Source organism: Camarhynchus parvulus, chromosome 10 (genome assembly GCF_901933205.1).
Source record: "Camarhynchus parvulus chromosome 10, STF_HiC, whole genome shotgun sequence".
Taxonomy (NCBI): Eukaryota; Metazoa; Chordata; class Aves; order Passeriformes; family Thraupidae; genus Camarhynchus; species Camarhynchus parvulus.
Genome location: NC_044580.1, coordinates 17,851,555 through 18,069,413, shown reverse-complemented (window position 1 = coordinate 18,069,413; position 217,859 = coordinate 17,851,555). Strand labels below are relative to the sequence as shown.

The following is a 217,859-nucleotide window of genomic DNA, read 5'->3' as shown; positions in this document are numbered from 1 at the left end:
AGTGTTTGGGGTCACAGTGCTGGTCTTTGACTGGACAACAGGAAAATCTTTCCTGGAAGAACTTAGGGCCTGAGCACAATTAACCCTCCTGCTATTTTATGGGATTAATAACAAAACTGCAAATGGCAGCTGGGATTAAAGGGCTGTGCTTTCCTCCCCAGCATCAAGTCTTTTCTCAGGAGAATCCTTTTCCAGACTGCTTCTGCCAAACAGACCTATGGAGAACCAGTGCTGGTTCAGTTGAGTTCCTCGGCACAGGCACACAACACACTGGACTGGCCCTGCAGGGCTGCACGTTTCCAAAATCAGGATTTCCTCTTGTAAAAGGAAACAGCAAGAGACTGCTCCAAGGTGAAAACCAGCAGCAAGGAAATGATGACCCAAAAGCAGCAAGGTAGGGACCTGTGGGAGGAAGGAGTGGTGGTGCAGGGCCGGGACTGCATTCCCTCCCTCAGCTCTTGGAGCCATGCTGTTTGCTTCCTGCTGGAAGAAAAGCCCTTTTGCTTTTCCAACAAAGATAGTTTGAACAATTTGCTTTCACCATTGCCCTCCCTCTTTTCCTTCCTATTCTACTTGCAATTTTGTTAGAAATAGATGAGTAAATACCGTGTATGTTTGTGTGGGAGCTGCGGTGGCTTGTGGTTTTATGATTTCCCCCCCAGCTGTGATTCATTGCTTTTTACATTTTTTAATCTATTCCCCCACACCCCCTCCTGCTCTCCCTGTCTCCTTGCAGCCCAGCAGCTGTCGTTATCAGTGAAATGACTTGACATTATTTTGCTGTACTTTGTTTCTATTCATTGATTTGTTGAATGCAAACTATTTATCTGGCACTGACACACGAGATTGGAGCCTTTCAAGAAGAGGCAACTCTGCAGTATAATTTTGCTCCAAAATGAGCAGAGCAAGAGCTCTGTGTTAAACCAGCCCAGCTGAAATCCCTGGCCCCATGACGGAGCAGAAGCAGCGGCTGCACAGCCTACAGAGGTGGTGTGTAGGAAAAGCATCTTTCCTTATCCTGGCTGCCCCTGGGAAGCCCTTCTGGGCTCTTGCCAGAGGCAAGTGAGGGATTTCTCTAGAGCTGGGGATGCAGGGAGGTGCAGGAGGGGAGGCAGGTGCTGGGCAGCAGGTGTGCAGTGTCTGACTGGGGCTCCCAACATCAGGAGGATGTGGAGTGAGTCCAGAGGAGGCCATGGAGATGCCCACAGAAGCTGTGGCTGCCCCATCCTGGAAGTGTTCAAGGCCAGGTTGGATGGGCTTGGAGCAACCTGGGATAGTGGAAGGTGTCCCTGCCCATGGCAGGGGATGGAATGAGATGGTGTCTGCAGTTCCTTCCAAATGAAACAGTCTCTGATTCTGTGATTCCAGGATTTTGTCTGGGTGTAGATGAGTTGTTCCCTCGGCATGATGAGCACTGCAGTGCTGGAGCACAATCCAGACTTGCTCCTTTGCCTCCTGTCTTCTCTATCTGCTGTGAGTTCATCCCCATTTCAATATCTGGCATCCAGGGAAAACCACCTTCTGGATCCCTCCTGTGATCCAGTAAGCCTGGAGAGAGGGTTGCACAGCTCCAAAAACAGGTGCCAGTAGCTGCTGTGATTTTAGTTTAAAAAAACCCTGGGCACTGTTACCTCAAATGCCAGAAGCTGGTTCACTGCCAGCGCTGCTCAGAAAAATCCCACCTCCTTGGCTCCATCAATACCATCCCACAGCTTGAAGGACAGGTTTTGCCTAGGGAATACGCTCTTGTTTGAGGGATTCAGGATCCCTTTTTCCCACAGAGCCCTGGCTCCTTTCTTCCCGGCACAATCAGCCCTCTTGCCGCTTTTCTTGCCTTTTCTTCCACCGCTTTCCCACATTCTGTTCACACCTTCATGAATATTCAGAGGCCATTGGCCATATGAAGCTATTGAGAGCTCTTGTTAACACTCCTCCTAATGACATGCACCTTCAATAGAAAACAAAAACACAGATAAGAGCTTGTTAGCGCAGACCCTTGTTCCCCACCTAACAAGGTTTCCATTGACTCGGACACTTGTGGTGACACATTGCTTGCTCTCACTGTTGCCTCTTTTGATTTGCGACTGGCTTTTACCGAGGGCGTTTTTTCCTTCTATTTTTTTTCCTTCCTTTTTTTCCCTTTTTAGATTTTTTTTTTATTGTGCGGTTTTAAGCTAATTAAGAAGAAGGTCAGGCTCCCCGAACAATGAGGAGCGGCGGGACAATGCGCCCCGGGAGCGGCGTGCGCGCAGCCCCGAGCGGCGGGCGAGGGCCGGGCTGCGGCGCCGCGCGCCTGGGAAAGTTGTGCCGCGAGTGGCGCAGGACGAGCCGAGCTCGGGTCAAGAGGTGATTAAAGCTCGGCGAGAGGCTCTGAAAAGGGGCAGGGACCACCCGCTGCGGTTCCCAAGGGTTCCCCGGTCCCAGCCTGACTGGACATCCGCGGTGGCCAAAACATCACCCGCAATGGGGTGACTCTTGCAAAACTCGACATCATCCGTGAGATGCTCCCAGTGATGCTGCTCCCAGTTTATGGCCGATGTACATGGACACCAGAGCCCCACAGCCACATCCCCAGTGGCACCGTCTGCCGCGGGGCTTTTCCCTGGGACTGGAATCCCATCCGCCTTTGGCGACTCTTTTCTTCCCTCTTCCAGTCGTGCTTTGCCTCCCTCCCGCCGCCGTCACGGAGATCTGCCAGGCTTTCATTAGCTGGGCCCACCCATTCGATGCCATGAGATATGCCTGGCTTCTTGTTGTTGTTGTTGTTGGGTTTTTTTGGCCACACATCATTATTCCTCCTATTATTAGGCTCTCGCGGCGTTGTTTGTCATCTTGTCAAGGCCCTGGAGTTTCTATGGATACTGGTCCCCTAAGTGGCCATGCTATCAATTAAGACAGCTCCATGTCTGAACTCTTCCAGGGGACTTTGTGAAGATTCACATATAATTTCCCTGATTTCCCTGCAGTTCCTTATGGAGCTGCCTTTTCTGTTACGACCGCTTGGTCAGAGCTCAGCATATTCAGGTTTTTCAAGCATCAAAAGGCAGGATTACCTGCTTGGCTAATAGAATTAGCTGGAGGGTGATGGGGTTAATAATAAATCACCAGATTATATATTTATATATATATATATATATATATTTATGACAGGGTGCAATAAATATGCTATAATGAGATAATCATCATAGTGATGTAAGTAAAAGCACCAGCAACAAAACCTGCCATGGAATAAAAAGATATATGCTTTATTATGCTTTTTTGGGCTCCCTGGGAAGAGGAAAAAGCCTCTTTTTCTTCCTCTTCATGCTCAGCTTAAGGACTGACAACTGTGCAAAGCTGAGAGGATGCTGAGTATTTCTTCTGAAAATAAGACTGCTGAAAGTTTCCATATAGAGCAATTTAAAATTGTTTTCCTTATGAAAAGCAGCATAAGCAAGCAAAATAAAAAGCATAGCATTTCCAGTGGGAAAATTAGACAGAAGAAGATCGTGCTGAGTTGATCAGGACTTTACTGGGAACAGGCTGAACACAAGGAGCAGCTTTGCTGAGCACCTGGCAGTTTCTCACTCTCCTCTCGCTGTTCTTTGAACAGCCAGTATGTTTCCTTGGATAAATTTGCTTTACCTACTGATTTTCTTTCATGGGTGTTCTGCCTCCATGCCTGTACCAGCTCATTTTTGCTCTCCCTGTGCAGGTGAGCAGATCAGGGGCGTGTTGTTGGAGCTCCCCCACTCTCAGTCAGTCGCTTCATTTTTCTGTATCTGTAACCATAAAATGTAGGTATTTAATGATTTCTCAGAAGTATCAGGAGGTTTCCACTTTTCAGCCAGAGAGGCTGAGCACTGTTTGCATTTACTCTCTGGTGAGAATTAGTATCTGGGGGCAGGAGGCAGCAGAGAAAAAGTCTTTGATTTGGATTTGAGTTTTGGCTGGTGATTATGATTCTTTATATGCTCTAAACCAGTTTATCTCTCCCTAGGTGGATGTGTGCTGCCAGCAGTGTGATAATATCCATCGAGGGCCGCCCAGAGGTACAAGGAATAAACCCATCCGTTATTAGCTAATACAGGAAAGTGATTCAATATGGGTCTCAGAAGCTGGAGTAGATAAATAGGATGATAAATGTTGGCATTAGCAGACGTGACTGACTCCTCTGTCTCTGTGATTTGGTAGTGCCCAGTAATTAAATAGTTGGAGTTTAATGTATTTTAAACTAGAGCTGCAGCCTGTAAATCACGGAGATTATGCTCTTCCCTGCTGTGCACTCTCTGGGTCGGGAGGAATTCCCATTCCTGTGCCGCAGCTGTCCACGGCCCTGGCTGGGTATTGCATCAGTCGGGACCAGGCAAGGCAGCACCAGCCCTGCTGCTGGCCTGGGGCAGTAAACACATTCCCAGAGCCTTTCCAGCCCAGCAGGGCATGTTCTCCACCCCCGGAAGGATCCCAGCCCATGTCCTTTCCATCTTGGGTTGTCTCTTTTCTGGCTGGAGCACCTTCATGCCCAGGCACACATGCAAACACACCCCAGGCCACTGCAGAGCTTCAATTCCAGAGGGCAAAGCATCCCAGAGAGTTCATTTCCTCCCAAAACCTGTGCTGTGCCACTGTGGGAGCAGCAGCCCCCTGGGGTTTTGCTTTCAGACATGATTTTCAGGATTACTGTTTTCAATTTTTCCATGTTCTTCATCATATTTCACACCAAGGTTGACTTTTCTTTGCAACCAGACTATGACCTTGTACTAAATTAAAGTGGTTTTTATATACAGGTCATCCAAGAAGGAAACCCAACCCTTTCCAATGCAGCTAAAACTGTATTGAAATAAAAGTTACTTTTTCTCTATATGCACAACTATTTTTGTTTCTCATCCTTTGTTGGCCAGACCTGACTCTTCTGCTGGAGGTTGGTTGTATTATGCAGAGTTTTCTCATTAGCAAAGGACTAATTTAAACATTTCCATTCAATTCAGCTATTGTATACCTTTTAACACCATTTCTGGATTAGTTCAGGCTTTTACTCAGAAATTTCTCTGTGATAACTGGCCCTGTATCCAGACATGCCCTTGCCAGAGCCCTGCTATGATGACCCTGAAATGCTGTCTGCAACCACAGCTGGGATAAAACCTGTCCCTGCTCTTCCTGCATATAATTATTTTTAATAAAATCTATTTGTACCTCAAATTATTTCCTCTTCCAAGCATTTTATAATTAAACAATTAGTTTCACTGTATCATTGCAAGTTACAATCTCTGAGATTTGCCTGCTGCTCTGCATGGAGTGGTGGTGAGTAACTTTCCTCTGGGGGAAGGATAAAAATGAGTTCTGGTTTAGCTAAAATAGATGTTTCTTTACTCTTATGATGAGCAGAAGCTGATGATTGTCAACCACCAGCCTGAAGCAACAACTCCTATTGCTTTCAGCAAGATCAGCAGCAGTTTAACGACTGATAAGCAGGAATTATTGGAGAAGAGTTGTGTTTTGGAAAGCATAAGGTACTTTTCCCACTGGGCTTTGCAGGGAACTGGATCATCTGTAAATCATCTTGTGGCTTGTTTTTTCCTTGCAGCTAGAAGTTAAATTTGCTCCTGTCTGGTCCTCTACTAAGCAGAGTCCCTGCCCTTGCAGCTAATGGCACCTTTGGTTGCTAAAATTATTTTACATAAATAGAAGTGATTCAAAGGAGAGTGGTGTGTGGAAAGCAGTAGAAGCCACCTGGTCTGGATACAAAGGGGATCTGGATGTTTTTAGCCAAGTGAAGTGGTAAATGGAAAATGCAGCTGGATGTAGACAAATGCAAAGTGATAATTATGGGCAGCGAATGGAAAGGGTGGAAAACAGCAGGATCACATCAAAGGTGGAACATCCAGAGAGGAGCAAAAGGTACTGCAAAAATCCCTCAGCTTGATCCAGATAACCCTGGATGGAATGGAGCAAAGTGCCCCCAGACCCTGCTGTACACCAGCAAAGGAGCCAGGGGGGCTGCAGAGGTTTCCCATGTCGACAGCCAGCCCGTGGCTTTGCAGCAGGGACAGCAAATGTTGCTGTGTCTGAGGAACTGCTCCACACAGCACTTTTGCTCTGGCACCTCTTTTAAAATAGAAATGATGGGTCATTACTGCAAATTTGCTGAGTTAATTCATTGGGCTTGTGTGTGTGGAGTGGCAAAGAGGAAAGCAAACGGGTCCACGTTTGCCTGCAGCCATCTTTTATGGTCCAAGCAGCCAATTTTCTGTGTAACTATAATAAATCATGGCGACAGACACACAGGATGCTGCTGTCTTTATATAATTATTCCATAAATTGCCCCATTTTCTCCCCCAGAAAGGCCTCCCAGTCCCTTCTCTTTGCTGGAGCATGTTGTTATCCTGAACACAATATGACAAATGCATTTGAAGAACTTACTTTGTAAGCAAAGGGTAAAGTGGGAGCCTGCTCCTGTTTCCATCGTGTGGCTCTTTGCTCCAAGGGGATTTGCAAAGCAAGGAAAAAAACCTTACAGCTCAGGAAATTGAGCATGAACTCCAGGACTGAAGGGAAAGCATAGCTGAAAAGCCAATCAGCACAGAGCCCAGCTGCCAAGGGACTGGCAGGCCAGGGCACGGCCGAGGAGGGCCCTGCTCCTCCTTTACTCCACTCCTGCTTGGAGGTGCCTCCTGCATTCCCTGGAATTTACTCCCATGATGAATTTTGAAGTCCGTCACCACAGTGACGAAGGGAAGCTTTGGCATCTCTAAGTTGTCTCTGTGCAAGTGGCATTTTAGTCACTGCTGCAGACAGTGCAAGGTCAGCCCAGCAAAGTGACCTTGATGACCAATGCCTTCTAAGCCATCCCAGCTCCTTCCTGCTCAGATTTGCTTCTGAGAAGCTTTTAGTTCTCTTCTTATTCCTTTTGCATCCTCATTCCCTGCCTAACTGCAATTTCAGGCTGCTTAGCTGGAAGGCACAGACCAGGGCAGGTTCTGCCTGCAACAAGTCAGATAAACTGTTCTCCTGTGGGCACTCACCAGTGTAAAACCCCCACAATTTGTGTACACCAGGACTTTGGGGACCTCTTGGCTTGGCTGGTGTTTTGATAACCAAGCTTGTGATGTTTCTCTTTTCTCCTGCCTGTAGCAGATACTTCTTAAAAATACAGCAAGTGGAAAAGAAAGGAAAAACAAAAATAAGACCTTTTCCAACAAGGATATAAAACTTCCATCAAATCGACTGTGTCACTAGAGACCCAAAGCTAATAAGTTGATCTTACAGATGTATAATAAACTCATTTATTAGGTTTTTATTTTAGGAGTTGGTGGTATTAATTAAATTGATATGGCCCATAAATCACTTGATTTGGCTGAGCCCTCAGATACTTGTAATTTAAATTAATACAAGTGCAGCTTAATTAATCTGATTAAATCCTGGGACATGCAAGGCAGTGCTTGCAGTATGCAGGAGGACATCACAAGGAAAATTAGTATTTTAAGGTAAAGCAGCTTCTTCACTGCAGGGTCAGTTTTGTTCAGCTGGTGAATCAGGGGACAAGAATGGAGCTACAGGAGATGCAAGCCAAAAAACAGATACTCTGGCTTTGCCCTGAGACCTGGAAGCTGGGCAGAGCTCACCACAGCTTCTGGACCAGGTGAGGGGCTGACCTTCACAAATTCACAGCAACTGCTCTGGTTCTGGGGAGTCTTTTTTCATCCTTTAGCAGCAATAAATGAATTCTCAGAAGGTGAGTTTAAGACATTAGTGAGTGCAAGCCACAGGCTGATCTCTGTTGTGGTCACAATCTGGATTTTTTTTCTCCCTTCAATGCTACTGAGAAGAGATAACATTTCTTTCGAGGAGGGAATAATCCTTTAATTGGTTCTTTCTTGCTCAAGGGACTGAGACCTTTCCAGACATGAGCTGCTGTGTTCCCAGGCCAGGAGCAGACCCAAACTGGGAACAGAGCAGGCAGAGGTGGAGATGAGCTGACCTGTCCCACTTGAGACTTACCTGCTCTGCATTCCCTTCCCATCCATTCCTCCTTGGGGACATTTCTGGGTAGTGGATGATGATTTTATTGTGACTTGCTTGTAGAGAGGATGGAATGCACCTTCCTGTGGGACACACTTTGCAGGGTGCTCCCACAGGGGTGCACCCATCTTCTCCTCAGCGCTGACAGTTCCTAAAACTTCTCCAGGTGGGTAACACCAGACACTCAAACAGTGTTTCCATCTATTTTTTTTTCCAGAATGTTCTGTGCTTACAGCTCTCAAGGTTGATGTTCCAAGCCTGTAGGGCCCAGGCATTTGCTGTGTAGCCTTTTCCCTACACTCCTGCTAATTTGCCTTAGTGTAAGTGAGCTTCCCTATGGATAGGAGTGGAATTCAGACCCTGTGGTGCACCCTAGCCTTGGTTCCTCTCTTGCCCACAAGCTGTCCATGTGGAATGAAGGTACAAGTTTGGTGTTCACAGCAGCTCCCCAGAATCTGGATGAAAGCCCCTTGCAAGGCTCCCATGGTATCTCTAGCAGCAAAGCACTGGCCCAGGGCTCCTGCAGCCGCAGGTTGTTTCCGTTCGAGTGTGGACGCCATAAAATATGTTTTCTTTAAAAGCAGGAGATAATGCTGTTACAGCAGTTGGATTAATCTAATATTCTCCTTCATCTTCAAAAGAGAATTGCCTAAATAGCCAGAGAGGCACATTTTATGAGTCCTTCTTAAGGGCTATCAATCAAGCCTTCCAAGAAAGGCACTGATGCCCTTTTGCTCACAAGAGGGAAATTGGATTCCCCACGGCTTTGCTTTCAGTCTGCTGTAGCCTTGCCGTGTAATCGCTGCATCGCAAAGGGTCTGGCCATCATTTTCTTCTACTGGTCTGAAGAAAAAACCCACATGGAGGAAACCTGTAAGAAGAGAGGGAAAACAGCCCAATTAAAGGCAATGATCTCTTAGCTCTCTGCCCTCTCTCCAGCCTGCATGAGGCAGATGTAAAACAATAGCTTTATTTGTGCAAGTTTTAATTGGGTAGTTCAAAGGAAGCAGCGGAGGCTCTTTTGATCTCTTGGTGTGTTTGAATGCCACGTTGCAACGGTGCCTGCTGGCCACGGCAGTGACCTCTTGTGTTAATTAGTGTTTATCTGAAATCGAATTAGCTCACAATTGGGAGAAAGCAGAGTGAAAAGCAGGGGATAAGCAGAGATTTGTGCCGTTCCTAGTTAGAGGTAAAAGCAGGTCTGCTGAAGTTGACGTTAAAACAACTCAGAGAACATTACATTTTTGCTTTGTTTTTCTAACACTCTTGCTCAGATGGTCCCATTTCTCTTCCTAATACCCTGTGCTGCCTTCATCTTTGCTGAGTCTGCTGGTCCGCGCCGCTCATTGGAACTTAAACCATAAACCAACACCGAACAATGATGCATTATTTATAGGAGACCGAAGGCTGTGAGGTTGACAATAGTGCAAAGCTTCTCTTTCTTGTGGTCAGTAATCCATAAATAAATACATCATCTATTTAGGTTTGCAGAACTGTCTGATGGATGGGAATAGCCTGCATTATACAATAAGGGCACCAAGGACCTTGTGAAAGCCACCACCTGCTTTTGGAGCAGATTGGCCATTTCTGAGTAAACTCTTGATGGAGACTGGGGGTGTGAGAGCTGCCCAGTCACCTTTCTGGTGCTCATCTGGGGAACTCCCTGGAAGGTCAGAGGAAATAGGGTTTAGAAATGCATGAAAGCATCAAGTTCTCTGTGTGAAATATTAGCAAGGACAGAATTTTATAGCTAAAAGTATCTTACTGGACAGGTATACAGTTCCAATTTCTGAGCAGAGAATAGCCAGGGTTGTGGAAACATCTGTCCAAACATCCATGAACATCTGCAGTCCATCCAGCATGTTGGACTGGCTGAAATCTCATCCTCAGATCAGATCCAGATCTCAAGGTTTTTCAAGTGCAGGAATGGTTTTGTTTCAACCTTGCTTTTCACTCCTAATCTGCTTTCAAGTATCACCAGGCTGGATTTTCCTGCTTGCCTCCATAATGAGCTCGTCAGTGGGGGGCAAGGCACCCCAAAAATGCCATGGTGGCACTTACTCCGTGTCCTTGGGTGTACAGCACTATATTTTCTGGGATTAGCCACAAGAGGGTGGCATGAGGATGTGCACCAGGCAGCCTCCCTGCTTCGCTGCACGGCATTTTATAGCCAGCTCTGTAGATCCAATAAAACTTTGGAACAGATCCTTATTTTTGGCACATGAGCACATTTCCCACTACAAATGAGCCTGCCGGGTGTTTCTGGAGGCAGCCCTGATGGAGCATATTCCTTGATGTTACACGTGTTCTTTACGCCTAAACCCAGCCTCAGTTAGCGGGTACCGTAGCAGCGTATAAAATTTAGACTATTTAGGATCAAAACTTTTATTGGTCCTTGGTAACTGCTCTAGGGAGAAGTCCACAGGTGTTGTTTATGAGCAAATATTATTTTTCCTAGTCCTGTATGTTTACAACACAGTGATGTTCCACACGACTGCTTTATGGCTCATTGGGATAGTTCTAGTAGGTTTTTATTTGGTTGTAGCTGACAGTGAATGAGCTGGTTAATAAATACACACAAAAAAAAGTCTGTGACAGCAAGGGAGAATAACTGAAATGAAACAGATTGATTTAATCTAAAATCTCAGTCTTGGTATGTTTTTTTCTGAATTGGACTGTCAGCAGCCCAACCCAAGTCACTCGTCTCGAATGATCACAGAATCCCAGAATGGTTTGGGCTGGAAAGGACCTTAAAGATTATCACATTCCAACCCCTGCCATGGGCAGGAACACCTTCCACTAGACCAGGCTGCTCAAATCTCCATCCACCCACCCTGGTCTTGGGCGCTTCCAGGGATGGGGCAGCCTCAGCTTCTCTGGATAACCTATGTCAGGGCCTCACCACCCTCACAGGGAATATTTTTTTCCAAATATCTAATCTAGACCTACTCTCTTTTAGTGTGAAGCCATTCTCCCTTGTCCTGTCACTCCATGCTCTTGGTAAAAGTCCCTCTCCATCTTGTTGGCTCCCTTCAGAATCAGTCGATGTGTCTCTGTGTAAGGCAAATTCACATTTGATTTAGCAAAGCCTCACCCGGGGTTATGAGTCCCAGGAAGAGCAAGAAACAGGGCACTGGGACATCCCGGCAGCAATACAGATCAAAGACATAAAAACCCAGTCCAAGTTTGATCTGCAAAGCTTTGTAAATGCTGGAGGTTTTGTACCTTATTTTAACATGATATTTTTCCATGTGCAGGCAGAGGGATGATGTTGGTACTCAGAATTCACCCTACTCTCATTCCTGCTCCATAGCCTGGCACTGTCTACATCATAACTCCTCCATCCTGGATCTGTGCAGGTTTTTTCAGGGTGTGAGGCCCTCCTCACCCGTGGCTCTGGCTGTTGGACCAGAGCCCTTGCATGCAGAAATCCTTTTTCCCATGAACACATTTTAAATACAAGCTTCCGAATCTCATTACGTGCTGCCTTTTCCATTCGTTTTCCTCCTAACAATGCACCTGCCAATATCTGCCCCTGAGCTCCATTTTAAGCAGCATTTTCCATAGTTAATGTCACACTCTTGCTCCCAATCTATCTTTGGCAACTGCTGACTGCCTGCAGCAGGACCAGAGGAAGAAGGAAAGCCCTCCCTGGGTATAACAATAACACAACACCCATTCCTGGAAGAATGATGAGATAGGCTGGGTAATAAATATTTATAAGAGCAAGCGTAATGAAATGGATGTGTAGGATGCTGAGTCTCCCTTAGGGTTTGGTCATCACATGTTTTTTTCCTCCTTTCTTTCTTCCCTGTGATACAGAATTGTCCTGATGTCCCTGGGTTGTTGAGCAAATTGCTCATTGTGTTGCTCACTTACACCATGCATGTTATTATGTGCAACCAGCTGCTCCTGTTTGGCATTGCTCACGCATACGGAACAGGAGGCCACCGTCACTTTCCTCGTCTGGAAGTCAATGTTCCCTCCAGTGCTGAAGTTGCTGCCAGACCAGAAGAAGTCTGGGAACAAAGTGAGTCCTGGTGGTAAAGGTCCCTGAGAGACTCCTTTTCTGGGAAGACCAAGGGTGAAGTCTTGCAGTGAGTTTCAGCTGATCCAGATTTGTACTGCTGTTGAAAACTTCCTCGTGTCTCTGTCTGTCTATTCCCATTGCTTTCCTCAAGCTGGCACTAACTCCTGAGTGATTGCACAGGGAGCTGGAGCAGGGCCCTGATTTTGTTGTTAATGTTGTCGCCAATTAAGTTTTCAGCACCATCCTTTCCTCTGTCCAGCTCCAGGCTCATTCAAGCACTAATGCCGTCACAAAGGAAAGAGCAGCCAACTCTTCTGGTAATTAGAGCTGCTTAAATCCGTCATAAAATGTCAACCTCACACTGCAGACACGTCTGGAGTCAGGGATGGTCAGAAAACAGAGCAAGGCTGTATCTGAGACGGGGAAGTTTAATCCTGCTTGGGAGAGAAAGGATCTAGGCTATGAATTCTCTTGCTCCTCCCTGCTTTTTCTCTGAAATACCTTCTCCTTGTTGCTCAGGTTTCTTTTATTTTAGGGTGTCTTTTTTGGAGCAGGTGTTGTTCTTTACCTGCATTTGTTTATAACTCATACAACTACATCCTGGTAGTCTGAATCCCACAGCTGCCAGCTAGAAGTAGACAGGGCTTCTTCTGAATCTTTGGATTCAGAGGCTGGAGAAGTTCTGATTCACAACCATCTGTAATGTGTTGCTGTGCTCCAAGGTCTCTTGCACTACTACAGCCTTACAAGAAGCATGGATTCCCCTTGGCTACAGGCTGCTTGCATGGAAAAAACCCTAAAAAATGAGGCTTTTGACCCTTAAAATGGGACTTTACAATCTAAAAAATGTGTCTTTGGATGTTCAAAATTCCTGCTGAGCTACATAAATTTATAGCACCTTTTGCTGGATTTCCTTAGTGGGCTGTTATTCCTGGGATCTTATACAAACCAATACATGTGTACGATACACTGTCCATACACCTGACTCACCAAAAATTTTTTGTAGCACAGAAATAATGTCTCTCAAAGGGGGAACAAAAAGCTGAACTACAAACACTTGCCACTTACTGCTGCTGCTTCACCTGTCACACTTTCTTCCCTCAAAGTATGGAAGGCTTGCAGCTATTGAAAGGCAGAAATGCCTCGTCAACAGGAACAGGAATGCTGGGGAGCCTGTAGCACATAAATGGGGGGTTTGCTGCCCTGAGGATTGGAGCAGAAGTGCCATTGTCTGGGAAGGAACATCCCTTCTGTTGGCATGGCTGCTGCCACTTTGTTCTTTACGGACTGACAGCCAGGGAGTTATCTTATCCTTCCCAAATACACTGAGTGGCTCTTTAGCCAGGCTCTCCCTCTGTAGTGCCACGGGGAATCATTTCACCTCTGTGAGCAGACGCTGGGACTTGGTATTGCTCCTGCAGAGCACAGGTGGCGTCAGTGTGAAGGAGCTGGTGCTCCGGGTGATGTTTCTGCTGCTCTCTCAGTTCCGGGGCTGTTTGCCAAGTCGCTGTTTTCTTCTTTTCCCCAGGGACAGATATTCAAAGAATATAAGTTGCAAGCTTGGGTTTGTCGAAATACTGGTTTCATTCCTGTTTCCACAAACATGTAGGAAGACAAAGAGGTGCCAGAGAAGAATCAAGTAACACTAAGATCAGGTAGAGAGCTAAGACGGGGGTTGAACCTGGGTCTTTCAAAGCCTGGTCTAACCCTGGCCTGTTGACATGGAGTTCTGTCAACACCTTAACACAGGCAAGTGCTTTTAGCCAGAATTTGCAGTGTTTTGTAGACAACTAGCAATTTTCCTTGTTTATATTAATGTCAGATTTGCCTCCCTGCAAGGTGAAGTTTTTTCTTGCTTAAAGGGAGGGAGAAATGTCTGGGTTTTGAAGAAAAACGGGCAGGGTGTGTCTGAAAGAAACCACTGGCAGACACAAGCAGATATTTCTTTACAGCCTAGTTAAAGCAATTTGACAGCACCCTTAAAACCACTTCACACATAAAGGAGCAGGTGGGAAGGACTCAGAGAGAAAGAAGGGTTTGTAATCTTTACCTCCATGCTGGACTGATGCAGAAAAGGATGTGGATATTACTACCCACTTTCCTTTCCATAGGGAGGTGAGATGGTGCTGGAATGGGGCCAGTGGAATGCTGCGGCCTTATTATGCACTCCTTCCCAGCAAGGTGCACGGTGAGTGCCCACCTGATGCTGGGCAAAGCCCCTCTGCACATCTCTTCAGAGGAGGGGGCAGCTGCCTCAGAGCTTGTCTGTATTGGCAGTGCCAAGTATGAACTTGGAGCTGCATAACTCACACTCCCGGGAAACCTGCTTTCCACCACACAGCCTTTCTGGTTTCATTTAAGTTTTTATAGTTCATTATACAAGTTAATAAATAGGAGGGTGTGAATTAAAAAGGTTTCTTTTTTCATATTCTCCATAGCTGAAGCCCCCTCCACATACCACACTGCTGTGATAAAACGTGCCAGTGTGCTGGGCAGCTTCGTACCCTTTTGGAGGGCAGAGCAGACCCACTCTGGATGCAACTGCCCTTGTGTTTGGTGCCAGGTACCACTGCCTAAAGGACTTGGTGTCATGTGCTCTCAGGATTAAACCTGCACCTGTGGCTTTACGCACACACATGTAGCGCGAGTTTGTGTCTGGGACCCAGCCAAGCCAAATGGGGAGGCAGGATCTTCGGGCTCCACTCTCATCTCCTTGCCTCATTTCCACTGCTTGGCTCAGCTGGTGGATAGGTCCTGCCTCTCTCCTCAGCAATGGGGTGCAGACACGCCACACCATGTATTTTATTTGCTTTATTTTTACAGTTGGCTGAGAAGCACAGGCAAGGCTTTGACGACCAATGAACGATAAACATCTGAAGGAGTGCGGCTCGAAACTGAACCCCAACAAAGCCACGGCAATGCTTTACTGGCGTCCGTTTGCCTCCGCTGCCAGCCGGGCTTGGCGCGCTGAGCTCCGGCAGCCCCGACGGGCAGCGGGGCCGGGGAGGCGTCCCCGGCAGCACCGTGAGGGGAGCGCGGCGGCGGGAGCTGCGCGGTGCTCTCCGCGCTCACCCGTGGCAAACCGGGGAAAACACCCTAAAGAGCTGGGGGGTGGAATTTTAATTTAAAAAGCCACATAAAATGTTACAAATGTTTGTGGCTTGTGGAGCTGCTGGCGAGCGGAAGAGTCCCGCACCTGCCGTCCACCCCCTCAGGGAGCGGGGCCGCTCCCGGGGCCGGGTGAGGCATCCCCGGGAAGCACCGTGAGGGGAGCGCGGCCGCTGAAGGCGGGCCGGTACCCTCCACGCGCACCCGTGGCAAAAGCGGAAAAAATACTAAAGAGATTGAAGCAAGAAATTATTAAAAAACGCCACATAAAATGTTATAAATGTCTGTGGCTTGTAGAGCTACCGGCGGGCGGAGGAGCCCGCACCTGCCGTCCCCCACCCTGAGGGAACGCGGCTGCTCCCCCCGCCGCGGGCTGGCAGCAACCTGTTGGTGCGGGCGCTGGCGGGCGGCGGGAGGAGCCCCTCGGAGGGGCGGCCGGGCCGCTGACAAAGGCGGAGCAGCGGCAGCCCAGGGCCGCCCCCGGCAGCGGGGCCCGGCGGGCAGCGCGGGGCTGGGGCTGGGGCCGGGGCGCTCGCACAAGATGGCGGTGGGGCGGCGGGAGAGCGCGCTCCCCTCGTAGATGCGGCCGCGGCGGCCCCTGCTCCCGGCGCCCGGCGGGGCTTACATGGCGCTGGAGGACCTGCTGCTTTGTCTCTGCTTCTCCGCCCTCGCCATCCTGGCCGTGCAAGGTGGGTGAGGAAGGGAGAGAGGGAGGGAAGGGGTCGGTGCCCCCCAGCCCGCGGGCGGCTGCGGTGCCACCTGCCCTCACACGGGTAGCGGGCGGTTCCGCGGGATGCGCTCCCTGGCCGGTCACCCGCTGTACCAGCCCTCCGTCCCCTTTAGTGGCCATTTACCCTAGTCGTCCTTTCTCCCCTTAGTGGCCGTCCTGTCCCTCCGTGGCCGTTCCCCCCCTCTCCCCATCCCCTTCTTTCCTCCAAGTCGGACGATAGCTGTGCTCGTGGCACATGCCTAGATGGTGCTTCTTTTGGAGTCATCATTTGGGGGATGACATTGGGAGTGACACCCTCACACTTTGAGGGTGACACCCCCCACAAAAACTCCCGTCAGTGTATGGGCTGGGGGGGACAGCAGACCAGCCCGCAGCAGCAGCAGCATTCCACGACCTCTGCCTGGACAGTGGCAAGTTTCTGCCAGAGGGACGGTGGCTGTGCCAGGGTGGTGGGGAATGAAGAGCTTGTCCGACGCAGGGTGGCCCAGAGCAGGCCCAGGTGTCCAGCAAGGCTATGGAGGGGCCCTTTGCCTCCCTTGCCCTGCTCCCGCCGGCATGGGACACACGGGTGGGCAGATGTCCTGTTGGTCAAGGAATTGACCCAGGAATAGCCATGCTCCTCACGCTCGTGTTTTGCAATGGTTACGCAAACGGCGCCGTGCGAGGGCACACGTACGCGGCCACTGGGCGTGTTGGTGGCTTTCTGTGGTTGCCATCGAAGTTGGCATTGAGGGTCAGCTGAACTGTCAGACCTTGGGGTGTGGGATTCCTTCTCTGTGTGTGCACAACCCACAAAAGGTTTTGTTCTCATCCCCGAGAAGGGTTTGAAAAGGTACAGGTCGGCAGAACTGCACCAAAAAATGTGAGCGTGTGCCAGGGACTTGCTCTTGTTTAAAATCCCCCCTAAACAGGGTATTGTGGTGGAGGAGCAGCCATCCCCATGTCATTGTACATTTTTATTCCTTTTATGATGCATTCAGGTTCAGCAGAGCATAATAACAGCACGTGGATGGCTACAGGGTTGTTTTTCTTTTCTTTCTTTTTCCCCAGAGCACTGTGAGCTCCCGTTAGGGGTAGGTTATGATTCAACATAGGTGCAGCTTTATGGTGACTTTTGTGGAACTGAATAACGGTCCATGTAAATGGCCCATTGTCACCGGTGAGTGTTGGTTTTCCTAGATGGGAGGCAGGCTGTGACCCCACCCGCAGTCAAGCTGGACTGAGTGGGAGCTGTGTCTCCTGTGTGTTTGAACAAACAGCTAAGTGGATCCCAAGGCTTGTAATGGAGAGCAATGGTTTAAAAAGAAAAAAAAGAAACAAAAAATGGGGATGGTGGAGTGGATGTTATTTTTCCAAACCCACTTCAACAAGAAAACTTCAGATACTTTGTGAGAATTTGCAATTGTGGCTTCTTGGTGTTTCTTGCAAGCGGTTAGGCAGCTAGTGAAAATTGTTGCTGTTTGTTTTCTGACAATGGGACACATCTTGTCCAAGGAGGCAGTGAGTGTGTCTGCACAGTCCTTGGACGTGCCGCTGGGTACGTGTGGATGTGCTTTCCAACAGGTGGGTTTGATTCTGAAAAGAAAAACATGGACTTGTTTCAATCTGAAATTAATTTGGCAGAGAGTTGAAATGGTTTTGGGAACGTCTGTGTTTGATCCCAAAGCCACATGTGTTTTGATCCAAAGTTCAAGCCTCGCTGGGTATGAAGTTCGTAGGAGAGAAGTAGAATGGAAAGCCTTCTCCCCCTCTGGACTTGATGGAAGCAGTGCCAGTGTACACTTGCTGGGGATGTGATCCAGTGTTTTTGAAAGCTTTCTGCTGTCTGACTTTGAGCCTGTTTTCTCTTCAGTAGCAGGAAAGGGGTTTAAGAAAAAAAAAAACAAGGACTAAACAACCCCTTTTCAGTTGACTCCAACAAGGGGGCTGTGCTGGTTCCTTTCCTTGGGGCTCTCTACAGGGGATGTGTTGGTGGGAAGTATGCTGAGCTTTCCACGCGAGGGATAAGCTGAAATCCATCTGGTTTTGTGTAGTTCGGTTTTGTGGTTGAGTTCTCTTGCTATTTTCTTTTTCGACACCACCTCACTTGAGTTGTGATTTGTTTTATCCTTCCTGTCGCGTTTGCCTTGGCGGCGTGACCCCGCAGCCTCTGCCTGCCGTGAGAGCCTGTGCCGGGGAAGTCGGCGTTCCCATTGTTAGGAATCGTGTGTCCCTGCTGCTCTTCGCAGGATGTCACCTGCCTGCGGCTCCGCCGGCCCTGTGACCGTGGCGTTGCGGTGTCACCGGGATGGGCGGTGCGGGGAAGGGGTGTTTCCCCCCAAGAAACGGGGGACGCTGACAGTGCCAAGCGCGGTGCACACAGCGCTGGCGAGGCTTCACCTGTATCCCGTTTCCAGGGGCGGCGTTCCCGTGCCGGAGCTTGGAGCTCGCTGCCCTTGTGCCGTGGCTCTTGTGACAGCCAGTCTCCAAGCCAGGCAGGGGCTGCTCTAGCGTGGCGAATGCTTTTGCTGGCATTTCTCTGTTTCTCTTCTAGTGTGTGAAGCTGAAGGAGAAACTGGTTAATTCTGATTTTGTCTCTCCAGTTAATTCTGATTTTGTCTCTCCAGTTTTCCCTAGGTTTTTCCTCTTTTATTTTTTTGGGTTTTGTGCCTTCACTGCCTTGAAGTCCGAAGTGAAGCAGAATGGGCTCATTTTCAGGCGTATCCCCCTCTTTTGCAGCAAACTTTCTCCTGGCAGCTGCAGCAGATTTGATCTGCTGTGAGGGCCCCGTGGGGGTGGGTGACTTCTGGTCATACATGAGGCACTTCAGAGTGGCGCAAGTAAGAATTGGAAAAGAAAATATTTGGCAATCTGCCTTTCCCTGGGGATGAAAGGAGATTATTTTCCCTGCATGTAGCCTGATTTGGAGATGGAGGCGGCTTCTGTGGGACAACACAGGTGTCTCTGCACTGGGAGCACCTGGGCCTCCTGAGTTTGCAAAGCGCTGGGGTGGGCTGTGGCATACAGGACATCCCTCCCAAGTACCCACTGTGATCCTGGACCAGTTACTGCATCTGCTCTGGCAACCTCAGGGCCCGCTTCAGCCAAATGAGATGCTTCTCTCTGTCAAAGGTGGGGATGAAATCCATCAAGAAGTATTCAGCACATATATAGTCTTTTTCACTCTAGTGCACAGCTATCCTGAGGGCTGTACGCTGTGCTGTCCCACGGGTTTGTGACTCCTGATACCATATTGCTTGCTGGATGATTTGAATTCTTACCTCCCTTGAAGCTGCTTTTCCAAAGGCTGGCTCTTCTCCCAGGGAAAAAATCCAGGTGCTTGTGAACCAGTCTGGGCATTTGCAGTGTAAGAGATGCTGCTTGCACGATTTACATGCTCCTCCTGGTTAAATGGCTTCAAGGCCATTAAACCTAGTCATGGTTATATAATTAAGATGGGAATTAATATTTAATCTGATTGTAATTTGTTGCTGGAATCCATCCCAAACTGTATTTCTGCGTGAGGTGAGTGGGTACCTGAGGGAAAACTGAGGCCAGTGTTACATACAGAGTATTTTTTGCATGGACACTGGGAATTACAGGTCTGCCTTGGGTGACAGAGAAACCCTAACCTTTACAAACCCTGAGTGATCATAGTCATTTTGTTATCAGTAGGAAGCAAATGTTTGTTTTATAGTCAGCTGTAATACTAGAGGGGATATGGTAAATCCTTGTTATCAGTATTTGCCAAGTGCATGTTGGGCTAAAATCAACTCTGGTCTAATTTCGTTACTTTCAGGAAAAGAACTCGATCCACTTGCTTATAGTATTTTTAGCTGGTTTTTGAAGGTGAAGAGGTGTAATTACCTCATTCAGTCATCTGTCCATCTCCCTTTTCTTTTTCCCAATAATTCCTGGACCTGGAGAATTCAGAGTTTTTGAAAATAAGTGACCAAGTAGAGGAGGAAGATGCAGTTTCTGCATGGACTGAAGGACAGGGACTGGAAAACCCACTTGAGGATGAACCTGAGTGCCTCAATGGTAGAAAGAGCTTTGAGCAGCTCGTGAACCTTTTTTGGGTAGGACTGGGTAATCCACTCTTGAGACACAAAACTGCAGGAAATCACAATCTCAAGTCCTTGGATTCCCTTGTTTATTTATGAAGTCTGTTCTGCTGTAGAACATGACTTATGATTACATCAACGTACATATTATGGGGCTTGGTGTCTGTTTTGCTTTCCTCTCTTTTTTTGGGAAAGCACTTCAAAACACAGGATTTGGAGCTGCTGTGACTTTGGCTCTTTTCATTGTCTTTGTGTTGGTCACTTGCTGTCTCTGCCTCAGTCTCCCTACTTGTTCCCACTGAGCAGAGGATGCTGTTGCACACTGTAAACATGAAGAACACCATCACTCTAAGTACCCTTCTTGCATTTATTAAATCCCTTGAGTAAGTGGCCTCCAAGTGCTGCTTGTGCTTTTCTGACTTAACAGCTTGTTGGTGAGAGGATCCCCAGTTGCTAAAACTGAATCTGCCACTTTCATAGAAAGCAGCATTAAGCTGTATTCTCACAAGCCCTTCTAGAGCTGCCAAACCCTCCACCAGACATGGGGGGAAGTCTGAGGAGCTTCTAATTTGTCTGACTATCACTAGTATGCTGAAGTCATCCTTGAAACACCATTGAATTTCCTAATTCTGAAGAATAATGGACGCTTCAAGGAAGAGAAAGAGCTGATCAATGTTTCCTTGCAGGAAGGTAAAAATCTGCTGGAGTTGTAGCTGCTGAGAAGGGAAATTCCATGGGAGATCCAAACCAGGTGTCTGTCTGACACTGTCCTGTTTGCAGGTGTCAGGACACTTTGTGAGTGTGTAGGTGTTGGAGCTTCTCCCTTGGATGTGTTTTTGTTCATGTCAGTGATGCCCATTGCTGTCTCTGTTTGAGTCAGATCCTCTCCTGCTCCTAATCCATGTGATCCTGCTGTTGTGATATGGGCTTGCTTTATCTGAGAAGTCCAGCAGCTGCCGTGTCTTATCTCCGTGGGTAATAAACATACTTTGTTGTGGTTATGATAAGCAATTACTGTGTTCCAGGGAAACTTTCATATCAGATGTTCTCAAATTATTTAAAAATCTTTATCAGCATTTTAAACACAATTGCGTGTTATTGCCTTATGAAATTCAGCTGAGCTATGGAATAACCTGGTTTATTCTATCTTTTTTTTTTGTTTTTTTCATGTTTTAATTATTTTTCCAGATCTTTCATAGAGTTCTTGAGGACAGGTCATTAGTATTAAAGTGTATTAATGTGAGCATCCTCAAGGTTTGCTCTCAGCCCAGATTGGTGGGAGAATTAAAATCTAGCATGTGAAGTATTGCATTTGTGCTCAGTCTGCTGTGCTCTTTCCCTGGTTCCAACGGACTTCCCTGCTCTCATTTCCTGCTCAGGTCTTTGAACCACATTCCCTTTGGAGTTGAGATGGCTTAGCACCTTGTTAAATGCAAGACTTTGGGAAATTAAACAGTTAAAATGGTGCTGGGATGGCAGAACTTGGTGGAGCAAACCTGGGATGTGGAAGTGCTGCCAGGCTGGCGGCAGGGGTGTGATAAAGTCCTTTGTGTGTTTCACTGTGTGCTGGGAAGTGTGCATCCTTGATCGTTTCTAAATTGACTGTCGATAGATGATCAGGTTAATTGGTGTGACCAAAAGGTCATTACTTAATGAAATGGATTTCCCATGCCCTGTCAATGCACTGGGAGTTTTGGCAAAATCTGACTGTCCATGCACTCAGGGCTTTGATAAATCTTCTTTTTTCAGAAGCATCATCAGTGATTACAGGTTCCAAAATTACCTCAGGTTTTGCACTTAAGGCAGGACTGTCCTCTCTGTGGCTCCTGGCTGGCTGTTGGGTACAGCTGCAGAATGGGGGCACGTATTTTCCAGACAAAAGTGGAATTTTCCCTGTATTAAAACTAGTCAAGATTTCACTGATTATTTTTTTCTGCTCACGTGAGAAGGCTTTTATGTTCTTTTGGAAATTTTTGTCTCTTTTTAGCTGATGGTCTAGAGAAAATGTGCTCTTGCCTTTCTGGGATTATCTGTGCTGCTTTAAAGGATAGGTGAGCATAGTCCTCCTAATTATATAGACCCAGAGGGACTGAGCCTGTTGGAGCCCATTTCTGTGCCCTCACAGTCCTGTCTGTCTGTCTGTCTGTGGCAAAGCCTTGAAAGAACTTGTAACAAAGGGACAGGGAGCTTTTCATGGAAAGAAAAACCAAACCAAACCAAGGGCTGGGGAGGGCAGAGAATTAGCAGGTGTTCAGGCTGATGTTGGGGGGGTCAGCCTGTGGTTTGGGGATGGGACCTGGCCCTGTGTGGGAGATAAGGGGCTAGTTGGAGGTTATCTGCAGCAGAGAGGTCCAGAGTGTGGTGTGGGGTGGAGGAGCTGGGGCTGCTGGCTTGGCTCCATTGTTTTTCTGCTTGATATGTATTTCCCCTTGTTACAGAGGCTGGGGCAGCCCTGCTGTTGGAGAATTCAGGCTGTGACAGGAGGGTGCTCATATCCTCCATGGGTCTGTGTGGCTTGCAAAGACACTTCTGAAGGCACTTTGTGTTATTCCATAGCAAGGCACCTTGGCAAAATACCATCAGATAAGACAAAAGGGGAAAAAGAATCCCAGGATCTGATCCAACACGAGCTCCTTTGCTGGGTTGGCAAAAGTTGTTTAGATTTTCCCTCCCAAGAATGGATTTGTAAACATAATACTGCCTATTAGCCATGTAAATTACTGTCATTGGTGGCAGTTGTTGTGATGGAAAGATAAGTATCTTGAAACTCTGGTTTGATTTACCCCTCCTGTCCCCCAGCTTGCTAACCAGTTGTTTGTGTCAGTGCTGATTGCGGCTTTTGTCAGAGAAATCAAAATATTGATCAAATTTATTTAGCTCTGTGTTCCCTAGGTCACAGTAAATGTAACTTTTCTTTCTTTTCCTTTGTGCTCTTTTTCTCTGTACTGAAAACAAAAGGAACTGTTCCTCAAGAAGATGAGCCATACGTTCCCAAAGTCAAAAGTCATCCAGTTGAAGAGGGTCCTTAGGAGCAGGCTTCCTATCTGGAGGCTTTCCTCAAGAGTCTGTCAGTGGAAAATCTGGCGAGCAGCATTACCACAAGTACTATTGTGGAGTTTTCTTTACATGCAAAGTGGGCAGAGATGGAAGTTCTCCCAGCTGCTGGCAGAGAAGAGCTTCCCATTTACTTCATGCTTATGGCTGCTGCCGGGATTTGCTGTTTAGCAGCAGAGGAGTTAAGTGAGGGGTGAAAGGCTTCAGCAACACTTCAGCATCTGGGCATGAGGCTGAGCTGTCAGATCATTCTTTGTTTTTAATACCAGTGAAGACACTTGGGATAGTATGTTTAAGGCAAGCAGTACATTGTGCTGCCTTCTTGTGTACTGTGGCAAGCTGAGACGTTTCTTGTACATGCAGATCCTTGAGTCTTTCACCTGTTTTCCATCCATAATCTCAGCCTTCTATAGTAACAGTAGTAAGCCAGCCCTGCTTTTCTCAGCAGTCAGGTGTTTGCTCTGCTGGGGAAGTCTTTTACTGCTTCAGTTCAGAGCCTGACTTCTTGGATCTGGACTGTGCAGGTCCCTAGGGCACCAGTTCCCCCCCAGCTTAGTTCAGAGCTGCCATTCAGCTCAGACAACCAGTGCTGAATGTGGCTTTCCAGATGTGATGGGATCAGAGCCAGCTGAGGGAAAAGTAAAGAAACCTTCATCTCCCAGAGTGTCTCTTTGCAGTGCAGCTGAGCCGTTGCTGAGGCAGATTTGGGGCATTGCAGCAGGAGGCTCACGTGCAGGAAACCAGAGGAAGCATCAGGATGGGGCCCATTTGTGTAACTTCCATTTAGATTTTAAACAGAAGGGCTAAGTTGGTATTTGGTATGTGCAGACCTGTAAATGAAAATTCCTGAGTACTTTTTTGTGTGTTTTAAAGTTTGTGAGGTTTAAAAAAATGCTGCCCTCATAGGGCGTCTTTTCTTGTCACCAGAAACTTGTTGGACTGCAAATTTGACAGAACTAATTTTTATAGTATTTTCTAAGCTGAACTAATTGTGTGTTTTGGAAGGAGGAAGACAATGATGTGGGTGTGTATTTTTATATAGATTTCATTAAAAAGGTGACTTGGATTATCCTGCAAGTTATCTGAGCAATGTAAAGGTTTCTGCTGGAAAATGCAGGTGATTATAGGCTGGTGACTAACAAATAATCCTTGGCTAATATGGGTTGGGCTCAATTAATGTTAATCCCTGCTCAACAGTAGTAAAAGTTGGATAAAGGAGATTTTGCAAGGCGGTTGTTGATCTGAACGTGAGAATGATCACACAGCATTCTCTGAAATCAAACTGGCTCTCTGGAAGAGACATCATTCTCATCATTTGTTTCTAACACTAGAGAAGGAACTATTCAAAGTGGCCCAAAATTGCCTGGTTATGAAGATGAGGATTTCTCCTGTGCTGGTGTTATGTGCTTGGGCACAACGGACCTTGTTAAAGGAGGAGCAGCAGTAATTAGTCTAGATTAATGGAAATAAATCTGGTTTTAGTAATAAATGAGGTTGGATTCCTTGGTCCAAAACAGCCACCATCTATAGTGTTCCTCTAGCAGTTGGATGCACAGAGGCAAAACTCTCCTCACTGCTGAGAAAAGTGGGTGATCTGGGGTGTTTTTATTGAAATCTCAGTGTAAGTCCAGGTGTTGTTTTTAGATGTGTTTTGGTGAGATAAGCAGAAGCCCAGAGACAGCCAGGGAGAAGCATCACATCCGAGCCTGGACCCCCATTGATCCAGGAGGGCCCCAAAGTGGTGTGACAGTCCCCACAGGAATTCTGCTGCTCGGATACTGTGTGTCAGAAGTGTGTCCTTCACCATTTGGAAGCAGACCTGGGCCTTTTACTGCTTTGTCCTCAAACTGTCAGGTTTCAGCTGGCTGCAGCTTTGGAAAACAGAAAGATTTATGTACTCTGAAGAGAAACTTTCGCTGACAGTGGGTAAATGCACTGGAGATGCTGGAAAGTTAAACAGCCAAGTAGGTGTGAGGCATTTTTGAAGTAGGTTGTGAAATATATTTTCCTCCTGTTGTTATGATAGATGTAAGTTTAAGTTTGGAAATGGGAGGGCAGATTTGCACCCATTCTGACCCTCAGTCCTAACCATGTTCAAAAGTTTGTGCTGCTCCTTGTTTTCCTCCACCTTTAGGTGCATCCTTGTAGCCACAGATATGGCTGTTATGTTGCTATTTTTCCTAATACAATCCCTGAGCTCTAAAAGTCACTTTGCTCTTTCAATACTAAATGAGTTTCCAGATCACAACCAGATACTGTCTTTTCAAACAGGACTAGGTAAGAAGTTAAGCCAGGAGGATGAAAGTCCCAAGGTGGTCAAGTCCTTGGTAAGATCATGCATGTCTAGCTATGAGCACCCCTTGGACTTAACATCCCCCATTTTATCATTTTCATTTTATCATCCCCCATTTTATTATTTTCTCTGTCAAACCTGCCCTTTTATCTGCTATTGTCCCAGCAAGGCTGGCTGGCTGCATTGATAACATACCTGTGGGGTTAGGTGATAACAGAAAGAAGCAGAGCAGGTCTAGATAAAGCAGGGGTGGTCCACACCCATGGAGGGAGCTGGTGTCAGACACTGCAGCTGTAGCCAGGCAGTGAAGCCCAGATGGGTTTTGTGACTTCCCGAAGGACAAGTGGTGGGTGGTGACAAGGCCATCCCTGGACGGGCTGGTGCTGTGTCAGGACTGCCCACACTGTCTGTTCTCTGCAAAATTAACTCTGCCCTGAGCCCCCCTCACCTTTGCCTTGTTCCTGTGCTGTGTGGGGGCTTTGTGTATCCTTGTGTCCTCCCAGGGAGGTGACACCTCTCTTGGGGCAATGCAGGCTTGCAGTGACAGTCGTCTGCACTGAGCTATTAAAATGTACTTTTCCATTAGTTCTCTTTGTTGCTGTTCTGAATTGTCTTTTCTTCCCCTGTGTGCTGGCTCATTATTTCTTATTAATTCATGGTTTGTGCAATTACCTGGGAAGTGCAGGAGAGTTGTCAGGAATTTGATGAGCCTGACTTTCCTTCTTGGAAGTAGATGACTTTTTTCCAATGCAGCACGGGAGGGTTGGGTCTTGTCCTCTCTGAGTGACAAGTTGCACATCCAGGCCTTTCTGCAGGGGCTTTGCAGGACAGATTGGCTGTTTGCAGGGAGCTGGAAAGCACAAGGAGCAGGGAGAGGGTCTGTATGTGTATTTCCTTGTGTACCTGGTAGGACTGAAACCAGAGCTGTTCTTTGACATTCTGTAGCTGCTCTGCATTTATGGCACTTTACACCCTGCCCTGAAGACACACTCCAGTCTTGAATGCAGCCTATCAAGAGTGAACAAGGAAGGCTCTTTGCTTAACTTTAAAAGACAGAATTGTACCATAAATAATTCTGAACACAAGCCAGGGGATTTTGTTTGTTGTGAAAACTCAGCTCAGTCTGAGGAGTGCGTGTGTCTTGGGTTGTCACTGAAGTGACACCCCTGCAGAAGGGTTCTTTGCCCCCTTTTTTTGGACACAGTATTTCAGGTAAGAACAGAGATGTGATCTGGTCCCTTTCTGCCATCACTCAGCAAGATAAGAGGGCTGTCACTGATTAAAATGCAGCAGTTTGTCTGCTTGTACCTTGTGTTTTATTGGCAAATCTGTTGTGCCCCTGGTTTTCCCATATGAACGCTCCACTTTTTAAAGTGTTGTATTCATGCATTGACTTCCCAGCTGCTAGGAGGGACCTCTTCTTGATGGAAGCTGGACTAAGCTGTTTCCTGGATGGCTTCTCAGCTAGACTTCAGGCTGTTGGTGGAGAAGGAGCTTTACCTGCCCTCCTCCTTCCATTTTTATTTTCAGGTGAACTGCAAAATCTCATTACCCATGGCAGTGGTAGGGCTTTGAAGATTTCTGACCTAATTATCTCCTTTGCACTGTGAGTAGCTGTAAAATCCATGTGCTGTTAGGGGGACTTTGCTGTTGTGGCAGCTATGCAGCAGTGGGAGAGAAAGGCCTCGTGCAGAGGGTTTGCTTCCCACAGTGCAGGCTGGCTCAGGCTGCCTGCATATTCCAGGCTGAACAGGTGCTTTCCTGCAAGACCTGGATGGGGTGAATGAGGTATAAGTGAGGAGTTACCACCTTCTGGACTCCATCTGAGGCCCTTCCAATGCCTTTTTTGGGTAATGTTCTTGAAGGTCCAGCTCAGAAGGGGCTGGACCACTGTCTATGGAGGGGCTGCTTGGTTCTGGCATGATGTGTAATGAAGAAAGTGGTTAAATATAGCAAGTTTCTGTAGTGTGTGAGAGCTGTGATAGAGCCATGTATTTGCACATAATTTCTGAGACTCTCTTAGAGTCATGGCTCTGTATTTATGCCTGGATATAAGGAATCTTCTGCTGTCGGAGTGAAACGAATCAAAATATTAACTCTAGCTATTCCCACCCTGCAACTGTAATGAAGTGTTGCTACATCTCTTGTGGGCAAGGAACTTGTGAGGTAGACGTGGTCTAAGTAACAGTAAACTGTGTAGCAAGAAGGCAAGAAAAAGGAGTGTGGGAATATTTGGTGCCTTGATCATCAGTTGAAGGCAGAGGGATGAGAAAGATCTTTGAAGATTAATGTCTTTGATCTTGAAGATGATGAAAAATTCAGAAACATTACAGTATGCTCCATCCTGGTATAATTTCTTGTGTCTTTTTGGGTCAGTATCCTGTGTTTCCTGTACCTAATGGAAACAGTAGAAACCATGGCTAAAAAGGATCTGGGTGATAGTTTGTTTTCAGATGCTACAGGTAGCTGTCCCTGTGGGGTCTGTAGGAGCTGTTTTCTCTGACCTCCTCCCTAAGCTGTGGTTCAGAGTCATCTTCCAAGTTTGTGTGGTTGTGGCTCAGTGAAGGCAGCGGATCAGTTCCTGTAGCAAAACTGGGACCTGTCACAAAAGCTTGGCAAAATGTTGGTTCCCCCTGTCATGGTGTGAGGGTCTGAGTGAACCCTCCCAGTACTGATCTGTTGTGAAGCCTGCTTATTCCTAGCAACTCTCCCTGTGGCTTGTGTAGCCAGATCACTGATTGCTGAGTAAAATGAGTGTGCAAAGTCAAGTAATCTTTGTACATCTTGAGTACTGCTTTCCCTTTCTGTGGTTCCAGATAGCAGCTGGGAGAAAGTTGGTTTGGAAAACAAAGCTGTTAGGAACTGTTTGTTTAGACACAAGGCAAAATGAAAGTGAAAAACATAATCTGTCTGTCCCCCTCCGCCTCCCACCTTCTTTTTGTTTAAAATGTCCACATGCTATTTACTTTCAATAAACAAAAGATGTTTCTTATAAGCTGGTGTTTACTAGTAGGGGTATGTGATTTATTAGAAAACAGAAATCCCTTCTCATGCCTATGTTTTCAAACTGGAGCAAGAGTTCATAATTCTATAGACCTTTCAAGAACAGATTTTCTAAAGCAAACAGTGAAGAACTGTTAAATTATAGCCATGTAAAACAACAGTGTAATAGTGTGATTGCTCAGTAGTAATGACTTTATTATTCTGTAACAAATAGGAGTGGTTTGGGCTGCTGGGAGATAACCTGGCTTTTCTAAGATAGTTTTGGAGCTGATTCAGAGGACAAGCCCATTTTAGATTTTATTTTCCTCGTGTTAAGGAGATATGGAGTATATGGGTATTCCCTTACCCCAGCTTTCTTCCAGGATCAGGAAAGGTGCAGCTTCCAGAGAAGCAATTCAGGTTTCTTTTCTAGAGCCTGAGAGTCACTGGAGTGTCACATTGTCCCTCTGAGTTAGGCTGGGTGTCAATCCACCAGCATTTGCTTGGGGTGTCTTTGTAACTTGTTTTCTCTGTAGAGGAAGTGGGAGAGCCATGCATTCTCCCCAGAACCTTGGATGATGGGGGCTGTGTCCAGGCCTCTCCCCAGCCCTGTCTGAGGTCACAAGCCATGCAGGACTCCCAGGCAGTGCACTGTTCGGGCCAGGGCTTTGGGAACGAGCTGTGGGTGCTGCTGAATTCTTCAAACCCCTGGGTATGAGCAGAAACGTCCTTGCAGTGCCTGCCACTGTCATGTCTGCATCCTGTTTGGACTTCATCTACTCCTTGCTTCTCACATGAAGCTTGAGCAAGTTGGGGTGCCGGATGCCTGGCCTTGCCCCTGTCTTCCATGTGTCTGTCCCATCTGGGTGTTGAAGATGGTGCACGTGTCTGTGCTCCCTCGTGCAGCTCTGCCAGCTGTGGCTGTGCCAGTCACTTTGTCCCTGCAGGTAGTGAGTGCGAGGCACGAGAGGCTGGGTGGTCTCAGCTGGAGCTCCTGCTTTCTCCAGCCTTGCAGTTCCCTTGTGTGTGAGGATGCCTGCCTGGAGCCTGGGTGGGATCCCTGACAGATGCATGCATGGTGCCCTGGCCCTTCTCCAGCTCCCAGTCATTGCAGTGACCTCTGCTGAGACACGTGTGTTGAAAGGGACCCATCTCCTGTGTTTATTCCTTCTTTCTTTCTTTCTTGTTTATTCCTTTCTTTCTCCTGGTTCTCAACTTTTGCCTGGTAGATTAGGCTTATTTCTGGCTGGTCTACATATGTGCCTGCTGGAAAACCTTGTAACAGCTTACTTGGGCTCTTGGACGAAATTATCTGTGCAAAGAAAGCCATGGCTTGTAATGAAATAGCTTTACAGTGACTTAGTTTTAGTGCTGCAGTGTGTCTCTGCTGGTTTTCAGGTTATTCCTGGGCTAAAAATATGGCTCATTAAGCCTTCTGTAACAGGATACAACCATATTTTAAAGATATTCCTGTGTGTTATTACAAAGTGATTTAACTGATGCTGCATTTGGAGACCTACTTTGTAGCATTTTTTATCTGAAGTGGAAATGAGTAAAAAATCAAGTGTGTGTGTTTCTGATAGTGAGGATGTGGTGCTGGCATGGAAGGCTGGGAGGGCTTGGGAGCTGCACTGGTGCCTGGTACTCACTGATCAAAGCCACTGGACCAGCTACTTCCACTTCTGGTCTTCCCTGCCCCCAGACAACAAGACAGTCAGAACTGCATGGAAAAGAGTTTTACCACCTATTTCATTTGAAGCTGGATGCACTTGAGATGTGTCGAACAAATGGACAGTAGCCTTTCTTCTCCCTGGGGACAGCTTTTACATGGATGGGAAGCTACAGATGGGGCCCAAGGCAGAAATGCAAATAGGCAGGGCTGTGATACGAAGCATTTGGCAGCATCGCCGGCTTAAAAGCCTCGTCCCCACGGCTGCTTGATCCTGCTTTCTCAGTTGTGCTGACACAGCTGGTTGTGGGCTGTACTGTGAACTGTGTGAGTGGAGCTTTGACCTCAAAACTGTGGGATTAGGGCCTTTGCTGCTGGCACCGTGAAGCTGGCCCAGCCCGGGCCATCCCAGAGCTGCTGTTGAGAAGCCCTCAGAGATGTACTCGCTGTGGTTACAGCTTTGCAGAGAGGAGCAGCAGCGAGCACAAACAGCTAATTAGTTTTTATAACGCTCTTTTGTTTGCTTTTGAAGACACGAGTCCTTGGTTTGCTTGCCTGGCTCCTGTTCGCTGTGGTGACAATGTCAGCGCGGCTGTGTGAGGCTCAGGTTACGTGGGGAGAGTTCAGGCAGGTTTGGTTTCAGTACAGGTCTTGTCCCTGAGCTGTTCCAGCACTTTCCTGACAGGAGGCAATCGGTGTCAGAACAGGTTTGGCCCTGAGACTGAAAAAAAAATGAGGTTTGAGGGGCAGATCTCCCCCAGTAATGAGTTCAGTGGTGGGCTGACTGTTTTTTGTAGATGTAAAGGTCAGATCTGTTGCCTGGGTTATGTAGAAAGGTTTTGTTCTGGAACAGCCTGCTCCTGATGAACTCCCATCTCTACTGAGCTGCCAGACACTGCTCTAAACAGTGTTTTTCCTACATTTTCCTAATCAGTGCATGTTGGAGAGATCACTTTTTCCTAAATATTCCATTGTTGGGTGTTGAAGAATTTACTTTTTAGGTATGCTCATTTAAGGCTGTGAAGTTTTGAGTTCATATCAGCAACTTGGACAGCTTTAAACCCCCCTGGTTTTGAGCCTGCCCTACTTGGAGTTTGGTTTTAATCACAAGTTTTAACAGATTGAGTCTATTGAAAATATTCTCAGTGAAACACCCTAATTTTTTTTTCTCAGAAGCCGTTAGCTGTCTTCAAGAAACAATATTTTAATTGAAGCCATGATAAAAGCCGAGTGGCAGTGGTTGTTGTAAAGCTTAATTTATTAAACAGCCTTGTTTTTAATGCAAAAAAATCTGTAAAGGAAAAAAAAAGCTATGCGCTTTAAAACTGTCAAAATAAAACCTACAACTTTGAAGTCTTAAAATACTTTGGGAAATGCTGAATGTTTTTGACTGGTTATATGGAACAGCTGAACTGACTTAACTGGAACAAAATTAGAGGAACAAAGAGGTTTTGTTTCCAGAGTGTATTCTTTGCCCTTTGACAGCGCTGTCTGGCTCACACTCCGAGTTAGATACACGGAGCAGGTCACTGTCAGCTTTCCCCCCCTCTTTGGTTAGACTTTCCACACAGGCAACCCCACTGGAACAACAATAATATTCTTACAAAAGAGCAAAAATTACAGGAAGATTCAGGGGCAAGGACAGAATCTGAACCTGCCGTTACTGTTGGGTTGGTTTTTTTGAAGGAGCCTGAGTCTCATATTGATGGTGCCACATGTCAGTGCTGAGTTTGGGGGTACCTTGGGCTAGCAGGGCTTTTCCTGGCTGGTGATTGATGTTGCATCCCACACAACTGGACTTTCTCAGCATGGTCTTGAAGTAAGAGACTTGTTTTCCATGGAAGATGCTCTGAAGATCTCCCAGTGAACTCTTCCCATGTACCCAACAGCTTTCATCACCAAAAGGGTGGGAGGCTGTGCACAGGGGGTATCCCTGGCTTGGTACTGGCACTCTGGCTCTGGGAGGTGCTCATGTGCTCTGTTCTTCTGTCATTCCAGGCTATTTGCCTGAAAACAGCCTCTCAGAAAAGTCTGTCTTCTGTTAAGGAAGGGCAGACAGCAGGACGAGATGAGCAACTGAGAAACAGGGCTCTTGTTTCCATGCAAATATCCCATAAAGAACAAAAGAGAGGAAGAAGAGTGTTCAGAGGCGGGGTCTGCCAGCAGAAAGGCTTCAGAATTGTTTTCCATGAGTAGCATCAAGTCCATGTGAATGTAATTTTTACACTGTTATTGCTGTGGGTCTCATGGGTGAGTCACAGATGCTGCTTTTGTTTTGGACTTCTGGAGGGCTAAATCCTCCTCTCTGTGGGAATTTTACTGCTGAATTCACTACCAGAGAATTAGGGCTTTTAGGATCTGGTGCTGAAATGAGTTACCTCTAGTTCCCAAATCTCAGCTTGTGCAGGAGGTAGGATGCAGATGAACACAAGAGGTGCCTTGTGTGCCCCTGGGTGTACCAGTGTGTCTGGCTCTGAGGATGCTGAGGGCACATTTCACTGACTGTAGGACTGCCCTGTGGTTTCTTTCCCAGTGCATGGCAGAGTGCTTTCTTCCCTTTCCGTGGCACCTGAACATGCTGGGAAGGTGTCAGAGGGTGTGAAGCCCTTCGTGCCAGCTAACACCACTAGGAAAAAAACCAGAGTTGTGAGCAGCAGCCTCAGCCTTGCTGGAGTTGACTTTGAAGGTCTTGGGGAGCTGTTGGGACTGGAGATAGAGACAGCTCTGTGATGTGCTTGAATTGATGTGTCAATGGCAAAGAGCTCTTGGGGACTTGCTGCCATTCACTGCAGCAGGAGCTAGGGTGATTTAAAACTTGGCTGCTCAGAGCTCCCTGTAGTAGAGGGAACCAGATTGATAACAAAGGCAACAGGAGTAAATGTACATCTGCCTCTTCCATCACTGCCCCCAGCAAGGCAGAAACCTCCCTTTATCAGCCTTCATGTCCTTTTCAGCTATGGGTATCGAGTTGCAAGCCAGTTCAATGCTGGAGCAGATGCACACTGAATTTAGTAGCTTGCTTAGAAATAAGTATCAGCAAGATGTCAGAGAGGTTAGGCTCATTATGAGATCTCATTAATTCTGTGAAATACCCTGTAGAGAATATATTAATATTCTTATTCTGTTGACATATATTAACATATATAATAGTTGTATAATTGTTACTAATAATTATGATAATAATAAGCTTCTACTGGTAGACAAGTCAAAATGGATATTCAAAAGTCCCTGTAGGTACTTCTAACCCACAGTTCATGGACAGAGGTGCTGATGCCTGCAGTGTGGTGAGAAGTGGCAGTTCCTCTACCTGCTCCTGCGTGGGAGTAATGTCAGCCTGGAGGCCAGATTTCACAGGTACTGTTGCTGTCTGTGCTGCTTGGTGGGGTTCAGGCAGTTTGGGTTGGGAGGTTCCTATGCTCTTGGCTGGAAATTACCATCCCTACCTTGGCATTTGCTGCCGTTCAGCAGAAGCACCTGAATTTGATGTGCCTGCTCTTGTGCCATTGCAGTGGTGCAAAAGTAAAAGTCACCCTCAGCCTAAAACATTGGTTTGCAGAAGCTTATTCTGCTTTGCCCTGCAAAGAGATCACTGTCAGTGACAGTCTCATCCAGGGGTCTCCTTTCTTACAAACTCCAGGCTTTTCAGATTGCTGCCCTAGATGAGATAAAGGTCTTGGTTGTGTGTGTTATGTGTGCATAGTTGCCACCCTACTAGGCCAAATCTTGCCATTAGTTCTAACAGAAAACCAGAGGGTGCCCTGATTTTTAAATCATTAAAAGAACTCAAAGACACATGGATCTTGAAAGGTTCTGGATTAAAATGTGTTCTTCTGTTTTCTTAAATATAAGACCTGCTAACAAGCACGTGGAGACCCACAGCGATTACAATTCAAAGCTTGGTTCAAAGGGTAAAGCTCTTCTTGATTTATTGGAGAACATTACTCTGTGGCATATCTGAAAGCCAGATACAGGGTGACAAACCAGCAGGATTATGGCAAAGAAGTAATATTCAGGATTGTCCAAAGAAAGATTAACTTTTTACTGATGCAAATTGCCACCCGCTGTGTTGCAATAAAGAGCAGAAATAACTAAATATGAAATGCTGACTCGTAAAGGGGAGTCATCTAAAGTGCTTTGTGTTGCAAGATTTCATGAAAATGGTTTTGAAATGTTCTGCTGCATTTACCTTACAGAGAGGGCAGTTGTGCCAGCTGGCAGGTGCTCTCGGCAGTGCCTCATCCTGGAGCTGTTCAGGGTGGAGCCTGAGTGCTGGAACATCCCGTCCAGCTCGCAGGGGTCAAAACAGGATTGTTCCCACTAGTGCCTTTTTTCCTTTTTTCTTTTTTTTTAATAAATAAATGTTAAAAGGTTTTGTCCAGTGCAGGTATAAAAGTCTCCAGCTTGGTTTCAGTCTCTTTTTTTCTGGGCAACAGTTCCAAATCACTCCCTTCCCTGGCAGGGGGATGGCTCTCTAAAGTACATCTTAGGGTTCCTGGTCTTTAGGATCAATGCAAGGTGTGTTCAGTGAAGGTCTCTTTCATTAAGTTCATATTATACAATATAAAGGGCATTTTTCTTCCTGGTGTGACCCCATTGCTCTGTGTTGTAGGTAGCTTGCATCTTGGTGCCCAGTGTTACAGTTCCTGTTTCCTTTTTGAATTGCTCTTTCTGCTGCTCCCATTGTTAATCCGTGCTTGCTCTGGGTTTTTGTGGTATGTTGGCTCTTTCTTTTTTTTTTTTTTAGTAGCCTGCATTAAAGTTATTAAAGTTCTTTAAAGTGTTCTTTACAGCAGACATCTTGGGCTTGATTTTTTTTTTTTAATTTATTTGTAAAGCATCCAGTACAGTTTTGTAAGCCCATCCCAAGCTAAGCACTACAGCCTATAGACCTTGTCCTGCTAAAGCTTAGAGGTTATGATTTCCCTGAGTTTTGCCAAGACACTGCTGGGCTGGGTCCAAAAGGTGAATTCAGACACCACCCTGCTTCGCTAGAACTTTGTTTCCAGCTTCAATCCTTGTGTTCTCTCCCCTCAGTCTAATTAAACCCCACTGTAACAAATGCTGTGAAGCCAGCTGCCATGCTTTGGCAGGTAGCAAGCACAGGGCAGCAAAACCTCCAGCTAATCCATCCATGGTATGAAGTCATAAGAATCTTGTTAATTTTTAAAAAGCCCTTGATGCCCACTAATCCAAATCAATTTTAATTTCTTTCATAAAGTCATGCTTCCATTTAAGCTTCAGCTAAGAATTACAGCTAATTTGTTCGATTTTATAACAGTATAATTGAAAAAGTGATTTTAATGTCCTGGCAACCATATTCCCTTTCTTTGGTTGTTAATGAAAGAATCCATTAAAGTTAAATGATTTGGGCACAGATTCAAGTTGAATCGCCTGAATATTCTAGGGGAGTGTTTCTGACCATCTGCTGCTCTGTCATTGGCGTTTGTGTTGTAAATGGGACCCAGAGAAGGACTTCACAGGTCTTGTTCAAACCATTAAGCGTAAAATATCATTTTAATTTTCTGATCTCAGTGTAAATAGTGGAAATACTCAGGAGAGTTGGGACTGCTCTGATCTGTGGGATCCTGCGCTCATAAATATCGCTGCTGAGCAGTGCTCCCACATCCTTTCCAGGGGATCTTGTGGCTGTTTGTATTGATTACAGTACATCGTTCAGCAGCAGGTTGTAAGTTCCTTTTAATGACAGGCAAGACAACTGGAAGTGGAGCCTGTGAAGGGAAGCACACGTGATGGAGAAGTGTTTTTCCCGCTGCCTGGAGTCACACTCGCCATTTCCGTCTGGCTGCGATCGGAGCGGTGCGTCCTAGGGAGGGCTGGTGAGCGTGAACAGACACAACTAATAAATTACAGCAGCTGCTGTCACTCCTGCCTCCTTTGCAGAGAGCCAGGGTGGGGGAACTGGGGCTCTGGGGCGCACTCCAAGCACAAGCTTTGTCCACCCAAGCAGAGGTAGAGTCAAAGGGCTTCTGTATTTTCTCTGTAACATACTCTTCCTCTTTCCTTTGCTGCTGAGCTTTCTTGCTGTCCTTGGTGACATGCAACACGCCTGACATGCTGGGAAGCGAGATGGACAGTGAACCAGGCCATGAAATTCAATGGAGGTGCCACTGACTCTCACTGGAGGTAGATGTGTCTTTGGGTGCACCATTAAAGCTGGAAGTGTGCCTGTCTTGCAATGTGAAAAAAAGAAAATAAGATTACAGGTGGTGTGTTTCTTTTGAAATTGTGATGTATAGCCCAAGTTTCTGGAGATCTTTAAAATGAGAAGCAGGATGGGCTCTGTCTGCTTGCTCCACAGCTATGCACTGTGTTTTGTGTGTAAAATTTTGAGTTACAAAGGCTAAAGAATTGTCTGATAGAGAGGACAGAATGTATTAGCTGGGAAGTTTGGCTGCTGGATTCGGACTTGGAGTGAGGACATGTTTCATTCCTCTTCAACTTTTTCAAGCTTTAGCATTGGGTATGCTGCCTTTTTTTGTTGTTGTTGTGTTTTTTTTTTTAATGCTGTCGGGTGGTGAGAACTTGACTGATAAAATATTCACTGTTGGAACTGAGCATTTTTCAATTTAATGTATTTATATTTGTATCTTTGGAATATGCAAAGCCATTAACCTAGGGGGAAAGAGCTACAAAACACTCTTAAACTGTAGCCCACAGGTGAAGGATTTTTGTGTATTTATTTGGCAATATTAGTTTCTGGTTAAGTGACTATTCCCAAGAGGGGCGATACTGAAGCTTGTATCATACTGCATACTTTTAGCTTTCTCAGGCATGAAGAGATGAAAGTGTATCCTAAAAGTATGCTAAACTGAAACAGTTGAAGTATAAAAATAGGTAATGTTGTAACAGGAGATCTTCTTTCAGGCTCCTCTGTGTCCTTTGCAGATAAAGTGTATGTATGATGAAGTAAAATCAGGAACCTGTGCGTCTCACAAAAGCAAAATAACTGGGTTTCCTTTCCTGCATCAGTGCAAAATGCAGGAAGTCATTATGTGTTTAAACGGGTGTCGGTGAGATCATGCAAATCCAAGGCAGTTGTTTTAGTCTACAAATCTCAGGCTTATTCAGCCTGGACCCTCAGCAGCACAATTACAGTCACTGCAGCAAATAGGCCTTCTGATGTTAACACCAGCAGATAACAAAAATAGCATTTAATAACTTTCATTAGAGTTAGTGTTTCTAAGGCTTTGGGGCTTTGCTCTTTCAAATCATTTACATAATTTTCAGGTACAAGCTGCTGTGCCAGACTGTCCATCTGATTCTGTCTCTGATCAGAGCATATTAATGCACTTGTTTGATGGTCTGTTACCAATAATTACCTTGGATTGCATTAGGAGCATTTCCAGCATTGCAGCTGGTCTGTATTTTTCACTAAGTGTATTTCAGGGCCCAATTACAGGACTGTGATGTGTTATTGTTCCAGTGCTCTTGTTCAAGCTTGTAATTTTAATGTGCCTTCACACTGTAAATCTCTGAATGCAAACCCAGGGCTCTGTCCTGAGTTCCCCATGTGTCCCATGTTTGCAGCAGCTTCTGTGGGGATCGTCTCAGCTGTTCCTCATTGGCTTTTTAAGAAGGGAAAGATGAGGACCCAGGAGATGGACATTGCCTTGGAGATGTTTGTAGAGCAAAGGCTGAGGTTTGGTGCTCTATGTTCTGGGTGTGGAGTGGCTGGGAAAGGCACAGGAACAGCTCAGTCCTCCCTGGATCAGGCAATGTGGGGATTGTGGAAAGGCTTTCAGGGATTTTAGTGTTTAAGTCACTTGGGCACTTTGAGCATCCTTCAGTGCAAGGAGGCTCACGTTTATATTGCTCTACATGGGGCACCTCTCCCTGTTCCACTGTGAGACACCTTGGGGAGAGGACCTGATAAAGGCTGAGTTTAGCAAATCTGGATTTTGAAATTCTAGGCTTCCTTTGCCTTCAGAAACCCTTCTGGGGTCAGAGGGGAGAAATGTGAACACTTAACCTTTGCGAAAGTCAAGCACTTTACTGTTATATTGCCATTGACAATTCAACACAATGAATAAATTATTACTGCTATTGATTTGTTTCATCTTTCTGGACCATGTGTTATAGAGGATACATCAGAATAACACAGTCTCAATGAGAAGGAACTCAATCTTGAGAGCTGATGTGGTGTTTGTTCCTGTCTGTTTGGCATCATCTGTAGACAGATATTTGTGCAAATCTGGTGCTTCTGTGGAAGCAGGAGAGCACTTAGTCCTTTGTAGAAATCAGTTGGCATTTTACTAGGTTGGAGTTTCCAGGGCTGTGTGGGTTGGTGGTTTTCATGGTCTTGGGTGGCTGAAATGAACAGCTTCAGTTGACTTCAGTGTTAGGAGCATCTTCAAAAATACTTCCACGCAGACATTCTCAGCTGTTCTTTTTCCTTGGTGTTTTCCTTGGTGTATGTTGCATTTATACACAACGGTATTCACTTCCCCATGTGAAAAAACTTAATTCAATCCCAGCCCAAACCAGCACATCTGTTTACTGTAATTACAGCTTTAGATGATATCATTCTTTCCAGGTATGGCCCATAAACAGCGTTGCATGTGTTTTAGGTGTTTCTTTCATGCCATCCCTTCTGCTCTTTTGTTTTGAACTGGGGATTTGAACAGGACAAAGGCCAGAGGCTCATGCCCAGCATTGTTCTTTGGGGAGAGTTGCATGCTCCAACTTTCCCTGCCAGTGCTCATCCTAGGTTCGGATGCGTGCCAGGACTTGAGGAGCACGAATGTGCACCCGGGCCCAAGCTGAGGGGTGACCAGGACACTGTACATACAGCATGGCTGCAGCTGGATGTGTGCAGGGTGTGAGGGGATTGCTCTTGGCACAGCCTCCTACCCGGCCCCTTGATGTGGGGACAATGTGACACTCTCCGCATGCCGCCTCTTGCTGCCTGCAGTGCCGGGCGGGCACCCAGCTGCTCATGAAAGGCTGGGATCAGCTTAGTGACAGGGGATGATCTGAGAGTCCCTTGCTGCCAGCTGGATAAATACTCCTGCAGCAGTGGGAGATGCTGCATTATTAAATAAACCATCCAGGTTGCTTATATGCAGAATTAGGATAAGGTTGGCTTCCCACTGGTGAGCACTGCTCAGCACTGGAACTGCTCCGCTGTGCCTGGATATCAAGTGTGGATAAAATGGTCTTTTCAGCAGCTCTGGAGATTAATTTTAGGAGCCTTCTGTTCCAGAGAGGCTTAATGGGTGTTGAAGGTGTAACTTTCTTAGTCCTGTTGCTATTAAAAGGTGGAAAGTTCCAGTAACATCTGGTAACTAAGTAGGGAATGTAGGGATCTTGACCCTTCTGTCTCATAGGCCTCCTTACGGTTTAGTTGGAAGAATGCTTTCTATTTTATTGTGCCGTGGGGAGGCTGAACAAGTGATGCACAAGGGGATTTAGGTGTCCAGCTCCTCTTTCAGCCTTCCATTCTCTAGAGATCATGGGAGTGGGGTGCTCCAAGCCCAGAGCTCCTCCGGTTCTGCTTTCAGTGCTGGCGTTGCCGAGCACCCAGCATGCAGACTGTCAGAGACCTTCATCCAGATTTCTTTCTGGGTCACCACTTGCCAAGTGCAATTGCCCTAAAAACAGACTGAGACCAAGCTATTGACTTGTAATTGTCAATGCATAAAGTTTCCAAGAAGAAAGAGAGCTTTGTGTGGCTTTAATGGGGACACACTGAAGTATAGTCACTCTTTGAATTAGACAATGGGAACGTAAAGATTTTCTACAGCTCCTAAGAGCCTCTGAAGAGCATCGGCAGAAGGTTACATTAAGCAGAACAATGGCACAGTAGTTGGCTTGCTGAGAGGTAGGAAAACCCTTTGGAAGGAGTAACTTCACTTTTCTTCAGTGCTGTTCGCTCCCAATTAAATAAGATTAATTGTGCTGTTGAGTTCCAGGAGTTCAACATCCAAAATAAATACATAAATTAAGGCAGGCGGCAGTGCAGAGGCTCAAATGCAGTTTGAATTCCTGCCACCTCCTGTGGGATGTGGAGGGGAGAGAGGAGCCCTTTCCTCTTACTGCCTGATATCCCACAGAACACACACGACGACCGAGCGCTCTGCTCTCCTTGCCTGAGCCACTTTCTTGCTCCTGGGAAGGTTTTCTTTGGCTGGCTCTCTGCAAGGTGCACAAGCCAGTTTCAAAGTGCCAGATGTGTGTGGAATAGGAAACATGCTGGCTGGGCTCCAGGCTGTGGGACCTGCAGCACAACAGCAGCTCCCCAGGAAAATCTCTGGCTGCCAAGAACTAGAAGTGATGTCAGCTCTGGAAGTGTGTCAGATTAGAAACCCTTGTACTTTGCTCCCTGTGAAGTATTAATCTCCCAAGGCCTGTGCCGTAATGGGTCCAGTCTGGCTTGGCTCAGCTCTCTTTGTTTTGGGCTGGGAGTGTTGGAGGGGTTTCGCAGGAAGGCACTGGAGGCTGTCAGTGGTTTGGCTGCTTTGGGCTGGGTGTCATTGAGCTGCTCCCAGGGCCTCACTCAGCTATGCTAAAGATGGGCCTCCCCTGCCTTGAAGTGAAGGTCTGAGCCTTGGAATTGTTGATTGGGCTGGGGTTTGTAGGAGTGGTTGTGCCTTGGGATCTTGTGTGTGCCTAAATGTCTTTGGCTTTCCCCAGCTGAATGAGTTTCCTGAAGAGAAGATAGAATTGATAGAGATGTGCTGTCAGTCTTATGGGCCTTATTTAGGAGTTGTGGATCAGGTGATTTCAGCTGTGCTAGAAAAGGAACACAGATATGCCAGTGCACTGAATCCCTTTTGGTTTATGCCTGAATGTTTTGTTTTCACAGTAATTACTTAACCACGACTCATTCTCCTCTGCACAAAGCCATTTGTCTCCTGTTGAACAGTAACCTTTTATTTGCTTGTGCTGTGTAGCAGAGCTCAAGGACATGTTTACTAATGATAGCCAAAATTTCACCAGAACAAGCTTCTCCCTTGTCTAGGTTTTTCCACCTTGATTTAAGTGGTTAAATCTCAGGGAAGGGATGGGAAATAGCCTTATGTGCAAGGATACAAGTGGGGGTTTGTGCTGTTCTTAGTCGTGGAGTGAAAGCTCCCAACTCCATGGGTTTGGACTACTGCATGTCCTGGCTGTAAAAACGCTGCTGTGAGGGTCTCACCTCTGCCCAAGTAATTGCATTGTCAGCAATCTGTCAGACCTTGGTGTGTTGCTCGCTCACATTTCACCTGCTTAGTTATAGATTTGAAATTAAAACCCAACAGAATCCATTCTTTTTCCCCTTTACTCAGTGGTACGTTGGGCTATTCCTGCCTCCCTTTGATGTGGGGGAGAGGAGATAATAGGAGTGGGGTTTGGCTGGACGCTGAGATGTGCGACTGGGGAAGGGCTGTTGGCTGGTTTAATGTGGATTTTCAGATGCCTGCCTTGGATCTGAACTCAGGCTGGCAGGGGCTGTGCTCTCATGGAGGGCAGAGGACAGCTTTGTGCCTTGAAGATTTGATGACCTTTGTTCATTTGAAACGCCCTGTTTTTTTATGCCACTCAACAGGAGACTTTTTAATTTACTTCACTGGGCCTGGATGCCGGAGGTGGATGGATGGCTGATGGAAGTGAGGAAATAGATGGGAGAAAAAGAACATTTTCTCCTGGTGTTTTTATGCACAATATAGCCCAGGGGTTAGCAACACAGGGGAGAGTGAAAAACCCTGCAGAGCCTGGGTCAGAAAATATAATTTTCATGGGAACAAAATGCTTTTAACTTCCTACATCAAAGACCCTCCATTCCAGAGCATTCTCTGTGTTTGAATACATCTGCATTCCCCCTGAACTCTGTATGTGAATGCACAAGTATGTCATGTGTATCTACATGTGAGTGTGCACTTGCACATACATTTATGATCTGAAAGCTATTACTGCCCACCTTGGAATAGCTCAGCAGCTGAAACTGCTTCCAGCAGGAGTCAAAAGCAAAAAGCTGTTCGTCTAGGACTGATGTGTAAAAAGCCCTTCTGGCTCCTGTCTTGGAAGCCCAACTTGACTACCTTCATTACAGCATCACCTCTGGCAGGTAAGAGGGTGGAGGTGAGCAGGAGGCTGCACGAGCACGTGGCTCTGTGCTTAACCGGGGTCCTATCCATTTCTGTCACTACAGGATGAAGAATGGAGGTTGGAAATAGTCAGCAGCTTCTGTAAGCACTTAACATTCCTGATTTCATTTGTCTTTGATCTCACTTGGACTAATTTTACTCTCTTCTGATCCCTTCCCTTGAAGGGGCTTTTATCTCATTGTCAGGCTTGCTAATTTAGTGCGGTGTTTTGAACCAGACCTCCTCCTACGTTTCCAGAGCCTGGAAGGTATTTTTTTCCTTAATCAGGGAGTGTTTATGCAGTTCTTTGAACATCTTGGGACAAAAGTCATACTGGGGCTTTTTGCAATTCCAGGTCTGCACTCTGGACCCTGCTGCTCAACCTCTGTATGTGCAAATGGCTTGTCACCAAAAACTTGCAGTATTTTGGGGCCAAAAGGGCAGGAAGGAGGGCTGAATGATTTGGGACAGGTCAGAGCAGTCTGGTGTTGGGTGGGAACTTCATTTGCCCAGCTGGAGGCCTTCCCAGCAGGCTGTGTAAATAATAAACAAGGAGGGGTGGTCACACATGTTTGACCAACCAAGTAGAAGCTTGGATCCTGGTAGATTTTGACTTTGTGGAAAAGAACTGGGTGATTTAGGGGTACAGAAACATCACCACATATTTTTGAAAAGCAAATACTTTTTTTTCTGTGATGGAAAATGTGTTCTGTTCCTATTCTGCTACAAGCAGGTTGAATTGACTTTTTAAGGAGTTGAAGTTTGAGAGGCTGATAATTGCTTCTTACTGTGGGAAGCTGCACTGCAGATCCCTTCTCTATTCCTGGCTGTCCCCTTGCACTTCACCTTTGGAAGAGGAGGGGTATTTTCAGCAAAATGCCATTCTAATTGCTGTCTGAAGAAACTAGAAAATAGGACAGATATACAGGCTGTTTTCCCAAGTGATGAACAGGAGCTTCTAAAGATGACAAATGTAAGGAAGGGCAAAGAACGAAGACTTTACCCAACAAAGTTTCAAATCTTTTGGAATAAGCTCTGTGTCACACAGCTCAGCCTTTGCCATAGCAGCCCTGCCTCCACAGAGGTGGTGTGTGCACACAGGCTGCCTGAGCCCTGGTGACATGCTGCCAGCAGCAGCTGCTACGGGGACATCCCTTCAGAGAAGTGTCTGTGCCACTGCTCCTCTGTGGATGAGGATTCTCAGGGATGGGGGTTCTCATGACAGCATCTGAGCATGCCTCCTGTCCTGAGCTCAGCTGAGTTTTCTCCAGCTGTTAACCCTCTCCTGTGCTTGTCCATGGCACCTGCACAGCTATTTGGTGCACTGAATTTCTCACTACTCGTACAGTTTTTTAGTACCAGCTGTCTTGCATGAAAGGCTTCCAGAGGCAGTGTCTTTCCAGTACATCCTGGGCAGCCTTTCAGCCTCATGTTCCCCTGGGAACCATCCATCCTCCCAGGGAGCCACTGAGTTCTTTACCTTGCTGTGATCCTCAAAGGACCAATCTGCCCTAGGAGACATGAATGGGCAGAATTGCCCCTACAGGAGGGCACTTGGTGATATTTGCCTGACCTGGACCTGCCAGGGCTGTGCTGGCTGACAAATCTAGGAATTCCATTGTGGTGTGTACACACTGGAGCTCAGGGATGTCTGCTGCTTCTGCCTGTGCTTTCTCCTTGCAGAGTGAGAGATTGCAGCATGGTGGAAGCATCCATGTGGAAAACCCTAAATCCAGGGGCTTGCAGGTAGCTCTGTGTTGGCAATGGCTGCCCCTTTGTCACGGAGTACAGTGCCTGACTGTGACATGGGCATCTCTGTATCCTGCTGGATTTGTCTCTGGGAGATTGCCCCCTGGATGTCCTAGAGAAGGTGACAGAAGAGGGTCTGTTCTATCCCATAACAGTGGCAGTCAACAGCCAGGGTTTTTCTGTGGCCTCCTTGTCATTGAAGAGACAGAGCTGGACAACACCAAGTTCTCAGTGGTTGCTGTACAGCCCCGCAGCAATGACAAACCTGACAAGTTCCCGTCCCCATGGGCACCGAGTTGGCCACACATGGGGCAGCGTTAGGCCCTTCCTTCCAGGGGCACCTGTGGTTTCCAGCACACGCCTTGAAATAATTCCATCTCCCTGCATATGTAATTTTGCGTGTCATTGCCCCTAATTGCATGCTTAACACACACTCTTTTTAAAGTGCAGCCCTTTTATCAGCAGTAGGTAGTAGCAGGTTTAATAGGGTGTTTGAATTCCTATAAAATTAATCTGTAGCCTTCTGCGATAGGAGACGGGCAGGGAGCCATGTGGTTCATATCCAGTGTTGATAAACTTGTTATAGAGGCAGGAAACATTTCTGATTGGAGCAGTGACAAAATAATTTGGAGCAGAGCCATAAAAAGAGTGGATGGTGATGGTTTGAGCACAGCAGAGATTGAAATTGCTGGTGTGTGGAAGCAGCGCTGCCAGCTAACATTGACTTAGTGTCTCTGGAGAACTCTAACAGCAAATGCATTTTATTAATGGCAATATTCTTTTAGGAAATGCTGAGCATTGTTTCAGAGGTGGAGCCCCCTCGAGTACGTGGGTTTGGAAATCAGCCAGACCAAGATCTGTTCAGCTGAGCTTGTTGCTGGTCACTGCTCTGGCCTCTGGCTGCAGCAGGAAGGTTGCCTAAGGGCATGTGCAGGGTACTGTCTGCTAACAATTGGAATATCCTTTTCTAGTGCAGAAAATGCATCCATCCATTCTTGCTCTGGATTCACCTGTATGGGATAAAATGCTCAGAGACAGCAGGTCATGTTTTTAACTGTTCTTTTATTGTCTTTCCTTTGAAATGTGTTTCCCAGAACATGAACATCAGTGGGAGTTGTTGCTTTCTCAGCTGGACTTGAGCTCTTACTGCTAGTAAGAGGGGGAGCTGCTCTAACTAGGTCGTGGTCATTGGCATTGCAGTGCCACATGGGGTTTGGATACTTTTACTTGTACTTAATTGTCTTGTGGGGGTTGATCAGCCTCAGAGGAGGCTCTGATGTGCAGGTGAGAGGGGAGCCTGCCACGGCCAGCCATGGTACTGCATCTTCTGTGCTTGCTCTTACTGTTACCACCTTTTCACCTTCTTCCAGCTGCCTTCTGCTTGAATCCAGCATGGAAACAAATGTGGGCAGCAGGGGGTGGCTGCTGGGCCCATTGAGAATGGCAGAATTGGTGCAGGTTGTACAGCCATAGGATGGGGGATGGAGAATGCAGTGCACAGGAGTCATGGACTGTGCTGGTCTCCCAACAAGGCTGAATTTTACCTGGCACCTCCAGCCATGGTTCCTTTGCTGTGTAAAACTGGGATGTCATTCAATCAAGGAAAGTAACCCCACTGCCACACTGTTTTTTCTTTGCAGGGAGGCTGTCAGAAGGGGATTCTCTGGAGCTGAGCTGTAGTGCTGGTCCTGCAAAGGTGATTCTGGAGCCAAACCAGGTGGTAATTTTGGACTGTAACCTGACCCCTGTTGAGCAAGTGATCAATATCACATGGAAGAAGAATGGGTTTCCATTAGTGGAGCAAGAACATCTCCATGTGCTTCCAAATGGATCGCTCTTCATCTCATCCCAGGCTGTGGCAAAGGACAGTAAATATCCTGAGAGGGATGGTGCTGAGGGCAATTACTCCTGTGTGTCTCACACCTCCCTAGGGACTGTCACCAGTCAAACAGCTGCAGTCAGATTTTCAAGTAAGTGTTCTGGGGGGTTTGTTCATTTTCTTTCCTTCCCCTCCTGGTACTTGTACAGAAATCTGCTTCCCCAGGAGCTTGAGATAAAATGTCTGTGAAACAAAATCATAACAATGATGTATAGATGGGACTGGAGATAGTCCATAAATAAGCAGTGGTGTCTTGTTATGCCACTATTAACATCCTGTGTAACTCTCCCAGGTAAGTGCCATCAGCTATGAATTAAAAACAGAGCCCTCCTCTTTCTGAAAGACAGTGCTTGTTTTTGCAGAGAACTTCAGAGCCCTGAGTGCAGCACCCTGTGCATGGAGAGGTGGCTGTGGGGGGGTCTGGCTGTGGCAGCTTGTGAGGTGAATATCTCTTTGTATGGAAGAGATGAAAGAAAAGGTTCTTCAGGGCAGTTTTTGTTTGGATTCAGAAAGACACTCCAAGATCTGAACTGCTGAATTTCTGCACAGAGTTCAAGAATAAAATTCCTTTCTATTCACGCTCGACTGCTGGGGGCTATTTTAAGTGAGTGCAAATAAACAATTCCTTGACCTGCCAAATAGGTGAGGCTAGAAAATAATGCAAATACAGTAACACTTCTCTCTAGTACAGTGACTTGTGTATGTTAAATGTAGCTAAAAACAGCTGCACAGGCACACCATGTGAGTTGTGGGGGGGTGAAGGTGCAGAGATAATGTCCTGACACCTCCTTTACTTTGGGATGTTTTTAGGCTCTGGTACCCCAGACAGGGCCATCCAGGTTTGGCCAAGGGGGTGTTTCAGTCTGTGAGCACTGTGCTGTAGAAACCAGAACTGCTGGTGAGGGGAAAATCTTTGACTTTTGCAACATGTCCTCCTTTTCTGCTCAGAAAATGTTTAGCATGCAGTCAGGGATCCTGCACACAGGTATTGTTTGGGAGGAGCTGTCATTAGTCCAGATGGATTTATTTAGGTGTCCCTGCCTCAGTCCCAGACAGCCTTAGTTAGGATATATTTATTCCCTTTCAGGGGTGACTTATGTTGAAGTGTGTGCTGTGTCTCTTGCCCAGTGGCAATGGGCTGTGTCTCTATTATGGTGCTGGGTTTATTGTTCGGCGTCTTATGAGTTAGAACAGTGGAGACATCTCAAAAGGGGGAGGCTGACTTAAACTGCCCTTCTCTCCTCCTGGATTTTTCCAGAAGAGCATAGATGGGTGATGCCTCTCTCCATCCCCTTCTGTGTTTGTCCCAGAAATGGGAAATTTCAGGTGAACTCTTTCCTTGTGTGTACTCATAGGTCTTCTTTTATTACCATCTGCACGGGGAAAATGCTGCTTCCGTGGCACACACATGCACCTGCCATAACCTATCCATTTCTGAGCAGGGAGCAGCGAGGGAATTGATTAATGAAATGCATCTCTCACTTCGATTTGTTCCGAGGGCTGGGCAGAAGCACTTGCTCCATTAGCATTCAGCTGGAGCAAGTGAGGATTGTAAAGGCTTAGGTTTTTTCTTTTTTTCCCCTGCTACTGAACATGGTCTATCCAAAGCTGGATGGAGTGGATGGACTTATTCTTTGTACTGATTGCCTTGGGGACTGCTAGTCAGGACAGGGCAGTAGAAGAAAACCTGTTTAGCAGGCGGGATGTGTTATTCCTGCCATGAGCTTGTCCTTCTGACCTGCAAGTCCTTTCCTTCCCTGGAATGGGGTTCCCATGCAGGGCTGTGGGGCTCTCTGTGCTACTGAGTCTTGCAGTAACAACTAGGAGCATTGGGTATTCATAGCACCTCCCTTGCTCAGTATTGTTTTCATGCTCTTGGTGTCATCTGCTGTGTTTCAGGCTTGTGGGAGTCCACTTCTCCCCCTGGGAGTCCCAAGAGCAGCTCTGGCACCTCTGTGTAAGGGCTGCCAGCTTCCCAGTGGAGGGAGGGGATGCTCCGGGCAGCAGTGAGCCCACAGGCTGGAGGAAGCCTTTTGGAGCAGTCAGGCTAGAGTGGTGGAGGTTGAATGGCATGTGAAGACTGTGACAGTGTGAGGGCTTCCATCCTGCCACCATGATCCAGGAACTCAGCTTGTTGGCATTTTCTTGGATAAACATATGGCTCACTGCCCCACTGTTCCCTGGCACCATGTGTGCCACCAGGGGACCCATGCCATGGTCCCTGTCCACACCTCGTGGCAGTGGTGGCCATGGCAGAGGGGGAGGAGCAAGGCTGTGCAGGCTCTGTGTGCCTGTTAAACAAGCAGCTGCTCAGGCTGATAAATTGGGTTTGCAGGTTTTCCTGAGCCCCACGTGCTCCCACATGGGAGTACCAGGGGCGTTATTGTAGTTGTGGGAAGGTGTAGCTTTCTACCTGTTAATAACTACATTGATGAAGATTTGTTAAAGCTTTTAATTTAGCTTAAACATTTTATGCAAGGGAGGTTGTAGAAAATTACAGTAATTGTGCCTGTCAGATGAAGACATTTGCTGTGCCTGGAGGGAATGGGCCAGCATTGCATGGCTGCTGGCAGGGAGCACGGGAGAGGTTTGGAGTGTTCCTGCACCTGGAGGGACAGGCCAACACAGGAATTAACAGGATCCCTCATCATCCTCTCTCCACATGGACAGTGTGTCTTCTCTGTGGTGCCCTGCATGTCTGGGATTTGAGGAATAGTACACTAGGATTTGTTCTTACTTTAAGGATTTATTTTATAGATTTTATCCTATTTATTTTGTGAATTAGGGACATAGGTGAGTGAAGGCCAGGGACTGTAGGCAGAGCCACGCTGGGCAGAAAAACTTCCTGCAGATGAATGCACAAGCCCTGGACCATCCATGACTTTAGATTAGATGTGGATTTAGATGCTGTTTTGGGTAGGTGGGGAGCTGGCTCCTGTGGAGAGCAGGAGCAATCCTGTGCTGCCATATGGCCCTGCAGACAAGCGCTGTGCTGGCTGTGCCTGCGCCGTGCTGGGGGGGGCCGTGGCAAATTGCTCCCACGACTTTTTAGCGTGTTTCCCTTCCACCCCCAGCCTGTTCAGAGGTGAGTTGTTCAGAGAGGGGTAGCCTGGGTGGTGTATGAGATCTGAGTGGGGGCTGATGTTGCCCCCACTGTGGAAATACCTCCTAATAATTGTATAAGGTCCAAAGAAGACGAGCACACGGAGAGTCTGGGGGCAAAGCGCTGTGGGAGAGAGCAGCGAGCCCCTTTCAGAAGGCTGAATTCCTTGCATAGACTGCATTTTCTGCCTGGGGTGTAGTGTTGCTGGCTGGCAGCCTTTCCAAGCCCACAGCCTCCTGCACGGATCTTGCTGCTGGGAGAGGGAGAGGGTGCTGTGTTTCGCCATCCTGCAGTCACCCCTGGGCTCAGAGCTAAAAGCCTTGGCACACACGGCTTGGCTCCAGCTGGGTTTAACATGTCAGTGGGGAGGGAGCTGCCTGTCCCGCTCCTGGAGGTGCAGAGCCCGGTGCTTTGGCTGTCGCTGAGGGCAATTTGCTGTAATGCTCTTCACCTTCTCACCTGCCATGGGTAATTTTTACTGAGTGGCCTATTAAGGTGTTCAGGATAATCAGTGCAACGGGGCTGGGAGGTTTTGTGGCTCAGGATGGCTTTGCAAGCTAAACCTCAGCTGAGAAGTTGAAAATAATGTTGAGTATGTGTCGTCTTTGTCTGCCTTTTCCCCTGAAGCATCTCCTTTCGCTGCCTCCCTGTGGGAAAACCTCTCACTTTGCAGCACTTCTGCAGCAGCAGAATTGTGCCCAGAATTTGTTTGTGGGAGGAGAACAGCCCCTGCAAGGATCCTGTGGCCCCAGGGTGAGCAGTGTGTTGGAGCCTGTCCTGCACTTGCTGTGACCTGCACACACGTCCGTGCAGCGTGTCCAAGTGGCAGGACCTGCTCTCCAGTCCTCTCCTCCCTTGCCTGACTCTTTTTCCTCCCAGCCCCATCTGTTTGCAGCACAGCTCTGAGTCACACTAGAGGTGCTGTACGTGTCCTGCCTCATCCATTCCACCCTGGTACTCCTGAGGATGAGAAAAGTGGAGTGCGAGGGATCACAGCATGCTGTGGTGTTGGCCCCAAGCTGGTGCAGATGCTTGTGGAGCAGTGATGAGCCCAGCCAGCAAGTCTGTCTCTGCCTGACCCTTTCAGGGCTGACATCCAGGGGTCTTGCTCAGTTCTGCATCAAAGGAACTTTCTCACTTCTCTTGCTTTGATTTGGTGTTACTAAGATCCCAGTTGAAGTTGCCTGTCCTCTCCTTCATGGAGGACTCTGCAGGCTGCTTCTTTCAGAGCTTTCAGGGGTGATTTTTTCCAGCCCATCCCTATCCCCACTATCCCTAACCTTGTGCTGTGAAAGGAATATGATGGAGCTGCTCAGCCTCTGAAGCCCACCCCAAGAGTTCTGAGAAGGTTTGCTTCTGGTAGAGCCCCCAGCCCCCATGGAGCACTCAGCCTGCCGTGAGACAAAGCCGTGGCTTTGCCCGGAGCTGTGACTCCCCTTGGGAAGTGTGGCTGTTCCTGTGTGCTCCGAGCAAGAGGGACACTGTGCTCCCTAATCAGGGGCACTGTTTGGTCACACTCTTCCACATCCTAGGGAGGTTCTGTCAGGGGTGCTTTTCTTGGCTTTTGAAGAGCCATTCTAGCACAGTGGGCAGATAGGGCTGGGTGGAGGTGAAGGGCAGGATTTGGTTCTCAGCTGGGAATTTAAAGCTTGCAGGACCAGGTCTGGCAGGTGATAGCCACGAATAACCAGGACAGGTTATTGCCTGATAAGCCAGGGAGCCCAGGAGGGTCTGTCATCTTTTGTACACCAAGCTGATGCCACTTAATAATGAGGAGCAGAGAAACAGGTGATGCTGTGTGAGGTGGAGGAAACAGAAATGCTAGCAAATTTCATTTTTTAGGAATCCTGCCTCCCATCATGATCTTCCTGGGTACATGGCCCTCCAGAGCCTGCCAAAATATTCTCATTGACACCTGTAGGATGAGAAGAGAATAATGGGAAAGAGGATTAAGGGTATCTGCTGTCAGGAGAAGGTTGCTTTGATGGTGCCATCCTGAATATGCACTGGGATTTGATGGATTTTCTTTTAAACTCTTGGATTCAGCAAGTTTTATTAACATGAGCTTAAAAGGTTTTGTAATTTGTAGAAATTACTCTGTGGTGAAGTGGTCTGCAGTGTATATTTGAGAATACTAAAGCAGTTGGCTGAATTAAGGCTTTACATATTAATGTATTTTTCAAAATTTTCCAGGAAAACATTTTTCATTCCATTTGTATTGAATTGAAAAATGAAACGTGGCAGACAGCTGGTGGGAGAATTTGGTCTGTAGCTGCTGCGGAGAGCAATGAGTTGCTTGAAACATGTGATAACTATTTAAATTAAAGAAAAACACTAATGACAGCTGAGAATATGCCGAGGTTAAAATGGGTCATGCAAAAGCATTTCATTTTCCCAACTGTACATATTTTCTCAAGCTCACACTGTAATAAGGCATGTATATGTGTGCATGGATGTTTGTGTGTGTGAGAGATGCAAAGAAAAACTTCAAGTTTGGAGTCCTACAAAATCCAAAGCAATGATGGATGTTCTTGGAAAGCGGGGGTGAGACAAACACATAATTGTGTTGGAGGGCCAGGAGGTCGCTCAGGGTCCTTCTGAGCACAGTGCTGTGCTCAGCCCAGCATTCAAGTGTGGATTCTTGGCTGAAATTGATGTTTCTTGTTCCACGTTTGGGGTTTCTGGGACTTACGTTACAGCATTGTTGGATGGATTTGTCCAGCAGGGTAGGTTTCACAGCAAAGGCAGTTTAACAGAGATGGATAAAGCAGAATCCATTTCTTCTGGGAGCTTTCTGCCCCCATCCAGGAGCCTGCATGAATATTCAAAACTCTGCCTGTGACTGGGATGCCTTCGGGTTATGCTGTTGGTGGGACAGATGCTGACAGCCCTGGGGGAGGATTTCTGCTGCAGGGTTTTGCTGTGTGCATGGAAAGGTTGGAAGAAGAGGCAGCTGTGGATTGTGGTCCAAGAGCAGTTCCAAACTGCAGTGCTTTGTCTCCGAAGCAGTCCAGCCTCTTTACTATGGAAAGACGTATATAGAGAGAGGTGAGCCTTGGAGAGCAAGCAAGTATCCTGGTATGTATGAAATCCATCCTCCTCTTAGTAGAGTGTCTGGATCCCCTTGGCTACCTCCCATCTGCTTGAGTAGGATGAAATTGATTTTTGCAGGTAGGAGAAGGAGGGTCAAAACTCTTATGAGCTCTGCCTCTGGTCTCCAGCACTGCCAGTCCGTGGGCAGTTGTTTTGTGTAACTTGACATCTGGCTCGTTCTTCCACTTGCCTTGTTTTAATTTCCTGTGGCTGCAGGAATGCTACAAGGCAAGGGGGAAACTCTCATCTCTGGGGTTGTGGCATTTCCCCTCTGTTTCTCATTCTGTGTCCTTCCCAAATGGAGCAAGTGAACATACAAGGAAGCAATTTAGGAAGGTAACTGCTGAAGCTGCCAAATTGCGTCTTTCTCTCACACTGTTGCCTTAAGGTAGAAAATGAGGCAAGAAGCAAATTTACACATTGAAACCTTTCAGTTACTGTTGTTAGGGTTGCTGAGGGTCTGTAGGAGCGCAGGAAAGGGAGGAATTACATTTCAGGCTGTCTTCAGGAGAGAAAAGCCTTTCTCTTAGCTCATACATCATGACAAGTTTACATTTCTCAGCAGAAACACTGAGTTATTAACTTTCCTTACCTTCTTCTTTCCCCAGCATTATCACGCTTTTTCCAGCAGCCGGAGTCGCAGACAGTGGAAGAAAATGGCATGGCCCGGTTTGAGTGCCGGATCGAGGGGCTGCCCTCCCCTGTCATCACCTGGGAGAAGGACCATGAAGCTGTTCCAGCAGAACCCAGGTGATTCTCTGCTTGCTTTCTTGGGTCAGCTTGAAAAAGAGCAAAGCAAAGCCTGACCATTTAGGATGTGGAAATCATTCTATAAAATGGTAGCATGACGAGAGAAGTGATAGACAGGTGATAGAGAAGTGATACCAGGTTTGGACCTGATAACTAATTGATATAAGAAGTATTAAAGGGGCTGAGGAAAAAAGTTCCATAAACATCCAAATAAAATGAACTTTCCCCCATATATTCAAACCACAAAGGAAAAACAACTCTTGATACTGTGCTAGTTATTACAGTGCAGAACCTGCACCCTGCAAAGGCCTGTGTGTACCCAGGATGGGGCATGGCAAGGCGTGGATGCTTTGGCTTGTCCTCTTGTGTGAAATGACATGGAATTCGCTGGGTTATTGGGGCCTGGAGTGAGGAGTATTGACCTGGGCGTATCCAACTGAACTCCATTTTGTGGATTTTCTTTGATTTTGGTTATGGTTTTAATGGGAGGCCTTTTCCTTTGTCTTACTCCCATGTTTAGACACCATCCAGTAAAAGGCGCTGAATTTTCTTTTTCTGGAGAAAAGAGGAGAGTCCTGAAGCATGATACTTTTTCCTTCATGAAAGTTACAGAGGAGGGGATGAACCATTAGGTGTTTGTCTGTAGACATCACTTCTGCAGGGGATCTGTAACTGAATTGTCCTTTAGTTCTTAAAAACTCCTTTTCTGTTCTTTAGAAGGTGGTGTTTCCCTCCTGGGGAAGTTAATCCAAGTGGCAGAAGAGGAAAAAAAGAGGGAGGTGTTGGGGGGGAAGTTTAGAAATACTTTTGAAGCAGTGGCTATTTCTGTAAGAATACCCACTTATATCCTTGAGTCTGGAGTATGGCCTCTAAAAGTTCATAGGAGGCTGTTGAGAAGAAAATTAATAAAAAAGGAAGGAAAAAAACCCCAGAAAATAAGGGATTGCAGGGAGAAGTGTGTCATAGATACAATGGCTTTTTAATGAGACAGCTCGATGGAGATTGTGAAATTACTTGCTTAGAGATTGCTTTCATCACAGGCAGCCTGAAAATTGTTTTCCTTGTAAAAGCCAGGCCATAATCTCTATCTGCAGATCTTGCTTTTTAAATCATGTTCTAGCTAATATGCTTTTTCAGAAGGATTTGCTTTTTTTGTTGTTGTCTAGTTGTTGTTGGATTTAATATAACCGGCTTTCGAAGGAATTAAGTGAATTCCAGGAAATGTTGGCTGCCTACCAGAGCTCTCTGTTATCCTCCCTGCATTGTGCCTAAGGATGGGATCTCAGGCTGGCCTGATTACTGTGGGCTCCCTCCTGTGCACACTTGGGATGAGCCTGTGAAAATGCAACCCTTTGGCTGGGCAGGTGTCAGGGTGATGATTTCATACTCCAGAATAGCAGGGCTGGGAGGGTGTGCAAATCAGGCTCAGGGTCTGGACGTACAGCCCTGGAGTATTGCTACATGAGTGTTTGTGATTTAAGAGGGATAGAATAATCATGTTAAACTCACATTGCTTTTCCCTTTTCTTGCTTTTCCTTTTCCCCTCTCTTTTCTTCCTTTCCCCCTCTTTTTAACTCTTCCCCCTCCACTTTTCTTTGTTGTTCTTACCTCTGGGCACTCTTTTCAGCCTTTGCCTGGATGCAGGTTCTCTCTAGGTACTGAGAGCTGATCTTAAAAACATATTTAAACAACCTACAGGGTACCAAAGTGCTGACTGGTGTTTTTGGAATACCCTTCCTGTCCGTCTTCAGGACAAAATTCTAAATTACCTATGTGAGTAAGACACAGATTATTTTGCAGTTCTGGCTCTGAAGCACATTGAGTAAACACAGTCTTAAATCTGCAGCAGCTGCTGAAAGGTGGCTCACAGGATTTCTCTAGATTGCAGTTGATTTGGGGTGTGTGTAACATCTCTTGGCATAATCTCTGGTTTAGGTGCTGGCTGGGTTTCACATCAGGCTCCAAAATTCTGTTTATTTTCTGTAGAGCCAAGATGAGCACTTGCTGGGAACTGGAGGTCTTTAGAGGTCTGCACAGCAAATCCATAACCTAGAGACCACGTGCTCTGCAATCACAGTATATTTGTCCACATTTTGGCTAAGTGAGGGTTTTATTTCTGTGTGTAGAGTTGTCTTTCTGTGTTGTGTCAGGAATGCCTTGACATGGCTCATGTTCATGTACAGGACTCTGGAGCTGTGAGCAAAAGGGCTTCCAAACTGAGCCTGCAACAGAGCTGCAGGTTCTGCAGCTTTGGGCTGTCCTAGGCACCTTTAAAAGGCGGAAGGTAGGGTGTGCTGGCAGTTTACTAGGGAGAAGGTAAGAAGGGGAATAGGGCTGTCAATCTGAGCTGTAGGGCTGCAGGGTTTGAACACGAGGCAGTGGTGCTTGATTTCAGCTCTTGGGCACTGCCCTGGTGAGCCCTGAGCCCCTCAGTGCTGACAGGAAGAGCTCTGTGGGTGTGCCCTGCTGTTCTTGCTGCCTTTGGAGCCGTGGCCGTTGGCCCTGCTCTGAGTGTGCTGTCTTTCAGGGTAATCCAGGTGGGGACTTGCCTTTCGCCCCCATCGAGGCAAGCTTCTCTGAGATCCTGGCACTGCAGCTATCAACAGCAAAACTCCTGGGACTGCCAAGGTTCGGGGTTTCTGTTGCTTCCAGGGCCTTTGTCTGTCTGTCCTTTAGCTTTTGTTTCCTGCTTAATCCTTGGTGAAGGTGAGCAGACAAAAAGATTTGCGCTTTGTGTGGAAGAAAAGCTCTGACAACTGTCTGCTCTGAGTCATCAGGCAAATTTCCTTACAGGGAGCCTGGGGATGGAGCAAATGCCCTTGCAGGCTGCCTGAAGGCTTCTAGTTCAGGGCTGCTGGGACCCTGAAGAGCTGGAGGCTTTGTGAGCAGCTCGGAGAAATGGTGGATAGAGAAATATGCTTTTCTTCCCTCCTTGCTTCCCCAGCAGAGCGATCCTCACCACTGCCATGTTTTCCCGACAGGATATACTGCACTGAGTAGATCTCTACCACTGGTACTGAAGAGACTGTCTCAAACTCTTTTGATGAAGTCTCCCCATTCAACTCCCTTGTTTCCAGCTCCTGCTCTGTTTAGAGACACAGTGACTTGTTTTGTGCCCCCAAGAGAAGCCGGGTCCTGAATGCCCTGGTGCAGTGACCCTGCTCTGAGAGAAGAAAGGCCAGAGACCAGAGGTCTGTCCTAGCCTCAGTGAATCTGTGATACATTGCTGAAGTGTCTTTTTGTGGCTGGGAGATGCCTTGCCTGGTGTTTGAAATATGTTGATATTAATTACAGACTCAAATAGCAGATGCACGACAAAAATAAATATTATCGCAGTGGGAGGCTTTCCCTCCATGGAGCTGAGAGGATGCAAATATTTGTCATCCTTCTCCTGAGTCCTGATGAGGCATCCTGATGAGGGCTTTTGGGTATCACCTCCTCTGAGGTCTTTTGGAGCTTGATCCTTAGCAAAATGTCTTTGTAAGTAGCAGGAACGTGGCTTTGGGGATGTAAGGCATTGCATTTGTGTACGTGGGAAGCTTCAGCCAGTCTATGTCCATGGATCAGGCTGTAGGATTGTTTCAGTGGAGACAGAACGGTCACTGGAGGAGCTCTTGTAGCTCTTCCTTCTTCATCAGCTGTGAAGGACACAACATGATGAGCTCAACTGCAAGAGCTGAGGTCCAGGATCGATGCAAGACTCACAGCAGGGATATTTGTCTCTGGAACAGACTGCTTAGGGCAAGGGAGGTGTTTCCATGAGTGCAGATTTAGGATAAATGTCTGCAGGAGCAGGCATACTGTGGGTGACCATAGCTTGAATGCAGGATGAGTGACCTGTTAAGGTCTCCCTGGCTCCATGATCCTCACTCATGGCACTCCAGCTGTCTCAGCACCTGGAGAAACACAGTTTGACTTACTGTGATCTTTGTGGATGGCAGGACTGGCATTCATGGTTATAACTTGCCTTTGTGCTGTTCCTGTGGAATAGCTGCTATCCCTCCCCTTAACAATTGCCTTTGAATGTGTCCTCTTCATAATGAAGACTGATAACCCAGAGCTGCCTGTCAAACCTCGGCAGCTCTGTTTATAGAGGCTTGCAATTAAAAATGGATCTCATATATAATTAAAAAGGATCACGTAGGCTTTGCGCCTTGCATTCAAGAATAAAGAGGCTGCCATCTAGGAATCCAGGCAGAAAATGGAGATGCTGACAGCCTGCTCCTACTTTTATGCTAATTGCTAATCATCTGCTTTGTTCAGTGTAATGCAGCAAGGATTGTGTTCATGTCGTGAGCAGTGTAGCCATTTCACTCTGTGGAAGTGTTTCCCAGTAGCATCCCATGGGCAAATCAGAGGATACTGAATGCCCAGCTGTGAATTTGTCACCTTGTGAAAGCCAGAAACTCGAAGAAGGAAAGGAGCGGAAATGATGCAGGTTCAGGTGGCTGTATCATGGCTGCTTTGGCCCATGGAGGTGCAGCTGTGTATCAGCTGGTGCCTTTTCATGTACTTGAGGTGCAGCAAGAAAAAGATGATGTTCAGACTTCTTTGCAGTGTGTTTTTGGTCTGGCAAACAAACCTTTGTAAAAAGCAAGAGCTGAAAATGGCTGTAGCATGTGCTCAAGCTTGGGGACATCTACAAATGTGTATGTAGAAGCGCGAGAGTATGGACTTGGTTTGTACTGGTCAGTTGGTTTGTGTCAGCAAAGTCCTGTTAGTCTGGTCTCCCAAAAGCAGCTATTAAATTTGGAAGACCCCGAGGTGATGGATAGGTCTGTACCTGCTGCTTTTTGAGAATGACAGGTTGGGTTGCTCAGAGGTCCCCTGATCCCATTCTGCTGTCATTACCAGGACGTTCACATGAGAGATTTTTCAGGAGAAAAAGAAGGGATAAAAGGACTTTGGGGTGATGAATATCTGGGGTAAGGCATAGTCTGTCTCACACTCTTCCTTTTGGTTACTCAGGTTTATAACTCTTCCCAATGGTGTCCTCCAAATCGTGGATGTGCAGGAGAGTGATGCCGGGATTTACCACTGCGTGGCAACCAACGCCGCCCGAAAGCGCTACAGCAACGATGCCACCCTCAGCGTGGTGAAAGGTGAGGTGCTGCCAGCAGCCTCTTGGGCTGGGTACAGGTCTGCCAGGTAATCATTGTGTGTGGTGGGAGAGCTGGGCTCAAATACCAGTGACCATCTCCCCTCCTGGTGTGACTCTGCACATGGCCATCTTTGGTTAAAACCTGCAGAGAAGCATTTCATGAAAGGTTTCTCTTTGCTGGTGATGGGATAAGGAGACTGTGTTGGGAGGACTCCTTTGTGCTCTGGGGTGATTAGAAGGGATGAGGCAGCCCATTTACTTCTTGGGGAGGGCAGCATTTTTGGTGGTGTTCTCTGCAGTGGCATTGGATAGCAAGAGAAGCAAGGGCTGGCATGGACAGACGAAGGTGCTTCCCAAGCAAGGGAGAGAAATAGCTGGAGGCTGGAGTAGCTGGCAGGACAGTGTTTATCCAGGGTGCCCAGCACAGTCCAGAGGAGGCTGAGCACAGTGACATCCAACTTGTGTTCTGTGTCCATATTGCTGGTGCTCTGCTGAGCTCCAGAGATCTTTATGTGGTATTTGGGAACAGCCCCAGCTGGGATTTCTCCTGGTGATACAGGCCTTTGGAGCAAAGCTTTGGCTGTGAGCTGTTCTTCACCTCCCAATCTGGGCCTCAGCCTCTTGAGTGCATTTTCCTTTGTAAGCCAAGAGTGCAGTGGGCAAGTCTGGACATGAGGACATAGCTGAGAGCCTGAGTGCAGTGGGGGTCTCCAGGCTCCAGCATCCTTCCCAGCATGCCTGGCTGCCTCCCCAGCTTTGTATCATCCCTGTCCTGCAAATGGACAAACTCACCAGGGCTGGGAGTCTGGCTGAGCTGTCCCTTCTCTCTGGACAGTGCCCCCTGCCACATCCGTCTCCTGTTGATGCTGACCCCGGTGTATCTTGCAGGCAGCTTTAACCTTGAAAGCTCTGAAATCCTTCCCAGCCCCTTTCGTCTTTGTTTAGGATTGTGTTGCTTGGCATTCTGCTCCCAGTGTATTTTCCCAGTGATGGCTTTGCTGTTCATCCATCAGCAGGGAGTGTAATTAACTGTGGAGCCTGAGAACACACCTCTGATCAATGGATTGTGTCATGGAGGTAATCTGGGTGGAATCTGCAGAGAATTCGTGAGCGGTTGAATGCTCTGTATCTAATTGCCAGCCCCTGCCAGATCCTCTGCGTGTTTAATGAAGCTGGGAGCCGAGGGGAGCACTTCCTATGGGCAGTTCCAGCTCCAGAGACAGGTCCTGTGTTGGCTCTGGTGTGCTATTGATAACTAATATCGATCAAGCTGCAAAGGTGAATTTGATGTCCTTGGCATCATAACTCATTCTGCATAATTGCATCTTGTAGCTCTGCAATGTTTAATCTGCTTTGCAAATGGAGGCAATGGAAGAGGTTAAATGGGAAGCGTTCCTTCTGGAGCACCAGCCGGCCCGAGCAGATTTCTGCCTGGAGTTCTCACCCAAATCTCTCTTCCGCAGCACCACACCACCCGCTGGCTGCTAAAACAAATATGTGAGGTTGAGTTTTTCACCAGATTGAGCTGATAGTGATGAAAAACATGCCTGTTAAATCTCTGGGGTTTTTTATAATTGGGGAGAAGTATCTCTGAGACAGATGGGAAACTGCAGTGACCTGTGCAGGCTGTAAACTCCTCCATGAGTGACTGGCATGGTATTGATCCTTTTTTGTTTCAGCACTTCACCATCAAAGCACATTTTTGGATGCCTGGACTGGCTTGAGGAGTCTTTTCCTCCCTGTTCAGAAGCAGCTGATAATAGTTGGAGTGAACTGGTCAGGCAGAAATCCTTTCCTGGTTGTGAAAAATAAAACGAAACTAAACCAAAACAAAGAATCCTAGGGGAAAAAAAAAGCCCAAATAAACTGAAAGACAGACAACAAAAGAACAATAGACTGAAGTACAGTTATTTAGTGTTGCTTATTTGGAAATTTTAGGGACCAAACTCCTGTGTGTCTGCAGACAGGAGCAACTAAACTGCTTCTTCCCTCCCTGCTCCTGGCAAGGGACTCCTTTGTGCCAAGATAAGGTGACAATCCAGCCTTTCAGTCCCACTGCACTGCCAGGGCCCCTGCAAAAGGTTTGTGCAGTGGGACCTTGTGTCTCCTTATTTGCTGTCCCACTGGCAGCACTGGCAGTGCTGTGTTATGATGCTGGAGGTTGTGTTCCTGGTAGATTTTGGGGTCTTGCTGGTGATAATGCAAATGCTTCCAAGGATCAGGTCTGGGAACATTTTGTGTTCATGCCTCTGCCTTCCAGACAGGGCTGGATTTGAGCTGTGCATAGCAAAAGAATCAGTTTCCCTGTAGCTCTTCTGCCCAGTTGTCCTGTTCCTTCCCCCTCCCTCCCTGTTCCTTGTACGATGGCTGGGAATTGTTCCCTCTCCCTTGTTAAAGGCCTTTCCCCAGTAAAAAACAGCAATTAACATGACCGCTTTCTGTCATATCTGCACAGTCTAAAAACCCCAAAAGTGTCATTTCCCTGGGCAGTGTGACTTCCCTGTCCTGGAGGGAATTTGGGTTGTGCTGTGTGTCCGTGGTTGAGCACATGCTGGCCGTGGCTAGGGAGGGCAGGCGGGGCTGCAGATGTTTTGGCTGTGCAGACTTCATGGTGCAAATTTCCAGACCTTCCCTGGGGAAGCGGCGTTTGGAGCTGGAAGGGGAGAGAGCAGATGGGACAGCAGGATACAGTCATGCAGCCCTGAAACAGAGCCTGCTGCTGAAACAGGAATAGCTTGGGTTCTCCCCTTGGATCTCCACTGCTTCCCAGTGCACATCTGGCAGCTCTGTCCCTTCACCCCTCACCTGGACAGGTGATGAATGAACCCTGTGTCTCTCTCTGCCAAAAGGGCATTAGGAGCTGGCTGTGGGATGCTTTCCCAGGCTCTGGCTGTGCGTGCTGCCTTTCCTTGGGGTCAGCTGTGTCTTGTTCCTTGTAGCTCCTTTTCCTGGAAGCAGGCTCTGGAGCCCTACTCTGAACTTGTAGATAAAGAACTAATTCCTTGTGTGTCCTGGTCGTGTTCCCAGGTTCTTGACATACACACAGAAGTGTTGCCATGCTTCATAAAGCAGCTCTCAAAGAATAATAGCTTGGGGAGAAGGGCTTGGGGAACATGACGTGTGGTCTCAGCAGGTCACTTTGCCTGTCACTTCGCTTTCCCCTCCATGTCATGCACATGCCTGCTCCATGTGTTTTCATGGGAATAGGGACTCCCTCTTGCTGTGTATTTGCCCCACAACTGGCGCAAGGTAGCACAAATAACAGTCAGAAGCTGTGCTGCTGCAAGAACAGTAGATTTTTACAAAGATTTGGTCTATTCTGTTTTTAAATGCCACAAGGAATGTAGCTCCCCCTAATTTCCATTGCATCTTCCCCATTGAATGAATTCTGGAATCTTTTCTCCACAGCTAACCCAAATTTCCCTTCCCTGCAATTCATCCTGTTAGTTTTAGTTGCAGAGCATTGGGAATCTTGAAAAAATTGTCATTCCTCCTTATTTTTTAATCCCTTTGAGTATGTATAAGCAGTATGGTCTCCCAAGTGACCTAAAGAAAGTTAAAAATCTTGGCAATTTTAGTATAGAATAGTTTTCTCTCACTGGAGTGGGAGAAACAAATTTGAGATCCTGACCCCAGAGCTCCTTCATGAAGATCTCAGTGTTTGTGTCTTTTCATATTTATTGCTTATTGCAGAAGGATTGTCAAAGCATGGTCCTGGGAGCCAGGACTCCTTGCTTCTCTCTCCCTCTCTGTTATTGGGCTGCAGAGGAGAACAGTTCCTCAACTGGAAATTTCTGTAAATAGGGATAATGTAATAAATAGCCTTGGAGTTGCCCTCTTGGAAGGGGTGGGTCAGTCTGGAGAATCATTATAGACATTTGGTGCTGGAGGGCATCTAGGGGCACATACAAGAGAGGTGTGGGCATGTATCTCAGTGTGGGTGTGGGATTTCCCTTCTCGTGTCCTCTGGACTCTGTTCCTGGTCTGTGCATGTGGGGTGGTCGTGACTGCTGTGACATGTGTGGGAAAAACCTCTGCCTTAAACCAGATAGGCAAGAATCAGAATCTCCCTGTGCTGCAATAATGCAGGAATTGGAGAACAGAGCAGGGTGGTGGGTGGAGGTCTGGGCTGAGCAAACCACGGAGGAGTCTCCCAGCAGCTGAGCACATCCCCCGCGAGCTGGGATTTAGTGCCGTGTTATTAGAGATGACACTGTGAGATTGCCGTTGGCAGAACATCATTTACGCTGACAGTTGTAGCAGCTTGCTGCAGCAGTGTCCCAGGAAATGGATTTTTCAGCCAAATATTTGTATGAATGTGATAACAGCTTGGAGGCAGCTGAAGCACCTTCAGGTTTTTTTGTTCTTTTGGTGTTTGTGCTGCAGTGGCTTGCAGGTACCAACATAGAGCCTGGGATGGTTCCTGCTCCAGAGGGCTGTAGGAAAATAGAGCTCTTGACTGGGATGAGCTTTAGGGATGGAGGGGAAGGTGGTGATGAAGTGAGCAACACTCGCAGTTGGCCACCACCTCGCAGAAACAGACGTGCTGTTACCACAAGTGGATTTTCAGTCCCTGCATGTGCGAATGACGTGCTGGATGCTGGCTTGGCACTCAGCCTGAGCCCTGGCCACGTGCTCTGCTCCCCTCGCGGCTTCCAACACAGGTACTGGGCAGCCAGGGGACAGGGAACTTTGGATTTGGGTCAGTGCTGCTCTGGGCTGGCCTCCCTGACTGCAGCTGGGCATTGATCCTGTGTGTGCTGCCAGCGACAGTGAAGGGCAGCTTTAACCAGAGTGGAGGGATGGTCCAACCTGGATTAGGGTGGTCCTACTCCAGCAGGAACCCATTGCAGGGGCAGCAGGGCCCTGTATGGTTGTGGGGGTAGAGCTATCCACAGCTGTGTGTGGGCATGGCACACTTCTTCTGGGAGGCATGAGTTGTGGGCATATGTAGGGAAAGAAAGTGTGGGGTGGGATAACACAATTACATTTTTGCTGTGAGTTGTTGGCATAATGTGCAAGTGATGCATCACCTCTGGAGAGAGAGACATCCTGGTTCCAACCTGCAATTGCCATGTTCCTGTTCCATGTGCCTCCTGTGCAGGACACAGAACTGTCACTTTTCCCTCTCTCCTTTTAGCATCCTTCTGTTTTCCTTTGCCCTCTGGTCTCTCACTTCACTAGCAGTTAAGCAGGGAACTTCACTTGACATCCCCAAAGCTCAGCCATGAGGACTCTGTTTACGAGTGTTTCACAGCTCTGGTTTCCTGGGAAGCAGGTATCTGAAGCTGTTTGCATAATGCGTCTGATGGAGTCTGTAAAACACTGTTGCTCCTGCCTGTGGCAGAAGGTGCTAAGCAAGCCATGGCAAGTGTGAATTCAGAGGATGGCAAGATCAAGGAGGAGGTACACAACACTTTCTGCTTAATAAATAGATCTTTAAAGCTAGAAGTGACCTTTTGCCTAACAAGCTGTAAACTTAAACTCCATCTCACTTTACTGAGCCTGTCACTGCTGGTGGGTTTCAGGCACGCATGGAGCAGGATTGATATTGGGTGAAACTTGTGAAAGGCTGGTGCAGATGTGTGTCAGGCACCCTTCCAGCCAAACAGCTCTGCTTGGCTGGGGTTCCTACAGGGCCAAGAAGCATCACACCCCTCGCATTGCTGAGGGAAAGCTTCTCATAGCTCCAGTGTCAGCAGCCTGCTCTGGGAGCCCAAGGGGAGTTCCAGCTCAGCTGTCTGTGAACTTCCATGGGGCTATGATGTGCCACAGTCCTGACAGCTCCAGCAGCCCGCAGTGACAGAGGGTTTGATACAAAATGCAGAGCCCTCACCTCCCATTAAGCACAACAGCTAAGCCTGGGGATGGCACCGAAGTGAGTGGCAACAGAGGTGTCAAGGATAATAGAGCAGAACAAGGGATGTATAGCTGGGAATAGGTGAGCTGTTTCCAGGTCCTAAGGGGAAACTGCTCTAATCCACGTGCAGTGGTAGCTGTGCATGACGTTTAGAGCTGTCAGATGTGGCCAGGCTCCTGTGTTACTCTGCCTTCAGCTCCTGCAGACGAGGGATGTCTGGATTCAGGCATGGTTTATGGTCCTCTGGTGTTCTCCACATGCATCCCTTACTAATTCAGGTCTGCTGCACTTCTGAGGCTTCCTGAAATAACAGCTGGTGTTTGGTAAGGCTTGGACTGAAGCATGTTTTAAGCAATAGACTCCATTCAGTTCTCCTCTGAGTCCCTTGGTGGTGGTGCAATCCTGTGGTGCATCAGCACATCTGCACTACAGGGATCACACCTAGCCTGCCCTGGAGGATGTGGGATAGGCTAATACTGTGTGGAGAGGCTGGAAAGGAGCTAGGAATAGAGACCATAATTAGGTCAGCAGCTTGCAGTGGGCTGCAGGACAGGAAGGTTGATGTGCTTGGGCTCCTGATGACATTAGTTAATTATTAATCATTGGTGTTACAGCTGTGCCTCATCAGCTCTCTGAGGTCGAGGGCTGGCGGTGCCCTCTGGCACTGACAGCGTCCAGCAGCTGGAGTGAGGATGTTGGAAGTGTCTGGAGGCATAGCAAAGCTCATGGAGGTGTCTAATCCCATTACTTTTGACACAGGACAGACGTGTCCCTGTCTCTAAGACCCACCAGTAGCTACAGGGGTGCTGAGGACCAGGAGTGGGAGGAGTGGGCCTGAGCCACAGGGGAGGCTGAGTCAGGAGCAGAGCTGGGCTGCTCTGAGCCCTCACTTGGATGTCTTGGGTACTAGGGATCACTCAGAACACAGCTGGGAGTTTGCCTTTGGTATCAGAGGTGTTCTTGCCCATCTCTGTTTCTGGTGCAACCAGGGGGCAATGCCAAGTGGATTGTGGACAAAAAAAGAGGAGCAGGAAGAGAGAGGAAGGATGGGATAAGGAGGGGCAGATGGTGTTACCAAACACTGTCCTAATGCACAGCCTTACATCAGGGTTCTCTGTGGCACCCAGCAAGTGTCCAGGCAAAGGGCTCTGACAGAATCTGTGGATATCAGCGATGATCTTTCCCCATGGAAAGCCAGCTTTTCTTCCGGACTTTTCCTAGAAAAACAGATTTGCATTGTCCTGAGTGAATGCAGATGCATCCATCTGCTTTTAGTTCTCTCCCTTCCAAGTTGGCAGTCTCAGTTTGCTGCCAGACTGTTTTACTGTGGGCTCCCAGCGTGTTGTGTGTTCGCAGCGTCACTTGTGGGAAGCATTCTGTGTACCTGGCATCAGGGAGAGCCCTCTGCAAGATCCCTTCCCAAAATGTTCCTCTTTTCAGAGCTGCTCAGGACAGTGGATGGCTGCTCTGGCAGAGGGCATGGGGCAGAGCAGGAGCCATGGTCACAGAGGAAGCAGGTTGTGCCCTCCTGCACGATCCAGGGCCTCCAGCCTCATCCCTCTCTGCTGTCTCTGCATGTGCCTGAATTGCAGCTGGATCTGATATTACAAATAAATCTGAAATGCAAATAGGTCTGATGAAATAGGTGTCAGCCCCTGGGAAACATCAGCCTCAGAGCTCAAGGAGGAAGTGACTGGAGTGAAATGGCTCCAGTCACTGAGGCAGAGGTGAGTAAGGAGGAGTTTTAGGGTCACTTGTGAGCCAGAATGGTCTTCTGTTCACCACATCTCTGTGTCATTGCTCTGCAAGAGGTAAGAAAATAGGACTTATGGCTTTTTTTTTTCTCCTTGGAGGTTCCTCATGTATCATTCTGGAAAGTGGTGTGCTGCCCTAGGATAATGACAAAGAGAGCTGGTATAATGGTGGTTAAAAAGGCATGAGGGTGTTCCCACTGAATCCCAGAGGCTGGCAAGCTTATGTCCCTAGGACTATCTCATATTTACTGATTTGGGGGTGTTTATATTTAAATCAGGGATACTGTGGCTTTTGTTAAGGGTCTTCTGATGCTCTCTGGCTATTACTTTTGCACCTTCACTTCTGTGAATAGCTGTGTTATGAACTGTGAGCAGATGAGTCCCAGAGATGCTGAGAGATGTACCCAGAACAGCACAGTGGGTTAGTGACAGAGACCATGGAAGACTGTCGAGCCACTGGACCAGAAGATGGGACATCATCCTGACTGGTTGTCAGCCATGGAACATTCTGGTATACTGAGGAGGTTCCTGTTGCAGTGGTGACTTTACAAAACAGCCTCTTGCAGCCCTTGTTTTTCTAGTCCCTGGGTTTGGCAGCTGCATAGGAATGGCTGGAGTTTGCAGTGCTTCAAGGCCTCAGCTTGAGCAACATAAGCTGTCTGGGTCTTAGGGTTAGGGCAGGGAGGCTGCTCTGTTCTCCACACAAAGACTCTGAGGTACCTCTGCTCCTTTCTTCACTTCTTGTTGGCCTCTCACCTGATCTAGAGGCTCAACTCCTTCTGTACACTGAGTAACTTACAGGGAATTTGTTTGCACGGAAGTCTGTGAAAGTGTGCCAAGACAGACTTATTAATCAGTAGTTACTGTCTAAAATGATGACACTGTCAATGCTGCTACAACACAGTCTTTCTGTTAGGTCTCAGCACCTACTGTGCCCTGAGCTGGGGTTTCCTATTGCCTCTGCCACATTCCAGCTCCATGAGCTGCTGCTTCTGCCTCCCAGAAACTCTCTGTGATGCATCTTCAGGCTTCTGAGGTCTGAGATGCCTGAAGGCCTGAGGTGTGCCACCCTTTGGGCTGTGGCAGAAGCAGAAGAGGCCCAGCTCTCAGAGCTCTGTGCAGCTGCCGGCACAGCCCCTCCTGTTTATTTTGCCTGGCTGTGGCTCGGAGCGGTGCAAATGGAGGCGCTTCCAAGCGCTCTGGGGAAGCGAGCAGGAATGCGTCGTGCAGTCTGGCTGGCTCCCGTCCCTTTTGGCGTGATCAGGAGCGGTTCCAAATGCGTGTACGCAAACAGAGAGCCAATGTTGACAGCTTTACAAGAGCTGGAGTGGTGGGCAAAGCACACTCTGACTGCTTTGCAGCACAGCTATGTACCGTGGATGTATAAAACTCCATAGCCTGAAGGATCAAGGATTGGGGGAGTGGGGGAAGAGCCCCCCTAAAAATCCAAGGCAATTTCTGGAAACCTGCCACTCTTCCTGGGCTTCTGGTTACAGAGAGTTCAGGGTGTCAGCCTGTGGCTGAGCTAGTACATTAGTGGATTTAATTTCTGAGCTGAAATCTGTCAGCTGTATAAAGAAGTTGAAAGGAATGAAAGAGGACTGCCTGATGGCCCATTTGCTTGTCTGGACTGGGATCCATGTGCTCCCTCCCAGGGCTTCCAGACACAGACATGGAACTGGGGAAAATGTTGGACAGGCTGTTTCTGAAGCCAAAGGAGAAGCTGTTCCTAGAGCAGCTTCTCCTGCCACGCTCTGTGGAGAGACCCCAGAAGCTGTGGCAGGTGGTGATCTGAGGAGTACATCCAGGTAGTAAATGGACAGTCCTCGTCCAAACTGATTAATCTCTCTGCATCTTTTTTTAATCAGAGAAGTGTATTTAATCTGTTACATTCTCTGTTTTTCATGTATATGCAAACAGCAGAGGAGCAAGTTTAGTAATGTGTAGGTTGGACCATATATTTTAGGATCTGTTTGCTGACTTATTTCTTGGGGGATTTTGGGATCATAGTTTGAGATACAAGTGCTGTGTGTGCAGGTCTTTTAATAGCACTGAAAAATGATTGAACTTCTGTGTTTTAATCCCACATGTTTCTTTGTGTGCTGCTTTAAAGATGACAGGATGTCACTGCTCTGCTGCAGCACCATCTTAGTAAGGAGGAAGAGAGACTCCAAAGAGAGACATTCCAAAACATGGAGATAAATTCTTCCCTGTTCAGCTTTTCAGTTCAGTGTTTGTATTGACAAATGCATAATTGCTTACAAAACGTTTGGAAGACATGAGGTAAAAAGACAATACAAAACTGATTTATTGAGCTCATCTGTATTGTTGGGCAGAAATAACCTGTTACTCCAATACACTGAGCAATGGAAGCCCAGTTCGTTTTCAGCCTCCCTGGATGACTTGTGTGCTGACCCAGACACTCCACAGGTGCCTGGGAAGGGAAAGGAAAGGAACATATCTGCAGTCCCAGTACCAAAGCACCGTCCTTGCTGTGGTTTCTGCTGAGGCACACACCTAAAAGATCCTGCAAGGCTTGGGGACCAAAGGCTGCAGAGAAGGAGTTCTGAGAGCACTAAAGTTGAGGAATTGAGTCCATAACCTTGTAACCAAAAGTCGTCCCATCCCTTCAATGACAGGAAAACTTGGATCCAAGCTGCCACAGACACTGATATAGCAAAGATGGGAGAAAAACTCCAAAAAGTAAATGGTAAGTTTCAGAAAGGATATGTGCTTGCATTTGGGGATAAGAGGAGGCAGTTTTTGACTTAAGACACTTGGGAACACCTGATTTAGGGTGTTAAAAGGTCACCACTCACCTTCTTTAGTCACTTATGAAAACTTCCTTGTCCCAGTTCTTTATGCTTTCCTGTTCACAAAGCTGTGCCTTGGCATTTTCAGGTTAGAACAGTTAGAAAATAAGAAATGCCTATTGCTAAACATGCTCAGGTGGGAGATCTGACATTGTTTATATTTGCCCTAAAAGCAAATATTCCATGTGTTTGGATACAACTGGGCAAGAGTTTTGCCTAGAGATTTTACATGCTAGTTATCCTGTCCTGAAGTTGAAATAAATTACAGATAAATTTCCAGGGCAGTGTAACGGGAGGAGAAAGGCAGGTCTGGAGGATGTTTTTCTCCTCCACAGTTGCTGTCAGCTTCTTCCCTAACAGTCCAGGAGGTCTGTGAGTTATCCAGGAAAAGGGAGAGAGCTGGGGAGTGGGAGTAGGACATGCTCTGCAAACACAGCGCCCGCATTTTTGAAGGTGTGTGCTTTGCAATGGGTAATTTGCTCCTCTATTGTCTGCAGAATAACAGCAGTGACAGCATTGACTTTCTCTAATGAACAGCTGCTCAGTGCTAGGATCTATTCCCGGAGGAGGCTCGCAGGGATGAATAAGGTTTCATGCTCCTCCTCCAGAGAGGGTGAGAAAGTTCGCAGAACAGAAGATTGTTGCTTGATTGTCAGAGATCTCCAAATCTTGACCTGCTGACAGCTGAGAGCTGAATGTGTCGCCATGCAAGTCATGTTTAACCTTCCAGCACTTTTGCCAAGGCAGGGTGTTCATAGAATCGGGAGAGAGGTGTCAGTTCCCATCCAAGAAGTCGTCCCCTTGTCACTGCAAACGGCCATCACAAATTGGCTGAACAAAAAGCATTTTCCTCCTGTTGCACTGCCTGAATTCTTTGCTGATACTCTGCACTAACAAGAGCAGGGAGGTGGGAGAGGATCACTCTTGAATCATGGATGCATTAGAGGCAGAGCCAAGTTATGAACTCTTGGAGATGGAAGTCACTGATGGATATTATAACTCAAGCCATAAGCTCAAATAAACATTTTGAGCTTTGTCCCAATCAGCTCCCCTTGGTGCCTCCCTTGACATCCCTGCTCAGAGTTCACCTTCACTGTGAAATGACACAATTGGATTTGTGGAGATTGGGCAACCTCAGGAGTGTGCTGAAGTGTGTCTGGCCACTAGCTCACTCACAGGTTCCCTGTGCTTCCCTCCCCACCTCCTTTTCAATTTAAAACACATCATCCTAAATGCTTTGTTACATTTCCTCTGTGCCTGCCCAGCTCCAGGCACTGAGGGGTGCCTGTGAGAGCAGTGGTACAACAAAGTGGAGCACCCAGGTTTGGCCTGACTCCCCTGTCTCGTGACAGGAAAGTAGAAAAACACATAAACTGAGAAGTCCTCTGTAGTGAGTCATTTGGAGACAATAAACTGCAAGCAATATTTTGAAATATTTCTGCAGCTGATAAGTAAGTCTGGGCTCTTGGCCTGTGGTAGCACCTTTGTTGTCTCCCTGTGCAGGGGGTTAACAAACTGTGCAGGAAGAGGGCTGCCTTCTCAAACTCTTTCAGTGCCCTAAGAATTTCCCTCAGTTCTGTGCACTACTCACAGTGATCCCAGAGCCATTCCTGGCACCCATATGTGAAAAGAGGGTAAAATTGATCCATCTGATTCAGAAGGGCAGAAAGTCCACAAAGGCCTCAGTGATGGAGAGTTTTGATGTGAATCCATGGGTTGTGCCTTGGGCTGTGCAAAGCTTTTGCCTGGAGCAGCTCTGCTGCTTGGAGAGACAAAACAAAGCTGGCAGAGTGGGAGAAATCTCAAAGCCCAAGTTTTAAATAGCAGCTCTGTGAAAGCTTTTCATGCCCCAGAGCAGCCAGCACGGCGCAGGTGCATTCAGTGACCTGTTTTGTTCAGGCAGTGAAAGATGTCTTGGAAACTGCAGCTCTTTTTTTCCTTTGGTTCTGATAATTCCCTCTTGACCTGAAATTGTCTTAATGGCAGCAGAGACAAAAAGCCTCACGTTGGTTTTACTCTTCGATGTGTGTTGGAATCCCCTGTGTGGAAGTTTCCCTGGTTAGCTGAGTACTGTTCTTGGGAACTCCTCACTGAAACAGAGTTTGTGGGGGTGAACTTGTGATCCATTGTGTCCAACTGGCCTAGAGAGGTGGCAGGGGGAAAAAGTACTCCAAAGGGGCTCAGTTTGAAGAGAAACTTGACTTGTGGACTTGCTCTGACACACCCACAATGGAATACAAAGCTAGAGAGAAATGTGTTTGTGCAAGAAGTGTGAGGGGCATTCATCCATGCACACACCCAGGAATGCACTGAGAAAGCAAGCAGAACTGTTTATGTTTGTAATATAATTTTCAGTAATAATCAGATATGGGGCCTGGACTAATATATTTTCCCAATAGTTTTTCGAGGCTGAAACTAAGCTAAAACCTCTCTCCTATTGACTGACAGCACTACCAGGCAGCTGTCAGGGACCAAGTGACACAGGACAAGTGCCTTCAGGTGAAGCCTCTGTAACCTGTAAGGTGCCTTTGCCAGTCAACACCTGGGCACCTGATGAAGCAGATGAGTGTTTAAGTCAGGTTTGAGCAGCTTTCTCTCTTTCTCTGCTCTAAGTTGGTAGAGAAAGCTGCTTGGAAATCTGGCAGGGAATATATTACCATCTGGCTGGTGTTATTTTTTTTTTTACTCTAGATTTATTTTTTCCCCCAGCAGTGCAGAAAAAGACAGCTTTTTGCACACAGACGTGCCTCAGCCACGTCCTGCCCAGCAGGTATGTGGCAGCCAGTGGTGCTGGGTAAAGAATCTCACTCTCAGGGTAGGATGGACATCCTACCGTGGACATTCCTGCTCCCAGGATATGTGGTGCCAGCTGCTGCCCTGCTCCTTTTCTTCAGAAGCTGCCGTGGCCCTGCAGGCAGTGATTGGTGTCCAGGGTGGGCATATTGGGCTTGCTGAGCCCTGTGCAGGGTGAGCTGAGCCTGAGCCTGGGCTGTGTGGAGATGTGTGACCACATCCAGCCCTGCTAAGCACAGAGCAGCTCCTCACCTGGCTCCTTTGCCCCACTTCCCCCAGCTCACTCAGCACAACTTATTGGGTTCTCCAGTGTCTTTCCAGCACTGTGGCCTTCTCTTGAATGGCAGCTGTAAAACCCTTTGCCTTTGTTTCTGATGCTCTTTCATGTGTTTCCTTCCAAATCCTGGCTGGAAAGCTCCTCCTTGTTCTTTCTCTGACATTGCCTCATCCCTCTGTGCCATATGGGGTAAACACCTCACATTAACAATGTGCAGAGCAGCCTCACCCATCAAGCTGGGCCTCCCTGAAGTCCCTGTGCTCAGTTCTTGTGCAGGACTAATGATTACTTGTGGATTTTAGTGCTTTGTTGAACTAGAGCTGGAGTTAAAGAAAGCTGCTGTTGCAGAGAGCCTGAGTTTCTCTGATCCTTGAGCTTACGTGCCTGGGGTGGAAGCTCTCAAGCCAGTTTTTGCATTAAGCCCATTTTCTGTCTCGGTATTTCAGAGTGACCAGGATTTTTATCTGATTGTCACTGAGTTCTCAGAACCCATATCCTATCCCTGTGCTGTCCCCCAGGTTGTCCTGCTGCAGCCAGGTGTGCTGGCTGTGAGGCTGAAGGTGTCTGTGGATGTGGACGATGGGTGCAGCAGTGGATTTGATGGAGCAAAGCCCTGGCCAGCCCAGAAGGAAACTGGGTTTGCCTGTCCACACCAACCCCTCTGTGTAGGGTACTCAGTCCACTGGAAGGAGGACAGCTGGCTTGGCTCTTCCCTGCCCCAGGGCAGCTCTTCTTGCTGGTGTTTGCCCAGGGCTGGGATTGCAGGTCAGCGTGGTCAGGCCACTGCCCCAGGTCAGGCACTGTGGGCGCTCCTCGGTCTCTGCTTCCATCTGCTGGACAAGCACTGGCTCCTGCTCACTCCTGGTTTCCTTTGGTGCCTCAGGGATTCTGCTGGCTCCTCTTGACTGTGCTCATGTAATTCTAGAGATGGAAATCCCTTTCACGCACGTATGGACTGCGAGAACATTTCGGTGTGGAACCAATGCTTTGGCAAGACTGCCCTGCCTAGATTGACTGGCACTGAGCCTGGGGCTGGGCTGAGCACAGCACATTCAGTGCAGCCCTGTGGGCCTCCTGCCATGCGGGCAGCTCTGCCTGTGAGGCTGAAGCTCCTCTGGTTTATATCCCCAAGGAATTCAGATATGAGTGAATTGGTTGGATGCTGCATGAATGGCCAGTGAGGGTCTGCAGAAGTGACCAGAGCAGGTGCTAGAGGACAGCATGTAAAGAAACTGGGCAGGGAGGACATGGTGCTTTCCTTGGACATCTCCCTCAGCATCTGACAATCAGAGTCCCAGTCAGAGTATCCCAGTCAGGAGCATTTTGGGCTGGGGACTGCAATGAGACCATATTTAACAGTCCTGGTAAATGTGTCCTTTTTGAGCTTGTGTGAATCTCTTGGGTTTTGAACTCTGCAGCATCTTGATACACTGAGTTCAGAAAGGTCCTGCTTTTATTTGTTTGAGAACCGCTGCCAATAACTTTCATTGCAGGCTTAATTGTTACTGGCACTATGTGACTCCTCTACAGTTATTTCTCCCTTCATGAGGACGACAACAAAAGTGTCCCCCAGAGTTAGGGGTATTTGAGAGAGCTGGAGGAACTGGTGAGGGTCATGAACACTCTGGTCTGCTCAAGAGTGCTCTGGTTGTTTTCATCTGACAACAGATATTTGGCTGCTGCAAAGGCATTTCCTTAACCTTCCTTTAACCTCTGCTCAGCAGTGGGCAGACACAGGCAGAAGGTTCGTTTCAAGCAGAATATCCCCATCCCATTCTCAAGGCATTGTGCAATGCAGCCTGGAGACCTTCCTGTAAACCTTGCTTGATTTAAGTGTTGGCTCTGGGTCTGTGCACGTACAAGCTACACAGCACTGTCTCCTCCAGATGTGGGATGACTGATCAGTCTTTGTGCTGTCAGGTGAAGGCCAGGATGCAGCCATGACCTCTCTGTGTTGCAGTTTACAGTCCAGCATCTGGCTATTAGAATTTCTTTTGCCAAGTGACTGGATTCTTTCTGAGCTGCTCCAGTGCTTTGGCAAGGGTGAGTGTTGGTGTTGCTCTGTTTGAGGACAGTGGTGTCTTGTTTCATCTAATGAACAAACATCCATGTAGCAACAGTTCATGAAGGTGTTGGGCTGAAATTCTACTTGTTTTCCATGTGAAAATCCTGTTATTAGGAGCCGTATGATTAGAGTAAATTTTGCTGGGCAGATTGTTTGTTTTTTATTAAAATTCTGTAGTCATATGAAAGCGAGACCTGTTTTTCTCCCCAAGCTGGGGCCGAGCCATTTCCACACATGAGACTGCCCAGGGAAGCACAGCTAGGGAGCCAGGACTCTACTCTTTTTTTCTGGGAACTTTGCATCTTGGAAGGACAGATTTTTTTTAAATTTTTGACATTAGGTTCCCAGGCAGCAGGAGGAGATGTCACCATCATCGCTGCTCCAGAGAACACCACGGTGGTGGCTGGGGAGAGCGTGGTGATGGAGTGCATGGCAGCTGCTGATCCCACCCCCTTTGTCTCCTGGATACGACAAGGTGAGTATGAGGGACAGGACTAAATTTCTGTTGTCCATAGGAACCTGTGGATACTGCATTCTAAAAACCTATTAAGAGTGGAAAATCTGGGACAGGAAGAGTGCTTGTAATGTCGATACCTAATGACACAGGTGGTGTCGTGGTGTGGGGTGTCCTTGCTAAAGTGGAATTATCAATTAAATCTTGAAGGTTACAAAGCACACAATTCAATTTATAGTTGTTTGACCTGTGCCTGGATGCCTTTTGATCTAAATTGGTCTTTCTCATGTGAACTGGAGCAGTAAAGGTCATGAGATGGGGTCAGGTGCCACTCCTCCTCGGGCTCCAAGGTTACTGGGGATTCTGTGGAATCTGCCATTGCACTGGAGAAATAGCTTGTATTATCTTGCAGCATTATAAAACTTGATGAGATCTGTTAATCCTTGGAGTGACTGGGACTGTTACTGGGAGGTTTTTGTTGAATGGAGGGATTGAGGAGCTGCTTAGGTCTCGTCAGAGGTGTATGAATGAGCTGGGCTGGCAGATGTTACCTAGGGCTGATAGCCAAAGTCATGAGTTGGATGCCAGTGTCACTTCACTGAGAGTCACATCCATTAGATGTGTTTCAGAGGCTCTGACTGAAGACATTCTCAGCTCAGAGGTTGATTCTCCCCTAGAAAAGGCTCTCAGTCATTTTCATAAATCCAGGTCACGATTTAAGAGTCCTCTCCCCTGTAACCATTTATTGTGATTGGTTTTCAGCCCAGATTTGTCCACAGGCGGTAATTTTAGCATATAAAAATATTTCCTCTTCCCCACAAAAAAGGAGCAAAAAAACCTCAGAGGATACCACTTTGGAAATCAAGTGAGCAAGGCTTAAATGTTGTGACAGAAATGTTTCTAGTTTATCCCATGTGCTTTACAATTACAAATGCTCAGCATTCCCATGCTAGATCGCTTACTGCTTTACTGAGAGCTGCTGATGTCCATGGTAAAGTAGATAATATTACACTTAATTATCATTAGGAGAGTTTTTCATGAGGAAGGAAGTCAAGGGTGGAGTGGGAAGGATTGGTGAACCAGTTCTTTCCATGCTTTATTTTCAAGTGTTTGCTTGGTCCCAGTCTCCTTCCTTATGTGGACTCTTCAATTTAAAAGGATGGAGTAACAGTGCAAGTCATTCTGAGTTACACAAGTTTATTTCCGAGCTTTCATTTAGGAGCAGAGTGGGTTACTAGACCATCAGTCACCTGGGGAATACTGAGGATGTACCTCCAGGTTGCCAGTTTGGCTCTTGCCAGCCGTGGTGGTGTCAGCTAAGTGCTACCATCTGGAGTCAGTTTTCCAACCAACTGCCCCAGTGCAGTGGGGTGTGCAGACTGTGTGCTCTGAGTCTGCAGCCACTGAACTGTGAGGCCATCTGAAGACCTTCCCAAAGTGCAGGCGGGGGCAGAGGATCTGCTCTCAGCCACATTCCCTGCTGATGGTGCTAAGTCAGTGCAGCTGTTCACAGTGGAGGTGGGGAGTTTGTTCTGTGTGAGCTCCAGGCTCGGCTGAAGCTGGAGAGGTAAAGGCAGGCAGTGCTGGAGAGGTGCTTCTGCAGGTGGAGGGGGACAAGGTCTGGTGGTGCACAGGTACTACACAAATTGGCTGGTCCTCCCAGTCTGCAGACTCGTGTCACACCTCCCATCCAAGCCTTTCCTCAGCTTGTTCCCAGCTCTTGGCTTTGTCTCCCACACACTCTCAGAGGTACCAATGCCATATCCCTGAGATTCTCACATCAGAGTGATGCTGAGAATATGCAGTGCCCAGCACCAGCCTCTGCACTGTCTGTGATGCCAAGGCGCCCAGGGCTACTTGAAGTTGTAGAAGGACATCTTGGCTTCTGGCCAGTGATAAGGAGCTGTCCTTTCCTCCTTCCCTACTCAGTAGTGCTGAGCACGCAGCCTGGAGAATGGGTAGAAGGCAGCTCATGGCCCATGTCTCTGACATAAACACCAGAGTCCCAGGGAGCACCAGGTATCTTTCTGACACCTCACAGCCAAGCTGTGAGCAAGGAGTGTATCAGGAAGCTCAGTAAATTTGAATTCACATCCAGAACACAGAGGAGGAGGAGGAGTCCCTGAGTTGTCAGTGATTCAACAGGCTTGCTGACATTGCATGAATGAGTCAGTGCTCATAAGGGTCAGCAGGCAGATCCAGCAGTTTTTCCAAACCATGTGTTAGCACAGCTTTCCCTTGAATGTGCTGTTCCTAGGGCTCTCATTGCAGGCACACCCTAGGCATCAGAGACTGTTTTGATCCAAACTAGAACTTTCTGGATTATTACAGGCTAAACTAAACCTTGAGGCAATGTTGGCTTGAGCTGGCTGTCAAGCACTGAGGAATGTCCTGCAGGAATCTCCCTCTGTGCTGGGGTTTGGGATCTGGGGATCTCTCCACTCCCCAGCTGCGATCCTGGCATTGCTAACAAGCCCTCATAAAGGGCAGCCTGGGCTCCCTCCCACATTTGTGCACATTTCTTCCTGCAGATGGAAAATCCATTTCCACAGATGTGATTGTGCTGGGCCGGACAAATCTCCTCATTCCTTCCAGCCAGCCCCATCACTCCGGGGTGTACGTCTGCCGAGCCAACAAACCCCAAACCCGGCAGTTCGTCACCGCCGCAGCTGAGCTCCGCATCCTCGGTGAGTAGAGCAGGCAAATTCTCAGGCACAAATGCTGACCAGTTTGCTGTGGGTTGCATGGATCAACATCCAGGAGATCCCCAAGGCTTTGTGGCCTTTGTGGCTCGTGCTGGGTGAAGTGGGAGCCAGGTTAGAGCCAGAGACCTGAGCTGGGATAGCTCTCAGTGGGAGTGCCACCTCTTTAATTTGGGGTTTAGTTCCTGGTATTTACTGAACCGTTTTATGCCTTATTCTTGTTCTCCAGGGTTCCCCCTTGGAAATCTCTATCAGCAATTAACTTGCAGTATCCTGGAAGCCAGCAGGGAGAACAGCCTAGGATCAGGGAATGCAGCACATGATTGATACAGAATTTATTTTTCCTTTTGGACAGAGTCTAAATTAAGCCTCTAGAGTCTGCCTGGCAAATCCCATCTTGTAAGCAAAGCTGCTACTGAATAAAACATAGCACCGAGTGGGGAGGAGAAGGGATTTGCTTTGCTATTTTTCCCTCCTCCTTCCTGCATTAATTTTTCCTCTCTCCTCCCAGCTACTCCTAGCATCTCCCAGGCTCCTGAAACCATCTCCCGCACCCGAGCCAGCACGGCCAGGTTTGTGTGCAAGGCAGAGGGAGAGCCAGCCCCCACCATCCACTGGCTGAAGAACGGGGAGCCCATCCTCTCCAACGGGCGTGTGAAGGTGCAGAGCAGCGGCAGCCTCGTCATCAACCAGATCGGCCTGGAAGATGCTGGCTACTACCAGTGTGTGGCTGAGAACAGCCTGGGCATGGCCTGTGCCACCGCCAAGCTCTCGGTGATCGTGCGGGAGGGTTTGCCCAGCGCTCCCAAGAAGGTCTCGGCTGTGTCCCTGTCCAGCACCACCGTCCTCGTGTCCTGGGAGCGGCCGGAGCACAACAGCGAGCAGATCATTGGCTTCTCCTTGCACTACCAGCGGGCTGTGGGTAGGTGTCACCTCCCTGGGCAGCACAGCTGTGTCAAAGGTACAAGGTTGACCTTCTTCCCCAGCTAGTGACAAATGTGAGGCAATTCCCTTTCCATTTCTGGTAAAGGAATTTTCTCCTGGAGTCGGTATTATCCGTTGACAGTGCCTACGGATTAGCCAACATAGTCTAACTTCTTGATTGGCAGTAGTGTGTCCACACAGCTGAGCTGTCTGGATTCTATGGGACCAGGCATTGCTGATTTTATGCATACTGATTTTGTATGCAAAGAGTGTGATTGCTAACAGTGATATCAACCAGCTGCATTGTGTACAGGGGGAATCACTAAATTATCCACACCCAGAATCTGAAGTGAGACACTGGCTCTCTTGGGGTATGTCTTCCCAAACAGCCAGCAAGCCAATGCTCCTGCTGAACTGTTGCCAGAGCTCCTCCGAAAATTAAACTGGTAACTGCAGCTGCTTCAGCATGGTTTAAGGAGTTTGAGTCAAAATGGAGACATCAACAATAAGACATTGGAGTTTATGCCCAAAGAAGTCATATAAGAGATGAGGCTGTGCAGGTGCTGGGGAAACTGGAGAAGATATTGTGATTTTTAGAGTGGATTTAGTCCGCAGACCTTGTGAATTAAGTGACTTTTTCAGGAGTGTCTTGGCAGTTCACTGACCTGCTGATCAGTGTTTCCTTGGCTCTAGGAACTGATAATGTGGAATACCAGTTTGCTGTCAATAACGACACAACTGAGCTGCAAGTCAAGGATCTGGAACCAAACACCAACTATGTCTTCTATGTGGTTGCATATTCCCAGCTCGGAGCCAGCCGGACGTCCTCTTCCATCGTTGTCCAGACCCTGGAGGATGGTGCGTTCAATTAGATGGGTACTGGTGCCTAGGAAATGTTCTTGACCTGGTTGATGGTGAGCACTGAATGTGCTACAGAGTGATAGCAGCTCCTAGAAACCTAAACCTGCACCCTGGACTTATCATCAGCTTGGGTGATGAAGGATATGAAAATACCCTGGCTGATGGTGGGGCCCATGAGAATCCTTTGGGAATTGCAGGCAGCTCCCAAGGGCTTTCATCTAACCCATGTGATATTGCTCTAAGCTTTATTCTGGGCCAGACTGAATTTCAACTCAGAAGAAACATCTATTGCAATTTGTAGGGGTGGGAGGAGCCTTGAGGTCAGACCCCTTAAGAGCCAGTAGTTTGTGTTGATCTTACCATTTATCACATAGCATTTTGTGAGCAGTAAAGGCAGAGTGCCAGAAGCACAGCTGCCCAACGGGAAGCCATGCACAGCTTTCAACAGGCTGCAGGACAGAGGCAAGCAGAGATGGTTTTGGCAGACCTCATGTGCATTATGTGCTTTTAATGCTCCTGACATGGTGACCTGCGTGGTCCCATGTGTATGTCTGAAGCCTGAAAGGCTGAGTTGAAAGCATGAAAGCTGCCTGCAGCCCAGAGCTGTGGTTCTCAAGGGAGTGAGGATTCCCAGGCTGCAGTTTGGATCTGTGAGCCATTTACTTTAGTGTTTCCTTCATGCTCCACGTACAGCTCAAGCTGAGAGGTGGTGTGTGCCACCCTGCCCAGTTTGCTCTGGACACAGGTCCCTGGGAGCAGTGTGGCTGTGGCCAGCAGGCTCTGGTCAGCCTGGAAGTGGAGCAGTCAAGCATGTCCCCTCCCCAGACACCTCTGAAAGGGCTGTGGTGTGTTGGTTCCTGCAGGACAGACACCAAGTCACCAGTGACTGTGGTAGAGCCAAGTCAGTGGCCTCCAACCAGCTCAGAGAGCTGGCAGAGATGTGTTGATGTGTTGCTGTGGTCTTTGCTGACTTCTCTTTGTTGTTACCCAGTTCCCAGTGCAGCCCCTCAGCTGTCCCTGTCGAGCATGACTCCTGGTGACATCCGTGTGACGTGGCTGCCTCCTCCTCCTGAGCTGAGTAATGGCAAGATAACCAAGTACAAGATCGACTACTGCACCCTCAAGGAAGGTGAGGGAAACACCATTTAGGGGTTGTGTTGTCTGCTCTAGTGGTGTTAACAGCCTGTAATGTGAAGGGGAGGTGGTGCAAAGCTGAAAATAGAGACCCATTTTACCCAAGGGAGGAGAACCCTTTCATAGCTTGGCTCTGTCTGGTGGTTATGGCAGTGACACTTCATACCACCTCGAGGTGCCTTTTTGTGTGGTTGTGGAGGAGCCATGTCCCCAGGAGAATGGTCTGACCCATGTTTGAGCTGTCCCAGAAATGTCTGCATGAGCAGCCCTTCACTGCTATCTGCGCTGTATTTTAGGGAAAGAGCTTTATGCTGCATGGGGAAGAGGAGTAAGTGCTTTCAATTTCCTTAAAATGGAGTCTAATCAAAGTGATCCTTGTGAAAAAAAAAACCCTAAATACCCTGTCCAGGTTGTGTTGCTCTATTACGGAGTTTTATCTGATTTTATTTACATTGTCAGGCACACTAAGCAGGGTTCAGCAGGGATGGTAACATTTACATCTGCTGGATGTGGCTGTTCCAATTCCACGTGTGCTTGCTTTGCAAATCCTTCTGGGTATTTGCTCTTAAAACTGTCAAAGCTCTGCAGCTTCTCACTTCCCAGGGTCATGATTCTTCCTGAGAGAAGGATGGCGAGTGTGATGAGGTGCTGGACATGTTCCCATGTATTTGAACTGGCTTAGTAGTCTGTGCTGTGACTCCTGGCTCTGGTTCTTTTGCCTTGAGCCTGCACATGGCTCAGTGGCATCGTAAAACCTTGGAAACACTTGCAATCCAGGGATCACACTCAGCAGTACGCTGTTACATAGCAGAGACAGTGCTCCTGCCTGAGTTAATGCCAAGGGAAGTTGAAATCAAGACCTCTGTGTACTCTAAACAGGCCACATGAATCTTCAGCAAAAGTGAAGCTGATACAGTGAAAATCCCAGGCTAGTCTCAGTTTAAATTTCCTGTTACCTCCCTTATGAACTTGGGTGGGCTGAAGAGGGAGCAGTAAAACCTCTGTCTGGTGTGGATGAGGGTGTGAATTTTGCGGAAAGCAGGGCTGCTGGACAGTTCTGGTTCACATTAAGGTGAGGGTTTAAATACAACAGTGAGAAGCATTGGAACATGCCATCAGCTCCTATTAACTGTGCTCATGTTCCACCATCACATCATCAGAGCAAGGTTTCTGACAGCTCCCTCTGGGCAGGCTCTGGTGCTAAAGGCAACCTGCAATTTGGAATGTAATGAAGGGAGTTGTCAGTCAGAATATCTCCCCAGCCTTACAGTTTTTTTCTGATGGCATAAGACTGCTCTGGGCAAAGCCAAGCCAGCCCAGGGCGTGCAGACCACGAGGAGGTAACGAGGCTTGTGGCTGCTCAGGTGTACTTCCCTTGGGCTGGGAAATCCCTGTTTTCAGTGGTGTCCCCTTGGTTCCAGCAGATCAGGTCACCTCCATCGAAGTGGGTGGAAATGAGACCCAGATCACCCTGTACTCACTCCATCCCAACAAAGTGTACAAAGTTCGGATCGCAGCCAGCACCAGTGTGGGATATGGGGCCCCTTCTGAGTGGACCCAGCATCGGACTCCTGACAGAGACAACCAGACACATGGTAGGAGGCTGGGGAATGCCTGGGATTTGGGGCAGGGTGGGAAGCTTAAGGCATTTTCAGAGATACTTGCTTTCCTTTGGGAATTGCAACCATTGGTTTGGGTCAGACCAAAGTGCTCACCTTCACCTTGCTGCTCAGCAGCCCCTGTACGTCTCACTGGTTGCCTGGCAATGGGGCTTTGCACCCTCTATGTGCAGCTGTGAAAGTTCTTTTAAAAAAAAGAAAACAAACAGAACTCCAGAGCCCAATGTTAATGGCATTTGGGAGTGACAATTCTGCCAAACAGAGCTGCGCCATACCAGACTCCAGCAGTGGTTAAAGATGGTGATATCTCAGAACATACACAGAGAAACCCCCACAGTGGCTTTGTGACATTGTTGTTTCCTGTATCACCCAGCTGGGAAAGTCAGTCGTAGAGTGTGACTGACTCCACTGTCAGGGAATGGAGACTTCCCACTCAGGACAGCCTTTTCCTCACACTCTTCCCTCACTACTGAGGACCAGGAGGATTCAGTAGACTGGGGAAATGGAGACATGTGGCTCAATCTTTTTCTCTTGTCTTCTTCTTCTTCCAGTTCCATTTGCTCCAACAGAATTAAAGGTCCGAGCAAAGATGGAGTCTCTCCTGATAACGTGGCAGCCCCCAGCAAACCATGCCCAGATATCTGGCTACAAGCTCTACTACAGAGAGGTGGGCCAAGAGGAGTCCAGTGATGAGAGCCCTTTGGATGGTGCTGAAGATGAGAGCTGGGATGTGGGACCCATAAAACTAAAGAAGAAAGTGAAGCAGTATGAGCTGACTCGACTAGGTTAGCTGGCTGCATCTTCCTAGGCCTTGATGTGGAAACCCAGGGACTGTCTCTTGCACTTTGTAGCATCCCAGGATGCTCCCAAGAGTGTTTTGCATGACTGGAGATACATAGGGCCAGGGCCATCTGAGGTGTTTTAAGATCATCCAAAATCCTTTCTGGAGTGGCGCTCTTTAGGCTTGTATTGAGCAGAGTTTAAAGCACAGAAATTTCTAATGCCAATTTAGCAGGGATTTTAACCAAGTTACCAATATACTTAGTATATGCTAATAAGTGGTTCTTAATTAGTGTTTTTATTGTGTCACTATAAAGAGTGCCAAGATTGAAATCTCCAGTCAGGACAATTATCTCTCCTTCCTTGTCTGTTTCTAAGGAGCTCTATAATTGCATGCTGTTTGAAATCTCTCTGTATTAAAATCCAGAGATGGGATAATTCGCAGCATACTAATTTTAGCCCGGTATTCTGTCCCACTAAAGGAAAAGAGATGGAAGAGTGTCAATGACTGGAGAAGATCTGAGCAGCAGTGAGTCCTGCCTGCCTGGCTCACTGTGCTTGGCATTTCCCACAAGGGACTGTGTTCCTAACATCTGATTGTATTAATTAATTGATTTGCCCATTGATACAGGATGGAGAGAGAAGACAGTCATGGCAGACGCATCCTTGAAAGAGGCTTTCTGCTTCCCAGAGTTCTTCCATCCCCCACTTCATGCTTCACCCTGTTACTGCCCAGTGAGTGGAGACTGTAGGGCATGTGTCTGTTGTGCTGATTCATCTTACACTTGTAGCATATATGTTATGCACAGTGTAAAGGTCAGGCTGCAGCACCTGGAAGGACTGTTTGTGCCATCTCTAAGTGGGGTTCTCCCAGCTCTGTCACAGCCATCTTGCTATTGAGAGTGTTAACAGTGATGAGTTTCTCTGAAGAATTTAGGTCTGTAATCATTGCGCCAAGGAAACCACATGTGAACATCATCACGTGCTGCTCCAACCACTGGCAAGTCAGTTGGTGCAGGGGCTGGGAGTGGGCTGAATTGGTTCCAAATGCTCTGGCACGATGATGCTGAGAAGGTTGCTTGTTCTTCCGTAATTACTTCCTTGAATTTGGGCATCCGTCAAGCGCTGATGGTTTCCGTATGATTTGGCAGCTGTGTATTGGCTATCGCTGTGTCAGGAGCGCAGGCTCGGGTTCCTCCCAGCCCAGGACGTTCCCTCTGCTCCTCTTGGGCTGTTGAATGATGTGCTCCTGCACTCATAGAGTAAAGGAAGGGTCAGGAATCTGGCTGTGCTGAGGAAGGGAGGGGCTCTGCACATGAAACAAGGAGGAGTGGTTGGGATTTAGAAGGGTTTTGTTTTATGGCACAGAACTGCCCTGTACCACTAAGGGCTGCAGCTTGTAGGCGGAGCAGGCAGTGGTCTCAGGAAGGGCTGGCAGCCCTAATATGATCTGGGCTGATGGGGAATTAGCTGGGGGGGATTTCCTAGATCAGGGATGTCTGCCTGGAAAGCACAGCACTCCTAAGTGCTGAAACCTCTCCTAAGATCCCTCTATAAAAAGAAATATCCAACACTGTCTCTTCGTATTATCTTCAAGAGTCATTGAGTCCAACTGCCTGGGTACCTCAGTGTTAATCAAAAATAAAAGCAAATTCTGTCCAAATGTCTTTTAGACACTGACAGGCTTGGGGCACCGACCATCTCTCTAGGAAGCCTGTTCTGGTGTTTGAGGTGGTGTTAGGAGATCTGAGCCCAGGGCATACCAGGCTGGGCTCAGATGTGGTGTGTTCCATGTCAATGCAAACAAGGTCCAGAGTGGTCACTTGGCTCCACAGCTCCATAGTGTCACTGAAGCCAGCGCTCTGCCCCTTGCCTTGGTTTGAAGTGTGGCTTGAAATAGAAGATCTCTCCCATCTCGTGCTGATCCCTGGAGCAAACCATGTCTCTTTAGAGTGGTATCACTAATGGTACCATGTGTCTTGTCTGAGAGGTGTATGCTGAAGTCCTGTGAGAGAGGTGGGCAGCTGGTCAAGGGCACACAGGAAATCCAGCAATTTCATCAGTCCACAAAATCAGAAGGAAGCTTTCCTGAATCACCAGGAGGGGTTTTCCCTGAGAAATTCTTAGTGACTTCCATCGATGTTCTAGCACTTACTCCCTGTACTGAGGTGCAACTACCAGGGCCATAATTTATGTGAAAAATAAATGGCAGGCATCTGATCCTGTCTTCCACATTCCCATGAAGGAAGATTGCATTCCTTTGGAAGTAGCTCTCTGGAAATAAGGGTGTTTTCCCCACTTAAAGGAAAGTGTGGCTTCTGGCGCCTGGCCAATATGAACACCTTGAAACGCTGAGTGAAGCAACATATTTAGCATATTGGATATATTATGTAGCCATCCAGATTAGTGATTTAAAATGATCTGGACTAGATTATTCTGCTTATATTTAATGTATGATGGAATGCAGTGAAATACATCTGTTTTCATGCTGCCTACCAGCTTCTTGACAGCTTGATAGAGTTTTATGTCTGCCTGTTCTAAGAGCTTGAACATCTGGGCCTGTGTATAAAAATTGAAGCCAATCCTCTGACTGAGAAATCCAAAATACCCCTATTTTCAGGATGTAAGGTGCTTGATCTTGCAGTCAAGCTCCCCTGGTGTCACGTGTAAGCCGCTGCTGTATTGATCCTGCCCAGGGATGGAGACAGAGAACTTGTCCTTTCCTTCACTCCATTCTCCAACAGGAGCTGCCCACAGCTGCCTCACATCTGTGAGCTTTTCCTCATCGTTTTGGATTGCACCATCCATGATGTGCTCGTGTCCCAGTGAAGCCCAGCCCAAGGCTCAGCCAGAAGGGGAGTGTGGTGCTGGCAAGAGATGGGCTGGGTGTTCTTTGTTCCTCTGAGCCCGTGGTCTCAGCCCTTTGGAGGTTGAGTGCCCTTTGGCCTTACCCCCTTGTGTGGGTTTGAAACATTTTTCTGTGGCTGGAGAGTGTGGAAATGCAGATCAGGCTGTCTTGAAGGCAGACAAAACTCTGTTTGCTTTTGGGATTCTTTGGGGGAGAAAAATGTGGCTGAACTGTTTTTATATTCTGAGCGTGAGCGTGTGTTGTGGAGCAGAGAAAGCCTTTGGTAATTGGTACCATCAGCCTTTGGGAGTGTAATCAGAGCAGTAATAATAAAATTGGCATCAATAAGAAAGGTTTCATTCTGCTTACGTTGTCTGGCAAAGAGAGCAGTGATCTGTGAGGTCAGGGAATGAAGAGGCATGTCCCAAATTAACAAACTTCATCAATGTGCTGCAGCCAAGGCAACAAAAGGCAGTGTGGACTGCTCTGGCTGAGCTCCTGAAGGGGCTGGCTGCTGCAGGGAATGTCTTTTTGAGAACTTTATATCTCCCAAGTCGTTTCTTTGATTAAACATCTCCATTAAAAATGAAGAAGCTGATGAAAGGCTGGAGGAAAGAGAGAAGTGGTTTTTGGACCAGGGCAGCACTGCTTGGAGACAGAAGTCCCTGTCCTGCAGCTCAGTTTGAGATTCCCCACAGTGTGAGGCTCTCTGATGGGAACAGCATGCAATGAGGTTTTTAGTTTGGGTTTGGTGTGGGTTTTCTATGCACTGTTGCTTTTCTGATTGCAAATTGGGAAGCTCTACTGTGAAGGCAAAACAGACACCATACAACAAAGGCTGCCAGTGACTTAACAGGGCATTTGAGGACTTGCTGGAAGGAATACCCTCACAGCAGTGAAAAAATCAGAAAGGACTTCAGAAACAGGAGGTGCATTTTGGGGTAGGAGAGAATGTCCTCACTCCTCAGGAATAAACAGTGCAGAGCAGTCACTTCCATGGTAGAGAAAGGAGTCAGCATGTGTAGGTTTCTTTAGCAGTTTGTAAGAGAGAAAGATCTAGAGATCCTGAGTAGATTGCTAGAGGCCAGAATACTGGTCAACCCTTGAGGGCTGGGGCAAGTCCATTTCCTGCTGATAATTTCTGTCAAAAGTGAGGGGAGAACCACAGAGCAGCTGTGCTGATAACATACACCAGCTGTGAGATAGTGTTTGTGTGTGGGAAGCCTGTAAGTGGAAGGGAGACTCCCTGCTGTAATTTAGATATTAGGTGATATTTACTTAGGTATAAGGTAACAAAAATGTATTTATTATGTTCAAGCTACTTTCTTGGATGGTGAGAAAAGCTGGCAAGATCAAAGAAAATGTGTCTGAGTAGGGAGGGTTGGTGACAAAAATAACCCAAGGCAAACCCTGATTGATTTTTCCAGCTCCTGGGAAACTGTACGAGGTGAAGCTGGTGGCATTCAATAAGCATGAGGATGGGTACGCAGCGGTCTGGAAGGGCAAAACAGAAAAGGCACCTGCGGCAGCAGTAGGTGAGAAATGCCCTTCAGTTGTTGTGTCTCTTCTGCTTGACAGAGGAGGGGTGGAGGGATTACAGAGGATGAACTTCAAAAAGGACAATACCAAAATAGGGAAGGTCATAACATAAGGGAACTTCCTTTGACAGTCATTGCAAAATGCATCGGAGGAATTGGGAAGGACAGAAGGGAGCAAAATGTCCCCCTTCTCATTAAGATTGTTCTTCCACTGGGTGTGAGTGGTGTTACTGTCATGTGCACCTCCATATCTCTCTTTGTGCTGCATCGTAGATCCCCCTGTGCAGAAGGGGCCTCCACTGCCTCCGGTCCAAGTCTATGCAGAGTCCAACAGCTCAACTTCCATCTGGCTCCGCTGGAAGAAACCTGACTTCACAACAGTCAAAATTGTCAACTACACCGTGCGCTTCAGCCCCTGGGGCCTGAAAAACGCCTCTCTTGTGACGTACTACACCAGGTAAAGAGGGTTCATCTGCCTTGGGTTGCTCATGTGAGGAATGAACACAGGGCAGGAGGAAGTTGCATGGAATTTACAGAACTTAGCAAAAAACTAGGTGTTCCATATGATGGGAGTATCTGCCATGGTCGCAGATAACATTCAGGACTGCTGAGATGTGGCAGTGGGACTTGTCTTGACTTGAATACCAAGGAATCATTTACTGGTCTGCATCTTTTTTGCTGTGGTTGGACCTTACACACTTGTTAACAACATGGCCAGGTGCAATTATGCATTCATTATTTGTGAGATGGTCCTCACAGGTTTGGTCTATAAATTGATAGAGTTTAAGCAGTTTTAATAATTTGGGGATGTATCTTACATCTGAATACTTGTGCCCATTTTTAGCGTCTAACCAGGCTGTTTTCTACCTGACCCTGCAAGTACATCAGAAATGGTCCTGAAAACTGGGAACTGTTTTGTTCTGTCCCTGGGAGCTGAGTGTTCTTGCATTCAAATGGCTGCAAGAGATGGAAAATCAAAGACTGTCAGAGTTAGGATAATCTCTTAAGAGTGTTCCTGGTGGGGTGTCAGGGTGACATGGGAGAACCCTCAGGTATTCACAGCCTTGTGCTGTGTCCTCTCTCTCCAGCTCAGATGAAGACATTCTCATTAGTGGGCTGAAGCCCTACACCAGGTATGAGTTTGCTGTGCAGTCCAATGGCGTTGGCATCGACGGGCCCTTCGGCAGCGTGGTGGAGCGCTTCACCCTGCCCGACCGTGAGTGTTCATGGCAACCAAATCCTCATTTCTCCTGGCTTTCCTTGAGTCTCTGTCTGATCCCTCCCAATGAGCCCCTGAGAGATGGGATATCAGACCCCCTCGAAGCTCTGATGACCTTGAGTCCATGCTGGGAGGCTCTCTGGGGATGAATGTTCTGCTCCTCTTCCTCCTGCTCAGGCTGGCTCTTTATTTGTCACTGCCAGGGCCCTCCACTCCTCCGTCTGACCTGCGGCTGCACCCTCTCAACCCTTACGCTGTCCAGGTGCACTGGTGCCCACCTGTGGAGCCCAATGGCATCATTGTGGAGTATCTCATCCTGTACAATGCCAACAACACACAGCCAGATGACATGTGGACCTTGCTGACACGAGAAGGTGAGTCTCTTCCAGGTACTGTAATACTCCTCAGTCCTCCTGCCTCCTTTCCTCTCTCTGGAGCCCTGGTCACCCAGTCCTGCTGCCCTAATTTCTGCCTCACTTTGCATACAGACAAATATTGAAGAGCTCATCCTGGCAGTTTTCTTGAAGCATATGCTGTACCTGGTCATAGCAGAGAGTCCAGGGACATGGCTACTGAGAGATATGAAATCATATGTGTCTGGGGCTGAAATAGGCATTATCATCCAGGAAATAACCTACAGATGCAGCCTGGCAGCCAGCACTTCCTAGAAAAACATGTGCCAGCAGCATCAGGAGTAGTGGTTTTGGATCTGTAAGCAGGAAGTTCATTATTTCTGAAGAGGTGTATGAAATGCACAAAAATGCCACAAAATCCCTCACTTCTGAGGGTCGAGCAATTCCACAGCTGCTTTTCTGTAGCCTCTGAATACTCTTGAAGCAGAACATTTTAAATCTCTTTTGATTTGCTTTTGGTCAGGAAACATCTTCAGCACTGAAGTGCATGGCCTGGAAAGTGATACCAGGTACTTCTTCAAGATGGGAGCAAAGACAGTGGTGGGATCCGGTCCCTATTCCAACGTGAAGGATGTGCACACCCTTCGGGAGAAGCTGTCTGGTATGAATTCCTCCTTACCCCAGGGCAGGAAGGGAATTGCATGGCTGGAGACTGATTTGTCAGCAGTGACATTTCTGTTTACCAAGCAATTGCCTGGTGTTGCTGTGAAGGATGTGAGATAGGATTCTCTGCAGGGCAGCGCAGAAGATCACAGCAGAGCCCTCAGATGTGCAGCTCCAGAACCCATCCCACAGCCAAACTTCACCTCTTCCCCATCCTGGTTCCTCTGGAAGGGCAACCTGCATCTTGCTGTGGCGTGACATTAATGAATATGCATAGGTGCCAGTTTGCTTCAGGTTGATCTAAATTGTTACTGCCAAGGAATTTTATTGTTTTATGTGTATAGAATCAGAACCACAGAACAGTTGGGTTAGAAGGGCTATTTTAACCTGGTTGGTTTAGTACAGCTGGTGCTTCTCTGAACGTGAGACACTTTGTACCCTCTTCCTGCTAGCAGTTGAAATGATGTGGCTGTCATTCCTTCCCCTCCTAGATGTCCTGGATATCCACTCTGTGACAGGGATCATCGTGGGGGTGTGCCTGGGGCTGCTCTGCATTCTCTTCTGCATGTGTGCCAGCTTCCGCAACAGCAAGCACAGGTGAGCGCACCTCAGGAGGAGGAGGCTGCTTGGAAGGAGACAAAACCACTGTGAGCTGTATCCCCTGTTCAGCTGGACTGCTTGGGATATGGTGTAGGGGACAGTTAATGCACAGCTTGGATCTGTGGATGGATAAGGAGTATATTTAGTATAATCTTTTCACTGATTTATTTTTTTCAGTAGTTTCTCTTCAATTTGCATTCTTAGACTAGTAGGGTTTTTTTTTCAGAGAAAGAAAAAGCCCCAAGAAAATGGAAGAACCAGTTTATTACCTGTGTCTGTTAACATGGGTAGTATTTTGCTTCTGAGGTTGGCCAGCTCTAAGGATGTTTGGAAATGGTTTGTTAACTTCATCTGGGAAAATGATGAAAGACTTCACAGTGAGTGACAGGCTGGTTTAAGGAGGATTGGATACAGCCCAAAGCCCTCTGCTATCCCAGGGGTCTGGATCCAGCCACAAGCATTTGGAAAGACCACGAGCAGAAAACAGCTCAGTTGTTCAGAAGAGCTTTGAGCTCACAGCACATCTCAGGGCCAGGAACAAACAGCTTCTGAAGTCTCATCCTAATGTGGCCACTAAACTTTCCTGTCCTGTTCCATGTCTAACTTGTAAAGCAGAGGTGACAGGAGTGACACAACTCCCCACGGACCAGGGTAGGTGAGCACCTGCTTATGCTGGGACTCGTAGTGTCTCCTGCCCTTGGGGTGTGCTGGCAGAGGGACAGCTTTGCATCCCACAGTGGGATTGTCTGAGCTTTGGCATTAACCAAGGTGGTGCAGAGATATATCTGCAGTGAAAGGTGTTACAGTGGGATGTGATGATAAAGGATATCCCCAGGAGTGGCAGGGCATGGTCTGGGCCTCGTCACTTGCACAAGGACCAGCTGAGATGTCAACTCTTGTTTGTTTTCCCTCAGGGAGGCCCTGCCAGGCCTGGATTCCCAGGCTGCTGGCAACCACACGTACTACCACCGGAGCAGGCAAGGGTTGGCCTCTCCCAGTGCCACCTTGGACTCACATGAGCTCGAGTCCCTCATGTCCCCACTCCCTGAGGATGCACCCGTGCCCCTGGGGGACATCACTGAGCTGGCAGAAGTGCACAGCCTCATCCACACGAGCCTCCCTGAGGACATCTTCCATGGGAAGAGGAAGGTAAGGACCCATGCATATGGGGACTGGGCTCCCATCTTTGGCAAGAGCCTTTGTTTGGTGTGTGGCTGCTGGGAAGGCCAGGTGGGATCCTGTCCTGGCTCTGCAGTGCCAGAAGTCTTGGCTGCAGGCTGGTATTGGACAGTCACACATTTCCCCTCTCTGTAAAACTTGAACTAGCTCAGCCTTGGCTGTTGGATATAATTTGGGATCCCTGTGCATCTACCACCCCTTTTCATCTCCTGGGAAATTGACCCCTCAATCTGAGAAGCTGCTGCCAAACTTGGTGCTGCAGAAAGCTGTGGTATTCATGTTGCTGTGGCATGTGGATGGTGGGAGGAAGTGTGATGTCTAGAGCAGACACGTGGCCTTCCAGGATTCTCTTTTGCTTGGACTAAAAGGAGGTGGCTCCATAAATAGTGTGTTCACTGGAACACTCTTGAAGATAAACAAGAGGTGAAATTGTGGGGTTTTTGTGAACCTTATTTTTTGAAGTAGTCTTTTCCTGCCCTGCTTGGTTTGCCTGACACTGCATTGTCTTTCATTCCTCCCTGCCCATTTCCTCTTCCAAGCTTGCCTGAAACATTTCATTCCATTAGGGAACCTTTAATTGGCCTAATTTAGTTAATCTGTTTATGTCTCTCTTTGTAGCCCTGGGAGAGCATGTAAAGTAATTAGGAGGTTCAGTAAAACAAATGCATTGTGAGCACATGGGATTTCACGTTTGCATCAACGATGCACTCGTGTGTCACTGGAGGCAAGGTGAGCTCAGGTACCTGGCTGACCACGAGCCCTGTCCGTGTGCTAGAGGCAGTGCAGGTGGGATCTTTGGGAAGCACAAAGTCTCTGCTGGCCTCACTGCCCCACAAGCTGAAGCCGTGCCCGTGGCCATCCCTGTGTGCTGTGGCAGATCAGAGCTCAGCTGGAGCAGAGGCTGTTTGTTTGCAGCCAAGCCACATCTATGGGTTTTGGTGGAATGTGGCTGCCTGTCTGGACCCAAGCCGAAGAGTGTGAGGAATTTCCTACAACTCCTTCAGTTAAATAAGGAACAAATGTTTTCAGTGATGGGGACTTACCCCTGAGAACAGGTCAGGGTGGGGGGAAGTTTCTTCTTTGCGAGGCCTTTTTGGGAGCAGCATATCCAGATGCCTCTTCCAGAGCAGCAATCTTGCCTGTAAGGGCTTACACCAAGATCTGAATATGTGCAGAGTGGGGCTGGAGAGGGCAGTGCCAAGGCCTGGCCATGTGAGGCTCAGCCTGAGAGCTTGGGGCCCTCAGAGTGGGCAGTGTCCAGCAACAGAGTTAAAGTCACAGACCAGAGCTTTGGGGGAGATGGACTGTTCTGGCTGTAGAGTTTCCATAATTAGATGGGGAACGGCCACTGAGAGATAAATTCACTGAGGGTTGTTTTTTTTTTTGATGGATGTGGCTAGGGAAGCAAGGGTCACTGGGAAGCAGCCACCCGGAGAGCAGCGTTGTCACCCGTGCCGACCAGGAGGGTGACCCGGCAGGTGAAGGAGATCGAGCGGTGGCCGGGAGCAACAGGCTGTTGTTGCTGGGAGCGGGCACTGGAGGGAGATGTGCTCCCATGCAGGAGACCGTGCTCCCTGCACTGCCCCATTCCTGCTGGAAGTGCCACCTGAGCACCGTTGCTTCCTTTCTGGACTCCAGTGTGTATAATCAAATGTGAAAAGAATATGGCCAAGAAATGCCATTGTGCTGCAGTGGCCAAGAGGCCCCATGGATGGTGATGAAATGTTACCTGGCTGGGCAGTCAGGGAGTTGGCCAGGTCTCAGGTACATGGCTGGAGTGGTGCACACATGCCTGGTGCCCACAGTGGATGTAAACCAAGTCAGGAGCAGTTGTGAGTGTGTGCATCTCCCTGTTTGTACACAAAATGCCTGTAGTCGAGGCTGTGAAGTGGGTGTGGGTGTCCTGGGTGCTGCAAATAGCTTTCTCCAGCATCCATTAAAACTGGAAAGCCCCAGGGACCCTGCCTGGAACAGAGTGTTGTGGAAGTTTTGCACCCTGCAGTGACCAGCTGCCTTTGTTGCCTTCTCTTTTCTTCTCTCATGCTGTGTGAAGTTGGGGCTGTGAAAATCCATGGCAAGGAATGCAAGAGAGCCACAGGAAAGAGAAAATCATTGTGGAAGGAAATTCCTATCCAGCCTGGCAAGGGGAAGCTCCCCAGGGTGTTCTAGGTTGGATACTATGACTTGCAGTTCTATTCACTGAAGAGAGGGAGTGAGAAATGCCTCCAGAGTCCCTTTTGTTTAGCAGCATATCATGTCACCACAGAGCTGGGGATGTTGGCTGGGACAGACCCTTGAGCTGAGGCTGCTGGCACTGCAGGGCAGATTTGTGTAGCTGTGACCTCCAGTTGTCTGCTTGTCCCTCTGTCCTCAGGTTATGCTCCTGAAACCTGGTTTGTGTTTGCTGGCTGGCACTTGCACTGGCTGCTCTGGGCCTGCAGGCTGTTCCCATGCTGACTCATCACTTACCATTCCATGGATTATTCTTTATTGTTTTCATTCTTGTGGCAGCCTGAGGTTGCAGTGGAGGTTGGATGCTCCATGTTAGATAGACACAAAGAAGGGGCTGTCCCCATACCATATGGAGTCAGAAGTGAGTGAATGTCATTTTACAGGTGTGGGGACTGGAGAACAGACTGAGGGGGGGAAGTCTTAAAAATCTCTGAGATTGGAACTGATTCCTGCAAAAACTTGTGAGTAAGGGTGGTGAGATGTCCCCTTGGTCATTTTCAGGTCAAGATCATCAGTTCCTTCAAATGTAGGACTGTGATTCTTCTTGAGCTCTTGCACATAGTGCTGGAGGTGCAGGATGGTGCAAGTGGAAGGTGGGACAGTCCCAAAGGAACTTCCTGGACCCCCTGTCCCTGCCTGCAGGACAGCAAGGTGCTACTGCAGTCAAGGTGTCGGCACAGGACCCCTCTGGATGCTCACAGCTCCATTAGTACAGTTGGCCATTCAGTGGTTCATCTTCCTTCCTTTATGTGTTTCCAGTGGTCACAGACAAGGATTTCCAAATACACTGACAAGTGATTTTCCTCCCTTACTCTCATCCCCTTGCAAGCACCCCCCAGACTGATGCCCTCAGTAGCCCTGTTATAAATGACACAGTCATGCACGGGCTGTGGTGATGCAGCCCTGTCTCCTCTGACAGATGGACTGAGGATGATAAAATGGCTCTGCTCCAGACATCTCTGTCACTGCTGCTTGTGGGCCAAGCAATTTAAAGGGTGGGGGAGAATGTTAAAAAGCATCTGCTTTCCATGGAAGACTTCAGCTTTTCATTGAATGAAGCCAAACCCAAGCATTTTGGTTTGGAAATGTTTGCTGTTGTCGTTCTTGTGAGCTGGAGCCTTCCTTGCAGCCCTTCTCCTTCCCTGTGGGCCTCCTTCCCGCAGGACTGCATTTCCCACGAAGCATCCCTGTGACTGGGAGTGCAGAAGCTGTAACACATCAGGGAACTTGGATCTACCCGGCTTGTTTGTCATTTTCATGTTGAAATTTTTCTGTGTGGAAAAGAAGTCCCAATGTTTTCTGAGAAGCTTCAGACAAGAGCTGTGCTCCTGGTGACAGCGAGCAGAGACTCCTTTATCTGCTGGCAGAGCTCTGTGTGTGTTGCATCCCAGATGCAGGCAGGGCTGTCGCTGTGTTTGCGTGACACGGAGCTTTCCCACTCCCACCCGCTGCTGTTCAGCAGTGAACCCTTTCTCTCTGTTACACCACTCTCAAAAGCTGGGCACATTGAAACATCCCCAGCCTCGTTTTGCACAGGGCTTCAAGCTACTTTAAATAACCATCCTAAAAAAACAGGGAAGATTTCAAGTTGAACTTTTGCTATATGTTCATTCTCAGCTCATATATTTGTATGAAATCATGACTTGTCACTGAGAAGGTAACACGATTTAGGCACATTTTTACCAGTTGGAGTTTCTATAAAAAGGCTAAAATGAAAAAGCTTGTTTGCTTTGATAAGGATTTAGCTGTAATGGAAGTGTCTTTTATTGGAAGATGTTTTTATTCGTTTTCATTCTTGTGTTTGCAGTGAACTGACAAAGAGATTCTTCCCTCTTTATATTAGTATTAGACTGACACTCCTTGCTCCTTGCCTTCATTACTGTGTTGTAAAAACCAAGACAATATTTCCTTCCTTCAGCCACCCACTAGCTCCCCTTGAGTAAAAAGAAATAGTATCATTTATTACACCAAAAAATGCTGCTTAAAAAAGCAGTGAAGCTTTCAGGCACACAACATTTCTTCAGGTCTGTGATGAAAACAGTCCTTGAGTTAATTGCTGCTGCCCAATCTTAGAGGCTAAGGCCCAAGAGGGATTTGTCTTTTGCTGGTTTTTTCCCCCTCTCAAACATAATGTGCTCAAACAACATGTGGGACACAGGCCATGTTGTGTGGCTGATGGTTTTTTCTGTTTGTTGAAAGTTGCAAACTGGTACAAAACAAGTTTGTTCTTCATTGCAGCCAATTTCAGCCAGAGCTGAACAGGCTGTTCCCAGAGTCATCAAAACCTATGTAAACATGGCAGATTGACATTTCCGCTAACAGATGGTCCATGGGGGATTGCAGTAGAGCTGCCTGTTTCTTTCCACGTTTTTTGGTATTCACAAGATGCCTGCAAGAAGGTTTTCGAGCTTGCTCTGTGTGTGTGTCTGCGTATGATGCTCAGATCTCTCTGATGGCAAATATGCATGCAGGCATCTCTAACAGGACACACATTTGGTGCATGTGTGCAGATTTGTGTAGGTTCAGTGCTGAAATTTCCAGGCACTATTTGCTCAGTAACGTATGTTCCTTGGAAGAGGCACAGAAGCCATCAGTCAGGGATGTAGCTGCAGAAAGCCTTTCAGATGGCAGCAGAAGCAAATTGAACACGCTCCTTGAGCACTCGCATGTGGAGATATTCCTTATTGTGAGCTCTCTGTGATCGCTTGGTTGATTTCTCGCTATTAAAGCGTAGTTTAATGATTGTCCACTTAGAAACAGAGCAATTAGGGAAGGCTTTTGGCTCAGAATATATTGTTGAGGATTGCAGAGAGAGAAATGGAAAAGACACTGCCTCAAGCATCCACATCTAAATTAGCAAATGTTTGATAGCCACAGTGCAGAGCTTGGACATCACTGTTCTGCAGGGTGTTGGCATATCAATGAGGCCTTTCACTATTTGTTTGCTAAAAATTTGCTCCTGAGGCAGCAGCAAAGCTCCTTGTGACTTGGGGATGGTGCTGGGATGTGACATGGCTCTGCCTCCCACAAGGTGTTGAGCCATTTGGGTGCCTGAGTGAGGGTGGACAGAGGGCTTGGGAGCAGCTCTGGCCGCCCTTCAGTGCATACACAAATGTCCTTCTGCCAGCCCTGGCAGCACAAGGTAGCATTTGCTTCTTGCTAAATAGCTGACTTAGGAATGCCTGGCTCACATACAACATCTGGTGGTGTATTTCTACCTAATTTTCAGCGAGATGGACCGAAGCACAAGGAGGTCAAATGACTCACCCAAGGTCAGGCTGATGTCAGAAATCTCCTCACTGTCTCAGCTGGACTCACACTACATTGGTGGTTCTTGGAATAGATTTGGCCTAAGGAGCAGCCACAAATGCAGAGCAGGAGCCTGGGCTTCTGCTGGCAGTGAGCAATAGAGGGTCAGTGGGTTTGAATGGATGTGCAGGGTATCTTCACCCTACACAGCCATCGTGCTCACATCACCAGTATTCTGTGTGAAGTCGCTGTTGTCAGGTCAGGGTTTTCTTCTCTGCATCAGCCTCTCTTGTACCCACACAATAATGTAGCATCTGTGGAACAAGGCCAGAGATAATGGGCCTGTGTGGTCCTTAAATCTGAGTTGTGTGTTTACGTGTATATGTATGTGAGTACTAGCAAGACTCAGCTCAGGTACATGCAGGACAGCCCAATAAAATCAAAACCTGGAAAGAAAATACTTTTCTGCCTGTGAACTAATAGCCTGAGCTGTTAAATAACTTCAGCTCTTAAAGGCACACATTTCCCATGCACAGAGGTGTGCATTCAACAGTTTATTGCAAGGGGAAGCTGAAAGAACCCAGAACAAATTGCGTTCAGCCCATATAATTTAATTAGATCTACAAACAAGGTAACACTGGTTGCCCAGGGGATTTAAAGCTGAGCAAAGTATTGCTTGGTGGTCTGTTGTAAAAAAAAAAATTAAAAAAATTAAAGCCCCCAATTTTGTGCCTCTGTGTTGATGAGGAATGGCAGAGTGTTTTCCCAAGTCCTGGCTTGGAGCAGGACTCTTGTCTGTGCTGCAGAGCGAGCAGTTTAGCAGGATGTCCAGCTCCTACTGGAGCACACAGGGCACTGCCCACGGGTGAGGGTCCTTCTCTGTGCTGTGGAGCACGGCTTCTGCCAAAGCAAAGACTGTGGTCACTCAGCTCCAGATTTCCCTGTCCCTCCCCAGCTCTGTGGTATTTCTCAGTAGGCTTGTTCTGCTCTGGGCTGTTGCAGCTTTGCAGGGAGTTGATTTTAGTGGACCTCTAAATGATGTCTGTGCCATGATTTACCCACTGGCCTCACAATTTGAGAATCAGTGGAAAGCCCCTTATGCAACCAGTTGTGAACCATCTGGCATCTTTTATCCCTGTGCTCTGCATCAGCCCATGTAACAGCAGTAAAGCCAGTTCTAAGGCAGGGACTGTGTAAGTTCATTGCAGAGCATTTTTATTTTGATGCTATCAGAAGTGTCCCCACATATATGGTATTTTCACAATTTGCACTTTTCAAGCTGCTTCTCATTTAAGGATATTTCATTTGAGGATAAGAATCCATGTCTGTGATAACTGCATCTTTTCTCCTGCCACTTTTCTCCTGCAGTCTTCATGGAATAAATCAACCACCCAGGCCTGGACAAACAGCATCACCAGATATGGGGACACCATCACCAAAGAGCCTCTCTCTGCTGTCAATGGGTCACTGAAGCTCCCCTCCAGTGCAGGGCAGAAGCTTCTCTTACAAGCCCTGGTTTATGATGCTGTGATGGTGGGTATCTTTGCTGCTTTGTTGACTTGTGTGTTCTAATGTGGGTTTTCTATTTATGTTCTCCATCTCCCTTTCTCCTTTTTGTAGCCCCTTTCTGCGGGCTTGTTGGTCTGGTGATGGTCAGGTGGGGTCACCAGCTTGGTTGTCAGCAGGGTTGTGGCAGTTCTGGTTGCTGAGGACCTGGTGCCAGGCACCAGCAGTCTGCTTGGAGTTTTGCTGTGGCTGTGCAGCAATCAGCCTGAGTGAGTTAGGAGCTGCAGTGCTCAGCACAGTCATTAAGATCTACAGCATGCTTGCCTGACAGAGGGATTGTATTTTTGGCTGTAAAAGGAGTCAAAGATCAAGGATTGATTTAAACTCCCTTCTCCAGATACGGCAGAGCAATTTTCACTGCACTTGTGTTCTGGGAAGAAATCCTATTTCTGATATTGCATCACTGGAATAAATATGCACTCCTGTGTTTGGGAGAGTGTACATGTGTGTAACTGTCTTAGCAAAGCAAGCTGACACCTGCTCAGACTGACTCTGTACCAGAAGATTTCTTTGGTTGTTCTTTGAAAAAGTTCATTCCCCCTCCTCAGCAAATACTTCTAAGTAGCCTACCTATGTTTCCTTCCTAGGCAGTGGTGTGAAAATCAATTATACACAGGATGTAATTAACATTGTGGATAAGTTAAGACAATGTTTTACAGCCCAATTACAGGGCAGCATTTACAGCACAGCTTACCCATCAGAGTTTGTCAACAAAAGAGAAAAGTGTTAAAATATGTAAATGATGCTCAAAGTTGGCTTCAACAGAAAGCGCAAATTACACGTGGGATATCACTTCCATACTCTGAATTGTCTTCTTGCTGCTGCATCACACTCAGCCCACAATCTGAGCGTTGATTGCCTGGAGAGCTCTTTGTGAGCTTCCACAATAATTTGTCTGGTAAATTATTGAGTGATAATCTCGCAAAATGACCTGCTTGTCAGCCAGATTTGTGGAGCTCTGTAGCCTGAACTCCACTGAAGCACTGCAGAGCAGAACTTATTGTTTTCTTTCTGAATTTGAAGTGCTTGACTTTACACAGACTTTTGTAGACTGTGACCAGGGCTTTAACAAACACACACTTTGTGATATGTAGCCAAAATTAAATGAGGAAAGTAAAGGGAGCCCCTTTATCCATCTCAGAAACCAGTTTCCTACAGTGCTGCCCACTCAGCCTCTAGCAATCTGGCCCTTAATATGGAAACAGACTGGTGAGATTTGAAAATTGTGGTCTTTGACAGAGGCTTGGAGGAATGGTTGCTCCAGCCTGCCAAGAAACTCTGAACAAATCACTTCTCTCCCTTGGGACTTGCTTTCTCAAATGTAAAATAGAAATAATGATCCTGAGGTGATTTGAGTTGCTTCTTAAGACCTAAGCCCTGAGAAACATATCAAGATAATGCTTAATAGAGGCATATGTACATCCCATTGCACTCAGTGGGATTAAAAATAAATATATTTTAGTGCTTGGTTTGGCCACAGCCTCAATTATCTGAATTTCACTTACTTTACCTTTTTTTATAAATTTCTCTCCTGTTTGATAACAGAATGAAGCAAAGAAAAGCCACCTGCCAGCCAGCCTCCACCAAGTAGAAGCAGAGGTCATCGTCCATTCTGATTTTTCAGCCTCTGACAGAGACTACAACTCCCAGCTGCACACCCTGGAGAGTGAAGAGACAGAAATTGAGCACCGGGAGCCAGAGGAGCTCCCCTCAGCAGAGCTGGCTAATCCCAGTTCCCAGCAGGACACTGGCCAAGTGCTGGTGGACTGCATGGACAATTTGGAAGCTCAGGCCCAGGCTGAGCTGCTCTGTACTGACACAAAGACTGACAAACCTGAGGCTGTGTGCATCCATGGGCTCACCAATGGCTTCCACAGGCATGGAGAAAGTCTGGATTCGGAGGAGAGTGGAGATTCAGATTCCACCCAGGAAGGCAGGGGTGATGTGCAGCCAGTCAAGTGCCAGTTGCTTTCCCTGGCACCTGAGGAGGCCCTGCTCTGTAGTAACTCTGGTTTAACCAGTCCCTCCTCAGCATCTGAGAACATGGCACATGCCCACAGTCACAAAGAATGAACTGATCTGATTTTGATCACAGCAGAGAGGAGAGCCCGTCCCTATGAGGTGCTGCCTGCCCTCGGCTGGCTGAGCCCAGCAGGAGCTGGGCAGGTGCAGCATCTCACCAGAGCAGGGCTTGGACCTGTTAGCTCTACAGAGGCCTTCGGGAAGCCAGGTGGGTTGGTGAGGGCCCATCTTCCTCCTGCTGAAGCCGATGAGGAACTGGGTGTTGGTGGGAGCAGGACTGAGCCATCTGCCAAAGTGTGAGCAGAACCACGATGGAACAGAGCCTTCTGCACTAGGCGGGGGCTGTCACTTCAGCATGGCCCTGGCAGGACGCCCTTTGATGCTGGGAAGTGGCAGAGTGCACCAAGGAATCCTTCTTAGCTGCCTCTTCCCCAGGGAGTGCCCGGCACTACTGACTGCCTGGCAGTGTTGGATGAATTCTGGCACAGGAGTCCCAGGAGCGGGTGGAAGCCCCAGAAACAAAGGCAGTGAGCTGTAAGCACCAGCCTTTTCTGCCCTCCCGTGGTTAGAAGAATTACCAGGCTCTCTGTGTATGCTACCACAGTAACTACTACTAGCAGGCTGATGTAGTGGCCTTTTATTACACACTCTACGAGTGCCTCTAACAACTTGTACGATATAGAACCTTCTGCAGCGTCTGGGTCTTTTCACCAGCCTGGGCTTTGTTTTATGTAGGTTCTTGTACCTAATATTTTAGGTACACATCTGTCCTTTTAATGTACAACATGTATTTTTATTTCCTTGGAACATCTTTATATTATTTAATTTTATAAAGTGGAATAGTGTGTGGTATAGAGTAGCATTTTTACTACTTCTCTCTTTCTTTATTTTTTCCTCCCTAACAACACAACTACCTCATGTCTGTTGGAGAAAAAAAAAAGCAGTGGATCTACTCATTTGTTATAGTCCATGATAGGTTTTAACTTATTCTTATACTGCCTTTTTCTAAAGAATATGTTTGCACTGGTTGTTGACTTTTCTTTAACATGTAGTGCTGCAGATCTGATGTCTCTCTTGTTTTATTTCTTGACACCTTCCCTACAGCCAGAGAGTTGGGTTGTGTCTCTCTGTAGGACTGTGTTTTGCAGCAGCTGCCAAAGGAGACTGCTTTAGCTGGCAGGATGTCGATCCATCTTTCCTCAACAAGCTTATACTAACAAATAGAAAGAAGAACCAGCAATTGCAAAAGAAACTTGTGATACTGGGGACATGTATTGCTTTTCTCTTTTTTTGGGTGCCCATGTGGAGACATCTCAGATGGTTTTGATTTACAGAGAGCAGCACTCAGCCTTCTGTAAGCAGTGGACTTGCTGAAAGCTTTGGATGAACAAGTGAAATTTTCCAGTCACTTCTGATAGTCCTGCCCAAAGTGCTTTTGGGTGGGTTTTTTTTGAAGAGCAGAGCACCACCAGAGCTTTAAAATTAAATCTTGGGTCTCATACCAGTCAGGCTGGCTTGAAAATCATCCAGTGACTCTTCCTGCTGATGCTGTTTGCTTACTGCTGACATGTCTCAGCCTGGCCCTGCTGGGGGTGGACTTTTCTCTACTTTTTTTAGCTGGTCTCTGTCCTGCTCCAGGCTTGAAGGGTTTGACTGTGAATGCTACAAGATTGGACCAGCTGCTCAGAGTTAACAAGGATCAGTAATTCTGTTCATGGGTGTTTGGTGAATGTTCTGCCTTCCTGGGGGATTCAGACATCTCACCATTTGTTTAAAAAGTGAAGGAAAAGATGCCCACCTTCCTCTTTTCGTACTAAAATTTTCCCCAGGGTATATGGGGAAACTGTGTGCCAACTTGAGATCCTGTAAAAGACTTTAGATTTTGTTTTTCCTGGTGATGACTGGATGGAGCTACCACTGCTTGCAGCATAGAGAACCTCACTTCACCAGCACGCTGCAACCCTTTTACCTCCAGCTTTTCAGCAAACAAGAACCTCCAAGCCTCCATGTACTCAGATGGGAAGGATATTGGAGCTTCCAGTTCTCCCCAGATGGCACCATCTCCTCCCAGTATGACACACTGTTCTGTAGCCAGCTGTATTTCCAGTCACTGTGATTGCTCTGTTTCTCCAGCTTGGTGTCTTGAGGAGTCTCATAAGTGCTGTTCCATGCTGTGACTAGCCATGACTCTGGAATGCTGTGGGACAGAGACTGGAGATCAGTGCCGGTGAGCAGGCAAAGGCAGGAGTTTGTGTGTGTGGAGCAAGGAAAAGGCAAGGAAACATAACTGGGCAGAGGAAGTGTGTAAATAACCTCCAGAACCCACTGCCACAAGACTTTGAAACTCATGACTTAGCAGGGTTACAGATAAGCAGTGAAGTGTTATTGCAGGCAATCAGGGCAATTCACAGTTCTCTGGGAGCGGATGCAGTCGCAGAGGTACAAACCCTCAGCTGGGCAGGGCCGGTGCTCGCTGCGGAGAGCGGGGGACATTGTGCAGGTGGCCCTCGGGTCCCAGTTCCATGAAGAGCCCTTGCCCTTCCTCAGTGACAGAACAGGCCCTGCACAAGCCACATTGCCATTGCCACTTTCCATCCAGAGGAATGGAAGGGGACGGAGGCTGATATAGGAGTGTGCCACAGTTTTAGGGACGCTCCCTTGTATGTGCACCCCCTGCTTTGCGTGTACATCCTTCAGCAATCCTACAGCCCTGAGAAAGCTGTCCCTGCCTGTCACTGCAGCCCACACAAGCAGTGGGGCACCATTCCCCTGGATCACTTTGGCTGCCCACCAAACCACCACAACACTTACAGAGAGCTTTGGGGAGATGCAGCAGACCACAAACAATTTTGTTTATGCATCCCCAAAGCACTTTTGTCACCTTATGCTGAGGCTTGTTCTGATCTCATTACACTTCACCAAACTGTACCAGGGTGTGAAGCTGGCAGTGTTTGGCTGTCCAAGAACTGTGGTGGCCATGGGCTGGTAGGCCAGACCTGAGTTGCAGAAATCCAGATAGTTTCCTTGGAGCCAAGAGGTCACCACTGACCAGCAGCACCAAAGCTGTCCCTGGATGAACACACATCCACACTGAGTGCTGGGTGTCCTTGTCCAGCTCAGCTGTGCCCCAGGTCCCCCCTGCCCTGAACGTGCAGGGACCTTTCAGTCTCAGCTGGAAGTGAATTGAACAAGACACATAATACACATTTGATGTGTAAAGCTGAAACAACCAGTGCATATATTTTTTTATCATGAAATAAGTAGCTTTCTTGCAGATTTCTCACAGGCACACAAACTGTTGATACCTTTTATTACCCATCATGCTTAATATCTCTTCCTGTACCCCAGGCTCCTTTCTCCATTTTCTTCCTTTCAGTAACACTAAAGATTATTGCTGTTCAAATTTTTTGCTGGTGTATATTGTTTTACATTGTTAAAATGTCAGGTTTGTCTCACTGGCATAATTTTCTAGTATTAATGTTACTGTTTGGCTACACAACTGTATATTCCCCATGCTGCTGTGAGAGTCACAATTCTCATCCTTTTATTTCTTTTCATTTCTTGTTATGTGAAACATGCAACTCAGATAAAAACCTCTATCAGATTTTTGTTGACTTGATTTCTTACTTAACAGGCAGCAAAGTTCTGGTTTAAATAGTTTTAATGAGATAACTTCTAATTTAGAGTTTGAGAATTTTTTTACATTAGATAACAATCAGCCCATGAAATATTGCTGTGTAAGAAAACAACCATTTTACTAGAACACTGTATATGGTTTTGATCTCATTAGTAATAGGTGTTTTGAAGGAATCATTGTGTCTTTTCTAATCAATACTTTTGTTAGAAAGGAAGTGTTTAACCAGCAGAAATCTACCATCTACTTCTGTTACTGTATTCCCTTGCTTGTATTTTCAAGTTAAATTTCATTTTCTGCACAGTGCATAAAGATGTGTAACCAGAACTTGATCTTGTTTGAAGGTTGTGTCTGTGTTTGGTTCCATACTGTACTTGATTATTACTTTCTTTCTTCAGAGACTGTTCTTACTCCACAAATACTCTTTAGTGTTAAAGTGTAAGACGTTGTCCTTATATTCCTTAACTAATGGGTTATTAATAAAAATTTTTTTTAAAGAGTGGAATTTTACTCACAATTAAGTCTGTTCCAGCTGTGTGAGGCTGTACGTCGCTGGCAGAAGCAGTGGTGGGAGCAGAATGCAGGATTCATGCTCACACCACTTCAGTACCAGAGCTCATCACTGTGAAGGTTGGAATTGTGAGATGATACTGGGTACCTGGTTCCTTAGGGATTCTTCTGGAATTTCAGACATGAGCAGAGTTTGGATTCATTAGGCATTTCTGGATGCTTGCTCCTTCCTCAGTTTTGAACTGATTCCTATAGGAAATAATATTTGTCCAGTTTCATGCTTTATCTTGCTGGGAATTTTTTTATGGTAAAAATAAGCAGAGGCATCTAGCAATGAGTGGTGAGAATTCTCTTGGATGGCACACTGGGCTGAGCACTTGGTGGCTTGTGTCCAGCAGGACTCGTGAGAGGATACCTGCCAGTGCCCAAGGACACACTATTAACCTCCCGTGCATCTCCCTTCTTCCTGGGATGCATTCTCTACTTCAGTACATAGTTTCCATTATTACTTTATGCTGCCACGACTACAGAGCCATAAAATCTCATTTTATCTGCATTACAGAGGTAATAAATCTGCACTTAGCACAGTGTTCTCTGATAGTGGTTAAAGGGAACTTTGTCAGACTGTGTAACTCTGATGAGTCTTTCTCCTAATGATAGGTAACCTCACAAACAAGCAAGGAAGGACCTTGGAGGGGTGATTGGGTGACTGCAAATCACTCTTCCAGCTCCCAGCTCATAGGATGCTGATTGGAGGCTGCTGAGAGGAGCCACGGTGGGATGGAATGGAGGACAGAGATGGACGGACACAGCAGTTACAGGAGAGAAGTGAAGAGCAAAGTGTCAGGTTTTGTTTCTTTCTCTTCCCAGCCTTTGTCAACCTGACACACTGTGTAAGGATGCAGCTGCAAATACACTACAGTGGGCTTGGGTTTCTCCTGGTCTCAGGTAATTGAGGGAGTTACAATTGCCAGTGCAGTGTGTGGCCCAGCTCACCCCCATGGAACATGGCACAGCCCAAGACAATGGGCTGTGTGATGCAGTGAGGATTGCTTCACAGATTCTCAACAGACACAGAGAAAACAGTTTTTGCTGCTTCCAGAAGCAGGTCCCAGGGTGGTGGGCTCTGGGCTCAGTGCCTCAAGGTGGGTGCCACTATTTTAGCTCCCACTCCTCATTGTTCACTGACCATGAAGCAGATGCTAAAACCTGCATGTACGTACATAAGGGAAAAGCTCCTAGACTGTTAGCAGGCAGGGTAACCACAATTACACATAGAATAATAAATGGAGTGAATTCAGACAAGTTAATCTCCCACTTCATCCACTGAAACTACTAATGGTGTCTTGGGGACCTCAGTTTGCAGTTAATTGGTGTAAATCAGGAGCACGATTGGAGCTGATGGAAATTTGCTGTGCAGGGAGCAAGGGGTGAGTGATGCCCTCAGAGGGCATTGTGGAGAGGGAGGGCAGATGGACAGACAGATCCTGTGCCCCTCAGCAGCAGGGGGGACAGAGGAAACCCTTCAACTGCTCTGCAGGAAAGGTTTTTGGAGCCTCAGTTTGGGCTGGACACCGTCACTCCTGCAACCCTGCTGCTTTTCCAAGGGCTCCGATTTCTGCTCGCAGTGTGATAAGCAAATTCCTGCCTCCAGTACAAAGCAACTTTTCTAAGCCCTCATGCTTACAGAGCGTAGAAAAACGTGAGTGCTCTGAGTTCCTGCTCTTAGGTGGCTCCAAAAGCCCCAAACCTGCCTAGTCCCTAAAAGATCTCATGGTTTTTCCTATAAGTCCTATTGTTTAGAGTAGTGGATGATTTCTGAAATGTGCCACCAGTGTTGTCACCAGTGTCACTTGCAAGGTGTAGGGGTGAAGTTGGTGATACCCTAAACATGCACCTACCTCCCCCAGCCCCTGGGTCCTGCCAGGGCACTTGGCAGCAAAAGCACACAAAATCTGTGGTTCACAGGGGAAGCAGCCCTGTCAAGCACATCGTGCTCAATTTCTCTTGGAATTATTAATTCCTACAAGCCATCCTCAGTAATAGCAGCCACAAGTCCATGATGGCTTCAAGCGTTACATAAATGCTGATGGGGCCCCATGGCAGGAGCCAGGGAGTCGGAGCAAGAGCACGGCTGGTGCCAAAAGGTCAGGGACAGCACAGAAATTCAGATGTTACCGAGAGGCTGGCAGGAGCCAGAGCAAATTCTTCCCCAGCTGAAAGGAGCCTTCGTACAGCTCAACCCTCTGCTAAACGAAGGAAGCTTTAATGTGGAGCAGATGTAGTGACGTCTTCTTTCCTCGTTAGCCGACTCCGACACGCTCAGGGTGCACCATCCAGGGGAGCCTCACATTGCTCCTCTTCACAAAGGGTTTTTCACCAGATTTCTAGGAATGGTTACAGGGTTTAGTAACCCAGTCCACAAAATCTGGTTTTAGTCTGAAGAAAAAAAAATAGTTAGGATTGACTTTTATTTCATTTTAGTTCCTTTTTGCCAAGCAAACACCACAAAACATTTAGCTGTCCCTGCAGAGATGGCTTTTGCTACTAAAAGTGACAATATGAGTTATGTTTGTGGAGAACATGGGCCAAGGGACAGGGTAGGATCAGCTGGAAGGCAGAAAATACTGGGTGGGCACAGGGGCTGAGAGCCATGTAAGAACACGTTGTCCTTATTTCATGCCAGGAGGGCAGACAAATTATCCTGCTGTGGCAGGATTTAGGAGCAGACTCATCTTTTACTGGGTCCTTCCTCACTGGGGCACCTTCCAGGGTGAGCAGGCATTGGGACATTGCACCTGCATTACTGACTTGGGTAAGTCACTTAGGATAGCGTTAAAATCAGGAGCACAGAGGTGGGACAACTCGGGTTCTTCTGCGTTCCTGTGAGGTTGCGCCAGTGAGGGGAAACAGGTGAGGGGAAGGCTCCTGATGTATCCCTGTAATCCCTGGAGCTCCGTGAAGGGAGCCCTGGGAAGTGAAAGCGGCGAGGGGAGATCTGTGAGGGGGCTCCGGTGACAGGGAGCAAACACTCTTGAGGGGTCTCTGGTGATTGAGACACATGAGGGGAGACCGGTGACGGGAGACTCCTGAAGCAGCTCTGGTGAGGGGAGACCTGTGGGGCTGCCTCAGTGACGGGAGAGCCGTGAGGGGGCACCGGTGACAGGGCTTCGGTGTGAGGGAGCTCCGTGAGGTGGCACTGGAGAGAGCGGCCCTGTGAAGGGAGCCCGTGAAGCGGCACCAGTGAGGGGAGAGCCGCGAGTGGGTTCTGAAGAGAGGGCTCCTGTGAAGGGACAAACGCGAAGGGGCTCTGGTGAGCGAGATACATGAGGGGAGATCCGTGAGGCTCGACCCGTGAGTGGGTTTTGAGACGTGCTCTGTGACGGGAGCTCTGCGACGGGAGTGCCGTGAGGGAGCTCCGGTGAAGGCAGACCCATGAGGCCCCCTACACACTCCCCGCGGGTCCCGGGCGCGGAGCGGCCCCTCACGGAGCCGCCCCCGCCCCTCAGCCCGGCCAGCGCTGCCGGCGCCCCGGCGAATGCGCAAGATGGCGCAAGGCGCTGCCCGCCCGCCCCCCGCCCGCCGGCGGCCCCGCTCCCTCAGCGCCGCCCCCCGCCCGCCCGGCGTGGCGGCGTGTTCGCGCCGAGGGCAGCACCGCTGAGAGCCGCTTTTCCCCTTTTTTCCCTTTCCTTTCCCCCCCACTCCCGCCCGCCCTACAGCTGGGGGTGGTTCTCGCCTGGCCGCCCTCTCTCCTCCCCTCCCTCCCTCTCTGCCGGCGGGCTGCTCCCTCCCCGTGGGGCGCAGGGAGGCGAGCCCACCCGCCCGGGATGCCATGGCTCCGCTGGGCTCCGCGCTGCCCGCCTGCCTGCTGGGGCTGCTGCTACTTGTCTGCCGCGGAGGTAAGAGCCGGGCTGGGCTGGGGGAGCGGGCGGGGGCGCGGACATGGACCTGCTGCCGCCGCGCCCGGTACCGGCGCCGTTCCCCGCCGCCGCTCCGTCCGTCCTTCCAGCACTTCGCGTCCCCTCATTACCCCCGAGGTGGCCAGGGCATTGCTCGTCCCCTTGTCCCTCGCCATCCCCACCGCCGGTCCCGTTTCCCCTCGCTCGTCCGCGGTCACTCGCAGCCCCGCGCTCTGCCCTTCCCCGTGGCTCGGGGCCGCCGCGGGGCTGAACGGGGCCGAGCAGCTCCGCGTGTGCCCGCCGGTGCGGCGTGGGGGTCCCCGCGGGTCAGCATCCCTCCGCGGGAACGGGGCGCGTTCCTCCGGGAGGGCGAGCACGGGTCGTGGTTTGGGGCTGCGGAGTCCCGCACCAGCCCATCCAACGCCTTCATCCCCAGCCCATCTCGAAGTGCTCCCCAGGAGCTGTGCTTCCAATTGGAAACCCCTTGTGCGGGGGGCTCTAGGGAGGGACGGTGGTGTTTGTGGAGCCCGAGCCCCCACCGCTGGCGCTGGGGAGGGCTGTGGTGGCTGCCGGGGCAGTGGCGTGGCTGGCCATCCACCCGTGCCCGGATCGTAAGAGCCGCCGGGATCGTCACCGGGTGGGAGCGGGAGGCAGCGCCCGACGGACGCGTCGTGTTCGGTCAGCAAAGGCTGTGATAGCGACAGAGATGTTGGGAGACAAGTTGCAGGGATGAGGGCGAGCAACTTCAGACCTACAAGTATATTGTGCTCTCCTGTAACGCCAGCTCTGTCCGCGCTGGTAGCACAGTCCACCTGGCCGGACTACAAAAGGAGCTTTCCCTAGACCTACTGTGCACACGTCTTGCGGATAAATGGCAGTGTTTTTCTTCTACCGGTGATGCATGGGTCTAATCTGACAAAGATGCTGTTCTGCAGCAAAATACCCGTGTGCATCCTGTTCTAGTCTCTCTTTAACAGCCTTCTAGATAAGGAAAAGTAGAAACTGAGCAACCTGGGCTAGTGTAAGGTGTCCCTGCCCATATCGGGGGGTTGGAACGGGATGGTCTTTAAAATCTCTTGCAATCCAAACCATTCTGTGCTTATTCTATGAATTATTTTAAAAAGGCCCTATAAGCAGCCCAGCATGGTCAGAGGGAGAAAAGTGTGTGTTAGATTTATCAAAGATTAGCTGCTCGGGTGTTTGGAAAGCAAAGCTGTGGGTTAGTCGTATCACAAATCTCGCCACGTGGTCCGTAGCAACCGCGCGAGGAGGAGAAGCCAGTGGAGCTCGCGGAAAATAGACATGATCTGTGAAGTGGATGTAATGAAGCAGGTCTTGTTATTATGTTAAGATTCCTGAGTAGTACAATGACGATGGTTTTAAAAGTTTGTTTTGTTTTGGTTTTTGCTTTCGGGGTGTTTTCTTCTGACGGAGGAAAGGGAAAGAAGTGAATATTTGAAAGCAGAACTTTAGCAACTTGAATTTGCGGCTGGGTTATCGCCTGCTGCTGTCCAAATTGCCCCGTGTGTTTGTTTATGCTGCGCCTTGGAGGGTCAGTGGCTCCTGACTTCGGGGTGTGTTTTGCTGGCCCTGCTGAGGAGTGTTTGGCTACACTTTCAAAGTTTTTTGGTTCTGACGGTCTTTCCCCCCTTCGGTGGGCTTCTGTGCTCTCGGCGTGGTTAACAGCGAGGTAACGTGTTTGTGCGCTCTGCTGAGTTCAATAAACCCTCCCGCGTCAGTGTCAGTCAGCGCCGGAGCAGCCTCGCCGGGGATGCTGTGTGGGAGCAGCGCCGCGCTGTGCGGGACACGATGCTCCACTCCCAGCCCCGTGGTTTTCAAACTCCCCAAAATACTGGTCTGGCGACTGTGAACCAGGCACTGGGAGCTGCTGGTCAGCCTGCGGGAGTGGGCTCAGCAGCGAGCCAGTATTTTCTTTTTTTTTCTTTTCTTTTTTTTTTTTTTTAATTTCCTGGAGCTCTTTGTTCTGGGTGGTGGACAGCTTTTGTCTGTTATTGCTGAGCCCGGCATTCAAAGGCAGGCATAGGATACGAGAGGCTCCCCAGCTCTGCTCAGTAACAGCCTTGGAATTAAGCATCATCATTTATGTTTAAGTAGGCTTAATTTCTAAATTATTGAAGCTATAAGCTTTCACTAATTTCTACTCTGTATGGCTTTGTCGTCTTTTTTCATACGAAAAAAAAGGATTGCTTTCTACTAAATTGGTGTAATACCCTGTCTTTTTTCTTAATAAACACAGAGAGTATCAGGTATCATTTCCCCAGTAACGCTTGGAGCCTTGGTATGAAATTCAAGCCCACGTTTGGGCTTCGTCTCTCTCGGGAGTTCAACAGGAGAATCTCAGGATGTGGTTTTCCCGCGTGGAGGCAGCAGGCAGCCCATGAAATGGGGCAGGCATTGCACAGCCGTGTCAGTGTGCACCACCTTTGGGACCTGTGCTCAGGGCAAAGCTGGCACAGGGGTGTGAGTGTGCAGCCTCCCATGCTCGTGGCACTCAGGTGCCTGCTGGGGCCATCATGGTGCCAAAAGTAAACTTTGGAAGTGTATAAAGCAAGGTGAGAGAGAGGGCAACAGGACAGGTTGCTCCCCTTCTAATCTGCCCCACCACCCCCTGAGAAGAGAGTTAGAAATATTAAGCTGGTGTAATTGTGCTTCTTCTTGTTACCTGTCAGGCTCTGGATCTGGTGCAGTACAATGCTCGCTTAGGAGCTTGCAGAGAGTTCCAGGGGAGAGGATCTGGGCAGAGAATCCCAGATCCAGGATTACAGCCTGGCTCCTCATCCTCTCCATCCTGTTCAATCCCAGGTTTGGCCCATGTGCTGTCAGCCTGGCACGGGCCAACATGGTTAAGCTTAGCAGCAGCACTGCCTCACAGAGAGCTGCAAAACTGCTCTCATTTTATTTGTGCAAACGAGAAAGTCTCTCTCCCTCTTTCTGCCTGCCTGAGCTTTTTTATTTCTGATTTCCTTATTTCTCAAGGGTCCTGTGTCACAGTGTGTGAAGTGCCAAGCAGTGACCCCATGCAATGCCAGCCCTTGCTTCAGAGACCCTTAGACTCTGCTCCAAAGCCATGTACTTAATTTTGCAGCCTGCAGCAGATCTGGGACAGAAGATGCTTTTTTCTTGGTCCCTTTTCCCCGCAATGTTTCATGCTTTACACTCCTGGCCCATGATATTGTCCTTTTATTTAACTAACAAAACAATGCAAGAATCTACCTCTGCAGATTAAGAATTCCCATTTAAATCAATTGTGTAACATTAGTCAGAAACAGAACTAGTCCATTCAAAATTATTTTGAAATCACAAACTTATTTGAACTTTAGTGGAGCTTTTAGTTTTACAGAGTTTAGAAACTAATAAATTGTGTAGCAGGGCTCATGAAAATCTACCCGAGTCTGCTTATCCAAAAGAATATCCAACATTTTGGTTTTGCAAGAAAATAAAAATAATTGTTTACACATGTTCAGGAGTCATTGACAAGCTTATAAAACTGATGGTTAAGAAGGCGAACATGTCAATAATTGTACTTTAAGAGACGAGAGAGGCAAATAGGCGAGTGCAGGAGGAAAGCACAGAGCACCCTGATCTGGCCTTGCTATTATATCAGATGTCACCGTTGTATCGCACCCTCCACTCGAGAGCAGCCCAGTCACTTAACAACCCAGACCTGCTCCGTGTTGGTAATTTAAAACCAGAGTTTCAGAGCGGAGTCAAGGATTTGCTGCCTGCGTTCTTTTTGTTGTTCTTGCACATGAGATTGTGTTGATGAAGCTGATGGCAAGTCGGGGGATGTGGGTCGTGGTGAATGCTTCTGCTGAGCTGTGAAGATGCTTTTGCAGAAGGGTCGTTGCTGCTGAAACCTGAGTAGTGAAAAGAGAGAGAAGAGCTCGTGTTTCAAGGCACTGCTTTTGGAGCAAGCAGGGATCCATGCAGTGCTCGGCTCCTTGAAAGAATAAGATTCTTTCCTCCATCCTGAATTTCAGGGTGAGAGGTGATAAGGCAGAGGGGACGGCAGGGAGGAGAGAGTGCTGAGTTTGCTTTTTATAATTGTATTGATACTAATTGTATCCCCTAGATACAATTAAGAGTTTCAAAGTTTGTCATGTGCACACTAACTTTCCTGCAGAAAGACCTTTCCTTCCCTTCCCTTTCCTTGCATGCCATCCCTGCCTGCCAGAACTCAAGCTGAAATTCAAGGGCTCGGTGGCAGGGCTGTGTTGGCTGGTGGGGTTTGGCACTGTGATGCCAAGGCACCTGTGGCTCTTTTGGCAGCCTTGTGCCATCCTGCCAGCCACCATCTCTGCTCCACGGGCACTATCACTCACTGAGTGGCCAGTCCATTTCCTGCTGGGTCTGTGCAAGGGCCTGGCTGTGGGGACAGCCAGCTCCCTGATGCTTTCCTGCAGGGTCAGGGAATGAACTGGCTGTTCCCCTGTCCTGTGCTAGAGCAGCCTTGGGAGCTGAAGCCTGTGGGACCCTGGCTCTGGCACAACATTTCCCATCTTGGCTGTGCCTTTGCTCTCTGTTTGTGTGCGGTTGTTCCCTGCTCTGTGTTTGTGTCGCTGATGCCCTCTGTGGTGAGGCTGTGATCTGGTCAGGGCTGTGAATATACAGGGAATGCAAATAACAGTGCATCCTACACATGGCTTGCTGCCATGCTCTCAGGATGCCTGGCTGTGGATGGAGCTACTGTGGGTAATTAGCTCAGGAAAGGTCTTTGCCCTTTCCAGCTATACCAACAGGTTTTGTCCTGCCTTCTTTAGATATGGGGGAGCCCATGAGGACTTGGGGCTTGTCCTAGAAAGGCTCTTTGTGCTGTGAGTGCTTCCAGCTTCTTCAGCGTTCAACAAGCGACCTCCTGGGAATTGCTCAGTCTGGTCTCAAACATCTGAAAATTATTTGGGGCAACTTCTTTGGCTCTTCATGCTCCTTGCCTTCCTCAGCTAAAATCGGTGGCCCCAGGGGGGGCAGCAATGCTGGGTGTTTTTGGGCTCTCCGTCAGGTGGCTGAGAGGTAGGTTGTGTTATCCCTCTCTGTTAAGAGGTCAGAGACCTCCTGCAATCGTTTAACGAGTGGAGGTGGTTTATGCTCCCTGATGGAAAAATCGCTTTATATAACCTCCCGTCCAAAAGCAAAGGGAATAAAAAATTCTGAGCTAGTAAACTTTACTGCCAGCAAGATGTGGGGCCTGTTACAGCCTATTCTCCTCTTCTTTAAATGTAAATTTTCTGGATGCCCTAAAGAGCCAATTTGCACTTTACTGCAGTGCAGTGCTTTTCTCCTTAGGGTCTGGGTCAGGCTCAAGGAGATTTAAGAGGGCACCAGCTGGATTTTTAGACTGCCAATTTCATCAGCCTGAAGCTTGTTATAATCTGTTGGAGAACATCTTTCAGGTCCATATATCTCTTCCTTCCATATCCTTCCATTTGCAGAAGGATTTGAATGAAAAACAACACACCACTGGAAAAACGGGAGCTATTTTTCATGTTCATGACCCAATCTGCATCCAGGTTTTTGGTCCTGATACTCACCTATGAAATCCCACTAAAATCCTCTGGTCCTGCGCATCTTCTTTTGGTTCAATTGGACCAGGACTGGAGTGGTTATCCTTGGTGGTGGTTATGCTGCTGATTAAGGCTGTGTTATGCTGGGAATAAACACAATAAATTAGAAGGGCGCAAATTTGTGCTGATGTGAGGCAATTTGCAGGTGGATGTCGTGCTGTTGGTGAGATGAGGAAGGAGCTGGTGTTACCTCGATTTCCCTAGCAGTGCTCCCAGTGATGCTGCACCAGGAAAAGTAGGGTGGACCCAACTACTCCCACAATATCTCGCCTTGCCACAAGCTCAGAGCGGGCTGTTGGCAGTTTATTTCATCCCTCTGTGATTAATGTTCCCTGTCTAGAACAGGAGTAATAATACAGGCTTCATCTGTCAGGACCACGTGCTCCCAGGGCAGGGATGGCCCTGCTGGCTGCGGGTCTGGATGGGTTCCAGGAGGATGAGCCAGGATGTGACTGAGGTCCTTGGCCATGGATGACACCGCTAATTAGAGTGGTGACATTAGTCACTGAAGCACAGGAGGGGAAGCCAAAATCATGTTTCTCAAACGGAAAAGGACAATACAGGGGTATAAGCAAGTTCTTTTGAAGCCCTGAATGTGCATCACAGTGTCAAGTAAAAAATAATTAAACTTAATTTTTTTTTAAATGTACTTCAAAGTGTCTTTTAAGCTTCCCATTAATTCGAAGTTCTTTCTCTCAGCACTAAATAAATCTCTTGGTTGAAAAGCACAAGTGCTAATTGGTTTTCTGAGTATGCCTGGCTTGCTTGATCAATAGGGGAAGTAGTTTTTGTTAAATATTTGCACATATAGTCACATATTATATTGCTCAGGGAGATGGTAAATGTTTCTCAAAAAGAGACTTGTAGAATGAGGATTCCAGTAATTTTCTTGTGGCCTTTATGTCAGAGCTAATCACGCTTCCTCCCTCCATCCCTTTGCAGAAAGCAAAGCAGTTTTCCCTGACGCGCTGCCGGTGTCGAGACAAGCGGGCTGTTCAGCTGCCTGCCTGACGCCCCGGCTCCAACTGCAAACTCGAGCTGCCACAAGCAGAGCTGTACAGCTCCTGCCTCAAGCAGGGAGTGCCTGTGAGCCATGCTGCCTTGCAATCCATTTTGGGAGGTACCTGGGATGTTGTGTGGGATTCGAGGGGTTTGGATACAGAGCCAGCTGTTGGAGAGGGATGGGACTTTCAGACTCCCTGAGTGAATGTGCACAGCCTCAGCAATTTCCTTGCTGTCTCTCAATTAATTGCACTTGTACTATTTCCATGTGCCTTTGGAGTGTCATTTACTTCCAACTTTGCAGCATCATTTCTGTGCCTCACTGGTAACTGCAATCAGTTCTTTATGCTGATGGAATTGGGTGGGTTTCTCTCTCCCACCATTATCCCATTCCTTATCCTGTCTGTGCTCTCCCTCTGGCTCCTCTGAGCTGATCTCTAGAGCAAACACCGGGAATCTTCTTGTCCCACTATGGAGATTCCTCTGGGAGCGTCTGTCCCTTTGTCTCTCATCCTGAGCATCCTGGGAAAAAAGGGCTCTGTGTTCAGAGTCTGCCTTTGAGACAGGGAATAAACAGAGCTTGGCTTCTCCCAGCTCTCCAGGTGGAGTGATCTAGCTTCTCCCCATGCATCTGGTTAGTTGGTCACCTGGGCCTGAAACTTCAGGGAGGAGGCAGAAAGATTTCTTCAAGGTCTGATAAGCATCCCATGAGAAAAACCCAAGTTAAATTGGAATTTGGGTGCTTCTGGACACTTCAAGGTGTCTACAGGTAACAAACCAGTTGCACAGTGTCACGCCTCAAGGCACAGTCCTGCTCTTGAGTGCAGCCCAAGGAGACCCCAGGAGCAGTGCCTGTCCCCACTCCAGCAAGTGTCTGAGGAGCCCAGTCCTAATCACGAGCGTCATCACTCCTGCAGTTCGAGCAGCCTGGAGTGAGGATGCAGACCGAATGTTTATGGAGGCAAACATGATTATCTCCAATCAGAAGCCTTAATGATGGTTGTTATAATGACAGCAATTGTGGGAAGGGCATGTAATTATGTTGATTCTTCCTTTTATTGTACATATAATAATAAGCTGTTTTATCTAAGAGTACAGGGGTGCTGGGGGAAGATGGGGCATTTATTTAATTATGGATTTTTTTCTGATTGCGCATTAGGCTAAATCCTAAAATCTTCAATTTTCTGGAGTCACACGTCCCTCTTGGCTCAGTATCAGGATGCAAGGGTCCTTATCTTACCTAACTCGCCAGAGCACCTACACAGGGAATGGGGCCCCAGCATGGTGTTGAGGCTCTGGCCACTTTGCAGAAAAATGCAGAGCATTCATCTAATTCCTTAATTTTCACCAAAAAAAAGTAATTGATGGGTTTGTGCTGGCTGCAGTCTGACTTGCTGAGAGGACCCCAGGGCTATCTCATAAAAAAGGAGTCACAGTGAGCGATAGATCACTGAGATGGCTGGAGCTAGCCTGACGTTTTAAGACTTAATGGGTTAATAAAGTGTGTGTTTTAGGTGCCTGTCACTAAGTGGGGTTTGTCCATTCCTTGCACACACTCATACCTCAGTGCAGTACCTTTGGCCTGGCCCTGCAGTACCACTGCTGTCTTTGTCTGCTCCGTCCATCTGCCTCGGCTCAGGTTGCACTCAATGTTTATCCCCCGTAATCCAATTTAAGTTGCCGTAGAAAGCAGTGGGGATTTACAGAAAGAAAGAAAAAAAAAATCTCACTGGGTTTGCAGAGCAGAAAAGACAGACTTTTTTTCTTCTCTTTCTTTAGTGTAACTGCCTCTTCTCATCTCTGTTATTCTTACTATGCATTAACAGTCTGCCCTCCACCCTGCTTTTGAGCCTAGTGTGGGGGGGATCCTGTCCTTGGTGGAGTCTGTATGAGGGACAGGTATTACAAAACCTGTGCTGTGGCTGGTGTTTGGCAAGAGATATTGCTTGTGTGCATCCCAATTCTGTGAGTATCTGTGGAGTTGGTTCCCCTGAGCCTGTGAAAGAGGAAAGAACTGTATCACAGCTTGGGAAACCCCCACCTTGAAGGGCCAGTGCAGAAGTGAACCGTTGGAAAGGCTCTCCATATTTGAATGAAACTGTAGTTTTCTTACTCTGCTGGAATTTCTTCACCATTGCTTCTCTTTAAAAAAACCCAGTTCACCTCCATCCCTGCATTTACAGCCTTCAAATATCTATATAACTCTCGTTTCTTGGTCTCTTTTTGTCTTTCATGTCTGCATATATTTTGGCCAATCTTTAAGCAATAGTTCTATTTCTGTCATCTTCTGTAGTGTCTGATCATGACTACAGGGCAAATTGTACCCTCAAAAGGTGTGCTGTGACCAAGTGAAGCATAACATGCCAAAGACACAGCGTTTAAATGTTCTTGTGGCAAAAGAAGTAAATTAGGACGTATCTGTGTCATGGGAAGTGAGGGTTTGCCTATTGTTGGTACAAATTCTGCAATAACTTATCTCTCGTGGACATCGTTTAGCGTAATTGCTTTGCAAGAAACCTTTTGTGTGGCTGAGCCGGAACACTGTGCATTTGTATTTTGGTGCTTAACTTGCTCTTCATTAAGGGCTGAATAGCACCATGCTTTGCCTGTTACAGCGTGAGAGAGACCAAGGCGACAGAAGGGCACGGTGTTGCGTGCGAGAGGCAAACAGCCTCCTGCTCTGCCAAGCGGGAGAAGTGTCGGGAAGATGCCGGTGGCAATATGGTCTGGATCGGGAGCTGCTGATCCCCCCTTCACCCCCACCGGCTGTGCTGCAAACGGGTCTGGGGCACGGCCCAGCCCCTCTGCCTGCTTATGTGGGGAGAGGAATGGCTTCCCAGCACTGTGTGCAATTCTGCTCCTGGGTGGGGAATGGATGATGCCCTATGTTTGTGCAAGTTTTAATTGTCTAATGCTGCGCACCTGCAATGGGAGGTGAAAGACAATCTTCAGGGCAGTATGGAGTGGAGCTAGGGTTTGGCAAGCTGCTGGAGGGGTGTGCCTGCCTGTCCCCTTCACTGGAGCCTCCAAAGGCAGCCTTGAAGGACTTTGCCTGTGGTTGTGCTTTAAGAAATTGCACCCTGAGGTTCAGAGACTCTTGGGAGGCAAAGCGTGCCTGTGGGTTTTGTGTTTCTCAGAAACACTTGCACTTTGTAGCACATTCAAAACGTTTCCATCATCCTCTTTCCTGCCATAGCAGTTGACCCTTGCTGCTGCTCCTGGACATGCTGCTGACTCTGCCCTACTCTCTTCATTTTAGATTTTGGCCGTTCCTCTGAGCTGGCGTTCGTTGTGGAGCCTAGTGATGACATAGTGGTGCAGGAGCAACCCTTGATCCTCTACTGCCAGGTGGAGGGCATCCAGCCCATCACCATCACATGGCGGAAGAATGGCGTGATGATCGTGGACAGTGAGAATGCCTTTATGTTGGCCAACGGGTCTCTCTACGTCTCCCGCTTCCAGAGGGTGCGGGGAGATGGGTCCTCGGATGAAGGCGAGTACGACTGCATGGCACAGAACCACTACGGGCTGCTGGTGAGCCGGAAGGCAAAGATTCAGGCAGCAAGTAAGTACAGACACTGTCCCACCCCCACCTCACAGGGCAATCCCACAAGGGGCACTGGCTTTGGGAGGCAGGAGGGCAGCATGGTAGGTGCTGGGTTTTCATGGAGCAGAGATTAAAGAGAGGGAAGAGAGAAAAACCCTGGAGCTGGTGTCAAAATCTGGCTGGCATCTAATCTGTGTAACTGTCCAAATGTGAAAGAAGAACTCATCAGCTTTCTTGGGTAGAAAACTAAAAGCCACCTTCCGACAGCAAATTCTCTGTGTTGGAGGTGTAAGTTACATTAAAATCATGTGGTGAAGTAGTCTGTGGTTTATGTATCTCCTGCAGTGAGTTTGGAAGCCCCTTTGCTGTGCAGCACAGCTGGGCTCTGCTTGGCAGGCAGCGCTTCCCAAACCACAGGCAAAGACCTCCTGAAGGTCATGGTATCTTTCATTTTGTTATTTAATGCTGGCAGTATAGAGGCAGCAAGGTCTTATTTACTACCCGGCGTGGCAGTGCCTTTGGGGGCAAGGCTAACAACACCAGACAGATTGTCTGATGGGGGAGCCTGGAGGAGGAGGAGGAGGAGAGAGATGAAAATGCCAGTGAGGGAATGAAATTTAAAGGTGGGGGAGGAAGAGTTCCAGGGCAGGCTGTGACTCCAGCTCTGCACATTACCTGATGTTAGCCCATTGCTTTGCCCTGCGCAGAGCAGTTGGGTCCTGTTGGATCTCCTGGTTCTCCCTTGTCAGCTCTGGTTGCTGGTTGGTGTTTGTCCCAGGACTGACACCCAGCAGAGCTGGGGGGTCTGTAGTGGTTTCTGTCCCTGTTGTGTTGGTGGCTTTCTTTGCCCACAGACTGTCTGGGTGCTCTGGGAGTGCAGCCACTGATCCTTTTTGCATTCAACCAGAAGTTGCTGCTGGATGCAATTTCTATGTGAGTGTGAGGATGGGTATGTGGTACAGCCATGAGACCTGGTGGAACACTGATTTGTTAAGTTTTGCTGAAGGGTTCTCCAGCTTGTTTGGCTACTGCTCTTCTGTGCAAGCAACTTACTAATGCTTCTGTTGCAATTGCAAATATCACCCTGATTTTTTGGTGCAAAGCAGGAAAAGTCTAAGGCAAAGTGTGAGGCTGAGGTCTTGTCTGCATTTCCCAAACTAGGGGCCTTTTGGAACGCTGCCGCCCGCTCCCCACAGTGCCAGGGCCGGCTGGCAGCCCACCAAGGGAACACTCCAGCCCTTGTGTATAACAATTCCTGAGTACATGAAGTGGCCATCTGCAAACCTAGCTTTTCAGGAGCGTAAGAAGTGACATTGTCCAGGAGCCAAGGGCTTTGGGGCCTTGCCAGATTAGCAGCTGGATCTCAAACTTGTCAGTCTTGTGGTGCTAAACCTTGGAGCACTTTTGGTGAATGGCTCTGACATTTATGAGCTGGAAGCCGACTCATGCAAAAGCACAATGCCAAACTTCTTGGACCTGTAAACTGGAGACATGAGAGCCAGAGGAATTACCTTTGAGATTGTGGATTGTCAATAAACACTGTTATCTAGGCTCCTGCATCAATATGTATGTGATGTGCTGTGTGTCCCTGAATAGCGTTTCCTTTTGTAGCCGTAGTTTCACATGAATCAAAATGAAAAAGGGATCGTGTTGAAAATGCTCTGGAGTCTATTCTAGCTTCAGGCTTGGTTTGTTGCCAGCCCTGAGAAGAGGTCTGGGTGAAGCCAGCACAAACAGCCCCCCCGCCCCAGCCTTGATGCCACAGGTGCGTGCAGATAATGGGAATAAAACAGGATGTTGTGGGTAAATGTAACCTGCTGCTCAGGCCAAGCTCCCCTGCTGTGCCTGAGCCGCAGGAACACACATTTGCACTTAGGACTCTGCTTAATCGTAGATGAAATCTCCTGAGAATGCATCACAGTTGTACCCTGAGCCCCCAAGTCTCAGGGTGGTTATACCCAAGAGACAGTGATTTTCCTTGCTCCAAGTCCCAATCAGCAAGTCAAAGGAGAAGGGTAATTATCACCATTTTAGGGACCTTTGCATCGAAGGAATGGGTGCTGGCTGCCTGGAAGGGAAAGGGAAAAAACCCCAGCACTAAGCAGACCTTTGCAGAGCAGAGTAAATACTGCCGGTGGGTAAAACCTCATCCCAGTGCTGATCTCTTCTTCCCTCTGAGCCTGACATCTGAACACAAAAGCAAAGGAGAAATAAAAACCTTTCACAAACAAAAATCTTGAAAGTTGATCAGGGCCATGCTACAGAGGAATAAAAGAGATCTGACAGAGCGGAGCCCCTCGAGAGCTCTGTTGCACTTTTCGCTGTCTTCAAAGGCAGGCTGTTAGTCTTGTATCACCGTTACAGACCCCAGCTTTGTATTATTGCTTGGAATATAATCTTCTTGGCTTGGAGGAATGTACATATTTGCATTCAGGAAATGTGGGCTTGATATCATATTTTTATGTTTCAAATTTACTTCAACACTTGGCATTGAGTGGAATTTAACTGGAAGAATATGCTGCTCTCCGCCACTGCGTGTGCAGCCCTGATGGGCTCAAGGTGCTAGCAGTTTTCTCACCAAGAGGGTGCATCTTAAACCCTTCCTCCTAAAAATTAACTCAATAAATTGATTTCATTAAATTCTGGGGTATTTCTGTATGTTGCCATTGTTAATCAAAGATACTCAGAGGAAGGAAGCGGACCTTGGGTGGTTTGTGGACTGGCTGGCCAGGTGCTAAAAACATTGATAATATTTTTGTAGTGTAACTTTTTTTTGAACAAGCACAAGTGTGCAAGAAGACTACGTGTGACTGAGCTCAGCAGGGAGGCCCTCAGCATTTCTACCCTCTGCCTAATACCCCGGTTGGAATTCTTTCAGTTGCTGTTTCTGTGTCTGTTCAAACCCTGGTGTGTTAGTTTAAAAGGCTGTGGAATGCAACATGTTTTTATAATCTGATCAGGTTATTGAATACAGATCTTTTCTGTCTCTCAATGACAGTTTCGTAGTTTCGCATGACTCCGAGCTGTCTTAATTAAAATCAGTTTCATATCAGAGTGTTCTCTGGAGGCACCGCTTGGCTGTGTTTTCACAGGTCTCTGAGGAACTGGATTTCCCCTATGCATGCCAGAAGCTGAGCATGCTTTGGCTCTATGTGGATGAAGATACCCTCTGAGAAATTTTAACATCCAGAGTCCACTCCTCAGGAAGGTGGGCTCCCCACAACACAGCCACCTTTCTTCTCATCACCACCCTTTGCTTAACTTGGCCTCACTTGCTGTGATTGTGTCATCTCATGGCATTTCCAGCTCTTTTTGCCAATGCTGTAATTTGATGGACCTGGCTCCACATCATCATAAATCACAGCCCAGCCAGTGGAGTAAGACCCATTGATTATATCACTCAATAACAAGCAGTTACCACTAATTGGAAATCACCATCAAACTGGGTATCGGATCAGGCTCTGCACGTATGCAGCCTGAGAGTAGAAATTTTCCCTGTTTGATCTGATGCTATAACCACCCCACCCCCCCCCAAAATAAAATAACAAACAAACAAAAAACACACCAAAAAAAAAAGGAGCAAGGGGAATTAAGTCAACGGTGCAATTTACACCCAATTTCCTGAAGTTTGGTGAATTGGACCTGCCCTGTACTTGAAGTACTGCAGGACCTGATAATAACTCTGGACAGATCTGAGCTTGTAAAGGCATTTTCTTCCCTATGTCTTGCTGCAGGGTGACTGGTTTGTAGTTAAGCATAGCAGCACACATCCCTGTGCCCTTCTCTTCTCCCTGACCCCCTTTCCTTCTGCATCCTGTCCCAAATTCTGCTCCTGCATCCAACTGTGTGTGGCTGTCCATGGCACTTACCCTGCCAGCAGGAGGGCAGGATTGATAGCTTGGGCAAGGCAGATGCTGTGATTCCTCTCTGCATTGATCCCTGCAGACAGCAGCAGCAGCTCCCCTCGCCCAAGCTGGGGACAAGCATGCTGTCCCCACAAACACGCTGGCCACTGTGGCCTCGAGGCCAAAGGTCTTCAGGTCATCAGCAAGGTATAGAAGTGGGGAGTGCTGGTGCATATGCAAACTTGCAGGTTGGTTTCCCTGCCAAGCTGTGTGGCTAGGGGAGGAGGTTGGGAATCCAACAGGGATTTTAAAGCAGCAAAGATCTTCCCATCATTTCAGCTCCTCTGCACAGAATATATTCAGGGTTTAACCTGCAGCCCCCTTTCCAGGCTCTGGGGTGGTGGGAAGAGCTGCTGAGCCCAAATAATGGCAGCATTTATAAGAGTGTAGAGACAAGAAGGAAGTCTAAAAGGATTAGGGAGAGACAAAGGGGGCTGATTATTTTATGGGTCACAATACAAGGCATTAGAGTGAGATCACAAAGGGATGTAATTACAAAAGAAGGCCATACTGGGGGGGATCAAACCAGGATTAGAGTGGGAAATGTTTTTACACAGTTTTGTTCCACTCATTATGAAGTTAGCATTTTAAATTAAGGTTTAAATAAGGTGGCACCAAAGTTGTCACCAAGGTATTTCCTGGGCAATGCCACTGTTGGGATGCAGATTGCGAGTCTCAGCTCAAAACATCAAGGCAGACCTCAAACACGTGGGTTTGCTGTTGGTTTCTCTTGTGCCTGTACAGTATCTGTGTTGTCAGCAGAGCCCTACCTATGGCTTGTGCTTAGGACTAGTTAACCTGTTTTTGCAGTTGGAGGTGGAATGCTTTTGTGACTCCTTGTTTTACTGTGCAAAATGTGCTGGAGGTAAAGGTCTGCCCTGGTGTCATTTACAGCTCTGGAGACGTCTTTCTTTTACTCCCAGGAACTTTTTTGCTAATGGTCATTTGAATTTTATTGCAGTTTAACTCTTGGTGTTATGTGCCAAGTTTCCTCCATCCATAAACTAGATTTTTTCCCCCCCTGTTGTGGCTCTGCTCATATTTATTGCCCTTTCTTCTCCAAAGCTTAGCAGAAGGGCTCAGGCCTAATGCCAGTGATGTTTCAATATTGTCTGTGCTTTGAGTGCTTATGGCAAGGCCAGAGCAAATCCTGGGCTTGCAGCAGTGGGTCTCAGAGGGGAAAAATACCCATGAGGAATTACTAAAGGAAAAAAATGAAAGCAAAAGAAATTAAGTAAAACAGAAACACTGTGAGAGGTTTCCAGGAGATGGATATGATGGGTGAGTGGGTTATTTCCCTCCATCAGCTCTTTTGGCTGCCCCTAGGACATGCTGGTTCACGTGACGCTGCCTCTCACATCTGTACTGTTGCAGTACAGTTGGCCCTGTGTGTGCTGCAAAACAAATGTACAAATATAGGAGTCACCAGGGGAAAATTGGAGATTTGACTGGGAATTTTAGTAGATTTGCAGGATTAAAAGAGTTTGTCACTTACCACCCACTGCATTTCAGCGTCTGCATGTAACAGCCAGGATTCATCCTGAGACTTGAGCATATTATAAGACCATATTTCTTTTGGCTGCTCATTTCTTAGCAGTGTGATAGTTATTTAAATATCATCTTGCACTTCTTTCCAAGGCTTCTAACGTGGATGCGCCAACCTTAGCTCCGGCAGCGTTATCTCTCATATAGGGGGTTTGCACTGCAGGCAGTAATGTCACTTAGTCATTTATAGAAAGCTCAGGGGAAATATATCAGAAGAATTTCATTAATGGCAGCACTGTTGAGTTATTTGTCTCAATTAACTCTTGGAGCACAGCTGAGGAAGTTCTGACATCTCTGCAGCCTGCACCTGCAGTATGAGGCAGCTCTCTGCTTCTTTTTTAAGGTGGGTTGAAGCTCTGTGATACCTGTGTGGGCAGTCCTGTGGGAATAGCACAGTGCCCAGCCCTGCGTGCTTGTACCCTGCTCATCCCTCTGCCTGCTGCTCTGCTCCAGCCTCTCCTCAAAGTATTGGGCCACAGTCCTGTATATTTTAGTCAGGAGGGCAGGTCTCTGCTTATATGGCTTGCGTTCCTATTTTGCCCTACAAGGGTCCCAGCTGGCTATAGTTTGGCCAATGACATCCATATACCTACTGTGCCTCAGTTTCCCTTCTCTGAAGCCAGGATGTGTTTACAGTCAGTGCCATGATTTGCACACTCATTTGAACACCTGGGGGGCCAAACTGCTGTTTTGTGTTTGTCAGGGACCCAGGTTAGCTGACCATGGTGTTTCATCTGTGCTGTTGCTTCTCTCCAAGGAGGGCACAGTGTTGGGGCCAGACTGGGGCCCAGGTGAGAGAGGAGCTGCTTTTCTGCCACTGTTCATTGGCAAGACTGTGAGTAGGAATCAGTTTTGGGGGGCATTTCACCAGAGCAATCCATGCTCTTGATCTAGTGAGTAACCTTTGAATGTTTGGGGTCTTTGGGTGCAGTGTGATATGGGTGAGGTCAGACCTCACAAATCCCTTCTTATGGGTGAGTCCCTGCACAGGTGCCAAAGCTGCTTTCCCAGAGCTGGCAGGATGGGACCCGGGAGAGACATCAGCCAGAGCTTCCTGACATCAATGGATGCTGGATCTGACTATGCACCTCCTCTTCCGCTCTGGTTTTGGCTTTACCCACCATGGCAGCCCTGTTGCTGGGAAGGGAGTCTGCTCCCACTCCTCCTAGGCACAGCATATGGTTTTCAGAGAGGTTCTTGCTTTAAACCCAATTTTACAGTTGGGTTGACTGAGGCAAAAGGAGGTCAAACGATTCGCCTGAGGTCACCCAATAAGTGGCTGGGATTAAATCTCAGCCCACGACGCTGCCCGTTCCCAGCGCTGGCTGTGCTGGCCGGACCAGATGGCCTCTGAATGCGGCGTCAAGATCCTCAGCTTTTTCCCCACCTCATTGTTCTCCATTGTGGGATTCTGAATGCAGGACCTTGAAAGTGAGAGTCATTTGGATTTGCTGAGTCCAAGTTACTCTGTTTAATGACATGGATTTGCAGGAGAGGGTTTAAACACACTGTTTGCTACTGAGGTTGGAATTTTGAAGATATTTACCTCTTTGCTTTGGTTTTCTGATGTTAAAACTCCCTCTGCCAGACCAGCTGAAATTGGTCCTTTACCCTTTCAGCAGCCCTGCTGCTGATTCACTGACTGCAGGGCTGGCCTATCTTTGTACCTGGGCAGGTTTCTCCGTAGCCCTCTTGAGTCCTGATCCCTGGTGTAACTCCACAGCTCCCTGGTCTGCTTGTGCAGTTTGTGTCTTCCCCCTTAGCTTGGTTCTGGGATCACAGAAGGGGGTCCCTGCAAGGTGCTGCTGGATGGACAGTGTCATGTGTTTACCTCTGTGAATCTGCAGACTCTTGTGTTAGCTCTGGAAAAGCAGATGCTGACATCTCCCTCCTGATCTGGTGTCTGTTCCATACGTCACTCCTGATAGAGGCCACAGATGAGCCTAAAGCAGAGCTCTAAAGAGCATTTAAAAGATGAGCTTCATTCCTGCTCTCCAAGCTAAGGAGCAGCCTGGAAAAGTGCATCTCCATAACCTCTATTGTATAGCAGGTGTACAAATGCCTGGGACTGGGACATAGAGAACAGAGACCATCTGCCCATGAAGCAGCAGTGCCTGGGTGTGTGGGGCAGACTGCAGCTCTTGGGGCAGGGGGATTGTCCTGCATCCACACATCCCTCTGCATTCTGCCTTCCGAGAGAGGGCCCGCACTCCTTCCCTGCGAGCCACTCACATGCCTAAGTAAGCTGGCACCTCTTGAGCATGCCTTGATTAATGGTGTTTTTTTGTCAGTCCTAAGAGGCCCCATTATGTCCCTTTGATGCTGCATTTTGCACTTACCACTGTCACTGAGCTCAATGACTAATTTTCGCAGGTCAAGGGAGAGGGACAATGGATCAGGCCACATTTGGAAGAAACAAATGAAATTTTACTGCAACTGAGAGCACTAATTAAGACTGAGGATCAATTTGGGTGTACAAAAGAGATAGTTTTAGGCTGCTGATGTGTAAATGAGTGGCGGTGTTGCAGTAGCAGAGAAGTTCAGTGTGTGCATACTTCAGCTGTAGCATTGTACTCTGCTGCATTTGATCGATTCTTCTGTGCTTATTCATCAAGGAAAAACCAAGTGTTTTCCTGCCTGCTGTGCCTGGGAAGGGCAGGGACAGCAAACCTGCCAGATCAAGTAATGGCTGATCCCTGTGAGATGTTTTTGACCAGGAGCAGGAGCTTGTGTTTCTTCAACCGCCTTGCTCATCTTGGAGCATGGCACTGCAGGTTGCCTGGTGGCTTTTGAGTGCAGTGCATGGCATTCCCTGCCCGGCTCTTTGGGCAGGATGATGCCCATTTTCATCCCAAGCCGTAGCTCACCCTACCAAGGATTGCACTGTTTGCTGGGACTCAGAGGAACACTGATTTGGGGGTGTCAGAAAGGGAAGGGACACAGTGAACGTTCATTCATCAAGGAGAATGTCATGGATTCAAAAAGGAGGATGAGGAAAACCAAGACTGCACAAGCTGGATTCATGGCTTCACTAAGCATTGCAAAAGTGTGATTCCAGTTTTCCTAAGCCTTCACATAAAACAAAAAGTCAGGGCTAATGTATATTTGGGATGGGCTGGTTGCAAATGTCCAGGTGCACAGGCTGTGCCAGTTAAAATTAGTTTGCAGATGGCTTTGGTAAAATTATGTGTATTTTTGATTGCATGTGCCTTGGGTAGAAAAGTAGGAACATCAACTGGAGCATTCTTTTGCCAAGAAGTTCTCCAGGGCCTTTGGGGTTCCCATGAAGCAAAGCCTAAATGAATTTAAATCCAAACAGATTTATAGTACTGATCAAATCTCCAAAATTATCAGGTAGAAGGAAGCAGCAGTCTGTCTCAATTTCCCTTGTTATTTGGTGGTGTTTGCCCACAAACATATTTTTCCCTGCAGCTCAGCATCTTCCCCAGAGGGCAGTGGGACATTCAGCCTCAGTCCAGAGGTCTGCACTTGTCCTGGGCTCTTGTGGTGACATTGCCTGAATGGCCAAGCAGTGCAGCCACATCCCTTTGGGCCCCAGCATGGCAGCTCTGTCTGAGGTGAGGGTGCTTGCCAAGGCACTTCATTTCCTCAGAGCAGCAGCCGTGTCCAGCTCACCATAGTTTCCCACGGCAATGTGCAAAGGGGCGGGAGGGAAAGTCCTGACTGCATCTTTCATTAGTGATCCTAATGCTCAGGAGAAGAGACAGGGCCCCAAGGGGGTCAGCTTGAACTGTCTCTCAAAAAAAAGGGAGGAGAAAGAGAAGAAAAAGTCTTCACATGCTGGACTGGCCATTGGAAAGATGACAGCAGAAATAATCCTTTTTTTAAAGCTTTTTTGCATGACCAAAGATAAAACAGCTTTCTTGTTCCTTGGGACATCCATGGGTGCTGTAGACCTTCACAAGGGCTCAAGCTCTGCAGGCACCCACCACCTCTAAGTGACAGGGGCTGGTCAAAATCCTAAATACAGAGTCTGGGTGCTACACTTAAAGGAGCCAGACTTGACTGTTTTACCGAAGCAGTGTGCTGGCTGATGCCTTGGGAAACCTGGCTGTTGCTACTGATCTCAGACAACTGTGTTTCTCTAGGAATTAGAGATTGTGGCATTGGTCCTCCCCAGATCTCCCTATCCCCACTAGGTTTGGGGGCCCATTGCCTGCTCACTGTCCTTGCCCGGCTGGTGTGGGGGACCCTCACCCCACTTGAAGCTGTCAGAGCTCATTACCAGCACAGGCAGCTCCTTCCCACCGCAGTGGGGCCGGGGAGCCGGGTGCCTCCGGGCGGCTGCTCCGTGCTGATTGCTCTGTGCCTAATCAGGGCTGAGGAGTTGGGGCACTGCTGCACCTCACGCCGCTGCCAGCTGTCGATTTTCATGAGCCTCCTGGCTCTGACTTTTCTGAGACCTTTGAGCTTGTGCCTAACCACCCGGGTACCAGCCAGAGGGGTCAGAAGTTCTTTCATGGGAAAACAGAAGTCCCTGCACGGTATATATTCATATGTAAAAGCCTCTTGGAGAAGGAGTTTTAAAAGCTGGCATGGTGTAGGTGCACGGGAAGTGTTTGTGTTGTGCTGGGGAGCATGTATGAGCCTTTCTGCTTTAGTGGTTTGCATGTGTTTGAAGCACCTCGATGATTCACAGTGCCGCATCCCGTGGGGAAAATGGATTTGTTCTCCTACAGCTCCCTGCCCAAGGGGAGCCTGCTTAATTTTTCTTTTACTAACTAGGTTCTCCCAAGAATGAGAGATTACCTGAACTTCCAAAAGCATTTCCAATGTGTGGAGAAGTCTGGATGACTCACAACTTTTAATTAGCTCTCCTGACAGAGGCAAGGATCCCTCCCTTTCTCCCTCCTTCCCTAACAGAGAGGTGGTGATTAGAATTACAATGAAGATAATCCAAACTGTATGTGTAGGGTTTTCAGTAAGTGGAGAACAAAGCAGGACATCCATCTGGTGAGTGTGAGCCCATAATACCTTTCTGCTCATTTCTCCAGTGCAACAGGAGCTGCTTGGGACGGAAGCAAGCTCATTATTTTGGAAAGGCTTGCTGACACACAGAGCGGGGCTGGCTTGTAATCTCTGAGGCACTGAAACCGCTGCTCAGGAAGGAGCATTGCTTTTAATTTTAAGTCTACCTTTGTATTTCTTCTTGTTAAAATCTGCAGCAATGAGGAATACCGGCCTCTTCTGAGCCTGTCCTTAATTAGTGTGTGAAAGAGAGATGCCCTTAGTTTTAGCAAGGCTAATCAAAGCTGTAAGGGAGTTTTAAAAGGCAGCCAAGCTAAGCCTGTCCTGTGCAAACATTCCAGCAGCAGTGAGGAAATGCATTAGCTGGGGACAACCTCCTTTGGAATGATGCTATCTCCTCTCTCTTAAAATCTCTGTCTGCCAGAGCTCCTGCCTCAAAACTTCACCTTCCCGTTATGCCCTGTCTTTGCAGTGGGACACTTGCCTGTGCCATGGGATTGGCTTTCCCATGCTGTGCCCTGCAGCAGGCAGGGAAGAGGCAGAGTTTGCAGCAGAGAAAAGCAGTGTTGGGCCCTCAGCCATGGTGCTACTGTGCTTTACGGTCAGCTGGGTTTTGCCAGGCTGCTCCAGCATGGAGAGGGGACGGCAGCACTGTGAGAAAGGAACAACAAAAAGCCGTTGTGGCGGAGCAGCCGGCGCTCCGAGCTGCCGCTCGCCGCCATGCCGGCAGCGCAACGCATGCCTCGACTCCTGCCATGGCAACAAGTTCATCCTTAGGCCAGGACAACGCTTGGCTGCAGCGTGGTAAAGCGGCCAGGAGCTGGTCCAGCCTGCGGCATCCGCAGCAGAACTCAGGGAGACAGGAGGGATGGGATAAGGTTTCACACCTGCAAGGTGCTTTGCCAGTTTCAAAATTCAAAGCTGGTGGTTTCCCTACCCCAAAAGCACAGGAGAGCTGCAGGGAGATCTTCTGAGGTCACGATCTGAGCAGCACCCGTGTGTGGAGTCATGATGGCTCTTGCCCTCCAAAACAAAGCTCAGGAAGGGAAATGGAGAGCCCAGACCCAAGGAAATGTTGGCCAAACACTAGGAATCCCTTCCTCTTATTAGCGTTTCAAGCACTAAAAAAATCCCCACTGTGTACCAGAGCTAGGCACAGCCTTTGCTTGGAAGGAAATGTCTTTTCAAGCCAGGATGCCAAACTTGCCGCGGGCAGCCCCGTGCGAGCCAGGCGTGCCGGTGGAGTGCAGCTGGTGCTGCTCAAAGGGAAAATATGATCAGCTGTTGAATGGCAGAGATTTGAGACGTCACGCCAAGGCTTCGCGTTTTGATTTTGCGAGGCATACTGTGAAATTCATAGGTGGAATATTTCTAGGGAGCTGCTTTGCTTCCTGCGGGAGAAGCAAGGTGAAAGAGTGGAAAGTAAATGATGTTCTGTATTGACAGCTTCCAGCGTTAAAAACCTGGTCTGAGCTGTCTCTTCACTCCCAAAATTGTAGCACTTGCCCTGGGTTCTTGATATTAAAAAATAAGAAATTATTATTTCCTTTAGGTCGCCTATTGATTTTTAGCTGATGCACTTAAAAAATGTTCCCAGCGTTTGTGATTCGTGAGAAAAAAAGAAGCTTGAAAACATTTTGCTTTTAGCATAACGAGAGCTAAGGTTGACAGAACTGTGAAATCCTGGAAGTTGGGGCTTCACGGCATTGCCAGACATCAGAAGGTCCTTGATGACATGATGAGAGCTGGGAAAGCTGAATAAACTGATGAGCTTCTTCCATTCTGGTCCCTTGTCATGTAAATAGGCTCCAATCTGCATGTCAGATCCCTTGGGGAAAGGAGTGTAATAACATTAAAAATAAGGTAGCAAAACCCCCAAGGTGTGTGTGTGTGTGTTAGCAATCTTTAAACAGGCAAAAAATATGCTTGGAGGAGTTTGGATGGGGTGAGAGGGCTCCTCGTTACTGCTCTGCTTTGAATGCAAAAAGGTGACTGCCGTGGCTCTAAAGAAAGTACTTTAATGCTACATAAATATAATTGCTTCGATGAAATGTCTTTAGCCTCCTGAGGGAAGTTGTAGTCTGTAAGCCTTTAGATATGAATGGACGACTCTGTAATTGCTATTGTTTCGGAGACACATTAGGAAGGCCTAATGCTGATCACTCCTGGCATGCTGTGGAAGCGGAGTAATGGCAGTCCCAGGCAGCAGGCAGGGACAGGGGATTAGTATGCATTTTGCAGGATGAAAAACTGACAAACGCTTCAGGACTGGAAGTTTTTCTCCTAATTAGATTGTGGGCTTGTAAATTGTATTTGATTTTTTTTTCTTCCCCCTTTTCCTGCTGATATGCAGAGTGAAGGTATCTAATTCCTGGCAATTTAGGCTTTGGATAATGAGCTTGAAGGCAACATCTCAGAGGAGTGCAGAATTGATGGGTTAGTACATCGGCTCTGGTTAATGCAAGCTCCTGATTCTGACAGGGTCCAAAACAGCTAGTTCAGAGAAAAGAGCAACATAGGGGTATTGAGAATAAGTATTTTTTATTTAAAAAAATATTAGTTAAACATGGGATGTTCTGGTACATGGGTTGTACTTCCACCTCTGGACTGGGAGCTGCTATGTTTAAAAAATCAGAACGTTGGCTTAAGAGGTGATTCCTAATAGATAATTTGGGTTGTGTCCTGGTTTTGGAGACTGTAAACATCCTGTTTTCCAGCTTTTATTCCCAATGTAGGGCCAAGGAAGGCTAGCAGACTGCTCTGGCTTGGTAAGCAACTAGGCAGGAGCTGAAAAACCTTCCCTCTATCACAGCAATTCTGGCATTGGTGGTATTTTTCCTGAGGACAAGTGAAACCAGGGTCCTGAGAGGCAGCAGGATGTTTCTTTCTGCAGGAATATCTGTTGGGTAGTAGCCAAAAACTAGGTGAATTTCTGCCCTTAGGTTGTGTGTGTGTCTTGTCTACAATGCTGGTCTCACACCATCCCATGTGCATCTCTGACTTGCTTTCTGAAGTTGGTTCCAAAATGTCTGGGAGCTGCTACCCAAAAGATCTGGAGAGAGAACCTGGAAAGAACTCTTCTGGGAACACAAACTGGAAGAAATGGGTTTAGGTTCTTCATCATTGCCCTGTCCTTGTGTAGGGACTGATGCAAATATCCTCATGTCCAGTGTACCATGACTGTCCTGTTACAGAACAGAAAGTAATAATTTAGTGATGCTTTTCCTTGAATGCTGAGCCTCAAGTAGTAAATCTTGGTCCTGCTTGGGATTTATTTTCATTCTGGAGATTTCTACTGCCTTCAGAAACTTCATGTACAAGAGTGGGATTTTATGGCTCTAAACTGTTTGATTTTAGAGAATTGGTTTTTTTTCCCCAGGGGCTTTTTTTTTAAATGAAGATGAGAGGAATCATGTAATCCTTGACATACAATAGATTGTCCCAGATTAATAACACACTATTTTTCACAGTGAAGATGATCCTGTCCTGCTGTAATTTACTCTCCATCATGGCATGCTGTTAATTAGGATGAATAGTTATGTGAAAAGTAAGTATTCTTTTAGCCAGTGCCAGCTTCCATAATAAGTTGCCCCAAAACCATGAGGAACGAGCGGGAGTGAGTCAATGAAAATCCCGACATAAATTGACTTTTTGTGTCCTGGCAGTGCTTGGCTGAAAGCCAACAACAATAAGAGCCTGGCATGCCAGAATTCACAGGCAAATAACACTTTTCCACTAGAGCATCCTTCCGAGACACCCTCTCAGCAGCCGTCCTTCCTTCCTGCCACTCATTCCCTTGTGTCCAAGGAGGCTGTCGAGGCGGTGAGCGAAACATCTCGGTGTTGTGACGGGGTGTGATGAAAACATGAGTGACAGAGTGACATTTTGACAGCCTGACTTCAGGTTCCTACTGCAAATGTAAATACGTTCATTTGAATCCAATTTACACAACCAGGAGTTTTTAATGGAAAATAAAGGACAGGAGTGCTTAAAGGTGACTTTTTTGGGATTTTAAACCAGGGCATTTGTGGACTTCTTAATGGGTTCAGCTGCAAATTTCCATGATGTTGTACAGGTCAAAGTGGTCTCCGTCCTACTTTGCTCCAGTCACGTGTTTTTATATCAAATTGCTTTGTTTGCTCCCAGTTTAATGCTAATTCCTGTCTGAGTTGACAAATGTGGTTCACTAAATGTACCTACTGAGCAGCTGATAAAATTGAGCTGCAATCCCATCCTCAAATCAAGGACTCTTTAACAGCCAATAGTCCATTTTATCTTTTTCCTGAGGGGTCTAATCTGTTGCTCTTTCTGACTCGGAGACTTGCTGTGTTTTCACTGGAGAAAGTCACTGAGTGTCTTGTCAGGTGGGAACAAGAATGGCTGAATTGCTCTTCAAAGGGTAATTTATTTAGACAGTTTGGTACCTTGGGGATTTCTAATTCCTTCTTAGTGCTTCTTGTAGTAATTCCTTCCTGAGATTTGGGTGAGTAGCACTGGAAGATGCAAGTTCCCAGGGAAACTCATGAGTATGTTAAATCCAAGTTGTCTTTGCAGGATTGAAAAGACACTGAAGCTTTCCACTCGTTCCATACGCATCATTTGTTGTTTGGGTTCTGTGGTTTGTGTCAGAGTCACCTTGTAGCTGCTGGTCTTCAAATAAGTGGTTTAAACCCTTGGTATTTTACAAGTATTGAAAACAGATTTTGGGGAGTTTGGTGGGAGTTTTTTGTTTATTTATTTGTTTGTTTGTTTGGGTTATTTTTACTGCACATCTGTTAGCGTATGGCAATTTTTGTCTGTACAGTACTCCATTCCTGGGTCTGTAACTGGAGTGGATGAGTTATCTTGGCTAAGAACAAGCAAATCTTTAATTTTACCCACAGCTACAGAGACCACACAGACTTTGCAGCTGTAGGTGTTTGACTTGGGCGGCCTTGGGACAGGGAGGTGAGAGATGGGCTCCTAGCAAAGCCCAAGTTTCACACCTGGAGTTTTTGTTCTCCGGGGACTTCAGCAGTGTGCTTTGCTGTCGGTGTATGGAGAATGTCACCCAGGATTTTGAAGAAGTAGCAGATTGCTTCCTCCTTACACTGAGACCTGTGAACACCCATGAGGGATGCTAATTAAGCATCTGCTTCCTTCTCAGCTTTAAGTGAAAGGGTGGCAAGTTAAAGTGACAGTCAGACCTCATTTATCTTAATGAGGAGGGTCAGGAGTTTAATGGAGTTTTGCTTAGTGAGGGTGTTTCAGCCTACTTTGTGTTTGTTTGGGAGATGTCTCTGCATTTTAGGTCCACAGGGCTTTTTAGCTTGGCTTGGGTGGTTTGCTGCATGGGATTCAAGGGCCTCTGCAGTCTTAGAATAAATCCAGGAGGCTTTCTGGTGTGTCTGCTGTGATTTTGTAAATGATTGGGATAATGGTATAGTGGATTTTGCAGGTGACTTTTCCCTGGCCAGTGTGGAGCTGTGTTGCATCCACCTCAGATGTGCCACGCTGAGCGACAGTCACTTTGAAGCTCTTGCCTATAACAGTTTAGACATTTAGCCAATGTTCTTAGCAGACACGAGCAAAAACGGGGGATTGTTTTTACATTCCAGAGTCTCACCTTGTACTTACCACTTCTGAGGTCTGTTTGACACCACGCTGACATATTTACAGTGTAGCCTTACTGTATATAGATGGAGTAATCAGGCAGTCACTCAGGGCTGCAGCAGCTAGGCAGAAGTAAAGCTCTTTTTACTAGTTCACGTGCAGCACCACGCTGTGTGCATAACCTCATTTCTCAAGCCTGTTTCCTAAGTATTGAGCACAGACCCCAGCAACACCTACCCCTTAATGCAGCAGAGCTCCAGCTGGCCTGTATCAGCACAGCTCCAGCCCAGAACAGCCCTCCATCTACAAAGGACTACGCCAAGATTAGTGAGGGGATTCGTGCAGGGCCAGCAGAGCAAGTGAACGGTATCACTGTCATTTTTTCAGAGGGGACAGGAGGGAGCAGGAGGGGTGGGATGCTGCTGAGACAGTCCAGAGCTGTGCTGCAGAGCTGACGTGGAGCGTGAAAGCCTGCAGTCTCTTGATGGGGCTGCGTGCCCTGCCTGGGGAGGAATTCAAACCTGCTCTGCTGGAGTCATTCGTGCTCATTCAAAGCCAACATCAAAAGGTCCCATTCTAATTCGATGCTTTTTAACACACAAATGGCAGTAAGATCATTAATTATTGCACTTAAGCAGCTTCAGTGATTTAACACTTTGTGAGTGTCACAGAGCTGGTGAAATCTTTCTGGTGCTGTAAGTGAAGAGAAGGGTGTTGCCAGCTCTTGAGGTTGGATGGTGCTGGAAACAGGCAATAACTCCCTGCTCTCCAAAGAGCTACATGTGTGCTGGGGTATCACTCCATTTGGTCCAGAATATTTTCATGTCATGGTTTAATGGCATGTGAGAGCTCTCTGCTCCTGCCTTGCTGCCCAGGTAGGCAGGATCATGTCTTTTGGAACAGCATTTTGTACTGTGGGAGTGTGGAGCACCTTGTCTCATCAAGACAAATGTCTCTGAGGTCTCCTGTATATAAACCTCTGTTGGATTCTCAGTTTGTGAGGTGTTCAGCAGCTCTAACAATGTTATTTTTCCTCAACCAAGCACAATGCAGAGGGACTGGAGTAAGGAGCATTCCTAGGAAAGGTCCCTCTCCACCTTGGGAGATGTTGGCTTGAGGCAGAGGTGCTCGGCTTGAGCTCTTTCAAAGCTGAGGAATTCTGCAGGCAGCTTGCAGCTGCTTTTGCAGAACATGGTTTGGGTGGGCAGCAGGAGGGCCAGGCAGTTATTTTCCATCCAGCCAGGTTTTGTCACCTACCACTAACCACGAGGAGAGAATTTCCCCCCTCCTCCAGAGTTCGAGATCTCATTGTTCCCAGCACCTGAGGCATGCAAAATCCCCCTGCCATCCTGGAGGAAGGGTCCAAGGGTAACCATTGCTGATTAGTGAGCCCTGAGCAAAATACGGGCCAAAAAGCTCACACACGTTACTGTGCAGGGAGACAAAGTGGACTCTGAAAAGGGGGTGCAGCTCCTGCCCCAGACATCAGTGGCTATGACAGCCTTGCTTCCATGGACTGTGACCACCCAGCAGAGCAGGGCTCGAACTGGGAGGCTCAAATTGGACCTGGGATAATCACACTCTGCATCTGGGTTTGTGCTTGGCACGCCAGGGGGGGACACATCCCTTGCTGGCCTAATGAGACTGGGCATATGTGACATTTTTATGACTCCATCCCAAGCTATTTCCTCCAAGTTTTTAGTGTTAAATTGGATTGCTTCCCCCAGCCCCCCGGTGCTGTTGGGAAAGCCATCTGCAGACAGAAGAGTGATGCAGAGATAATGCTCCTGGGGTGGGTCTGTCTTGACTTTATAGGTCTTATAGATCTTTATAGGTCTTTCCTTTAGGGTCTCTCTGACTTTTTGCCAGGCACAGACACATTTCTGTGGGCATTTCTCTTGGTCCTGCATTAAGATCTGCCCAGCCCAGCACATCATGGACCACACTCTTCCCCACAGCCCTCCTCCCAAGGCTTTGTTGCAAGAGGTGTTTTGGAGCAAATGTCCCAAAAGAGCATTTCCCAAGTTCTCACCCCACTAGGGATATTCTCAAGAGAAACATGCTTCAGTTTTATAATGTAGATGAGTCTCTCTTTTTCCTTTCTCTTTATTTTTTTCCCCTCCAGTTTCCAGCTCCAAATGTAGGCGGTGAATTCTAAGGCTTGAGGGAAGCAACCACACAAAAGCTTATTACAATCCAGGCACATTGTGCAAGGTGAGGATTTGCAGTTTTAAGCAGAGGGAGAGGGAATCGTCATGATAATGACATATAATACCTAAAGTACCTATAAATACAGATGTATATTTATATAAAGCCTCTCCCAGCACACGAGTTCCCTGTCTGCCCGGGGTTGCCAGACCACCCTGTCCTGCACAAACAAATGAGTTAGAAAGTCCGAAATTCCATCCCTGCCTTTCGGGGCTCGTCTGGGGAATTCCTGAGTAATGGAGGTTGAATTGGGTCACAAGGGCAGCGGGGAATAAATCTTCAAAGGTTAGCTCTGGCATGAAGTCTCCTTTTTTAGGCATGTGAGGGATTCTTTTGTTTTGCTTTGTTTTCCAAAGGCCCCCCCGGCAGGGGAACAATACCTCACTGGGGCCAAGCCTGGCCGGGCACAGCCCCACAGCATTGTCCGGGGGGCCGGGGAGGGGGCCGGGGGGAGAAATGACATCTTAAAGAATGGTGCTTCTTCTTATGGACACTTAGTAGATCAGTGTGCATTCAATTAACCCTATAAACCGTGCAAGGTCCAGGGAAAGAGCCTTTCAGGCATTATGGATTGAAAGTATTAAGGGGGAAGGGGGCAGAGCTGTTGGTGAGTCCAGTTTAAATAAAGCCCATTAGACAGGGTGGTGGGGGTGGAGAAAGGGGATGTTTTTCTTCTGAAAATGAAATTCATGCACAGTCTCACGTACTGGTCTGGATTTTCTTTCTGAAGTTAGGAAATACTTGTGCAGCTCAGGCTGGGTGTCTTGGTTAGACATTTGGTCCAACTGTCTTTGGGTTTGCTGGCTGGGGAGTGAAGGGATCCTACCACTAGAGACTGTCTTGGGTGGAAAAAAAACCATGTTACATTAGTATTTTCTTCCTCCTCAAATTTTAGCTCAGCCCTGCATTGTGTCCTAAGGCCTCAGCTGTAATAGCCTGTGGGACATCCCTGACCTTCCTGAGTGCATGTTTGATGGTCCCCAGGGTATGAAAACATCTAAATGCTTCTGTGAAGGACCAAAACACCTTGGTTTTTCCAGTTGTGCCTCTGACATCTTGCAGGGTCACTACAAGGCACTGATGTGTTTAGAAAACACAATATTTATTCCTATGAATGTTTGGAGGACAGTCAAATTTTGAAACTTTTATGTGCCACATCATTCACTCCAAGCCCCAGTGCCAGTCAGGGTTGATTAGCCCCTCCAGGATGAGAGCAATATTGTGAGCAGAGAGATGAAAACAGCCAAATTTCTTTCAGTGCGTATGGCTAATATTCACCTGGAGAAATCCAACCCATTTGTAGATATTAAACCAGACACAGTAATAAGTTCAGTATGTTTTTCAATTTACTTTGCTGCAAATAGATTTAATTTACCAACTGCAGAGTTTTAGGTGGAACTGCCTATATTCCTGCTATTTTATGCTATGTTCTGAATATATTATATGCAAAGTTGTAAATTAATAGGCCTGTTTATGATTTGTTGCACATATGACATGGACCTGCAACTAAATTAACAGTGAAGTCTTAGTGTTGCAGAGTTTAATCATATTTGCAGATGAATTAGCATCTAATTCCTCTGTCCCTTCCTTAGGGTGAAGTACACTGGAAATGGTTTTTTCCCCAAAGATGAGAGTATTTTGTATTGTTCTGAGAGCTGATCTGTGAGATCTGCTGGACTTGCAGCTAATCTTGGACAACATGGTGTTGTGGGCTGAAGAACCTGTAAATCCAGGCTGAGCCTGTTAGTTGACTGTTCTTAGGTGGGATGTTTCCTGAATTGGGCCCAGATCAGGCAGTGTCAGCTGTGCTGATGTGTGTCATTTGTGAGAGAACTCCTAATTGCTGGAGGTGCCATCATATTGGTGAGCCAGGAATGTGGACTTCTGGAGCTGCAAAGTAAAACAGTCTGATATTTGGACAAAACAATGCTACAAAGTAGCTGTGGTTTTGCCTGCTAGTGAAGTGTGGTGGTGCCAAATAAGGAGGGTATCCTCCCTTTCTCCCTCTGCTCTGTATTGGTTTCCTAAAGAAATAGCACCTATGTAGCTCCTTTATCTTGGGGAGTGCTGCAGAGCTTGGTGCTAACAGCTTTGTGCCATGTGCTCCTGAAGATCTGCTGAAGTCTTGGGCTTCTTGGAGGAAAAGAGATGTTTTAGGGCTCAAAGACCTGCCCCAAATACTCCCCTAAAATGTGTGGTTCCCTCAAGGAACAGGAACATGCAGTGCTGGAAACTCTTTGAGATGATGTGTCTGTGGAGAGTGGCATCTGTGTGGGCTCCTGACAGCACCCTGGGGCCTTTCAGCAGCTGCAGTACCCATCTCCTTGGAGTCTCCAGAAGTGTTAACTTTTCTGGGATCAGAGCCACAAAGTCAACACTTGGTGGCATTACTCTCAGCTGTAAATTGCGTAGGTGCTTTGCTGCTCCGCTGGATTGAGGGCTCTTTGTACAACCCCTTTGGAAGCTGCCTCCATCCTTGGTGTGTTAGCAGCATCTGTTGATGTTTTTTGAGCAGCTGGAATGAGATAATGAAGTCTTGCTTTATTAGCTTTTTTAAGATTATTCTGACCAAACTAATGGTTTGCTTTGTCCCTGCATTGCACTGATTCACTTTTAAATAGCACTGAGCCCTTCCCTTAATTTAAAAGTAGCTTCTAACTGCATCACAGTGCAGATCACATCCTAGAAATAAATATTTCTTCTTTCCTGAACAAATATAGACAGAGTCAGCAAATATGAAGCATCTCTTTTTCCTGTTGTCACAAAACTGTGCCATTCCTGAGACTGATCTGTGCTTGCTCGAGGGTGTGCTTTAACAGGAGCACATTTGGGATATAAAGTGGGGAAGGCTCTCAACAGCTTTTAATTGGAGTTGTTGCTTTTGATGGGGCTGCACTAATTTCCAGTGGCTTTAAAGCTGGCGGGGAGTGAGGAAGGCTGGTGAAATCCCAGCTCCATCCACGGGCGGTGGCAGGTTTGCTGCTGCCTCAAAGGGACTGGTGAGACGCCGCTGCACTTTGGGGAAAAACAAGAATTAAATCCAAACGACACCGATCCGTGCACTGTGGCTGTGTGTAGGAACTGGAATTTAAATTTGTGTCTGTCACTGCCTAAGAAAGAAATCTGGGCCGTGATGAGAGTTTGTAAGGGGAAACCGAGCTATTCCCCCTCAGAGCCACTTTCCTAAGCAATGCCTGGTTGCCAGTAGCTTCCTGTCTGTTGTTAGTTTTTCTTTTCAAATACAATTTAGTTTCTGCAGGCCAATGGCTTTTAATGATTTCCTTTGAGCCCATGCATCCTCTGGAGCAGCCCTCTTCTCCCTTGACATTTGATGTGGGAATGTGTACATCAGTATTGTTACTTAAACAATACCCTTCAGGCAACGATGCTGGGCCCTCAGATAAATCACAGATTAAAATGAAGCAGAATTGCTTGATAAAAAGTCTGCAGTGTGCTGGCATGCAGGGGAAAAAACTGCACAAAGTCCAGGTAATGGGAAATTCGGTGTGTTATCTGAAGACCCATGTAATTAATGAATAAGAAGCCTGTTTACTCTGAAAATAGATGGCAGAGTTGCTATAATGCCTTTCTGCTTTGAATGCTGAACAAGTATCTCCAGAAGAATAAAAGCTTTAGCAGCTCAAAGTCACATCTCAACCAGAAAGGCGGGTTGGAGATGGCACTGAGCATCTGAACTGTTTTGCTTTTGTGAAGAATATGAAATCGGCCTTCCTTCTAATAAACACCTCATTTATTTTCTTTTGGCTCCTAAGCGATCTCGTTTGCAAATCGTGGTGCAGACGGAACAATTAGTGGATTCGATTCAGTGCACATGCCATTGCCAAGCAGGAAACGAGCACGCCGGGCATGAATAGCATCAATCTGATTTTCAGGCATGTGCAAGTATCTGGCACTTCAGAGAGCTTTGCAAACAGGCTGTACTTCTGGTTTTCCCCTCTCTTTCCCTCCCAGTCGTGCTGCTGCAGTATTTGTGTATTACAAAAGGCTCATGGCTTCCCCGTTTGGGCTGCTGGAGGCTTGGTAGGCTTTTACTGTGCTCAGTATTTTATCCCAGCTATTTTCCACGTGTGGAAAAACGCACCCGTGCAGGTCTTGGCATTGCAGCGTGCGCTGGGAAGGGGAGAGCTGTCCCTTTAACCACGCAGAGCGTGTGGCTGTTTTTAGTTAGAGCTCTTCTAGCGAGTTGTCTCAGCACATCAGGGCCCCACTTTCATCATGCCTGGCTTTTTTTTTTTCCCTTCTCTTTGAGCCCTACAAGTCAGAGGCCACAGGGGGGGTGACAGAAAGCAGTGACCTCTGCATAAGCGAGGGACCAGATGGCCACTCCTCTTCCTCTGAGCCTTTCTCCCCTGGCCCCAGGGCACAGATCTGTGACCTTCCCTTTAACTGAATGCCCAGACTCTGTGACTGGGGCTTTGACATGCTCTTTAATAGGCATACATTATCCCTCTATTGCTAAAAGCCCAGAAAACTGGGTTCATTTAGATGGAATTTAAGTAAAACTGTTTGGATTGGTCTTGCTATCCCCTAGCTGCCTCCTGCTAAATTGTTGATCTTAGCGCTAATGAAGGGACATGCACTTACAGACAGTCTGGGAAGCATTTGATTTGCAAAGTTTAGGAAAACCCAGTGTTTTCTGACAAATGAGGTGTGCACTCATGGTGTGAGCTCACTTGTGTGCCCACCCACGGCACAAGCAGTGCTCTGGTACTCTGACCACGCCAAGCCCTTGCCCTCTGCTGCTGACTGGGTTCAGTTTTGCTCCAAGGTCTGTCTCTCCCAGTTAAAGAAAACTTCTGATGTTAAACAGTGGCAGAACATGGGTTTGTAGCCTCTTGCAGCATTTGCAGGCACAAGGGGGAGATGTAATCACTAATACTTAATAATTCTCAGTTCCAGCCTTACACATTGGTCTGATTCCAAGTGTGAGCCAAGCTAGAGCATTACAGTATGGTAACATCCCATGGTACTGAGCACAGGATTGGTGAGAATAGGGAAAATACCCCAGCGAGGAGAGGTTGTACTGGACCGACTGAAAATGGAGAAAAGACTTTATTTGCTGAATTTGAAATCACTGTGGTTTTCCCCAGTACCCCAGTAACTGAGAAGTTCATCTGATATTTCTGTCTGGTCCCGTAGGTATTATTAGAGGAGGCCAGGCTCTCGTTAAATCAATTTGCATAATGGTAGCTGTGCTCTTCGGGAATGTCCTCGGGAGAGACTGGAAATACACTCTTTTCCAGCACAATGGACATTCAGAGTTATGTTTTTTTGCTAATGACCTGCAAACATCGCTGCTGATCAGGCGTGGATGGCCTCCAACCTCTGCCAGGCAAGCGGATGCTGAGGAGGGGTTTTATTAATGCCTACCATTTCCGAAGGGTTAAGCACATGAAAGTTATTCCAGGAATTTCCTTTCCAGGGCAGACCTAGGGAGGTAGGTATAAGCAAAGGCCAGTTCAGCCCTGCTGAAAGTGATGGATGCAATTCTCTTTGAAGTTCCTGGGAGCTGCACTTCCTTGCTGCGTGGCTGAATTGAATCCAGAGAGCTTCAACTGTGAATCTGTAGCCACAAAACACGGTTTTGTGACATCTGCTGTGGTTCATCAGCTACTGAAGGTGGGAAGGGGAGAGCAAAAAAATTTCCAGGAACGCTGGTGCAGATGATACCCAAGGTTTGACTGCTCGCAGCTCATGTTCCTGTTTTCAATTAAATTAGAAAGTATTTGTGGATGAAGTGACCCATTAGTTAGGTAATAACACTACCTTATCACGCCTGCTTATCAGTATTAGTTATGCACTATAAAACCCATCCCAAAGCCCTTGGGGGAATCAATTAAAGTGGAGGGGGCAGCTTTGTGCACATGTGCGATGGAGCTGCCGTGAGATGTGGGGGGGGAAATTTGTACACCAAACTGTTGCACTTTTGGGGCAGAGAGTGTTTCTGAGCTAGCACACAAGCCCTGCCTGTAAGCTGTCAGCATCACACATCTTTGTAGCCTCTACTAGTTCCTCTCTGAGCAGAAGAAACAGGCCATAAATTTGCTGATTATGTGCATTTAGGCAGAGTAGCTCCCTTAATGGCCTTTACAATGGCTGCAGCCGCCAGTGATGGAGTTTTTGCAGCCCCAGCTTCTAATAGTAGAGGACTGCTTGTTCATGCTGTACATCCTGTTAAATAAATCTGAGCCAGTGGTAACTGATTGCTGATATTAAACTGCAGAGGGAGAGATTGAAAATATTTTCCCTGTCTGCTTGGAAAGCTTTGGAGGGCTTTGTTCAAGTTTAGAGGTTTGTTGTGGTTTTTAAAGATGAGGTAGGAAATACTGTAAGAAATAGACTTGTCTGTTTTTGCCAGTGTTTGAGCTGAGCAGCAAGTAAAAGAAACCTGATTTATATGACATACCAAATAGAGAGCTGCTCATCTGATCCCTCTTTGAAATGCTGCTGAGGAGTGATCAGTGCCTGTCTGCATCAATAATTAGACCTTATAAAGAATTTAGGCTCTGGTGGCACAGGGAGCTGTGGTGGCTGATCACCTGGAAAGGACTTGATTTCCAGGTAAAATCTCTCAGTGTAGTGTTTGAATCTGCTAAGGTTTCAGCTGACCAAAAGGAGCCAGAGAAAATCAACCATCTCTGGAGCCTTCCAGGGCTGCAGTGGAAGGAGAAATGGGGTGGTTTGACATGTCCATTGGGTGTGTCACCTCTGGGGCTGCAAAATGGCCGTGTTCCTCTCAGCCAGCAGTGAGGAGAGGTCGGAGGGGAGAGCCGAAGTGTGGGCTGATGTGGGGCTCCTTACCACAACCCCTTCATCCCCCCTCAGCCTCCCCTGAGGCTCAGCTCTGAGCGTCCTCTCCCTGCTTTGAACCTGAGGAGCCGTCACACCTTAAGGTCAGGCGAGGGGGCCCCGTTAGTGGCTAGGGGGATGTGGAGGGAGCAGGATGTCATTTTGTCATTAGCCAGGCTTCAAAGGCAGGCAGGCACCGGGGAGGGGGGAGAGGAGCTGCGGGGTCAGGGGGGCTGTGAGCCCCTTGCCCAGCCTCCCTGCCGGCCCCTTGCCCAGCCTGCCTCCCAGCCAGCTCACCTGGTGCACAGCTGCTCCAGGAGGAGGGAGCCCAGGGAAAGCAGAGGGATGGAAGAGGCAGTGTGGGGAGAGCCTTTTTCCCCGTAACCTTCCAAATTTGGTGTGCAGGTTTCAGGCTGGGCAGGTCTTTCATGGTGCTGGGATGATGGTGTGAAGCCCTACCTGTGTGAGTGGCTGTTCAAAGCCCCCTTGGAGCACTGCTGCCTAGAATGATTTAGTGGGGTCCTGAACGTCTCTTGGGGACTCTGGAACGTGATTTAGGCTTGCTGGGGATGCTCATGTTGGAGGCTGGTCATAAGGCTCCATGTCCTTGTGTTCATACATGCTGCTTTGGATAGCCTTCAGCTTTCCCGAGTCAGATCCAACCCCAAAAAATTAGCAGAGTGGGTTAAAAATTACAAGATTGCCAAAGGATAAGAAAATTACCCTCATTTTGATGTTCTGTGAATTTGTGCTATGGATGTTTTGAGAATACTTTGGGGTCTCCTCTCAAGGCTTTCCTCTGCAGCCACCGGGGATGCGTTTGTTTATTCCAATAAGCCAAGATCCTCCTGCCAGTCCTCACAAGTGTGGCTGGGGAGGAACTCTGGCCACTGCAAGGCTGGAGATCAAAGCACATGTGTTGGCAATCCTGGGAGGCTTCTGGGATCAGATGGTCTTTGACCTGCCCCTGTGAAATCTGAGGGTCCTGATGCACGGGGCACATCAGGAGCTGATGGGATGAGGGGCAGCAGCTTCAGGAGCAGCTGGGCAGCATGGAGCAGCCAGAGCCAGCAGAAACATGGCACAGCTCTCAAGCTCCTTCCATCCCACGCCTGATCAGGCTTGTGTGCTGGTAATTAGGATGTTTGCTGTCATTTCTATGGGTGCGACAATGCATATTCATCAAATATGTAAATTAACACATTAAGCTATTTGCATAAATCTGGATCCAACAGGATGGTGGAAATGAATTGCTGTGCGAGCAGCTCTGTAAATGATTCCCTGATACACATGTCACACTGGAGTTCTGCACACTCTCTGTGGGTGCTTTGGTGATGCAGAGCAGGGTCCTGCACAGTCTCTATGGGTGATGCAGAGCAGGAACTTGTTTGGGTTAATTAGTGTAAGAAGTCCAGGCATCCTTACCTCTGGAGCAGGATTACAGCTGCATTTACACTGGCAGCCCTCAGGTGGCCTCTCCTCCTGGGCAAGGATGGGTTGGAGGGGTGGGCAGGCGAAAATTTATCCCTGGAAAAAGCAAAGCTGTCCGTGCACTAAATGTGCTGGTGGTCCCCAGTGAACAGGAAGGCACACAGGAAAGTTTGCTTGGCCTTGCTCTGAGCTTTGAGATTCCCAACAAACCCTCAGCACAGCCACTGCCTCCAACACATCTGGTACTACCAAAAGGAAAATACATAAGACCTGTAACCCTTGCCTGCAGTAGCTTAACAATACCTCTGAGTATTGCTTCAAATACATATAATAAGTCTGAACTAATAAAGTAATGAGTTTATGAGCTTTTTAAAGATTTTACTAGATGAACAGAGAGCCTAATAACATGATTCAATTTCTTAGTATAAACAATGTATTTGCTGTGACCTCTTAAAATATTCCTAACTTTAACTGCCGAAAAGGCAGTGTATGATTTATATTTCTGACTGCTGGAAGCTCTGGCTTCCATTATCTGTGTACGCCGCAAATCCAATTATGTAATATCACTGAGATAAGGCGTGTAATGTTTCACATCTAATTGTTCTAACATGCAAATTTTTTCCAACGCTGGTGTATGTTGGATTAAGAGGAAGGCAAGGGCTGTGTTTCCTGGGTGTAGGTTGTGTGGGTGGAATGGTGCTCTCTGCAGGCAGTTGGATGTGTTGACCTGGATGTGTCGTGTGCAAGGTCTCTGAGAACCACAACAGTGATCTCATTTGGGTGAGTGAAGTGTTGGTTAAATGCAACCAAACAGCAGCCCCTTGCCTGAATGGGGAGAACTGTGCATGGCTGCAGAATATTTCACTGATCCAAGCATTGTGACTCATTTTTTCCCCACCTAAGACCCATGCCATGGGGTTTGATTATTCCTATGCTTCAGTATGTGCAGAACAGCTTGTCTACAGCCTCCTTGCTCTCACCAGGGAGCAGCTGTGAAGTCAGGGTGTGGGCTGGATGTAGCCCTGGCAGACAGACTGTGCCTGCTGACAGTCCAGGGCACTTGGTGATTCACTATATGAGATCCAAATTTCACACCCATTTTCTAGGTGGTTTTCATCTGTAGGTAGGAAAGAGACCACAGACCTAAGTTCTGGTCCATCTTGTTAAACAGCAGTTTGTGTGTTTTGCCCCTTAGGTATTACCATCACTGTCTGAACATCCTTGGACACGTGTGTGCTCATCCAAGACTGTGTAGACTTAACTTCAGAGGTGGCTGTGTCCTTGTCCCTTCCCATGATGGGGTCCATCCAGCCTGCACACCCAGGCTGCACACCCAGGCAGGCATGAAGCCAGTCAGGACTAGACAACACTCAGATCTCTCCCCTGTTACTTTCTCAGAATGCAACCAAGGAGCATGTCCTGACATGGGAAGAAGATGGCATGGAAAGAGGGAAATGGATGTCATCTGGGAGACCCAAATTTTTATCCTTGGAATCAGAACAGACACATTAACATTTGCCCACATTTACAGGAGGGCAGGCTTTGATGGCCTTGCTTGTTGATCACAGCACAAAGAAACATGGAGATGTGTCTAAAAACTAGGGTTTTCTAGTAGGATTTATGTTGTCCATGGTGGAGCTGGCTGAGGGAATTTAAAGAAATCATTTTAAGCAAAACATTGGGGTTTTTTGGCCCAATGCACTTGAGCGCATGAACTTGTCCTACACATTGATTGGGAAGTGCAGGCAGAACTTCTCAGCCCCTGCTCTTCCTTTTGGCCCCTCCACTGTCCCTGCCAGGTTTTGGTGCTGCTGTGGTGTTGGTGACATTGTCCAGATACTGGTTCTGGTCCTGGTCCTGGTCCTGGTATTTGGCTCTTCCAAGGAAGTTTTGCACTCACTGTCTTACAGCCACTGGGCATTGTGCTCTGGACATGAATAGGTCCCTTTCAACCTTGTTTTATTCATCATCAGCAAAGCATGAAATTACACTGGAAATGCTAATAGATTTCCTAACAACTTGGTATCTACTTGGGTGAAACAGTTATTTGTTGACTAATTAGTAAGTTAATTGTTTTATATTTTATTGAGGTCAGGTTGCTGTTTTAATGTAGAGGGAGGAGGTGTGGGCTCTTCTAAACAAGATGCTGCTTTAATGAGCAGTTACTAAAGAGTGGGTTAAAGAAGTGTAGGGAAATGGCAATGGTGTCTCCAAAGGAGATATGTGGAGCCAAAGGGATGAGATTTGGGAGCTGGGACAAATCCTGCTGATGTGCTTGGCTTTCTCTGAGACCATTAGCAGAGCAGGCTTCTCAGCTCCCAGAGCTGCTCACAAGCTTTGGGCACACTAATTAAAACCATTCCTGACAAAAAAAAAAAAGTATTTTGCAGAAGGAAAGGAATGACCTCTTCTTCCTGGAGTTTATGATTGAATGTATGAGTAACCTGGCCTGGGGTTTCTGGGGCATGAAGTCTTTTCCCTGGCTTGATTTATGTGATTAAAAAAAAAAAAAATCCTGTTCTCTTCATTAGTCGTTTGCTTTCTCCTTTCTTCCCCCTCCCTGACCCTGTGCTTGTGGCCAGGAAAAGTTTCCTGGATTTAGAAACAATCTTAAAAGATAACCTGTATGTGGATAGAGGCAGTAGCAGATCATTGGGGATAGGCTCCTCCAGGATAGTTAAGCATATTGCTTTGGATATTTTTTCCCCTTCCATGTCCTTCCTGTCCCTTCTTCTAATTAGGGCTTTGTTATAATCACCTGCCTTGGCCACTCCTGTCCTTTCTCAGTTGGAGCAGTCCTGGAGCTGTGATGTGAGTCCATGGGTTTGTGCCCCTTCTCACACGTTCTGATCAGCTTGTCTCCCACGTAGGGAGGGATTTTAAAATGAAGGAGCTCAGAGTAAGATTTGATTTTGAGATTAAATTCTTCCCCTGTGAGGCCCTGGCAGAGGCTGCCCTGAGAAGCTGTGGCTGCCCCATCCCTGGAAATGTTCAGGACCGGCTTGGACAGGGCTTGGAGCCTGGGATAGTGGAAGGTGTCCCTGCCCATAGCAGGAATGTGTTGAGCTTTAAGGTCCCTTCCAACCCAAATCATTCTATGATTTTGTGATTGTTCATAAAGTATTATTCTGTGTTGGGCAGCATCACAGGGAAGACCATGACAAATACTATTGCTTGCAGCCAGCCAGCCTGTCTTCTGCTTGCTCTTCCTCCTTCCACCTGGAAATACAATGTGGAAATACTGCTACCTGTTGATGTATTTGTGTGCTGATAATCCTGTGCTTTTTTAAAAAATTAACTTAAAGTATCTCCACCCTGCTCTGTAGTGTCATCTGTTTTAGCCATACACCTGTAGCAGTTTGGCAGTCCTGGAAATGCAGAGTTACAAGTGAGAGGTCTGGGTCCAGAGGGATGTGCAGGTAAACTACACTGTGCCCAAATTCACCCAGTTTTCTACTCCTCTCCTGCTGTAAAATTAAACTGAAAAAGGCAGGATGGATGCCAGTAGACAAAGCTGGTACCAACTCATTGCAAAAAAATAACCTAAACAACACACCCCGTCTTCATTGCCTTTGTTTTTTTAGTTGCCTTATTTTTCAGTTGCCTGTTTTTGTTTTTGTTTTTTTCTCAAATGACTAGGTAGCTTTTAAGTTTTGGTAATGGTAGTTTTCCTGTGCTGTATCCAATAACCCTCTGCATGGATTACCTGGCAAGAACAATCCTTGGGCAGCCAGGGAAAAGGAGTATTTTTACTGCCTGCATCCAGGCATGACTCCAGTGTTTCATGCCACCACCTGAGCTAGGGTGGGCTGTGAATACAGATCATACCTCTCCTTTCCCTGTTTTCCCCAGGCTTCTCATTGGGAAAAGGGCCTTTGCTTAGAAGCCACCAGGGAAGTGGGTTATAAAAGTTTTATTGGTGAGGCAGAAAGATGTTTCCACTCTTGCTGTTCCTTGGGAAATAAGAGCAGGAAAGACAGATAATGTTTCGTCTCTTTATTAGATTGGGAAATCATCTATAAAGCAGAGGTGTATTTCAAACCAAGCCCCCCACGTCTCTTGTTAATGCCAACTCAGCAGCATCCAGCTGGGTGGATGAAGGGTTTGGATGATGTAGGACTTTGAAGGGATCCTGTTTTAGTGGATGAGAGCCCCAGAGGAGCCAGATTATCTGGTGAGAAGACCAGAGCCACCAGCCTGGGTGCCCTGCACTCAGCCCTTGCAGTTCCTTGCAGCAATGCTGCCAAATGGTAATATTCACCTGTGATAATCTGCAGGCTGGAAAAACTCATCCTTGGGGGAAGCTACCTGCCTGGTGGGTCGAGGAGAGCTTGTGCATGCTCAGGGGTTGTTGGTAGGACACTGAGGGATAGCAGTGAACCGTGAAACGGCCTTAAAAGTGGCAAGTCCAAGTGAAGCTATGCGGCTTAAAATGTTTTATCATGTCGCATGCCAGGGCTATTAGTCCCCTTCTGTGCTTCTGTCAGGCAGCGTGGCAACCAGCAGTGAAGTTTTATCAGATATTAAAACCTGCTTTTGAAATTTCTCCTAGAGCAGAATGCTAAATCAACCTCTTCACAGTGATATTTCTTTTTTTTTTTTGCCTTCTTGTGCTGTTTCCTGCCTGGCAGCTTTACCTTTACTTCCATTTCTCTCTCTCATTTTCCATCAGCTCTATCTGTAACCATTTTGTGTTTTATTGAGCATGAATGAATAGTGATGCCTTTTAGATGAGTGATATTTTCATCTGAAGATGCTTGCTTAATATAGGCCTCCACTCAGCTGTTACCCCAATGGTGCTTTGTGTTTACCAACAGATTATTTCAACTAGCTTGAATTTGGAAGCAAATTTTGCATGGGGAGGTTTTCTCCCCTTCTCCTACCCCAGCAAAAGTTCTGCCTCTCTCCTGGTGGGATATTACAGACCTGGAACAGGCTTCAGAGGCAGTGTGAGCTGTGTAAGGGCTGCAGCTTTGCTCCTGGGGCTGAGTGTAACCTACGCTTACCATATGCTACCACCCTCCCCTTTAGATAAAATGGGGGGGTTCTGCCTCCCTGCAAGTGATAGCAGAGACTGTAATCACTCAAACTGCTGCCATGTGGGTCTCAGTGCATTTGGGAATAAAATTTTCCGTCTGTGGGGAATAGGTTATGAATCCAAAGTCATTAGAAAGGGTCTGGGTTTACCCTTGGTGCTGTAAGCAGGATCTCAGCTGTCAGTGACAGTGATGGATCCCCAAATACCTGCTTGTTGCAAGGCATCACTGCCACCCCCAGAGGTTCCCTGGGCTGTACAACAGCAGCTGGACCTGGGGAGGCTGAAATGTGCCTCAGTTGTTAAAAGTTTAGGTTTTACATGGTCTGAGGTTTGTCACAGCAATTCCCAGGAGGTGTCTGCTGGTTGAGCTCACTCTGGGGAGGTATGTGGTGGTTTTTTGGCACTGATGATAAATGGCACTTACAGGAACTGGGTTCCCATCAGTTCCATGAAGCCAGATGGAGGGCAGAAACAAAATTCTTCCCTGAAGGTTGGTTTTTCTGTTTGCACCCAGATGGAGGGGGCATATCTTTGTGCATTGCTCCAGCCAGAGCTGAGTCCCTTCAGAGAGCTCTGACCTGCATCAGATATGGATCAGCATCCAGATATCCCCAGGGTAGCACCTGGGAACTTTGAGGGGCGCAGTTGTGTTAGGTGCAGGGGAAAAGGAGGGATTGTGTGTCCCCTGGGCTGAAGATGCCCTCTCCAGCATCATTTCCATGCCTTGAGAGCACTGTGCATCTTTAACTCCCAGTGGTTTGTTCTCTTAATCCTCATGCAACAGCTGGCAAGGGAAGAGGCTGGAGCTGAACTCACATCCTTGACAAGGTGCTCAGGCAGCCCTCTGCTGCACCAGCACTGACTCTTCCCTTATGATTCATTGCCAGGCTCTGCAGTACCAGTACCATACTTGTACTACTTGTACTACTTGTCCAGTACCATAGTGCTTAGGGAATTCAGACACTCGTGGCTGCAAATGTTCCTTTGGCACCTGTGTCCCCTGGGGTCCACCCTGCCAAAACCATCGGGGTTGCTGCTAGGGAGAAGCACTGCTGCTGCACCTGGCCCAGAGCGCTCACATCGACACCTCCATCATGCCCTGCTTTGCCTGGACCCCATGCACGGCACTTTCCCAGCCAGTCTGCTCCGTTAGGGCATTACAGGGACACCAGTTAATGAGGCTGGTTCGGAGAGTGTGTTCTGAGTTAATCTGGGCTGTCCCCGCTGCTGCAGAATTTGCATCTGGCCGGGGTTGTGCATCTCTCAGCCGAGCTGCCAGCACTGCATGACAAGGGCAGCGCTTCCAGAAACCCTCGCCAGCAATTTGTGTTGCAGATGAGCCGGGGAGGCTCGCACCGGGCCGGCCCTGCTGAAGTCAGCCCTGGGCTGCGGCTCCCGGGTTCGGGGCGCGCTGCAGCTGCCTCGCACCGCTCTCCTCGCCGCCGCTCACCAGCCGAATTTCTCGCAAGCGGGCCACGCATCTGCATTAATTTAGATGGCTTAATGTGGGGAGATCATCAGCTTGATTTCCCCTGTGGCTCTGGGAGTCAGCTGGGGCTCCGGGGCCTCCCATTAGCGGCCCAGCCCGCTGCCAGATGGCGGGTGATGGCTTGCGGAGGCTCCGGAGCTGACGTGCCCCATTGTGCGAGAACACAAAAGCGAGCCGGGCTGGTTGTTTTTTTCTTACCCCCCTTTCTGCTTTCATTTTCTTTCAGTGCTGTCACCCTCACAGCTAATTCCTGCAGCTCTCTTTATTTATTTATTTGCTTCATGGTGGCGAGGGCTGTGAAGTTGCTGACAGTGTTTTCCATGCGGATGCTCCTGCCTTGCATCATGCAAGTACCTTAAGGACTTTGCTTCTCCTGCCTTTTATTCTCTGCCTGAATATGCATGGGGTGCACAGTCCCATGTGCATGTACACCCTCATGGAACATCCTCTTGGACATTTGGGTCACATAAACAAGTTATTAGGGTATTACAGTGGGTCTCCTGGGGGGCCATTATATGCCATGAGGTTTTGTTAAAATAGATTTAATTGCCTTCCTGAATATTTCAGGTGTTCCAGCAGTTTTTCAGGTCTCTTAACAGTCTGTGCTACAATCCCCTGTTTGTTACAGAGTTTTCATCTCTTTTGTTAATACTGGAGAGGAATCTGTTTTGGGCTGCAAGTGTTTTTTCTGACGAAGATGCACATTTCAGGAGGGAGAGGATGGATGCCTCATACTTGGTACAGGACACACTGAGCATCCCTGCAAGGGCCCCCCTGAAGATCAGGCTTGCAGGGCTTTGGCTCTGATTCCCCCAGTGTGCTGCAAACACAGGGGCAAAGCTCAAGTTCAGAGCTCAAAGTCACTAAAAATGCCCCTCTGCAATCCCTCCTTTCAGGTGCAGTGTTTGACCTCTGCCTGCTCCCTAAAACCCACATCACTTTCGCAGTGCTGCTGCTCCTTGGCATTTATCATCACTCCAGCCCACGCAGCTTTCCACATTCATGTGGGCATCCCAAATTTAAGCTTTAATTGAAATGAAATTTTCTGCTGACAGAGAGCTTAGGTGGCTAAATGATGTTAACCTTGGCACCTGGATGGGGAATGAGTCTGGGAAGCAAATGAGAACAGCACATGCATGAGCAGGGATGGGGACAGAGCAGTCCCAGGCAGTTGCAGGTCTGTCTGGCTGTCCCATCACTGACAGTCTTTGAAGGCTAATGCTGGTATTTAAATTTGAATTGTGTTGCTGCCTGAGTATCCAGCATGCCTTCTACCTCTTCCTCCTTTGGCAGGAGCTGCAATGTCAATGTTGAACTCTTCTCCAAGCACTGTGTGCTGGGTTTCTTTTTCAGCACCTCCTCTTGTCTTTTGTCCATGATGCTGAATTTTGTTGCCAGGGCTTGTTTGGTAGGATGGGTGGAGATCAGTGGAGGGTGTAGGGACTTGGTGCACTTGCAGAGGGCTTAGGTGTGGAAGTCACAGGGGACTCTGTGACTCCTAGTCAGGAACCACTGCTCAGGGAGTCTGGCTGCCTTCCCCCCCCAGCCTGCCCAAGTGAGTTTCAGGGTGCACAAACACAGGAAGAAGCAAACACGTTTAGGTAAAATATTTGCAGATTTTACAGTAGGAAATAACATAAGCTCTTCCAACCTCTTCTCCTCCCAACAAGTTCATAAAGCCCCTCCTTGTAGCCCTTCAAGCTGATAGTTATCCCATCCAGGAGCATCCCATGGGAATGCTCTTCAAAGGCTTCCTAGCCTCACTGCCCTCTCCTCCTGTTACCCAGGGCTTCTTGTTGTATCCTGTGTCCATAAACAGTACCAAAGGTCCTTGCAAAAAGAGGAGAGGCACCACCTGAGGTGACCTGTGTTTGTTTAATCAAGGATAAAAAAGCAAAAAAAAAAAAATTAGAAGCATCTGAAGTATACATCTGAATGCCTTAGCAAAGTGCTCAAAGCTGAAATTTATTTTCACTCGACTGCTCATTTTAAAAATTCCTCACAGAAAGGACTTTGTCTGCGGCAGTGAGATGAATATGCAAAGTTCTGTATGTGGTTGTGACACAGTACAGAGGTTGGGTGATGGCAGATCCCAGTTGTGGCTCTCCCATGTGCGCAGCCAGATTGTTGTTCTACCATATTGAAACCTGCTCTTGTAAACCAGGAACCTCACCCAGCGAGCACAGCCCTGCGTGGTGTGGCTGTAGGTGCAATAAACCAGACAGCCCTGTGATGGCCTGGCAGGAAATCGGTGTGTCCCCTTTTTCTGTCGCTTTGCTTCCTTGGCGTGATGCTCTGGGACGGTTTAGTGCTGGTGCTGCTTTCCCAGGCAGTGTTGTCCCACTGGCACGTGCCGGAAAGGACGCGCCGATCCCAGAGCGGCACCGCAGGCTGATGGCAGCGTCGCCTCCTTGACCCACGACTTTCCTCCTGCCACCTCTTTTCAGTGAGTCCTCAGAGGTAATGAGTTTAATTTGATAAACTGGGCCCAGGATGAGGTGTCACAGTGGGTTTAGAAGATAAGCCTCCCTGCTTCTTATCAACAAGAAGCCAGTCCTCCCTGGAGAACTGTGTTTTCTGGAATGCATCACTGCTCTTCGGGTTCAGTGATGGTCTGATGATAGCAAGGAAGATAAAGATGGTGAGATTGGTGGTTTGTAACTCTGCTATCATTTTCTTCCTCTATGTCACCATCTTCCATCCTTATCTTTAGCCATTCTCTTGTATCCTTACTTGTGTTTGTCTGCCAGGATGGTGATGCGTCTGCCAGTCATATTTAGGATGCTGTGGGGTGCACAGGGAGGAGAAGAGGTTCACTGTGGGGGCAGAGGTGCTTTGAGATAGAGTGGCTTCTTCACATTGAGCTGTCATGAAATGGAAGTTGCCACCTTGTCGTGAGAGTGGATGTCTGGAGGGACCCTGGCTCACAGAGTCCGACCTGTGTCGTCACCCCCATACTGTATCATAAAATCATTGAACCCTAGATTGGGTTGCGTTGGAAGGGACCTTAAAGATCATCTACTTCCATCCTCCTGCCATGGTCAGGAACACCTTCCACCAGACCAGATTGCTCCAACTCCTGTCCAAGCTGGCCTTGAACACTTCCAGGGATGGGGCATCCACAGCTTCTCTGGGCAGCCTGTGCCAGGGCCTCCCCACCCTCACAGGGAGCAATTTATTCCTATCGTATGTTCACAGACGTGTACATATGTGTATACACACTGCTGTGTCTGCTCTGACAGGCGGTGCTGGGGTACAGCCCCAGGTGCACCCATCCCAGCGGAGGCGCAGGAAAGGAGTTAACACTCGCCGGCTCGTGCACAGAAATGCAATCCCCATCTCCTCTGAGCTCCCAGAGAGAAATCGGTGCAAACATCAAACCGCACGTCCTGTACCGTGGGGCCGATCCGCCGGAGCTCTGAACTTTCTCTTTGAGGTGGTAATGGTTTGGCTGGCAGCCAGGAGCGGCAGCCGTGAGCGGAAGGGGGGACTTCCAGAGATAAGCTATTTTCAGCCAACGGGGCTTCTCGCCGCGAAATAAATAGAAAAAAGGACGAGCTCTACGTCTGCGGTCATGTGTCCTGCTTTCATGGATTTGGCCTATTTTCTGAAGAATGGCTGTAATTCAGCTTGAATTTCCCCTGGATTGCTGCCAGCAAAATAGGAAGCTGTTGCTATTGCCAAGAAGTGAACAGGAATTTATATAGTAACTCAGCCACAGGGATGAGATGACAGCTAACGGCTTAGCTGCTGCTAGGAGGAAAAGCAGACCTGGGAGGAACCTGGATTTTCTCAGGATCACAACAGTTCAGTCCTTTCTACAGATTTGACATTATCCCTTTCAATCTGGTCTGGGCAACATCGAAGCACAATATCTGTGCTCAACACCAAGGGATGGGAGCAGAGCAGCTTTCAGCATTTAGAAAAATCACCTGTGTTTGAGTGAAATTCAGAGTTAAAATGAACAGAAAGGAGCTTTAGAGCAGTTTTTTGCAATGCTAACCCTGTGCTCTGCTTGCTCTGGCTCAGTGCTGTGATCCTGTGGTCTCTCCTCTCCCTGTGCACAGGGGATGCTGAGTGTTTCTCTTGCTGTGATGTAAGGCAGCTCCTCTGTGGGAATCCAGCCTTTTGTGATTATTTTTCTATTTAAATAACTTATTTAGTTATCGTGTGCACCATTTCCACTTCTGTTTCATTCCTTAATAAAGAAGGGGAGTAGTTTATCATGCTCGGCAGAGTATGGACGTGGTGAAAGACACACTGTTCTGAAGGATTTAAAGTTAATTTCCGTCGGACAGAGGGACCGTTGTTTGGGGTACTTCCACAGCCGCCTTTCCCCCCTGCTCTGGCTGCCTTGGGTCCACAGGGAGCCTTTGCCTTATGTCTTTGGGAAGCTCTTCCCCCTGCCTGGACCCCATGTGCTGGGAGGTTTGCAAGTCTGTAATGCTTTGGAGTCTGAGGGATACAGCTTGCACTCAGGCCCGCTGTGTGATGGGACACAGCAGAGAGGTGCCTCTGGGTGCCATAGAGCCCATCACCTCTGACTGCCCACTCTATCATGAAAGCCAGAGTCTCCATGCTGTGCTTGGGTTTTTGCCAAGACCTATGAGATACTTTGCTGTATGCACTGCCACCCCTTGGACCACCAGATTCGGAAAAGAGATCATCTTAGAGGCAGTTTCACCTCTTCCAGGCACTCCCCAGCAGCTGCCCAAGGGAATATCTCAATCTGTGCAGCAGGCAGAAGGGGCTGTATCTCAATTTGCCAAGGGCTTGGCCATCCCAGCCGAGCCAGAGCAGTGTGGTGCCTGTGGCTCAGCAGCACTGAGCACTCACTGAGCTCCCTTGCCCAGGCAAAGCTCCCACCTCAGCAGGGCTGACCCTGCTGCAGCAGGAGGAAAATGAAGAGGGAATTGCCAGCACTGGTGCTGTTTGCTGTCAGCCCGATAAAAATGGCACCTTGCCCAAGTCTTCTATAAATCACAGGTTCCATTTGGAAAGGAGATTTCTGTGGTAATTAATGAGCCAGTATAAAGACATTAAATGGAGAATGTGTAGTGATAGAAAGGCTTGTCATTCACTGAGCCATCTTCCCCCATGTGAATAACCACGGGGGAACAAAGGCCAAACTCCTTATAGACTGAAGTGCACTATCTCTGATAGCTGGGAATGAAGTAATTCTCTGAAAATAACAAAGGCGCAGTGAAATACATTAGTAAACTAATTACAAGAGAGCTGGTAAAAACAGATGCTGAAAATTTAAAGCTATTACTGGAATGATTGCTGGCAGAAAAATGGGGGCTGACAACAAAAAATTAAAAAATGCATCTCATTTAAAATTCATTAGCCTGTAAATCAGGACAGCTCCCTGTCTGAAAGCGAGGCTGATGGCATTTCCGTGGGCAGTGGTGATGAAAAGCTTCCTTGCCTTCACCTTTTCGGATTCCACCAGTGCCTCTGGAGATGCCAAAACAAAGTGTGCGCTCGTCTGGGAGCACAAAAAAGCAGGGAAGCTGCTGACTTTGCTCAGGGAGGTCTGAGCAGGGATGTTTCTACTCAGAGGTGTTGTGAGGGCTGCTGAGGATCACACCTCGTGCTCGCTTGGCTCGCTGCCTCTCTGAGCTGATGAAAAGCAGGATTGCTCGTCCATCCGCGCTCGATATTGGAAGGAGTTGGCTGCAAACAAAGTGGTCCAGGGCCAAAACCAGCTGTGTGGGAGCTTCCTCTTTTACTATCTCCATCAATATTTGGGAGAGGGATGGAAAACATCAGTATTGTGTAACAAATCAAAATGGTAACTATGTAATTTGTCTTAATTGTGTGTGTCAGAGTAGGAAAAACACGAGGAGCTCTGGATGGGAATCTGGCATGAGAGACCTGCCTGCTGGCAGCATACTGCACGCTTTGCTCTGCCCTTGTCGAGCCAACCTTTCCCAGAGGCCGGTGGACAGCTTGCCTTTCATTTTCTCATTACTTCAGGGGTCTGCAGGGGCACTTGAGTGGGATAAATCATTGCTGTTTTGCAAATAGAGCGAATGTGTGCTTCAGAGGAAAGTCCTGAAGAAGCCATTGCTGTCAATGCAACAGGAGGGGACATCTGTGATGCTGGAGGGGAGCCCTGCTTTGGGGTGGAGGAGCCTTGTGTGAAGCTGGGGTTTCTTAAGAAGTCACCCCACAAAAATACAGGAGTTCTTTGTGGTGTGTTGTACCTCTGGGCAGGTGTCACAGCAGCCAGTGTTGCCTGGCCAACATCACCCTTGGTGCTGGGGCCCTGTGCAGTTGACAGATAACCCTTTCCTGCACTGCAGAATCACCAGCCCCATGTGCAGTCCGCCCAGGCAAATTAAGAGTTGTTTATGACATTTAATACTCCCCCTTCCCTCCAGCAGCAGGGCAGCAGGACCACAGGTTTGGCTTCACAAATGGTCGCCTCAGGATACACTAAATGCTGTCATGAGCTGGAGAGCAATTTCATCTTGAAAAATTACTGCAATAGAGCTCCCTGATAAAGGTCTCTCCCAGCAATGCCTTCCTCTTCGCCAGCAACTTCTTCTCTCCCTGAAACCAATTTGAGAGCGCTAAAGGGGCTGTTTATTAGTGATCCCCTGCAAAACAAGAGGGTGCTGGAAGATGGATAACCACCCTAGGCTGTCTGCTGTGCTGCTTGGCGTAGCAGGTAACATGATGGGATGCTGCCATGTGCTCTGAGCATGGAGGGAAGTGAGAAATTTGATCCATGGGATTGCCAAGATGCATCTTTCAAAGTGGTTTATAAGGAGCAGCATTGCCTCATTAGTAGAGTGTTCTATTGGTACTCAAGGGAGGGATGATGTTGGATTTTGTTTGTGACCATGAGTGGCACTTAGTGCCTGTCCCTAAGGTGTGAGGGTGCTCAGACAGCCCTGGTTTCTCACTGCACCTCAGAGAGGGTCTCAGTGCCGATGCACAGGGACTCCCTGCTCTTGCTTCCAGGCTGGGATGATTTCTGGCTGCAGCCACATTGTAGCAGGTCTTGGGTCTCAGTAGGCAGCATTTGGGCAGTGCTGCTGCATGAGAGAGAGCATGGCAAATGCTAGCTGCTCTCGAGGGTTTCCTCTGGCGTTGGCAGCTCCCCTGGTGCTCTGTGCTCCCCTAAGTTAAGACGAACAGGGGTGGTGGGCTGTGGAATGTTGAGCACACTCCCTCATGTGCTGTACTGGAACAGTGTGAGAACAATCTCTCTCTAGAGGTGCAGCATTTTGTGAGTTTTATAGAAATTGTGAGATACTGCAGTATAAAACAGTCCTTGGCCCATAGGGCCCCTGTTCATTTCCATGTGTGGTGCAGAGGCTGCATTTATCCAGTCAAAAATCTTTCCTGCTCACAGGAGAGTACCCCTACATCAACACCTGATGGTGGTATGGTTAATTTTCCAATAAGTGAGCTATAATAAATACCATGAATATAGTAAGTTCTCTAGGACTAGAATATGGGTTTGGAGACACTGTGATTGTGCAGAAGAGGTTGGGTGTGCTGGCAATGAGCAGCACATTCAGTCAAGCTCAGGAAGAGGAGTGGAGCTGCAGTGCAGGCATTCAAAGGGTTTCCAGGTGCCACCCTACAGGGACCTTTTCAGGAAGAACCCATCATCCTCCTCACAGTTTGGTTCCCTCGCTTGTGCAGGGCGGGTAGAGCAGCCAGGGGCTCCTGAGGATGTTCCCTCTGACCCCTGCTCTGCATGCAGTGAAGATGTGTTCATTACTTTCACAGGATATTTATCATCCCTAAGCGGAAGCAGCCCCTACAGGGCTCTGTGCTTTTTTCTGCTTCTGAAAGCAGCAAACCCAACAGTAAGTCATGGGTCAGTAGCGTCCATCAGGGCTGTTCATTGCGATGCAGCAGGGAGGTGACCTGAGCTGGATTTGGCTCACAGTCATTTAATCTGTTATGCAAAAAGTTGAGAAGCCACAGTCCCAGACCAGACAAAAATTTGCCTCCTGGTTGACTTGAGTAGCCTCCTGCTACTTGAGTAGCAGATTTCCCCCCTTACTCTTCTTGTAAAATTTATGTTGCATGTTCCCTCCCGTGGGCAGCTGCTGTGTCCCACTGTGAGACATTATCTCTGTTGTCTCCCTTTCATCCCTGTCCCAGGAGCTTGGGACAGGAGAAGAAAACAGGCCAGGTGGAGACTTTGTTGCTCAGCTAGAGAGGTCTGTATGATGTGCTGTCTTCTCAGCCTATTTTAAATTCTTTCAGTCAGCTTTGATTGTGGGTGAAAACAAGAGACATGAGGTTGCAAAATGCAGAGAGAACAGACCCTGCACCGTCCTCCATTCATGCTCTGAGCCATCCTGTTAGCTCCAAGGGAAGAAAACAACAGCCAAAGCAAAAGAGGAATAAGCACCTGTTTGCAAATATTCCAAATAAAAAGTGTTCAGGACTGACCATTTCCCTGTACCTCTGAGCAGACCGAGGTGGGTCATCCTCCCTCTTTTATCTCACCTGGTATTTTGGTTCCTCTTAAATGAACTACATTCCTCTAAAATGTCTTCCTTGCTTCAAACTCTCCTGAGTCTTGCAGCTCATATTCTTTTGAGATCTGAGGCTCAGCATGGACAATAGAGATTTGGGATTTTCCCTGCTATGATTAGTGGACAGGGGCAGAGAGGATTTTCCTCTGTGCTGGGAGAGGCACGGCTGCTCTTTAATATTTCCCTCCCTTTCCAAAGCTGAGAGAAAGGCGATTTTTCTTCCCTTTAGATGTGAGCAAAGGGCCCCGCTCCTGCTACTCCTGGAGAATTAAATAGATAAATGGGCGGCGCTGTTGTTCACGCTTCACTATGCACAAAGCGACTTGCATTCAAAATTGGGCTCATGGCAGTTCAGCAACAGCCTCGCACAAAAGCGTCATTAGACACGCAGGGCCGGCTCGCAGGCGCAGAGGCTGCTCTGCAGCTGGAGTAGCCACTGGGCTGGCCTGCCGTGGGCTTGGTTTTTAGCTTTATAAAAATGCATCTTTAAAAAGTACAGAAAGAAGATTCAGTGTCTTTTTTTCTTAAAGGCTTGGGCAGGCGTTGCTGTTTGAAGGCAGGGGGAAGAGAGGAGAGGATTGGATTGGTGGTGTCCACACGCCCCCCGTCTTTTGTGCCAGCTCCTTCTCATTGGCAAATCCTCCATTTCTATAGTGTGGAGGGGACAAATAAGACCTGAGTCTGCAGAGCCTTTACCTACTGACTTCTTTGAGAATGTTCCCTGGCAGGTTGCTGACTTAGTAGTGAGGGTCTCTTAAGCCAAGAGGGAATTGAAAATTTAATCCCTCTGCTTGCCTTGGCACTGGTGGCTTTCAGGAAAAGCAGTTGGGTACTCCGTGAGCCTCGCAGATTTTGAAGGTTGGTTCTGCTGGAGCTCTCAGTCTGATTTGAGAGTGGTTCATGTTTGGCATTAATTGGCATGGTGTTCCTTGTGTTTTAAAAAACAACCCTGGCTTCTGCTGACCTGAAGAGGAATTCAATTTTATTAGTACATAGAGAAATTGAGTATAAAAATCAGCAGCTCACTGTATATTCAGTATCAGAATAAGCAGTCGTTGGAATTGAGTCAGTCTTGGAAGGGGTCAGCTTGCCTATGGCTTGTTCTCTGCTCTGGGCAAATAATTTGCCTCCCGGATTTCACCTTCCTCAGTTGTAAGGGAGATAATGAAGCCTGCCCTCCTTGGCAGGAGCATCTGGAAGCCCAGGTACTGGAGGCACAGCCCCATAAAACTCTTGTTCCTTATACTGTGTTAGCTGAGGCATTTTAACCACATGCCTCCATTGGAAAAGGTCTGAATTTAACAGGTTGGTGGCAGAAATGTGAAGAAAGGATCCTCACTTGTGTGCTGCTATTTGTGGACTGTGTGGCATCTGTGGTGGTGTGGGTGCTTATTCCTCCCCAGCATCATCTTGTGTCAGAGCCAGCTTGGGTCTCTGTTTCCCCATAAGTAATTTAAAATCAAGAGGCAATTTGATTGCAGAACTAGCTGGCCTTCCCAAATGCTCTCCTAACACCATGTTTGGCACTGAACCTTTCAAGTCTTCCTCCTCTCCTTGTGCCTGCACAATGTTTGTGTTTTAATGATTCTAAAGGCCTGGGATTTGCTTTGACATACCAAGTTAATGTTTTCTTTTTCTATATCAAATCTAGGTCAATCTCTGGCTTAGCACTAATGCTGCACTGAGCAAAAAAGGATTGGCCACTAATGGTTTCAATTTAGTTTTTTATGGAGTAGAGAAAATTTCACTCGATAGCTATTTTCATTTTTATTCCATTGGCCTTTCCACCGGGCCTGTTGGGATGGAGAAAGTGCTTGTGATTTGATTAGAGGAGACCCCAGAATGAGTCCTCCATGAATATGGATGAGGATGAGAGTTGCTGCTCACCTGTGTCCATAGGACATGCCTTCAGGGACTGCATCCCAGTGGGGGTTAAGTGGTGGGCAATCCCAAGCATGGGGGTTTCTATATGGAAGAGCCTTGCCTCTGATCCAGCATCATCCTAGTTGAGGTCCTTAGTTATATAACACAGGGGAAGGGCAGAAGAAGAGTAACTCCTCTGCTTCATGTGTCTGTGTGACTCTAGACAGTCAACATTCAATCTGAATCCAGCCTTGGACAGCATCTTTTGGAGGAGGCTGCTCCATGCCTGCAGCATCAAAGGGCTGCCAGGACCATTCCCTGTCTGCTGTAGGCCCTAATTTTGTCCTTCTGTGCCCTGTGGCAGTTGCTGTGTACCACAGCCAAAATCCAGGTGGGATGATAGCAAAAGCACTGAGGTATCACAGCTTGGAGCATTAATGTGGAGCAATGACTGTGCATGTGATTTATGTTATTTTTATGGCTTGATGACACAAGGAGATGGCAGAGGGAAATTTAATGGGAACAGGGTGGCACTCACCCCTCTGATGATGGTAAAAAAGGCCTGGGGTAGCACCAGTCCCTTCACTGGCACATGGATGCTGCATTGCTGGATGGCAGAGACCGCTGGCAGATGGATTAGTGAGTGCCTCCCCTCTTAGGAGCTCGCGGGTGAATATTGTGATTGCATGTATTTATTTTTAAAATTATTATAGCCATTAGCATAGAAATGAGCTGCAGCTCCCTGGCTGCTGGCCAACCCCACCCGGGCTGACGTGCAGCTCTTCTCCTTGGCGGCTGGAACAAAAGCGCCCGGCTGGTAACGGGGTCCTGCTGCTTGCCACGGGAAGGCAAGTGACAAACAGGAGCAAGCACTCTGCTGCATGAGTTTGTTACAGTCAGTTGGGATATATATAAAAACCTCACATGGGTCAGCAGAGATTTAGCTCCTCCAGGCAATGCCCTGTGAAGCAGTTGAGCTCTTGTCCCTCTCCTCTCCTTCTCCCCAGTGATTTATTCCCAGGCTGAAAACCCAGTAGGCACTCACATTGAAGTTTTGTTGCTGTTTTACAGGAGATGCTCCAAAAGTCTTTTGTCTCTGCAACTGTAAATAAACTCGTAAACCTGTTTTAAAAATAGCATTTTGTAGCTCAGTGCATGAATTTTTAATGCATCTTCTGCAAACCAGCTGGTCTTGGCAAGGGTCACAGTGTTTCCTAGGCATTTAACATAAAACTGTGCTTCAAAGCCACATTATAGTGTCGTTGAAGAGTAATATTTTACTTAACATCCTCATAACTGAATTATTTATAACTTACCATGTTTTATTCATGATAAATATTAATACTGGTGTCTTTAAGAGTAGAGGTTATTGCTGCAGTTTTACCTATAAGAGGTGATATTATTGAAATAAAGGAATGGCGATGAATTCTGTAGCCGGCAGAGCGAAGTCTGTGCTGGGCTGTTCTCATTCACACCTCCCTCTTTTATCAACCCTGTCAACCACCAGAAAACCTCAGTGCTGAGCATCTGTACATTTGAAAGGATTTTTCCTACAGGCATCTGAATCCCTGCTTTTTAAAAAATTTTCTTAGAGAGCTTTGTGTCATTCTCAGTAATTCTTGGATTCATTTCTTAGTGAGGGTCCATAAGCTTTGACTTTGCAAAAATGCTCACCCTGGTCTGGGTCTCCAGCCTTGAAATGTTCTGCAGGCTCCCTTGAGCTCCTCTGCTGCAGGCACCCATGGATCCCCCATCTTTTGAAGCATCCCTTGGTACCTTGGAAGTGGCATCACCTAGTGATGAGAGACCTCCTAGCAGGCTTTGGGCTCCTTTCCGTGTCTGAATGCTCTGAGCCATGATCAGTCTCATTTCAAGGCTAAATCTATATGAATTGGGTAAATTGCCATTGCACTATTGGGCTCCATCCTATAATCCTATACCAGAGAGGATAATTGCATTGGCTTTTATCTTGGGAAAGAGAAATACAATTTTCCGTGATCTTTCACCTTGTGCTGGTGTGTCGCCATCTGGCTGGAACATTGCGCAGCCACTCCCCGGTCTGGCTCCCGACGTGGGGCTGGCTGCCCATCCCACCCTCATACCTACAAAACCTTCCCAACCCTGCAACTGTGCAGGGCTGGGGCTTTGCTCTGTGCTACTCCATCAGCTTAACAAATCTGCCATCAGCGGGTTGAGAGCGGTGGTTGCGGGAGCAGCGCAGGTTAATGCAACACATATTTAATGTATGATTGCTAATGGCCATCTCCCATCTGCCTGAGCCCAACTGCAGTTTGCAGATGAATGATTAAGCTGCCCTGACACATAGGCAGCTTGTTCCTTAACAGACCCACAGTCATTGCACTTGATGCTTGTAAAAGGGGACGAGGTTCTCTTGCTGGGGAGAGGGGTGTCATCGGGCTGGGGCGGCAGAGCAGGGAGTTCTCCTGGAGTTTGTTTTGTATGGTAATGAGAGAGACCTTCCTGTGGATGCAGCACTTTATATGAATCACGAGCTCAATAACCACTGGGATGTTTATTAGCTTTGAATATGTTTATTGCAGAGTCAACAGGCAGCACCTTCCAATTAATTAATAGTAATGATTACGGTATTATTTATGTAGCTCTAACAGCGTGCCAGAGTGTTTCCACACGGTGGTTACAGCTGTGGCTTGCTGGAACAGGCTGGTCTGTATTCACCCTGCGTGGGCATGCTGGGGCTCATCATTTGCTGTCGGGTGGTCCCAGCCCCAAAAGCCTCGTTTTGCTGAGCTCTTGGCAGCTGCTCTTTCTCTTGACTGAATCCTTTTGCTCCCCAACCTGGGGATGTGGCTGTTCCTGCTGCTGTGCTGGAAGGCAGAGTATGCAATGAGCAGGAGCACCTGCAAACAGGTGGAAATCAAGGGCTGTATGTTTCACTAGGGTATTTTGGCATTCTTCTACTGAAGTTATTTAAATAACATGAATTTAGGAGTCAAGCTGTACATATCAGAAGGATATTTACAACAGGCAAGACATTGATGGCAACAGAAAGAATACATCTCTCTTTTGATGTGGACTAGGATCCAAAGACTGCTCAAGCTATTGGGAATGATGTCTGATAAGGGCCAGTGCAGTGTCTGTGTTTCTTGCTGCCCCAGCAGACCTTGCTGAGCACCATGAGGGTCTTGGAGCAAAGTCTGCTGTTCTGGTCGAGCCAATCATTTCAATGTGCAGAGGCAGGTGGGATACCAAGACCTTCCCACTAGTCTTGTTTTTCCATGCAGAAGGCTAGGCTGCAAGCTGGCCTTCTGCTCTTACATTACATTACAGTCCCATTTGCATTCTGTGGGAAATGAGAGTGTGTTTCTAGGTCATGTAAAGTTGCTGACATCTTCCAGTTGGATCTTTCTTCACATGTGAATAATTTTGTCTCTCTTTTTGTCTTCCAGCAATGTCTGACTTCCACATCCACCCTCAGAATGCAGTGGTAGAGGAAGGCGGTGTAGCAAGATTCCAGTGCCAGATCCACGGCTTGCCTGAGCCAGTCATCCTATGGCATAAGAACAGCATGCCAGTCAACACAGACAATGAAAGGTAGGACATGTCTAAGCCATGTGCTGCTGACCTTTCTCCAGGTGGGAAAAGATGGCCAGACTTTCTATTGCTTCCAGTTGTGCTTGGACACAACTAACCTGGGCTAAGGGTCTTGGCCAGTGTTTCCAGCATGGAAGACTCTTTTTAGTTTGTTGTGGCTTTTCTGGTTTGGCTCTCCTTTTGGCCAAACACCTTGTAGGAGCAGTGGCGTTTCCCAGGTGCGGTAGATAAAGCTATGTGCTGATTTTGAAGGGCTTGCACTGACTGTCTCTGATCAACCCTGCTCCAGGTTTATATTCCAGCATTGTGACCTGCCCAGCAAGCCTCTAAGAGCTGGGTAGCTTTGTCATCCCTCCATGGCTCCATTTTGTGTAAGTCTTTCTGAGACAGATCCATGACTTAGGATCTTGCACATGGGTCCTGGACTCTTGCAAGTGCTGAATTTCACTGTGGCTGCCATTCCCTGGTGGACTCCCTCATGTGTGGCAACTGGGGAGTTCTGCAGAGAGCTTCCCACAGCACCCTGAGCTGCCATTTCCCAAACAATCTCCTAAAGAGAAACTCCAGCTGCCTCCCTTCCCAGCCTAGACCTGGAGCGGCACGTCGTCGCTTCCTGTGTTTGACAGGCGCTCCCTTGGCGTCGGAAGCATCCCTCATCAGGGTTTGGTGCGCGGCGCGGGGCAGCGCAGCTGGCAGGAAACGCGTGCCCGCTGCCGGGAGCCGCACAACCAGCGCCGGGAGACAATCGCTCACAGCACACCTCGAGCATGCACTGACGCCCCTGCCTTGGGAATAGGCGAAACCAGGAAGCTGTAAATATTTTCCTGAAAGCCTCTATTCTTAAAAATGTCAGTTCTGCAGCAGAATGTGGTTGGGTTCTTTGGAGGCAGGAGAAAACACAAGGGCTGGAACAATGCCTGACCTTCTCAGAGTGGCAGTGAACTTACAGTAGAAGGACCCAAGAGGCCCAAATCTGCTGTGGAAAACTGCAACTGTCAGGTTTTGTTTTTCCTTGCATTTTTTAGCTAAGCTTTTTTTAGCCCAGCACAAGGTTGATTTGTTGAACTTGATCTCCTCTGAAGGCTTCTTACTCATACAGGTGCTGAACTGGGGATGTGGTAGAGCAGAGCCACTGATCCGAGGTGGCATCAGCAGAAGTAAGGGCCGGAGAACTGTGCTGGATGCCGTGTGGCATCCCAGTGAGATGTTGCAGGACAGGTGAAGTTTCCCTGAAGTCTTTCATGAATCATTGATCCTTTGCATTTGAGCCCAGGGACACAGTTGTGCAGATGGTCAGAAATGTGGCAGGGATTTAAATGTGACCAGGACTTCTTTTCTCCAAGGCTGGGGAACCACAAGGCTGAGAAGCCAAGACTTTTCTCCAACCTAGAAAGGTCCAAGCTGTGCTCGTTCCTGCTGCGTCTCCTCTGGGGAAGGGAGTTTGCCCAAGCCCTGGAGGATGTAGCCTAGGAAAAGTTTCCTTAAACTCATGTCCTGATTTTGAAGAGATTTGGCTTTTTGTAGGAGTAAAGTTATTGGGGAAGTTTTTCATTGTCAGCTCAGTAGATTAATCTCTGACACCAGAGCCTGGGTGATGAGAGTTGCTTCTCTAACTGAATTGGATTTCTGCATTAATCACGCTTGGCGCATTTCTGCGTATAAAGTGTATATAAATTTGTATGCCGAGTCTTGCACTTGGAGGTTTTGAAGGCAGAATAATAGCTTTGGAATTGAATCTTCTAATGCTGTGGGCAGATTGTTAACAAAAATGAAGGCTTCTTGTAGTATAATTCATCCAAAACAATGGGCATTTTAAAGTCCCAGAGAGATTGCAATCAACTTGGGGCCGTGTAGAACTGATTGCTGTCGTGCTGCCACCGACACAGAGCCGCACGTTTGGAACGCGGCGCAGGGAGCAGGTTATAGGCACTTAACCATATGCTGATATGGAGAAAGATATTCTTCATCTTCCGGATGGAAATGGATTATTAACTCATCACAGTGTAATGACTTACTACCAGCCAATTTAAACAAGTGGTTGCCAAGCAACCTGTAATGTATGTGTACATATATGTGTGTATGCACGCGTGATTTAAATGTGCCTGTGTTTTAAAGATATAAAATATTTATTGATGTTTACATTTGCCCACGCAATATTTATTTTAAACATACCTTTTCATGCATCCGAGGTTTTACGGTCATATGGATTTGAGTCCTGGGCCTGGAGTGGAGAGTGTGGAGCACAGGTTTCTGATGCCTGTCCTTGGTCACTGTGCTTCAGCTGATGAGTGGTAATTCCCATGTCATGATAACTCTAATGTCAGCTGTCTTCACATGCAAATGCACTGCCAGAGCTTTTCCACAGGTTATATAGGAAGCATCTATTTTGTAGCCTTCCAGCAAAAATCACCATTTCTCAAGGATGTATCAGGAGAAAAATTATTTTCTTTTATTCCCCTGTAAAAGAAGACCAGAGGCTCAAGTATCCAAAAAAAGTAAGAACTGATGCAGAAGCAGGCTTGGGCTCAGCCTAAATGAGTGTTGACATCCTGGTGGTATTGGCACCACTGCACTGGGATGCAGAGAGCCAGCCTGCCTTGCCTGGATGGGTGTGCAGCCCGCTGTGTCACATCATGTCCTGCTTTGCAAGCTTTTGATTCTGTTTTCTCTTCCCACAGGTACACGCTGCTCCCCAAGGGGGTTCTCCAGATAACAGGGCTAAGGGCAGAAGACAGTGGGATATTTCACTGCGTTGCCACCAATATTGCTAACGTGAAGTTCAGCCGGGAGGCCCGGCTCACCGTGTCAGGTTAGTGCCAGCTACACTGTCCTGGCTGCCTTCCTGTCTTCTTCCCACTGCTGTTCTGGACCAGGACAGTTTGAGAGAGCTTCAGGCTAACACACTGAGAGGCATTCCTCTGTCCAGCCATAACACCTTCCATGTTCTGGATTGTTAGTTGTTAAGATCCCCTCCAGTGCGGGACATCCCTGATTCCCTGTGGAAATGGAGATTGCATCTTTGGAGATAACAGGCAGAGGAAGTCTCCCCAGGGATGGTTTAGTGGGTGTTTCTGAGTTCTTTCTTACATGCAGCCAAAGGTCTTTCCCCTGAGCTCTGATGCTCCTGTCCATCATGTACATGTAATTGTTGGTACCCAGGAGCTGGAGGCTTTCCAGCACACATCTCACAGCTTCCCATCACCGTCCAAAACACTGCCTGGCCAGTGGTTCTGGAGCAGACTTAACACCTCTACCAAGTGTCATATTAGCCTCTGCTGACTGTAAAAAAGCAGTGCGTGTGAAATGGGGTGAAGCCGAGGGAAGAGTGATGCTGTGTATATCAACTCTGATGGGAAAGAAAGCAGGTTAACTGGTTCTGAAAGACCTGGGAGCTTTAGGTACCTGTTACTTATCTGTTTGCTTGATCTGTGCAAACAGTAGCCACATAGAGGGAATAAAGAGCAGTAAATTATCAATGTGGTGAAGTTCTTTGTGTCAGTTTACTGGCCTGAGTTATTATTTCTCACAGGGCAGAAAGCTCTACTTGTTCTCATCTGACCATCCCTCATTGCAGATGGATATTTTCCAGGTTTCCTGTCCATGAAACATTTGTGGTTTTTTTCTCCTCCTTAAAGCAGTCGGATGATGAATATGGGCACGGTGTGTAAGTGTTTGTTGAAGGGTTTGGACCATGCTTCAGTGCCTGCTCTGCTGTAACTGGACATTTGCATGGAAAACTCATTGCACTGGGTTAAACCTCCATGGAAAAGGTTTATGCACTGTGGTGTTTGCTAAGAACACACAAATATCTGTTAGATCAGGACAGCAGGTACGCGTTAGCATGTGAACCCTGGGCTTTGGCACGGCAGCAGAGGCTGTGGTGAGCCACAGAGGTGCACGGAGCATTGCTTTGCTGGTGTGGGTATTGTGTCAGTAAATACTGAGCTAACGTGAGTGCTGCTGTGCACATGGCATTAGGCATGATGGGGTAAGCAGAATTCTTGCAAATTTTTTGTATCTTGGGAATGGTCTCTCTGCTCTTCATGATGGCAGGAGGGCTCCCACTTTTCCCTGCCAGGCAGCAACTTCAGCCATTGCTTCACCAGCAGAGAAGCACCAGGTCAGCTTCCCTGAGGTTTCCAATCCAAGCCGTGACTTGGGAGGGAGGAGGGAGAGGGTGAGAATGGGCTCTGGAAGCCTGTGCCCTGCAGGGTACTGCCACAGCCCGGCAGGAGAGGGGGAGGAGGGCGGCTGCCCGTGGGGAGTGAAGGAGCCTGCTTGCAGCGCTCTCCCTCCTCTGCCTGGCGGTGGTGGCGGGGCTGCCGGCAGTGAGCAGCACAGAGATGTCTTCCAATCCTGCTGATTGATTATTTTCAAGTGCCTGCTCAGCGGAGCTGCTCCCGCGGGGGCTGCCTGCCTCTCTGCACTGACACCTTCCCAGTGCGAGCTGCGGCTCTCTCTGCTGCTGTCCTTTTGATCAAGATCTGGCAGGCGACGCTCCTGTCCCTGCTGGAGTGCCTGTCACTGCTGGCAGTGCTGGGGACCTCCCCATCCTCACTATGACTGCTGCTGGCAGAGCCCCTGGGGACCAGGGGCATCATTAGAGCCTTTTCCCCCTTCAGAATAAATCCCTGCGCTGCCGTGAACCCTGTTGAGCTCCAGCAGCACTCGCCTGCCATAAGTCCCTCATTTTATCACTCATTCCTTCCTGACCCTGCATCAAAGAGCTGATCTGATTGAAGAAGGAAACCTCCTCCTTGATGCTGGGACATGGTTGGTCCCTTTGTGCAGTGCTGACATCTGACTGCTGTGTCCCAGTCCCTGCTGGCCCTGGAGCTGTCACTGCTGTGGGTGGTGGGCTCAGCAGCAAAGCTACGGGGCCATTCCACGGCCTTTGCAGAAGGTGAGCAGTGGTGGAAATGCCACTTCCAGAGTTGGACAGCATTTGCCCAAACTCAGGGAGCTGAATCCACACGCAAAAACTTGCATATCTAAGACTCAGAGTAGAAATCAAAGAATGTGATATTTAAATATTTTATTGTCAAAGTAGTGTGTTTCATAAATTCTGCTTAAAGCTTGGCTCCCATTTGCTGATATTCTTGGGTGACCTTGGACAATTCATTTCATTTCTCTGTGTTTTGAAATATTGAAATCGCTATATAATACGCTGATAATACTGTATTATTCTAAGCATGAACATTTAGTATTGTGATTCAGAACAATAAATCTACATGGGTTTTAAAGGCTCTCCGAGGTGCTGAGGGGAAGGTATTGTTTTTCAGATCTCTTGGGGTTAACCAGCCGGTCATATGAATTTATTGTGCATTCTGGTTCTCATCAAAAAATCTGCATTTTATGGCTTGCAGTGAAATGCATTTAGTGAGAAAGTCATCTCTTAAGTCACACTGACACGGTGATTTTTCTTGGATTTTGCCCATTTACACACAAGCTCGGAGTCGCTTTATCGCTCCCTGCTTAGCCCCCGTAGGAACAATTAACAAACGAGCTGCTCTGATCTGTGCTTGCCCTTGGACCACTGTGGAATCCCCCTGCTATGCCCTGATTCCAGCCCCTGAGCTGCTGTGAATGAGTAACACTCAAAAGTGCAGGAAGAAATTGTTTTTCTTGGAGAAAAGCCCCTGTAGATAGATTTGGGTGGATCACTTCCCTGTAGTGAGCCTTTTGAACATTGGAAAGTCCATGTACAGGAGTCAGTGTGGGTTGATCCCTTTGGCAAAGCCCAGCCAGGGCTGTGCTCCCCAGCCCTCCCTGTGCCCCGCTCCTGCTTGGGGGCAGATGACCAGCCCAGGTATTTCTCTTTGCAGGTGTACAGAGCTTTTTTTGCCAGCAGCTGTAAGATTGATGGAATTCTTTAAACATTGCTTTGACCTCAGCATTTCTGAGTATAACCCAGCTCTCATCAGAGACAGGGAGGAAGACTAATTTTCACTATTCCTGTTTACTGATGGAAAACTGAGAATATCTCTTGAGTTCCTCCTCTCCTGCTTCCAGAAAGTGGGAGTAAAGGCTGCAGGGACTTTTGGCCCAGGGATAAGGCACTTTTCAGGGACTCAGGAGATGTGGGATCAGCTGTGGTATACATAACACAGGATGATGGTTTTGTCCCATGCTGTCATTCTGTCTAGTGAAATGTGTTTCCTTTTGCCTTTCTTGTGCCTGTCTGGTGTCCAGGGTCACTGCGCCAGGATTTTGTTCTGTTATGGGTCTGCACATCCATCTTGCATGATGGGTTTTATTCTTGGTTGCTGCCACTTGGTGCTACTATAGTGCAAATAAAGGATTAGTGATTGTATCATGAGCAGCAAATATGTCACAGTTGTATCAGTGCAATGGGATGCATCCTCTCCTTGCAGGAAAATGGTAGGAAAAAGTAGGATGCAGTCGTCAGAGGAGTTTCCTCTCAGAAAGCTCCTCAGCAGGAGTCAGGGACTGTTACCTCCATCACTCCTTGTCCCAGGACAGGTCTTTTGGAGCAAGTGACACCAGCAGCAAGAGAGGATGCTCACAGAGACAGAGTTAGGCATTGTGGTCTGTGTGGATTACTTTGTGGCTTGAAATGCTGAAAGATAAAGCAACTCCCTCATTTATTTGCATTCCTGCTGTCTTTCATGTTGTGTTTTCCTTATATACCATGCACATCTTCTCTGTGCAGTTCCTTCTTTATGCTGTTGATATCCAGGTGTTAACAGGGCTGTTTGTGGCTGGGTCATTGCTTCAGGGGTTTTCCCCAGGAATAATCAATGCACACTTAAAATGTGTTCAGTGTGACTGTCACACAAACACTGTGCTCCTTTTGTTTCATGTACATCTCAGATTTATTGAGGGTTACACCAGCCACATAATTTAGAATCCTGGAATCGTTTGGGTTGGAAGGACCCTTAAAGATCATCTCGTTCCACCCCCAGCCATGGGCAGGGACACCTTCCACTAGAAGGTGCTCTGAGTTGCTCTGAGTCCTGCCCAGCCTGGCCTTGAACACTTCCAGGGATGGAATCCACAACTTCTCTGGGCAGCCTGTGCCAGGGCCTCACCACCCTAACAGGGAAGAGTCTCTTCCAAATACCTAACCTCAATTTCCCCTCTTCCAGTTTGAGCTCATTACTCCTCCTGTGACTACAGCTCCTGATGAAAGAGGATGTGTACTTAGAAGAGATGTACTTAGAGGATGCCCAAAGTCCTCGATGTTCCCTATAAACAGAGGCAATCAGAAGCATTCTGACGATGGTGCTGTCGTTGCAGGCTCCCACTCCACCGTGTACAAGGACCCCATGATCCTCGTGGGCCCGGAGAACCTGACGCTGACCGTGCACCAGACGGCGGTGCTGGAGTGCATCGCCACCGGCAACCCCCGGCCCATCGTCTCCTGGAGCCGCCTCGGTAAGCCCTGGGGTCACTGGGGTTTCCTCCTCCTCCTCCTCCTCCTCCTTCTCCTCTCCATAGCCATCATGTAGGAAATAGGTAGGTGCCACTGACTGTTTTATACAACAACTGATTCACCCTCTCCCTTCCCAGAAGGTAATTGTAGGCTTGAAGTGCTTTTTATCCTCATGTCTACACTTTGTTTTTTCTCTCTGCCAAGATTCTGTTTTCAGCTGTTAGAGAAGTGGGTTGGTTAAACCTGTAGATGTTTCATGAAAGGTGATAATTTTATCTTTTCTCAAGTGACAGCATCTTCTGCTGCTGCATCAAAAACATCACCACTGTTGGCCTAGAGAAGCAAAATCATACACAAACACATCTTTCACATAAAAACAGACTTGAAAGAAATTTGCTGCCTGTTCAGGGAGTTTTAAAACAATTTTAAGGGGGAGAGAGTGTTTAAAGTGTATCTGAAGCCCTGAAAAAACAAATGCTTGCTGCTGGGGTCCGTGATATGTTTTTAAATCAGCATGGAAACCAGAGACAGTGTCTGATGGCATCATGCAAGCAAGGAGGAGCAAAGGACTGTGTTTCTCTAAGGTTTATTTTATATTCTAACTTTGTGATGATAGCTTAGAAACTGTTTTGCTCAGAACAACACTTCCATTGCCCTACAGAAACCTGTGCTGAGTGAAGAGCTGATGAATTTTGTTTTATCTCCCAGAGCTTGTAACTCTGCCTGTGTGCACAGTGGGGTTGGGTTCAGTTGGGATTTCTGGAGATCCTGTGGTCCTCGAGGTCACATCAATTTTGGGATGCTCATCTCCTGGTGTTTCCCAAAGAGGCTGTGAAGCACAAACAGGGATAATTCTGTCTCATGCTGCTGTGCTGGATGTGGGACTCCACTCCCACAGCTCTCCAAGGTTCATGGTCAGCTCATGGGCAGGGTGATTTCCCACTCCAGAGCTGCCTGCCAGGGAATGAGGACTTGCATCCAGTATCAGTTGCACATTTTTTCCATGTTTTCCCTCCTTGCATCCTCTAGTGGCTTGTAAAATCAGCCTTTGTATGCCACTAACTGGTATTTTTGCCTCCAGAGCCATAACCATCAGATTGATGCTGTTTTAAAAATTCCCCAGATACTCTATATCACTGGTTTGGTTCTCTTGGACACAAGACAGCTCTATGTTAGTGCTCAACTATAATAAACTACTTTATAATTGCCTTAATTATAAGTGTTTATTACCTTCTTCAAAACACTTGTCTCTATAGAGCAGTGCAATAATGAAGATGTAATAGCGCCGTGCAATGTTTGTCTGGATGGTCTGAGCTCAGCATTGGCTTCCACCAAAAATAAATACCCTCTCCATGCTACTTCGCAGCACAGTGGCAGAATCAGAGCTACTGAATGGGAAACAGATCTTGTTATTTTCCCTTCCCTTCAGCAGGAATGTTTCCTGTCCAAAGCATCACAAGGTCTCGTTTAAGATGACAGTGATCCTGACAGCGACGCGGTGCACGGGCTCTCTGATGACTTGGAGGCTTTGTCATCTCTTTGTAGCCATTTCAGGAGACTTTCATGTCTCCTTGTCTGTGTGATCGTGGGGAAGGAGAGGGGTTTGTGCTGGACAGGGAGGTCCTCAGAGTATCCGTCAGCTCTGGCTTCCTCCATGTGAAGGTCTTCTTCCTGAAATTCCTCTTACAGATAACTCACTCAGCTTAGGAAAAAAATCTCTTTAATCTGTTTGCAGAAATAAAAAAATCCACAGCCACAAAGTCTTAGAGAGATCCAGCTGACTTAGCAATAGGAATGGCTTAATTTAAGCAAAAAAAGTAAATTCTGTGTGAGCATCTTTCTTGCCTTGTAGAAGTAAGAAAGAGCTGTGGCATTGCTCTTGTGCTGGGACTTTGCACAGGGCACATTGCCTTTTTGGAAATTCTCTCTGAGCCCCTTTGCTCACAGTTTTGACATTGTGGCATTTCTTCTGTCAAAAAGGAGCAAAAGAACAATTTTGCTTTCACAGCTTTCTGGTACAGGGGAAAGCAAGCCATAAACACCATTTGCACTTCTTGCTTTGGCTTTGCTAAAACCTGGCCGGTTTTCAGTGGGAAAAGCAGCTAGCTATATTTTGCTTGAAGGAAATAATTCAAATTCTGGGCCAGTTTTTGAGTGTCACACAATCAATTTTGAATTTAATTTCTTTGGGAATATGTTGTAGCCCCTGACCACAAACAGAATTCCTGTGTCTCGCCGTGCATGAAATGTCAACATTCATTAGAGAGCAGGCTCTGAGAGAGATGTAAAATCATTAAGGGTTTGTTCAGGGAAGATAGGGCTTTTCCTTTCAGAGCTACGCACTTCAGGCTTGGACCTGTATGTGTGCACAAATGAATATCCTGGGCACTTACTGCAAAGCCTTTTGAATGAACGACGATTTTAATGTATCCTTACCCTTTAACTGACAGGCCACTGAGCTGGCCTCCATAAAAGGTACCAAAGCAGAATAATAAACTATTTAGAGAGATACAGAAAAGTGAGGCGAGAAAGAAAGGACAGTGATTATCTGATAGCGTTATACAGAAGTTGTCAGAAAGGGCTGCACAATGGGAAGGAAATTACTAAAGAGGGAGCCATTCAAGAAGTAAACTATACAACAATTGTAGGAGCCAATTAATTGGTAACTTATTGGACACAGAAGCTTGCAATAGATGGCTGACTGGTTGACAGGAGCACCGTTCCCGTAAGTGTTTAGAAATAATAGAGTAAATTTCACCACTTCACATACTGAATAGTCAACTGTTGCAATGTACTCTAAATATGCTAATCCACAGTGCCCGGTGTCCTCAGGAGCAGGAGACCCATGTGTCTAAAAAGTGGAAGGCTACTATGACACAATACAAAGAATTCACAAAAGACCTAAATGATCAACATTAGAAAGTTGTTACTTTCTTTCTACTTGCTACTTATGAAAGAAAGGCGTTCGTGTTGTTGCATATTCATATTGCCTGGCACGTTTTAAGGGGCTCTGTAATTGGTGCTGGTGTGCCAATCACTCGGTTAGCAGGCAGAGAATGGGCTCCAGAAAGCATCACATACACCTTGGAAAAATAAATAATGTGGCTCCCAAACTGCAGGCGTCCTTCATCCAGACTTCACCCCCATAGGGAACCTGGAAGTACCTAAAGGAAGGCTTTAGGACGGGGACTTTTTGCAAGGGTGTGCAGTGATAGGAAAAGGTGGGAATGGCTTTAAGCTGAAAGAGGGTAGATTTAGATTGAGTGTTAGGAAGAAATTCTTCCCTGTGAGGGTGGGGAGGCCCTGGTGCAGGTTCCCCAAAGAAGCTGTGACTGCCTCATCTCTGGAAGTGTCCAAGGCCAGGTTGGCTGGGGCTTGGAGCACCCTGGGGTAGTGGAATGTGTCTCTGCACATGGAAGGGGGATTGGAATGAGATGATCTTTATGGTCCCTTCCAAACCAAACCATCCTATGATTCAGTGAAGTCTCTACTTGTCTATAGCCAGAGCATCTTTGGGAGCATCTCCCATTTGGAGAATGGTCTCCTTTATTAATTAGAGGTCACTGTTCTCTTCACAAGAGCGGAACCTCCCCCTTTTGTCCTCATCAGCTGAGGGACTTGAAAGAGAAAACCTGTCAGGCATTTCCCTCCAGACTGGCTTTTCTCCAGACCTCAAATTTTCTGCTTTTGACTTCTTTAAAAGAAGTAGAAGGTCATGTTAAATGAGCAGTGGTTTCAAGCCTGCCTGGGTCCTGACAGCTTTGGGAACTGAGCAAATGTTGGCTTTTGCAGTCTTTCAGATCTCCTCCATGAAGAGATGACTTTGTGGTGGCAGGTGATGCCAGGAAGGTGGATTTGCAGGGTTTGGATTGCCTGATCCAAACCATTCTTCAAGTCTCTCTGTAAAGAAAACAGGGTTAAAATAAATAGCAACCTTTGCAAAGCAGGTGTGAGTCCCTCAGCACAGTGGTTCTGCAAAGTGCTGAGCTTTCAGGATGCAAGGAATTTCTTGTGTAAACACACTGTATTATTTATGTGTTGTCAGTGTTGCTAACTTGGACTAGATATTAGCTGAAGACCTTCTAGCTGACTGCAGGATGGCTCAGGCTGAGTGAGGCACAGAGTGAGAAGGATGGAACAGACTGGGAAAGCAGTGATGTTTCTGTAGAAGCCTTTTCAGTGCTTTTGGAAAGGGAGGGCTTGAGTGAGAAGTGTCTGAGGTGATCAGGCACAGTGATCTTTGTTGGCTGTTAGAGGTGGCCACACTGACCCAAATGGCAGATCCACCAAGGCTTCTGAGCTTGGAGGGCTTTGTTCTCCAGGGAAATGAAAGATGTGTGGACAGGAGATGTCTCCTCAGACCACCAGACTTCTAATAGCTGGAACTGGAGACATAACTGAGGGCATATTGATACTGGTATTTGGACTGGGGGGGAGCACCTGCTGCAGGCTGAGTCTTTGCATGCTGAAATGATGGAGCACGTTATAAATAATACAGTAAAACTGCTGACATTCAAGTCCCATTTCCATGGTATTTCTCAAGGCAGTGATGTGATGTAAGATCCAGGTATGACCATTTCACATCATTCACTGGCCCCATCCCTCCCTCAAGAGAGAGATTTGATTTTTACACCTATTGTAAATACAGACTTCAGAAAGGTCTAACTTAAAAGATGAAATCAAGTTCAATTTGGATTTAATTCAGACCTCTTTACACTTCAGTTCAAATGCTGTTTGGAAGGAATGGTTCTTTGTTATTGCTCATTAAATGTGGGACAGGTCATGTTTTACTGTCCTTTTCATGACTGAGCCATTTACTGCAGTGGTGGCTTGGCCAGCAGTGTGATTCTTTAATGACATTGTTTTTCTCTCTCTAAGAGATCCAAGAATTTTCTTTGCAATGCAAATAATGAAGAGGTTTGGCATTTCCTGTCTAATGAAGCAATGAAACTTTTAAGCTTCAAAATTTCCTGAAAAACAATTATGTGCAGAGCATGGCAGGAGATAGGTTTGGAAAGTGCCTTTGTAGCTCTCAGCCCATGCTTTGCCCATGTTTCCTAGCAGGATGCTTCCTGGAATCTGAAAATGGGATCCCTCACTCCTATGGTTGTATTGGGTTTGCATGACAAGGTTTTGGTAGTGTGGGAGCTACAGGGATGGATTTAGTGAGGATTTGCTGGGAGCTTCCTCATATCCAATGGAGCCAATTCCAGCCAGCTTCAAGGTGGGCCCACCGCTGCCCAAGGCCAAGCCCATCAGCAGTGGTGGCAGCATCTCTGGGATAACCAATTTAAGAAGGGAAAAAAGTTATTGCACAAGAGCAAATTGCAGCTGGAGAAAGGAGTGAGAACATGTGAGAGGAACAGCCCTGCAAGACCCCCAGGTCAATGCAGAAGTAGGGCCAGGAGCTGCTCCCAGTGCCAGAGCAGAGATTCCCCTGCAGGCTGGGGTGCAGCCCTTGGTGGGGCGGCTGTGCCTCTGCAGCCCATGGAGTTCTACAGGTAAGCAGAGATCCATCTGCACTCTGTGGAGGAGGAAGAGTTTTCCCAATCTGTTCCAGAACCTGTTGGTTATGAATGACCCAAATTCTCTAATATTTTTTATTCTGCAAAGCATGATATTAAATCTAAAGCATGTGATTGCAGGGTGACTTTTAGCTAGCCCTGCATGCTCTCTGTGTTGGAGTTGAAGCTCATGGCAAGATTATGGCACACTTTGGAGCACAAGACCAGGCTCTTCCACTGTAGTGGAGCACATGAGTATGGAAGTCTCATGGGGAGGCCAGGTGGGGCCATCACCAGGGCTGGTTCTTGCTTCTCTGGTTTCTGTAGGTTCTTTAAACTCCTCCATGAGCAAACTTGAGAGAACTGAATCCCTGATTCCTGTCTGATGAAAGGGTGCTCCCTTTAACTGCTCCTCCAGTAAAACTCCCCTGCCTTGCCCCTCTGCTCAGACACCCTGACATGTGCTAGGCCTGATTTAGAGCTGCCTTTGTCAGACAGTGTCTTAAATCAATGAAACAATAGAAAGCAATAGCCTGATACTAATGAAACACATTGTAATTAGAGCTGGCTGGGAATTTTCCAGAGAAAATAGGATAAAAGTGAATTCCCTGATACTGAACTATTTCACATGCCTCATATCCAGCACTTGGGCGGGGGTGGGGGGGTGGCAGCCATTTTCAGTTGCCCTTCCAAGCCAGAGTGAATGAGATCTAACCACCAGCTGAGAAACCAGCTCCTCAGCCTTGAGCTAGTGTGTGTTCAAGGGCTAAGGAATCAAAAATCCAGGGTTCTCTTACTTTCAGAAGCCACAAAAATCCATCAAAGGTTAACAGGTAAAGTGGTGTAACTTCTGGGTGAGGTAATCTGTAGGTCATAAATTGCTGGTGGCTAGGAAAGTGTGTCAGGGAAGCACTGGAGTACGTTAGCTGGACTTCTTCATGAAGCTTCTCTGTTGGAAATAGGCTATTGAACTGAGTGATCTCTGCTCATTCTAATGGAAGAACCCAGGCAATAGCTCAGAGAAGCTAAGATGATTTACCTTGGTTTAACCACTCTGTTGAACTGTGTTCTGGGTACTTCATCTTAGTCTGAACACATGGTTGAAAGCTTTCACTTTTCCTGTGGTGGTGGTACTTTGGGTTTTTAAGCAGCAAAGAGTGATTTGGGGCAAACATGTAAATAAGGATCTGGTTTCTGCAGAAGGCAGTTCTGATAAGAGCATCAGCTAAATCCCGTTGACTTTACTTGGCAAATGGCCGTAGCAGAACATGGCACCACTCCAGTACTTAGACTGGATCTCACTGAGAGCTGTGCCCTGGAGAACCTCACCCTAAGGTCCAGCATGTGACTCTTGTCCTTCTCCCCTTCTTTCAGATGGCCGCCCGATTGGCGTGGAGGGGATCCAGGTTCTGGGCACAGGAAACCTCATGATCTCGGACCTCACAGTGCAGCACTCTGGCATCTACGTGTGCGCCGCCAACAAACCCGGCACGCGCGTGCGCCGCACTGCGCAGGGCAGCCTCGTCGTGCAAGGTGAGCCCTGCCACCCCGAGGGCTTGGGTTGGACAGGTCCTGACTCCACTCCTCTGGTGGTACCAGGCAAAGCACTTCTTTCCTAGACACGTGGTTTCCCAAGTGGGGGTGTGTCTGTGTCCCACGCAGGTGAGTCGCAACCAGGTGTGGTTCAACTGAGGCATCAGCTGTATGGGCTACAGTGATTTCTCACCCCATCACAGGCATTGTCTTAGCAGACACTGGTTGTTGCTTGTTACCATACCTGTGCATCTCAGCAGAAAGCCTGAATTAATCAGCCAAATTTGTCTCATGGCCCTTAGTGATACAAGGACATGGTCACTGTTCTCATACTGGACACCTCTGAATGATAGATATGACTCCTGCAGTGATATGCAGCAGTGGGTACCACTCACAGAGCATTGCTTTCCGACTGAAATGGCACCAGTATGTCTAAAACCATTTCTAAAAAGTCTGTGAGACTGTTTCATGTAGCAGTTGATGCTATGTCTGAGCCAGTTGCCAGGACCTAGTGAAGCACCCTTTGGGGGCTGTGCCTGTAGGATACAGGTTGCTCTTCTTCCTGCAGCAACTGTCCTGAAATGCTACTTGTAAAGGACAGCTCAGCCCAAAGTAGAGATCAGCACTAGGGAAAGCACACAAATCCTTTCCACAATCACTGTGTGACCAGTCTCCATGGTGAGGGGAGCCAGGCAAGCATTTGAGAAGGCAAACCCAGCTGGCAGCATGCTCTGAATGGCAGCAATCCGCCCCTGATTACAGGCACTCACCTCCTCTTCAAGCTAGTCCACTTAAAGCATCTCACGCTCTCATCAGTTCACTCATTAACTATTGACTGATGATATCCTGAATCTAAAATTACACACCTCCTGCTGGAGCTGCTAATTGAACCTTTCTGCTGCTGATGGGGAAAGTGCCCTGCTCCAGCCCTGATGCTCACCCTGCTCCAGCCCTGGTGTCCCCCGACAGATCGCGGCAGTCGCAGGCGGTGATCCCGCCAGCCGTGGAGGAGCAGTGCAGAAAGGGGTAGAAAGGGCTGCCTGTGCCTCCTGAGCCCCAGGTGCTGATCAGACAATGAGACAAGGTGAAAATTCTCTGTTTCTATTGCTCCTTGATTTCTGGGTGAGCAGTGCAATGAGGGGACCTCCCAGCTGGCACGGCTATGAATCCCCTTATTAACCAACATCAACCCCAGCATTAAGAGCAACCTCTCTGTACTGATACAAACCCTTTAGAGCTACTGCAGGACAGCTCTGCACATGGTGCATGCACAGGAGGTCTCCTAAGCCCAAATGCCAAGCTGATGTCCAGGAGGCAGACCCAAAACAATTTACTTGGAAAATCCATGAAGTTTTAAAAATTCAGCTATTGAAGATGGTTGACTCCTCCTGTTAGCAACTGAATGAGAGGGAGAAAGCCAGCACAACTTCTCATTGCTAAAGATAGCACTTTTTAGTCTTAGGAGATTTGAGCATCAGCTCTTGATGGTCTAGTGCTGAAGTTCAGCTGATGTAGAATTACTGTGGATTTTCTCCTGGCAAGCCAAGATGAGAATTTGTCCCTAAAATGTCACTCACAGGGCCATAGGAGCCCAGACTTTCTGTGGAAGCAGGATGCTCCTGCATTCAGCATCAGCAGAGAAGCTGGCAGTGGTGTGGAGAAGTGTGGCCAGTGTGTCCTTGGAGTAACCCTTAGACAGGACCTGCAGTGTCCAGGACCCCAACCTGTATTGCCCATCCTTAAAATGCTTCATGTTTTTTAAGGGAATGTTCCCCAAGCAGGGTAGGGGCAGACCCTGGGTAGGCAACAGCTCATCCCAGGTTTGCTCACTCTCCCTCTGGAAGCAGTTTTTCCTGCCTCTGCATCTCATTTTGCCTGAATTTTCCAGCTGAGAGGTACAAATGATTGCTGTTCAGGTTCATCTGGGAAGAAAACAGTGATAATGACTGACATGGGAGACTGTGGGTTTTATCTTTGTCAAGATGTCAGCGATGCAAATTACATCCGTAAAGAGAAGAAAAGCAAAGAGCGAGCTATCAAACGCCTGGTTGGAGAGGAAGTTAGCACAGGGCTAGGACAATACGGCATCCTCAAAGCACACCAGGCCAGGTACTTGCTGCCTTTATGCAGGGGCCCTTGAAGTGCCTGGAGGCACAAATTAACTTGCCCCAGTCTTTTGAAGGCAGGAGGTTTTATAGGTGGGAAACTGGAGGAGAAAGGGCGATGTTTCCTGTTGTAAGGCAAGGAGTTAGCAGGAGGCTGGAACTGAGACCGCGTCCTCCCTCCTGCTGCCTGCAGTGGTCCTTGTCCCATCCAGCAGCTTCGTGGGCAGAGGTGTCCCAACACAGGGCTCTGCTCTTCCTCCAGCAGTAATGTCCTTTCCATTGCAGCTTTTCCTTCAGATAATCTAACACTATCTTATTATCTTCCTGAAAATTCCTCCTCCCTCCAGAGGAGAAGGCGTCAATCCCCCACTCCTTCCCTCCCTGCCCTCCCTTGGCCATTTAGGCTCCTTTGATCTCTTTTGTAAGGTTCTCACACAAGAAAGTTTCCATTTTCCCTTCAGATCCCAGCGCAGCCATTTGAATATTGCTTTGTGCTGGGCTTCGAATGAAAGTCTCACGGGGGGAGTTGTCGAAGGGCCGAATGCAGCGTCGACTGAAACCCAAGGGTGTGCGTGTGTGTGAGACAAGGGAAGAGCAGGCTTCAGTGGCAAGGGAAAAAATATATCAAAGCACTTTCCCTCTACCTCCTGTGCAATCTTTTGTGCTTTATTATGTGTTTGGTGTCATAACAAACTGATGGGCTGTGAATGGCCAGATGGTCACCAGTGTTCTCCACTCCACGCTTCATTTCCTCCTGAAAGCTATGCAGAAAAATGAGATCCCATCTCATAAATGAGGGCCCATCTTAAGGACATGGGTTTGAAGGCTCTGCTGACAATGCCTGCCTTGTTTGCCTTGCTTGCTGTTGGCAGGACTGGGCAGCGCTCCTTGGTCCAGCAGATCCGGCCACCGCTGCGCTTCCTGATGTTTCTTCCATCGTTCTTGCTCGCTGGCATCACAAGCCTTGGCTGGGGCTGGAATTCAGCAGCAGATGTATTGCAGTTGCTGTGGTTTAGGCTTGGCTCCCTGGTACTTGGTTTGTCCTCGAGTTTAGCCCTGAATTCATTCTGCAAACCAGCTTCCGTATGTGCTGTGTGAGTCAGTGTCCCCCATGGAGCAGTTCCCTTCCTGTCCACATTTTCCTTCTCAAGAAAAGCCACCACGCAGGGACAGGTGGGCACTCAGATCTTGTCTGTCAGGATGCTGGAGTGAGCTGCGGTGTCTGATCCCTGTGGACCATTCTTCCAGGACCACACTTGTGGGTGACATGGGAACATACCCTGCTGCTGTGGAGCTCCAGCCTGCACCTTGCTGGGACAAGAATTTCACGAGGGCTGAAAGGCAGGCTCCATGACAGCCCCCTTGAGTGTTCTCTGCCTGTTTTCCAGGGGACATGGGCACAGTTTCCGTCTTTGACCATTCCAGTCCCATCACTGCTGCTGTAAGTTACTCAAGTAAACATCTGAGTATCCTCTAGAGTGAAGAGAGAGAAGCCAAGTGAGCAGCAATTGTCTTAAATCTCCTGTCACCATTTGCTGTGCTTGAGTGACTTCCCCATTGACCTGACTTCTCCTTTATACCCTTATTGTGGGTGCCAGTAGCCTAATTTATGAGGTTTTGTTGTTTCCATGTTATTCTTCCTTCTCTTCACCCCAGCCTCCCTTCCCAACCCTGCCACACTGTCGACTTGAGTATTAATGACACTTCCTACTGGGATGCAAGAGGCACGGATTGGTCTGGCACCAGAGCATTGGCTGTCACTGCTCCCTTAACCTTAGGATCTCCTCAGGGATCCCTGGGACTTTCTGTGAGCCATCAGGCACTGCCATAAGCACCACACCACAACCTCACAGCAAGGACAGCAAACCTCCCTGGTATCTTGGGAGACAGATTGGTTGCTGGTCCCTGCTGACTTGTCCCAAAAGAGATGGAGCCCACTGGGGTCTCCTGTTAGAAGCTGCTGTTGCAGTGCATCTCCACACTATCACAGTTTGCTGAGCACAGTAAAAGCTACTGAATCATTTCGTTAATGATTCTGGGGGTGGTATTAAATGTTATTGCTTTTTGATACCAATGTCATGCCTTTAAATATTCATTAAAACTGCATGATCCCCTCCCTCCCATTAAGTCCTGAATAATCAACGTTCTGGTTTCTTCAGACTTCACAAGCCAGGGCTGGATCCTGCCCACTTGTCCTTGCCAGGTTTGAATCCTCTGCTTTTAACAGTGATCTCTAGTAGTATCTTTATTAAATCTTAATCAAGGACTGAGAAATGCTTGCTCTGGCTGCCTGTGATGGCCTTTTGGCACGTAGTGTGGAAGGGGCAGAGGTGTTCAGGCCACTGTGCCTCCATGCAGGGTGGGATGGGCCCTGGCAAGATGCTCTGTTAATTATGAGTAATGAGGAGGGTGAAGGGCTGGCAGTGGGCAGGGCTTGGCTGAAGACAAGGCTGGCAGTCAGCAAGGTTGGCTCTTGCTCCTTCCCCACTAACCCAGGCAAACTCTTGGATCCTGTCAAAATTGTTTGGAAGGGCAGGGGAGAGGACCTGGGAGAGGAGAGGAGAGGAGATGGTTTTCTGCTCAGGAAAGGAGCCATTTGCCCTGAGACCACACACCAGCAGTTTCCTGAGGGCACCTTCCTCAGGGCACTGGTTATGAGCACAGGTTGGTGCATCCTGGTCCAGGTAGCAGAGGGATGCCCTCTCAATCCATGTCCTTTAAACTCCATCTGTTCCCAGACCATGTCCTCTGACTCCATGGGTTTCTGTTTTGACCTGGGCCATTTTGACTCTACAGCTTCACACTGTTGAGACCTCAACAGGACAGAGCAATGTCTGGGTTAAAGCCAGGAAGAGCAGGAACAGTGGAAGGGCAATCTGTGTCTTGCAGTGAGGGATGCCATGGAACAGGAGACATCTTGGCACAGCAGAGGTGGGATCCTGCTCCCCAGAGAGTTTAGGAAAGTTAGGCAGGGGCTGGGGTTGTGTTTAGCAAGGCTGCAAAGAGGAGGGATGGCAGAGGGGAGCAGGGACCCGAGGAACCCGCAGGCCATAGCACCGAGCAGCGTGACTGGCGCCGAGCCAGCGGCCGCAGCTGCGCGTTCGTTACCCTGAGTCACACGCGACCCCGCTCCAATTACTGCCTCTTGACACGGGCTAATAAGGGAGGATAAGGAGAGCCGGCAGCTCCAGGAGGGTTACGCCGGATGCTTCTTTCCATATTTCAACTTTGTTTCTGCTGAACAAACGGTGGGTTTGAGATTTGATGAAGCGAGGGGGAGGCAGAGGCAAAGAGCCAAGAGGATCTTTAATGAAGCTGCAGCGAGGAGCTGGAAGGTGGCTGTGCCCTTCCTTGGCATCGTGGGTTTGCACCTGCGAGTGCTGCGGGTGCAGCTCGGCAGCCCAGATGAAAGCAGGGAGGTGCAAGCCACTTGCAAAATAATTGCTCCTGCAAAACTGCGCCAGCACAAAGCGGGGGGCGGGAGGCTGAGGAAAATCAAGTCTCTAATGCTCTCACTGTACACCACAAAGGGGCCATTCATGGCAGGGATGAGGGGTTTTCCCCCTGTTTATCCTTGCTTCCAACTTTTATTGAACCCATCCTGAATTTTGTTTTAATCTGTAAGTCTAGAGCAAAAACACAGAAGGGAAGTAAAAGGGCAAGAGATTGATTGGCACATGGGGAAGTTTAGCAGGAGGTTCTGGAAGTACGTGTCCATTGGGTTGCTGGGATCAGGTTCATTAGTGGAGCCGAGCGCTGACAGCGGTGGCCTGACACTAAACTCTGCCGGCGGATACCCTGTACCAGTAACGTAAGTCAGACCTGCCATGCTCCACTTCCCTCTGATTATTAAAAATGAAGGAGGGGGCTCCTTCAAGGGGGATAGGCTGTGCAATGAATTCCTCTGTCTTCCTGCTTGGAGGACATAGAATCTGCACAACTGGACTTTTACTCTCACACAAGTGCCTGTCCCTGCAGTTTGACTGTGTTACCTTTACCTCTTCCCTTACTGGCACACAGCTGAGAAAGACCTTTATCCCGCCAAAATGCTGCAGGAAACCCCAAGGGATGTTTTGGCCATGCTCAACTCTTGCATCCCCACCTGCAACCTGGGCACTCCTCAGTATATTTCTCTAGACCAGTTTGCTCCCTTCTTCAATCCCTACATCTCTGCTCGTGGCACAGCCACCAACCCCAGGCTTAGAAAATGCCAGTGAGTGGCTCTGAATGTGTCTGCCTCGATAATCTTTCTTTTGTCAAAAAAATTTAATGTCAGCCATCTGTTATGTGATGTTAGTCAGTAAATTTATTATGGAGCTGTGCCTCTTATCTGTTTGTCTTCATTGTGTCTGCTGCCGGTTCCACCTGATTTTAGGTTTCAGTAGCAACATGCAGTATATTTATCACTTTGCCCTTTGAAGCAGAACTGCTTGAATAATCTCACCTATTTGGCAGTGTCTGTCAGGCCCTGCTTTCTGTAGGCTGAAATGCTGGTTTATTCTGATAAATGATTTAAAATCTAATTTGAGCTGCTGGAAGGAAGAGATCACTTTCTGTTTAAAAATGTTACTGCCAAAGGTGAAAACATTTGGTGACAAGGTGAGCAGCAGTTACAGGCATGGTGTAGTCTTCTGCAAGGCTTGGGAGGACCCCAGAAGTCCCAGGCTGAAGATCTGGAGTAAAAAGGTTCCCTATTCTTCTGCTGACAGGAAAAATTGGCAGCAAGTCTGATATTTATTGTGGAGAGAACGTCCTGCCAGATTGCTGTATGATATCCATACATTTCTTTCTATTTCAAGCAGTTTGCTAAAGCCATTCAGGTCCTTTGGAGCAGCCAGGGTGTTGGTTGAGCTCTGCTGTTGAGGAAACAGCACATCTCCCCAGCTGCAGCACTGGGGCTGCTTTCCATGGAAGACCAGGGAGAGGTGAAGGAGCTTAAACCTTGGTCCTGTTTGCCTGAACCCTGCAGGGCTCATCTTGGCTTTCAGTCACTTCTGATCTGGCCTTCAGGCGCCTCCTGTGAAGCCATGACTGCCAGGGTGGGCAACCAAAGGCAGCTTTGCATTGTTTACAGACACACCATCCAAACCAGAGTTATCTGCTGCCTGTGCTGTGGGTTGGCCAAGTATTCCATGTTCCTGGGCAGACAAGGCTTATTGACAAGGTGGTTTTTTGTACCAGGATAAAGTGGGATCATCAGGACTTTTCTCACCCTCTTTCTCCTTCCTCCTCTCAGCCCCAGCAGAGTTTGTGCAGCATCCCCAGTCCATTTCCAGACCCGTGGGGACTACTGCCATCTTCACATGCGTGGCCCAAGGGGAACCCCCTCCCCAGATCACGTGGCTGAGGAACGGGCAGATCCTGGAGACCAGCGACCACATCAAGCTGAAGAATAACAACAGGTGGGTCCTGGTGCACTGAGCTCTGGCACTGCTGTGGAAATGGGAGTGGGAGAGATGTTGGATTGCTTTCTGCATAGCAAAGAGCTGATGGAAAGGTGGCAGTGTTCTGAAGCAGATCTGTGAATTCGATTTGGGCTTTGATAAACTAAAACACTGCTCCAGTCCTGCTGGCTGTGCCTTACAGTACTACAGTTTGGTGCTCCATGATTTTTTGTGTTAGGACATCAGCATTAGACTTTGACTGTTGATGCAGAAACCCAGGAAGAATTTTTCTTTTGTTCTGATCATCATCTGGGTATTTCTGGAAGGACTAAATGTTGTTCCTCGAGCTGACAGGGACCACATAGACTCCTCAGTGGAGGAACTGTGCTTTAATGCCTGAACATTGACCTGCCTGGGTGTGCAAATGCAAATATATTAGAAATAATATTTGTGTGGAGCCTTTCACTAAATTTTAGCCTTTTATCTCACCAGGGAAGAGTGTGTTCTTTGAGTACTAAATAACTGCATTTTCCTGTGAGGGGATGGGGATGTTTGTACTGAGGAAATTATGCACTTAGTGTGAAAATTACCACTCAACAATGTAGTTTCTATGGAAATAGCATGAAAAAATATACTACAAAATAATAGCACCTGTGTTGTAAACCTGATGTATTGGTAGAGGTTTGTACTCTGTGGTGTCATAGAGCTGCTCTCTATATTAACAAATGTGTCTCAGGAAAGCAACTACCCTGCCTCGCTGGAGGGTCTGGACCTTCAGTTTAGACAGTTGAGAAGTGCTGTGCAGGCTCCATGGCTTGTTCCTCAGGGGACAGGAGTGAGTTTATTTTTCTGAGTGTCTGTATAATGTGGCTTTTTGTTGTCTTGTTTGAAGGGTTTTAAAGCTTTGTTACATGAGTGATGGAAGGATGTGTGACGCAAGAAGGATAAGGTGTGAGTGGTAATAAAACCATCTCAATCAGTAGAGGCTTTCTCCAAACTAGAAATTTTTAGAGCTTCAAAAAACTTTGTATGTGCACACACAGATGACACTCAGCTCAGGCATGCGGTCTTCTACTTCATGGCATGGCTTTCTGAGGCATGTCTGCCCTTTGTGGTATGAACAGAGCAGAAGGGGTAGGAGGGAACTTAGTGCATCCCTTTTTGTTGATGAGGAAGTGAAGTCAAAAGTGATGAAGTGGTCATTAAATCCATGGCAAAAGTGACACTGTATCCAGCTCTGTGTCTCGCCCAGATGTTTTCCCCATGAAATCATTCCTCTTCACTTGAGGAGAGCAGGAGCCAGGTCTTTGGTCATGGTCACGTCTCCTGGCCAGGTCCCTGTGCCTGGAGCTGTGCTACCCATGCCCATGAACTGCAACTTGGTGAACATCTCTGTAATCGTTTTCTTATGGGAATCATTTAATGCAGTTTAGCATCAGTCTTTTCCACAGCAAGCTGAATCATCAGATTTCAGCATCTGGCACAGGCTGAGAGAGCTCAGCCTGTTCCTGGGGCTCAGCTGACACGTGGCATCTTCTCAAGCTATAGTAATGTGATTGTAAAGCTGAGCCCTCAGGCCACTGTACTCAACAGTGTTGAACTTTTGTTGTCTTCCACACTAGTCTTGGTCAGCTCCAACCTCCAGCTCCAGGCAAGTGGCCATGCCTGCTGGTTTCCAAAGCTGTCAGTCTGGAAAATGCCCTCACTGGTGCAGCAGGGCTGGGAGCTCCAAGACGTGGAGGAGACATGTCAATGGATGATTTTTTACCTGAGCTTTTTCAAGTTTGCCCTTTGTTTTACTCTCATGGGCATGACTGAGTGCTGTAACCCACTTAGTTCCAGGCAGAATCAGTTTGTGGTTATGTCTTGGATTTATCAGTCTATTGCGCTTGGAAAATATTTGTCTGTGTAAAGATGGATCTAGAATATACTAGTAATGAAGCTACTAAACTACAGCATGAGCTTTTTAATTAGATTACATGGTTTCCTAGAAAATTCATTTGGATTAAAACTCTGCTTAATATTGTTATGGAGGTCTGAATGCCCCTTAAGGGATTTTTAGGAAAAAAAAGCAGTAAATCATCCCAAAACATATCATGTGCTAATTGATTGCAAAATGTGTCATTGGGAGCAACTTCATTTTTGTAAATTAACACAGCCAAAAGCAAGGTTCAGACCTGCAGAACATGGTGTGTTTGAGATACTGCTCTATTCCTGCAAGCTTGAGGCCCTGTGGGCAGCAGCACAAACCCACAGCCAATGGATCTGTTGCTTCCCAAAGTTGTGGAGGGCCCTTTTGCATCTGCCTCACCCCACACTGTCACTCATATTCAGTAACTGCAAATCCAAGGAGAGCATACCTACAAGGTGAGGGGACTCCAAAAACCCTTCATTGCTGGGATGCAGCTTCAGGACTGGATTCACTGGAGGTTAGATGTGACTGCTGGTACAACATCAGACATTCACTTGCTAAGCAACTTCCAGGCTTTCAGCACAGTAAAATCAGCCTCACGGGCTGCATCCAATAAATATCTCATCCCTCGTGGTCCCTCAGATGTGAATTCCCATCACCTGATGTGTTGACGGTTTCTGGGCACATTAGCATTAAAGATCAGCCTTCTGCTGTGCCCTCTCCAGAGGTGGTTGTTATGTTTTGAAAATGCCAGCTGTGTGGGAACAAAATAGCCAATCGATGATTAGCAAAAAATCAAAAGCAGTTCTGGGATAGCGGATAATTGTTAATGAAAAATGCATGAAGGCTCAGGCACAGGGAATTGTGGGCTTTTCCATTAAAAGCTGTGAATAAAAATGACTGAAGGAGCTGACGATGGGGCTGCCTTGCCATGCAGCCCCTGGGCTGGGGATGCAGCCGATTGCTGTCAGGGTGATGCTGTGCTGAGCCAAGTTCTCCGAGGGAGAAGCTGATGGAGCCTTTTGGCCTTTGGTGGAGCCATCCCTGTGTCCAGCAGTGGGAGAGTCTGTCCCTCTACGCTGATCAGAGATGCCCATGTTGCTCCTGGAGTGATTCTGATAGATCATGATCCAAATGCCTGAGAGGTATAAAAGGAATTTCTAGCAAAATTCCTACCTGGCATCACCAGCCCATCCCAGAAGTGGAGTAGTGCTGCAGGAGGAAGGTGTGGTTACTGGCCAAGTTGGGCTTGTGTAAAATTAATTTACACAGGGGCTTGTGTAAAATTATATTTCTAGGTTTTTCAAAATTTACAAGGAAGCATGAAATAGCCTCCAAATTACCACTGTGAAAGGTTTATTGCTTTTCTTCCTTTGACCCAATCAGGTTCAGGGGGGTAATTTTCAGCCTGGAAGTGTATCACACTATGGGGTTTATATTGCCATAATAGCAAGGAACAAAGGCCAACATCTTCAGAGAAGGCAGGCTCTCTAAATATTGATTTTCCAAGAAGATTATATTTACAAATTGTAATTAAGGGACTTCATTTGTTCCACCGGAAAAAGGCTTTGTTAGAATTTGGGCTCAGGTGGCATTCGCTCTGCTTGGTGACCTTTGTAAATCCTTCCTCACTGGTTTGCACTTGGTTTAGTGCTCTGGAAATGTCTCACTTCCAGGGCCACGCATGTTCAAGGCTCATCAGGGGAAATACTCCTTTGTAAATAAACATCAGGACAACTTTGCTCTTCTTGCACTTCTCGTGCTGTTAAATCCCAGTGCAGAAACAGAGAGGGGCCTTCAAGCACAAACATCCCAGCACCTGGGACCTGACAGCCCTTCTGGTACCAAACCCAGGGAAATCAGAGCCTGTCATTCCAAAGGTGGCTTTTTTCTGTAAACCCTACATTAGCTGGGTGTGGAAAGGTGCAGATGGGTTTGTACATCCCTTCATGGTGCACACTCCCTACAAACACTTCAATTTGTATGGTTTTGGACCACATAAGCAAGGACAGGCAAGCCTGCAGTTCCTTATGCTGTGAGTTTGAAGATGGTTGTGATTGAGGGAAGAGTGCTCTATAGCAAATCATATTTCAGTTCCCAGAAGCATGACAAATAAGTATGTGGAGGATGGGAATGTAAACCCGCTGCTCCTGATTTAAACATAATTTATGGGTTTGACTTTGGAAGACACATGGCAATGGCCTTTGCAAGGAGGATGGCTGCACGAGTGCACAAAGCCTCTAAGCAGTGGGGAATCAGCATGGTCCCTGCAGCAAGCAGGGATCCTGTGCTGGGATCACGCAGTCATATCCCACAAAAAGGACCTGCAGCAGCCCCGGATCAGCCAACAGCAACAGGCATCAGTCTCTCCTTCTCATGTGGCTGCGATTATTTTGCTACCAAGTTGTCTGCGTAATTTCTGTGTGTGCTGCTCCACTGAGCCGCTCTTGAAGTGCATTGAGTCAGGAGTTTAAGTGTTTGTTCCAACTGTTGCACACAGCAAAATCGATCAGCAGAGAATGGTCCTTACACAGGAGGCTTTGAGGCAGGACTGAGCCCATAGTGGTGTAGCCTAAAATTAGTCTCCCCTAAATAAGTCTGGGTCTTTTTCTCCTCCAGTATCTGTGCTGCTTGCTTGGGAAAAGTTTGGGGGACTTTCAGTTTAGCAGCAGAGAGCTCTCACAGGTGTCTGCATTTGCAGTCCTAGCAATACAGGCTCTGCCCTCCCTTCCAGTAGCTTTTTCTGAGGTATTTTGTGCTTCCCCATGGTCCTGAAGATGTAAAGGCTTCTCTGCTTCCTGGGGCAGGATTCAGTTAAGTCTGTGATTGTACCCTGTGGCTCATTTAAACAGACTGAGTGGCTGGGACCAGCAACAGCCTTCCAGAAGCTGCTCTTGGATGAGTCTGAAATCACAAGATTGGGCTGGGATCCTGGCCAGTGAGCTGCAGTACCTGCAAAATAGAAATGAGTCCTTCTGCATAACCCAACCCAATTTCACCTAGGATGTTCTGTTTGATATTTAATGTCTGGATGTGTAAGAATATGTGTATAGAATAGAGGGCTGGGAGTGATATGCAGTGTCCCTCTAGTTTGCTGAGTGTCACTTTTCAAGTTTTGCACCTTAATTTCCTCTGTGAAAGGTAACCTTCAGAATACAGGGCATTTCTGCAAAGCTGGGGGGGCAAAGGCTCCTTCCCAGTGTGGCACAGGCCAGCAGCCCAGGAACAGATCATTCAATGCAGCACAGGACAACACAGGTTATGACAAACAGAGCCAGAGCAGGGATGGGGCATCTGAATGTGACACTAGTGGCTTTCTGTATCTGCTGGCACTCAGAATGCTGTCCCTGCTAGCCACAGCCTGCTCTCTGCATTAATTTCATCACACTCCCTCCTTTGTGCGCCTGTGCGCGCGCGGGCTGATGCCCTCCCAGATGGGCCCCTCTTCTTTGTGCTCCTGAATCGATGAAGAGCCTTCCTTCAGTTCGCAGACTTTTTCAGAGGAGCCTTTGGAAAGCCGATCTCCGGTCACTGGCCTGGACCCCTGACCCGAGCCAGATCAGTCATCCTGATTGCCTATGAGCTGGGAAGACAGCTTGGGAATTCTGCGGCTTTCGAGCAGCAGAGGCCTCTCGTTTCAGCTCAGCCGGGTGTGAATCTGCAGCAGCTCCTCTCCCCACTTCCATCAATGCCTGTCAGGGCATTGTGTGGGGATGTGATGGAGCCCTCGGCTCGCCGAGCGGCTCTGGTGACCAGCAGAAAGCCTTCTGGCATCTCGCCTCGTCTGACGTGCTTGCAGCGCTGCCAGTCTGGCACTCGCGGGAAAGTTTTCCAGCAGCAGATGTCCCAAAGTGACAGATTTTTTTCGTGTTGACAGGAAGAAATAAAAGGACACTGCATATTTCAGATGGTTGATGCACAGAGACGCTCTGCGCCTTCTCACACGGCAAATACAGATCTTCCTTTTGTTAGAGCTTTCTTAAAAAAAAAAGACAAAAAGCAGCAAAAGCTGAACTGAACACTGGCCCTGCTGCACTGCATCCTCCACATGGGAGGTGATTCTCATGGAGCTGGTGTTTAGATGCTGGGCATTGTTCACCAGTTTGTCCATACTCTCAGAGCCAAAAATCCAGCTGTTTTAGTGTCCTGTTACCTGCGTATCATTCTAGGTGATGTGGGCTCCAGGTAACGGATGGCCAAGGCTCTCATTGCTTAGCACATCCAAACATAGCCAAGGAAATCTCAATGAAAATGAACTTTCTGAAGCCTGAAGCAAATTTCCAGCTATGTGCCATGCCAGCTTCCCAGAAAATACTGTCTATATTTCTTTGGACTTGACTGTGCATGACAGAGACTATGCTCAGCTCTAGGTCCCAGTGGCCAAGTGCCATCCTTCCAGGACTACTGGCATCCTTCACATCATCTGTGTCCTACATGAGGAGCTTTGCTCACCACCAAATCCCCCCAGGAGAGAGAAGTCTTTGGCCCCAGAATCACAGCGCTGCCATCAGGCTCCTTGCACTGCTTTTCAGCCTAGCTCCCCTCTTCCTCCCTCCCTCCCTACCTCCACATCTTCCTCTCTTTAAGCAGAGCAAGTAAATGCACCTGGAGGCGGCGGAGCCTAAATACCCCTTGGTCCAGATCTGCTTTGTGCTTGAGAAGCTTAAGGCTGCTCTTGGCCCGTTTGGCAGCCCAGCCTGGCTTCTCTGGGTGCCCAGATGCACAGCAGCCACATGGAAATAATCCCTGCATTGACGGGGCAGAAGGAAATGCTGCTGCTCCTTCCACACATCTGCTTTGTGCAGGGCTGGGAGTGCAGCTCTGGGATGGCGTAATTCTGCCTTCTGCCATCTGTCCTCACAGGAGTCAGCCCTTGTTGACACAGCTGAGCCACACATCGGGTCCTTCCTCCCCGAGCCCTCTCCCAGCTCTGCCTTTCTCCTTCCATTTAATCAGATACGTTGAGCCCGTGGCTATGAGAGGAGCTTAGGGCTGATTCTCGAAAATCACCGTATCAGCTGAAACCATCACATTTGATATTCCATTTACAATGTTTCCAAGGAAACAAAGGCACAGGACATAAATAGATGACTGTTAAACATTTGCTCACTCACCATGGCCCCCAATAATTTGCAAGGCAGAAATAGGAATGTTAAATCAACAGCAATAATAAATTTTAATATATGAAGACCAATATTTTGCTGCAATTAGAAGAAGCATTTGTTCTGACATACAGGCAGGCAGTGGCAGGTTATTTATCATTTCCACTTCCAGTGTTCAGTTTTTCATTTACATAAAAGGCAGCTTTGATTGCGGTTCCCAAAAAGCCTTGAAGTGCCCCCTGCATCAGCAGGGATGCTTGGGATTTACTCATGTGCAGTCAGGTTCCAGGTCCACCTAGAATTCACTTCAGGAGAAGAAAGTAATTTGTTTCTCCTTAGAAGCAAATAGTGGATGTGGATTTCATTAGGTTGGGGTAATTTCTTATAGAAAAGTAAGAAAAAACTCATGTGAGCTTCTGAAGTTTTTCCAAGGATGTCCTGTGTGTGAGAACACCCTCCCAGGACCAAAGGCATTGTAGGCAGATTTTACCATAACCTGAGCTGCTGTCTCAGAGTTGGGTAAAAAAACATCTCCAGTGTCAAATCTGCCTTTCCAGCTCCAGCCCAGAGCTGTTCCCAGTGGTGACAGTGACCATGCCATGCCTTAGAAGGGAGATACACTTGGTATTTATTTATTTATTTAGGAGGCCTTGTGTCTGATGGATTCACATCCTGAATCATGTTATTCCTTGGAGTGGAGCTTGGCTTGGAGTGGAGCTTTCATTGATGGGTCCCTGTTTGTGAGCAGATGTTATTAAGAAAAGCTGCTTTGCATGTTGAAATAGCAAGACAGAGCTCATGTGGCACACAATTATTTCTGAGTCAGTATTCACTGGTGTTGTTTTAAAGATATTGGGTGGTGCAACTTTTGAGCTGGCCCTGAACTTGCTCCGGTTTCCACAGCCATTGCTGGAGGGTCCTGCAGTGCAGAAAGGGCCTCCAATTCATGTGGCCACATGTACAAAGACTCTGGCTGTCCCTGTGCAGAGATGGCCACCATGCTCAGGAATGTGCTTATTTGGGAGGCTGGTACATGGCTGGCTTTTCCCCCTGCTTTAGGGATGTTTTCCAGGGTAGTCAGTGTCTGTCCTTTCTTGAATGGTGAAAACACCATCTAAACCTGATATGGAAGTCCCCAAGAGCAGGCTGGAAGAACTGCTCTGGTTGTTTCCCTGGAAGGCAGCAAGCTTTGATGCACAAGCATCAAAAATACACTCAGAGGTTCTGCAGACAGAAGCTGTGACTTGCTCATAAGCTTTGGCTTTTGGCTCATGGTGATGGTGTTTCTGGAAGTGCAGAAGAGGCAGCTGAGGCTATAACCCTGCTGGATAAATCAGCTAATCCCAGTGTCACCCTTAGACAGCTCTAATGTGCTATAATGCAATTAGAGCATCACCAGAGGGCTTTCTGGCTGTGTTTGATTGGACTTGGCTTAGCCTGGATGGGTCTCACTGGTGTGTACTGGAGATAAGCCAGTTAAAGCTGTTTTGGCTGTGGGGATGCACTTGCCACTGAGTTAGTTCTGTGGTGTGGCTGGGATCTTCCTGAACCCACACCTTTAGATCCTGCTGCTCCCTGTCCCACTCTGTGCCCACATCTGGCTATACTTGAACCACAGTATCTGCAGGTCGAGACAGATAATCTGCCCAGTCACAGGGAATGACACATCCACCACCTTCCCAAAAGCACCAGCCCATCGCTTCCTGGAAGCTTTCTGTGAAACAGAGGCTGTGAGATGCCTGCCATGGGAGCCAGCATGGGGACCATGGCAGTCAGTGTGACGCTTGTCCCTCTCATGTCCCCACACAGCACTCTCTCCATCTATGGGATCAACCAGGCGGATGAAGCCATCTACCAGTGCCTGGCTGAGAACAGCGCGGGCTCCACGCAGGCCAGCGCCCGCCTCACCGTGCTGTGGGCTGATGGGCTGCCCAGCCCTCCTCAGGGCGTGAGGGCAGAGACTGTCTCTGCAACCACCATCCAGGTGTCCTGGGAAAAGCCCCTGCAGAACACCAAGGAGATCATTGGCTACGTGCTGCACATCCGGAAAGCAGCAGGTACGGTGCTACACCCGCTGCCCAGAGCACCCTCATCCTTCCCATAATTCAGCAACACGGCCCACTGGGTAAAACTAGGTCTGCACTGTAGTGGTCCCTGCTGCCATCAGGGTTTTCCCTCACCTCCCTCACCTACCCTCACCTCTGAAGCGTAGAGATGAGGCTGTAAATACACTGTAAACACCTGCAAATACTAAATATATCATTGTAGTTATCAAAAGGGTGGGGAAGATGAAGCTCCATAGTCAAATCTTGCTGCCCATGTAGCTCTCTGGCAAAGCATGCAGAGATCACAGAATCAGAATCATAGAATGGTTTGGGTTAGAAGGGGCCTTAGGATCATCCAGTTCCAACACCTGCCACAGGCAGGAACATCTTCCACTAGATCAGGTTGCTCAAAGCTGTGTCCCAGCGTTACCAATTTCAATGGCCTAATGTAAGCAGAAATGTGTGTGAGCAGGTACATATTCACCCCAGGGACCAAACTGCCTGAAACATTTTTTCTCTTTACCTCTTACAAAGCCTAACAGCACTCAGTTCTCTCTCCCTTTGCATTTCAGACCCCGTAGAGATGGAGTACCAGGAGGCTGTTAGCAAGAGCACCTTCCAGCAGCTAGTGACTGATCTGGAGCCCTCGACCAGCTACAGCTTTTATATAAAGGCTTACACCTCGCGGGGTGCCAGCAAAGCCTCAGAAGTCACGGTGGTGAGCACGCTGGGGGAAGGTAAGGCACGCGCAGGGACCCTCAGATGCCGACACCCGCTGTGCGTAGCAGCAGCGCCGCTCACCCCGACACCGCCCCGCAGCGCTGTGCCACTGTAGCCTGTGGTGTTGCTGCTCCTTGTTCCTGCTGCTCCTCCTACTCTGGGATATTGTGTAAAACTCACTTGTATCCTTGCAGGGGGGTTAACTGATTAAACACAGCATCGCATCTCCCAGCTGATGTTGTAGCAGGGGGTGAGTGCAAACCTGCCTGGCCTCATGCATTGCAGCTGCTCTGGGCTGTTCCTAAACTCCTTGCTAAATGCAGACTTCCTGCTCAAGCAGCATCTCATCATCTTCCAGCAGCTCTGGTACTCACAGCTCTTACTTGATAAGTGCCACACTTTCAAAGATTTTATTACTTCTGCTCTATCCAGGGCAAATCACATCAGAGCTGAGCTGTCCTGACCTACAAATCCGTGCCCTGGAGCAGCTTTCTGTTTCAGTGGGACGTTAGGGTGATCTCTAAGGCTTTTTTTTTTTTTCCTGACTTGGCCACTAGTTAGCCTCCCCAGTAAGACAGTGGGTGTTTTAATATCCTTGCACACAGGTACCAGGTAGAAACCACAGCCCCAGTGTGATATGTCAGTCAGAACTGGAAGAATGTTTTCCTAGAGACTCATCTATTTCTGAATCCTGGCTTGTCTCAGATATGGAGATTAATTTCCTAGGAATCATTCTTATGAACATTTAGTAATTATGAATTTCCAGCAGAGAGGGCCTTGGTGTGATGATGCTATTTAGGATCAAATGGGGGATCCAGTTCTCCTTCTGTTCTCAGCCCTTGCAGATATTCATTACAGAATTTAAGCAAAAATACCAGTAAATCCTCGCCCACTGGATTGTTGCTCTGCAAGTTTATTTTCCTTGATACTCTACAGGGAATCAGTCACCCTTGGAGTTTGTTTTTCCTCACAATTTAGAGGCAGAAGGATGGGCTGAGGCAAAGCTTGAAACTCCCTGACCCGATGCTCCAAGTTCAGCCCCAGGAGCTACGAGCCAGCCATGCTCTACAGAGCTTGGTGACTATGCAGTAGTCCAGGTCAAGTGAGAGAGGACTTTTTGTCATTATTACCTTCAATCATGACAGGAATAGTATCCTGATAATGGGATCATAAATTTCCTGGTTCTCTGAAGTTTAAGGTATCTCTGTCCTGCTATCCTTCTAAAAAGGCCTTGTCCTGTATAATAAAGCTTCAGGAATTAGCTCCCTGTCCTGGACAGACAAGCTGGCTTGGTTCAGATCACTCAACCCCAGCCTGTGTTTGCCTTGTAGGAAGGTAAAGAGATATTTACAAGGCCCAGCTCTGGGCCTTGTTTTGTTCAGTTTTCTTCACTCGGGTGCCTGTTGCCTTCTGCTCACAGAGGAGAGAGTGGCTCAGAGAGCCAGAGTCCAGTGGCTTTTGTCACCAAATTCAGGTTTCACTGCAGATTTGTCTCTTCTTATGGCCATGCCATTTTACCCTGTGCCCTCTCAACATGCACAGGAGAGCTGAGTCCCCCCTGAGCTCGGGGAGCCCCTGGATCTGTGCTAACAGCTTCAGAAAAGGATGGATTTTCCAAGATGCCATATCCAGCAGCCAGGGACAGCTCAGTGGAGCCAGGGCAGCAGAGATGCTGCCAGCTGGTCTGAGTGACCATGTTATGCTGGTATTGTTTGGAGCAGGAATATGAAATACTCTGCAGAAAAGAGAGGGTTACTTTTGGCTTGGGGCCATCAGCTTCTCAGGGCTGAGAGGGTGCTTGGCTGGAGCCTCTGATGCTTTCTGGAGACACAGTGCTCCTTCCTTTGTGCCAGTGCTGATTTTGGATGGAAAGTAGAGGGGAAGATGCTGTAGAGAAAGGACTCAAGTGAACCTTGTCCTCCTCACTCTCTGGGAAGGCCCTTCTGCCTCCTCCCTGTCGTTCTCCTTTATGCCGTTTCACAAATGCCATGGTATTTTAAATCTCAAACGCTCTCTGCTTCGTTAAGCAGCACACACTCCTTGTTCTTGTCTTTTAATGCTTTTTAGGGTTTTCTCCAGGACTTTTTGACATTTTTCTAGGATGAAGACTGTTCCTTTAGTCATCTTCGGCTAAAGACGCCTTCAAGAAGAAAGTTGAAATGACCTGGGGAAAATTCCAAACAGCACGGAAGAGGAAAACAAGTATCCCAGCCCTTAGCATGAGGGAGATGCCTCACTTATATTAGCTCCATATTATGTCTAATATCTACTTCTGTGAAGCACCTATCTGCTGGTGTGTGTACATATATTTACACACAGACAGATATATTCCATTGTATACACTTATTTGTGTAATCACATTATAAACAGCACGTGCATTCTGCAAGTGCCTATACCTATAATCAGTATTATACATACATATATATATATATATACTCAAAGTTTGAATAAATACATTATATTCCATATTTTGAAGGAGAGATATTCTTGTGGTTTTTATTAAATGTAAGGCTCTGCAACCATAAAATAAAGCCAAGTCTTCACAAATCAGGATGGCCCACATCAGTGTTTCTTTGTCCAGGGGATAATGTGATAATTTCCCTTTCTGTGGTGTTTTCACCCGTGGCTGGAAAAGTGATGCTTTAAGCAAGTGTCCAACTTCTCAGAGTGGGGATTTTTGCCCTGGAGGGAATTGGGAGAATAAGAAAAAAGGAGTATTTATTTGGATTGCAAAAATACACAGCCTTGGGAGGAATGGCACATTCTGATATAAATAGAATTTACTCTGTGTTTTGCACCCAGGAATTGTTAAATTCAGCTTTGCCAGCAATGAAATGCACATCAGAATAAATCCTATCAAGAAGGAGTACTTCAGCCCATTTTTTTTCACAATGGCAGCACTCAAGCAGGATGAGATCTCATTTATGTGACCCAGAACCTTGGGTCTTTCCTCTTGAATCCACGTGGAGATGCGTGGCAGTCAGCAGGGACTTGTTCAGCTCCATGGGCTTCCTCAGAGGCCATCAAGCAAAGCCCCTGCAGCCTGAAGGAGGACATCACTTTGGGAAGAGACAGGATTGCCCAGACCCTCCTGCTCAGCTGGAGAGGCATCCATCCTTCCTCTAAATCTCATCATGGGAAAGCTTGAGCTCTCAGTACCCAGGAAAAGGCAAACAGTTGTGCTGTGCAGTTTTACTGTTAAATTGAGGAAATCCCCTTTTTAGCTCTCATCACTCTTCGACTGACATGGCCACGTTTCATCTGCTTTTCCCCATCACTCACTAATGGTTGTGCTGAACTCTGTGCCAAAGGCCAGGTTTGCACAGCTCATCCTAGAGTCCCTTTGGGGAGAAACAAGCCAGAAAGCAGCTTTGCTCCAGTGCAAGCCCAGCAAGCCTTGTATGTGGGAACTGCTGAGCTTGTAATCATGTGGGATGGCAAAAATAGCTCTACCTCAAAGCCTGGAGGCTGCTGGAGAAGTAGAGCTGTTCTGCTGGGTGATTTTGCTGTGGGGTGAGCTGAGCTTGGTGCCCAAAAACTTTTCTCCCTCCTGGTGCTGGAGCAGAGCCCTGGGCAGGGCAGGACAGAGCCTGTAGCACCTCATGCTTTGCATCTACTGGATGGTGCCAAAGGTTGGGGAACTGATGGGAGAGTTTAGCCTGGGGGTGTTTTGTGGAAATGAGAAAAAAATCAGCAGTGAAATGTCCTGCTGAGACATATCTGGTATTGGTGTGATCAGTGTAGAGAAAGGGAGGGAGGGGAAAACATGGACTGTGTGCTGCAGTGCTGCCCAGAGGCTGGGCTGGGGGCAGAGCCAGCTTTGGAAAACCCAGGTATCACAAGAAAATTGGCTTTAATTTGCAGATCTCTGCCTCTCAAGAAAGACCGATGGGGCAGGATGGGGCCAGGCAGAGTTTTGGGGGTCTGGAGAGGGACCCACTCTGCAGTACACCCCGAGAATAAGGGCAGGGTTTTGGGGCATTGACTGGAGCATGTTCCTGGTGGACTTTGCATCAGCAGCAGGGACATCTTCCCAGCTAACCCCCTGTGTGCCCCTCAGGCCAGGTAAGTGCCTGCCTCCCAAAACAAGCCAGCCCCAGCTGTGCAGGGATCTCAGGCTGCTCAGCTGTTTGGGGCTGTTGATGAAGATGCTCTGGTTCTCTCCTGAGTCTCCAGCACAGTCACCAATCTCCCTCCTAAAGCTGATGGGGAGAGCAAGCCCCCTGCATGCCAGTGCAGGTACCTAGAACACTTTTAAGATGGTGTCTCCAGCTCCATCCCTTCTGGTTCCTTCCTGCCAGGGACATTAATCACTCTGAAAGGTCTGTGCCTCAGGGTGAGGGCAAAAAATTGGAATTTGAGAACGTATTGCCAAAGTTGCTGCATTCCTACCCTGACCCGGCCAGACTGAGCATCATGTTGCAACCAAAGTGTAAAAGTACTTTCTGCTTGCTGATCTTAGCAGAGGGAGTCCTTGCAAACTCCTGCAGCTCCCTGAAGAAGTTAAAGCTGTTAAACCAGATTCTGGTCTGCTCAGATTTTTCTCAATCTCAGCTGGCACATTCTTTGGTGCAGTGACTGCAGGGAAAGGCTGCTGGGGAATTTCTCATCATGCAGACTGAAAAAGCACTTGCAACCCACTGTCTTTCTCTCTTTGTTTCAGTCCCAGCCATGCCATCCCTCTTTATTAAAGTCATTAACAGCACCACCGTGCAGGCAACGTGGGAGCCCTCGATCAAACTGGGCCAGCACGAAGGCTTCAAGCTGTATTACCGCAAAGTCCACCTCTCCCAGTACACGGGTCCAGTGCTCCTGGCCAGCAACATCACAGCCTACAACATCACTCACCTGGGTGAGTATGGTGACACCTTGATCCATGTCCCCTCCCCACCCTGTTGTGATTTGCAGGAGAGAGCTCCTGCAAATGTGTATCCCAATCCCTAAATGCTGCAGCTGTGCCACAGGTTTTGCATTCCCAGCAACAGGTTTGCAGCATCTTGTATGTATTTGGTAAGATGTTCTTTTCCCAGATAAGCATCACTGTGGGAGATAAGGCTCATAGTGTAAACCTGAACTGTCCCTCCTGTGTCCCCCTGGGCAGATGCATCAGTGGTGTATGAAGTCAAGCTCCTCGCCTACAACCAGCACGGGGACGGAAACTCCACTGTCCGCTTCGTGTCCCTGAGGGAAACTGTGGAGAGGACAGGTGAGATGGGACCTGGGTCTCGCTGCTGGTTTGGGAAACAGCTCTGCAGGAAGGTGGTGAGGCCAAACACATCCTGCGTGCCCCCTGTGGCATTACCTTCATCTCACCTTCAGCCACTCATTTGTTTTCAGTATCACAAATAATGTTGAGGCAAAACTCTGCAGGGCTAAGAGCACCTGGATGGCTTTTTTACCAATGGGGGGAAGACAAACCAAATGTTTTGCACATGCCAGGTTTGTCCCCTAAGCTTGAGACAGAGGTGAGGCTATGAACATGAACAACCCCCAGTGCGTAAGGTACCAGCTGCCATCCTCAGGTGAGATATGGTGCACTGAGCATCTCCTGGAGCTCTCCTGGATATTTTGCCCCTCACTGGTCAAAAGGGAGGACACGTGCCTTTGGAAAGGGAAGTGGCTGCAGAGTGTGAGCTCTGTATTACATGGCAGCGAAGGAGAAACCTCTAGAGGGAATCCCTTAACTGATCACACCTTTCATATTCATCTATGTGTAAAAAACATCCTGCTGCTCTTGGAAGACTTTTAAGCCTCCAGTGGGAATATCTTCAAGAGATAGTTATTACCCTTCTGTCTGTGCTGGAGTAAATATTAATCTCACTGGCATCTGTCTACTCCATCAGGTTTCAGCCTGCTCTGGTGTGGTGCCTGCCTCTTACCTCCCACTTCAGCATGGGCTATTGCAAAAATTAACATCAGAGTAGGTTTTTTTCATTAATTGTGTCAGGTAATGGGGATGGTTCACTACAGATATTCCAGTCCTGTGCTTGCTGTGTCTCCCTTCCTGGGGTGCTGGGAGCAAGGGAGGTGCATAGGCAGGCAGTGAACCCCTGTTCCCGTGTGGTTCTCCTCTTCCCGTACACAACTCCCAGCACTGCCCAAGGCTCTGACTTTGGCTCTGGGCTCCCCAAAAGCCAGAGGAGCAATAAAAGAGTAGCACCACTGACCTATCCACCTTTTCCTGGCAGTGCTGAATCCTCCCTGTGACTGCATGAAGGACGAGCAGAACAACAAAACCTCCACAACCGGCATCATCATCGGGATCCACATCGGCATCACGTGCATCATATTCTGCATCCTCTTCCTTATGTTTGGGTACCGAGGAAGGTAGGGATGCTCGTGCCACTGCTCACACGGGGTGGTGGTCCCTGGTACTGTGAGTGTGCCCACCTGAGTCTTACATTCTCAGTGCAATGTTGGACTTTATAGGATGGATTGATGGATGAAGGAATGTAGCACAGGGAGAAGGCAGATGCCAGCCTGAGAGAAGGAACAGAGGATGAACCACCTCTCTCACTCTCAGGCTCCATCTCTTTTTTTTTTCAGGCTGCTGATGTGCAAAAATGTGCAGGAGCAGCTGTCAACCCCTCAGATCCCCCGGAGCCAGCGGAGTGCCACAGGCCTTGTCCTGAACGGGGCCACTCGTAGAGACAGGGATGACCGGGACTTGAATGGAAAGCAGCTGGATATGAATGAGCTGGAGAGGTTATTCCCAGCATCCCCATCCCAGGAGCAGCAGGAGAAGGGAATAACGGTAAGTTCAGCAGCATGGGAGCACACCTGGCTGCGCATGGGACAGCTGTCACTGTCACTGCATTGTCCCCTTCTCTCTCTCTCCAGTCGGCTCACAGCCTGTCAGCCCCTCATGATGAAACCCAGATCTCCACACTCCCTCTGGATGAGTTCAGCATCATTGAGGAGCAGCCAGACCCCCTCCCAAAAAACCCCCATGCCAGCAGTCCTGCTGCTCCAGCTCCCAACCATGGTTCTGCCAATGAAGGATAAAACTGCCAAGACTCAAAGCCTCTTGTAGGAGTTACCAGAAACCAAACCCACGGCTGGTGATGTCTTTACGAGTTGTCAATCTCAGGTCAATTGAAGATTTCTACGGTCTGATTGTTATTTTTTTGTTTTGCTTTATTTTTATATATATATATAAATATATATATATATATATGTATACAGCCTTTTGGAAACTCTGTGAAGTTTATCTTTCTGACCTCTCTTGAGCCTCTCAATGTGTTTCTTCCAATGATGGCTGTCTGGAGACTGGTCACGATGGATTTTCCCCGCAGCTGCTACGTAACAGACTCCTTGGCAGAGTTTGGCAAACTCTCCAGTCTCTGACAGACTGGGGATACAGTGGAGCCCCCATCTCTTGGCATCCCAGACTTTCTCCTGATCAGCAGCTTTAGGACTACTTTTTGGATCTATTTTTATTTCCAGAAGACTGGATTTGGAAAAACCCTTCTAACTTGACTCCAAAAATTGAGCCTAGGAAGGCTGTCTCTCCGTGGATTTGATGATTTTGTACACTTTTGCTATTTCTCAGGATACTTTTTTTGCTGATTGACTCTAAATAATATGAAAAAAAAAAGGAAAAAAAAAGAGTGTGTGTGTGTCAAAGGATGCCTGAGGGCTACTGAAAGACTTGGACAGACAACTCGAGTGAACTCAGAACCTACCTCAACCGGAATGAATGTCTTCTGGGAAGCAGAAATACCTTCGTCTTCCTTTGTGTTCAAACAAACAAGTAGCATAGCACTTGGTCAGTACAAGCATGGTCCTACCTCAGCAGTCACGCTCTGTACCCGCCACCTTGGTGGCTTCCTTGTTGTCGTTCCCATGTAAAGCACTTCCAAACCTTTGAAAGCAATGTTCTACCTCAAGTGTGAGAGAAACTCGTGTGTGTGTGTGTGTGTGTGTGTGTGTGTGTGTGTGTGTGTGTGTGTCCTCCCCTCTCCCTCAATTCCTGCCTCTCCCACCCAGCCCCACATGAAGCACGATGCTTCACTGGTGTTATGAGCTTTACTTTTGGGGGCTCCAGTGTGATTTTGTGTGGCGGAGATTTGTGTTGTGGTTTTTTACTTTAAAGATTGTTGGGGCTGTCACAGATACGCAGCGTGATGCCCTGTGGCTCCCTGGCACCACTGCCTTCTAGGGCTGATTTGGGCACTGGTCCATCCTAGGTTTGAAGGGACGGGGTACTCAGATTCCAGTGCTGGGGCTAGAGCACTCTTCTGCCGCATCAGTGTGCTGCTCCCCAAGGCTGATTCCCAGCAGGATGATCTATGGCGTGTGCTGGCACAAGCAGCACAACACACCCTTGGGAGGTGGGAACCTGGACATCACTGTCTTGTCCCAAAGCCCACCCTGCTATCAGGAGCACCTGTGGGGAAACCCCAATAGAGCACTTCCCCAGTAGAGCACTTGAGATGCTACTGAGCTGCCCCCAGCTCCTCCAGCGCCATTCCAGCCACAGAACGTCCAAAGGATGAGTGGAGCCAAAAAAGGCTTGGTTCCTTGGGAGGGACAAGGCAAGGAGGATGCTGGGGGCTGCCAGAGCTGCCCCTTCCCCATGCCCATGGTGGGCAGAGGAGCTCCTGACACCAAAGAGAGGGTTTGTCCCCTCCAGAGATCAACCACCAGTGTGACACTGTGGAGGTTGGGTTGTCCTGGCATGGTGCAGCCTTGTGAGTCAGTGTGTGACCAGCATCGCCCATGGGTGAGATGGGGGCACACACAGGGGACAGGGACACCAGGTGCCAGCTGGTGACAGAGGGCAGCCCTTTCCCTGCTGTGTGAGGTGGTTAAATCCAGGCAAATGCGAAGGTTTGATCTCTTTGTGTATGTGATGGTAAATCAAACGTTGCTGTATTTGCAAGGACAGTGAACAGAATCAGGAAAGGAAATTAGTTTAAGTTTTTTAAAAGTATGAATTATATTTTTTAAATGGTACCAGTGGGAGAGTCCCTTGTGTCAAAAACACGCCCATCACCTGCCCAGCTGGCAATGGGATGCAACCAATGGCTGTGTAAATAGTACAATATACAGGAGGCTGAGCAAATGCCTCTTCCCTGAGCTGAGTCCTGGTGCTGGCAGGGTTATCTGGGAGCAGGACTCTGTCCTCATCCAGCTTGGCCCAAGAAGATGTAATGGCACCAACCTCAAGAGCAAGGAGCTGTTCAGGCTCAGTGTTCCTAGCCCTCTTCCATTAAAATTCATCCTCCTGTAGACATCATGCAGAACAGAAAAGATGCAAAGGGTTACATTTTGGCATTAACACCCCCAAACAGCCTTTCCCCACCCCACCAAAGAGGCTAAATGGGCTGTCAGACGATCCCTGCTCACACCTGTGAGCTGGACCTGGAGACAGCCTGCGGAGGCACTGTGGGGGGACAGCGCTGTGTGAGACCAAGGGCACAGCCCACCCCACCACAGGAGCCAGGGAATGCTGCGGTTAGGGCAAGGCAGGAGGGAGGAGAAGACACCAAACAGCTCAAGTTATAACCTCATATCAAAGACAACCCGATCCCCTCCTGCCATCCTGCTCCCACTCCAGCCCAGTTTCTCTTTTTATTGTTTTTTTCATGTGTGTAACGCCGCCGTTCACATTGAATAAGTACCGTTGCCAAAGTGAACACAGAACCTAGAGTAGTGTTCAGCTCAGACTTCCTGGAGCTGTGAACATGCTATTAATTTAATATCATATTATTGTGATATTGTAATAGTAACAAGTATTTGTCACTACTTCCTTTTATTAAAGGGAAATTCTGTGCCATTTGACTAGTTGGAATACAATAGTATGTCAAGAATAGAGTTTTTTCTTTTGTTGTTTTTAATTATGCAGAAACATGGTGGCTTAAACCAATGCAGATTCTGTGTTGGTTTGAGATGGTTGAAGATGGATGTAAATCTTTAAAGACTATTTTTTAGATGTTTAGCTTTTTCTCTTTTTTGGGGTTTCTTTTCTGCTCTTATCAATTCGTACCATTGGAACCAAACACAGACAGTTGTGGCAGCTCAGTCCCTGAAGGGATGAGGCTGAAGTCTGGTGATCCATGAGGATCCATGGTCTTCCCTAAATTATCTAAGTCCACCAAACTGGGCAAAAAAACACAATCAAAATTACATATTGGCTTTGTGCCTCTGGCTGCCACTGGAAAAGCTGGAAAAGCGACACATAACAGCCCCACTGGCTGTACTGCAGTGCTTGAACAGGGCTGGAGGCAAAACTGTCCCAACCCAAAACTTGGAAAAACATCACCTAGCGAATGTCTGGCCCTGCATCTGTGAAATGAGGAGGAAAAAAGAATTAAAACAAGAGCTTGTGTTTGGTTTCAGCATGGGGGACAGTCTGTCCTTCGTTCATCCAAACTGCTGCCCTGGTTTTGAAGGAAACTGATGGACTTTTATTCTGTGCTCAGGGCACAGTTGTACCTGGGTAGACACGTTGTATTTGGGTGCATTTGGGACAGCAGGTCCCCGTGTGTGGCAGATGGGCTGTGCCACAGGAAAGGGGTCACGGCATCATTTGCTCTCCCTAGACCAGAGGCTGAGGCAGCCAGACAGTCCCAGGGTGGTTCCCAGGGCCTTTCACCATCAGCGCCCACCTGCCAGCCAAGGGCAGCATTCCCTTCACTCCCTTTACACACCACAACATTTAAGGAACAGCTTGCCAGGTTTCTTATTCCTTTTTTTTCCCCCAACTTTTTGCTGATGGGAGGAATCAGTTCTACCCAGAGATAGAACCACTGGATGACGGGCAGGTGTTGGATCCAGTGCAAACTGCTGGAAACTGCCTGTGTTTGGGGTAGGAATTGATCCTACAGTATTTTTCAAATAATTACACTAATTCAACCTGTTGCCTTTTCTCAGCCGATCCCAAAAACCCTCTTATTTTCTGGCTGTGGTGAGATGAAATAATAGGAAGAAATAAATATCCAAAAGCTGATTTTTTTTTTTTTTTGGTAACCCATAATGGGCACAACCTATTCTTGGAGATCTCAAGTTAACCAGAGATGGCTGCTTCCTCAGGGATAGTATCCACATTGTCTTTAGTTGAACAGGGAATAGTTTTATGCTGTGACAGGGTATTTTCACACTGTTGATTCAGGTATTTATTTGTCTATCATTATCTTTCTTCTTCCTCGTTTTGTAAAGGGGCTGATACATTTAAGTGCTGGACGAGTTTGGGAATTTTAAAGCTTCCACCCAAAATTATACGAAGGGACTGTAGGTTTTAAATTATTGACAATAAGAGGAGAGAAGCTACGAAGTGTTGTTGCCTCTGGATAGTGAAGGGAAGAGTTTTGCTGCCTGTGGGAGTGTTCCTCTGGAGTAGCCATCCCATGGCATTTCAGGGGGGATCAGTGCAGTGTCTGAGCCCCCTCTGACAGCACTTAAGTCTGGGAAAATTGGTTAGAAAAAAGGAAATTAAAAGCTTATGAAAACAAAGGGGGGGAGCTCCTCACTTCATCTGTGCAAACAGTGTGTGGAAATCTATCCGTCCCCGTGCGCGCCGGAGCAGGCAGGTTACAGATCCCATCGAGCAACTTGATGCCAGCTCATTTATTTCCCTCACCCGCCAAATTAAAAAAAGGGAAAGGAAAAGGAAGGTGCCTGGGCTGGAGCTGCGGGCAGGGAGATGGGGAGGAGTGAAGCACCAGCACCCCCGGGCGAAAGCGCTGCTGGCACAGGGCCACGGCACTGAAAGCCCTGGAACACTGGGAATCAGGGAAATGGCTCCAGGCTTACTCCAAGGGCAGAGCCTGGGCTTAGGCATCGTGTGGCAAGAAGGGACGGGGCCGGTGCGAAGCCCAGCGAGTCGGGGACAAGCCTGATTTCACGGGGCTTTGGATCAGGGTCTCACTTAAAAAGCAAAGAGGGATTTGTACTTTGATCCTATTTCCATCACTTCAACTTGCAATATCTTTACGTTTGTAAGAAAGTCGTAATAAAACCAATGCTAAACCTTTGTCCCAGTCCTTTTTGGGAATCAACTGTTAGCAGTAATACTAAAAACCCAAATTGCAAAGCACTTTTCTACTGTTTATTTTCTACCTTTCTTGCTTTGAACTGTCGTGATATTGAAATCCCACTGATCCCACGATTGTTAGCTCTGTATTAAAAAAATAATAATAACACCCAGGTTTTTTGTAGTTTGCTCTGTTTAGATTTTAGCCTGTGGCTACTTGTACAAGGAAAATAAAACTAGACTAAATGAGCCTGTGTGGAGCTTTTCTTTTCATATGCAGGGCTGTGGTGTGGGGATCGTTCAGGGCAACTTGGGGCATCCCATTTCAGTGGTGATGAATCTGGCTCCTCTCAAAGAGCAGCTTCCAAAATTCAGCATTTAAGGGCTGAGGGGTTTCTATTTTGATGCTTTGCTCACAAACTCCAGCCAAGCCATCAGCAGAGCCCTGCTGGAGCATGGGGGCTCTTTGGGAGCCGGGTGAGATGAGACCTCTAGGGTCACAGTGTGACACCTGTGCTTAGAAGTGCAAATCAATTTCCAATTAATCTTGGCTCTTGCTCAGCTATTGCTGCAGCTGCTTTTCCCATTGCCTGCAGCACTAAGGGTGGGGAGGCCGTGGCACAATTGCCCAGAGAAGCTGTGGCTGCCGCATCCCTGAAATATCTAAGGTCAGACTGGATGGGGCTTGGAACACCCTGGGATAGAGGAACATGTCCCTGCCCATGGCAGGAGGTGGGAACAGAATGATTATCAAGATCCCTTCCAATCCAAACCATTCTGGGATTCTAAGATGCATCCTTGCCCCAAAATGGGCTGTGAACCATGAGCCACCCTCCTGCCACTGTCCTGTGTGCTGCTTCTGCTGCCCTTGATGCCAAAGGACAGGCAAAGTAGAGGCTGTGGGGAATGAAGGAGCGAGAGTGAGCCCAGCAGCTCTTTCTAAAGGGGTTTCAATAAGCAGGTGAGTAAAAAGTTGCTTCAAACAACTCCCCGAAGCTCTCGGAACAGCTAAATTGCAGCATGGATTGTCTAAATATATACTTCATAATAAATACCAGCATAAAACTGATTTTATTTCCCAGTGGCAATGCAAGAGGTGAAAAAAAGATCAGAGTGGGCTCACTCGGGGGATTTTCATGTAAGTTCAGTGAAATCTGGTATTGTAGATAGCAGCTGCAGAGTCAAGGTATTGTATAGAGCTTGTGGCTTTCATTAAAAAGGACTTTCCCTGCCTTCATGGCAATAAAAAAATGGTTTGACAATATTAATCTGAAGTCTTAGAAACTAAGGAAATAAAAAACCCCAAGCAATATGTTTAAATCACTTTGATTTTGGGCTGTTGGAAATATTAAGAGCCCTCAAAAAACCCCTACTTGAGTGCTCAAAACTCGTCTTTAGTAGAAACAATCTCCTTTTGACCACCTGCATTCAAATTTCTGCTGGAAACGTCTCAAATCAACTCTTCAGCTACAGAAACACTAAAAAAAAATTAAGTTGGGTGTTTTCAGTTCCAAACACCGCGTTCCTGCCTCAGATTTCGCTGGAGATGTTACTGCTAATGTCCTAGTTATAACCCTGCCAAAACAGGAGAATTTATAATATCCCATAAAGCCCTAACTATTAGAAAGGTCATTTTGGCATTAATACCACTCGGGCATCACCGCTTCATTTGCTGACACTTTTACAGAGCCGCGCTTGATTCCAGCACGGCTGCTGTAAAACCTTTACAGCAATGGCCTAAGCCTCCAAATATCATCTTAAAAATCAAGAGCTGGAACATCTTCATCAGCAGGTGCAGGCGGCTTGGAAAGTGTCTGCTCTCTCTCAGTGTGGGGTTCCCCAAAATCCAGGGTGAGCACCACCCCCCACTGCTCCAGGAGGGATTTATTCCTCAGATTTTACCTCCAGCCCTGTTATTCCCAGCACCTTCAGACCCCACCAGTGCTTACTGCCCTGGCTAAATTAAAAGTCTCCTAATTTCATGCAAAATTACCAACCCCTTGCCTTGCCCAGAAAGCCATTTCCTTAGTGCTAAAATAGCTAAATTAGTCTTGCTTGGCCTCGTAAAGGAGCTTGTCTTGTTTATTGAGCGATAAATATAAAGGTCCAGTAACTAAATTCATCAGTCCCTAAATGCAGCTGTTGGGAATGGCCATTTCCACCATCCAATCTACGGCTGCATGAATATTTCAGAGTCCTTTTTCCCTTGGGTGCTCGCCTTATCTCTGGAGCCTGGATATTATTTTCTGCTTTTCAGCTTTTTGGATGTATTGGAGGAAATGTCATTATTTGGACCTGGGTGGATTACAGTTGACTTTCCTAAGCCAATTTATATTGGCAAGCTGCTGTTTTTAAAAACCCCTATAAATCACTCCCATGAATTTTAATAATATAACGTGGTTTCAAACATGCCCCCTTAATACGTGACACACTATTACAGCCGGCAATCGCTCCTCGGGTTGTGAACTCCGTTTTACCGTCACCTTCAGCGAGCGCCGCGGGGGACGAGCGATGCCTCGGCCAGAATCATGGGCATACCCATTCCTGCCCCAAATACCTTGTCATTGCAGTAACTGCAACTTAACAGTGAGACCTTAGAGATGCTGGCGCAGAAATCGTGGGGGACTATTTGCTGATATTTCCCTAAATAAAGATACAAGATCCCCACCCAGACTGCAGCTCCAGGCTGGGATTTGTGGCTCCAACTGGTCCATGAACTCCCACATGCCAGGAAACAAGGCTATGCCTCCTCATCACCTATGGACTTATTCTGATGAGCTCTGTCCTCCTCTTGTGCAAATTATATTCATTTTATTCCCATCCCCATTGCAACAACTCCATGGTGTCTGCCAGCTCTCAAGGGGTGTCTGTCAGTGGAGAGTGTACTCCTGGCCAGAAGAGAAAGGGCTAAGAAGGATAAGGAATAAAAGCCAGGGCAAAGGAGAGACCTTAGGAGACCTTTGATCTGTGGATCATATGGAGGAACTGATGATGGGGTTTGGTGCCCCACTGGTGGCACTGGTGATGCGCCCACTGGAGAGCTGCTTGTTCACGTTGCTTGGTGTTAGTTGTATGGAACCAAAACATAAGAATATTCCAACCCTGGAAGTGTCCAAGGCCAGCTTGGAGCAGTCTGGTCTAGTGGAAGGTGTCCCTGCCCATGGCAGGGGGTTGGAACTGGATGGTCTTTATGGTCTCTTCCAACTGAAACTAGTCTGTGATTCTGTGAATATAATAAGAACATCTGCAAGAAAGAGGATCTTTAAGGGATGGATCATTTACAAGCAGGGAAAAAAAATAATGAGTCAGTCTTTGCTTTTTGGCTTCCAAAAGCAGTGAGGGCTCCCCAGCACAGGATGCAGCAGGATGGGGGTAAAGGGGGTGTAAGGACCTCCTCAGACCTTGCCACTGCCTGCTCGGCTGCTCCCAGCACCACTGAGACCCAAAGCAATCCCTGGTTTAATATTCTTGGGAGGAAAAAATAAAAATCCCGTTTGTGCAGGGAGCAAACAGGCTTTTCAAAGGCTTTAGCTGTGATGATTTCCCCTGAAATGTTGTCACGTTCATCATTAATCTATTTTTTCCCTTTTCTGTAACTTAACCTGCGACAAGCCGACATTTTAAGTGCTTGATTTTCCAAGAATAAATTACAGTTTCATAAATGGTATTTTGCTTCACTGCTCAATTTGCAAGTGAAATGATGCCAATTGCTTTGTTCACAGGATTTTATCTAGCACAAACAATACCATCCTCGAGATTTATTTATTTTTTAACCCTCAAGTTATTTTCGAAGCCTATATAACAGGAATACATGGAAAAGTACACGACAGCCCATATGTTTTGGCATTATCGACTAACCATGAGCAGATACAAGGGCCCACGTGCCTATAAAACATCAACCCAGGAATGAGATGTCACACACAGAGTGAGACACTGCCCAGAGAGAAAATAATCCCTTAGATCAAAAATATTTACAGTTGCCCCATGCTGGGCTAGAGTGCCCTGAGTGACTTTTTATATGCATGATTTATGATTTGGGCCTGGGAAATCAGCTCCCCCCAGCTTCTCCCAGGGACCACCAAGTTGCCTCATGGACCAACACATCCCCAGTGGAGTCTCCAGAACATGGAGTACCTCAGTCCTGTTGAAAATATGGGCCCACACCAGCTTAATTTTTTTTATATGATAAAATTATGAGAAATAGGAATAAAATGAAAGCACCTTGGAGCTATTTATGTTTTTTAAATGCAGAGGAATTCTCCCTGCTGGGGACACCAGCTCTGGCCAGGGACAGCCAGGCCACACAGGCTGGGACAGGTCAGCATTAAACCCAGTAAAGCCTTTCATCAAGGGAAGGGAAAGAGAGAAAAAGTCCCTGCATGGGAAATATTAAAGCTACAAGATTTCATTAACAGCTATGGCTTCTGCTAGGACTTTTAAAATTGTGTTTTTAGGGTAGATCTTTGTAGAAAAGCCTTCATTTGGGAAAATTTTGGTATAAGACAAAAGATGAATGGAAATAGTTGTAATAGGGATGGAAACCTGGTGTTTGAGGTGTTTATGCTCATTAATAAATCGGGATGAATTTGTGGAGAGCCTGGATCTTCATCCTTTAACTGATCCACGCCACTGGAGCTGGCTGGCTCCTGGTTTTCCTGCAGTTGATAAATCATTTCACTAACACCACAGAGCTCTGAATCTGCAGGTGATGTGGGCAGTAGAGGCAGATTTTGCATTTCTAACAGAGAAACTGAGGCACAGAGAGAATATTTGTCTTCCTCTTCAGATATAAAAATGTGTTTGCTCTCAGCCCTCCTCTGCTTCTCACCCCACTTCCCTCATCCCCCTGGACGAGACACTGGGAAAAGTTCTTGCTATTCCCTTGCAAATGGATACTTCAAGACAGTCCCAGACTTTCAGAGGCTTTGGCACTGAACAAAGATAAATTTCTGGTAATAAACCACATCACAAAACAGAATTGTCACCTTTTGGGCAACCCCAAGAGGCAACATGGAAATCCCAGCGAAATGAAACATTCTCAGCCAAACAAAATGTGTCCCAGTGTCCCTGCTGAGGCCATCATTAGATTGTTACAACATGGAAAACCAAAATAAAACAGAATTTAAAAGAAGTGAGGGCTTGCCCACTACAGGTACTGTGTGAATGTGTCCCTCCACGGCTTCCCCACACACAGCGCTGCTGGCCATGAGCTGCAGGCTCAGGGGCTGGGCTGCTAATGGCTTTAAGCGGCGCTAATTGATCCGTGCAGTCACTGTAATTACGGAGCGGGATATGGTGGCAAAACACGGCCAGAGCATTAACTGCTGCGAAGGGAAAAATCCAAATCACGGGTGAATCGAACTTCAGGCAGCCGGCACTGACAACCCCGGCCCTCAGCGCTGAGGATTTTCCAATGCGGTGAGGTTTTCTGCAGGAACGTGCTGATTTCAGGAATATTTGATGGGAAGAAGGGTGGCTGTTAGCTCTTTTCATCTATTTCTTTGCATTTAGCCTTCAAGCCCAGGCTGAGCCACTGCAGGTTTGCCCCTGCTGCACTGAGCAGCCTCTAATCCAAAGGTGCCCGACAGAAAGCACTGGTTATCTTTGCAATTAATTACCCTTAATGACAACCTCCAGCAGCATTAGTGCAGGGTGCTGTATGAGCCACAACGAAGAGCTGCTCTGTGCGTGCAACAGGGACCCACTCCCATCCTTTTCCTAATGCAACTTATTGATTATTCTAATTAAAACATGCGTTAGTAGGCACTTCTGATGGTGAGGGGTTGTGTGGGGCTGAGGGGAGAGGGAGCAGCCCCCAGCTCCTGCCTGCAGACCTGCTGGGAGCCCCAGCAAGTACTGGACGATGGAAAGTGGAATGAAAAGGGAAGGAGAGAGGGCTTGGTCAGGGGACAGCACTGGGAAGTGACAAGGTGTAGGAAGACAACATTGTTTTGCAGTAATCTCCCAACCTTCATTATACTGCTGTCACAGCGCCGACGGGCTGCGTTAATTAAAATGAATGGTACACGACAGAGCAATAATTCCATTATTTCTCCATGCTTGCACCTTCCTGTGTTTCATCCTCAAGGAGCAGGGGAGGGAGAGCAGGGGGCAGGGTGCCGGTGTCCCTGAGCAGCTGAAGGTCCCTGACGTGCTGCCTCCTGTCAGGGACCTGGTGCCCACAGCAGCAATGTGCTCACGGCCCCACGGCTGCCGCTTCCCTCCTCACCCTGCACTGCTGCCACAGCAAATCCCTGTCCCTGCAGCCGGGAGGGTCCACATGCCCCATCCACCCAGGAACACCCCGAGAGTAAGGAGGCCCCTGGAGCCACAAAGAGCATCCAGTACAGGGACAAACCCTTCCCTCCCACAATCAGCAGCCACAAGCAACAGACAGGCACAGACTGATGGTGAATCAAGGGTTTTGCTAATATAGGTCTTCTTCAGAGACTGTTCTCCCGCCTCCCACACCTCTCCCTGCCTCTGTCCAACAGCATTCCCAAAAGACTAAACACCTTTGGTTTCCATGGCAGCCTGATTTTCAATGAGCATCCTTCAAGTCTTAACCGGAAAGAAAGTGTTTCATTAATGCATACAGGACACACTGGCATCTCCCCGGGGCTGCAGTATCCTTCCCCCAAAACTAACACCTTCCGTCCATAGTTTTTTTTTTATTTTAGTGGATTGATGGACTGATGGAGCCATGGGAAGGGCCTGGCCAGCTCTGCCACTGACTCACAGAGCTTGCTTAGAGAGGGACTTGGGCTGCTTTTGCTTGGGGGAAATTAAAGAAATAAAGTAATGCTGAACATCAGGAGGCAGCATGTGGAGCTTCCCTCCAGAATGGCTGCCTCCCCTCCAGCCCATTGCAGGGGGACATTGACATCTCCCCAGCTGTCCCCTTCTGAGCTGTCCTGGATACCAAACTTCTGGTTTTAGTTTGCCTATTTCCATCCAGACTCTGCTTCTGTCTCCTGTTTAACACAAACTGAGCAGTTTGCACTCTCACAATTTGCCATTTCTTTTGGGTTTAACCCCATTTAGTGGCTCTGTCGGGCAGATGGTGCCCAGAGCTGGAGAATGGGAAACTAAGGAACTAATGATTTGAAGCAGGGCACTTCAGTCCTGCAGGATGTCATAAGAAAGGGTCAAAGAACATTCCCTCCAGCCCAGGGGTGCCAGTGCAGGGGAAAGCGGGATGTGTTTGCTACGTGATGTCCAAATAAAGTAACCGTTAAGCAGAACAAGTGAAATTTTTTAGCAGAGGATGCCTGGGGGAGGATGTGGAGGATGCACTGAGGCAAAGCAACCCAACCTTCACTAGCCTGCAACCTTTCAAAGGTTTTTTAAGAGACCCCAGGTCATGGCACAGCCTCGGCCCTGGCTTTTCCCAGCGCAGAGGATAATTGCCGTCCAGCCGTGACGTACCCTTTCGCTGACCCCGCCGGGGTCCCAGCCACCCTGCAGGATCTGGCAAGGACAGATATACGGCTGGACCTCAGGGGGCTCCTAAAAGCAGGTCACACCAAAACAATACAGCTTTGTCAGAGGCAAAGGGGGAACGAAGCTGCAGTCAGCCCCGACTGCTGCCGCAGGATTTACTGCCCACAGATGGGATGGTGGTTGTGGATGATGCACCGAGCATCGCCGTGGGGCAGCCAGGGAAAAGAGAGCTGGGAAAGTGCCCCCACACTTGGTTTGGTTTCTGCTTTGTATGTGCAGGATCATCTTCAGCTGCAGCAGAGATCAGGATTTGGGAAGTCTCAGGTGGGTCCAATGCTTGGCTGAGGCTCCCTGCTTGGACTCATTCCCCCTCCAGTGTCTAGTTCCAGAGCTTGGAGAGCTGATCTGAGCTGCAGAGCAGGGTTTGCCCCCAGGGAGGTTTATTCTGCCTTTTACATCACCCTACCATGGGAAGAGCCTGCCCATGTGGACAAAGGCATCTCAGAGAGACCAGGACCTCAGTACTTCATCCCTGAAAGGAAAGCAGGATGTTGCCATGACAGAAGCATGTATTTATCCATCATATTTATCCAAGAGCTTAGGAAGGAGCTAAAGGGACATGATAGAGCCTGTCCATGCACCAAAGGGCAGTCAAAGAGCACCAAAGGTAAATGCAGACAAAGATGCTGCAAAGGACACAGTTGAGATAAAAGGTATTATTTCTTAGAATATCATCTAATAAAGTTAAATTAAGCATCTAATTACTGTCCATCTTAGCATCTCCCTCTCAACTTCTTTTGAGAGGACACACCTCATTAAGACACAAAATCTTCAGACACACTAAAAAAAAACCCCACCCAATATATTTTGCCTTGCCCAGTGCTAACAAAGCCTTCTGCATTACATGGGGCTTTTTAATAGAGAAAAGCAACTTTTCTTAATTCTTCTGCAAAACTAGGGTAGTTTTCACAGCCAAATTTCAGAGCAGCCTTGCAGTTCTTTGACTATCCTTACTACACCAGTCTGATGCATTTCCACAGTGCAGGGCAGCCCACTGAGCCCTTACAGCAAAGCCTCTGGCACTTCCATGAGGCAGCTCTCTGCCAGGAGAGAAAACCCATTAGAGCTCCCAAGAGCAGATACACGCTGGAAGCCGGCAACATCATTAAATGAATATTCATAAATAATTTTGCTACATAAACAATATTAATATCACACCTTCCACCTTCAAAAGCCTATTGCAGGCAGGGACTCATTAAGACTCCAGCAAAGACCACTTGCAGACTTTCAGTTACATGGAAACTCAGAGACTTTATTAAACATGAGCAATATATTTATTCTAATAGAGTACAAAGCCTGGATTTGTCCACCCTAAAACACCACTCAGAGCACCGAATCTCCGAATAACCCGATCAAACAAGGCTAATGTGTGCAATATATCTTGGGTGAGTAATATACAGCCACATTTCCTGCTCCATTTACCCAGTTTTAACTACACCTGACCTACTCTTATCCTAATAGAAAACGGCTGCTCTTCTCATTGCCCGTCCTCCACACATGTTTTTCTGATAATGACCAAAACTAAATCACTTCCCTTTCTCCTAAGTGCTGGGCACCAGCTGTCTTGTGACATTTAACTACAACAAGTCCTTTTGCAGGACCTCCAGGTTAGTTCCTGGGGCCCTGGACCTCCGTTCCTGTGTCCTGTCTCCTGTCTCCATCCGGGCATCGGAAATAAGGCATTAGGTGAAGTGCTGGGTCCTGCATTGGGTTACAACAACCCCATGTGACATGACAGCTTGGGAAGAATGGCTGAAATGCTGCCTGGTGGGACAGGACCTGAAGGTGCTGGCTGACAGCAAACATGAGCCAGAGTGTGTCCAGCAGGCAAGAAGGCCAATGGCATCTGGCCCATATCAGCAATAATGTGGCCAGTAGGACCAGGGCAGTGACTGTCTCCCTGTACTGGGCACTGTTGAGGCACCTCTGATCCTAGGGTCAGTTTTGGGCCCCTCACTCCAAGACAGACAGTGAGGAGTGTGTCCAGAGAAGGAAATGGAGCTGGGGAAGGGCCTGGAGCACTGGGAGCAGCTGAGGGAGCTGGGGGGTCAGTCTGGAGAAAAGGAGGCTCAATTGGCCTCAATGATCTTTTCCAAACTACTTGATTCCATGATATGATCGCAGCCCCACAAGATTTTCCTATTTTGCCACACCAAGGAGACGTGTGAAGAAAAACCTGGGAGCTCTCTCAGCTCCTACTGTCACTCTCTTTGTGAGCCAAGATCTTCCTGCAGCAGTGAGGGTGCTGCTTGTCAGCAAGCACAACATTTGTGCCTGGGTGAGAGGTTCTCCCAAACCTGTGAGCATCACCTCACAGAGCAGGTTCAGCTTTGTAAAGGAGAAAAATCTGTTTCCAGCAATAGTTTGGCCCCCCATGG

General features: G+C 47.7%; 2 protein-coding genes across 3 annotated transcripts; both read left to right on the top strand.

Moving 5' to 3' along the window:
- Positions 1 to 15,661: 15,661 nt before the first annotated feature.
- IGDCC4 (immunoglobulin superfamily DCC subclass member 4) lies at positions 15,662 to 100,590 on the top strand. Of its 2 annotated transcripts, none has more exons than XM_030955144.1 (20): positions 15,662 to 15,825; positions 45,383 to 45,712; positions 52,426 to 52,567; positions 57,536 to 57,669; positions 73,571 to 73,705; positions 76,216 to 76,371; positions 76,898 to 77,308; positions 78,004 to 78,168; positions 79,163 to 79,300; positions 80,730 to 80,900; positions 81,476 to 81,709; positions 85,980 to 86,087; positions 86,364 to 86,547; positions 87,179 to 87,306; positions 87,513 to 87,683; positions 88,186 to 88,323; positions 88,817 to 88,922; positions 89,840 to 90,074; positions 96,954 to 97,118; positions 98,697 to 100,590. In XM_030955144.1, exons 1-20 carry the CDS (start codon positions 15,717 to 15,719, stop codon positions 99,222 to 99,224), a joined length of 3,888 nt encoding a protein of 1,295 aa, XP_030811004.1. In that variant the 5' UTR covers positions 15,662 to 15,716; the 3' UTR covers positions 99,225 to 100,590. The 2 variants fall into 2 exon arrangements, with proteins under 2 accessions (XP_030811004.1, XP_030811003.1); XM_030955143.1 differs by having other exon boundaries at positions 80,727 to 80,900.
- A 6,438-nt stretch (positions 100,591 to 107,028) lies between these two features.
- On the top strand, positions 107,029 to 208,227 carry IGDCC3 (immunoglobulin superfamily DCC subclass member 3). The gene is made up of 14 exons (XM_030955066.1): positions 107,029 to 107,216; positions 117,060 to 117,365; positions 164,156 to 164,300; positions 166,979 to 167,109; positions 171,561 to 171,698; positions 178,575 to 178,733; positions 186,075 to 186,240; positions 195,046 to 195,293; positions 195,854 to 196,018; positions 200,665 to 200,853; positions 201,103 to 201,207; positions 202,190 to 202,328; positions 202,548 to 202,755; positions 202,842 to 208,227. The coding sequence occupies exons 1-14, from the start codon at positions 107,150 to 107,152 to the stop codon at positions 203,004 to 203,006; spliced, it is 2,331 nt and encodes a 776-aa protein (XP_030810926.1). The 5' UTR covers positions 107,029 to 107,149; the 3' UTR covers positions 203,007 to 208,227.
- The last annotated feature ends 9,632 nt before the right edge of the window (positions 208,228 to 217,859 follow it).

Excerpts from the sequence above, each read along its gene's own strand:
- IGDCC3 (XM_030955066.1), top strand. The coding sequence starts at position 107,150 with ATGGCTCCGCTGGGCTCCGCGCTGCCCGCCTGCCTGCTGGGGCTGCTG. Across the intron at positions 117,366-164,155 it reads GGCAAAGATTCAGGCAGCAA|CAATGTCTGACTTCCACATC; the intron begins GTAAGTACAGAC and ends TTTGTCTTCCAG. Across the intron at positions 202,329-202,547 it reads ATGTTTGGGTACCGAGGAAG|GCTGCTGATGTGCAAAAATG; the intron begins GTAGGGATGCTC and ends TTTTTTTTTCAG.
- IGDCC4 (XM_030955143.1), top strand. The coding sequence starts at position 15,717 with ATGCGGCCGCGGCGGCCCCTGCTCCCGGCGCCCGGCGGGGCTTACATG. Across the intron at positions 73,706-76,215 it reads TGTCTCCTGGATACGACAAG|ATGGAAAATCCATTTCCACA; the intron begins GTGAGTATGAGG and ends TTCTTCCTGCAG. Across the intron at positions 88,324-88,816 it reads CCTTCGGGAGAAGCTGTCTG|ATGTCCTGGATATCCACTCT; the intron begins GTATGAATTCCT and ends TTCCCCTCCTAG.